Source organism: Somniosus microcephalus, chromosome 1 (genome assembly GCF_052327205.1).
Source record: "Somniosus microcephalus isolate GS21.2 chromosome 1, FLI_Smic_1.0, whole genome shotgun sequence".
In the NCBI taxonomy this organism is placed as follows: Eukaryota; Metazoa; Chordata; class Chondrichthyes; order Squaliformes; family Somniosidae; genus Somniosus; species Somniosus microcephalus.
Window position 1 is genome coordinate 91,833,634 of NC_140987.1, and position 288,358 is coordinate 92,121,991.

The window sequence follows — 288,358 nt, forward strand, 5'->3', positions numbered from 1 at the left end:
ACAGAGCATTGTTCTATTATTACTGTAAGAAGACTGGTCATTCGCAGAGTTTGCCAGGATTTCCTGTTTGTAAGCCCTGCCCATGTTTGGTTTAAAAAGGTGACAATTTAGCACATAAGTGAAGTAATAACTGTCAGAGGCATACTGAGAGATTGGGAGACATTCAGAGAAATAGCAAACGGAAGAATGAACATCATAATGAAGTGTTTCGAGAGACTAGTCCTGGCTCACATCAAAGCCAGTGTTCCCGCCTCTCTTGACCAACACCAGTTTGCCTATCGTACAAACAGATCAACGGAGGATGCAATCACAACTGCTCTACACTCGGCACTGAATCACTTAGATGGTAAGGAGACCTACATCAGAATGCTGTTCATAGACTACAGCTCAGCATTCAACACTATCGTCCCCAACAAGCTGGCCACCAAACTCCAAACTCTTGGCCTGAACACTTCCCTCTGCAACTGGACCCTGGACTTCCTAACAAACAGACCCCAGTCTGTCAAATTAGGTAACCACACCTCCCCCCCCCTGACCCTGAACATAGGGGTCCCACAAGGATGTGTGCTGAGCCCACTCCTCTACTCCCTCTTCACCCACGACTGTGTGGCTGTTCATGGTTCCAACACCATCATCAAGTTTGCGGATGATACCACGGTAGTAGGCCAGATCACCAACAACGATGAGTCAGCCTACAGGGAGGAGGTCCAGCATCTCGTGAAGTGGTGCGCCGATAACAACCTGGCCCTTAACATCAAGAAAACCAAAGAAATCATTGTGGACTTCAGGAAGTCTAAAGGCGGAAGTCACACCCCTATCCACATCAATGGGGCTGTGGTGGAAAGGGTGGACAGCTTTAAGTTCCTCAGAGTCCACATCACGGAAGACCTCTCCTGGTCCCTCAATACCTCCTCTCTGGTGAAGAAGGCCCAGCAGCGCCTATATTTCCTAAGGAGGCTGAAGGGATGTAACCTGTCACCCCTGATCCTCTCTAACTTTTACCGCTGCACAATAGAGAGCAATCTGACAAACTGTATCACAGTATGGTATGGCAGCTGTAGCTACTATGACCGGAAAGCCCTGCAGCGGGTAGTCAAAACTGCCCAACGCATCACCGGCACCCGGCTACCGACCATAGAGCACATATACCAGAAACGCTGTTTACGGAGGTCACGGTCCATCATCAAAGACCCTACCCACCCCAGCCACAGCCTGTTTGCCCTCCTGCCATCTGGGAGATGCTACAGATGCATTCGCACCCGAATGACCAGATTTAGGAACAGCTTCTTTCCCAGGGCTGTCATCCTACTGAACTCCACAAATAAACTCTAAAGCCTGCACATCTGCCAATGCACTTTATTATGGTTATGTTTATGTTAATGTATTACAAGCCAAATGTATGTTGAATGTTTAAATGTCTTAATATAAATGTATACTCTCGGGAGCCGCAAGCCTACATTTCGTTGTACTGCACTTGTGCACTAACAATGACAATAAAAGTTGATTTGATTTTGATTTGATTTTTGAAGAAAGGAGAATGTAACATTTGGGATTTTTTATCTTTTTTTCTTGACTGAATGGATGTTGGCATTGAGTTATATTTAGGTGTGTTTTAAAACAAAGTGAATACACACAGCTGTTATAGAAAATGTCACAGGTTGCAGTTATTGAAGATGAAATATTAAAGCCAGTTTATGGAATATCACAGCTCACAGTCTATTTCAAACTGATACAAGAATTTGATTTAGCGAGCGGGCTTTGAAATGCGCAGCCAATGCTTCGCCCAATAAAGGCGAGAGCATTATTAGAATATTAAAATCGGGTTTTTAGGCCATTTGTAGGAGCCCAACTCAAGTTTTCAGATACCAATAGGCATATTTGTTTGCCACGCTCGGCCTATCTTTTGATACTGGATGGTAACCAGTGGTCCTTAAAGGGACTGCTACAGGCCGCTCTGAAAACGGATAGAAAAAAGCAGTGCCACTCAGTTTTGTGGGACAAAGAGAATCATGATTGCTCCTCCTAGCCCCATAAAAATCTTTTCCCACCACCTGGCATTTCCTCAGTGGACCCCCCCCCACCCCACCCCACCACCCCAAGATTGCCTCTCCTCCCCCTGTAAAGGTATACTTCTCTGCGGAGGATTGACTGAATTGCCCTCCACACACACCCACTCCCTGCCCCTATCAGTGAGCTGCCTGTCATCACTCATTGAGTGTTGACAGCTCACCTAAATTCTGAAGATGAGAGCCGACCATGAAAATGGTTTGAGCCTCGCTTACTGATGCCATCGGGCAGGTGGTGCGATTGCTCTGCTCACCGCCTGCCCAATGTACGCTACTTTTGAAAATCAGCCTAATTGCGGCTCTACTGGGGTCGATTTTCAGGTTTGGTGCAAGCTTACTGCGAGATTACCTCCCAGCCCTGTAACCTCTACAACCAAGAAGGACAAGAACAGCAATATTATGGGAACATCACCACCGTGAAGTTTTCCTCCAAGTCACCATCCTGACCTGGATAATTATATCAGCTTTCCATCATTGTTACTGGGTCAAAATCCTGGAATTCCCTACTTAATATTACTGTCTATGGCTCCATCACCACAAGGACTGTAGGAATTCAGGATGAAGATCCACCACCATGGCAACTAGGCATTGGGCAATAAATGCAGCCCTGCCACCTTCACCCACATCCAAAAAACAAATAAAATAAGAGAGAAGACAGGGTATAAGTTTACACTGAAAAAAAATCCACCCAGGTTAAATTCTTGATTTAGTCGCAAGAGGAAGCAGGAGGGGAGAAAAGAAGCAAAGGCTATAACGAAAAATGTTAGGTGAATTAGGCAGAAAGAGATAGAAAATCATCAGATGAGTATCATTGGCCTCTCTGGTAAGAGTATGACTGGAAATCACTACCATTTCAGCTCTTGGTATATATTCCAGTCCTAAACTAATTGTGCTGCACTGGGCTTTATCAAGGACCATAGGTTTAATCTAATGAAAATCTCATAACCTGACAAACAGGGGTCCTCTGAATGACTTCATTTAAACAGCTCAGACCTCTGTTCCCCTTCTTCCTATCTGTGCACACCAGAGTTTCCATATGGTTTACAGCTGACTAAAAGCATATGGGCGGGAACCACACTGTACTTCATTAAAATAATTATATTCTCTCCACAGGACTTATATATTTGGAAATAATAGATTTATCATGTCATCGCTTTTAAAAAAAAAGAAATGTTAAACATTATACTTATAAATTATTACTTTGTCAAAATACAGATTAGAATGTAACCAATATTGTGTTTTTAAAGGTTAATGCCTACCCTCCTGGGCCTTCAGTCTCTAAATGCACTATTGTGTAGTAAACATCTGGCAGAAAGCAATTAGGAGCAGAAAAGGTATAAAAATGCTCCAGTAAGCTTGGCATTTCATGGTTTCAGTATTAATTATCTCATGGTTTTTTTTTTGCTCTTTGCTCATTATTTCTCCTTTACTTTATAAAGTAATATGGATAATACGAATCGTGCGAGGGTTGTCTGGAGAGAACTTTAAAGTGGCTTTTTGACGAATAAGCGATCTTACAGTGGATAATTTGGCTATTAATAATGAGAATGTTAATGTCATAGAGACATGGTATAGTGCCTCCTGGATACAATGCAACACAGCTTTTCAAGAGTGAAAATGTCAGCTGTGGGGGCAAGCTGTGAGCTTTGGGCCTATACAGGGGAAAAAAAGGTGGAAAATGTTAAATTATCATATTTATGATGGTCCTGAAATTCTGGCTGTGAATTTTTCTTACAGAATTAGATTTACGGCTGTATCTAAAATAATCAACATCAATACAATGGAAAGATGCAAAGCTGTTCACGTATAGACTAAGGGAGCACATGTATTCAGTATTCTCAGTGCTGATATTTTCAATTGAGGTGCGTTGGATAAATATAAACCTATAGCACAGCAGGCTTTATCGGCAGCTCCATAAAATAGTCTAACTATATTTGAAGGAAAAATAGTTTGACAGAAACAAAGATGGAAATAACAGTGGAGGGTTTTTTGTTGCTTTGTGCTGTCACAGAAACGATGGGCCTGAAATTCAAGTGTGGACCTTGGGCGGAGACCAAGTCAATTGACTGCCAATTGTTGGAACTTGGGATGGAATCCATCAGATTCCACCTAGTTCTTACCGATCATCATTTTGCAGTAGTGGGGGGGGGGGGGGGGGCGGGGGGGCTGATGAGGGTGAAAGAAAGACAGAAAGAAAGCTAGAAAGAAAGATAGAAAGAAAAACTTGCATTTATACAGCACCTTACATGGGCGCAGGATGTCCCAAAGCAATTCACAACCTATGAATTTGTTTTGAAGTATAGTCACCGTTGTAATGTAGGAAACACGGCAGCCAATATGCACACAGCAACTCCCACAGACAGCAATGTAATAAATGACAAGATTATTTGTTTTAGGCATTAGTTAAAGGATAAATGTTGGCCAAGACACTGGTGGGAGAACTCCTCTACTCTTCTTTGAATAGTGCCCAGGGATCTTTAACGTCTACCTGAGAGGGCAGGTGGGGCTTTGGTTTAACGTTTCATTTGAAAGATGGTACCTCCAACAGTGCAGCACTCCCTCAGTACTGCACTGAAGTGTAGCCTGGATTGTGTGCTCAAGTCACTGGTCTGAGGCTTGAACCCATGACCTTCTGACTCAGAGGGGAGAATGCTGGCACTGAGCCATGGCTGACACCTAGGCCATGATTCCCCTGCCTTGGCAGGTCTGGTGCGGCCGGGGTCGGTGGTAGGGTGTGACCCCACTGCTGGCTCCAGCCCACTCTCCAAAGTGACCTTACGCTGATTGGGCTTGTAAAGCCCGCCCAGTACATTTCCTGGCCAATTGAAGGAACCGGGTCTGATGACTACACTTGATAACATGTCTTCAGCTGGTTTCCCTGAAGGGACCATTCGCAAATTGATTTTGACAGTTGTGCTGTCAGTGTTCCAAAGCATTGAGGTGCTGCAAACCCTGACAAGCACTGCACAGAGGTGCATGGCTGCACCCGGACTCTCCCATGACTCCCTCCATATGCTTATGGAGGGAGTCACAACGCGTAGGGAGGTTCTCTTCCCTTCCAATGAGCGTAAGAGACCTCTCCAGGAGATCAACGCAGCCTGGTTGCACATTGCACAGGAGGACACAAGCAGGGATGTTGTTCGGAGGACCAGGCTGCAGTGGTGCAAACCTTTCAATGATCTCAGTAGATCATGAAACGTTACTGCAAAGCCATACTCAACCTCATCCTGCTGGTGCCTCTCATCACATCCCCATCACTCTGCCTTCCCTACCCTACTCCTGCACATCCTTACTCACACCAACTTAGCTTGCACCTCCACCCATCCCTCTCTATCTACATTATCACATCCCCATCTCACTAGCCACCCCTCACACTCATCCTCATCCTAGTGCAATCATACCAAGTAACAACACACAAGGGTAGACGTTTGGGTGTTTTAGTTAATGTTCATGTGAAGTTTCCGGTAATGTGCTGTCAAACTTTGAAACCTTTATTTTCAACACTTTGCATTCTTGGATAGATTTGTGTGCACCTTTGCAAGTGGCTTAGTGAGTTGCAGTGAATGGTGAGACATAGCGGTATCCCCCGCAATGGTGATGAGTGTGAAAGAAATGGCTTGGGCATTGTAGGGATGCTTTATGGAGTTGGTGTGGGGTGGTGCCAATCATGTGGCAGCTAGGGTGTACAGCGTCAAGTGAAGTAAACCTGGCTATGGTGAGGCCATCCCTGGCCTCCCGGCCAGCAATGTGGTAGGGTGCTGATGCTCTGTGTCCTGTGCAGCATCAGTTGATTGCGGAGAAGGTTGGTGCTGTTGCTGGTGCTGCTAGTGTGCCTGGTGCTGCTGGTGTTGGGGCTGATTGTGGTGGGATTCTGAGGACCAAGGTGAGATAGTTTCAAGGGCACTGATGCTGATGTAATAGATGGCAGGTGAGGTTGAGATGACAGAAGTGAACTGTCAGTGGTGAGAGAGGTTGTTGCAATGAGATGACACTGGATACAGAGTTTGCTCCAAACACTTGCAAGCTACATAAAGCTCAATCTGTCTTCCAAATGCAGTAAGCAACAGCTTCTATGCTTGGAAAGTGAACAGCTATGAAATGGGCGCTTTTATAGAACATTTGAAGCTGGCAAGTTAAGAAATGATCTCAAGATAACACAACTTCCGACCTGCTTACCTGACGTGATCCTTGAGCAGTGGGGAAGCCGTGGGCAACCTCTTAAAATTTAAAAGTGAGCTTAAAATAACTTTTAAGTGCCTGTTAACAAGCTCTTAATCGTTTAAATTGCTTCCCCCACCGCTTGGTGTCGGGTCTGTTTAGCGATGACAGACCCGACATCTGGGAAACTAGCGTGGCGGCAGTTTGACAGCGGGTTCCCTATCCGCTGTCAAAAAAAAAATTCCCACTCGGACCGCCACCAAATATACCCGCTGACATCCTGAAAAATTCCTCCCCTAATATTGGGCTGATTCTGTCCCCCTCCCCCATCATATCAAGTTGGCATGTCTGTGAGAGTTCCCAGTCTACCCCGGGAATTCCGCCTAGTATGCCCTTAAGGGGCTACGGTAGAACTCTTACCAGCTGAGAACTGGCGGGAGTTTTGCAGAAGCCCCAGCAAAGACCCCAATTATTTAGCAGGCAAAGTTGATTGAGCTCATAAAATGGCTGCTTTAGGAGCTGACAATGCCAGAAAGTGCCAGTTTTCTTTGATCCAGAAGGGCCTCCGTGGACCTCGGGCAAAATGGTTGTGGACCAATCTGCCTCCGAAGGTCTGCACCCTTGTATTTAGGTGGACAGGGCAGGGTCTCTGCTGCATTCGCGCTGGTTAAGTGGGACCCCTGGAATTTGAAGCCCTCTATATTTTAGTCTGTCAATATGTCATCTAGCTATCTATTATCTATTTATATAAGCATTTACATAAATCAGAAAATGTTACAAATGGAGAACAGGTTAATTAGCATCTGAAAAATAAAGTTTAACGTTTGAGGTAAATAAATAGAACAATGGATTCTGAAATTTAAAGGGTACTTTTATGGCTTCCTAGTTCCAAAATGCACTGTCAGCAAGCCAGGCTCTCCACCAGGTGTATGAAATTGGAAAACTAGAAACGACTGTAAATGACTACACAATGGCAATAAAAATGGTTGACATTAGTAATCCATGAAAGTTGTGAAAATAGCTGAGGGTGAAGTTACAAGAGATCGAGGAGTTTTAGTGGATTCAACACTCAAGATGCCCAATTACTGTGGAACAGCAATCAATAAAGCAAATAGATGAAAAGCTGTATAGTTAAAACAGTAAAATGCAAGTCAGAGAGATTATGCTCATACACTTTGCTTTGGTCCGACCACAACTTGAGTACAAACTCCATCCTGGACACTGAGATGAAAGAAAGAACTTTAACTTATATTGCTCTTAATTACATTCCTAGAATGTCGCAAGGCAGCTCATTGCGAATGAACTACTTTTGAAGTGCAATCACTGTTCTTATGTGGGCCAATATGGCAACCAGTTTGTAGACAGCAAGACCCACAAACAGCAAATGTTGCTTGAGAGATAAATATTGGTCAGGACACCAGGCAAACTCTTTAGATCGAAGGCTTTCGATAAGGTCCCGCATAAGAGATTAGCGTGCAATGTTAAAGCACACGGGATTGGGGGTAAGGTAATGTCTTGGATAGAGAACTAGTTGGCAGACAGGAAGCATAGAGTTGGAATAAACGGGTCCTTTTCCGAGTGGCAGGCAGCGACTAGTGGGGTACCGCAGGGATCGGTGCTAGGACCCCAGCTATTCACAATGGGGCAGTAATTCCTCTCCAAACGCGTGAGTACGGAAGGGGAATTCACGCATCTGGTCGGAGGAAATGCCGGTTTTCAGCATGCACAGCGCATGCGCTGAGAACTGGCATTTCCTCTCCTCTAACCCAAGAGGTGAAGAGGCTAGCGCGTGCGCTGTAGGGGGCAGCGCGTGCGTCTTGGATTTCCTCTGTTTTGGGGGATTTGCGCATGTGTAAAGGCCTCCGGTCTTTACGCTTGTAAAAAGCACACGTAAGTATTTATTTTTACAGGTAAGTGGTGTTTTAGTGCAATTTAGAATTTTTTTCCACAGGTTTATTATTTTAAAGAATCTACAATAAGGTAAGTTTAGTTTTAGACCCTTTTTATTAAAAAATTATTTTTTTCAAAAAAAAAAATTATTGTTTAAATTATTTTTTTAAACTTATTTATACTTAATTTAATGATTGGGATGTTTTTTAAATTTTTATTTAAAGTTTAAATAGTGTTTTGGGCCCCCGTAGTTTTCATGAGTTTGACAATTCTTACTCTCAAACTCATGAATGAACCTTCCCCTCCCCTGATTGGTTGTACAGTGCTCGCCTGATCCCAGCTGGCACATCGCACTAACTATGCCGCTGGATCAGGTAAGCACTGCGCACTGACATCTGAACTGGGCCTGTGACAGGAAATGCAAGCAGGCCCGGGCTTCAGATGTCAGCGCGCACGGTGAGTGCAGATCGGGGGCTTGCACGCGCGGCAAGCCCCCGACACCAAGTTCTGGGCCATTGAAACAGGAAGACAGATTATTATCTGAATGGCAATAGATTGGGAAAAGGGGAAGTGCAATGAGACCTGGGTGCCCTTGTGCACCAGTCGCTGAAGGTAAGCATGCAGGTGCAGCAGGCGGTTAAGAACGCAAATGGTATGTTGGCCTTCATAGCGAGAGGATTCAAGTACAGGAGCAAGGATGTCTTGCTGCAGTTGTACAGGGCCTTGGTGAGACCACACCTTGAGTATTGTGTGCAGTTTTGGTCACCTTATCTGATGAAGGATGTTCTTGCCATGGAGAGAGTGTAGCGCAGATTCACCAGACTGATACCTGGGATGGCAGGAATGACGTATGAGGAGAGATTGGGTCGATTAGGCTTATATTCGCTAGAGTTTAGAAGAATGAGAGGGGATCTCATTGAAACTTATAAAATTCTAACAGGACTAGACAGACTAGATGCAGGAAGGCTGTTCCCGATGGCAGAGAAGTCCAGAACCAGGGGTCACAGTCTAAGGATAAGGGGTAGGCCATTTAGGACTGAGATGAGGAGCAATTTCTTCACCCAGAGAGTGGTAAACCTCTGGAATTCTCTACCACACAAGGCAGTTGAGGCCAATTCATTAAATATATTCAAGAATTAGTTAGATATATTTCTTAAGGCTAAAGGTCAAGGGATATGGAGAGAAGGCAGGGACAGGGTACTGAATTTGGATGATCAGCCATGATCTCATTAAATGGCAGAACAGGCTCGAGGGGCCGAATGGCCTACTCCTGCTCCTATCTTCTATGTGTCTATGTTTCTTTCATTTCTTTGAATAGTGCCAGGGGATCTTTTTGTCTGCCAGCCTCGGTTTAATGTCTCATTGAAAGACAACAATTCCGACATTGTATTTATCTTGTGCTCTTGAAATCTCTCAGGCAAGTCCCAGGAGAGGGCCTTGGAGTGGGTTATGGGAGTGGGTGGGCGATCCTGTGGAGTTGGGAGGACACTCCTGCTTCTCCTGGCTCAGTAGGAAGGTGTTATTGAAAACAAATTCAAGAGCTTACCTTTAGTTGGTGGCCGTGAGAGCCGTTGAAGAGCCTTGAGCAGAGCAAGCCTGACGCCTGCCCCGCTTATGAGGTGACCAATCGGTGAAAGGCATCCTTTAACAGGGGTTAGATCCATAATTTACATATTCAAGGGACCAACGCCTGTGCAGATTGGACACAGACTATCCCACTGCTAGATTGTTATGCTTTGCACCCACTGTATGCCCGAAAAATGGGTAAAACACGTACAAGTTTCTACCCTAAGCTGCTCATGTGCCCCTTTCAGAAAGCTTTTTTATAGATTCTTGGAATGAAACAGTATAATTGGCTGAATCAGCTGAACCTCTGCCATTCCTTAATAAAGAGTCCACAATCTCAAAGTGGGCTGAGCTTTTACTTGTAGAGGACTTGAGATTCAAGGACTCACTGAGCCTGGTTAATCCTTGCCAGAGCTGAAGAACTAGCAGCCAGTAATGGGATATTTGTCCCACAGAACTTCTTTGATACAAAACAATTTCTTTTGAAGCAGTCAAGCAAAAAAAATATATTAGTTTTCACACCTTGGTGGACAGGTATAATGGCCTGTAACACTTGTGTTTCCTTTCAGCAATTTCCAGCAGACTGTTTTCACACAGGATTGTTATGATTCAGGTTATCGCTCCAATACTCCTTGCTCATGTCCACTGCAAAAGTCAGCTTCTATAGAGAGGTGAACCAAAATGGCACAAACTGAAATTTAACCTTGTGTGTGAAATCTATGGGATAGAATGTTGTAGGACAAACAATGAACCATTTTTATTGCTGGGTATATACTGCAAATAATAAAGTATTATTATAATAACATAGTGGCTGCGACATTGGGAGGTTTAGCACGACCGTCAAGGCTGGTTTTGCTGAAAAATGGCAGCCGCCTTGCTCCCCCCCCCCACTTCCGGCGTGGAACACAGCGGCCGCCATTTTGGGGAGGTTGGCAGTGCTGTCATTGCCTGCGCATGCCATCCACATATAAATGATGCAGATCGCGACGTCAATCGGTGTGCAACGCCTGAATTGATGCACGACTGTGATCTTGAACATCGCCGCTCTTGATACCACCCTCTCCAAACCACGCATGGAAGAACGTGCTTGCAGCAGTAAAACAGAAACACTGTCAGCGCTTCTTAAAGGGACACACAGATCTTTCAGATAAGTTTAGATTTTTGCTTTTTGACTGTATTTTTTACATTTTATTGGAGCAGTGGCTCAGTGCAATACATTTAAGAAGTTGTTAAAGTGTGCAGGGAGTGCTGCTGGGCGTTTACAAGCCTTTGGCTCTTAAAGGAAGGCCTCTGAGAACACCACTTGCTCACAGTCCTGGGGACTCTAGTTGTAGTTCCCCTTGGGCTGCAACATCACATGAGATGAAGCAGAGGCAGCAAAGGAGACAAGCTGCTCGCAGAGAGAGGGGGAAGCAGAAGAGGAAGAAGCAGAAGATGAAAAAGCAGAAGAGGAGGAAGTGGAAGGAAGGATGCAACCCAGACAGCCCCTTTTTGGCCAGGATATCCAGGATCAAATTGTCCGCCTGCAGTACCAATGAACACAACCCCAATTCCCCTTTCAACATTTGTCCCACACATTACCTTTCCTCTGTTACTGACCATCACAGCATCCCCTTGGCCACAATGCTGAAATAAAAGCCACCACAAAGCAAACTTTCTAATCCAACTTTATCCATATATGCATCCAACATTAACATCAAAAAATCAACTAATCACCCTTGTACATTCCCTTGCGTGTGTCTTTGCCTATCCTAGTGCTCTTATGCAGTTCTAACCCAGTGGCTGTTTCATGGCTGGTGGAAGGCTGCTGACTTTCAGTGGGAGTCACTGCAGATGGCCTTGCAGGACGACCTTGAGGAGCTGGTGGCTGGGAGTGTGAAAGCAAGTGACGGTGTTTCTTCTTCTTCACTCTCCTCTCCCTCTTCTCGATCAACCACTGGCTGGGCAGGCTGCATAGCACAATAGTCTTCTTCTTCTTAGGCAGTCCCTCGGAACCGAGGCTGACATGCTTCCACACTAAAAATTAGTTCTCAGGTGACTGATTAGTCCAATGCGGGACCTACAGTCTCTGTCACAGGTGGGGCAGACAGTGGTTGAAAGGGCGGGCGGGTGGGGTGCTTGGGTTGACATGCGCTCCTTCCGCTGTTTGTGCTTGGCTTCCACTTGCTCCCGGCGAAGAGACTCGAGGTGTTCGGCGCCTTCCCGAATGCTTCTCCTCCACTTTGTGCGGTCTTAGGCCAGGGATTCCCAGGTGTTGGTGGGGATGTTGCACTTTTTCAAGGAAGCTTTGAGGGTGTCCTTGAAGCATTTCCTCTGCCCACCTGGGGCTCTCTTGCCGTGTTGGAGCTCCGAGTAGAGAGCTTGTTTTGGGAGTCTCGTATCAGGCATGTGGGCGATGTGACCTGTCCATCGGAGCTGATCAAGCATGGTCAAAGCTTCGATGCTGGGGATGTTGGCCTGAGCACAAAATAGTAGGGTTGTGCTGAGGGGAGGGCGGGGAAGCAAGAGCTGCATGCTTACACCATGTGCAGCTTTTACTTCAGAAGAGATTGTGGGATGAGGGGGAAGTGGGATGTGAGAAGGAGGATAGTATATGAGGATACCAGCATCTTGTATTCTTTCAGCCCTGCCGCTGGCCAAGGGCTCAGCCATGTCGCTGCCAAGAATGGGTAGCACTGTCTCCTGCAAGGGGGTGGAGTGATGCTAGGAATGTGAGGTTTACATCATGTTTCATAGAGATTGTTGGTAGGTGAGTGATGGGAGGCGGGGGGGGCGGGGTGGTTCGTGCATTGAGCAGCGTTTGAGGCTGGTGGTGCAGTTGGTAGGAGACAGCTTTTGAAGATGCATCACTGACCTTGACCACTCGTCTGAGGTCATGAAACTTCTTTGGGCACTGGAGCCAGGTCCTGGGGTGCGACACTGCTGGCAGTGACGGCCTCAGTGATCTGGTCCCACATTCTTCTTTCTGGAGGACCTCCTGGCCCCCTGTGGGTAGAGGACCTCTCTTCCAGTGTTCACCCCCTGCACAAAGCAGGAGTACTGTGTTTGAGACCCTGGGTACCCTTTCCCTGGCCTGTTGAGCCATTTGTGTTAATGCTGAAGCACTTTTAGGATTTTTTACGTGCAGAAGGCAGTTCAGTTTTAAGAGGTGCAGACGGCCTAGTTCTGAAGGGTTTTTATTTATATTTTGCAGAAGGCAGTTCAGCTTAAAGGTCTAGAAACTGCCTAGAAAAGCAGCAGGCTATCTATAAGTAAAGCAGTCTCGCTCCAGCGATGCGAACTTGGGCTCCCTGCTGAGCGCACAGCCTGTCAGCAGGGCGTTAGTCGCTAGGCTGTGCAATCCAATCATGTAAAGTAACAGGCAGCACCAAATTAACGTGCTGCCTGCGCTTTCTGAACGGGCGCGGTCATATCTCGCATCGTGGTGCCCGCGCCCATTTTCAGGCCTTATCGAATTTCACTCCCAGTTTTTTCTTGATCTTTCTGATTGATGGAAAAACATTGCAGTGACAAACCATGTAACTTAGGCGAAAACAATAATTCATTTTTACTAAAAGAAAGGAATATACACAGGGGCAAAATAGGCCAGTAGATTAAAATAACAATACAGTTCTTAATTCTCCTCAGTACTTTAAAACCATTTTCTGGTACCAAAATTAGAGCAGTCATATGAACATAGTAACAGGAGTCAGCCATTCAGCCCCTTGAACTAGTTCCGCCATTCAATTAGATCATGGCTGATCTGTATCTTAACTTCAACTATCCATCTTGGTTCCGTAGCCCTTAATACACTAGCCGAACAAAAATCTATTAATCTCAGTTTTGAAATTTCAATTGGCCTAGCTTCACAGCTTTTTGGGGAGAGATTTCCAGATTCTCGCTGCCCTTTGAGTGAAGAAGTGCTTTCTGACATCACCCCTGAATGGCCTAGCTGTAACTTTAAGGTTATGCCCACTTGCTCTGGACTCCCCCATTAGTCCTTTGATGATCTGTTTACGTAAGCACACATCGTTCTACTCGCGGGGGTTCCGCTTCGCCACAGTGACCTGTACACTCAGTTGAACAAGGTGAACTGAGCTCAAGAAATTGGGCTTACTGCTTAGGTATCTCGGCCACACAACCTCGCATACTTCAAGGGCAAAAATCACTTGTCACAGTTGGTAAGTGTCTGGCTAGCAGGATAGCAGGATACCCGCGGATAGATAATCACTTTCTCAAAGACCCAGTAATCCATGTTAATTCTTTCCACCACCTAGCTGGGAGGAAATAGGGGAGCTGTAAAAATGGGTCCTTTACCTCGGCCGGAGACAAAGCTTACTGGAATCTACGTCTGGTTTACTCAGGAAATGCTAAAACTTGACACAATGTACACCCGACTAGCTTTTAAGAAACAACATACTTTGATGGCCTTGCTATTAGGGAGCTCCTGTTGTATTTTGATATATGCTGTTCTCAGACAACTCATGTTTCGCAGCCAATAAGACCAAAGGTAAAAAGGAATGTTCGAATACAACTGCCATGGCTTACATTTTATGATTTTTTAAAACCCCTTAGTAGTTGACACTGGATGGATCTCATTCTGCCGCCATCACAAGAACTAAAAAGTTACATGGGTGATTCTGCAACCTGACACTTCAGCACCATGAAACCACCCTTATATATCCAGGTGACAAACCTGCATTTATTCACATTTTAAACATGCTGGTCTTCCGCCGGCTAATTCATGTTCATTCTTTGTTCTGTAAAGTATACTCGTCTGGCTAGGCCCAATTACCTCAGCAACATGTCCCTATTGACCTTATCCCAGTTTTCATCGGCTGCTAATGGAGCCCCCTCCTCTTGCGTTAGATTCGTTACCCGATTACATTTTCACACACATTCCAGTTTTCTTGTCTTTCTGTGTATTCTTGCCTTTACATTCTCTTTTCCATAGATACCTACCATAGCACCTGCAAATTTGCTATTCATTCTGGTGTTCTTATTCTTTACTCCCTTAGTACTACATTAGGCACCTCTTTTCCTTTATTTGGTTTTCTCAAATTCCTTTGTCTCTTTCTCTATGTCACTCAATAAATCTGCCTCATCCCTAACACATCGTCAGCCACCGCAGGCAGATAATCCTTCTCTGTGCAGTACTGCAGTCTGATATGCACTGTTGCTATGGTGCATTGCTAAGGTTCTTTGTACCCACTGAAGAGACAGTGTCACATTAATTGCCTTGTGCACACATTTTTTATAAACAGCTATCTATTTAATTTAAACATTTGCTGCAGTTAGCAGCAAGCTTGGAGTAGAGTGTTGAAGAGCTAGAGAACCTGAGGTTATTCTTGAACATGGTTTAAATGCAAATATAATTCACATGTTTTATTATTTTTATTAGTCTACAGATATGAAAAGGCTGGGTATAAGTGTATATTTCCTGTTCAGGCGATAATATAAAAATAATGTACTAGACTTTTTCTGTTTGCAAAAATGGGAGAAATGTTTATTTTTCTTCATCATTTATAACCTACTAACAGAATTGAGGCAATTTGTCGTTTTGTAATGTGCAATTCCTGAGAATGCAATTTTGTTAGTGGGAACAAAAAAATCAACTAATCTCAACACAGATATAATAATGATCCTCTAGCACTTCTCATAATTTAACTCGTATAAACACCAGTGTTTGTTATACTGCTGCGAAGTTCCCAAACTTGACTAAGAACGAAATGTGAGAAAAGCCCTATTTCCATATGAAGCTTTAGGCATGCTGATAACTGTTGGAATGGAGAAATGTGAGCATATTTTTAGATGGGAGAGGATGGCCTCAAATATGTAATGGAGGAAACAAGCTTGGCAGACTGTGATTGAAGGAGTCAACGGGGTCGAAATTCAGACACGCTCACTTTGGGGTGTGCTGGGGGTGCAAGGTACTTCCCATGGCCTGAATGGTAAGGCCCGAGGCAGCCCCGATATTGGACCTTGGGCCTCATGTCAATGGAGCTGGTGCGACGCGAGCAGCTGGTCGGCAAAGGGTAAACCAAGATCAGAATGCTGCTAGTGAGGGTCAGGAGATAAGAGACCGGGGGGGGATGAGAAGCTTGGTCGCAGGGACCAGCAGTGATTGGGGTGGGACTGGCAGACTACATTTTTAAAATGTGGGGTAGGGGCAGAAAACTCCTGCTCCTTCTAGCTCCACATTCAGGTATGTAAATTTCAAAAACTTACCTTTTTGGTAGAAGGTGGTCTCAAAGTCTGGTTTTACTGAGTGCCAACACCAGATGCCTCAGGGCAAACCAATCTTGTAGTGGGGGCCTCAAACAGGCATTTGGCCTCTTATTTGCATGTGCAAAGTGACTAATGTCTGTTTCAGGCATACACACTGTCCGACAACATTTTTCTTTCACCAATATGGCAGGCGACGCACTTCCAGCCAGAAATGGGGGTTTAGTAGGCCAGTTAGCACCCAAAAAATGGGCGTTGTGTGGTCGTATTTGTAGGCAAACATGTCTCAATGACAAGAACAACTTGGCAGACGTCTGAAAGAAGTTGCATGATTTAAAAAAAAACACAAAAGTTAGGCATAAATATTATTGCAAATGAACATTGGAGGGCATATATGCCCATAAAGGAAAGTAGCAGTTGTTAAAGATATATGCAGAAATACTGCCCTGGTACCAGGAAATGCTGCAAAATAAGACCTGAAAGTAAATATTGTTGGATTATATGTGCCAAGATAGGAGAAAGAATGCACTACATTAAGTATTTCCCATGGACCAAATCATGTATCTTAAATGCCACAACTCTTGTGTCAAAAGGAAAAACTAGTATGTGATTGGAGTGACATAATGGATGGGTAAAGGACCTCCACACATCAAATAGCTCTTTATGAACCAGATATTGTTGAATCAATGTGTTCATAGAAACATAGAAACATAGAAGATAGGAGCAGGAGTAGGCCATTCGGCCCTTTGAGCCTGCTGCGCCATTCAATGCGATCATGGCTGATCATCCAAAATCAGTACCCGGTCCCTGCTTTCTCCCCATACCCCTTGATCCCTTTAGCCTTAAGAAATATATCTAACTCCTTCTTGAATATATTTAATGAATTGGCCTCTACTGCCTTCTGTGGTAGAGAATTCCACAGGTTTACCACTCTCTGGGTGAAGAAATTCCTCCTCATTTCTGTCCTAAATGGCTTACCCCTTATCCTTAGACTGTGACCCCTGGTTCTGGACTCCCCGACCATCGGGAACATCCTTCCTGCATCTAGTCTGTCCAGTCCTTTCAGAATTTTATAAGTTTCAATGAGATCCCCTCTCATTCTTCTAACCTCCAGCGAGTAGAAGCCCAATCGACCCAATCTCTCCTCATACGTCGTTACTGCCATCCCAGGTATCAGCCTGGTGAATCTTCGCTGAACTCCTTCCATGGCAAGAACATCCTTCCTCAGATAAGGCGACTAAAATTGCACACAATACTCAAGAGGTGGTCTCACCAAGGCCCTGTACAACAGCAGCAAGACATCCTTGTTACTGTACTCAAACCGTCTCGCTACAAAGGCCAACATACCATTTGCCTTCTTAACTGCCTGCTGCACCTACATGCTTACCTTCAGCGGCTGGTGCACAAGGACACCCAGGTCTCGTTGCACTTCCCCTTCTCCCAATTTATTGCCATTCAGATAATAATCTGCCTTCCTGTTTTTGCCACCAACGTGGCTAACCTCACATTTATCCACGTTATATTGCATCTGCCATGCTTCTGCCTGTTAGATCCGTGGTTCAGTGGATAAAGAATTACACGGATGCTGTACTTAAACAAACAACAGGTCTTTACTGGAGGAGGGTCATCTCTAGACTGGAGTACAGAGGCATGCGCACAGCTTATATACCGGTGTGGTTACTGCCGGTACTACAGTATACAGGAGCTGTAAAAAGTAGTTCTGGCTTAAAGCACATACACTACAATTCCTCCCTTTTTAGATTAATAATACCCCCTTAATATTCAAATAACAATTACATTTTTACATTTACATTCAATAACAAAAAGTCCATTTATAGATTCAGTCTTTGGGGCGGCTTCCTGACCCTTTCGGGATAGCGCCTTTCCGGAGGTTCTTGTTCTTGGTGCAGAGGTGATTCTAACCCCTTTTCATCGGGTAGTTCATCGGGTTCCACTGCTACTGGGTCTGAAGTAGATGCTGCCGGTATGTCGGGTTCATCCCCAGGTACTCAAGACATGGGGTTGACGCCTTCCTGTGACGCTAAGATCTGATCGACGTGGCGTCTCACAATGTTCTCCCCGGCATCCACTGTGTACATTAATGGCCCCTGCCTTGTACATATCGTTCCAGGTTGCCACTTCTCTGTTCGATAGTCACGGGCCAAGACTGGTTGCCCTACATTGAAGCTCCTTGTCGGCTTCTCGTTGATGTGCTGGAATTGTTTGTCCTCAACATTTCTTCGCACATTTGGTCTGAGCAAATCCAGACGAGATCTCAACCTTCTGTTAAAGAACATCATGGCCGGGGTCTGGTTGGTAACTGCATGTGTCGCGTTTCGGTAGGCTAATAAGAAATTGTCCATCTTATGCTGTAGTGGAATTTCCTCGTCGCACATGGCCTTTATCGCCTTCTTAAAGGTTTGTACGAACCTCTCAGCCAATCCATTGGCGGCTGGATGATACGGGGCGGATGTGTAATGCCTTACCCCATTCATTTTCATGAATTTTTGGAACTCGTCGGACACAAACTGTGGTCCATTATCAGAGCAGATCTGCTCTGGCAAACCGTTTCTGGCAAATATGGTCCGTAGGACTGCAATCGTTTTCTCTGTAGTGGTTGAAGACATCTTTATCACCTCAGGCCGCTTTGAATGAGCATCCACTGCTATTAAGAACATTGAGTCCATGAATGGACCAGCGAAATCAATGTGCACCCATTGCCATGGAGAGGAGGGCCACTCCCATGGGCGTAGAAGGGCATGTGGTGGTGCATTTTGGACATTCTGGCATGCTAAGCAGCTCTTAGTTAGGTCTTCGATTTGTTGATCCATTCCCAGCCACCACACATAAGCCCTAGCAAGGCTTTTCATTTTCACTCCCCCCGATGACCTTCATGTAGCCCCTTTAGCACTCTCTCCCTTAACTTGGGTGGAATCACCACTCTGGATCTAAACATCACTGTCCCCTGGCATACTGACAGCTGTTCTCTTCTGGATGAGAATGCTGGCAACAGTGAGTCGCCATGTGTTGGCCATCCCCTCACCGTCAATTCATATACCTGTGACAGCGTCGGATCATTGCGGGTCTCCTTCTCTATATCCGCGTTTGTTACTGGCAATCGTTCACTTATTGACGAATAAAATATCTCGATAGGGTCCACTGCTGGTGCTTCCTCCACCGTAGGCAGTGGCAGGCGCGATTGCCCATCAGCGTTCCCATGCTGTTCCGTGCCTTTATATTCTATTTCATATTGATTCACCCCTAGAAACAGGGACCATCTTTGTAACTGCTGTGCAGTCATTACTGGCACGCCCTTCTTAGGATTAAAGATGGAGACAAGTGGTTGGTGGTCAGTCAGCAAGGTGAACTTCTGCCCATGCTGATAATGGTTGAATTTTTTTACTCCCCATACTAGGCTGAGGGCCTCCCTGTCAATCTGGGCGTAGTTGCGCTCGGCTGAGCTTAGTGACCGAGACGCAAAGGCCACTGGCCTCTCCAACCCATCTGGGAATTTGTGCGACAGCACCGCGCCAATGCCGTAGGGTGATGCATCACATGCCAAACGAATTGGTAGTGCTGGGTTGAAATGGGCCAACACCTCTTTTGATGTGATCAATTCTTTACACTTCTGGAAAGCTCGTCTACGTTCATCATCCCACTTCCATGGTACCCCTGTTTGCAGTAGGGTGTTCAGCGGGTGTAGTACAGTAGACAAATTTGGTAAGAGCTTGTGGTAATAGTTTACCAGCCCGAGGAACGACCTCAGTGTGACACATTTTCCGGTGCTGGAGCCTTGACTACTGCCTCAATCTTGTCAGGGGACTTATGTAACCCCTCTTCATTGATGACGTGGCCGCAATACGAGATCTGTTTCTGGTAAAACTCGCACTTGTGGCGATTAGCTCGCAGCCCATATTCTTTTAATCTGGCGAGCACCTTCTCCAAGTTAGCGAGGTGATCACCGTCATTTTTGCCCGTGACCAAGATGTCGTCCAAATAACACTGGGTCCCTGGAATCCCTTGCAGGACCTGATCCATCGCCCTTTGCCAGATAGCCGGAGCCATGGCTACTCCAAACACCAGCCGGTTGTATTGATAGAGACCTTTATGGGTGTTGATCGTAAGGTAATGTTTCGAAGCTTCTTCTACCTCCATCTGCAAGTACGCCTGGGCTAGATCAATTTTGGTGAAGCGTTTACCACCAGATAGCGAGGCGAAAATATCCTCAATTCGTGGAAGCGGATATTGCACCGTGTGAAGGACTGGGTTCACTGTCACCTTAAAATCCCCACAGATGCGGATCTTCTTTGGTTCCCCAGGCGTATTACTCAACGACCTCTTCATTACAGGGACGATGGGTGTAACCCACTCACTCCAGTCCACTTTGGACAGTACTCCTGAACGTTCCAACCCTTCCAGCTCTGCTTCAACTGCTGGTCTGATCGCATAAGGCACTGGTCTGGCCTTCAGAAACTTTGGGCTTGCATTATCCTCTATTTTAATTGTTGCTGTTATTCCTTTTAGTGTTCCTAGTCCCTCCTGGAACACTTCTTTTGCATCAGTTAGCATTTTTGACAGTCATCCAGGTGTGACGTCGTCGTCCTTTTTGGCCTCCATCTTCACTGCCTGTATGGAATGCGAATCTAAATGTATCTTCCGGATAGACTCACGTCCTAGCAGTGGTGGTCCTCCATTTGGCAATACATATATATCCATTTTAGGTATTTCCTGACCTTTATATGTCACTTTCACCCTTATTTTTCCTTTGGGGTAGAATTTTTGCCCCGTACACGTCTTCAAGACAATCTCTGTAGCTTTCAAGGGTATGTGTGAAAATAGCCGCTTGTAGTCTCTTTGATTTATGACTGTTAGAGCTGACCCTGTATCCAATTCCATTTCCACTTGGACTCCGTCTATCTTGAGTGTAACCCAGATAGTCTGGTGATCCTCTATTTCGGTTACATTATTTAGTTTCAGACAACCCAGCTCCTTGCTTCCGGAGTCTGTGTCACTTTTCTGTTCATCTGAACCACTGTCCATCACCTGGTGTACCTTTTTGTACTTCTCCTGTGGAGATTTCTTACGGTTGGTTTTCTTCCCAGACCTGCAGACCCTTGCTATGTATCCTGCTTTCCCACACTGTCTGCACACTTAGTCCTTGAACCAACAATCTATCTGGTCATGTGTTGTTCTGCCGCAGCGATAGCACTTCCCTGTTCCATAGGTCATTTTGTTGGTGCCGTATTCTTGCGGTCTCCATTGTATCTCTGCAGCGCCCCTTGCGCTTGATTCGTGTGATGCTGCCATACTGAAAGCTTTGTCCAGCGCAAGGTCCTTTTCTGATAGAAGCCATTTCTGGGTTCCTTCACTTTGTAGCCCACACACAAACTTGTCCCTTAACGTGCCTGCTAGTCCCGCTCCAAACTGGCAGTATTTTGATAGCTTGCGCAGTTCCGTTAGGTACTCAGCATTGCTTTCGTCTTTGTGTTGGTTCCTTATATGGAACTTAAATCGTTCTGCTATCAGCAGCGGTGTGGTGTTTAAGTGGTCCTGTAGGATTTCTACTATGCTTTCAAAATTCTTGTTTACCGGCTTCTCTGGGGTTATTAGATTTTGCAGTAACCCATAAGTTTTAGCACCCATGGAATTTAACAGAACCAGTGCTTTAGTAGCATCTGGCACTTCATTCGCCCTGCAGTACACCTCAATACGTTCCACATATGTCGCCCAATCTTCGACTTCATTGTCGAACGTAGAGATACTGCCACTCTTCGGCATCCTTGGTTGTGCGTTAACTATCACCAATGGTGCCTCCCGCGCTTCCCCTTCTTCTCTGCTGGCACAAAATGTCATCTCCCGCGCTTTTCTTCCTTCCCGCGCTCGCCCGTCTTCTCTGCTGTGGCTTCGCAAAATGGCGTCTCCCGCGCTCTTCCTTCTTCTCCGCGGCTCAATGGCGCCTCCCTCGCTCTCCCTGCTTCTCCGCGGCTCAATGGCATCTCCCGCGCTCTCCCTGCTTCTCCGCGGCTCAATGGCGTCTCGCCTTGCTTCACCCCGTGGAACCTGATCAGCCCGTGATCCCTGGCTGTGCTCTGCATGTTCTTCTCTTGATATTTGTCGATGCCGCTCAGTCTAGAACCCGGCTGTTTCTTACCCTCTCTCTCTCCGGTTTTGCAGTATTTTTCCATGACGCCGCTCGGTGATCAACCCCCGGCTGCGCCCTGCTCTCTTCACCCTTTTTCTTACCCCATCGACGCTGCCCGGCTCTCTCTCTCTGCCGTCGGTCGGCTCCAGCCGCCGCTGCTCGGGAAGGGTCTGCTCAGGACCTGTCGTCGGCCTCTTACTGCTCGTTGTGGCTGGGGAACCAAGCCCGGCTCTCCACAGCCTCCCCAGCGAAGTTGGATCTCTGCCTGACTGCTGGCCGGTTGCTCGCGGTTGACGCCCATGTTCCTGGACTTGACTATTTTTTTTAATGTTGCAGGTAGATTCGCATCAACACTCATCGCCACTGTTAGATCCGTGGTTCAGAAAAAAGAATTACACGGATGCTGTACTTAAACAAACAACAGGTCTTTACTGGAGGAGGGTCATCTCTAGACTGGAGTACAGAGGCATGCGCACAGCTTATATACCGGTGTGGTTACTGCCGGTACTACAGTATACAGGAGCTGTAAAAAGTAGTTCTGACTTAAAGCACATACACTACACTGCCCAATCACCCAACCTGTCCAAATCATCCTGGAGTTTCTCGGCATCCTCCTCACAGCACACACTCCCACCCAGCTTTGTGGTGTCTACAAATTTGGAGATATTACATCTAGTTCCCTTGTCTAGTTTATTAATATACATTGTGAATAGCTGGGGTCCAAGGACCGATCCCTGTGGTACCCCACTAGTCACTGCCTGCCACTCGGAAAAAGACCCGTTTATTCCAACTCTTTGCCTTCTGTCTGCCAACCAGTCCTCTATCCAAGTCAATCCCATGTGCCTTAAATTTACACGCTAACCTCTTATGTCGGACCTTATCGAAAGCCTTCTGAAAGTCCAAATACACCACATCCACTGGTTCTCCCTTATCTATTTTACCAGTTACATCCTCAAAAAATTCCAGTAGATTAGTCAAGCACGATTTACCTTTTGTAAATCCATGTTGACTTTGTCCGATCCTGTCACTGTTTTCCAAGTGCTCTGCTATTACATCTTTTATAATGGACTCTAGCATTTTCCCCACTACCGATGTCAGGCTTACCGGTCTGTAATACCCCATTTTCTCTCTACCACCATTTTTTGAATAGTGGGGTAACATTAGCTACCCTCCAATCCATGGGTACTGTTCCAGATTCCATCGAATGTTGGAAGATGATCAGCAATGCATCTACTATTTCTAGGGCCACTTCCTTAAGTACCCTAGGATGTAGATTATCAGGCCCTGGGGATTTATCGGCCTTCAATCCCATCAATTTCCCAACACCATTTCCCTACAAATACTGATTTCTTTCAGTTCCTCCCTTTCATCAGACCCTATGTTCCCCAACATCTCTGGGAGGTTATTTGTGTCCTCCTTTGTGAAGAAAGAACCAAAATATGTATTTAATTGGTCTGCCATTTCTTTGTTCCCCATTATAAATTCCCCTGATTCCGACTGCAAGGGACCTACGCTTGACTTCACCAATCTTTTTCTCTTCACATATCTATAAAATAGATAAACATCGGGGCCTTCATACACAAAGATCCCGATGTTTACGGGGAAGCAGGGAGCGAGCAGGGGCTCATCATTGTGGCCAGGAACGTGGATGTCTTGCCAAATTTAGCATTTTTTTACTCCAATTCCCACCTGGCAGTCAGCCAGATTGAGAGGCTGGCCGTCTGCCAGGCAGGAATACCCGGCAGAAGGCTGCAGCCAGGGATCGCTGGGGACAGTCCCCGGCAATCAGAGAAGATCGGAGCATGGTGGGGGGGCTCGGATCGTGGCAGAGAGGAGGGATGGAGAGGTCGCGGGTAGGTTGACCAATTGGGGGGGGGATGGAGAGATTGAGGGGAGTGAGAAATCGCGGGGGGAGAGATCACGGGGAGGGAGAGATCGCGTGGAGGGAGAGATTGTGGGGAGGGAGAGATTGTGGGGGGGGAGAGATTGTGGGGGGGTGGAGGATAGATTGTGGCAGAAGATTTGCTTGAGGGACCGGGGAAGCACTCCTGCTCCTCCTGGCCCACAAGCAGTGCTGGAAAAGCACTTACCTGCTGGATCTGGCAGCTCCCGCCTACATTTAGCTGCCGAGTTTCCCGAGCCCTGGGAAACTCGGCCCACAGCTGTTAATTTCATATGCCTCCCAAAATCTGAGGAATGGGGCCTCATTTAAATATTATAGTCATGGGCCCGCCTCTCCAGAGCAGGTTACTCGGATACCCACAAACCCGCTGTTGATAAACCGAGAGTAGGCATGTTCGCGCTGGGTCGGGGTCAGGTGTCACTTTTTAACCTATTTAATGCCCCCCCTGATCCTCTTCCGCCAAATTAAAATTTCCCCAAAGTGATTGTGCACAACCTCATATGCTGATAATGCTGTGCTTAAATGGGTAAGTGTGTTTAGTTGCTTCTAATGTACCATCTGGTCTCTTCACAATCCAAAGAGAATCAAGATGCAATCGAGACAAAACTGAAGAGCACCTTTCACCAGAGAGCCAGCTGTTGGGACCCTCACTTAAGGAGGCAAAAGCACAAATATACAAACTGTGGGAGAAGGAGACAGTGATATTGAAATCACAAGCTAAGTCAAGGAGTATTGGTGAGGCAGGATTAACAATGGTAAGAGGTTGTGGAGAGGTTGGCGGATATAAATGCTATGCTAGTTGATCATTAATAGCTTTTAGCAAGGCCATAGCAAGCAACATTTGAACATTTAAACACTTTTTTGGGAGAGCTTGGGGTCTTCAGAGCTGTGCTAAACATAGCTGAAGAATCAGTTAATGCTTTCTGTCAACATCGTACTATATTCATTTCATCTACTTTGTTACTAAAACTATCAAATATCAGAAAATACTGCCCAAAATTGACAGTGAGAATAGCATCATTTGAATTGTAAGATAAAATAACAGCAGTAAATATTACAGTTAACACTGCACAGTGAATAAAGTAGACATAGGAAGGTAGAGCTTCTGCTTTGGGCACAATCGGTGAAGCCCAACATTGTACCCGTTTTGAAAGGTTTTTTCAGTCCCGCGTTTCCACTCAAACTCATTTGCATATGGCCGATCGCAAAATCTACCATGAACCAGCGCAATTAGGCAGCGTTTTAAATCATAATTTAAAAAAAATCCTTGATATATTTAAAAGGGTAATTTGGTAATGTTTGATTAATACAGCTGAAATTCAGTGTCAATCCACCACCTCTGGGAGACCCGATTTTAAATGACTGAAAATAACATTAAAAAATGATACAAAACTATTTTCTGGTTAGATTGGGGTATAGTAGTCAGTTCCTTAGTCAATTAAAAAAAAATCCATTCAAAACCTTTCAAAGCATTCCTATTAATCTCCTTGCACCCAAAAGATCCAGCTTAATTTTTGGAGCCTCCTCGAAGGCCTGCAAATGAGCGCAATTAGCGGAAACTCCCAATGGTGATTAATTCATCCTGGGGTGCGCAGCCACATTTGTGGGTGGGGCCTGCTTCTAGTGCGATGTTTATAAAATTCGCGCAAAAGGTCGCAGCAGCTCGAGTTGCGCTGAATGCAATTTGCACTTAAAATTCCCCGATCTTGTGCGCCAGTTACAGCAATATCATGTGAATTGCACCGAAAAAACCAGCACAATCAAGCGGAAACGCCAGGCCAGGGTGTGAATTTCCTCTGAGGTTTTCCCACTCCGCTGTTGTTACTTTGCCAGAGGTGTGGCAGCAGAGCAGGAGGAGCTCTGAGAAAATTCACCCCAACAGGTTCATCTCATTTTGAAGAGCGTCCGCCTTCTTGTGTAAAAATTAAAGACTGAGAAAAAGCGCTCCTGCTCCTCCCAGCTCCACATTCAGCTCAGTATGTTTTTAAAATGTAGAAAATAAAAAAGAGTATTAGCTGCTGGATGCTATTTGATCCACACAATTAACTGAGCCCAAAGAACAAGGTTTATGTGAAGCTGAGATCATTATTCAGAAATTGCTGCCTTAAAAGTTGTTTATCCTGTTCAAGTTATTTAAAGAGCCATTGTCTTCACTAAACAGTGTTTGGCCAAACTCTTATTGTTGGGGGAGGGAGGAGGAGAAGAGCAACAGCCAGAGAGCGGTGTGCCATTTTTGTTGTTAATTCTTCTTAAGCAGTCCCTCGGAACCGAGGATGACTTGCTTCCACATTAAAAATGAGTTCTCAGGTGACTGATGAGTCCAATGCGGGAACTACAGTCTTTGTCACAGGTGGGGCAGACGGTGGTTGAAGGGGCGGGTGGGTGGGGTGCTTGGGTTGACAGTGCTCCTTGCGCTTAGCTTCCGCTTGCTCCCGCCAAAGAGAATGGAGGTGTTCGGCGCCTTCCCGGAAGCTTCTCCTCCACTTTGTGCGGTCTTGGGCCAGGGATTCCCAGGTGTCGGTGGGGATGATGCACTTTTTCAAGGAGGCTTTGAGGGTGTCCTTGAAGCGTTTCCTCTGCCCACCTGGGGCTCTCTTGCCGTGTCGGAGCTCCAGGTAGAGCGCTTGTTTTGGGAGTCTTGTATCGGGCATGCGGACGGCGTGATCCATCCATTGGAGCTGACCGAGCGTGGTCAAAGCTTCGATGCTGGGGATGTTGGCCTGAGCGAGAACACTGACGTTGGTGCACCTATCCTGTCAATGGATTTGCAGGATCTTGCGGAGGCAGCGTTGGTGGTACCTCTCCAGTGCTTTGAGGTGCCTGCTGTACATGCTCCATGTCTCTGAGGCATACAGCAGGGCGGGTATCACTGCTGCTCTGTAGACCATGAGCTTGGTGCCGGGTCTGAGTTCCTGGTCTTCAAACACTCTCTTCCTCAGGCGACCAAAGGCTGCACTGGCACACTGAAGGTGGTGTTGGACTTCGTCATCGACATCTGCCCTTGTTGACAGTAGGCTCCCGAGGTATGGAAAGTGGTCCACGTTGTCCAAGGCCTTGTCGTGGATTTTGATAATCGGGGGGCAGTACTGTGTGGCGGGGGCAGGTTGGTAGAGGACCTTTGTCTTACGGGTGTTTAATGTAAGGCCCATGCTCTCGTACGCTTCGGTGAAGGTGTTGACGATGGTTTGGAGTTCGACCTCCGAGTGAACGCAGATGCAAGCGTCGTCTGCATATTGTAATTCGACGAGAGAGGATGGGACAACCTTGGACCTGGACTGGAGGTGATGGAGGTTGAACAGTTTCCTGTTTTTTCTGTAAATTAGCTCCACTCCAGCGGGGAGCTTACTGAGGTTGAGATGGAGCATTGCAGCATGGAAGATTGAGAAGAGCGTTGGTGCGATGACACATCCTTGCTTGACCCCAGTCTGTACATGAATTGGGTCTGTGGTGGAACCGTTGGTCAGGATCACGGCTTGCATGTCGTCGTGAAGCAGGCGGAGGATGGTGACAAACTTTTGATGGCAGCCGAATTTGAGGAGGACACTCCAAAATCTCTCATGGTTGACAGTGTTGAAGGCCTTTGTGAGATCAAAGAAGGCCATGTACAGCGGTTGGTGCTGTTCCCTGCATTTCTCTTGTAATTGACGTGCGGTGAAGATCATGTCCATTGTGCCCCTTAGTGGGCGGAATCAGCATTGCGACTCTGGAAGGAGATCTTCGGCCACTGGGAGAAGGCAATTGAGGAGGATTCTTGCGATGACTTTCCCTGTGGCAGACAGCAGGAATTCTGTAATTATCGAAATTGGATTTGTCACCTTTCTTGAAGATTGTCACAATTACAGCATCTCTGAGATTCCCTGGCATGCTCTCCTCTTTCCAGATATAATAAATGAGTTCATGAATTCGCACCAGTAATGCTTCTCTGCCATGCTTTAGTGCCTCGGCAGGGATTCCATCTGCTCCTAAGGCCTTGTTGTTTTTCAGTTGTCAGATGGCCTTTTCAACCTCATGCCGGGCTGGGGTTGTGCTGAGATGGTGGCGAGTAGCATGCTGCGTGATGGACTTGAGGACACTCGCGTCGAAGACAGAGTCTCGGTTAAGAAGATCTTCGAAGTGCTCCTTCAAGCGGACACTGACTGCCTCTCTGTCCTTGATGAGTGCCTCCCTGTTCTTGGCCCACAGTAGGGTAGGACCTTGGGTGCTTGGGCCGTAGTTGGTCTTGACTGCGCTAAAGAATCCACGCACGTCGTGGTTGTCAGCTAGCTGCTGGATCTTGTTGTGTATGTACCTTTAAGAGGGAACTGCTTTTATACTGTAGTACCGGCAGTGACCACACCTGTATATAAAGCCGTAGCAAGCTTCTGTACTTTCAGTTCCAGCATACCCTCTGTTCAGTAAACACCTGTTATTACCGGTCTCCTGCAGTCCGTGTGTTATTGGTACGCGGACACTACAGTGGCGACGAGCAGGTTCAAACTCACCTGCAGTACTGCATCACCTCACGGGGATCCATCCCTGAAAAGAAGCTTCTTGGAGGTCAAAGCCAGAGCAACGGGCGTCGACCGTGGGCAACCGCCCAGTGATCCATCGGAGTTCAGAGAATCGCAGGGGAAGCTGTGGAGAGCTGGGCTTGGCTCTCCAGTCAAGGTGTTACAGCAAATCATGCTGGTAGCAGGTAGTGCGCTGACCCTTTCGGACTGCGGCGGGCTAGAGCTCGATCGAGCGGCTCTGCAAGGGGGCCGTGCAGCGTCGTCGGGAAGGAAAAGAGAGAGAGAGGGTGGAGCGCACAGGGCGCGGTCGGTGCTCAAGAGCCGGGCAGCGTTAAAGGAAATAAAAAGGGGGAAGGAAAAGAGACGCGCAGTGGACAGCGTCGAAGAAGAATAAAACTAAGAAAATTAATTAACAAAAGAGAGATGCGCAGAAGCCGCGGGGCGCTGCCATTACTATTTAGAATGCTAGGAGCAGCATTGGCAGCAGGGGGAAGAAGGAAAAGCGCGGGAGGCGCCATTTTAATCCATTGGGGAAGAAGGAAAAGCGTGGGAGGCGCCATTTTAAACCACCCAAGATGTCGAAGAGTGGCAGCATCACTGCTTTCGACAACGAAATAGAAGACTGGACCACGTATGTGGAAAGAATTGAAGTGTACTGCAAGGCAAATGAGGTGGCTGATGAAAAGAAGGTGTCGGTATTATTGAATTTGATGGGCGCGAGAACGTACGGCCTATTGCGGAATTTAATTACCCCAGCTAAACCAATGGAGAAAAGCTTTGAAGAGATTGTCAATATCTTACAGGAACATCTAAACCCTACACCGCTGCTGATAGCAGAAAGATTCAAGTTCCATAAAAGAAACCAGCACAAAGATGAGAGTAATGCTGACTATCTTATGGAACTACGCAAGTTATCGAAACACTGCCAGTTCGGAGCAGGACTGGCAGATACCTTAAGGGATAAGTTTGTCTGCGGGCTCCAGAGTGAAGGAACCCAGAAAAGACTACTTTCAGAAAAGGACCTTATGCTAGAAAAGGCTTTCAGCGTGGCAGTATCCTACGAAGCAGCAGCACGGGGAGCTGCGGAAATACAACAGAAACCGCAAGAATATAGCACCAATGAAATGGCATATGGAGCAGAAAAGTGCTATCGCTACGGCAGAACAACCCATGACCAGAAGGATTGCTGGTTTAAGTACAAAATATGCAGGCAATGTGGAAAAGTGGGACACATAGCACGAGTCTGCAGGTCGGGAAAGAAAACCAACGCTAAAAGAACTACTAAGGAAAAGTACAAGAAAGTACAAAAGATGACGGACAGTAGTTCAAAAGATCAGAAGAGTGATAATGACTCCGGGAGCAGGAGATTAAGTTGTCTGAAGTTACACAACATGATCGCAAAGGAGGATTACCAAACCATTTGGGTCACCCTCATGATAGCAGGGTCGCAAGTAAAGATGGAATTGGACACAGGATCAGCCCTAACTGTCATGAATCGACGAGACTACGAGCGGCTATTCTCACACATACCCTTGAAGGACACATCCATTGTCTTGAAGACATATACGGGGCAAAAAGTCTACCCCAGAGGAAAACTAAGGGTGCCCATTAAATACAACGGCAAGGAAACACAGAAACTGTATCTATATATACTACAAGATGCAGGACCACCATTATTGGGACGTGAATGGATCCGAAAAATACAATTGGATTGGCATTCCATTCAGGCGCTAACTGTGACTGACAAAAAGGATGACGACGTCACACCTGGACGACTGTCAAAAATTCTAACTGACGCAAAAGAGGTGTTCCAGCAAGGACTTGGGACTCTAAAAGGTGTAACGGCAATGATAAAAATTGAAGATAACGCAAACCCAAAATTTTTTAAGGCCAGACCGGTACCGTATGCGATCCGCCCAGCCGTCGAAGCAGAGCTGGAGAGTCTGGAGCATTTGGGTGTGCTGTCCAAGGTGGACTGGAGCGAGTGGGCCACACCCATCGTTCCTGTAATGAAGAAATCATTGAGCAGAACGCCTAGGGAGCCGAAGAAGGTTCGCATCTGTGGGGCCTTTAAGGTAACTGTGAACCCACTCCTGCACACAGTACAATATCCATTTCCACGGATAGAAGATATTTTCGCCTCACTATCTGGAGGGAAACGCTTTACGAAGATTGATCTGGCCCAAGCGTAGCTACAAATGGAGGTAGAAGAAGCATCTAGAAAATATCTCACGATAAACACTCACAAAGGTCTTTACCAGTACAACCGACTGGTGTTCGGGGCAGCATCAGCTCCAGCTATTTGGCAGAGGGTGATGGAACAAGTCCTGCAAGGGATCCCGGGGACCCAGTGTTATTTGGATGACATCCTGGTTACGGGCGAAAATGACAGTGAACACCTTGCCAACCTGGAGCAGGTGCTCACTAAATTACAAGAATATGGGCTACGAGCCAACCGCCCCAAATGCGAGTTTTTCAGGAAACAAATCTCGTATTGTGGCCACGTGATTGATGAAGAGGGGTTACATAAGTCCCCAGACAAGATTGAGGCTGTAGTCAAGGCTCTAGCACCGGAAAATGTGTCGCAACTGAGGTCGTTCCTCGGGTTGCTGAACTACTACCATAAGTTCTTGCCAAATTTGTCTACAATTCTGCACCCACTGAACGCCCTGCTGCAAACTGGAGTAGCATGGAAATGGCGTGATGAGTGTAAGCGTGCCTTTCAGAAATGTAAATGCCTAATCACTTCAAAAGAAGCATTGGCCTACTACAATCCAACACTACCGATTCGGTTGGCATGTGATGCGTCTCTCTACGGCATTGGAGCGGTGCTGTCGCACAAATTCCTTGACGGTTCAGAGAGGCCAATAGCCTTTGCGTCGCGCTCGTTAACCTCAGCCGAGCGTAACTACGCCCAGATTGACAGGGAGGCCCTCAGCCTGGTGTGGGGGGTGAAGAAGTTCAATCACTATCTGCACGGGCAGAAATTCACCTTACTGACTGATCACCAGCCTCTTGTCTCCATTTTTAACCCAAAGAAGGGCGTTCCGGTGATGACGGCGCAACGGCTGCAAAGATGGTCCCTTTTTCTAGGGGCACATCAATACGACATAGCATGGAAACGCTGATGGGCTGTCGCGCCTGCCGCTGCCTATGGTGGAGGAAGCACCTGCAGTGGACCCTGTTGAGATATTCCATTCGACCATAGTCGAATGTCTACCTGTTACAAACTCAAGTATAGAGAAGGAAACCCGAAATGACCCGACACTCTCTCGGGTCTATGATTTGACGGTGAAGGGATGGCCAGCACATGGCGACTCACTGTTGCCAGCATTCTCGCCAAGGAGAGAACAGCTGTCAGTGTGCCGGGGGACCTTGATGTGTGGATCCCGAGTGGTAATTCCACCCAAGTTGAGAGATAGAGTGCTCAATGAGCTTCATGAGGGTCATCTGGGAGGGGTAAAAATGAAGAGCCTAGCCAGGGCGTTTGTATGGTGGCCGGGAATCGATAAAGAAATCAAGGAAATGACCAAAAGATGCACAGGATGCCAGAAAGTCCAAAACGCTCCACCATAGGCCCCGCTACACCCATGGGAGTGGCCCTCATCTCCATGGCAATGGGTACACATTGATTTTGCTGGTCCATTTATGGACTCAATGTTTTTAATCGCCGTGGATGCACATTCGAAATGGCCAGAGGTCATCAAAATGTCCTCCACCACCACGGAGAAAACTATTGCAGTCCTACAGACCATCTTCACCAGGAATGGCTTGCCAGAACAGATTTGCTCTGACAATGGACCACAGTTTGTGTCCAAGGATTTCCGGAGGTTTTTGAGGAATAATGGGGTAAAGCATTACACATCTGCCCCATATCATCCAGCCACAAATGGATTGGCTGAGAGGTTTGTTCAGACCTTTAAAAAAGCAATAAAGGCGATGTATAACGACAACATACCACTGCAATACAAGGTGGATAATTTTTTGTTTGCTTACCGGAATGCGACACATGCAGTCACCAACCAAGCTCCAACCATGATGTTCTTTAACCGAAGGTTAAGATGTTGCCTGGATTTACTCAAACCAAACATAAGACGAGATGTTGAGGATAAGCAATTCCAGCACATCAATGAGAAGCCAACCAGGAGCTTCAAGATAGGGCAACCAGTCTTGGCCCGCGACTACCGAACAGAAAAATGGCAGCCAGGAACGATATGCACACAGCAGGGACCACTAATGTACACAGTGGACGTTGGAGAGAGCATCGTGAGACGCCATGCTGACCAGATTCTAGAGTCACAGGAACAAGTCAAACCCATACCACGAGCATGCGCACCTGGTGATGAACCCAAAGTACAGATTGCGTCTACCTCAGAATCATTGGTATTGGAAGCTGATGAACCAACCAATGACAATGAGCCAGAATTGACTCCACCGCAAGAACAGGATACTCGAGAATGGCACTATCCAGACAGGATCAGGAAGCCTCCTCAAAGACTGTATTTATAAATGATTACTTTCAGCTGATGTATATAGTACAGAGAAAATTGTAATTGTAATTAGTTACTATTTAATTGTTTAATGAATGTTATGTACTGTTTATCTAAAAGGGGAGGAATTTTTGTGTATGTACCTTTAAGAGAGAACTGCTTTTATACTGTAGTACCAGCAGTGACCACACCTGTATATAAAGCTGTAGCAGGCTTCTGTACTTTCAGTTCCAGCATACACTCTGTTCAGTAAACACCTGTTATTACCGATCTCCTGCAGTCCGTGTGTTATTGGTACGCCGACACTACAGATCTCCTGCGCTTACTCCACCCACCATCTGTTCTTTAGGTCGCAAGTTTTTTGTTTGACCTCAGCCTTCAGGCGTCTGTAGAGCTGCTTTCTTGCTCTCGAGCTGTGTTGCTGTTTCCAAAGCAGGAATGCCTTGCGCTTGCGGCTTATTAGCTCCTGGATCTCCTGGTCATTCTCGTCGAACCAGTCTTGGTGTTTCCTGGTTGAGTGACCGAGCATCTCTTCACAGGTGCTGATTATGGAGGCCTTGAGTGCAGACTAGGTGCTGTGGACACTCTGTTTCTCTGCATCACTGGGAGTTGTCAGGTTGTTTGTGAGGCGCAGGCTGAATAGGGCTTTCTTAGCGGGGTCTTTGAGTGCTCCAGCATTGATTTTCCTGCGGCATTATTTCTGTTGCCGCTGCTGTTTTGGGGCTACATGGAGATGACAGAGCGGATTAGGCGGTGGTCTGTCCAGCAGTCGTCAGCTTCTGTCATGGCGCGGTCCCTCGCTTGGACGATGACGTAGTCCAGCAGATGCCAGGGCTTGGAGCGAGGGTGCTGCCATGAAACTTGTCTCTCTGACGGAACAAGGTGTTGGAACAAGGAGAATAATTTGTTGTTACATTGCACACTAGTACACAATGGTATATTTCAACACAATTTACCTGACTGCGCACTACATTATGTGGATGGTACATTTTAACTTATGCTTGGTGATATTCATCACTGTGGGTAACACTGGGGGGTCAGTTTTGCCAGCCTTGGGGAGGCGGGTTTGGAGGCGGGACTGCTGGGAAAATGGCAGAATCTGGGGGCGGGTACCCATCCCGCCCCCGTGCCATCTTCCCAGGAGGCGGGTACCCAACCCATGCTGGGTCCCGTCTCCTGGAAACGGGAAGAGGATTACAGCCACTTAACTGCCTGTTAACAGGTAGTTAACAGGCAGTTAAGAGGATTATCCCCATTTTTCCAGCAGAGGTGCGGGCTTCCCGTCGTCGGGAAACCCTGCCAGGGTCACCGAGGCGAGCAGTGGGTCTGCGAGGGTCGGAGGGGTCCAAAAGTGCACTGTGGAGGTGAGTGATGGGTGCAAGTGTGGAGAGGTAAGTATGTGAGGTGAGTGAAAAGTGATAGAAAAAGTTTCCTTACCTTTGTTTCTTCCTGCAGGCTTCAATTGTTGGGGATGCAGAGGCTCCGGCATCTCAATGGCAGAGATGACAGAATGGCTGCTGCATTCTCCGATGCAACAGCCGTCTGCTTTCTGCTCACAAAAGAGGGTTGGTGAGCCTTGAGTACAAGAACTCACCAAACAACAGGGAATGTCAATAGCAAAATACTGCGGATGCTGGAATTCTGAAATAACAACAGAAAACACTGGCAGCATCCATGGAGAGAAACAGAGTTAACGTTTCAGGTTGAAGACCTTTCGTCAGAACTGGAAAAATGCAGGAAATGGAAAGCAAGTTTAGGGGCTGGGAAAAGGGGGAGGGGATGAAAGAACAAAAGGGAAGGTCAGTTATAGGATAGAAAGCAGGCATTGAGAGACAAGAAGAGATATTCAAGGCAAGAGGAGGTGGTAATGGGACGGGTTAAGGAATAAAGGACGGCTCGAGATGAAGTGTGAATTGCGCTGGCAGAATGAAGGACAGCTGCCATGTGGGAGGGAAGAAAAAAAGGGGCCAAACAAAAAGTGTGGATTAAAAAAAATATATATATATATATGTGACAGGGGCCGAGGTTATGATCTGAAATTGTTGAACTCTATGTTGAGTCCAGAGGGCTGTAGAGTGCCTAATCGAAAGATGAGGTGCTGTTCCTCGAGCTTACGCTGAGCTTCCATGGAACAATGCAAGAGGCTGAGGATGGTGAGGTCTGAGTGGGAATGGAGCGGTGAATTAAAGTGACAGGCCACCGGGAGCTCGGGGTCCCCCTTACGGACTGAACGGAGGTGTTCCGCAAAGCGGTCACCCAATCTGAGTTTGGTCTCCCCAATGTAGAGGAGACCACATCGTGAGCAGCTTCACAGAGCTGTCAAATGATGACAATTCATCTGTCAAAAATTACGTTCTCTGGAACTGGCTTCCCCTTAATTGACTTGCTAAACCCGCTGGACGGGCTTAACAAGGTCAATCAAGGGAAAATAGCGTGGGTTGGCCACAAGTCAATGGAGGCGGGACTAAAACACGACAAGCAGCAGTCCTGCCTCCAACGCACCCCAATTGGCAAAATCTTCAAGGGGACCAAGAGAGGAGGGCAACTAGGAGAGGAAGGTGACTGGGAGGAGGGCGATCAGGAGAGGAGGGTGACCAGGATGGGGCAACCAGGGGAGAGGGACGGCAGGGTGAATGGGGCAACAGGGAGAGTAGGATGATGGGGAGAGTAACGATCGGGCAGGAGGGAGTGATGGTCAGGATTGGGGAGATGGCGGCAGCGATCAGGATTGCATTAAGGTCGTGATCAGAGGGGGTTGACGTCGCAATCGGGAGAGAGCTGTAGCAAGTTACAGTAGGTTATTTTAAAATCTTATCTTGTTAATGGCAGCATTTTAACGGTCCCTTTAAAGAGCATCTGTTGGACCGCATGTAGACCTGGTTTTCCTGAATGTTGCCGACACCGGCGCTGCCTGCCTCAGGGCAACCCAATTTTGCATAAGTGGTCTCAAACAGGAGTTAGGCCCTTTTTTTTCACATGCACGGGCTCGGGCCCTGCAAGCCTATTTTTTTGTCAATACCAACATGGCGTACAGCGCACACCCAGCTTGTAATGAACGTGTACTTCCTGTCCACCATCTTGGAGGCTAAGAAGCCTGTTTAGCACCCAGAAAAGGGGCACAATGCCATTGAATTTCTGGACCCAGAGACATGTGGAAATAATTTGGTGATTTGTTTCTCATTCCCCTCAGAACAGAGCTGGGGTTATTATTACAAATTTTTCAAATAGTCTTCCTGATATTCTGCTATTGCAGAGTTTATGGTACATCGGGAGCTGCACAAACTGCATTTTATCCTTGATAGAACTAAAAATAAGAACGTAGCAGCGAGGGGCATCTGTAAATGCCAATTTTGTCACATATTTTGTTTTTCAGACTTTTTTTTTTCATTTTAATTCCAGAAGCTGATATTTCACTTGTACTCCTGTGTTTGAAAGGATATCCATCTTACAACATTAGCTTCTACCTCTGTGGTTGGGAAGAATTAGTTCCACAAGATGGATGTCATCCTGACTGGTAAACACAACTGTCTGCGTAGAAAAAGAGAAGTGTTTTAAGAACAAACCACAACGCAAGTGTATGATTTTTGGCAAGTAATTTGTTTCAAATATGAACTTTAAAATGAAGTATTGCTGTTTTTGGTGCACAGCAATTTCAAGAGCGTTGCATGTTGCGTGATATAAATTAGCCCTTGTGCATCTCCGTAACAAGTTTCAATGATGGTATTTTTGTGCAGGCATTCTAAAATCCATTTGCAGCCTTCACTTCTAACAATCATTCAAATTCAGACAAAAAAAACCCCCGATAGCTCCACCTCTGCTTCTTGGTTCACAAGGGCTTGTCTAAAAGTTGACATTTCTGTAATACAGTGCACACTAAAAGGCGATTGATCTCTACAGTATTGGGAGACCAAGGGAGCGCAGTGGCTATAAGCCCCAGTATAATGATGTGTCTGAGGTCCTACTGCACTGTGTTTGCACTCAGCATATTGAAAGGTGGTGTAAAATATCCTGCACATAGTTTACAGGGTGCATTTGTGTCAATACACAACACAACCTTGGTCCAGTTGCTGTAGCTAGTAGAATTGGTACAAAAACTAGAGGAGCCTATAAATAAGGTGTTTAAGAAGGCATATGGGATATTTGCCTTTATTAGCCGAGGCATAGAATACAAGAGCAAGGAGGTTACGCTTGAACTGTAAAAAACACTAGTTAGGCCGCAGCTAGAGTACTGCGTGCAGTTCTGGTCACCACATTACAGGAAGGATGTGATTACACTGGAGGGGATGCAGAGGAGATTTACGAGGCTGTTCCCTAGGCTGGGGAATTTTAGCTATGAGGAAAGATTGGATAGGCTGTGGGTTTTTTTATTCGTTTTTATGGGATGTGGGCATCGCTGGCAAAGCCAGCATTTATTGCCCATCCCTAATGGCCCTTGAGAAGGTGGTGGTGAGCCGCCTTCTTGAACTGCTGCAGTCCGTGTGGTGAAGGTACTCCCACAGTGCTGTTAGGTAGGGAGTTCCTAGATTTTGACCCAGCGACGATGAAGGATCGGCGATATACTTCTAAGTCAGGATGATGTGTGACTTGGAGGGGAACTTGGAGGTGGTGGTGTTCCCATGTGTCTGCTGCCCTTGTCCTTCTAGGTGGAAGAGGTCACAGGTTTGGGAGGTGCTGCCGAAGAAGCCTTGGCGAGTTGCTGCAGTGCATCTTGTAGATGGTACACACTGCAGCCACGGTATGCTGGTGGTGGAGGGAGTGATTAAAGTGGTGGATGGGGTGCCAATTAAGCGGGCTGCTTTGTCCTGGATGGTGTCGAGCTTCTTGAGTGTTGTTGGAGCTGCACTCATCCAGGCAAGTAGAGAGTATCCCATCACACTCCTTACTTGTGCCTTGTAGATGGTAGAAAGGCTTTGGGGAGTCAGGAGGTGAGACACTCGCCGCAGAATACCGAGCCTCTGACCTGCTCTTGTTGCCACAGTATTTATGTGGCTGGTCCAGTTAAGTTGCTGGTCAATGGTTGTTTTCTTTGGAACAGTGGAGTTTGAGGGGAGACCTAAATGTGTTGTATAAAATTATGAGAGGCCTAGATAGAGTGGATCGGAAGGACCTATTTCCCTTAGCAGAGAGGTCAATAACCAGGGGGCATAGATTTAAAGTAATTGGTCGGAGGTTGAGAGGGGAGTTGAGGAGAAATATTTTCACCCAGAGGGTGGTGGGGGTCTGGAACTCACTGCCTGAAAGGGTGGTAGAGGCAGAGACCCTCATCACATTTAAAAAGTACTTGGATATTCACTTGAAGTGCTGTAACCTACTAGGCTACGGACCAAGTGCTGGAAAGTGGGATTAGGGTGGATAGCTCTTTGTCGGCCGGCATGGACAAGATGGGCCGAATGGCCTCTTTCTGTGCTGTAAATTTCTATGATTCTATGAGAACAGAAGTCTATTTGTGAATATTCTTTAAATGTTTTTAATGCATAAAGAGCTGTATTGTTATTTACTCACTGAATGACCGATATAGGCACATACGTTGCCACTGTGTCTGTAGGAGTAGTAGGCCTAGACATTTGTCTTGGGCAGTGGTGTAAAACGGGCAGTATCAGATTGGCTGCCCTTTACACGCAGCAATGGAACTGAATATCAGGTGCTGCGTACAACGGGCCCATGATCCGATGCCGCCTGTTTTGCGGCACCGCCCGAGACTAGTTTCTAGGCCCCAGTTTTTCATCAGCACCAGTAGTTGTAGTGTGAACAATAATAGATTAGATCAAAGCTTGACAAATGCCAACCTTAACAGAGATTTCAACTCAAAATTCACTCATAATAGAAATATGAAAATATCCCAACTCCAGTTGCATAACACCCACTGAGCTTTACCTCTAAGGTTTAATTGCAAACAAAATAAAAGTCAGGCATTGCCTTTCTGTAGTAACCTGTGTATTTCAGCATTAAATACCAATGCAGCTACTGTAAAATAATTGCAAACATGAATTTTCAGGCCTCCCAAGGGGCAGTAGCGACCTGAAAATGTAATGTAAGAACTTAACGCTGCATTGCTGCCGTCGCAACAACAACTTGCATTTTTATAATACCTTTAATGTAGTAAACATCTAAAGGTGCTTCACAGGAGTGTTATCAAACTAAATTTGACACCGAGCCACATAAGGAGATATTAGGACAGATAATGAAAAGCTTGGCCAAAGAGGTAGGATTTAAGAAGCATCTTAAAGGAGGAGAGAGAGGTAGAGAGGGGGAGAGGTTTAGTGAGGGAGTTCCAGAGCTTAGCACCTAGGCAGCTGAAGGCATAGACATCAATGATGGAACGATGAAAATTGGGGATGCACAAGAGGCCAGAATTGGAGGAGTGCAGAGATCTAGGAGAGTTTTAGGGCTGGAAGAGGTTAGAGAGATAGTTAGGGGCGAGGCCATGGAGGGATTTGAAAACAAAGATGAGAATTTTAAAATCGAGGCACATTGGCTGTCGCCATTTTCCTGGGCTCCTCCAAGGAGGCTCGAGCGGCCGCCTGAAGACGGCGCCCATCTGATTGAAATATTTAAATTGGAGTCCTAGGATGTTCTCTCTCTGGCCAGGCTCAGGTGGTGATTGGCCTAAATAGGTCCCGAAAGTAAGTTAAATTTCACTTTTGTGGAGCTGGGAGGAGCAAAAATGCTTCTCCAGGCTCAATAAAAACAGCCTAGGTTGCTGCCACTGCAGATCCTCTCCCCTCCCCGCCCCCCAATTCCAGGAACCACCCTTCTTCAGGCCTGGAATCCAGTTGGGCCGCCTGATATTATGACAGCCTGGAGCTAGTGAGCATAATCTTCAGTTATGCTCAGGAACTCCCCCAGATACGCCTCCTTGACATGGAGTGAACAGAACGGAGAGGCCCGAGGTCCTTCCTAAATTTGTCCTCTGGCCTCATCATCATGAAGCACCCTGCCACAATATAGTAGCCACTTTACACACAATTTCGGCCGGTGCCGAGGTGCCTGAGGGCCGTGAGGACAGGTCGGCCGTGGCCCCCAGTTATAATGTGGATCCAGAAGTAGCACACCTGCATCTCCCCACTCCGGAAAAAGGACATTTCAGCAAGTTTTGAGGCTTTTTTCAAGTGGCCTCCAGCAGGTCCTTTAAGGACCAAAGATTAGGTAACTCAAGACCTGAAAATATTGCTCTGATCTTGCAAAGTACAATCTCCGAGTCTAAATGGATTTAGGCATCTGAGTTGGAAGTGGTCGCTGGAGCCCGGGCTTTCTAAGAAAAGGCCCCAAACAATTTATGCAGTGTTGGCTGAGCTTGAATCCACAGCCTTCTGACTCATAGGCGAGAATGCTGCCAAAGGAGCTGCACTGACATAAGTTGAAAGAAATGATTGACTTCTGCGATGCCACTGTGGGCCCTTGGTACTCCATTGCAAATGGCTGATTGAACCTGCAGGTCATCCCCTCAGTCACAGGCTCCACGTTGAGCTTAATCTTTCCCATGCACTGTTCCTCCACCACATCCAGGTGGTTGACTGTTGTGGTCAAATATACGTAGTAGCCATTTTACACAGTTAGTTCCCACAATTAGAAATGAGGGTTTCCTGGATTGGGCATTGGTATGAATCATGAGCTCTGTGTGCCCTCTGCACTCCTAGGTTACTCTTTGTTTCTTATCTTGTTCCACTGTGGTATGCCTGACAATGGTCATTACAGTCATGCTCTCAGGCAGAAAGCACATCTGTACTATTTATGCAGCTAAGTTGCATTCAAATGATTCATTGTGTGAACCCCTTTTAAGATGTAAGCACACGTAAGCAAAGTGCTTTTGCAGGCTTCCATTTTAGAATAAAGCTCGTATATCAACATATATACTTTGGAACAAGGCTCACTATAGTCTCTGAGTATCACAGACCGAACCGAATATAAATAACTTACATTTGGCATTCCAACGTGGAGCAGGAGATGCAGCTTTGAAGAATTACAAGTTACATTTGCATAAGGTGCCTGGTCATAAATCAATTTAAACTTCTTCAAAGCACTTTGTTTTAATTGGATTACAGCTAAAAACTGCTACTGCTTTATGCAGTTTAAATTAAAGACACGTGGTCTTGTTTTAAATGAATTCAAACATTTACAAAGTACTGTTTTCTTGGTTACTGCAAGTCTGGGACCTACTATTGTGATTGACTCTTCCTCCACACCCTTAGGTTTTGACAAGTAAGCAGTAATTTGGAATAAAAGAGGATTTACCTCTGCAGGCGGCAAGACGTTGCCTCCGGCAGAGCAGACCCGACATATTAGATGGTTCCTAGGCAGGCAGCTCCTTACTGAGCTCTTCTCCTTTGCAACTGTAGCCTTGGTCATCCATTGCCATTCTTTGCCCTTTCTTCCCCCAATCTCCTTTCTTCCATTGCTTAAGATACCCAGGCTCTGATAGTGGAAGCATTTTGGCCCAAACCGCAAGTTCAAACTACAAGTTTAAAGCTACCTGTGCAGAGCCCACTGCCCAGTCCCGACCCTGCTTGTTCCCTGTTTTCACTGAGCTCTTTTCAACTGCTGGAACTCTGCTGAAATTTGGCTCCCCGGTCACCTGGATTCCTCTGCTAACAGGACTGGACTGCACTGTTTTACTCAGCTGCTGTGACTCTGCTTTGCTACTCAGTCGCTTCAAGTTTTAAGCTGCTGAATTCTTTTCTCAAATTGGTTTCTGAACTCCTGGACTTCTCTGAACATCTAGACTCTGCTGACCTCAGCGGGTCCGTAACAGGTGATGTCGGTGGCGGGTCTCGGCCCCGCTGCTGGCTCCATCCCGGCCTCCGAAATGACTTTCCGGTGATTGGTGTTGTTGTTGGTGCTGCTGGCATGCCTGGTGATGCTGGTGTTGGGGCTGGTCGTGGTGGGATTCAGAGGACCGAGGTGAGAGAGTTTCAAGGGCACCCATGCTGATGGAATAGATGGCAGGTGAAATAGAGATGACAGAAGTGATCTGTCAATGTTGGGAGCGGTAATGAGATCAGACTGGATGGAGACTTGTGTAAAAACTTGCAGCATCCTGATTCCGTAGTGGAAATGCAGTTTAGAGAAACTAGTGGTTAAGAGAACATGGGGAAAAATTGAGTCGCGCCCCCTTTGGGCACTAACTTTGCCAGGGCGCTTTCGCCGCAGCCGAAATTGAGTGGTAGCGCCCCAAGAGGGGCGCTGCAAGGGAATATCACGGCGCTATGCGCTGCGGTATTCCAGGCCTTCCTCCCCTTCTTAATGGGAAGGGGCCTTGCACGGCACGACCTGGGGCCCAGCTGGGCCACCGGGGATCGGAGTGCCGGCAAAAGAGCCCGGCACTCAAGAGAAGTGCTGGGCTCATGGAGAGCAGCCAGCACTTCGCGGGGTGGTCGGGTCAGGAGGCCGGGGACGGCAACGCAGGCAGGCGCTGCCAGGCAGCCAGCAACAAAAATGGCCGCCCCACACCTCGCCTTTAAATTGGGCTGCCCCAGCCGCAGGTAGGCCCCCCTGACCCCGTCGGACATAGCTTCCAGTGGTAAGTCAGGGGGCGCTACCGAAGATCACGGCCGGGGCGCGAGCGGGGTGCTGCGCACGGCGATGACGTCACACCAGCAGCACAGCGTCACAGGGCGCTAACGGTTAGCGCCGCTGCTAAACTCCCACTGAATTTTATGGGAGGAATTGGCGACACCGCGCCCGGGTGCTAGTTGCTGGTTGCTAGTTCCTTTTAGGGCACTAACGGGAGGCGCAAAGCACCGAATTTTTCCCCCCATGTCTCAATCAGCTCAGAGCTTTGACTTGACATTTGAAGCTGTCAATTCATCAGCTGATTCAATGACCACTGACCTCCCACCTTAGCTTCACAGGCAAGATCTAGACACAGCGCGAAACCGGTGGGCGACCTGTCAAATCAAAAAGCTGGGAAAAAGCCATTGTTAAGTGGCTGTAAACAAGCCACTAATGATGTTAATTGACTCCCCCACTGCTGCTTGTCGGGTCTGCTCAGCGCTGACAGACCCGACATCGGGAAAGTCCATTGTGCGTACTTTGACAGCAGGTTCCCGACCCGCTGACAATCATTTTAAATTTAACAGCTGACCTGCCAACTATCTCATCCGTTGAGCACTGGAAAAATTCCGGCCTACTTTGGACTACACTGGATTACATTAGAGGACTCATCTGCTGTTTCTCTGATACTGCTGCTAAAAGATTTTTTTTTTAACTTTTAAACTGCGTCTGTCTCTGCTGAGCTGGTTCTACTGGTTTTTCAGCTTTGTTGGCTAATGGTTAGCAGCTGCTGTTTCACTGCTGTCCGGTGACTTGTTCTACTGGTGTTTCAGCATCACTGGTCACTGGCTTGTGGCTTTACATTTTCTCCGCCATCTCTGATCCATGGTGACCTCCAACTTATGTCAATTTCACCATCATCTTTCTGCACCACAATCGAGTCTCATTCCGACGACAATAACCTCCATCCTTCAATTCTCTACCCTTCAAATAGCTTCTGGACTTCACTCGCCTGCTACACCTGTCTCCGAACTTGGATAACAGTTCGTCAATGCTCCATGCCAATTCCTTCCTACCTACGTCAACTTTATCCCTCCATGGGACCTCTGACCTTAACTCTGGTCTTCCTATTACTTTCTCCAACCTATTCCCTGCTACTACCAGGAAATGTGTATCCCATTAATTACTACATAACCAGGCCTATGTAACCTGAGTTTTTCCCTGTGTCCATTCGCATGCACACTTTGGCTGCCGCTCCGGACCCGAGCCATTCACTTCTATTTCCACTTTTTTCTCCCCCCTTTTTTTCCCTCTTTCCCTCCCTGGCCGCTCGCTCCTGTTGTCATACCTTCTTTCATCTCTCCTCTCTCGACCTCCCAAACCCCTACCCCAATCCTTCATTACTCTCCTACCTTTTTCGACCTTCTTACTCTCCTGCTGCTGTCCCAGGCTTTACTCCCTCTTAGATAAGTCTACAGCTTCCCTCTGTGCCTCTCTTGATATCCTCCGAAAGGCCCACCATGGCACTCGTCGCTGCCTCCTCACGAGCAGCAACCCCAACTGTCCCATCCTACTCTCTCACCGACCTTCCTGCCCAGTGCACCCATTGGGGGCTAATCTTGTCACTCTCCTCCCCGTCCAACTCATCCCTCTCAGCGCTGGCCCAGTGGGTGCTGGCAGTGGGTCAGCCATCACCGACCCTCTCTGCATCTCCCTTCAGAATGTCCATTCAGTTGAGAACAAGGCCCTTGCCGTCCATGAGCTTATCGTGGATGGTTGCATTGACATCATAGCCCTGACGGAAACCTGGCTGAGGGGTGATGACAACTTACCCTTAAATGAAGCCTCCCCACCTGGCTATACCTTCCACCACTTTCCCCTCCCAGACCGTTGTGGTGGCAGTGTGACTCTCATCACCAAATCACACCTTGGTCTGTCTGCCTACTCCTCTGGCATTTCTCCTGCTTTGAGCATCTCACCTTATTACATCCCTCTCGCCTCTCATTTAAAATTCTTGTTCTCTGCCGCCCACCCAAGTACCATAAAAATGTTATTACTGAGATATCTTCAATGCTTTCCTCCCTCAGCCTCTGCACCAAACGACTTCTCATCCTCGGTAAGTTCAAACTCCATCTCAATTCATCATGCTCTCTCTCCTCTGGGTTCACTACCCTTAATCGCTCCCTCCATGTAAACACCCCAACACATATTCATGGCCACCCCCTTGACCTTGTCATCTCTCATGGCCTCGCTACTCCCACCGTGTCAATCGCCGATAAGGCCATCTCTGACCACTTCCTTGTATCACTCTACACCCACATCCCCATTCCTCCCCCCAACCATATGCCTATTTCTACCTCCGTAACATCACCCATCTCCACCCCTGCCTTAGCTCATCCATTACTGAAACCCTCATCCATGCCTTTGTTACCTCTAGACTTGACTATTTCAATGCACTCCTGGATGGCCTCCCACGTTCTACCCTACGTAAACTTGAGGCTGCCCGTGTCCTTACTCGCACCAAATCCCATTTGCCCATCACCCCTGTGCTCGTTGACCTACATTGGTTCCCGGTTAAGCAAAGCCTCAATTTCAAAACTCTCATCTTTGTTTTCAAATCCCTCCATGGCCTCGCCCCTCCCGATCTCTGCAATCTCCTTCAGCCCGACAACCCCCCCGAGATATCTGCGCTCCTCTAATTCTGCCTTCTTGAGCACCCCTGATTATAATTGCTCAACCATTGGTGGCCGTGCATTCTGTTGCCTAGCCCCTGGAGTTCCTCCCTAGACTTCTCCACCTCCCTACCTTTCCTTCCTCCTTTAAGGCAGTCCTTAAAACCTAACTCTTTGATCAAGCTTTTGGTCATCTGCCCTGATTTCTCCTTATGTGGCTTGGTGTCAAATTGTTGTCTTATAATACTCATGTGAAGCACCTTGGGATGTTTTTCTATGTTAAAGGTGCTATATAAATACAAGTTGTTGTATTCTGGCGGAGGCTGAGAGGAGGCAACAGCCCTTAATGGTGGTCAAAGTCTGAGCCCATTCTAAACTCACCCCGTGGGCCAGTGAGAATGGCAAGGCAGATCAGCTAGCCAGGAAGTTCGAGATTGCCCTAAAAGTTATTAAACCACCCGTAGCCTTGCAGGACCAGGTAAATAAAGTTCAAAGTGAAACACCCCATTTTGATCCTGCAGGGGTGGAGGGTTTGATTAACCCTTTGATTAAATCAGTCCAGACGGCCATCAAAGCTCATGGCCTAAAGATGCCTTTAACAGAAACGACAACTTTACAGTACAGGATTACTTGTTATTTTATCAGGGCAAAGGGTAATCCGCAGTCACTTTGTAATGAGGTGATCCGTTGGGCCCACACCTCTAGTGGGCACTGGAAGGGTGACAGCTTGGTCTAAATGCTGATGCAGCAGATGTGATGGCCTTGTATGGATCAGATAATGAATGCCATTATTAATGGCTGTCGCACATGTGCCCAGTATAGCCATGTCCCAGCATCGATGGCCTGTGGAGAAATTTGCAGATTGATTACATTGGCCCAATTCAGAGGACTCAGAAGGGTTATAATTGACTATTTTGGCAAATGGGGTTAAGTAGCAAACATCAGAAAATGAAGGGTTCTGACGAAGGGTTTGACCTGAAATGTTGACTCTGTTTCTCCTCTCCTCGATGCTGCCTGACCTGCTGAGTGTTTCCAGCACTTTCTGTTGTTATTTCAGATTTCCAGCATCTGCAGTATTTTGCTATTGCATCAGATAATTGGAAATTGGTTTGAGAGAAAAAGGATAAATTAGTCTATGATGGAGTAAAGAAGGAGAAAAGCAAGATTCTGTTCCTCTTCTACTGTTACAAGCTGCAGGAGTTCATTTGTCCTCAGTGTACTGTTTCTTTATGAAGCGTGTGTATATGATGTTTGGGTTTTGGAGCCCACAAGATGCGGGAAGCTCCATTGTGTAAGAATGTTAAAGATTTTGGCCTAGAATTCGACTGCGACACGAAAGTTGCCGGTGCCACCGCGGCCTTGGGTTAACGGCCACTGAAAATGGTGGCGCCGGTAGGAGTGAAAAATTCACACTGGGGACTAAAGATTATTAGCCCAGCACTAAACCAACAGTGTATCGCCCTCCTGGTGGCATTAGTCCTGGCATCAGACCCTAATGTGGCATCTGGTGAGACCACACCTCGAGTACTGTGTACAGTTTTGGTCGCCTCATCTGAGGAAGGATGTTCTTGCCATGGAGGGGGTGCAGCGGCGATTCACCAGGCTGATACCAGGAATGGCGGGAATGACCTATGAGGAGAGACTATGTAGTTTAGGGATGTACACACTGGAGTTTAGAAGATTGAGAGGGGACCTCATAGAAGTGTATAAAATTCTGACAGGTCTAGACAGACTGGATGCAGAAGGAATGTTTCCCTTGGCGGGTGAGAACAGAACTAGAGGACATAATTTAAGGATAAGGGCTAAACCATTTAGGACAGAGATGAGGGGGAATTTCTTCACTCAGAGAGTGGTGAACCTGTGGAACTCATTGCCACAGAGGGCAGTGTACGCCAGCTCATTAAATATATTTAAGAGGGAATTAGATATATTTCTACGGGCAAAAGGGGTTAAGGGTTACGGAGAGAAGGCGGGGACGGGATACTGAATTAAAGGATCAGCCATGATCTCATCGAATGGCGGAGCAGGCACGAAGGGCCGAATGGCCTACTCCTGCTCCTATCTTCTATGTATCTATGTATCTATGTATCTAGAGGCGGCATTGCATCTTCCAACAGCCTCTGGAAGCGAGGCTATGATTTCTCTAGGCATTGTGGGATATTAAAAGGGCAATGCATTGTCATTTGCTTAAAATGGCAATGCCTTCTGAACTGATGAAAATAAAAATGAAGTTAAAAAAATGCAGTTTTCAACCTTTACAGCTCTACTGTCTTTAAAAAAAAATTAACATTTGGAAAAAAATTCCCAAATGGTAGTCTTCAGCTCTTAAAGCTGAATGGCCTTCCACACCTCAAAAAATGGGAAATGTGCTTTAGCGCTAACACAAATGGCTTAGCAAGCCAGGGAAGGGGCACCCAGGGCCTCGCCCGCGGCACCCCAGCTTTGTGCAGGGGGTCAGCACTACAAGAGAGGTCCTCTACCCACAGGGGCCAGGAGGCCCTCCAGAAAGAACATTGTGGGACCACATCATTGAGGTTGTCACTGCCAGCAGTGTCGGCCCCACCATCTGGCTCCAGTGCCCAAAGAAGCTTCGTGACCTCAGACCACCGGTCAAGGTCAGTGAATATATCTTCAAAAGTTGTCTCCTACCAACTGCACCACTAGCCTCACACACTGCTCAATGCATGACTCCCCCCTAATTACTCACCTACCAACAATTTGCACCAATGACGAGGCACACCTCCGATTCCCAGCGTCACCTCACCCCCTTGGAGGAGACGATGCTGGCCATTCTTGGCAGGGGCATGGCTGAGTCCTTCGCCAGCGATGGAGCTGAAAGGATACAAGGTGCTGGTATCCTCATACATTATCCTCCTTCTTGCATCCACCTCTTATTTTCCCGCTCTCCCCTCACCACAACTGCATCCTTGTGCCTTCCTCATTTTACGCACCCAAGAAATGCAGCCTGCCCAGCCACTGGTTGGCCAAGAAGTGGGAGAGGAGAGTGAAGAAGAACAGGAAGAAGAAGAAACACCATCACTCGATTTCACACTCCCAGCCACCAGCTCCTCAAGGTCGACCAGCAAGGCCATTTGCAGTGTCCCCCAATGAAAGTCAGCAGCCTTCCACCAGCCATGCTGCAGCCACTGGGTTAGCACTGCATGACATCAATAGGATAGGCAAAGGCACACACAAGACAGTCACTAAGTGAATGCATAAGGGTGGTGAGTTGATATCTTCACAGAATCACACAGAATCACAGAAACCCCACAGCGCAGATAGAGGCCATTTCGGCCCATCGAGCCTGCACCGACACATATCCCACCCGGTCCCCGTAACCCCACGTATTTAATCCCCCTAACACTAAGGGTCAATTTATCATAGCCAATCATCCTAACCCGCACATCTTTGGACTGTGGGAGGAAACCGGAGCACCCGGAGGAAACCCACGCAAACACGGGGAGAATGTGCAAACTCCACACAGACAGTCACCCGAGGCCGGATTCGAACCCGGGTCCCTGGCGCTGTGAAGCAACAGTGCTAACCACTATGCCACCGTGCTGCCAATCTTGATGTCATATTGCATGGATAGATGTATAAAGTTGGATGGAAAGTTTGCTTTGTGGTGGCTTTTATTTCAGCATCGTGGCCAAGAGGATGCTGTGATGGTCAGTAACGGAGGGAAGGTAAGGTGTGGGACAAATGTTGAAAGGGAAATCTGGGTTGTGGTCACTGGTACCGCAGGTGGATCATTCCATCCCGGATATTCCGGACAGAAAGGGGCTGTCTGGGTTGCATCCTTCCTTCTGCATCTTCCTCATCTGCATCTTCCTCTTCTGCATCTTCCTCTTCTCTCTGTGAACGGCTGCTGTAAATCTGAAATGACAGTATAAAATGCTGGAAATACTCAGCGGGTTAGGCAGCATCTTGACCTGAGACGTGAACTCTATTTCTCTCTCCACGGATGTTGCCTGACCTGCTGAGTATTTGTAGCATTTCCTGTCTTCTCACAGGCCTTTATTTACCATCCGAGGCCTTGTAAGCATCCAGCAGCACTCCCTGCACACTTAAATTTAAATTTCCATGGCCATCGCTTTTACTGGCAGCGCAGCCGGCCCTCGGAAAATGGCAGATGCCGCGGGACCCGCGGCAGCCACCATACTTTCGCAAAATTTTGCCGTTAATAGGTAGCGTAAAGTACCCTAATGTTTAGCCCTTTCTTTAGCTGTGAAGGCCAACTTTTACTTCAGTTATATTCAATTATTTTGCAGTCATTTATCTGTGTTCAGTTTAAGATATTGACCTGAATTGAATTAGAGTTAATGAGGTATCAACCCATAAAATTGTGAAAACAAGACTTTTATTGTGGCCGCAGTGAAATTCTGGTTATTGTAAATTATGTGGAGGTCTCTAATTCCAGACATGAGATTTTCACATGTAAAAAAAACTGTAATTTCTAAATTTCTTAAATGATTAATGATAAAGAGTTAATGTTGAGTGTAATTGATGTGTTTGGAGTTGTGTTGAGTGTCAGAGAGCGTGAATACTGTTGCTATCTGGGCGAGCTGGTTCAGTACAGGGCATCAACTTTGATGTGGTTTGGTGTCTTAAATTTGAACATTTGAGATAATCCTGTTTGTTTAATCATCTTGGTTGTACTGGAATGTGATCACTGTTAGTAAACTGGCAGCAGCCTTTGATCTTGTGATTGATTGTGGTTAGGTAAAAGTACTGAAAGAAAAAAAAATGATTAAAGGATCTATTGCTATCTCTATAGCAACAATCTGGAGACATCTTGTAGTTGGACTGTACTAACTAACCGAAAAGTTAATAAAATGAAAGATTTTGTCATCGCCGGCAGCAGGCGGAGGGGCGGCTGCCACTTTTTTCCATGAATCTGGCGGTAACGGGTGGCGCTAAACCTCCGAATTTCTAGGCCAAAGATCACCACTGATGGGAGGCCTCCCGGGGAACAAGGATATTTGGAATAAGGCTGTATTTTAATGTAAATAAGCCTAGACTTGGAGCATGGATGTTAGAACGCACTCAGAGCGAAACTGGACACATTCAAGTGGTAGCCAGGCCATTTGAGATCAATCACCTCAAAACCTTGTAAATGTTAACAGGTTGTATCAATCTTCAACTGACTATGCTATAAGTATTACCATTGTATTTTAACTTCTTCACTGTCGTTTCTTCTGTAACTGTAATAAACACTTTGAAACAATCTAATATAAATAATTTACAGTGCACCATGGGTTTTAGTTGTCATTTACATACTTGAATATATCATTCCACCGTTCTCCCAGAGACTCTTTTTTTCTGCGTCCACATTTATTTTTCCGCTACATGAAAATTTTGCTAACTAAAAATGTTTTGCCAACTGAAGACTCTTGCCAGCCAGAAATGTTCTGCTCTGCATATTTGGCCATTTACTTTAAATCTTCCCTTTAAATGCGTGCTGCAACTGCAGCCCTTTATGTTGCACTGGGAGCACTACCTCAGAAAATGTACCCACCTCTAAGATATGATATTGATATATTGAACAGTTTCAAAGTTATTGTGGTCATATTAAAATCAAAATGTCATTGGTGTGCCCAAGGGTCATCTTGGATTTCCCCTTATCATATTGAGCTTCAGAAGGAAACCTGATGAGAGAAAGTCACTTACAAAATTGTAATTATGGTTGACAGAACAGTTTTGAAGTTACAGGGGTCAGAATCAACTATTATGAACAATATTCGAAGAGAAAAGAACATTGTTTCCTTAACTCACAGATTAACTGGTCATTCCCCTCATAGGTGTTTGCCGGATATCAGTTACTTGAAAAATGGCTGCCATGTTTGCCCATATAAAAACAGCCTTTATACTTGAAAGTAATTCATTGTAATTGAAGCACGTTAGCACATGATAAAGCATTATGTAAATTTAAGTCTTTCTTTTAGTTTATACAGTTCATGCTAAAATTGCAGGTTGAAGAGTAATGTTGCTATCTTGTTCTTCACAGTACTATGTTGCTATGTTCTTTTCAGTGGTGATAACAAAAGCACCATTGTAGATAACATTTGGAAGAGATAATATTTACATCCATTTCCCTTGAAAAACCAACCTCACCTTTCTCAGCTCATCTTGGTCAAGTCTCATTCAATCAGAGGCCTATGTTTATTGGAGACCAAAACAGGCAGAATCAAAATTGTTGGGATATAACACTCATATACAGTTAAATAATATATTGTCTCAATTGAATGAATATTATATATATAACATGAATTATGCATGTATCAGTCATACACTAATATTCATAGCCTAAAAATCTATAATCATCTTACAAGAGGAGTTATTTGAAAGAAACCTTAAACCAGGATGTTATAGACACTAATAAATAATGTAGCATAAGGTCATGGCAATGTCTCCTGTCTTTGATTTATGTTCACATAATGAAGTAAATGGGGTTTTAAACTCTAACATTACTGAAGATCAGATTAGAAAGCCATTAGTGGCAATATGAGTGGTAAAGCATCAGGTCCTGATGGTCTTTTTGGAGAAAAGTTCAAAGCAGATGAAAGCGTATTGATCGCATCCTTATCTTATTATTCAGTAAAATCTTTTTGATGCATTTTGGTCAGAACGCGAATAGATTGAATAGTTATTACCATACACTCAGGGGAAATGTTCTTAAAATAATTTTTGTAAGAAATTATGTTGGCTTACAAATGTCACATAAGCCGTCCATTTGTTCACATTTTGAACTTAAAGTATGGGGGGTGAAAAATTGGGTTCTGTAGCACCTGTTTTTTAGGCGCTATGTGGCCTTCTAATAGTGGAAGATGGCGCCAGAGATGCGTGCACACATTTCCAACAGGAAGTGCGCTGGGCTCCTTGGTAACGGGGCTTCTGCGGCCGCACCTAACAACTGCCGGCAGCATGCAGAGCAGGCAGATTATGACATCAATCAGCGAGCAATGCTGACTTGGCACCAGCGCTGCCATTTACGAGCTCCACGCTCCAGCCTATGCCCTGTCTTAGCCTTGTACAGATGAACACAACATTAAACATCGTGAAGGAACCCCCACCAGCGCTAATTAAAGGGATCGTGAACGACTTAACTAGTTGCTGGATTATTTCTTTTGCCTGCTGGTGCAATTGTATGTGTTTTTAGAGCTTTTCTATACTTACCTAATGTTTCAATAGTCTACAGGGAGTGGTCTGGCTGATGCTGAAGTACTTTTTTGCTGATTTAAAAGCTTGTGCTGAAACGAGTTCCTTCCAGACATGGGTGGCCTGGTAGGTCACGCAGAGGAGGACAATCTGCTAGAAAAGGAAGGAGGAGGAAGAATTGGAGGAGGAGGAAGAGGAAAGGAGGCTACAACTTAGACAGCCCCTTTCTGCCTGGGCTCTATGTGATGAAATAATTAATGAGCGATACCATTAACCTCAACCACACCCCACCATTCACCAACAGTCCCATGCTTCCTACATTTCCTCTAACACTGACTGTCACATCGTGCTCTTTCCAAAATCAAAAAAATGAAATCCACCAGAAAATGCACATTCCAATCCAAATTTATAAATTCAATCAAGACATAATGCATAGAAAAATGGACTAATCACCCTAGTGCATTCGCTTCATGCCTGTCTTCCGTGTGCCTTTCCTAGAACTCCTTTGAGGTGCTTCCCCAGTGGCTGAAACAGGGGTGGTGGAAGGCTGCTGATCGCCAATGGAGGAGACTGCAGATTGCCTTGGAGAGTGACCTCGAGCAGCTCAGGGCCTAGAAGGCCTGGCTTCAGGCTGCACTATTTCGGCCTCGGCTGCAGCAGCCTGGGCTGGCTGCCTGACAGACAACAGCAAGGGCACAGGCGGAGTGGCAGTGGTGGGAGCACGAATGCTGTCATCCTGAAAGAAGAAAGCAGGGTCATGCTCCATGGAGTCACTGCCAATCTGCCAGGGCGGTCCCTCAGTAATCCTACTGATCTGTTGGAGAACAGATTTATGGACTGCTGTGATGCCCTGGAAGCCCCTTTGAACAGTAGTATCCAGAGCCACGATGACAGCAGTCTGAGGTTGCAAAGCAGCAGTCTGAGCTTTCACTACAGCACTCAGACATTTGATGAAAACTGTTTGTGCTGCAATGGAAACTGTGACATTGGCCATCAGATGCTACATCATGGTGGGTTCCACAGGTATGCTGATGGAGCTGACCACCTGTTCCATGTTGGAAAAGATGGGCTCCAAACTCGGTGCAATGCCCTGTCCCAAGTTGGTGCTGGACTCCTCCATGCTCCTGGATATTGAGCACAAGTTTTCTGGCAGGCTTTTCAGTGCACCAAGCATTTGGTTATGCCTTCTTCTATAGCCTGGCCCATCAAAGTCCTCATCTGAGTCCTCTGCAGCAGAACTAATGTGCAACCTCGGTCTCCGGCGAGCTGGCACCTGTGCTATCCTTTCCCCCCACCCTGGCTCCTGCGGACTTGTGCCCGGTGTCTCACCTTGTGCAGATCCCTCTTCAATCCTAGCCTTTAAAATACGTGCAGTTTCTGTGTCTGGGCTGCGGGTGTATGATCGACTGGCGTTGTCTTGTCATCTTCACTGTCTTCTTCCTCTTCCTCCACTGATTGTGAAGGCTTCAGTTCTTGGGTATCTGAAATGAAAAAGGGATTAGAGTTGGGTTGTGGTGCGGAGAGAGGAGAAAGTAAGAAGTGCGTGCTTACATCATTTGCAGCTTCTAAGTCAGAAGAGATTGTGGGATGAGGGAGAAGTGGGATGAGAGAAGGAGGATTAGATATGCTGACGCTTGTATCGAAAAGGAAACCCGAAATGACCCGACACTGTCTCAGGTATATGATTTGACGGTGAAGGGATGGCCAGCACATGGCGACTCACTGTTGCCAGCATTCTCGACAAGGAGAGAACAGCTGTCAGTGTGCCGGGGGACCTTGATGTGTGGATCCCGAGTGGTAATTCCACCCAAGTTAAGGGATAGAGTGCTCAATGAGCTTCATGAGGGTCATCTGGGAGGGGTAAAAATGAAAAGCCTAGCCAGGGCTTATGTGTGGTGGCTGGGAATCGATAAACAAATCGAGGACCTGACCAAGAGCTGCTCAGGATGCCAGAAAGTCCAAAATGCACCACCACAGCCCCCTCTACACCCATGGGAGTGGCCCTCATCTCCATGGCAACGGGTGCATATTGATTTTGCTGGTCCATTCATGGACTCAATGTTTTTAATAGCCGTGGATGCGCACTCGAAATGGCCTGAGGTCATCAAAATGTCCTCCACCACCACGGAGAAAACTATTGCAGTCCTACGGACCATTTTTGCCAGGAATGGCTTGCCAGAACAGATTTGCTCCGACAACGGACCACAGTTTGTGTCCGAAGAGTTCCGGAGGTTCGTGAAAAAGAATGGGGTAAGGCATTACACATCCGCCCCGTATCATCCAGCCACAAATGGATTGGCTGAGAGGTTCGTACAAACCTTTAAGAAGGCAATAAAGGCTATGTACAATGACAACATTCCGCTGCAGCACAAGGTGGACAATTTCCTGTTCGCCTACCGGAATGCGACACATGCAGTCATCAACCAGGCCCCAGTCATGATGTTCTTTAACCGAAGGTTAAGATCTCGCCTGGATTTGCTCAGACCAAACGTATGAAGAGATGTTGAAAGTAAGCAATTCCAGCACATCCATGAGAAGCCAACAAGGAGCTTCAATGTAGGGCAACCAGTCTTGGCCCGCGACTACCGAAAAGAAAAATGGCAGCCAGGAACGATATGCACATGGCAGGGCCCACTAATGTACACAGTGGACATTGGGGAGAGCATCGTGAGACGCCATGCTGACCAGATCCTAGAGTCACAGGAACAAGTCAACCCCATGCCTCGCCCATACGTACCTGATGATGAACGCGACGTACAGGTCGCATCTACCCCAGAAACAGTAGCATCGGAAGCTGATGAACCAACCGACGACAGGGGGCCAGAATCGCCTCCGCACCAAGAGCAAGACACTCGGGAAAGGCGCTATCCAGAAAGGATCAGGAGGCCTCCCCAAAGACTGAATATATAAATAGACTATTTTCAGCTAATGTTGTATGTTAAAAGTGTTTATTGTAATTAGTTTGATATTTAATTGTTAAATGAGTGTTATGGTACTATTAATCTAAAAGGGGAGGAATTGTAATGTATATACCTTTAAGGGGGGGAACTACTTTTTACAGCTCATGTATACTGTAGTACCGGCAGTGACCACACCTGTATATAGCACTAAGTAGTAATCTGTACAGGCAGTTCCACTGTGAGCCACATTGAGTAAACACCTGTTGTACCGTTTCTCCTGCAGTCTATGTCTTATTATACACGGACACAACAATATCCACCTCATCGATCGCTTCAGTCCCACCAGTGGCCACGGCCTCAGTGATGCCCCTTCCCATGATGGCCTGCACTGTCTCCTCCATGGGGGTTAAAACATGCAGGCGTGCTTGTCCTCCTCCAGTTCTTTGCTGCTGCCTGCTGTTATGTGCCATCTTCTCCTGCAAAAAGGAGGGAAGCGAGTGTCCTGTAATATGTTTGGGTGATGGGGCAGTCATGATAGAACAGCTGCCAGTATGTTTGACCTGTGAGTTGTAGGTGCGAGGCTTTCAACAGTGCTACGTATATGAGGATGAGGTAAAGCATATGAATTGAAGTGTTGAGCACTGATTGATAGAGATTGTTGTTAGATGGATGATGGGGGTGCAGTGAATTGAGAAATGGATGAGGCTAGTTGATAGGATATGCTATTTCAAGATGAACACTCTCACCTTGACAATTCGTGTCAGATCGTTAAACTTCTTTCTGCATTGCATCCATGTTCTTGGAGCAACACTTGTGGCATTGACCTCTGCTGCTACTTCTTCCCACTGCCTCCTGAGCATATGTCTGGAGGGCCCCTTGCCCCCTGTTGTGGATACAGGTCGTCTCTCCTTCTATCTGGCTCTTCCACAAAGACCTCCAGTGTCGTGTCTTAAAACCTTGGTGCTCACTCTCTCGCATGTTCAGCCATTGCTCAAAGTATCATTGCCCAGATTCACTTTTCAAATAACTCTCATCACTTCTTGCAGCCACAATGCACCTCTCCTTTAAAAGGATCAAGCTGCCTTTAAGTTGCGCGAGCCACTCGGCATATTTGCCCCCAGCTGATGCGTGCAGCTAACAAACAGCGCTGGCTGCATGCAGCAATCATGTAAAACAGCAGGCAGTTCGAATTTACCATGCTGCCTGCAACGCAATGAACGGGCACCGATAAATCGCGTACTGTGATCCCCACACCCATTTTCAGGGGTTAGCCAATTTCTCCCCCATGGTGTTTTAGAGTATCCATGCCTTGTAATAACAGTGCCTTTATCTTATTGAATGGTGGAGCAGGCTCGATGGGCCTTATGGCCTACTCCTGCTCCTAATTCTTATCTACTAACCCAAAAAGGGAAGGGACAACTTCAGAGGTATTTAATGTTATTTCACATACACTAATTTTCCAGGAGAGCTTTTATGTGCATTTTATTTTCCTTCAAATCATGATGATTAAGAAATTGCTAAGCATACATGAAATGCTGTGATTTGCCTTATTTGATGATAAATAAGGTGACATTAACCAAGGACGATCAGATTGGCAGGATTTCATTGTACATTCTGTAGCAGGGTTGCCAACCCTCCAGGATTGGCCTCGAGTCTCCAGGAATTAAAGATTAGTCTCCAGAACACTGCTGCGAGCAACCCAGGAGAAAAATTAGGGGCATAAAAAAATGTATGTTGTTTTCATTTTCTTTGAGCATTTTCATTTATTAGTTGTAAAAATATTGGAGATTGGAAAATTGGCTGTTTGACTGGCACTCAAAAATCATCTAATCGAGTAACAAAGAGTCTGTACGTTTACACTTGGTGAGGGAAGGTAGTGCGTCAGAAGAATGGACGTGTTGGATGACCAATGGCGAGAGTGTGGGAGCGGGTGTGGTTGGAAGCTAGAGATCATGTGATGAAACCTCCAACTATACGTCCAACCAGACGTGCAACCCTAGTCTGCAGTACCTAATTACATAACAAGAGTGGTGGTAAATTAACACATAAAACTGACATAACTTAGTTACATGCAACTTTCCTCAGAAAATAAATGCCACAATGCTGCTCCTACTCCTTAGTTACACCAAAAATATCCAGGAAATTATGAGCTAATAAGATCTATGATTTGAATTTAATAAAATTAGAAATTATGGCACAGTAATACAGAGAGCAGCTCTGTGGCTGCAAGAAATGCTGGGAGTTAAGTACTCTGATAAAGGTATCACAGGGGCTGATAATGTTGTGCCAAGGCTCCATATTATCAGATATAAATACTTGAAGCCTACCCCATGTCTGATGGGCTCAGTGCCTAATGTGGCCAGGCATTGCAACAGCAAAAGAAACCCTAGTAAAATTGAAGTCATGGGAATCAGGGGAAAACAATCCATTGGCTGGGGTCATACCCAGCACAATGGAAGAAAGTTGTGGTTGTTGGTGGTCAATCATCTCAGCCCCAGCACAGCGCTGCAGGAGTTCCTCAGGGCAGTGTCCTAGGCCCAACTATCTTCAGCTGCTTAATTTATGATCTACCCCCCATCATAAGGTCAGAAGTGGGTTTGTTCGCTGATGATTGCAGTGTTCGGTTCCATTCGCAACTCCTCAGGTAATGAAGCAGTCCATGCTCGTATGCAGCAAGACCTGGACAACATTCAGGCTTGGGCTGATAAGTGGCAAGTAACATTCGCGCAACATAAGGCCAGGCAATGACTATCTCCAACAAGCAAGAGTCTAACCACCATCCCTTGACATTCAAAGCCACTACCATCACTGAATCACCCACCATCAACAACCTGGGGTCATCATTGACCCAGTGAAACTTAACTGGACCAGCCTGTAATGATCAGTAACATGTCATTCTAGAATGGTACACTAGGTGGAGCTGTATGTTTAGTATGTTTAGTAGTGGGCTACCCACAAGGCAGTAGTCAAGATGGATGGCTGTACACTAGTCCACATGGCTGAATCAATGACTAGCTCAAGCTAGCTGTTCATAATGAAAACGTCTATTTATTTATGAACATAACATGGTACCAGGATTGGTAATATCTGCTGAATATTGTGAAACGCGACATGGAGAATTTGAAACCACCGGAGGGTTTGAAACTCACGGGGAATGTCGACTGCAATTGGTGGACTTTCAAACAACAATTCGAACTCTATATTGCTGCCATCGGGTTCGGTACGAAGCCAGACGCAAGGAAAATAGCATTACTGATCACGGTTGCAGGCCCGCAGGCGATAGAGGTATTTACATAAGAGCATAAGAACATAAGAAATAGGAGCAGGAGTAGGCCAATTGGCCCCTCGAGCCTGCTCCGCCATTCAATAAGATCATGGCTGATCTGATCCTAACCGCCAATCCACTATGACAGGACTATCTCCTGAATCTAACAGAATTAGACACACGAAACAGGAGCAGGATCAGGCTACACGGCCCCTGGGCCCGCTCCGCTACCCACAGGGCCATGACCGATCCGAACCTAGACTCAAGTCCAAATTCCTGCCCGCTCCCCGTAACCCTTAATTCCCTTTTCTTCTAGGAAACTGTCTATTTCTGTTTTAAATTTATGTAATGATGTAGCTTCGACAGCTTTTTGAGGCAGCATATTCCATGGACCTACCACCCTCTGAGTGAAGTAGTTCCTCCTCATCTCAGTTTTGAAAGAGCAGCCCCTTATTCTAAGACTATGCCCCCTAGTTCTAGTTTCACCCATCATCTGGAACATCCTCCCTGCATCCACCCGATCCAACCCCTTCATTATCTTATATGTTTCAATAAGATCGCCTCTCATTCTTCTGAACTCCAATGAGTAGAGTCCCAATCTACTCAACCTCTCCTCATATGTCCATCCCCTCGTCCCCAGGATCAACCGAGTGAACCTTCTTTGTACTGACTCGAGAGCAAGTATGTCCTTTCTTAAGTATGGACACCAAAACTGTATGCAGTATTCCAGGTGCGGTCTCACCAATACCTTGTACAACTGAAGCAATACCTCCCTATTTTTATATTCTATCCCCCTAGCAATGAAAGCCAACATTCCATTGGCCTTCTTAATCACTTGCTGCACCTGCATACTAACCTTTTGAGTTTCGTGCACCAGGACCCCCAGATCCCTTTGTACTTCAGTACTTTCCAGTTTCTTGCCATTAAGATAATAACTTGCTCTATGATTTTTCCTGCCAAAGTGCATAACCTCACACTTTCCAGTATTGTATTCCATCTGCCAAATCTCTGCCCACTTACTTAGCCTGTCTATGTCCCCTTGCAGGTTTTTTATGTCCTCCTCACTCACTACTTTCCCTCCCATCTTAGTATCATCCACAAACTTTGATGTGTTACACTCGGTCCCCCCCTCCAAATCGTTAATATAGATTGTAAAGAGTTGGGGACCCAGCATTGACCCCTGCGGAACACCACTGGTTACTGATTGCCAGTTTGAGAATGAACCATTTATCCCAACTCTCTGCCTTCTGTTAGATAGCCAATCCTCTATCCATGCCAGAATATTACCCCCAATCCCATGATTTTTTATCTTAAGCAATAATCTTTTGTGTGGCACCTTGTCAAATGCCTTTTGGAAGTCTAAATACACTACGTCCACTGGTTCACCACCCTATATGTTACTTCCTCAAAGAACTCCAGCAAATTTGTCAAACATGACTTCCCCTTCATAAAACCATGCTGACTTTGTCTTATTAAATTATGATTATCCAAATGTCCTGTTACTGACTCCTTAATAATGGACTCCAAAATTTTACCTACCACAGATGTTAGGCTAACCGGTCTATAGTTTCCAGCCTTCTGTCTACTGCCCTTTTTAAATAAGGGTGTTACATTAGCAGTTTTCCAGTCTGCCGGGACCTTTAATACGTTTGTATTTGATCAAGAAGAGGACAGAGAAAAAATGGGCGATGTGCTAAAGAAGTTTGATACACATTGTTCTCCCAAAAAGAACGAGGCCTATGAGAGGTACGTGTTCCGTTCACGGACACAGCAGCAAAATGAGACTTTTGATAGCTTTGTGACCGATCTGAAACTGAAATCACAGACATGTAATTTCTCTGAACTGAAATCATCCATGACTCGTGACCAGATTGTGTTTGGTATTAATGATATAAAGGTCAGGGAACGTTTGTTGAGAGAAACCGAACTAACATTGGAGGATGCTGTGAAAATATGCCATGCCAGTGAACTAGCTCAGAAGCACGCAAAGATTTTCAGTGAAATTAATAATAATGCGACTGTAGTGAATGACTGTGCTGCTGTCGGTGCTGTGTCCTACAAAGGGAAGAAACATGGGCAGAACAGAAATGCAAAGCAATCGGAGGATGGAATTTTTAATTGTAAATGCTGTGGTTACTAGCACCAGTCAAGACAATGCCCAGCGTTTGGGAAAATGTGCACAAAATGTAATGGAAAGAATCACTTTGCCAAACAATGCTTTTCAAAAGTAAAAACAAAGAAAGGGCAACAAGTCAATGTGATTGAGGACACTGATTTAAGTGAGACATTTTTTGTAGGAATGGTGTCATGTGACAATATCAAAAAGGATACAGATAATGTGCAGCCCTCAGGAATGGACAATGCTGAACATAAAGTTAATGCAGTAAAAGAGGACAAATGGATGATGCCACTGCAGGTAAATGGAGCATTAGTTACATTGAAACTAGACACTGGGGCAAAAGCAAACTTAATCAGTATGAGTGACATTAAAAATATGAAAGAAAAGCCCAAAATACAGAAAAAGTCAGTACTACTGAAGAACTATAATGGACAGAAAATAGATAGCTTAGGTGTATGCACACTCAAAGTGACAGTCAAAGACAAAGTGCATCATCTCATGTTTTCTCTTGTAGCTGAAGGACTTGATTCAATACTAGGTGACAAAGCTTGTGAGGACTTAGAACTGGTCAAGAGAGTCTACCGTATAAACTGCGCCATAAGCAGACCAGATGACTCGATGGATTCTGTAGTGAGTAATTTCCAGGATGTGTTCAAAGGATTTGGAGTTCTACCATTCACTTACAAGATCCAGCTAAAGGAGGATGCTCTACCAGTGGTACATGCTCCACGGAGAGTTCCAGCACCCCTGCGTGACCGGCTCAAGAAAGAACTGGACAGAATGACCACACTAGGAGTCATCAAGAAAGTCGAAGAGCCAACAGACTGGGTTAACTCCATGGTATGTGTAAAGAAAAAGAACAATGATCTAAGAGTATGCATGGATTAAAAGGACTAAATGCAAACATAAAACGTGAACACTACCAGATTCCCAAGCGAGAAGAAATCACCAGTGAAATGTCAGGTGCCAGATACTTTACAAAGCTCGATGCCTCACAAGGATTTTGGCAACTAAAACTGGATGAAGAGAGCACCAAATACTGTACCTTCAACACACCATTTGGCAGGTATTGATTCCTCAGAATGCCTTTCGGGATAATAACTGCATCTGAAATCTTTCATAGAGCGATGTAACACATAATTGAAGGTCTGGAAGGAGTTCGGGTCTATGTTGATGACATCATCATCTGGGGCTCCACACTGAAAGAACACAATGAGAGACTGACTAAAGTGCTGCAGAGCATATGCCGGAATGGACTGAAGCTCAACAAAGCCAAGTGTCAGTTTGGCCTCCAAGAAGTCACTTTCCTAGGAGATAACCTATCTGGTAAAGGAATAGAGCCAGATATGGAAAAAGTAAATGCCATACTCAGCATGCCCCGACCCACTGACAGAAAAGGAGTGCTACGCATCATGGGGATGATAAACTTCATTGGAAAGTTAATTCTTAACTTGTCAGCCAAGACAGCCTGTCTGCGAGACTTGCTACATAAAACAAGTGAGTTCGCATGGACAGAAAGACATGAACAAGAGTGGATGAACCTCAAAACAGTGCTGACAACCACACCTGTACTCATCTTCTTTAACCCAAAAAAGAGAATCAAAGTGTCAACGGATGCATTAAAAGATGGCCTAGGCGTGGTCTTGCTACAAGCAGAGGGTGAAGATTGGAAGCCTGTTGCCTATGCCTCCAGGTCTATGACTGATTCTGAGTGTCGCTACACCCAGATTGAAAAGGAATGTCTAGGCTTGGTAGTTGGACTAGAAAAGTTCCATGGCTACATATATGGACTTCCCACCTTCACAGTTGAGACAGACCACTGCCCACTGGTTGCCATCATAAAAAAGAACCTGAATGAGATGTCTCCAAGGATTCAACGACTCATGATGAAGCTGCAAAGATATGACTTTGAACTGATCTGCACACCAGGCAAACACACAGTGTTAGCAGATGCACTATCCTGAGCACCCACAATGAGTCATGTGAGCTCTACTGAGGAAGACGTAGATGTTCATGTGAGTATGGTCACTGCTGCGCTGCCCACATCAGACACAAAATCAAAGCAAATAGCAGAAGAAACAGTGTTACAAACAGTAATAGAGAACATTCATCATGGTTGGCCAATAGGTTCCTGTCCAAAGTACTTTCACATCAGGTCAGAGTTGAGTGTCGCAAGTGGACTATTACTAAAACAGAACAAAATAGTCATTCCACAGGCTCTACGTCGAGACATGCTCAAAAGGATTCATGAGGGACACCTCGGAATTAAAAAATGCAAAAGGAGAGCAAGAGACACTGTTTATTGGCCTGGCATCAATAAGGACATTGAGAACATGATAGGCGAATGTGAGACATGTCAGAAACACCAAAACAAGCAAGCAAAGGAACCAATGATAGTAGCTGATTTACCAACAGCACCATGGCAAAAGGTTGGTATGGACCTCTTTCATTTGAATGGTAAAGACTATTTACTAGTGATTGACTACCATTCTAACTATCCTGAGATGGCGCTGCTCTCAAGCACATCAGCAAGCAGTGTCATAATGCATGTTAAATCCATCTTCGCCAGACATGGAATTCCCAGGATTGCCTTTAGCGACAATGGTCCTTGCTTCAACTGTAAGGAGTGGCAACAGTTTGCAACACATTATGGCCTAGAAATTCAGTGGGCTGCGCCACCAGTTTGCGCCCAAAGAAGGCATTCTGTGGCTTTAGCGCCACTAGCCACACCTACCGCGATATTTAGCGGGGCGCTAATGGCGGCGTTAGCCTGTAGCGCTGCGCCGCCACCGATGACGTCATCGGTGTGCGCAGCGCCCCGCTCCCGCCCCGATGACCATATTTGGTCGCGCCCACCTCTTTAGCGACGGTCGCAAATTGCGACCGGGTCACAGGGGCCTAGCTGAGGCGGTAGTGGCGCTAGTTAAGGTGGAGGTGCGGGCGGCCGCTTTTTCGGCGGCCGCCTGCCAGCACCTCCGTCCCCGGCCTCCTAAACCCCCCCCCCCCGGCATTGCCGGCTGTTTCCCGAGAGCCCGGCACTTCTCCTTGGTGCCGGGCTCATTTGCCGGCACTCACGAGCGGGGCTCGCGCTGTTGCAGGCACCTCCCCCTTAACAGTGGGAGGAAGGCCTGCAATACCGCAGCGTGCCGTGCCGCTGCTTGTGGTGCTGCGGCCCTTAGCGTGCCGATATTCAGTTTCAGCGCCCCAAGCGGGGCGCGGGAAGCCTCGAGTAGCGGCCCGCTTCCATTTGGGGCGCAGAAACTGAATATCTGGATGGCGCAAGTGGCTCCGCTCGCAGCGGTAATTCCGGCGCCCAGGCGAGCTTGGCGCCCCAAATGGCGCCCAACTGAATTTTTAGCCCTATGACTTTCAACATATCACATCCAGTCCTCTGTATGCTCAGTTGAATGGTAAGGCAGAGAAAGGTGTTCAAGTTGTCAAACAGCTACTGAAGAAAGCAACAGAAAGTAAGTCTGATCCTTATCTCGCCCTGCTGTGCTACCGAGCCTCCCCTTTAGACTGTAGTTCTTCACCTGCTGAACTCCTAATGGGTCGCAAGTTGTGCACCACGCTACCCTGCTGTGCAAAAGAAAAGCAGAGTAAGGAACTAAGACAGAGACTTCAACTGTTAAAGCTGAAACAGAAATCACACTATGACAAGTCATCAAAAACTCTGAAACCATTGACAAGGGATGATGTTGTCAGGATTGAGGATCCAAATGCATGGAACAGGAAAGCTACAGTTCTTGAGGAAGTAGGACCAAGGTCATACACCATTAGAACTGAGGAAGGACAGATTCTCAGGAGGAACCACCGTTCCCTCCTGAAAACACAAGAAACTATCCAAGAGCAAATCGATGACAATGCCGCAACTGAATCTTGTCACTCACCACCAGAACAATCTAACACAAACACACATACAGGCTCTCATGAAAACACATCAGACTTACCTGTGCTGAGAAGATCCACACGTGAAGTAAAAAAGCCTGAGTACAAAGAAAACTATAATAAAAGAATGAAAAGCTTAGAGTTCATAAAGTAAAGCTTTGAAAATGTGTTGACTGTTGTGAAGATGTTTATGTCGTTATGATTGATTGATATTGATTTTGTTTAACCTCTAAGGAAGGGGGATGTAATGATCAGTAACATGTCATTCTAGAATGGTACACTAGGTGAAGCTGTATGTTTAGTATGTTTAGTAGTGGGCTACCCACAAGGCAGTAGTCAAGATGGATACCTGTACACTAGTCCACATGGCTGAATAAATGACTAGCTCAAGCTAGCTGTTCATAATGAAAACGTCTATTTATTTATGAACATAATACAGCCACATAAATGCTGTGGCTACAAGAGCAGGTCAGAGGCTGGGTATTCTGCAGCAAGTGTCTCATCTCCTGACTTTTCAAAGCCTTTCCACCATCTACAAGGCACAAGTAAGGCATGTGATGGAATATTCTCTGACGTAATAAAACTCACTACACACTTGGTTTGAGTATAAAGCAAGGCTTTAATCAACTTGTTTCAAAACATGGAGGTCTAGTTATCTTTCACTAGTTCCTGTCTTACAAAATGTCCTGGGAAAACTGGGCCTATGCCTGAGTATTTGTACTCCTTGGACGGTGCCACCAGCTGGCCATCCAGTGTTATTTCCTGAGTCTTTCTTCATGGATCATAAGATTCATAACATTCTCCACTTGCCTGGATGAGTGCAGCTCCAACAACACTCAAGAAGCTCGACACCAGGGCAAAGCAGCCCGCTTGATTGGTACCCCATCCACCATCTTAAACTTTCACTCCCTCCACCACCAGCGCACCGTGGCTGCAGTGTGTACCATCTAAAAGATGCACCCCAGCAACTCCCCAAGGCTTCTTCAACAGCAGCTCCCAAACCCAAGACCTCTGCCACCTAGAAGGACAAGGGCAGCAGGTGCATGGGAACACCACTACCTCCAAGTTCCCCTCCAAGTTATACATCATCCTGACGTGGAAATTTATTGCCATTCCTTCATCGTCGCTAGGTCAAAATCCTGGTACTCCCTCCCTAATAACACTGTGGGAGTACCTTCACCACATGGACTGCAGCAGCTCAAGAAGGTGGTTCACCACCACCTTCTCAAAGACAATTAGGGATGGGCAATAAATGCTGGCCTTGCAAATGACATCCACATCCCAGGAACGAACAGAAGAAAACGTACACAAGATACATAAAGTCCCTAACATTAGAAGGTCTGCATATAATGCAGTTGAAGCACATTAGCAGCACTCCAATTGTTGAGTACTCATTTTTAACTGGAAAGTTAAACCTTTTATTGTCAGATGGCCCTTCCCTTGTTATAGTGCCACCCTTACTTGCTGTCCCACCTTTCTGCAGGACTTTGATGGGCTATTTCTTCAATGGGACTGTTGTCCCAGCACAATAAAATAAAATAAATGGCAGCTGACATCAGCTCTTCTGAGGCTTCTTGCACCTGGCTTTCCAGCCACCGAGTTCCATGTTGCTCCCAGCACGTTATGCACCAGGAGCACCTCTCAAATATTTAAATGATTTAACCTTGCATTATTGTGCAGGTTAGCTGATTTCATTGCTAGCACAGACAGTGCCCTGGAACCATAGTATCAGCCCCTAAAAGTTTTGGGCCTTGAAATTCCAGTAAGCGGGAAACCTTCAGGTAACATTGCCAGCCAAGGCTAGCGGTATTTTGGTTCTGCCTGCTAATTAACATCAGCTGTGCAGAGAGTGTAAAGCTCTATTTCTGGTGCTAAGCTCAGCAGGAGGCCGAAGGTCGTGTCTGTGTCCCGCTTGTAGTGAAGAAGAACGGGGAACAAAACAAGCAAACCTATAGGCCTTGTACGGAACAGGCGTCATACTTGTTACAACAATATTAACTGCCAGCCGCTTAGCAATCAATGTTACAGGAAATTGTTTATGTGTTTGTGGGAAGTCTGTCAACTGCGCCGGTGTAGTCTGTGCTTTGATCGGGCTTCGAGTTTTATGGGATCGGAAGAGAAGTGGGGAGGGGGTGGGTGTACACCAGGGCAAATTAATTCTCGGATGTCTGTGCCTTTCATAGCGCCAAAGAAGGCATGCAGCATTCAGTGTTTTTTCTGACATGGAGACAAGATGGCCCATGTAATGCTTTCAAGGACTCTCCCTTATCACTTTACCCACACAGCTCATTTCTAAAGGAATAGAGACTAGGCAAAGCTCTTTATTTTAAATGCTTGTTTAAATTTTCATGTAGCAGGAAGAAAAAGATGTAGGACAGGAACAATCAAATCCAGCGCTTTGTAGTTTTTGAAACCATTATACTGTTGTCATAATTTCATTGATATGCTGAGGTCACTTTAGTCACTGGCATAGGAGGGTCTGACAATTGAGGACTTTTTACTATTCCATGCTGAGGACAAAGTGCTCATAATCTGATAACTTCAACAATTTGAATTCACACTTTAGATTTCAGAAATCAAAACACTGAACATCATAGGTGATTCCTAATCCAAACCTCAAGCTCACTCTTCTAGTCACTCAGAACTAATCACCTGCAATATTCTGCATCTTCCCATTTGTTACATTCAGTATTACAATTTCAGCCAGGACAGTTTCAAATAAGCAAATCACCGAAAAAAACAATTAAACTGTATCTACAAATCTCAAGGGTTACCTCTCAAGACCTAAGCTTGTGAATAATATAAACACTGCTACGTGGAGAGTTTTGGCTGTCTTATATTTATCAGTTGAAGCATCCTCATGGCTGTTAATGCTGCTGAAGCGCTTTTAGTGGCTGCACTTTAGAGAGGGCAGTAAGAGGAGCGGCAATATCCAAAATGGATGTACGGGCGTTGCACGCCAATTGACGTCATGCTCCAACTAATTATGATACTTTCAGTGAGCGCAGGCAACGGCTGTGCTGTCGACCTGCTGAAAATGGCAGTCACTGCAGGACACGCTGGAAGCAGGTGAAGGTGCAGCGTCTGACATTTTTCCCCCCGAATTGGGCGGTAATGGCTGGCACTAATCCCCCAAATTTCTAGGCCTTTAACTTTACAGAATTACTCTTGTGACAGTTTTGAGACAATATTGTGTGAGACAGGCAAGTTATTGCTGATTATTTATTGTATTCTTTGCTTCTGTGCGATCATGTTCCTCGTTAAAAAATCAAATGTTATGGACTAGCAGTATGGTGGACATAGGTGCATGCTGGACAGACTGAGCAATGTCCTGTGGGGAAGAACATAATTAAAAGGATAACTGTGGCGTGCTACTCCCACTCACAGCAGACATAATTTTGGCTTCAGATTGTAGGGCATGGAAAATGCTTTTTGTTGTGAACAAAAATAGCAAGTTAAGAAATAGCCTGCACGGTAACAGAGCAAAGGGGAAAAAATGATGGGAAGTGGTGAATGAAGGAAGAAAAAGCTAAGAACAACCAGCTGCCTGGTGTGTAGTATTGGAACATGTTTCCCATGGTAGTATTATGTTTAGACATGGTGATGATACATATAGGGGTAATATTTACAAGCCAGTGCTCCCAGAACAGAGGTTTGCATGATAGGAGTGCTTTTCGTGCCCAAATTGCAATTAAATTTAAGTGCGGATCACGAATTGGATGTCCGGATTCCTGATAAGTGGTCCAGTAAGGCAAAACCTTGTGCCAGGAGAGCTAACTCATAAATGTTAATCCTATTGCCTGGGGTCAGTGCCCATGTCTGTGTCTGATCCTTGTTGCTACCGAGGCAGGTGTAGTTTTGTTTTCCCTGGCAGTAGAGCAAAGGAGTGTTTTATGGCAGACTGAGAGATGCAGGTGGTGAATTAATTAGATTTCAGGTTCAGCTTCACAAATACCAAAGTAGTACAACCCCCAAAAGCCAAATTCAAAGCTGAAACCTGCACTCAACTTCGATCTGACTCTAAATGCATGGCTTATGGCAAGGCGTATTATGCCATGGTTGCAATTGTTTTCAATTCTATTTTAACCAATCTACAGATGTAATACAGCAGGCTTGCCTTGAGGCATAACAGATTAAGGAAAAACTTAACTGAGCTGTTACAGCAAGATCCAAGTGTTTCTTCACTTTAAAGAAAAGAAGTAACATCTTGTTTCAGAGCAACAATGAAAGCTGAAGATGGAAGTTTTCCAGCCCACATTACATTTAAGTAGGAGGCCTGAATTTCCATGAATCATCAAAAGCTGTTCTTTTGTTGGAGCAATATCATTGATCATGAAATGCTTTGAATCGTCAACAGCTGTCACTTTTATACTCTCACAGGATTTTGCAAGTTAGTAGTGGAAATCAGCAAACATCTTCAGCATTTGACTTCAAATGTGTGAGTTTCAATGTGTCGATCTATAAATTGAACAGTTTTAGTTGATACATTGAGATAATAGCCATTCTTAATAATCAGTTGATGTTATGGTGGCTGTTGGTCAAAAAATCATAAACAATCAGCCAATTCAACCAAGAATATGTCAATTATAAAAACCACTGAAGCAAGTGAGGCGTCCTGATTATCATCAGACATAAATTAGTGATACTTTTAAGAATCTTGAGGATGGACTATCATTTACACATCCTATCCAATAATATCACCCAAGTTGAAATGGAAAATATCTTACCAATAATGGTGACAGCCCTTTTAAAACTGTGTAAGGTTTGTAACTCGTGAGCAGTACAGTTCTGAGTGAATTGTAATACTCTATTGCTTGGGTGGAAGAATACCCAGAATTCACTGCTCAAGTTAAGATAGTCTCTAAGGCCCATCTATTAGGGGCCTACAAGGATTGTGGATTTTTTTTTAAACAATTGCATTTATTTTTGTTGCCAATTTTCTGACTTCCTCTACTGAAGATGTTGATTCAATTTTTGCCCCCGTTTCACAGGTTCTCTTATGGTTCCTCTTCTAAGTGGTCATTATTCATGTGCAGGCCTTAACAGTAATTGACAGCAGGCAATTTCCTACATTCCAAGCAGTAACATTTCACGGTTAGAGTTTTGGAGCCCAGTCACCATGTCAACATGTGCTGAAAATAATCAGTGTGGACTGGGCCCAATCCCCTAAGTACTGCTGTTCCTTTCTTTCCCATTTCCCCCTCCTTCTTACCTGAGTTCAACTGCTAACAGATGGGCCAGGGTCCCTCTTTCCTTAATGCTGCTAATGGCAGTACATCTTAGCTGCTGTGCACTGTAGGTGAGAACTGTCACCAGCACAGGAGGTCCTCTCTACAGTATACAGTCAGAATCACTGCCATTAGTGGTAAGAGTGGCACAAGGTTGAGAGGGGTCCTGGTCAGCTCTATTGGCAGCGCACTCAGGTAAGAGCAGAATGGGGAGGGGATGGCTGGCAACAAGGGAGGGGAATAGAAGGCAATGAAGGGGACATTGAATATCAACAGGTCTTATATGGCAGTGAAGAGAGAAATAGATGGCATGGAAGGGAAGCGGAGAGGGGAGGAGAAGGTATTGGCTTGCAAAGAAGCTGGGTAAACAGATGACAAGGATGGGAGCAATGAGCAGGCGATAAAGGGGAGAAAGGAGATGGCTAATAGACGGCAATGAAGGAGATAGGGAAAAGTCAAATGCAGGGCAGAAGGAGGTTGAAGAAGCTAAGAGTGGCAATTTTGGGGAGGGGAAGGAGAATGTCAGCATTAAATTATAGGGAGTGGGAAGAGAGAGTGCCAACATGGAAGAAAATACTAACATGAACTGGGGAAACATGTGTAAGCTTGAACTGAAGGTTTGAAGAAGCAGCGGAATAGCTTGATGGATGGTGGGAGGGAAGAGGCCCAGCATGAATGTTAGGTAAAAGATGAGTACCAATTTGGATTAGGTTGGGTGGAGAGAGACTAACAGATTGAATTTGGCAGGGGAGAGGGTGAAAAGTACCAGTGTGAGGTGGGTTGGAGGAAGAGAGACTGAGGGGGAAATTCCTCACAATCCTCGGCAGGTGCCTCATTGTTATGCAGTTATTGTGCTGAAAACGATTGAGGAAAATCGCGTATTGTGCACTACACTGCCTATGCACTGTTACTGTGCTAAACATAAATTTCCTGAATCTTTTCAACAGTACATATATCATAGAATCATAGAATCATAGAATGATACAGCACAGAAAGAGGCCATTTGGCCCATTGTGCCTGTATCGGCTCTTTGACAGAGCTATCCAATTAATCCCACTCCCCTGCCCTTTCCCCATAGCCCTGCAAATTTTTCCACTTCAAGTATTTATCCACTTCCCTTTTGAAAGTTACTATTGAATCCGCTTCCAGCACCCTTTCAGGCAATGTGTTCCAGATCATAACAACGCGCTATGTAAAAAACATTCTCCTCATGTCGCTTCAGTTCTTTTGTCAAACACCTTAAATCTGTGTTCTCTGGTTACCAACCCTCCTCCTGCTGGAAACAGTTTCTCCTTATTAACTCTATCAAAACCCTTGAACACATCTACCAAATCTCCTCTAAACCTTCTCTGAACAACCTCAGCTTCTCTAGTCTCTCCACATAACTTAGGTCCCTCATCCCTGGTACCATTCAAGTAACATAGAAACATAGAAACATAGAAGATAGGAGCAGGAGTAGGCCATTCAGCCCCTCGAGCCTGCTCCGCCATTCAGTGAGATCATGGATGATCATCCAAATTCAGTACCCTGTCCCTGCCTTCTCCCCATATCCCTTGATCCCTTTAGCCTTAAGAAATATATCTAACTCCTTCTTGAATATATTTAATGAATTGGCCTCAACTGCCTTCTGTGGTAGAGAATTCCACAGGTTCACCACTCTCTGGGTGAAGAAATTCCTCCTCATCTCTGTCCTAAATGGCTTACCCCTTATCCTTAGACTGTGACCCCTGGTTCTGGACTCCCCCGCCATCGGGAACATCCTTCCAGCATCTAGTCTGTCTAGTCCTGTTAGAATTTTGTAAGTTTCAATGAGATCCACTCTCATTCTTCTAAACTCCAGCAAGTATAAGCCCAATCGACCCAATCTCCTCATATGTCATTCCTGCCATCCCAGGTATCAGTCTGGTGAATCTTCGCTGCACTCCTTCCATGGCAAGAACATCCTTCCTCAGATACAGCGACCAAAACTGCACACAATACTCAAGGTGTGGTCTCACCAAGGCCCTGTACAACTGCAGCAAACCATCCTTGCGCCTGTACTCGAATCCTCTCGCTACGAAGGCCAACATACCATTTGCCTTCTTAACCGCCTGCTGCACCTGCATGCTTACCTTCAGTGACTGGTGCACAAGGACACCCAGGTCTCGTTGCACTTCCCCTTCTCCCAATCTATTGCCATTCAGATAATAATCTGCCTTCCTGTTTTGCCACCAAAGTGGATAACCTCGCATTTATCCACATTATATACTGCATCTGCCATGCTTCTGCCCAATCACCCAACCTGTCCAAATCATACTGGAGTTTCTCGGCATCCTCCTCACAGGAAGTAAATCTCTTCTGCACCCTCTCTAAGGCCTTGATATCCTTCCTAAAGTGTGGTGCCCAGATTTTGTTACAATACTTCAGCTGGGAACTAACCGTTGATTTATAAAGGTTTATAATGGCAGCACATTTTAGATGCTGTGTACTGTAGGTGAGAACTGTCACCAGAACAGGAGATCCCATCTACAGTATAGCCAGAATCACTGCCATTGGCAGCATGAGTACCATATGGTTGAGAGGGGTCCTGGTCGGGTCCATTGCTTCCTTGCTTTTGTACTCTATGGGCTCAATTTTCTAAGCCCCAAGGAGGCGGACGTGGAGGCGGGACAGCACGTAAAATCAGAGAAATTGGGGGTGGGTGGCAAACCAGCCCCCATCCCGCCTCCGTGCCCTTTTGCCAGGAAGCTGGAGGATGTGCAGATTTGGGTCCCATCTACTCGAGGCGGGAAAGGCTTTTAATCCTTTTAACTGCCTGGAGAACCCCGTCGGGTTGGAGGAGACGTGGAGGAGGTCTCTGGTGGTCGGAGGCACCTGGAAGTAAGGTGTAGATGTGAGTGATGGGTGCAAGTGTGGAGTGGTAAGTATGCAAAGTGAGTGATAAGTTTAAAAAAGTGTTCACTTACCTTTTTTTACTTCTGTAGCCTTTAACCGTGCTGGATCGGGAGAGCGGACATCCACCTTGTCAATTTCAGGTAATGGCTCCCTCCGATCCATCAGCCATCTGAAATTTACTTTTTTACAATGTTTTTTCAGTCCTCACCACAAAAACGAATCAAACTAAAGAGAATGTCAGTGTTTGACAGCTTCACAGAGCTGTCAAACACTGTCATTCCTTCTTTCAAGAATTCTTGACAGATAGCACGTCTGACGTTGACGTGATCTGTCAGTGACTTCTTCCCTAATTGGCCTGCTGAGCCCGCCGGGCAGGCTTAACAAGCTCAATCAGGGGATAATCCCTCCGAATGGTCAGGTGAGGATGGAGGCGGGACATTGACACGACAAGCAGCAGTCCCGCCTCCAAGTCGCCTCCATTGACAAAATCCAGCCCGATAAAGGCAAGGATTCCTATGCTTTTTTATTAGCCTTCTCAAGTTGTCCTGCCACTTTCAAAGATTTGTGTGCGTACACATTCTGTTCCTGCACCCCCTTTAAAATCATACCATTTAGTTTATATTGCCTCACCTCATTCTTCCACTTCTCTGCATTAACTTTAGTCTGCCATGTGTCTGCCCATTTCACCAATCCGTCTATGTCCTCCTGAAGCCTGTTACTATCCACCTCATTGTTCACTATATTTCCGAGTTTTATGTCATCTGCAAACTTTGAAATTAAGCCCTGTACATCCAATTCCAGGTCATCAATATATATCAAAAAGAACATTTATCCTAGTACCGACCTCTGGGGAATACCACTGTATACTTCCCTTCAGTCTGAAAAGCAACCGTTAACCATTACTCTCTGCTTTTTGTCTCTTAGACAATTTTGTATCCATGCTGCCACTCCTCCTTTAATACCATGGGCTTCAATTTTGCTAATAAGTCTATTATGTGGTACTTTATAAAACGCCTTTTGAAAGTCCATATACACAACATCAACTGCACTACCGTCATCAACCCTCTCCGTTACTTCATCAAAGAACTCAATCAAGTTAGTCAAAAACTATTTAACTTTAACAAATCTGTGCTGCCTGTCATTCAGTAACCCATATTTTTCCAAGTGACAATTAATTTTGTCTCGGATTATTGTCTCTAGTTTCCCCACCACCGATGTTAGACTTACTGACCTGTAGTTGCTGGGTTAATCCCTCACCCCTTGCGCTACAACCAACCAAAATGCAGTATAACAGCGCCCCCTAGCATTTCAGAAAAGTATAAGTGAGGAGTTGGTGAGCTGAAGAAGTCACCAACTTCATTGACTGGTTACAGGCTTCCGAGTAATTTTTTAACCCCTGCCACAGAGGGCTGTGAAGGCTAAATCAATAAATATTTTCAAGAGAGAATTGGATATATTTCTGAATGCTAAGGGGATTAAGGGTTACGGAGAAAAGGCGGGGACGGGGTACTGAACTGGTAAGATCAGCTATGATCTCAGACGAAGATCAGCCATGATCTCATTGAATGGCGGAGCAGGCTCGAAGGGCCGAATGGCCTACTCCTGTTCCTATCTCTATGATTCTATGATTTATATTTGTTTGGTACCGACGCTTCACGTTACTGTGGTGCTTTCTTCCCTTCTCAGAAAAAAATTGTGTTACCTGATTTCTCCCAATCCCAAACCCACCCTCAGATCAACTTATGACAAGGGATGGCTTTCCCCATGGGCATACCACTCCATGTCACCATAATGAAGGAGGAGTTGAGCAGCAGTGCGTCCAGACCAGGACAACCAGGCAGCATGGTAAAGGACAGAAGCCCACCAGGTATGACCATTCCCGACATGTGTACAGGCTGCACAGGCCCTATGAAGACTTCTCTGAGGAGCTGTGCTTCTGATGGCCGTGCCTCTCTAAGGATGGATCATGAAGATTTGCAGACTCATTCCACTGCCACAACTGCTGTAGGGGTTGGCGTGCGCCCAGTCAGCTTCACCTCTGACTGTCTCTGAGCGGTTCGAATCGCTCCCACACCCCTGGGCTCTAGACACCGGACTTAGGTACAGGCGGCGATACAGAAAATCGAGTAGACAAATGGTTTGGTGCAAGAAAACCAAAATGTTATTAAAAGCAGAATAAAACACAATCTTATTGAGAATTACTGATATGAATACAGGCTTAAGCAATTACACTTATATGGGAATGGGGAACACATGGCACATCGAGGGAAACAAATACATTAAAAATCCCTTTATCCTTATCCCACCCCCTATACCTAACTAGTTAAGCTATGAGGGGCCAGGAATTCATGCTCACCAATCCGAAACCTGTTGCTTTAACTGGTGGGGTTTTGAGGTCCACTCTTTCTGTCCTTTGTGGTATCTCGTCACCACGTGGTCACAGGGTGCAGCGCTGAAGTTGTTTTTGCGAAGCACCCTCCTTTTCCTCAGCTAACATCGTCGTCGAGTCGCGATGGGTCTTCTTCTTCCTTGGGCGGTCGCCGACGGTATTGCTGCGGTTGGGGGTCGGTTGGCGGTCTTTACTGTTTAATGATTTTCCTATCCAAGCTTTGAACACCAGCTTATTCTTAAACTGGGCTATTACTGTCCATGTAACAAATGCCAGCTTGTAACTAGGCCTTTTGTCTTGATTTTGCTACCCATCCTTCGAACGCCAGCTTATTCTTAAACTGGGCTATGATGTGGGATTTTACTGTCCATGCATGTAATGCCAACTTATTCTTCAAATGCCAGCTTATAACTAGGCGTTTGTCCCCCAACGCGTCTTTCCGCTGCCCTTCTCTGCCTTTACCGGTTTAACGTATTCTTCGTCTCGTCTCGTCTCGTCTCGTCTGCCCGTTTGTGGCCTGTGTGTCCTGTGTGTTTTTGAATCGGGTTCCGTTCTCCTCCCACGTTTGGCCCCGGTGTAATGGGTGTCCTTGGTGTTGAGCTGCGCTGGGAGCGAGAAGAGAGCCCGCCATGAGGCCAGGGCACGAAAACGAGAGGCAGGAGGCCACGGCCAAAAGATGAGGGCAGGAGCAAGGGAGCGACCACTACTGATGGGCGTACAATTATACCCGTTCTTCATTCCTTATCTGCGCGCCAAATCAGGTCAGTCCTTTGTCTAACTTTTGGCGGGCTCATTTAAAATGATTACAGCCATTTATTTTAACAACTTCTGGAGCAGTTGTCTCCATGCTTAATGGCCTCGATGTCCTGGCTGTTTGTCATTTATGAAACTTAACTGTCCTCATCCTGGCTTGATGGCTACTGTGAGCTGTTACCGATTAAATATGCAGAAACCTAATGGCCTCGATTTAGGCCCATTCTAACCTGATCTGTTCCAAGGTGAATGAATGCATATTCTGTGTTTGCTTAGCTGTCTGGCTCCACAAAGTCTCTTCACAGATTTATGCATTTTAGGTTTCGTTTCAGGTCTTGAAAAGTGCCTGCCCTTTTGCAGGGCCTTGCTTTTAAAATCCTGTACTTTTGGTCACGAGGTTACAGAAGCCATTTTGGGTACCCTTTTTAATAACTTGTCCATACAGGGTCCCTTTACCTATAACTTTGGGGAATGTGGGAATTTTGAGAACCCTACACTGCTCTGTCCATCGCAATTAAAGTGATAACATCTCTCAACTTTTAAGGCTCCAGAACCTTCCAGGCTGCCACTGAAGATCTGTTCAATATTGACCTGGGAGCTATCAGGGCATGTATAGTGCAAGCATGGGAAGTTGGATATGAGGCAGTTCCTCTATGAACTGAGCCTGGCATGGGGGTAGAGAACCTGTGTGAAGTGTTGCAGGGTATTGGATGACAGAGTGCGACTTTTGAGGTAATAGATGAGAATATTAGAAATAGAGAATTGCATGCTCATTGCTCATCTATTTTGACCATTACTTTTAATGAAAGTCCTAGGAGGGGGGATTGGAGTAGGCTACAAGGGTGAGGGGCAGGGGGTGATGGGGATGGCGGTGATCATGACTCCTGCGGAGTTAGAAGAACACTCTTTCTCCTCATGGCTCCACAGGAATGGTTTTTTAAAGAAGGAACAAAAATGGATATTGGCGTTGAGGGCCGCAGCAGAATCCTGAGCGTAGCAGGCCTGTTGCTTGCTCCGCTCATCGCCAACTAATTTCTGGATGGCGTCTTCCAACAGGTGTTGACTGAGTACTGGCCCCCCGCCTCCCCCCCCGCCGCCCCCCCCCACTACTAAATTTGTGTGCTTTGTGCCTGTTTTACGCCTGAAAAACGGGCAAAATGCATGCCAATTTCTACCCCTCGATTTGTCTCACATTCTCTTAGAAGCAGAGGTTGTTGAGAGTGCTTAATGGGTCCATTGGCATCTGGGGGAAGGAGAAGCAGGTTAGCAATTTGGTTCTGGATTCTTTTGTGAGAATACAGTTCTTTTGGGGGAGGGAATCAGCACTTAGAATGTTGGCATGTCTTTTCTCTTTAATGCTAATGGACCTGCTGTGCATTTACATTTTCAGTTTTTATTTCAGATTTCAGACGTGTTTTTTTTCTTTTACATTTTACATTTTCTTGCTTGTTTCATTCACCTCCATTTGGAATTTTCTTTTTGCGTATCATTCCCATTCCTTCCCCCCCTTCCACCCCCCCCACTACAATCTTACTTAACTATTTAATGTCCTTTTAATTCCTTCTCGTCTTGTTGAGATGATCTTTGTATATCATCACCCAGTTTTCGCCTCTCTTCAGCTTTTCAGGACCATTTTGTTGACCACAATTGACCTTTCTGCAACAAGAGACGGCACTTCTGACTCTGGCTGCTGTTCACTTCCCCCCCCCCCTTTCATTTTGCTCAGTGTTATTAAGAGGCTTGCATAGTTTATAGTTTCCAGCTCTGATGAAGGGTCTACACCCAAAGCATTAACCTGTCTTTATTCTTTTCAGATACTGACGGATCTGCTTAGCATTTCCAGCATTTGCAGTTTTCTTTCTTTTTATTTGAATAATTTGCCAATATGATGAATGCTTTATGCAGAAATTTTTTTGAGACATGAGGAACATGCATTGCATTTATTAAATAATCAGGAACCACATTGTTCCACAGTAAATCGTTGGAGTCATTTTGCTTCAATCAACTTCCATCACCTGACCCATTATTATGCAAATATAAAATAGCCAGAAGGAACCATCTACCTAAACTTGCTGAGATCCTTATTTATTCAGTACTTAAGAACTATTTCTTAGCAATACAAGAGTATTCTCAGCACCGTTACGCTGCACCCTATGTTATTCTAAGATATTGTACAAATGCAAACCACTGTACATCAAAACATTGAATATTACTGTGGTTCCATATTCCTGTTTTTCTTACCATTATGGGACAGGTGCAACAAGTGTCTGGTCGAAGCTGTATAATGCTGGTAAAAGGATAATCAAATCAAATCAAATCAAATCAAATCAACTTTTATTGATGAAAAACTGATTGTGACAATTGACCTAAAGATATAGGCCCAGGCATCAAGTAACACACTGTACTATTTTCCCAGCAGTAGGTTAATAAAACAACCCTGGAAAATACTGTGAGAGATGTTATTGTGTGGATGCTTAGGTTTTTTGTATCAATTTTTGCTCTCTGCTATTTTAATAGAGGCATTAATCCATTTTATAATAAATGGGATTTGTACAAAAACAGCGCTCTCGGTAATTTCCAGGCTACATTTAGTACATGTTATACAAAATATACACACGTTTTCTTCTTATTGCACTTGGTGTTAAGGATCACATGGGCACAGCGCAGAGAGAAAATACCAATAGATCAAAAATTAGGCCAGCTCTGTTACAGGTGTGCAATCCTCCCTGCTCACTTTTTATTGCTGTGTTCTGCATCATTGTGGCATTCATAGAGAGAAATCCCTGCAGCTAGAGGTTCTGGAAGGCATGCCTGCAGCCTTGGAAGCAGAGAGGAAGTAGAAAAAGGAAGAGGAGACCTGGCCATTCCATGCAGGCAACTCTGAAGGTTCTCAAATAACTGCATGAAGACATTCTGATGATAAATCTGTGCAGCTCGGTATGAAGCCCCTGTAAAGTGTATACGCGGGGTTCAGCAGAAGCTGCATGTTTGCTCCTAACCTTCACTTCCACTGGTTACTGCTGGACTGCTGCCACTCTACTTGCTCCTCCTCACTCGTGCTTGGTGCTTCACCGGGTCCCCTGACCTGATTCCCTCAAAGTGGATACTTCTGTATTGGTGCATGTAGGGTCTGGAATGTTTGACCGGAGTTCATGTGATGGGTCGGCTTCCTGCTCCATGCTGGTGCCAGCATCTGATGATCTTTGGAGACCCCTACACAAACAATACATTAGCCATGGCTCAGTAGTACCACTTTCACCTCTGAGTGAGAAGATTATGGGTTCAAGCCCCACTCCAGAGAACTGAGCACATAATCCAGTTTGACGCTTCAGTGCAGTACAGAGGTGATGTCTTTCAGATAAGACGTTAAACCGAGGGCCCGTCTGCCATCTCAGACCGATGTAAATGATCCCAACGCACTATTCGGAGTTCTGCCGGTGTCCTAGCCAACATTTATCCCTCAACCAACATCACTAAAATAGATTTTCTAGTGATTTATTTAATTGCTATTTGTGGCACATTGCTGTGCGTAAATTGACTGTCACATTTCCCTACATTACAAAGGTGACAACACTTCAAAAGTACTTAATTGGCTATAATGCATTTTAGGACATCCCAAGGTTGTGAAAGGCACTATATCAATGCAAGTTCTTTCCTTTATAAGGTATGCATTCAACGCCTTTGCACACAGTAGCAAGGCTAATACTGTGCCTTGTAGTGGAGAGGCAGAGGTAGCAGCTTGCTGCTCACTGAGTGTAAAGTGTCTTCAAGAAGACAAAGTTGAAATGAGCACTTACCTATTGGGCTGGCATGAAGCCCCTAGGCTGTCTCTCATCCACTCTCTCAATGGTCTTTATGCCAGTTATTTGGAGAGCTTGTTCTTCTTATCAGTTAAAATGGCAGCAGAAGTTAGGACTTCCACCTGTGTGGGTTTTCTTTCAAAGATTATGGGCAGCCTTCTCTTTACATTTGAATTCAGGAGAAGGTGCAGTCTTATTGCAAGCTTACATTCTACCTGGCATGAAAAGAGTAAAGAGCTTGCAAGCAGTTGGAGGAACCATAGTATGTGGGGGAGAAAACACATGACAGTTCTGTGAATCAAAGGAAGCCTTCACAGCCAAGTTGGAGCTACAGCTTCATTGACATGGTAGTCAGGAGGTGTAAATGTATGAGTTGGAGCCAGTGCTTTGCCGACTGTATTGCTAATGTGGCACCAAAATGTAGGCTGAGTACTTGATGCATGCATAGTATTTGCATTCTTTTCTGTTCAGTGGGCACAATTTATTGAAACACACCTAGGCACTCTCCCTCAGTTCTAAGAACTTTTTGCATAGTTGCTCATATGATCCATGAACATGGGACACCGTATTCACTCTATTTGTCACCTACTGCCATGTCTGCAGCAAATTTACTTTATTAGGAGGGTTCCCCTTGTGACTGCAGGGAACAATCAACAGGTGTTTACTGGATGAGGGTTACTCTAAAACTAACTTTACAGATCCCTATTCAGGGTTTATATACAGGTGTGGTCACTGCCGGTACTACAGTATACAGGAGCTGTAAAAAGTAGTTCTCCCCTTAAAGGTACATACACTACAATTCCTCCCCTTTTAGATTAACAGTACCATAACATTCATTTAACAGTTAACACTTTTAACATGCAACATTAACTGAAAATAGTCCATTTATAAATTCAGTCTTTGGGGAGGCTTCCTGATCCTTTCTGGATAGCGCCTTTCCTGAGTGTCTTGCTCTTGGTGCGGAGACGATTCTGGCCCCCTGTCGTCGGTTGGTTCATCAGCTTCCGATGCTACTGTTTCTGGGGTAGATGCTACCTGTATGTCGGGTTCATCACCAGGTATGCGAGACATGGGGTTCACTCGTTCCTCTGACTCTAGGATCTGGTCAACATGGCGTCTCACAATGTTCTCCCCAACACCCACTGTGTACATTAGTGGCCCCTGCCGTGTGCATATCGTTCCTGGTTGCCATTTCTCTGTTCGGTAGTCGCGGGCCAAGACTGGTTGCCCTACATTGAAGCTCCTTGTCGGCTTCTCATAGATGTGCTGGAATTGCTTATTCTCAACATCTCTTCGTACATTTGGTCTGAGCAAATCCAGACGAGATCTCAACCTTCGGTTAAAGAACATCATAGCCGGGGTCTGGTTGGTGACTGCATGTGTCGCATTTCTGTAGGCTAACAGGAAATTGTCCACCTTATGCTGCAGTGGAATGTCGTCATCACACATGGCCCTTACTGCTTTTTTAAAGGTTTGTCCGAACCTCTCAGCCAATCCATTTGTGGCTGGATGATACGGGGCAGATGTGTAATGCCTTACCCCATTCCTTTTCATAAATCTTCGAAACTCTTCGGACACAAACTGTGGGCCGTTATCAGAGCAAATCTGCTCTGGCAAGCCGTTCCTGGCAAATATGGTCCGTAGGACTGCAATAGTTTTCTCCGTGGTGGTGGAGGACATTTTGATCACCTCAGGCCATTTCGAGTGTGCATCCACGGCTATTAAAAACATTGAGTCCATGAATGGACCAGCAAAATCAATATGGAGATGAGGGCCACTCCCATGGGTGTAGAGGGGCATGTGGTGGTGCATTTTGGACCTTCTGGCATCCTGAGCAGCTCTTTGTCAGGTCCTCGATTTGCTGATCGATCCCCGGCCACCACACATAAGCCCTAGCAAGGCTTTTCATTTTCACCCCTCCCAGATGGCCTTCGTGAAGCTCATTGAGCACTCTCCCTTAACTTGGGTGGAATTACCACTCGGGATCCACACATCAAGGTCCCCTGGCATACTGACAGCTGTTCTCTTCTGGATGAGAATGCTGGCAACAGTGAGTCGCCATGTGTTGGCCATCCCTTCACCGTCAAGTCATATACCCGAGACAGTGTCGGGTCATTTTGGGTCTCCTTCTCTATATCAGCGTTAGTTACTGGCAAGCGTTCAATTATAGTTGAATAAAATATTTCGACAGGGTCCACTGCTGGTGCTTCCTCCGCAGTAGGCAGTGGCAGGCGCGATAGCCCATCAGCGTTTCCATGCTGTTTCATGCCCTTATACTCGATTTAATATTGGTTCGCCCCTAGAAAAAGGGACCATCTTTGTAGCCGTTGCGCAGTCATCACCGGAACGCCCTTCTTTGGATTAAAGATGGAGACAAGTGGTTGGTGGTCAGTCAGCAAGGTGAACTTCTGCCCGTGCAGATAGTGGTTGAACTTTTTCACTCCCCACACTAGTCTGAGGGCCTCCCTGTCAATCTGGGCGTAGTTACGCTCGGCTGAGGTTGGTGACCGAGACGCAAAGGCTACTGCCCTCTCCGAGCCATCCGAGAATTTCTGCGACAGCACCGCTCCAATGCCATAGGGTGATGCATCACACGCCAACCGAATTGGTAGTGCTGGGTTGAAATGAGCCAACACCTCTTTTGATGTGATCAATTCTTTGCACTTCTGGAAAGCTTGTTTACATTCGTCATTCCACTTCCATGGTACCCCCATTTGTAGTAGGGTGTTCAGTGGGTATAGTACTGTAGACAAATTCGGCAAGAACTTATGGTAGTAGTTCACCAGCCCGAGGAACGACCTCAGTTGTGACACATTTTCCATTGCTGGAGCCTTGACTACTGCCTCAATCTTTTCAGGGGACTTATGTAGCCCCTCTTCATCAATAATGTGGCCACAATACGAGATCAGCTTCTGGAAAAACTCGCATTTGTGGCGATTAGCTCGGAGCCCATATTCCTTCAATCTAGTGAGCACCTGCTCCAGGTTGGCGAGGTGATCACTGTCATTTTCGCCCGTGACCAGGATGTCATCCAAATAACACTGAGTCCCTGGAATCCCTTGCAGGACTTGATCCATTGCCCTTTGCCAAATAGCCGGAACTGATGCTACCCCGAACACCAGCCGGTTGTATTGGTAGAGACCTTTATGAGTGTTGATCGTGAGGTACTGTTTCGAGGCTTCTTCTACCTCCATTTGCAGGTACACCTGGGCCAGATCAATCTTAGTGAAGCGTTTCCCTCCAGATAGCGAGGCGAAAATATCTTCAATCCGTGGAAGCGGATATTGTACAGTGTGAAGGACTGGGTTCACTGTCACCTTAAAGTCCCCACAGATGCGAACCTTCTTTGGTTCCCCAGGCGTATTACTGAACGACCTCTTCATTACAGGAACGATGGGTGTAGCCCACTCGCTCCAGTCCACTTTGGACAGTACTCCTGAACGTTCCAAACCTTCCAGCTCTGCTTCGACGGCTGGGCGGATCGCATAAGGTACCGGTCTGGCCTTAAAAAACTTTGGGCTTGCATTTTCCTCCATTTTTATCATCGCTGTTATGCCTTTTAGTGTTCCGAGTCCCTCCTGGAACACTTCTTGTGCGTCAGTTAGCATTTTTGACAGTCGTCCAGGTGTGACATCGTCATCCTTTTTGGCATCTACAGTCAGTGCTTGTATGGAATGCCAATCTAGCTGTATCTTCCGGATCCATTCACGTCCTAGTAGTGGTGGTCCTCCATCTGGCAATACATATAGGTCCATTTTTGGTGTTTCCTTGCCGTTATATATAACGTTCACCCTTATTTTTCCTTTGGGGTAGACTTTTTGCCCCGTGTACGTCTTCCAGACAATCTCTGTATCTCTCAAGGGTATATGTGAGAATAGCCGCTTGTAGTCCCTTCGGTTTATGACTGTTAGGGCCGATCCTGTGTCCAATTCCATTTTCACTTGGACTCCAGCTATCTTGAGCGTGACCCAGATAGTTTGGTAATCCTCCGTTTTGATCACATTATGTAGTTTCAGACAACCCAGCTCCTTGCTTCCAGAGTCTGTATCACTTTTCTGTTCGCCTGAACTACTCTCCGTCACCTTATGTACCTTCTTGTACTTCTCCTGTGGGGATTTCTTGCTGCTGGTTTTCTTTTCTGACCTGCAGACTCTTGCTATGTGTCCTACTTTTCCACACTGTCTGCACACTTGGTCCTTGAACCAGCAATCCTTATGGTCGTGTGTTGTTCTGCCGCAGAGATAGCACTTCACTGTTCCGTATGACATTTCATTTGTGCCATATTCTTGCGGTCTCCGTTGTATCTCTGCAGCGCCCCGTGCTGCTGCTTCGTGTGATACTGCCATGCTGAAAGCCTTGTCCAGTGTAAGATCCTTTTCTGATAGAAGCCGTTTCTGGGTTCCTTCACTTTGAAGCCCACACACAAACTTGTCCCTTAAAGTATCTGCTAGTCTCGTTCCAAACTGGCAGTGTTTTGATAGCTTGCGCAGTTCCGTTAAAAACTCAGCATTACTTTCATCTTTATGCTGGTTCCTTTTGTGAAACTTAAATCTTTCCGCTATCAGCAGCGGTGTGGGGTCTAAGTGGTCCTGTAGGATTGACACTATGTTTTCAAAATCCTTTTCCACTGGCTTCTCTGGGGTTACTAGGTTTCGCAGTAAGCCATATGTTTTTGCACCCATTGAATTCAACAAAACCAGCGCTTTCCTGTCATCTGGCACTTCATTCGCCTTGCAGTACACTTCTATGCATTTGACATATGTCATCCAATCTTCGACTTCATTGTCGAACGCTGTGACACTGCCACTCTTCGGCATCCCTGGGTGTGGTTAGACTGGCTCACAATGGCATCTCCCGCGCTCTCCCTTCTTCTCCGCTGCGGCTCAAAATGGCATCTCCCGTGCTTTCCTTTCTTCCCCGCTGACGCTGCTCGGCCCTTGAACACCGGCTGCGCTCTGTGCGTTTTCCTGCGCACCTCTCTCTCTCGTTGACGCTGCTCGGCCCTTGAACGCTGGCTACGCTCTGCTCTCGCTCGTTGACGCCGCTCGGTCCTGAACACCGGCTGCGCCCTGTGCGCTCTACCCTCTCTCTTCTCCCGTTGACGCTGCTCGGTCCTGAACATCGGCTGCGCCCTGTGTGCTCTACCCTCTCTCTTCTCCCGTCGACGCTGCTCGGCCTTTTTCTGTGCCGTCGGTCGGCTCTAGCCACCGCTGTCTGGGAAGGGTCTACGCCGTACCTGTTGCCAGCCCGTTTCGCTGGACCACCGCGACTGGAGAACCAAGCCCAGCTCTCAATGGCCTCCCCTGCGATGCTCAAGTCTCCGCTGGATGGTCGACGCCCGTGCTTCTGGACTCGGACTTCTTCTTTCACCGTTCTCCAGGAGCGAATCCCTGGGAGGTGATGCAGAGTGGCAGGTAGGTTTGAATCTTCTCGTCGCCAATGTTAGATCCCTGTATCTTGATGTCAATAATTAGACAAGAGACTGCAGTGAACAATCAACAAGTGTTTACTGGATGAGGGTTAATCTAAAACTAACTGTACAGATCCCTACTCAGGGTTTATATACAGGTGTGGTCACTGCCGGTACTACAGTATACAGAAGCTGTAAAAAGTAGTTCTCCCCTTAAAGGTACATACACTACACCCCTCAGTCTCAAAATTTGCTACTCTCCTCAGCATCACCTGGTCAGTAAAGGGGAAATTCTCGGAGTGCTTCTAGCCATCTTCTTTCAACGGCAGTCAGCTGTCAGCTAAACAGGGTTCCCTTCACTTTAAACGAGCTTCTGATCACATATCTGTGCCATAAATAAGACCGCCTATTTCCACCTCCGTAACATTGCCCGACTCCATCCCTGCCTCAGCTCATCCGCTGCTGCAACCCTCATCCATGCCTTTGTTACAGTTAGACTTGACAATTCCAACACACTCCTGGCTGGCCTCCCACATTCTACCCTAGGTAAACTTGAGGTAATCCAAAACACGGCTGCCCGTGTCCTAACTCGCACCAAGTCCCATTCACCCATCACCCCTGTGTTCACTGACCTACATTGGCTCCCGGGGGTTAAGCAATGCCTCGATTTCAAAATTCTCATCCTTGTTTTCAAATCCCTCCATGGCCTCACCCCTCCCTATCTCTGTAATCTCCTTCAGCCCCACAACCCTCCGAGATATCTGCACTCCTCTAATTCTGCCCTCTTGAGCATCCCTGATTTTAATCGCTCGACTATTGATGGCCATGCCTTCAGCTGCCTTGGCTCTAAGCTTTGGAATTCTCTGCCTAAACCTCTCCACCTCTTTAACTCTCTTTCCTCCTTTAAGATGCTCCTTAAAACCTAACTCTTTGACCAAGCTTTTGGTCATCTGCCCTAATTCCTCCTTTGTGGCTCGGTGTCAAATTTTGGTTTATAACTCTCCTCTGAAACGCCTTGGGACGTTTTACTACATTAAAGGTGCTATATAAATACACGTTGTTGTTGCTGTTGTTGTAGCAGCTCTTTAAGAGAAGGGAAGAAATGTTTATTATCACTTTCCACCTCTATTTCTCCTCCATTTACTCACATTTCCTTTTCCACTAAACCTTAAACACAGATAAAAATATGGCCCTTACTGTGTTTTGCTTAGTTTGATGACATAGGGGAGAATTTTGCGTTGGGTCAGTGGGCGCGATCAGTGGGAAAATGTGGGAAAATGTTTTTTTTTGACAGCGGGTCAGGACCCCACTGTCAACCCGCCATCACATGCCTTTACCAAATGTCAGGTCTGTCAGCGCTGAGCAGACCCGACATGTAGCGGCGGGGGAGGCAACTAAAATCATTAGTGGCTTGTTTACAGCCACTTAACAATGCTTTTTCCCCAGCTTTTTGAATTTGACAGGTTTCCCGCTGAGCCTAGACCTTGTCTGTAAAGCTGAGGCGGAAGGTCAGTGGCCATTGTTTTAGCTTTACATAGGATTACATAGGATATACGGCACAGAAACAGGCCATTCAGCCCAGCCAGTCCATGCCGGCATTTATGCTCCACAAGAGCCTCCTCACGTCTTTCCTCATCTAAATCTATCCGCATAACCCTGTATGCCCTTCTCTCACATATGCTTGTCTAGCCTCCCCTTAAATGTATCTATACTATTCGCTTCAACCACTCCCTGTGGTAGTGAGTTCCACATTCTTACCACTCTTTAGGTAAAGTTCTTCTGAATTCCCTATTGGATTTCTTGGTGACTATCTTATATTGATGGCCTCTAGTTTTGCTATTCACACAAGTTATTTTTATGGGATGTGGGCATCACTGGCAAGGCCAGCATTTATTGCCCATCCCTAATTGCCTTTGAGAAGGTGGTGGTGAGCCGCCTTCTTGTACCGCTGCAGTCCGTATGGTGAAAGTACTCCCACAGTGCTGTTAGGGAGGGAGTTCCAGGATTTTGACCCAGCGATGATGAAAGATCGGTGATATAATTCTAAGTCAGGGTGGTGTGAGACTTGATGGGGAACTTGGAGGTGGTGGTATTCCCATGCGCCTGCTGCCCTTGTCCTTCTAGGTGGAAGAGGTCACGGGTTTGAGAGGTGCTGCTGAAGAAGCCTCGGCGAGTTGCTGCAGTGCATCTTGTAGATGGTACACGCTGCAGTCATGGTAAGCTGGTGGTGGAGGGAGTGAATGTTTAAGCTGGTGGATGGGGTGCCGATTAAGCAGGCTGCTTTGTCCTGGATGGTATCCAGCTTCTTGAGTGTTGTTGGAGCTGCACTCATCCAGGCAAGTAGAGAGTATTCCATCACGCTCCTTACTTGTGCCTTGTAGATGCTGGAAAGGGGAATCAGGAGTTGAGATACTCGCCATAGAATACCTAGCCTCTGATCTGTTCTTGTTGCCACTGTATTTATGTGGCTGGTCCATAGATACATAGATACATAGAAGATAGGAGCAGGAGTAGGCCATTCGGCCCTTCGTGCCTGCTCCGCCATTCGATGAGATCATGGCTGATCCTTTAATTCAGTATCCCGTCCCCGCCTTCTCTCCGTAACCCTTAACCCCTTTTGCCCGTAGAAATATATCTAATTCCCTCTTAAATATATTTAATGAGCTGGCGTACACTGCCCTCTGTGGCAATGAGTTCCACAGGTTCACCACTCTCTGAGTGAAGAAATTCCCCCTCATCTCTGTCCTAAATGGTTTAGCCCTTATCCTTAAATTATGTCCTCTAGTTCTGTTCTCACCCGCCAAGGGAAACATTCCTTCTGCATCCAGTCTGTCTAGACCTGTCAGAATTTTATACACTTCTATGAGGTCCCCTCTCAATCTTCTAAACTCCAGTGTGTACATCCCTAAACTACATAGTCTCTCCTCATAGGTCATTCCCGCCATTCCTGGTATCAGCCTGGTGAATCGCCGCTGCACCCCCTCCATGGCAAGAACATCCTTCCTCAGATGAGGCGACCAAAACTGTACACAGTACTCGAGGTGTGGTCTCACCAGTGCCCTGTACAGCTGCAGCAAGGTATCCCTGTTCCTGTATTCTAACCCTTTTGCTATGAAGGCCAGCATACCGTTTGCCTTCTTGACCGCCTGTTGCACCTGCATGCTCGCCTTCAGTGACTGGTGTACAAGAACACCCAGGTCTCTCTGTACTTCCCCCTCTCCCAATCTATTGCCATTTAAATAATAATTTGCCCTCCCGTTCCTGCACCCAAGGTGGATAACTTCGCACTTGTCCACATTATAGTGCATCTGCCATTTATCCGCCCAATCGCCCAGTCTGTCCAAATCGCTCTGGAGCTTCCTGGTCTCTTCCTCTGAGCCCACCCCCCCTCCTAGTTTAGTGTCGTCTGCAAATTTGGAAATGCTGCATCCGACTCCCTGATCCAGGTCATTAATGTAAATTGTGAACAGCTGGGGGCCCAGGACAGATCCCTGTGGTACCCCACTTGTTACTGCCTGCCATTCAGAAAATGAGCCGTTTATTCCAACTCTCTGTTTTCTATCTGACAGCCAGTTCCCTATCCACGCCAAAACTTTCCCCTTTATCCCATGAGCCTCAATTTTCCATGCTAATCTTTTATGTGGGACCTTATCGAAGGCCTTTTGGAAGTCCAGGTACACCACATCTACTGGCTCTCCCCCATCTATTCTACCAGTTACTCCCTCAAAAAATTCCAATAGATTAGTCAAGCACGATTTACCCTTTGTAAATCCATGTTGACTCTGTCCTATCCTGTCCCCATTTGCTAAGTGCTCCGCTATTTCATCCTTAATGATGGACTCCAGCATTTTGCCCACAACTGATGTAAGGCTTACAGGTCTGTAATTACCTGCTTTTTCCCTACCCCCCTTTTTGAATAGTGGGGTAACGTTAGCTACCCTCCAATCCATCGGCACTGTTCCCGAGTCTAATGAATTCTGAAAAATCATCCTTAGTGCATCCGCTATCTCTAGTCCAGTTAAGTTTCTGGTCAATGGTGACCCCCGGGATGTTGATGGTGGGGAAATTGGCGATGGTAATGCCGTTGAATGTCAAGGGGCAGTGGCTAGACTCTCGCTGGGGAATACATTCTCTCTGTATCCACTCTACCAAAATTTTTCATAATTTTAAAGACCTCTATTAGGTCATTCCTCAGCCGTCTTTTTTCAAGAGAAAAGAGACCCAGCCTGTTCATCCTTTCCTGATATGTATACCCTTTCCTGATATGTATACCCTTGCATTTCTGATATCATCCTTGTAAATCTTCTTTGCACCCTCTCCAGTGCTTCTATATCTTTTTTATAATATAGCAACCAGGACTGCACGCAGTAATTTAAGTGTGGTCTAACCAAGGCTCGATACAGGTTTAGCATAACTTCCCTACTTTTCAATTCTATGCCTCTAGAAATAAACCCAAGTGATTGGTTTGCTTTATTTATGGCCTTGCTAACCTATGTCGCAAATTTAATGATTTGTGTATTTGTATTCCAAGATCCCTTTGTCCCTCTACCCCACCTAGACTCACACCCTCCAAGTAATAAGTGACCTCCCTATTCTTCCTACCAAAATGTAATACCTCACATTTTTCTGTGCTGAACTTCATTTGCCAATTATATACCCATTCTGCAAGTTTATTAATGTCCTCCTGTAAGTTGTTGCAGTCCTCCTCAGTATTGACTGTACTCCCCAATTTGGTGTCATCTGCAAATTTAGAAATTGTGTTTTTGATTCCTATGTCTAAATTGTTAATTTAAATTGTGAACAACAATGGTCCCAGCACTGTTCCTTGTGGAACACCACTATCCACCTTCTGCCACTGTGAATAGCTACCCTTTACTCCTACTCTCTGATTTCTGTCATGAAGCCAGCCAGCATTCCATTCTGTTACTTGTCCCCTGACTCCGCATTCTCTGACCTTGTTCATCAGTCTATTATGGGGTACCTTATCGAAGGCCTTTTGAAAATCCAGATAAATTACATCTCCTGCATTACCATTATCTACTCTTTGTTACCTCTTCAAAAAATTCAATAAGGTTGGTCAAGCAAGACTTTCCCTTTTGAAATCCATGCTGACTATTCATTTTTGAATTTTGGTTTCTAGATATTCTTCTATTTTCTCCTTTAGTAGGGATTCCATTAATTTTCCTACAACCGATGTTAAGCTGACTGGTCTATAATTCCCTGGAGATGTTCTATCCCCCTTCTTAAATAGTGGTATTATATTAGCTATCCGCCAGTCCTCTGGCACTATACCTTTTTCTAACAAATTATTAAATATGCATAGGACTGCCTCTGTTATCTCTTCCCTAGATACTTTTAAAATTTGTGGATGCAATCCATCCAGACCAGGGGTTTTATCCTCTTTGAGTTTGATTAATTTATTTAATATATCCCCTTTTTTCATTTTAAACACACTTAGCTCATTACCAATCTCATCATCCAATGTCATGTCCACCTGTTCTATCTCCCTGGTAAATACTGAAGCAAGCTGATGAGTTGACAGCTTCAAATGTCAAGTCAAAGCTTCCAGCTGACTGAGAAATGTTCCCTTAGCCACTAGCTTTCTACACTGTGTTTCCACTACAGATTCAGAATGCTGCAAGTCTTTACACAAGTCTCCATCCAGTCTGACCTCATTACCTCTCCCACCATTGACAGATTGCTTCTGTGATCTCTACTTCACCTGACATCCATTCCATCAGCATCGGTTCACTTTATACACTCTCACCTTGGTCCTCAGAATCCCACCACAATTAGCCCCAACACCAGCATCACCAAACACGCCAGCAGCGCCAACAGCAACACCAACCTTCTCCGCAATCAACTTATGTTGCACAGGACACAGGACATCAGAACCCGACCACATTGCTGCCCGGGACACCAGGGGTGGTTTCACCATAGCCAGATTTAATTCACTTGACGCTGTACACCCTGGCTGCCACATGATGCGCCAGGTTGGCACCACCCCACACAAACAACATAAAGCATCCCTACAATGTCCACGCCATTCCTTTTACACTCATTACCATTGCGGGGGGTACCATTATGTCTCACCATTCACTGCAACTCACTAAGCCACTTCCGAAGATGCACACAAATCTGTCCAAGAACACAAAGGGGGGGATTTTAACTCAGGTGCGGGATGGTGTCATGTTATCCGAATTTCGTGTTTCCCACACGAATCTAAATGGATGTGGGAGACTGACGCAATTTTAACTGAATTAGCCAATTGATTTCCAACGTGTGGGAAGCCTTTGCAAATGTGTTTTTCATGACTGAAAGTCTCCTCCGATGATGTCATCATTGCTGCTGCATTTAAGGTCCACAGCAAGCCTTGCTTCTTCTGCAGACTGCCAAGCTTCTTGACTGTGCAGTGCGAGGGAGCTGCAGCAAATATGACAAGCGGGAGGACCAGATCAGCTCCACGCTTTGACAAGGTGGCACTGCAGGCACTAGTGGATGGGGCTCGGGCCAACAGGGAGGAGCTCTTCCCTTCATTAGGGAGGAAGAGGCCTCCCACTCAGACCAAGGCAGTGTGGATGCAGGTGGCTGAGGAGGTCAACTCCTTGGGAGTCACCCGCAGAACCAGGATACAGTGCAGGAAAAGATTTCATGACCTTCAGCGCACTGGAAAAGTGAGTATGAATTTCCCATCACCCTCAATCTGATCCTCATTGCCTTTCCTCACCAGCACTCAGCTTTAGCAATCTCTTCCTCCACATCCCACTTGATACTGACATCCATGCACCTTTACCCATTCCCTCTCTCTCTCTGCTCTCATTCACATAACTATTCGACCATGCAGCCCTCACAATCCCTCTCACTCTGATGCTTTGAACACAACTGACAACACACAGGGAGGGCCCTTGGTCTTGCAACCTCACTCCATCTTTATCTCCTTCTAAGTATCTATGCTATGCAATCTCTACACTCACTCCTTCATTCTCACTCAACCTCCACTTGTCTCCCTCATTGCAGGAAAAGAGAGCTCACAACAAAAGAGAGCGAGCCAGGACAGGAGGAGGGACAGCCTCAATAGCCCACCTGACCCCCTGGGAGGAGGCCGTCCTGGAAATTATGGGCATTGAGGATGATTTGTGCGTGGGGGATGGACAGACGGGTGTAACATAGCAAGCTGGTGACAGAAAAGCTTCCCATCTCTCTCTTTGACTTTGCATGAGTTGCTGATAATGATTGTGAAGCTGTAACAGATGGACTTATGAGCATCTGCAAAAAGCTATGTGCATGTAGCCTTTGCATTACATCTCTGACTCTTTCCTTTACTCCCCCATAGGACCATCACAAGCATCTGTTCCCCCTAGCCAGGAAGAAGAGGCTGAGCAGCCAGACTCCTCAGAGGAAGCAGCAACCTCTGAGGGCGCAGCGTCAGCAGAAATCAGCGCACCCAGCACCAGCGCAGACACTCACGTTTCGGTGGGACTTTCAGGACATAGAGTAGTGTTGTCACCTGGTGTATCACAGCTCACAAGTGAGCATCAGCAGGTTGTGGAGACAGGGACAGCAGTGGAGAGTCCTAGTTGGAGGGCGCAGGACTCTGCCAGCTCGGCTCAGCAGCATGTCGACCCTCTGCCTCTGGGCCCATCCATAAGATCAGAGGTGATGGAACTCCAAGCACAGATGCAGGATTCTCTGGCAGGTTTTGTCTCTAGGGTCGCTGCGAGTGTGGAGCGAATGGAGGAGTTCATAGCAAACATGAGCAGAGGCTTTGTGGAGTCATTGGCGCATGAACGCATCACCACGGAAAGGATGACAACCTCCGTGGAAATGATGGCTACGGTAGAGGAGAGAATGGCTATGGTAGAGGAGAGGATGGCTATGGCCATGGAGGAGCTTAGTCACCAGTGTATGGAAAACATGGTCATTGTTCAGAATAGAATGACATCTCTTGAGGAGCGATGGGCATCTATTGAACAGAGAAACCAGACCTTCATGGAAGTCCTTCTGAGTCGGACTGGCATTGCAGCTACGGGTCCCCATGGCCCCCCTGATGTGCAGCAAGGTGCTTTCCAGCCACTTCCAGGCGCTGTCCCTTCTGGCCTGTGCAGCTTCATGTGGGTGAGCAGCAGTATGGCGCTCCTGCTGCTGCTGCCGTTGTTGGTGCTGCTGTTGTTCCTGGTTCTGCTGCTGCTGCGGCTGGTGCCGAGCCCCTCTAATGCCCAGATGGGAAGTAAATAAATGGCTCCCATGCTCCAGGTTTATGCCTCCGTTGAGGAAGCGCTGAGTGAAGGTGGCGAGAGGGGTTTCCCAGGAGGCCACACTGGAGATGGGTGTGAGGCTCCAACCTCCCAGATGTGTAGTTAAGCCTTCTAAAAGTTGTCCCAGACCTGAGACCACTAAGTCCTGCCACCTGCTAATGATGGCTGATCAAATCTCCTCTTTAATGGTTGACCTGCAGTTGATAGTCAGCAATCCAATAGTGCTCCCACCAGGTTTCACATTCGTGTTTCCCACCAGGTGTGTTTTACGTGGGAAAAGAGTTAAATTTGCAAGGGCCTGTTAAAATAGGATTATAGAGGCCATTTAGTTGTTATTAAGGGCCTTAAAGACCAGTCCCGCCTGTTGGATGAGGAACGGAGTCGGGACCATCAGACACGTCTGAGTTAAAATTGCTCGGAGTTGGGAACCAGGCAGGGGGGGTCCTGCCCGCCAGTTTTTGCGATTTTAACCCCCTGCACACCTCCAAGCCCGACTCCACGGCTCAATGAAAATCGAGCCCAAAGTATTGAAAATAAAGGTTTCAATGTTTGACAGCACATTAACAGAAACATTACATGAACATTGGCTAAAACACCCAAGTGCCTACCCTTGTGTGTTATTAGTTGGTATGATTGCCCAAGGATGAGGGTGAGTGTGAGGGGTGGCTAGTGAGATGGGGATGTGATAAGGTAGATAAAGAGGGATGGGTGGAGGTGCAAGGTAAGTTGGTGCGAGTAAGGATATGCAGGAGTAGGGTAGGGAAGGCAGAGTGATGGGGATGTGATGAGAGACACAGCAGGATGAGGTTGAGTGTGCAATAGCAAAATACCATGGATGCTGGAAATCTGAAACAACAGAAAATGCTGGAAACACTCAGCAGGTCAGGCAGCATCGTGGAGAGAGAAACAGAGTAAATGTTTCAGGATGATGACCCTTCGTCAGAATTGGAACATGTTGGCGAAGTAACAAGATTTATAAGCACGTGTGGGGCAGGGAAAGGGAGGAGGGGCTTAAAAATCCTGTTACTTCTCCAACTTTATCCAGTTCTGATGAAGGGTCTCACCCTGAAGCATTTACTCTGTTTCTCTCTCCATGATGCTGCCTGACCTGTTGACTGTTTCCAGCATTTTCTGTTGTTGTTTGAGGTTGAGTGTGGCTTCGTACTAACATTTTGTGATCTACTGAGATCATTGAAACATTTGCGGCACTGCACCCAAGTCCTCCTGACCACATCCCTGTATGTGCCCTCCTCTGCAATCTGCACCAAGGCTGTGTTGATCTCCTAGGGAGGTCTTCTCCGCTCTTAGGAAGGGAACAGGACCTCCCCGTGTGCTGTATAAGTATATGGTGGGAGTCATGGGTGAGCCTGCATGCAGCCCTGCACCTCTGTGCAGTGCTTGTCAGTGTTTGCAGTAGCTCAATGCTGTAGAACACTGACAGCACAACTGTCAAAGTAAATTTGCGCATGGTCCCTTTAAGGAAACCGGCTGATGACACATCATCAAATGATGTCATCAGACCCGCTTCCTTCAATTAGCCGGGAAACTCACTGGGCGGGTTTAACAAGCCCAATCACGGTAAATTCATTCTACACGATGGGCTGGAGCTGGCAGTGGGGCCGGGACCCGCCACCAACGTCGCCCGCCACGGACCTGTCGAGGTTGGTAAAATCCAACCCATAGTCATCAGAGTAGCTAAGAAATCATCACATAAGTTGTGGTACTCAGTTCATGTGGATGCAGTATTGTTCAATTGGCCAATATAATTTTAAAATAACAATCTTGACCAAGACCAACTCATTTTACCTCACATCGAAAGATCTGAATTACTAAGGATAATGGGCAACATTATGCACCTGCTGGATATTGGAGGCAGTTTATTTGTATATTGATTGAAAAACTCTACATACTTTTAGCTGACACATTCAGGAGGCAGGGTAATTTCTCTTCTGTTTGTGTTGCTAAGCTTTTCCTGGCAAATGAAATTGAATCAAATCTGCTCTGAGAGCTATTGCTTTAAACACAGTAAATGCTTTAATATATGTTTTTAACTGGTGATTAATGTTACTATTTGGATTTGAACATTACAACTGGACAGTTTTGCTTGATCCTCCCTAGTAATTACTGAAGTGTGCTTCCTCGACTGATATTTCTATTTCAGCGTTGTGAAATTGTACTTTTAGGTGATTTCTATTATGCTTATGGGGATTCCGTACATAAATGGAATTCAAATAAGCATAATAGTGTAGTGTCCGCGTATCAATAATACACGGACTGCAGGAGAACAATAATAACAGGTATTTACTGAACAGAGGGTAAGCTTAAACTGAAGTACAGAAGCCTGCTATGGCTTTATATACCGGTGTGGTCACTGCCAGTACTACCGTATAAAGTCAGTTCTCTCTTAAAGGTACATACACAACAATTCCTCCCCTTTTAGATAAACAGTACAAAACATTCATTTAACAATTAAATAATAACTAATTACAATTACAATTTTCTCTGTACTATATACATCAACTGAAATAATCATTTATAAGTTCAGTCTTTGAGGAGGCTTCCTGATCCTGACTGGATAGTGCCTTTCTCGAGTGTCCTGTTCTTGCGGCAGAGTCGATTCTGGCTCATTGTCATTGGTTGGTTCGTCAGCTTCCAACACCACTGATTCTGAGGTAGACGCAATCGGTACTTCGGGGTCATTACCAGGTGCACATGCTCGTGGTATGGGTTTGGCTTGTTCCTGTGACTCTAGAATCTGGTCAGCATGGCATCTCACGATGCTCTCTCCAACATCCACTGTGCACATTAGTGGTCCCTGCTGTGTGCATATCGTTCCTGGCTGCCATTTTCCTGCTTGGTAGTCGCGGGCCAAGACTGGTTGCCCTACCTTGAAGCTCCTGGTTGGCTTCTCATTGATGTGCTGGAATTGCTTATCCTCAACATCTCGTCTTATGTTTGGTTTGAGCAAATCCAGGCGACATCTTAGCCTTCGGTTGAAGAACATTATGGCTGGAGCTCGGTTGGTGACTGCATGTGTTGCATTCCGGTAAGCAAGCAAGAAATTATCCACCTTGTGTTATCACACTTAAATTGCATAACTCTGTACATCCGCTGTCCGTCTCCGGGCGGCCAGCCTATCCCTGTTCGGGCTGCGGCACACCGCTCCCTTCGGTGTGGCCGCACTGTCCTGTACTTTAATCCCCATGGCCTCCAGAACTTCCTCCTTGAGCTCCCCATACGCACATTGCCCCTCTTACACTGGTCAGAGAGGGACTGGAGGAGCTTACCCTCCAAAGGGAACAGCAGCATTTTGGTCTGCTTAGCATCATCGCATTCGTTGATGCTGGCTGCCTGTTCCATTTCCCTGAAGTGGACCGAGGGGTCCCCTTTTTCGGTGAGCTTTGGGATGTTGGGTGCCGTAGGGTACTACGAACTGGTTTTGGAGGGGTCCCTTTTCCCCATCATTAGCGGGTAGGCCAAACCTCCGCTGCCGGGCTTGGCACATCGGCCTTGGCTCCAGCCTCTCTTGCGGGGGTTGTTCCGTCTCTACTTCTACCCCTAACTCCACCCCCCCTTGCTGCCAGACTTCGCTAAAACCTGGCGCTACGGGTGGTGATCGTGGGACCTCCTGTTCCTCAACTGGGTCGTCCCTAGGCACTAACTGTGGTATCTGAACTGTTCTTCCCAGGTTCCCTGGAAAGTCGACCTGTTCTGCCTTCGGGCTTATGAGGCATACCATGCCCTTTGCCCTCCTTAGGGCAAGGCTCAGATTTTCTATCTGTTCCTTGCAGGGGCCATGACCTGTGTCTTCAAACCAATGTTCGCTCGCTAACTTATAGGCTGCCTTTATGTCTTTGACTTTCTCCTCCTGCTCTCATAGAAACATAGAAACATAGAAGATAGGAGCAGGAGTAGGCCATTCAACCCCTCGAGCCTGCTCCGCCATTCAATGAGATCATGGCTGATCATCCAAATTCAGTACCCTGTCCCTGCCTTCTCCCCATATCGCTTGATCCCTTTAGCCTTAAGAAATATATCCAACTCCTTTTTGAATATATTTAATGAACTGGCCTCCACCGCCCTCTGTGGCAGAGAATTCCACAGGTTCACTACTCTCTGGGTGAAGAAATTCCTCCTCATCTCAGTCGTAAATGGCTTACCCCTTATCCTTAGATTATGACCCCTGGTTCTGTTCTCCCCGGCCATCGGGAACATCCTTCCTGCATCTAGTCTGTCCAGGCCTGACAGTATTTTATAAGTTTCAATGAGATCCCCTCTCAATCTTCTAAACTCCAGTGAGTATAAGCCCAATCGACACAATCTCTCCTCATACGTCATTCCTGCCATCCCAGGTATCAGCCTGGGGAATCTTCGCTGCACTCCTTCTATGGCAAGAATATCCTTCCTCAGATAAGGGGACCAAAACTGCACACAATACTCAAGGTGTGGTCTCACCAAGGCCCTGTACAACTGCAGCAAGACATCCTTGTTCCTGTACTCGAACCCTCTTGCTACGAAGGCCAACATACCATTTGCCTTCTTAACCGCCTGCTGCACCTGCATGCTTACCTTCAGCGACTGGTACACAAGAACACCCAGGTCTCTTTGCACTTCCCCTTCTCCCAATCTATTGCCATTCAAATAATAATCTGCCTTCTTGTTTTTGCCACCAAATTGGATAACCTCACATTTATCCACATTATAGTGCATTTGCCATGTTTCTGCCCAATCACCCAACCTGTCCAAATCGTACCGGAGTTTCACGACATCCTCCTCACAGCATACCCTCCCACCCAGCTTTGTGTCATCTGCAAATTTGGAGATATTACATCCAATTCCCTCGTCCAGATCATTAATATATATTGTGAACAGCTGGGGTCCTAGGACCGATCCTTGCGGTACCCCACTAGTCACTGACTGCCACTCGGAAAATGACCCATTTATTCCAAATCTTTGCTTTCTATCCGCCAACCAGTTCTCTATCCAAGTCAATACCTTGCCCCCAATCCCATTTGCCTTAAATTTGCACGCTATCTCTTATGTGGGACCTTATCGAAAGCCTTCTGAAAGTCCAAATACACCACACCCACCAGTTCTCCATTATCTATTTTACCAGTTACATCCTCAAAAAATTCCAGTAGATTAGTCAAGCATGATTTACCTTTTGTAAATCCATGTTGACTTTGTCTGATCCTGTCACTGCTTTCCAAGTGCTCTGCTATTACATCTTTTATAATGGACTCTAGCATTTTCCCCACTACCGATGTCAGGCTTACCGGTCCATAATTCCCCGCTTTTTCTCTACCACCTTTTTTGAATAGTGGGGTAACATTAGCTACCCTCCAATCCATGGGTACTGTTCCAGAGTCTATCGAGTTCTGGAAGATGACCAGCAATGCATCTACTATCTCCAGGGCCACTTCCTTAAGTACCCTAGGATGTAGATTATCAGGCCCTGGGGATTTATCGGCCTTCAATCCCGTCAACTTCCCCAAAACCATTTCCCTACAAATACTGATTTCTTACAGTTCTTCCCTCTCATTAGTCCCTATGTTCCCCGACATCTCTGGGAGGTTATTTGTGTCCTCCTTTGTGAAGACAGAACCAAAGTATGTATTTAATTGGTGTGCCATTTCTTTGTTCCCCATTATAAATTCCCCTGATTCTGACTGCAAGGGACCGACGCTTGACTTCACCAATCTTTTTCTCTTCACATATCTATAAAAGCTTTTACAATCAGTTTTTATGTTCCCTGCAAGATTACTTTCATAATCTATTTTCCCCCTCTTAATTATTCCCTTTGTCCTCCTTTGCTGAATCCTAAACTGCTCCCAATCCTCAGGTTTGCTGCTTTTTTTGGCCAATTTATATGTCCTCTCTTTGGATCTTATGTTATCCCTAATTTCTCTTGTTAGCCATGGTTGAGTCACCTTTTTTGATTTATTTTTATGCCAAACTGGGATAAACAAATTCTGTAGTTCATCCATGCGATCTTTGAATGTTTGCCATTGCTTATCCACCGTCAACCCTTTGAGTGACATTACCCAATCAATCCTACCCAACTCGTGTCTCATACCATCATAGTTCCCTTTATTTAAATCTCACTTGTCTCGCTAGGCAGGCATTCTTCTCCCGCAACCTCAGCTCATTGCTCTTGGCTTCGGTGACCTGGCACTGTAGACACTCCAGCCTGGACTTATGCTCCCCCATTAACTGTACCCTTTCCTGATTCAGGGCCTGCAATGCTACCAGTAACTTTTCCCCTGCTAGAGTCCTGCCTTGGACTTCCAGGGCTGACTCCTGTATCTCGGCTGCCTGTGCTTCAAGGAGCCTGTCCAGAAGCTGGATCTGTTTCTTGAAGCACATCAGCCAGACTGCCTTTTCGATGGATTTCCTATGATCCTTCCCTTCTGTCCATTTAGCTGCAACATCTACCGGACGCCCAGCCTTTAACAGATTAGTGATCCACTTCTTAGTGATATTCACTTTACTGAATACATTGTCAGAAATCCTCTCTTCCATTACGGTTCGCTCTCCCAAATCAATGTCTACTGTATCGCACCCCTGTTGCCGGAGTCCTGCCGCGGTTGCCATTTCTGTAGGGGGTGGCATGTGCCCAGTCAGCTCTGCCCCTGACTGTCTCTGAGCGATTCTAATCACTCCCCCACTCCTGGGTTCTAGACACAGGACTTAGGTACAGGCGGCGATACAGAATTAGAGTAGACAACTGGTTTGGTACAAGAAAACCGCAATTGTATTAAAGGCACAACAATATAACAACACTGGAAATTACTAGGATAATTACAGACATATAAAAAGTACACTTAGTTGGGAATGGGGAACACACAGCACAACGAGGGAACAATCACATTGATAATCCCCCTACCAATGTCCCACCCCCAATACCTAACTAGATTGAGCTAAGAGGGGCCAGGGATTTATGCTCACCAATGGGGTTTCCTTGACAGTTTGAAACCTGTCGATCAAGCCGGTTGCGGTTTTGGGGTTCGTTTTCTGTGTCCTTTGGGGCCTGCCGTCCCCACGTGGTCTCAGTCTTGGGAACTGCGAAGGTCCCTCAGCTGGGTTGAATCTACTGATGTGTTAAAGGCACGGTTATGGATTTGTCCGGTAAGTCCCCTTTTCTTTTGGTAGAAATAGGGACAGTAAAGTCTTTTGTTGGATACCTTAGGTTGTAGAGTGGAAACCTCGGGTTTTGTTCTTCTTGCGGTGGTTTGGCCGTCAAGTTGCGGCTGGGCTCGGTTGGTGGCCTTCGGTGTTGGCTCGGTTGCGTAAGGCTGCGGTTGCGGCCTAGTTGTCCTCGGTCGAGCCTGCCTTGATCTTGCTGTTTGGCTCTATTCCATACCATGTCCCGATGGCTGGCTCTCTTCTGCCGCGCGTTTGGCCCACGGTGTTATGGTGGGCGTCCCCGGTGTCAGCGCGGGACGAGAAGAGGAGAGAGCTGGGCTACCGGTGGACCTACAATTATACTGGTTCTTCACCCCTTATCTGCACGCCAAATCAGGTTGAGTTCTTTGTTTAATTTTGGCGGGCTTGTCTGAGGTGATTACAGTCATTCACCTTAACTGCTTTTGGGGCGGTTGTCTCCTTACTTAATGGCTTCAATGTCCTGGCTGTTTGTCATTTATGAAGTTTAATCATTTTTTCCTGGCTTGGTAGCTACTTTGAGCTGTTACCGATCATTTATGCAGAAAGTTAATGGCCTCAAGATTAGGTCTATCCTGAGTCGACCTGTTTCAAGATGAAGAATGCATATTCTGTGTTTATCTAGCTGTCTGGCTTTAGAAATGACAAAGTCTTTCACAGGTCCATGCATGCCAGGTTTCGCTTCAAAGCTTTGAATGGGCCTGCTTTTGCAGGGCCTTGCTTTTTAAAATCCTGCAGGCTTCTGTCACGAGGTTTCAGAAGCCATTTTCCTTTGGGTACCCTTTTTAATAACTCGTCCATTCAGGGTCCCTTTTATTGATAACTTTTGGGGAATGTGGTAATTTTGAGAACCCTACACTCTCTATCAAATCTCTTTTCAACCTTCTCTGCTCCAAGAAGAACAACCCCAGCTTCTCCAGTCTATCAACGTGAACTGAAATCACTGATTCATGAAATCATTCTCGGAAATCTTTTCTGCACCCTCTCTAAGGCCTTCACATCCTTCCTAAAGTGTGGTGCCCAGAATTGGACATAGTACTCCAGTGTTTTATACAGGTTCATCATAATTTCCACACTTTTGTACTCTATTCCTCTGTTTATGAAGCCCAGGATCCCATAAGCCTTTTTAACTGCTTTCTCAACCTGCCCTGCCACCTTCAATGATTTGTGCACATATGCCTCCAGTTTTCCATGTTCTTGCACCCCCTTTAGAATTGTACCATTTAACTTATATGTCCTCTCCTTATTCTTTCTACCAAGATGTATCATTTCTTGGTTGAAAGGCTTCTTCGGCAGTACCTCGCAAACCAGCGACCTCTACCACCTAGAAGGACAGTCACAAGATGGTCCCAAAGCAGCAGGCACATGGGAACATCACCACCTGCAAGTTCCGCTCCAAGCTACGCACCATCCTGACTTGGAAATATATCGCCGTTCCTTCATCGTCGCTGGGTCAAAATCCTGGAACTCCCTCCCTAACAGCACTGTGGGAGTACCTTCACCACACGGTCTGCAGCGGTTCAAGAAGGCAGCTCACCACCACCTTCTCAAGGGCAATTAATGATGGGCAATAAAGGCTGGCCTTTGCAGTGATGCCACATCCCAGGAATGAATTTTTTTTTAATTCGCTATATAGCGATGTCAACACAGTCTGAGTGGGTGTTTTATAGCCAGCATATGTTCCTCTTCTGTTTCTATCACCAATACCAGCCTAAGCTCCCACTGAAATCGAAGAATCTAGCACCTCAGAGCGCACTGTGTCACTCACTCTGCTTGTAATAAGCAGCAGAAACAGTAACAGACACTCCAGGGAATTTAGATCATCAGTTTGAGGAGGGAGCCCTGGATAAATCACAGGGCACCAATGAGCATGAACATATGGTGATGGAATTGGAGTAGCACAAATATCATAGGGTATTAGAGCAAAGCACACTCATGATTGAAACATATTCCATTTTGATATGCTGCCTACCTGTCTGCTGGGCGGGAAAGCCTGCAGCATAAGGGAGAGATCGCGGTCGGTATGGGGCGGGGTGGTGGCAGGGGGGGGGGTAAGACCATGGTTGGGGGGGCAGATATTGATCGGGGGAAGATGGCTGTTGGGGGCAGAGAGATGGTGATTGGGGGGCGAGATGGTGGTTGGGGAGTTGATGGTGGCCGGTGGGGAAAGATCTCGGGGGCGGGGGGAGAGCATGGAGGTGAGGGGAGATCGTGGGGGTGAGATTGGGGAGTTGCTGATCATGGAGCTGGAAGCAGGTTAGCTTATTGGTCCACAAGCAATGCTGTAAATGTACTTACCTGATGGATCTGGCCCTTCTCACCTCTTTTTACTTGCCGTGTTTCCCGAGCCCTGGGAAACCCGGCCAAAATGGATTAAAAATTAAAACTCAGTTAAAATGGAGGCATGCAGCCTCTTTAAAAGCTAATACTGACTGACCCATCTCCCGAGAGCAGATTGGTCACCCACCCCCTGTCCTACCTCCATTAAAACTGTATGTGGGTGGGTTCAAGGCGGCTTGGGTTCGGGTTTGACATTTTTTAAAGTTTAACTTTTCACCCGACGCAAACCCACCCATTCTTGGGAGTTAAAATTACCCCCAAGTATTCAGAATGGAAAACCAGCATTGTGCATTAAGGTTATATTCCTCATCTTTTTGCCCTGCTACGCAGAAGATGTAACCTATTCTGAATAGGTCTAAATTCCACATATCTTGTAAGACTTTTGTTTTGACAAGCAATCTGAGACTCCTGATCAGATTTATTCATCTCCTTATAAGAGGTTAGATTTCAATAGCTTGTGAACAATCTCGTCCATCTAGTTTAACATGGGGCAGAGAATGAACTTATGCAAATTTAGCCAAGACCTAGTTTCCCAGTCGTTCCACGTTCTGATTTGCTGCCTGCCAGAAAACAAGTGGAAATTTTATTGACACCTGGGAGGTCAATCACTTTGTGCCTGTTTCTTTGAAAATTCTCTGCATCAGACAAGCTTTGCATAGTCGATTTGTAATATGATAATGCTTACATAGGGGATCTTCTGGGGTCAAGCTCATTTGTATGTAGTTGAAAGGATCCCAAGCAGTATTCCCAGATGAGTGGGGTGGGGGAGGGGTGGTGGAGGGATGACTGCAACACCTGTCACACTGTAATGTGACAATTGGCACTGGCTAACAAGGAAAAATAGTTTCAACTTTTTTTAAATTTCAAATCTCCCTGTTTACCTTGATCACTCTGCAATCGATTGCACTAGGCAATGAGGCCCTATCATTTGTAAAAACTATCTCCACTGCCTTAGCAATGTTGGATGACCAGCGTTGTTAAGGTGTTAATGTTAGGATGTACCTTGAGTGTGCATACAACATCTGAAGGCAAAGAGTTACATGAGATGCCAGGAAATACTTCTTTCTGCAAATCATCAGCATCCTGGAACAAAAGTGTCGAAGCATGCAGTGAGTATGAACTAGCTACAGTCCTTGGAAAAGGATCTTGACAATTTGTTGAGGGAAATGGACATTTCCAGTTATAAAGGATAACTTCCTCATTAGTTGTGATGATGGAGATTTATGAGCTTCTATGGTTTCCTGGTGGCTGATTGATCACCTTTGGGAGGCAGAAATGAATTTCCCAGAGTTATTCCTGAATTAACCACAGGTATGTTCCTATTTTGTTTGCCTCCTTTAGCAGATTGCATGGTTAGGGTGGGTAAATAGTTTAGGAGTTTTCACTGTTATCTAGATGGGATGAGCTTGATAGGTCTTTTTTGTTCTTTTTGTCTATTTGTACACACGAGTGCTAATTTGTTCCTTAGGTTATATCAACGCATTGCAAAGACAGCTCCACATTTTTTGGCTGGTCTTTTCTAAATGAATTGCAAATCCAATCAACAAAACAGCATTAAGATGTTGAAATATAGGAGTCAATTTTCCCCAACTTGCCTCCAAGGAATGCTCATTTCCCTGAGTGCAACGGTCAGGAAAAAGTGACAGAGACCTATTTTGCCAGGTGTCTGTCCCTTTTACATTCCAGAATTTCCAGACTTTCCCTGGGGCAGGTGGGGGCAGGGGGTGGGGGGAGTGGGTATAGCTGGGTCTGCAAATGAGATGGGAGGGGACATTCCCAGCCCTCAATTTACTGGCATTGCTCTGCTGGCCACCCCAGCAAAGGGATGCACAGTAAAAATTGGTGCTGTTGCTTGCTCCTGAACTCCTTGTAGGAATTAATAGGGATGGGGTTATAACTGGGGTTATTGCCTCTGGCCAGTCAGAAGTCTCTAAGCTGCTCCAGAGCCCCGTGCGGTTTCGAATCGCTCCCCTTTCCTGGTTCTGACCGCTGGACTTATTCAGCAGCGATGTAGACAGAAACGAGGCTCGTGGTTGGGTGCAAAACAGACCAGTATTTATTGAAATAAAAAGAAATAAATTGAAAGTAATCAATACAACACTCCTATGCTTAATACAGCACTTTTACTTAAATACAGTATACTTATTGTCCACTACAGCACTCTTCTGCTTAGTACAACACTCTTTTACTTAAATACAGCACTTTTAACTAGTGCAGCACACCTTTAATACAGTACACTTTGCACCTTTGCTTAGTACAGCACTCTTACTTAATAGGGGAGGAGAGAACGGACACAACGAGGGAAAATTGACTAAAATCACAATTTAACAATAATCCCCCTTAATTCCCACCCCTAAATACCTATCTAAGTTGCCTTGTGATGGGTCAGAAAATCTATGCTCACCAGAGAACGCCTGCTCCATGCCCTTGCGGTCTTAGATTCTTCACCACCCTGAAATGTAGATACCCCAGTGTTTACAAGTAACTGCTGGTATTCCACTCTTTTGGGCGGGCTGTCGAGTTGTTCTTCCTTGCAGGCAGAGCACGGAGGCGAGGCGGCAGAGAGAGAGAGAGATGGCTTCCTGAGAAGCTATCTTTATACCCCATTTGGAGCCAAAATCTTCACGCCCAAATCCGGATGTATCAGGGTTAAACAAAAGGGATCCAAACTGCCCCCATTGACTGTGATGGGGTTTGGATGAATTACCCATTCATTTAAACTGGGTTGAATAAAGCTGTCTCAGTTTAAAAAAACATGTCTGTTTCCTTAATTGCTGGGTAAACAGCCCTTGGATGTTAGTGTAAACAAAGCCATTGTCCTGTGGTCAGTGCAACTGCAATTGATTGACAGCTTTAAGTTGTTAAGCCTTTGTGTCAACATTGTAGACTTCCAGTAAACAAACACCGATTGTCCGGCAGTGAAACTCCCTAAACTGCCTTTGATTGACAGTTTAAATACCTCATTGCTTCAGAGGCTGGGGTTTTTTCTAAATCCTTTGTCAGCAATCTTTGATTTTCCTTTCCATATGCACACAGGCTGTGTTGTGTCTTTTGTCATGAGGCCGGACAGCCATCTTTGATTTTCCTTTTTCACAGACACACAGGTTGCCTTTCAAGTCCTTTTTGTCAGCCCGTGCTTTGAAGAGAGACTATCTTTTGTCTTCTGCCATGAGGTCTGATGGCCATTTTGATGTCCTGGGTTTTTAAAGGTATATTCTACCCAGGTTATCTTTAATCAAAAATATAATCTTCGGGGCTGTAGAGATTTTTGAAATTCTTGGAAAAACCTACACCCTGCCAACTAGAAGATCTGCAGGTGTTCTGGGGTAGGCTGATGCTAAACTGATGAGTTGGAATTTAAGATTTTGTCCTCCCTTCTCAGCAGTCAGAAAGCCTGATCTCAGAGGCCTGATATCTCGCTCTAATCCTCATTTTCTCCCCTTTTTGCTGATGCTAGGTTCTGCAAGTTATTGGCTTGTGCCGGGGATTCCTCCAGAACTGGCCAATGGCCCAAGATAGGAAATACTGGCCTCCTAGGCCTGGATAAAAGCAGTGCACTTCAGGTGCTGTCCAGCGCCAGGGCAGAGGGACCAGGAAAATCTGCACCATATTACCCACTGGTATGTATAAAATAGCAAATTGCACAGTTTCCAACAAATCCATTAAAAGTTCATGATTGGCCAAAATAACTGGCAATTTGCAACAATTTTGAGTTGTAATAATGTTGTCTTTTGATAGTACATGCATTCCAAATAACTTTACAAAATAAGCAAACTGTCCCAACTCAGCAATCAAGGGTTAATAATTTGATCTATACTGAGAAAAGAACGTGTTAACTCAAGTATTTCAAAATAAATTATTGTCACATGTCTTTTTGAGGATCAAAATTGCTGACATTTCTGTTGGTTTTTTTTTACAGCTAAATGCAGTTAATACCTAAAAATAGTTTAGGTGGATCAACTTAAGTGTCCTGTAATAATGCTTCTTAATATAATATACATTACTGAGGTCATGTACATATGAAAGTTACTGCTGGTGACAAACAATAGACCTAAAATAAATGGGTAATGCTTCCATTAAACTAGCAGATAGTAGAATTTCATATGCATGTACTAAATGTGAGTATGGTTATGTCACACACTGGCAATTTACTGGCTTTTATCTTTTATATTTTACAATTGGTTTGATACATTAGATCACCACTGAGCTTTATTGTCATGGAGTCTCATGTAGTGGCATAAAGAAACATTCTGTTGAGGGAGATATTTGTGATAACACCAATCTCACATACAAAAATACATATTCTGTACATGCATACTACATATTACGGGGGTTCAGGGTTTCCCTAACAACAATAACAAGTTGCATTTATATAGCACCTTTAATATAGACAAACATCCATCACGTTTTTTAATTTGTGCTCACAGCAAAAAGACAGTTTCCATTATCATACCCAGGCTGTGTCTTTATACATGCCATGAATAGGGTGCCATGGGTTAACAATTACTTCTTAATCACAGTATACCCACCAGAGAACACACAGGCTGCCCATCACATTCTCTTATCAGTTCTGAAAAGCGGTAAACACCACAACACCAGACCAATGCATAAGGCTGAAAGTAGTTGTCAAATTTATTCAAAAGTAGAATTGTATAGTGAAGCAGAAATAAATTAAAAAATACAAAACTAGGCTTTCACACTCCATAAATTGTTTCAAAACAAGAAAAGTCCAAGATCTTCAAAATTCTTTTCAATAGATTTCTGATGGAACATTACATGGAAGATGACTTCACTTTTAGCTGCCTTATGGGGTACAGGAAGTGAAAAATCAGTGGACTGGGAATCACTGGGCTACCCATCAATTATATGTTTGTCTGTATTTTGATGTTACAACAGGCTCATTGCCCTCAATGTTATTACAGTATTAACCATTTCTAACTTAGTAAAGAAGATGTGTCCAATAATCTCCTGGCCATTTGATGGCCTGTTTGTTTTAAACACCTGATGACCATAAAAATCACATCTTGCCCAATTTTCAAATACCTGTCAATAATTTTGACAACATACAAGCCAACTCCTCTTAGAGCCAAGCTCCCTTAATGGTTCAGCTATTTAGGATGTGATACATCACTCTGTAAGCATATATACTTTAACACTTTCCAGTAAATGAAACAATTCGGACGTCTGATTGGCATGAGCTAAAGTCTACATATAAAATACTCATTACACTTCAAAGGACCATTAATTTGATTAACGTCTAGCTTAAAGTGTGCATCTTGACTGATTTATATATAAAATAACTAGGTCTGTGTCTCATAGACTTTTGGACTCTGGTCTCTACTTTACAGCTTAAAAAAAGACTTGCATTTATATAGCGCCTTTCACAACCACTGGATGTCTCAAAGTGCTTTACAGCCAATGAAGTGGAGCCACTGTTGTAATGTAGGAATCGCAGCAGCCAATTTGCACTCAGCAAGGTCCCACAAATAACAATGTGATAATGACCAGATAATCTGTTTTTGTTATGTTGTTTGAGGGATAAATATTGGCCAGGACACCGGGGGTAATTCTTCTTCGAAATAGTGCCATGGGATTTTTACATCCACCTGAGAGAGCAGACGGGGCCTCAGTTTAACATCTCATCCAAAAGACGGCACCTCCGACAGTGCAGCACTCCCTCAACACTGCACTGGAGTGTCAGCCTAGCTTTTTATGTGCTCAAGTCCCTGGAGTGGGACTTGAACCCACAGCCTTCTGACTCAGAGGCGAGTGTGCTACCAACTGAGTCACCAACGTTCCTTTAGTAAGGAAAGGTAGTTTCCATTTTAAATTGAGTTATTTCAAAACAGGATAGCACAATATTACAGAAATGTTCCCTATATTTCCATCTTTCAGATGAAATGTTAAACCGAGGCTCCGTCTGCCTTCTCAGGTGGGTGTAAAAGATCCCAGAGCACTATTTTGAAGAGATGGGGTGTTCTTCCTGTTGTGCTTGCCAACATTTATCTTTCAACCAACAGCAAAAATAGATTATCTGGTCATTTATTTCATTGCTGTTTATGGCATCTTGCAGTTTCTAAATTGGCTGCTGCGTTTCCTACATTACAACAGTGACTACACTACGTAGAGACAGAGGGGCCTAAATTCAACATTGTTGTACCCAGTTTACGGGAATTAGAGGTAGCCTTTTGATTTGAGTTGGACTTGGGTGGGTGGTAGGAGGCAGAGAGTGGTGATAAAGAGAGTACAGTATATGCAAGATTGCAGATGACACTAAGCTAGGAGAGACAATAAATAGTGAAGATGGGGGCAGGAGATTGCAAAGAGTCGTAGACAGACTAAGTGAGTAAGAGTCATAGACAGGCCAAGTGAGTGGGCAAAACTATGGCAAATGGCAAAAAGAAGTGTGAGGTCATCCACTTTGGACACAAGAAAGCTAAATCAGAGTATTTTCTAAATAGTGATAATCTAGAAACTGTAGAAGAGCAAAGAGATTTGGAAGCCCAAGTACACAAATCATTAAAAACTACTGGACAGGTACAAAAATGATCAAAAAGGATAATGTAATGTTGGCCTTTATCTCAAGGGTACTGGAATACAAAGGGGAAGAAGTTATGCTTCAGTTGTATAGAGCCTTGGTCAGACCCCATCTGGACTATTACATTCAGTTTTGGGCACCTCAGAATGGATATGTTGGCCTTGGAGGGGGTGCAGCACAGATTCACCAGAATGATACCACGGCTTAGAGGGTTAAATTATGAAAGGTTGCGTAAACCTGGCTTGTATTCCCTTGAGTATAGAAGATTGAGGAAGGATCTGATTGAGGTGTTTAAAATGTTAAAAGGATTTGATAGGGTAGATACGGTAAAACTATTTCCTCTGGTGGGGAATCAAGAGAGAGGGAGCATAATTTTAAAATTAGAGCTAGGCCATTCATGGGTGAAATCAGGAAGCTCTTTTTTACACAAAGGGTAGTAGAAATCTGGAAATCTCTCCCTCAAAAGCCTGTGAATGCTGAGACAATTGGAGCTTTCAAGATTGAAATATATAGATTTTTGTTAAATAAGAGTATCAAGGGATATGGAGCAAAGGTGAGAAAATGGAGTTGAGGTACAGGTCAGCCACGATCTAATTGAATGATGGAGCAGGCTCGAGGGGCTGAATGGCCTGCCCCTATTCCTAATGTTCCTATGTGGAATGGGTCCAACAATGCTGAATTCAGCAGAGCGATGGCCCGTACCCGATTTGGGCGTGTATTTGGGCTGCCGTTTAATGCGTCAGGACCAAGCACCCACCTGAAATGAGAGCAGGCCTCATTTCAATATTGAAATGAGTGTCCTAAGTTAATTTTCAGGAAATTTGTTAGTTATTCAGTTTCTGCAATAACCTAACCAGAGATCCGTAAAGGAACTGCTGGAGACCACTGAAAAATCATCAGCTAAGTGTTTTTTTAACTTATTTTAACGTGGCGCAAGGAGGAGAAAGAGTGCTCCTCCTGCCTCCTCATTAATACTGATGTTTTCTGTCAGCCTGTGATCGGCCCCCTTCCATTTACCTCTTCCTGGACTTAATTGTGGGTCAGCTCGGCTTGCAAGCCAGCTGAAATTCGAAGGGCCTGAACCAGCGAAGTGCTTGGGGGCATCTGACTGGTGCCCGCAGCTCGTCAGATTTACTCCAATGAGGCCCAAGGACAAATTTAGGATGGTCCTTGGGCCTCTCTCTTCTGGAGCACAAGTTAAGTGTGCCGATCATTTCATGCCTGTTATCGGGCTCTATCAAATGTAGGTCCTAGAGAGAGAAACAACAACATGAATATGGCAGGTAAGTGAGTCCATATTCTTCAATTACTTGTGCATGATATCAAGTATTATCTTAATACAAATCTTGGCCCTGAAAACCCATGGGGTTTTGATCCTGGCATAAATGCTAGGATCCATTCACTGATGACTTCCAGGGCTGACCCACACTAAAATTGGTGGGGCTATGGGTGGTTATCTAATTTAAATATGACACTACAGAACTAGGGGCACCTATTATAGGCTAGACCGCGAGCATCCTGGCATAAGCAGGCCACACCAGAGGAGGTTGATGAACCCATCCCCCTCCCTTCCCTCATCTCCCCCAATGTTGTGCTCTTTATAAGAGAGACAAAAAATAAATAAAACTGTTAACTTCTTTGGGGATCCAGGTCTGGACCCCCAAGTGGTCCCCACAAATGCTGAGCATGGCTGGTACACTGCCTTCCACTCAGTGTACTGGCCCATTGGCGCTCCACCAGGTGGGGTGTGGAAACTTCCAGTCTGGGAGTCGCTGCCCATTGCCATGGCCCCCTCTTAATGCTATTGCTCCACTCCAAACAAGAGCTCACTTGAACCTACTAAAGAAATGAACTGAGATTCTATCCCAACAAGGCCCACAGGGACACCAATACAAATTTAGGACCAGATTTAATTCCAGCCTTCTGATGCACTCCCACTGGAGTTACAGTATAGTGTGCTGTAACTTTTGAACCAATGAGTTTCCCTCATTGTAATTTCAGTTGATTCAGTTAATAAAAATGGAATTTTGAAACCACCTGCCTCTAATTACAATCTGTATTATGTTGGCAGTTAAAAAATGTAAACATTATAATCACTGTCACCTATCAGCCACATGAGTCCTGATATTCCTGGGTGCAAATGCAGTAGAGGCCCAAACCCCAGACTAGAGATCCTGTCATAAATCCCAGTGTTAGGAGTATTTGTATAGTTGATGTGGGCTGCTGGCACCTGTAGCGTCCACTCTGGCCCAACCTGATTTGCCCTTGTAAGCCATGGATTATACTGCCCTGCCTAAGGTCCTCTGAGGCCTAAATGGCCAAAGAATTTATATTCCCCATCTTCAGTTCCCACTGGAGTCATTCTGTCAAGAGGCAAGATAAGAATCCACTCTGGGATCAATTGCCATATTCTAGTGAAGGTTTGAAGTCTTCAGAAGGACTCAAAGAGACTCATACCAACTCTAAACTGGTGTGAGTTCCACTGAGGTAATTCAAAGGCATAAAGAATGGAATTCCCAGGTGGACCTTGAAGCCCCTCTTAAAAGCTTCATTGACATGGCTGGTGGGTGGAAGATCCACCCACAGTTCTCCAGTTGCAATTTAAAGGTCCTGTATAAACAAAGTGGGATCCCAGTGTAACCTTGATTCACTCCATATTCCAGCTGCACCGCCCCCACCCCCCCCACCCCCCACACACACTTCAAGCAGAAATCAGACATCTGCCCTTTCTAATCCCTGGGATTTCTAGGCCAGAGAGAGAGACACACACACACACAGAGTATCTTTCCTCATCTTAATTTGAAGGGTTTTTTGTTTCAAATTAAAAAAGAGTCAAATTTTGAAAGCTCTATTTATCACCTGTAGTTGGTTGATAGTTTACATTTTCTTATAGCTGTGCGAGAGAGACAGAAAGTGATGCAGAGAGACAGACACACCTCCAGGAACCAATCACAAAATACCAATCTCAATGTTTACAGACATGCAATCACCCCAGTGCTGTCAGGCCCATAGCTTGTCCTACCCATCACTACTGAAGGACACCATGAATCTACCAGTAAGCCAATCCTCACATTCAAGCACCAGTTCAGCCAAACTTAGGTTCCCCTTCCATGGTGATACTGGATCAAAGGACCGCCCCCCCATCCCCAGCATCCACCCCACCACCACCACCTCATTCCAGCAAACAGTTTTGTGAAACTCTAGGACCTCTCACCCTAATTCTACCAAACTCCAGGGTCACTCCACTGTATGGCCAAAGCCCAGGGCCATTCCCCAATGCTAACAAAGTGCAGGATTGCCCCCATACTCCCTCTCTGGTACTACTAAGTCTCCAATTGGTGTATATCATTTTGCTTTAAATCGTTTCAGATTTTAAAATGGCAAGGGATAAAAATTAAATACATAAGTAAGGGAATCTATATCAGAAGTGCCACTCATTTACAGTTTTCACAGAATAATAGAGTTGTGAAATTCAATCCCCAAAGCACCAGTAAAAATGCCAGAATACCATTTAATGAAACTGGTTCTTGACCTATTCAGTCAGGGAAATCAGTGGCACTGATGCTATTCCCTACGTGGCATAAACACCCTTGTTGTCATAAAGCAGTGAATCATCTTGACTCACTGCAAGCAACACCACAGCAGATCCACTCATCAGAACTGCTTATTCCCGAAACACTGACTTATCTTTCTGTTTCAGATTCTGATTGACCTGCGATGCATTCTGTCATTTTCAGCTTTTTGCTTCAGGTTTTCAAATATATGCAGTTTTCTGTTTATCTCACTTTTGAAATGATATCCCATACACAATAAAACAGTGACGATCGGCACAAGGTTACATTAGACTGCATGGGAAATCTTGTACGATACCATAACTACCAAACAACTGCAGAGGACAGATGGCCAGAAAACATTATGGAGGCACAATAAAGAACAAATGTGGAAAACTCTACATTCCAGTCCACTCTATTGTGCTGTGAGCCACGGTGATAGTGGGAGGTAGATGTGGGAGAATTATTTCTAAAATTGGGAATGAGCGATGAAATAAATAAAAACAAAGTAAAATGGCCTTCAATTCAATTAATAGGAAATACATTCATAAAAATCCCATTACAGGAAACCTTGAAAACAGCCTTTAAAATATTATGAATAACAAAAGAATGGAGGCAGACAAAATCTACCCCTTCATAACAATTTAAATATCATTTTGTATCTGTGTGTGTTTGCGTGCCTTGGGCAAATAAATGTGCTGACTGAATTAATTTTGCAGCAAAATAATGCATGAATGTTTGATGCAAAAATTCAGTTAATCCACGTGAAATTATATTTGCATGAATGTCTAAGACTTGAAAAGGAAATTTCAATTTGAAAACTCATTCTACAAGAAATCTGATGGAATGACTTTCAGGCTGTACATTTTCTGCTCTGTTGCTACAGATTTCACCTAAATGTTTAATGCTTTATAACTGTAATTATTCTTTTTTTGCCGTCATTAAACTTTAAAAAGTTTCATTTGGAGACTCTTCGCAGAAACTCATCTTTTTTACAGCCTCATAAATAGTACTTTGGTAAAATGAAGGTGAAAAAATCAATGACTGCCTGCAATGCATACAAAATACTCTGCCTTTTGTGATACCAGCTCCTTTAATGAAAATTAAAATAAGGAACTTTTAATGAAGTGCCTTGCTGCGCACAACTCATGACTATAATTTTTAATTTAATTTATCATTTCACAACAGCCAGTGTGCGTCAATGTATGATGAATACTGCTGTCTAGTAGCAACATTGTCTTCCATGCAAATGCATTATCAGAAAATACAGTCTCAGTATACACTTGTGATGAAGCTATTTTCTCAGTATTAAATATAATTGTTCTGATCAACAGAAACTGGTTAGCATTTTAATGAGGTACAAAAAAAATAGATACCTAAACGTCTGCTCATGCCTGTGTCAATTGTCTCGTATGTTTTTTCCTGTCAAGGGCCCAAAACAACCTCACATAGCAGTGCAGCAATTATTATTAGAAACCATCATGGCAAGTAACATTGGCACTTAAAGGTAACGTATTCCAAATATGATACTGAATTGGTCAAAAAAGTGAAACATTATGTGTATCTGTCAGAATTTAAATACGATGCCACGGAAAATATTCTGTTTGATGCCAGCCTAAGCCCTTCTTCTTTTAGTATACTGTTATGTAAAGGATAGAGTCTCACCCCTTTTGCTGAAACATCCTAATCGCATTGTCTCCGGTCCAAGTTATGTTATCAATATCAAATATTTATAATTAGAGCTGGCATGCAGTCTGTTCCTGACAAAGTAAAGTGTCGTTTCATGTGACAAATGGGTAGATAATGACAGGCTCAGTGTGATTTTGTGATTTATATTAATTTTTAAGGCAAAGGTAATTCTGGCTTGGCCTACTTGAAATGTTGCTGCTTTTGTTGGCATGGATATTCTGGCTCAGCTTTGTTCTAATCCCTATTAATTCTATTTGCAATTCAACATGTAACTCTATAATTCACAAAGTGAGGTCACTAAGCTGATGACATACAAATTCCAGGATGTTTGTTAATTGGATCTGAATAGTGTACTTGATCATGTTATCAGGTTCTGGCTGAACCACTAACTAGGTGGGCTACCAAGTGGAGGCGGGGGAAGAGATATTTACATCCCAAATCATTGTGCAGTTTTACTTGCAGCTGGTGTACTTGGTCGCAGTCCTCACACCTTTAGAAGTGACTTGATTGGTCGGCTCATGAGGTAGCCAGAAGGATACGGCTGTTTGGACTTCCCTGGAAATGTTGCTGAAGTGCTTATTGTAATGAAATAAAGAAACATACGTAAGAATTAGGAGCAGGAGTAGGCCACACGGCCCTTCGAACCTGCTCCGAAAGATAGGCTTGCTCTTGTATAGCGCCTTTCATGACCTCAGAACATCTCAAAGCACTTTGCAGCCAATTAAGTACATTTGAAGTGTACTCATTGTTGTAATGTAGGAAACACGGCAGCCAATTTGCGCACAGGAAGGTCCCACAAACACAGCAATGAGATAATGACTAGATAATCAATTTTTTACTGATACAGGTAGACTACCCTTTATCCGGACTTCCGAAAACCGAAACCCTCTAAACACCGAAGGTATTTTCGGTCAGCGTAAATCCAGCGTAAGTCGTGCGCACGACCCCCCGCGGACCACCCCGCAGACCCCCGCCGACCCCCCCGCCGACCCCCGCCGGCCCCGACCCCCGCCGACCCCCCCGCGGACCCCCGCCGACCCCGACCCCCACCGACTTACGCTGAGCGTCAGCGTAAGTCGTGCGCACGACCCCCCGCCGACCCCCCCGCGGACCCCCGCCGTCCCCGACCCCCGCCGACCCCGACCATAAGTCGGCGGGGGTCGGGGTCGGCGGGGGTCCGTGGGGGTGTCGGCGGCGGGGGGTCGGCGGGGGTCGGGGCCGGCGGGGGGGTCGGGGCCGGCGGGGGTCCGCGGGGGGGTCGGCGGTGGTCGGGGCCGGCGGGGGTCTGCGGGGGGGTCGGCAGGGGTCGGGGCCGGCGGGGGTCCGCGGGGGGTCGTGCGCATGACCCCCCACCGACCCCCTTGCGGACCGCTGCCGACCCACCTTCCGAAATCCGAAATTCTCCGAAAACCGAAACACGGCTGGTCCTGAGGTTTTCGGATAAAGGATAGTCTACCTGTATTGATTGAGGGATAAATATTGGTCAGGACACCAGGGAGAACTCTCCTACTCTTCCTTGAAATAGTGTCATGGGATCTTTTATAAGAAATCGGAACAGGAATAGGCCACTTGGCCCCTCGAGCCTGCTCCACTATTCAAGAAGATCATGGCTGACCTTGGGCTCAAAGCCATTTCCCCGCCCACTCTCTATAACCCTTCACTCCCTTATCTTGCAAAAAATTGTCTATCTCCACCTTAAATGTATTTAATGACCCAGCCTCCACAGCTCTCTGGGGCAGAGAATTCCACAGATTTACAGCCCTCTGAGAGAAGAAATTCCTCCTCATCTCAGTCCTGGAGAGGTACCACCAACGCTTTATTCTAAAACTGTGCCCCTGCGTTCTAGATTTCCCCACGAGGGGAAACATCCTCTCTGCATCTACCTTGTCGTGCCCCATCAGCAACTTATATGTTTCAATAAGATGACCTCTCATTCTTCTAAATTCCAATGAGTATAGGCCCAGCCTGCTCAGCCTTTCCTCATAAGTCAACCCCCTCATCTCTGGAATTAACCTAGTGAATCGTCTCTGAACTGCCTCCAATGCAAGTATATCCTTCCTTAAATAAGGAGACCAAAACTGTACGCAGTCTTCTTCTTAGGCAGTCCCTTGGAACTGAGGATGGCTTGCTTCCACATTAAAAATGAGTTCTCAGGTGACTGATGAGTCCAATGTGGGACTTGCAGTCTCTGTCACAGGTGGGGCAGACAGTGGTTGAAGGGGTGGGTGGGTGGGGTGCTTGGGCTGACGGGCGCTCCTTGCGCTGCCGGCGCTTGGCTTCTGTTTGCTCCCGGCGATGAGACTCGAGGTGTTTGGCGCCTTCCCGGATGCTTCTCCTCCGCTTTGTGCGGTCTTGGGCTAGGGATTCCCAGGTGTCGGTGGGGATGTTACACTTTTTCAAGGAGGCTTTGAGGGTTTCTTTGAAGCGTTTCCTCTGCCCACCTGGAGCTCTCTTGCCGTGTCGGAGTTCCGAGTAGAGCGCTTGTTTTGGGAGTCTTGTATCGGGCATGCGGACAATGTGACCCATCCATTGGAGCTGATTGAGCATGGTCAAAGCTTCAATGCTGTGGATGTTGGCCTGAGCAAGAACACTGATGTTGGTGCGCCTATCCTGCCAATGGATTTGCAGGATCTTGCGGAGGCAGCATTGGTGGTACCTCTCCAGTGCTTTGAAGTGCCTGCTGTACATGGTCCATGTCTCTGAGGCATACAGCAGGGCGGGTATCACTGCTGCTCTGTAGACCATGAGCTTAGTGCCGAGTTTGAAGTCCTGGTCTTCAAACACTCTCTTCCTCAGGCGACCGAAAGCTGCACTGGCACACTGAAGGTGGTGTTGGACTTCATCGTCGATGTCTGCCCTTGTTGACAGTAGGCTCCTGAGGTATGGAAAGTGGTCCACGTTGTCCAAGGCCTTGTTGTGGATTTTGATAATCAGGGGGCAGTACTGTGTGGCGGGGGCAGGTTGGTAGAGGACCTTTGTCTTACAGATGTTTAGTGTAAGGCCCATGCTCTCATACATTTCGGTGAAGGTGTTGACGATGGTTTGGAGTTCGACCTCCGAGTGAGCGCAGCAAGCGTTGTCTGCATACTGTAATTCGACGACAGAGGATGGGACGACCTTGGATCTGGACTGGAGGCGACGGAGGTTGAACAGTTTCCCGTTTGTTCTGTAAATTAGCTCCACTCCAGCGGGGAGCTTACTGAGGGTGAGATGGAGCATTGCAGCAAGGAAGATCGAGAAGAGCGTTGGTGCGATGAGACAGCCTTGCTTGACCCCGGTTCGTACGTGAATTGGGTCTGTGGTGGAACTGTTGGTCAGGATCACGGCTTGCATGTTGTCGTGAAGCAAGCAGAGGATGGTGACAAACTTTTGAGGGCAGCCGAATTTGAGGAGGACACTCCATAATCCCTCACGGTTGACAATGTCGAAGGCCTTTGTGAGATCAAAGAAGGCCATGTGCAGCGGTTGGTGCAGTTCCCTGCATTTCTCTTGTAATTGATGTGCAGTGAAGACCATGTCCACTGTGCACCTTAGTGGGCGGAATCCGCATTGAGACTCTGGGAGGAGCTCTTCGGCCACTGAGAGAAGGCGATTGAGGAGGATTCTTGCGATGACTTTGAGTATGCAGTACTCAAGGTGTGGTCTCACCAATACCCTGTACAGTTATAGCAGGACTTCAGTGCTTTTATACTCCAACCCCTTTGAAATAAAGGCCAACATTCCATTTGTCTTTTTGATTACTTGCTGTACCTGCATGCTAACTTTTTATGTTTCATGCACAAGGACCCCCTGTCTGAAGTGTAGCATTTTGTAATTGTAGGGGGTGCTGTGTGGTGGTGGTGTTTGGCGCGTACGCCCAGTCAGTTATGCCTCTGACTGCTTTGTGAGCGGTTCGAATCGCTCCCACGCCCCTGGGTTCTAGACACCGGACTTAGGTACAAGGCGGTAGTACAGAGAAGACTCGAGTAGACAGGTGGTTGGATGTAAATAAAACCAAGATTTTGTTGAAGAGGAAAAACTTACTTAATACAATCTCATGGAAAAGAATTACTAGTGTACACTTCTACAGGCAAAAATTACAAGAGAATCATAATAATACTTATATACTTATACAGGGAATGGGGAACACATGGCACATCGCGGGAAAACAACTATCTTAACAACCCCCTTATCCTTATCCCACCCCCTATACCTAACTAGATTAAGCTATGAGGGGTCAGAACTTCATGCTCACCAATAAAAGTGTTTGTTAGATTCAAAACAATGGTTGGGTTTGGGGTTCACTCTTGGTGCTCTCTGGAGGTTGTCGTCATCACGTGGCTTCCAGGCGCTGCAAGGGCGTTGTCCAGGTTCGCGTACCCCAAAGTTACAGTCTCTGTTTGGGTACTTTACCTTGCAGGGATGATTCTTCGTCGACAGCCGCCAGATTGAGTTGGTGTGCAGTTATTCGAAGGTCGGCCGAGGCTGAAGGCCCAATGGTCCGAAGCGTCCTCTCGTTTGGTCTTCTTCAGCTGGTCTGCCCCTCGGTGGTTTTCCCTTCTCCCCTCGTCTCGTCCCGCCTCGCCTGGCCTGAATTTGTCCATGTCCGCCCGACCCAGTGCCGGGGCAGTTCCAGATGGAGTGGGAAAGGGCACGGGCAAAGGCCAGGGGGTAAGCGCAGGATGGGGAAAGAGCGGCAGCTATGAGGGCGAGGGGCCAAGGAGCAGCACCAGCACACCAACCAACGAATGCACCTGACGATCTTGGACACGAACTCACCAACTCTCCGTCTTCACGAACCTACTCAATGCTACCCGGGGCCTTCAATTATACCTTCGGCGAAAACTCTTATCTGCCCGCCAAATCAGGTTAGTTCTTTGTTTAATCTTGGTGGGCTAGTTTAAACTAATGGCAGCAATACATATTAACTGGTTTTGGATGGCCGGTAATCGTACCTACCGGCCCGATAATTGACTTGTATGGTCCTAAAAGTTCCTTGATGGGCCTTGTCTGGCCTCGATGGCTCAGTTAATCTGTTTCCGATAATGTATGCAAACTGTTTGATGGCCTTAACTATAGGCCTAAACTGACTTTGGGTTTTGTCTCCAATTCGGTCTAATGCATAATTCAGAGTCCTGTCTGGTTCCAAAATACAAAGTTTCTCTTCACAGAAAGCCTGCAGCCTTAGTTTCGATTTCTCCCAAGCTGTCTGCGTTGCAGAATCCATTTTGGAATCCCACAGGCTTTCTGCCACGAGGCACGGACGCCATCTTGCGTACCCTTTTTAATTTAAAATGTCCACGCAGGGTCCCGTTTGTTAATAACAGCCTTCGGGGAAATGCAGAAATTTTGCGAATCTTACATAATCTCTCTCCATTTAAATAACAATTTGCTGTTTTATTTTTCCTGCCAAAGTGTATAACCTCGCACTTTCCCACATTATACTCCATCTGCCAAATATTTGTCCACTCACTTAGCCTGTCTATATCCCTTTTAATCCACCTGAGTGGGCAGACGGGGCCTCGGTCTCATCTGAAAGATGGCACCTCCAACAGTGCAGCACTCTCTCAGTTCTTCACATGGCAAGCCCCTGACCTGAGGGACTCAGACCATAATTGAGAAGCAAATTAATTCTTGCTGCCTTGGAGGAAATGCCTTGGCAGCGTGAATCTATATCGTCCCTGTGTTGCCTTTCCAATTAGCAATTCGAGACAGCTTTTTCAGCATTTTCATTTGGCTATGCTTTGCACTCTGGGCCAGTCATCATGGATGTCACCAGCAAATTAGTAAGTTTGTGAAGTGGCATTTTCCAGTTCACTCTACTTGAATCATGGCTCTTGCCAGCTATGTAACTGTTTGAATGTGATGGCTCATCCTCCCAGCCAAACAACAATCAGCTAAATGGTGCATGAGGAAAAAAAGGGTAAATAAATAACTCTGATTGTCTTTCTGTGGACAGACAAAACATTAATGAATTTGAATTGTGATGAACTTTAGATGCTCAGGGAAAAAACACAGATGTGGTGTCTCCATTTGTTGTCTCCACTACTTGGGTTTGATTGGATTTGAAAGGCTTTCTTCCAAGTGCTGTGTGTAGCAAAATGACAGATGTATTCTTTATAAATAGGATTATGGTGTTGTTACACAGAGGGGTGGATAATGCAATTGCAGACCTCCCGTGCTGTGCAGAAAGCTCCTTAGCACCCCAAATGAGATGACTACCCAATAAAGCAGCTGCTAAGCAACCCTCCTGCCACGTAGCCCCCATTTTCGAATGGGCGCTGCAGGGAGGCATCCATAAAAAACTTCAGCTCCATTGCTTTTGCACCCCTGGCTCCCTAGCAACTGTGCCCCCCTTGCCTGGTGCCCCTCCGCCTCCCCCACCAAGCTGAGAACATGCCTGGCGCATAATTGTGGCACTGATGCTCCAAGTGTGTCATAAGAGACATACCTGAGTGCCAGAAAATTATGCCAATGGGCTTGCCTTGCTTTAATGAGTGAGGGCAGCTGATTTGTGCACAGGTTCAACAAAAAGAGAGGCCCCAAATTTAAGTTGAAGACGTGTTGTGAGCACTGGGGAAGGTGGGGGGATTGTTCCGACATCGCATAGGAAACCCGGAAGTAAGTTCAGCCCATCTGTCAGAGGCATTTTAACTCAGCCAGCTCATTAACATTTTACGATAGCAAAATACTGCGGATGCTGGAAATCCAAAATAACAACAGAAAAAGCTGGAAAAACTCAGCAGGCCAGGCAACATCCATGGAGACAGAAACAAAGTTAACGTTTCAGGTCCAAATCCTTCTTCAGAACTGAGAAAAAAGCAGGAAATGAAACGGATTAAGAAGCAAGTTTGGGGGCTGGGAAATGGGGGAGGGGATGAAAGAACAAACAGGAAGGTCTGAGAGGTGAAGAGACATTAAGAGATATTCAAGGCGAGACGAGATGGTAATAGGAGAGGTAAAGAGACAAAGGATGGCTCTAGATGAAGTGTGAAATGCGCTGGCAGAATGAAAGACAGCTGCCATGTGGGAGAGAAAAAAAAGGAAAAGGCACAAACCAAAGGTGTGGATAAAAAATATATAAAAATATAATAGGGGCCGAGGTTATGATCTGAAATTGTTGAACTTGATATTGAGTCCGGAAGGTTGTAAAGTGCCTAATCGGAAGATGAGGTGCTGTTCCTTGAGCTTATCCTGAGCTTCCGTGGAACAATGCAAGAGGCCACGGACGGTGAGGCCTGAGTGGGAATGGAGCAGTGAATTGAAATGACAGGCGACCGGAAGCTCGGGGTTACCCTTACGGGCTGAACGGAGGTGTTCCGCAAAGCGGCCACCCAATCTGCTTTTGGTCTCCCCAATGTAGAGGAGACCACATCGTGAGCAGCGAATACAGTATACTAGATTGCAAGAAGTACAAGTAAATCACTGTTTCACCTGGAAGGGATGTTTGGGGGCCTGGACAGTGGGAAGGGGGGAGGTATAAGGGCAGGTGTTGCATCTCCTGCACTTGCACGGGAAGGTGCCGGGCGAAGGGGAAGGGGTACTGGGGGTGATAGAGGAGTGGACTAGGTTGTCTCGGAGGGAGCGGTACCTACGGAATGCTGAAAGGGGAGGGGAGGGGAAGATGCGTTTGGTGGTGGGATCACGTTGGAGGTGGCGGAAATGGTGGGGGATGATCCATTGAATGTGGAGGCTGGTGGGGTGAAAGTTGTGGACAAGGGGAACCCTATCGTGGTTCAGGGAGGGAGGGGCAGAGGTGAGGGCAGAAGAGCGGGAGATTGAACGGACACGGTCAAGGGCCATGTCAACCACGGTAATGGGGAATCCTCGGTTGAGGAAAAAGGAAGACATGTCAGAAGCACTGGTGTGGAAGGTAGCATCGTCGGAGCAGATGCGGCGGAGATGAAGAAACTGAGAGAATGGAATAGCGTCCTTATAGGAGGCGGGGTGGGAGGAAGTGTAGTCCAGGTAGCTGTGGGAGTCAGTGGGCTTGTAGTGAATGTTGGTCAATAACCTATCCCCAGAGATGGAGACGGAGAAGTCGAGGAAGGGAAGGGAAGAGTCGGAGATGGATCATGTGAAGGTGAGGGAAGGGTGGAAATTAGAAGCAAAGTGAATGAAATTGTCTAGTTCAGGGCAAGAGCAGGAAACGGCACCGATACAGTCATCAATGTACCAGAAAAAGAGGTGAGGGAGGAGACCCGAGTAGGACTGGAACAAAGAGTGTTCCACATATCCCACAAAGAGGCAGGCATAGCTAGGACCCATGCGGGTACCCATAGCAACACCTCTAATTTGGAGGAAATCAGTGGAGTCAAAGGAGAAGTTGTTCAATGTGAGAACAAGTTCAGCCAGGCGGAGGAGGGTGGTGGTGGATGGGGACTGGTTGGGCCTCTGTTCAAGGAAGAAGCGGAGCGCCCTCAGACCATCCTGGTGGGGGATGGAGGTGTAGAGGGATTGTGAAATGGAGGTGGTTGGGGCCAGGAAACTGGAAACTGTTAAAGTGGCGGGGGGCGTCAGAAGAGTCGCGGATGTAGGTAGGAAGAGACTGGACAAGGGGAGAAAAGATAGAGTCGAGATAGGAAAAGGTAAGTTCTGTGGGGCAAGAACATGAACATTTTACTTCCGGGTTTGGCAGCAGGCGTGATGAGGACCTGCATGGTACGATCTCAACTCCAGTATTGAAAAGGCAAATCTGAAGATGCCATTTGGAGGAGTTCGAGTTGCGAAGAAGAGAAGAAGTTCAAGAATGATTTGAGACTGGCAAAGGCTGCACACTGGCTTACTGATGCCTCCCTTGATGTGCTGCTGTGGGCTATGAGGAGCCAGAGCGAGATACTATTTCCCAGCAATAACAAAGAAGGCATGGTTGAAGGCTGCCCAGAAGATGAGCAGCAGGAGCATTGCGCCACGCTCCTGCATTCAGTGCAGGAAGCGCTTTAATGACCTGACCAGATCAGGAAAGGTGATTATCGTTGCACATTCACCTACATCCTGCTGTACACATCACCCAGACCCTCACTCTGCCTTCTCAAGCCCATCACATCACTTCTCATACCAACTTACCTTGCACACCCACCCATCCTTCTATTTCTATGCACTTCTTCACATCTCCATCTATCCATCCACCACTCCCACTCACCCTGATCCTTATGCAATTTCATGCCTCTCCCTGATAGACACCCTCACCAAATGCACTGCATCCAGCGGATGAACACATGCCATTACACTCACTCATAGGTCTGTTCTTTCCCTCGTTGCAGGAGAAGGGAGCACACAACACAAGGGAGAGGGAGAGAACCGGAGATGGGCCTCCACACATTTTCCAGCTCACAGGTGCAGAGGAGGAGGCGATGGAGATCAACGGAGTTTTGGCGTCTCTAGCCAACAAAGATGGGGAGATGGGGATCTCCCAGCTACCTGGTGACACAATTAAATATCAATTACCCATATGTCATATGGCACTCAGTCATGTTGACTTGATTTCAGCACCGAGTGAAATATAACCATGATAACTTGCAACATTCTTACTATGTCAGTAGTAATTCATGTCTTTTATCTCCGACACAGTTTACACACATGCAGCAAGATTTGCTAGAGATCACAGACGACGATTCCTCAGTGGAGCTGAATCCTTCTGAGGGTATGCGGTCACAGGACTCAAACATACCATGCACCAGGTGGCGGCACAGTGGTATACCGTCAGGAGGGAGTGGCCCTGGGAGTCCTCAGCATTGACTCTGGACCCCATGAAGTCTCAAGCATGGGCAAGGAAACCACCTGCTGATTACCACCTACTGCCCTCCCTCAGCTGATGATCAGTACTCCTCCATGTTGAACACCAATTGGAAGAAGAACTGAGGGTAGCAAAGGCACAGAATGTACTCTGGGTGGGGGACTTCAATGTCCATCACCAAACGTGGCTCGGTAGCACCACTACTGACTGAGCTGGCCGAGCCCTGAAAGATACAGCTGCCAGACTGGGCCTGCGGCAGGTGGCGAGGGAACCAACACAAGGTTAAAACCTACTTGACCTCATCCTCACCAATCTACCTGTCGCAGATGCATTGGTCCATGACAGCATTGGTAGCAGTGACCACCATGCAGACCTTATGGAGACGAAGTCCCATTTTCACACTGAGTACACCCTCCATCGTGATGTGTGGCACTACCACCGTGCTAAATGGGATAGATTCAGAACAGATCTAGCAGCTCAAAACTGGGCATCCATGAGGTGCTGTGGGCCATCAGCCGCAGCAGAATTATATTCCACCACAATCTGTAACCTCATGGCTTGGCATATCCCTCACTCTACCATTAACATCAGGCCAGGGAACCAACCCTGATTCAATGAGGAGTGCAGAAACACATGCCAGGAGCAGCACATGGCGTACCTAAAAATGAGGTGCCATCCAGGGGAAGCTGCAACACAGGACTACATGCATGCTATAAACAGAGCTAAGCGATCCCACAATCAACGGATCAGATCAAAGCTCTGCAAACCTGTCACATCCAGTCGTGAATGGTGGTGGACAATGAAACAACTAACGGGAGGAAGAGGCTCCATGAATATCCCCATCCTCAATGATGGTGGAGCCCAGCATGCGAATGAAAAAGACAAGGCTGAAGCGGTTGCAACCATCTTCAGCCAGAAGTGCCGAGCAGATGATCCATCAGCCTCCTCCTGAGGTCCATATCATCACAGAAGCCAGTCTTCAGCCAATTTGATTAATTCCACGTGATATCAAGAAACGGTTGAGCGCACTGGATACAGCAAAGGCTATGGGACCTGACACCATCCCGGCTGTCGTGCTGAAGACATGTGTTCCAGAACTAGTCGCGCCTCTAGCCAAGCTGTTCCAGTGCAGCTGCAACACTGACATCTACCGGACACAGGAACATAGGAACAGGAGTAGGCCATTGAGCCCCTCGAGCCTGTTCTGCCATTCAATGAGATCATGGCTGACCTGCGACCTATATCCCTTAATATCTTTGGTTAACAAAAAACTATCAATCTCTGATTTAAAATTAACAATTGATCAAGCATCAATTGCCGTTTGTGGAAGAGGGTTCCAAACTTCTACCACCCTTTGTGTGTAGAAGTGTTTCCTAATTTCACTCCTGAAAGGCCTGGCTCTAATTTTTAGACTATGCCCCCTAGTCCTAGAATCCTCAATCAGTGGACATATCTATCTACCCTAACTGTTCCCTTAATATCTTGAAAACTTCGATCAGATCACGCCTTAACCTTCTAAATTCTAGGGAATACAACCCTAATTTGTGTAATCTCGCCTCATAACTTAACCCTTGGAGTCTGGTAAACCTACGCTGCACTCCCTCCAAGACCAATATATCCTTCCTAAGGTTTGGTGCCCAGAACTGCTCACAGTACTCCAGCTGTGGTCTAACCAGGGTTTTGTACAGCTGCATCATAACTGCTACCCCCTTGTATTCTAGTCCTCTAGATATAAAGGCCAGCATTCCATTAGCCTTTATGATTACTTTCTGTACCTGTTAATTACATTTTAATGATCTATGTACCTGGACCCCCCAAGTCTCTTTGGACCTCCACTGTTTTTAGCTTTTCGCCATTTAGAAAGTACCCTGTTCTATCCTTTTTAGGTCCAAAGTGGATGACCTCACTTTTGCTTACATTGAAATCCATTTGCCACAGTTTTGCCCATTCACTTAATCTGTCGCTATCCCTTTGTAATTTTATGCTTCCATCTACACTGCCTATGATGCCACCTATCTTTGTGTCATCAGCAAATTTGGATATATGACTTTCTATGCCATCATCTAAGTCATTAATAAATACTGTGAACACTTGAGTCCCCAACACAGATCCTTGCAGGACACCACTAGTCATATCCTGCCAATTTGAGTACCTGCCCATTATCCCTACTCTCTGCCTCCTGCCTCTCAGTCAATTTCCTAACCAGGTCAATAACTTGCCCTCAATTCCATGGGCTTCTACCTTAGTTAACAATCTCTTATGTGGGAATTTATCAAATGCCTTCTGGAAGTCCATAGACATTCCCCTGTCCACTAATTTAGTCACCTCCTCAAAAAATTCAATCATGTTTGTCAGGCATGACCTACCTTTCACAAATCCATGTTGACTCTCTCTGATCAACTGAAAATTTTGAGGTGTTCAGTCACCCTATCCTTAATTATAGACCCTGGCAATTTCCCGACAACAGATGAAGGCTAACTGGTCTACAATTCCCTTGTTTCACTTTCTCGCCATTCTTAAATAATGGAGTGACATGCGCAATTTTCCAGTCTAAAGGAACGGTTCCTGAATTGAGAGAACTTTGGAAGATAGTTAGGGCCTTTGCTATGTGCTCACCTACTTCATTTAAAACCCTGGGATGGAAACCATCTGGTCCTGGGGATTTGTCAATCTTTAGTCCCATTATTTTCTTCTTTACTGTTATTTTACTTACATTAATTTTATTGAGTCCCTGTCCCTGATTCAATATTAGTTTCCTTGGGATTTCTGGCATGCTATCCTCCTCTTCTACTGTAAATACTGATGCAAAGGGGGTGATTTTGCCAGCCCTGGGGAGGCGGGTATGGAGGCGGGACTGCCGGGAAAATGGCAGAATCTGGGAGCGGGTACCCATCCCGCCCCCAACCCACCTCCATGCCATCTTCCCAGGAGGCAGGTACCCGACCCGCGTCGGGTCCCATTTCCTCGAGGTGGGAAGGGGATTAGTGCCAATTAACTGCCTGTTAACAGGTAGTTAACAGGTAGTTTTTTGGCTATTCCCTATTTTGCGACCTAAAGTGTGGGCTTCCCGATGGCTCCGAACCTCGCCAGGGTCAGTGAGGCGAGCTGTGGGTCTGCTGCGGTCGGAGGGGCCAAAATGTCCGGTGTGCAGGTGAGTGATGAGTGCAAGTGTGGAGAGGTAAATGTGTGAGGTGAGTCTAAAGTGTTTTAATAAGATTACTTACCTTTGCTTCTTCCTCCAAGATTCAACCCTTTAGGCTGCGGAGAAGCCTCATCTCCACGGCAGAGATGACAGAATGGCTGCTGCATTCTTAAATGCAGCAGCCTCCTGCTTTCTGCTCAGGAAAGCTTTCTCACAATTCATCTGTGAAAAACCTTGACAGATGAAACATCATACGCTGACGTTCTAGGCGGGCTTTGTCATAAATCGCAACTTCTACAAGAAGTAACTCAGGAAGTACTACTGAACGGCCAGCTGAGGGCGCCGTCCGAGGAGTATAAATACTCGGGCATCGGCCCAACTTGGCCAGAGACAATCTGGAAACAGGAAGCTAGTGACTACTAACTAGACCTCCATGTTTTGTTACAAGTTGATTAAAGCCTTGCTTTATGTACAACCAAGTGCATAGTGAGTCTTTATTACGTCAATTTAATCAACTTGTTATCGTCTCCACGCCTTGGGTGATTTGGAACAACCAGCTGCAACTCGAACCGCAGAAAGGGAATTAGGCAAGAAACTGATCCATCATGGAACAACTCCTTAGACCCGCTCGTCTCGACCTGGACCCGAATGCACCTGCGGCAGCGAAGGTATGGAAGCATTGGTTTCGTACCTTTAGCAACTTTCTTGAAGAATGTGGGGCGGATGCCCCTAATAAGTTATGAATGCTTATTAACTACGTATCCCCTCATGTGTATGATGATATTGAGGACTGTGTAGATTACGACGCTGCTATCCAAATTTTACAGCAGCTATATGTCAAGTCCCCAAATGAAATCTTTGCTTGACAACTACTGGCCACAACTCGGCAGCAGCCTGGGGAATCACTCGATGAATTCCTCCAGAAACTTTGCAGGCTCAGCAAAGATTGTAACCTTAAAGCGGTTACAGCTGAACAGTATCAAGAGGAACTAATCCGCGATTCCTTTATCAATGGGATTGCGTCCCCTTTTATACGTCAGCGCCTGCAGGAAAATAAAACCCTCATTTTATGGGCTGCTTATGACCAGGCGTGTTCCCTGGACTTGGCCAAGAAGAATGCAGACACTTATCTCCCACCACGTGCACGGGCGGCGGCTATCACCTTTAATAAGTCTTTTGATAGGTCTCGGGTGGATGCCCCCGCTGATGATGACTCTACTCTAACGGACGACAACCCTACCCTAGAGGCCTTTGCTGATGACGACCCCGCCCTAGCAGCATCCTGGCAATCAGGAAGAAAGTGTTTCTTTTGTGGAGGTACGTTCCATTGCAGAAAATTTTGCCCGGCTCGTAATGTGACCTGCAATGATTGCAGCAAGAAAGGACACTTTTCCAAGGTATGCCAGTCACGGGCCTCTGCTAACAAGAAAGGCCGCTCCTCTAAAGTATACCGGTCGAGAGCTCCTGTTAGCTTCACAGCTGCTATCTATGGAGCCGCTCCTCTAAAGTATACCAGTCGAGAGCTCCTGTTAGCTTCACAGCTGCTATCTATGGAGCTGCTCCTCCCCCAAGAACCACTGCTAAGGCTACAGCTGCCAAAGGAAAAATTACCCCTCCTCCCATCACAGCTGTTTTTCCCCAAAGTTTGTCCTATGCAGCCACGGAGGTTTCAGTAAATGGGCACACTCTAAGCGCACTAATCGACTCCTGCAGCTCTGACAGCTTCATTAGTAAGTGGGCTGTCAGCAGGTTAAAACTGCACATTTATCCCTCGGACAGGGAGATTGCAATGGCTCTGACGACTCTGACCACCAATTCTTCTGGCTTCTGTCTTGTCAACCTCATCCTCAATGGTCGCATGTATCCCTCCACCCGGCTCGGAGTACTCGAAAACTTATGTAGCGATGTGCTTCTGGGACAGGACTTCTAGAAGCAGCACAAAAGACTCACTTTTGAGTTTGGAGGGTCGAAGCCGGAGCTTACCATTTCTAAGGTGCCGTTTTGTGCGCTCTCAGCGGCCTTACTCGGTGAGCCCTCCCTGTTTGCCAATCTCTCCCCCCGCTGTAAACCCATCGCCACCAAATCGTGGTGCTTTAGCCAAGACGACCGAGCATTTATCGAGGCAGAAATCTCTCGCCTTTTAGCTGGCGGTATTATCGAGCCGTGTTCATCTCCCTGACGGGCTCAAGTCATCATTGTGAAAAACCCTTTAAAACAACATAAGAAACGTCTTTGTATTGATTATTCGCAGACTATTAATCAATATACCGATCTGGATACCTACCCGCTACCACGCATAGATGACATGGTCAACAACCTGGCCAAATACAAGGTATTTTCAACCTTCGATTTAAAGAGCGCGTACCATCAGGTACCGCTGAAAGACTCTGACAAAAAGTATACGGCCTTTGAGGCCAATGGTCGGCTTTATCAGTTTCATCACCTTCCATTTGGGGTCACCAATGGGGTGGCCGTCTTCCAACGGGCAATGGATGGCCTAGTCCAGCAAGAGAACTTGACAGATACTTTTCCGTATTTAGACAATATCACTATTGCCGGCCGTGATCAAAAGGAGCATGACGCCAATCTTCGGAGATTTTTTGACGTTTCCGTCGTCGCCACTTAACGTTAAACGAATCCAAATCGGTGAAATTGGTGCCATCAGTGAACATTCTCAGCTACTGGGTGGGCAACGGTGTTATTAAACTGGACCCAGAGCGACTTCGTCCACTTCAGGAGCTCCCTCGCCCTACAAATCTCGGCTCTCTTCATCGGGCACTTGGCATGTTTGCTTATTACGCAAAGTGGATGCCTCACTTCTCCGATAAAATACAGCCCCTGCTTCATGCGAAGTCTTTTCCATTGGAAGCAACGGCTATTTCTGCCTTCAACCTCCTCAAACGACAGCTGGAGAAAGCCACGCTTCGCTCCATTGACGAAAACCTTCCTTTTGTGGTTGAATGCGATGCATCGGAGGTGGCGATCTCGGCTACCTTGAATTAAGGTGGTCGACCCGTGGCATTCCAATCCAGAACCTTACAGGGTAGCGAGCTCCATTACCCCCCCATCGAGAAGGAGGCTACAGCCATCATCGAGGCTGTACACCAATGGAGTCATTTTCTTGCTCGGCGTCATTTCAAACTCATAACTGACCAGCGCTCCGTGGCCTTCATGTTGGATAACCGGAAGCGCACAAAAATCAAAAATAATAAAATTCAAGTCTGGAGGATGGAGCTGGCCGCCTTTGGATATACTATCCGTTACCGACCCGGCAAACAGAATGTGGCCCCAGATACCTTCACACTGGCATTTTGCTCTTCAATGTCAACGTCGACTCTGGCGGATCTGCATATGGACTTATGCCATCCTGGCGTTACCCGTATGTTGCACTTTGTGCGCTCCAAAAATCTACCATTCTCAATGGAGGACGTAAAGAAAACATGCTCCTCCTGTAGGATTTGTGCAGAATTGAAACCACAATTCTTCCCCCCATCAGATGACTTACTCATACATGCAATGCAGCCTATGCAGAAGCTCAGCATAGACTTTAAAGGGCCATTGCCTTCGTCGACGCGGAACACCTACCTACTTATGATGGTAGACGAGTATTCACGCTTTCCCTTTGCCTTCCCCTGTCCTAATATGCTAACCTCTACAGTAATTAAATGCCTCAATCAGGTCTTTTCCCTTTGCGGGATGGCCAATTTTATCCACACGGATCGGGGTCCCTCCTTTATGTCGAGTGAACTTAAAAGTTATCTCTCCCAACGGGGAATCGCCTTGAGTAAGACGACACCATATCACCCAATCAGCAATGGACAGGTTGAACGATACAATGCCATCATCTGGAACGCTGTCCGTCTGGCACTGAGGTCACGCAACCTACCAGACCAGCAGTGGGAAACTGTGTTCCCCGACATGTTACACTCTATCAGGTCTCTTCACTCCACATCCACTAATGTCACACCTAATGAGCGATTCTTCAAGTTCCGGCGTCGCTCTACACACGGGACATCTCTACCGTCATGGTTGGTGGCTCCAGGCCCTGTGCTACTCCAGAGGTTCGTCCGGTCTGCCAAAAATGACCCTCTCGTTGATGAGGTGGAGTTAACGGAGGTAAACCCCACGTATGCGCACGTGCGGTACCCCGATGGCCGGGAGTCCACCATCTCACTCAGAGATCTGGCTCCCTGCCCAACCGGTCACACGGGCCTGAATGATGAAGGATCCCACGACGATGATGTCAACACTCCACACCCCTATGAAGATGATGCCCTACCTGGGACATCGAGGGATCTGCCGGCAGTGCTACCGGATCAACTCAGGGAGCCGAACGCTCCCCGTAGGATGGCCACCCTAAATCAGGACGCCGGACAATCTCCGGCTATGACCCAGGATAAGGCCAGCTCTGCGCCTGTGGGGCCCCGCACCCGGAGTCATGATATTCCCAGGCCCACACAGGACAATCAAGATGACGCGGACTCTACCGACTTACCGGTACGGGCCAAGCGACCCAGGGACCAGGACACGGTCTGGGGAGACGTGCCTTCCGGTCACAAGCAGAAAGCTAAACGACTATGGCTATTTTTGGTCCGCCTAGTCCATTAAAGGAAGACTGGACTTCCAAACCTTTTAGGGAGGAAGAATGTCATAAATCGCAACTTCTACAAGAAGTAACTTAGGAAGTAGTACTGAACGGCCAACTGAGGGCGCCATCCGAGGAGTATAAATACTCGGGCGCGGGCCCAACTTGGCCAGAGACAATCTGGAAACAGGAAGCTAGTGACTACTAACTAGACCTCCATGTTTTGTTACAAGTCGATTAAAGCCTTGCTTTATGTACAACCAAGTGCGCAGTGAGTCTTTATTACGTCAGGCTTAACAAGGTCAATCAAGGGAAAATAGCATGGGTTGGCCGGACATTGATGGAGGCGGGGCGAAAACCCGACAAGCAGCAATCCCGCCTCCATCACATCCCCATTGATAAAATCACCACCAAAGTAATTATTCAACATGTCTGCCATTTCCTTATTATCATTGATAATATCACTATCTTCAGTTTTTCAGGGCCTAACATTGCTCCTGACTACCCTCTTTTTCCTAACATAATTGTAAAATTCTTTGTGTTGATTTTGATATCACTTGCAAGTTTCTTTTCAAACTCCCTTTTTGTAGCTCTTCCTATCTCTTTTGTGACCCTTTATTGTTCTTTGTATCTTTCCCATTCTCCCTGGATATGTGCATTTTAGTATGGTTTTTCTTTTAGTTTTATACTGTCCTTTACGTCTTTAGTTGTCCATGGCTCTTTTTATGGCAAGCAGAGCTCGTGCTCCCTCAGGGGTAAAAACTGGTATCACATTAAATTCTTTTTTGAACATCTCCCACTGATCTATGTCATTCTACCCATTAACAGGTTTGCCCAGTTTACTGTGGACAGTCTCTGTCTCATCCCATTGCAGTCGGCCTTACCCAAATCTAGAAGCTTAGCAGCTGTTTTGCATTTCTCCCTTTCAAATGCTACGTTGAATTCGATTATGTTATGATTGCTATTGAATAAATGTTTACGCACAGTTAGGCTGTTAACTAAATCTGGCTCATTACTCATTACTATATCTAATATGGCTTGCCTCTTGTTGCCTCTAGTGTAAGATTTGCAAAGTTTCTGCATTTCCCCGAAGGCTGTTATTAATAAACGGGACCCTGCGTGGACATTTTAAATCAAAAAGGGCACCCAAGATGGCGTCCGTGCCTCGTGGCAGAAAGCCTGTGGGATTTTAAAATGGACTCTGCAACGCAGACAGCTTGTGGATCGAAACCCAAGCTGCAGTTTTCTGTGAAGAGAGACTTTGTATTTTGAAACCAGACAGGACTCTGAATTATGTATTAGACCGAATTGGAGAAAACTCTAAATTCAGTTTAGGCCTATAGTTAAGGCCATCAAGCAGTCTACATGTATAATCGGAAACAGATTAAGAGAGCCATCGAGGGTGGACAGGCCCATCAAGGAACATTCATGACAATACAAGTCAATTATCGGGCCGGTAGATGCGATTACCAGCCATCTAAAACCAGTTAGCATGGATTGCTACCATTATTTAAAATAGCCCGCCAAGATTAAGACAAAGAGCTAACCTGATTTGGCGTGCAGATAAGAGTTTTCGAAAGGAGTATAATTGAAGGCCCCCGGGTAGCAATCGGGCGCTCTTCTGTTCTGCTTTTCTCTTCTCTCTCCGCTCTTCGGCCCCTCACCCTCGTGGCTGCTGCTCTTTCCCCATCCCGCGCTTACCCCCTGGCCTTTGCCCGTGCCTTTTGCCGCTCCATCTGAAAATAGCCCTGGCACTGCATTGGGCGGACACGGACAATTCAGGCCAGGCGAGGCGGGACGCGACGAGGGGGAGGAGGGAAGACCACCGGAGGGAAGGCCACCTGAGGAAGACCGGCTGAAGAAGACCAACTGAGGAGATGAACTGAGGGGAGGCTTCGAATTATCGGGCCTTCAGCCTCAGCCGACCTTCGAATATCTGCACACCAACTCAAACTGTCGGCTGACAATGAAGAATCATCCCTGCAAGGTAAAGTACCCAAACAGAGACTTTAACTTTGGGGTACTCGAACCTGGACAACAACCTTGCAGCATCCGGAGACCACGTGACGACGGCAGGCTCCAGAGAGCACCAAGAGCGAACCCCGAACCCCACTGCTGTTTTGAGTTCAACAAACCCTTTTGATTGGTGAGCATGAAGTTCTGACCCCACATAGCTTAATCTAGTTAGGCATAGGGGGTGGGATAAGGATAAGGGGATTGTTAAGATAGTTGTTTTCCCTTGATGTGCCGTGTGTTCCCCATTCCCTGTATAAGTATAGTTATTCTTTTGTATTTTTGCCTGTAGAAGTGTACACCAATAATTTTCCAAAAGATTGTATCAGTTTTTCCTTTTCAATAAAATCTTGGTTTTTGTTTACATCCAACCAACTGTCTACTCGAGTTTTTCTCTGTACCGCCGCCTTGAACCTAAGTCCGGTGTCTAGAACCCAGGGGCGTGGGAGCGATTCAAACCACTCATAAACAGTCAGAGGCATAACTGACTGGGCGCATGCGCTACCACCACAGGCCACCCCCTACAGAAATGGCGACCACGGCAGGACACCGACAACAAGGTTGCGATGCAGTAGACAGTGGTTCGGATGAGCGAAGCGTGATGGAGGAAAGGATTTCTGATTACGTGTTTAGCAAGGTGAATATCACTAAGAAGTGGATCACCACTCTGTTAAGGGCTGGGCATCCGATAGATGCAGCAGCTAAGTGGACAGAGGGAAAGGAACACAAGAAGTCCTTAGAGAAGGCAGTTTGGCTGATGTGCTTTAAAAAAGCAGGTCCAGCTCTTGGACGGGCTCATTGCAGCACAGGCAGTCGAGTTAAAGGAGTCAGCCCTGGAGATCCAGGATAAGGCTCTTGTGGGGGAAAAGTTATTAGTAGCTTTGCAGACTTTGTACCAAGAAAGAGTACATTTAGTGGGAGAACACAAGGCCCAGTTGGAATACCTACAGTGCCAAGTCACCAAGGCCAAGGGAAATGAGTTCAGGTTGCGGGAAAAGAACGCCCGCTTGGCAAGGCAGATCAGGGAACAGGAAGAGAAAGTACAGGAGGTAAAAGCCGCTTACAAGCTAGCAAGTGAACAGGGGTTTGAGGAGGCAGACCACGGCCCCTGTAGAGAAAGGATAGAAAATCTGAGCCGGGCCCTCCGGAAGGCAAAAGGCATGGTAATCCTCATAAGCCCAAAGGCAGGCCAGGCAGATTTTATGGGGAACGAGGGGAGGACAGTTCCAACGTCACCGGTGCTGCCCAGGGACGACCCGGTTGAGAGAGAGTAGACCTCACGGCCACCACCCGTAACGCCAAGTTTCAGCGGGATTTGGCAGCAAGGGGGGGTGGAACCGGGGTTGGAACCCGAAGTGGAGCCAGAGGTGGAGGTGGAGGTAGAGCAACCCCCGCCCGAGAGGCCCGAGCCGGGACCGATGTGCCCAGCGCGGCATCGGAGGTTCGGCCCACCCGCTAATGGCGACATTGAGGGACTCCTCCAAAACCAGTTCGTATTACCCTTTAACACCCAACAGCTCAGGGTTATGGTCAACCATATCCCAAAGCTTTCCGCAAAGGGAGACCCCTCGATCCACTTCAGGGAAATAGAGCAGACCGCCAGCGTCAACGACTGCGATGACGCTGAGAAGGCCAAAATGCTGCTATTCTCCCTGGAGAGTAATCTCCTCCAATCCCTCTCTGACGAGTGTAAAAGGGGGCAGAGTGGGTACGAGGAGCTTAGAGATGCGGTTCTCGATGTCATGGGGATGGATGAGGGAAGTCCCTTCTCCCGCGTGGAGAAGACGACCCAGCTTTCTGGCGAAACCCCGCAGGCTTTTGCGGACCGGCTGTGGCCGGTGTCCCGGAAGGCTTGCCCGGGTACGCCGAGCTGGGCGTTCCTGAATGGGGATTCCCTGACGCATTGGCTCTGTTGCCTGGTGGCGAACAGCTTGCCACAAGTCCGGGCCAAGGCAGAGGCCTGGTTCGACCCCAAAGATCCCCAGACGACAGAACTCACGGTAATTAGGCAGCTCACTCTGACTTACAATATGTGGATGACCTGCTCCTGTTCACTGATTCGAAAGAGTAGCATGGCCTGCTATTGGCCGAACTGCTGGAGCTGTTAGGACAGAAGGGTTTCAAGGTAAATCCCAAGAAAGCGCAGATCGGCCAGCCGGAGGTGAAATTCCTCAGTTTGACCGTGCGCGCTGGAGAAAGGGCCATAGATAAGGCTAGGAGGGAGGCTGTACAAGAACTACCGGTCCCTAACACAGTAATGGGTGTGAGGTCACTCCTGGGGCTAACCGGGTACTGTAGAGACTTCATTGAGGACTATGCAGCCACCGTAGCCCATCTGCTCCGACTCCTGCACAAGAGAGTGGAGTGGCTTTGGGATGAGGGTTGCCAGGCAGCATTTGTCAGGCTCAAGAAGGACTTGCAGACTGCGCCAGCTTTAGGGGCCATGGATGAGGGGAAAGAGTTTTTCCTGGAGGTAGCAGCCAGTGGGGACAGACTCAGTGCTGTGCTGCTCCAAGAGCGGCATGGCCGGCAGTGGCCGGTGGTCTACACCTCCAGGATACTCACAGATGTGGAAAGGAGCTATTCCAATTGTGAACAGCATCTTTTGGTCACACATTATGCTGTGAAAAGATCGCTGATCTTCACAGGCACCTCTCCCATCACCCTCCTCACCCATCACACACCCACCCAGATCCTTCTGGACGGGAGGATCAAGGATGGAACAGTGAGCAGTGCCCGCATTACCCGCTGGGCCTTGCTCCTCTCACAGATGGATCTGAAGGTGAAGGGTCTCTGTGAGCCAAAGCTCGCAGACAACATGGTATATTCTGGAGCAGCCCATCGGTGTTCCATTGAAGGGGTTTGGGAAGTAAACATAGGCTGACGGGTCGGGATACATCCCACAGGCCGCGAGATCTATGTAGATGATTCCAGCACAGTATCTGCTGGCGAGCGTCTCACGGGGTGTGGAGTTTACGACCCAGCGGCAAACATTGCCCTGGCGATTAAGCTCCCAAGCAACATGAGTGCCCAGTAGGCTGAACTGTCCGCGGTGGTGTACGTTGTTACACACCCCGAAATCTTCCCCACCCCCTACACGATTTGTTCGGACAGCATGTTCACGTGCAATTCGTGTACGCAGTACCTGGCCATCTGATCCCATCGCGGATACACCTCTGCTGATGGGAGACCCCTCACAGTAAAGCCCTTGCTGGAAAATATCCTGGCAGCAGTGGGGGAGGAAGGGGAGGTTTTTATTCACAAGGTGAAGGCCGATTCCTCCACAGAACCCCGCGGCCAAGGCAACCAGCAGGCTGACTTGCTCGCCAAGGAGGGTGCCCGCACAGGCACTTTCTGGGACCCAATTTGGTCCAGACCCATGGCGGTGGTCAGAGATAGGGACGGGACCCAAGGGAGCGTAGGAGTAGCGTTAGCCCCGGACCTAAAGACGGTCCAAGCCCAAGACCCCGTCCTAAAAGCAGTCCTCAGCGCAGTTGCTGAGGGAAAGGGAATGGAAATTCCATACGGCACAGCGACTCTCTCCATTAAGGAGGGTATGCTGTTCCGGGGGAACAGTGGGTTGTGCCGCAATAGCACCAGAGGGAATTCCTTCAACTGGCCCACGAGGGTCCAGGAGCGGGACACCCCGGGCCTGAGACCACCTGGCAGCGGGTGGAGCAGACGGGATGGTGGCTGGGATTCAGGGACGATGTCCGCGAGTTCTGTGCAGGCTGTCTTGTGTGCGCTGCGAACAACCCTGACCCCCACAAAAGGAAGGTCCCTATGGGACACGTCAGGAGGGTAGAGGTACCATGGCAGTCGATACAAGTCGACTACATCGGGCCCCTGCCCACCGCCCAGGGAGGCTATAAGTACTGCCTAGTCCTGGTTGACGTGTTTACAAAGTGGGTAGAGGCTTTTCCCTGCAGAACTGCCACAGCTCTGGGTACTGCCAGGATCCTAGTCCGGGAAGTGTTCTCGAGGTGGGGACTACCACAGTTTGTGGAGTCCGACCAAGGGAGCCACTTCACCGGACAGGTGATGCAGAACACCTTGATGCTGCTAGGCATCGAAGGGAAATGGCACGTAGCCCACAACCCCCAGTCATCGGGGATGGAAGAACGCATGAATCGGACCCTGAAAGAAAGGTTAAGAAAGGAAACGGTGGACTCGCCCTGTAAATGGGCCGAAGTACTACCGTTGGTTTTGATTGGGATCCAGGTCAACCAGTCTAAAAGCATGGGGGTAGTCCCTGTACGAGCTAATGACCGGCAGGGTTATGCGGACCCCCACCCATGTACTAGCCCCGGTGCTCACAGAAGGTCAGCTCAGAGAGGTAAACCGGGACAGGTTTGCCTGAAACTGTTGTATATGTGCCTTTAAGAGAAGAACTGATTCTATACTGCAGTACCGGCAGTGACCACCCCTGTATATAAAGCAATAGCAGGCTTCTGTATTTCAGTCTTGAATTACTCTCTGTTCAGTAAATACCTGTGGTGTGGAGATGCCGGAGTTGGACTGGGGTGGACAAATGTAAGAAGTCACACAACACCAGGTTATAGTCCAACAGCTTTATTTGAAATCACAAGCTTTTGGAGCGCTGCTCCTTCTTCAGGTGAAGTGGAGAAATGCATAAAGACACAGCTTATATAGTCAGAGAATCATGTCAGATGTTTACAGGTAACCTTTCCAACTGCCATTTATCTCACCTCGGCAGAGAGATAATCACAGCAGTCAAAGGTGTGAATGGTGTCCAAACAGGTCAGTCAGGGAAACATTACATCAAAGAACAATGAGGTGGGGTCACAAGGGGTCAAATATTGCAGATGCTGGGGTCTGTATGAAAAACAAAAAAACAGAAAAAAACATTTTTTTTTTTGGCTGGAAATCACAGCAGGTCCGGCCGCATCTGTGTAGAGAGAACAAGCCAATGTCGACTCGAGTCTGGATGACCCTGCATCAGGTGGGGTTACATGTAGCGTGACATGAACCCAAGATCTCGGTTGAGGCCGTCCTCATGGGTGCGGAAGTTGGCTATCAGTTTCTGCTCGACGATTTTGCGTTGTCGTGTGTCTCGAAGGCCACCTTGGAGAATGCTTACCCGAAGATCGGAGGCTGAATGTCCTTGACAGCTGAAGTGTTCCCCGACTGGGAGGGAACACTCCTGCCTGGTGATTGTTGCGCGGTGTCCGTTCATCCGTTGTCGCAGTGTCTGCATGGTCTCGCCGATGTACCATGCTCCGGGGCATCCTTTCCTGCAACGTATGAGGTAGACAACGTTGGCCGAGTCACATGAGTATGTACCATGTACCTGGTGGGTGGTGTCCTCACGTGTGATGATGGTATCTGTGTTGATGATCTGGCATGTCTTGCAGAGGTTGCTGTGGCAGGGTTGTGTGGTGTCATGGTCGCTGTTCTCCTGGAAGCTGGGTAATTTGCTGCGAACGATGGTCTGTTTGAGGTTAGGCGGCTGTTTGAAAGCGAGTAGTGGAGGCGTGGGGATGGCCTTAGTGAGGTGTTCGTCGTCATCGATGACATGTTGAAGGCTGCGAAGAACATGGCGTAGTTTCTCCGCTCCGGGGAAGTACTGGACGACGAAGGGTACTCTGTTGGTTGTGTCGCGTGTTTGTCTTCTGAGGAGGTCTATGCGATTTTTCGCTGTGGCCCGTCGGAACTGTCGATCGACGAGTCGAGCGTCATATCCCGTTCTTACAAGGGCGTCTTTCAGTGTCTGTAGGTGTCCATCGCGTTCCTCCTCGTCTGAGCAGATCCTGTGTATTCGCAGGGCTTGTCCATAGGGGATGGATTCTTTAACGTGGTTAGGGTGGAAGCTGGAGAAGTGAAGCATCGTGAGGTTGTCCGTGGGCTTGCGGTAGAGTGAAGTGCTGAGGTGTCCGTCTTTGATGGAGATTCGTGTGTCCAGGAATGAGACTGATTCTGAGGAGTAGTCCATGGTGAGTTTGATGGTGGGATGGAACTTGTTGATGTTATCGTGTAGTCTTTTCAGTGATTCTTCGCCGTGGGTCCATAGGAAGAAAATGTCGTCGATGTTACCTGTTTTATTGTTCTCCTGCAGTCTGAGTATTATTGATCCTCAGACACTACATTGGCGACAGGCAGGTTTGAACTCACCTGCAGTACTGCATCACCTCACGGGGATCTTTTCCCTGAAGAGAAGCTTCTTGGAGTTCGAAGTCAGAACGGTGGGCATCGACCGCGGGCAACCGCCCAGGGATCCATCGGAGAGTTGCAGGGGAGGCTGTGGAGAGCTGGGCCTGGCTCCCCAGTCGAGGTGCTCCAGCAAGTCGTGCTGGTAGCAGATAGTGCGCTGACCCTTCCAGACTGCGGCGGGCTCGGGCTCGATCGAGCGGCTCTGCAAAGGGGCCGTGCAGCGTCGTCGGGAGGAAGAGAGAGAGAGAGGGTGGAGCGCACAGGGCGCGGTCGGTGTTCAAGAACAGGGCAGCGTGGAGAGGATAGAGCGCGGTGAAGGAAAAGTGAGACGCGCCGAAGCCGCGGGTCGCCGCCATTACCCTGTAGAACGCTAGGAGCAGCGTGGCAGCAAGGGGAAGAAGGAAAAGCGCGGGAGGCGCCATTTAATTCCATTGGGGAAGAAGGAAAAGCGCGGGAGGCGCCATTTTATTACATTGGGGAGGAAGAAAAAGCACGGGGGGGCCATTTTAAATCACCCAAGATGCCGAAGAGTGGCAGTATCACTGCTTTCGACAACGAGGTAGAAGACTGGACCACGTATGTGGAAAGAATTGAAGCGTACTGCAATGCCAATGAGGTGGCCAATGGAGAGAAGGCGTCGGTGTTATTAAATTTGATGGGCGCGAGAACGTACGGCCTATTGCGGAATTTAATTACCCCAGCTAAACCAATGGAGAAAAGTTTTGAAGAGATTGTTAATATCTTACAGGAACACCTAAACCCTACACCGCTGCTGATAGCAGAAAGATTCAAGTTCCATAAAAGAAACCAGCACAAAGATGAGAACAATGCTGACTATCTTACGGAACTACGCAAGTTATCGAAGCACTGCCAGTTCAGAGCAGGGCTGGCAGACACCTTGCGGGATAAGTTTGTCTGCGGGCTCCAGAGTGAAGGAACCCAGAAACGACTACTTTGGGAAAAGGACCTGACGCTAGAACAGGCTTTCAGCGTGGCAGTATCCTACGAAGCAGCAGCACGGGGAGCTGCGGAAATACAACAGAAACCATAGGAATACAGCGCTAATGAAATGGCATATGGAGCAGAAAAGTGCTATCGCTGCGGCAGAACAACCCATGATCAGAAGGACTGCTGGGTTAAGGACAAAGTATGCAGGCAATGTGGGAAAATGGGACATATAGCAAGAGTCTGCAGGTCGGGAAAGAAAACCAACACTACAAGAACTACTAAGGATAAGTACAAGAAAGTAAAGAAATTGACAGACCGTCGTTCGGAAGATCAGGAGAGAGATAAGGACTCCGGGAGCAGGAGACTAAGTTGTCTAAAGTTACACAACGTGATCGCAAAGGAGGATCACCGAACCATTTGGGTCACCCTCATGATAGCAGGGTCCCCAGTAAAGATGGAATTGGACACAGGATCAGCCCTAACTGTCATGAATCGACGAGACTATGTGCGGCTATTCTCATACATACCCTTGAAGGACACGTCCATTGTATTGAAGACATACACGGGGCAAAAAGTCTACCCCAGAGGAAAAATAAGGGTGCCAGTTGAATACAACGGCAAGGAAACACAGAAACTGTATCTATATACACAACCGGATGGAGCACCACCACTATTGGGACGTGAATGGATCCGAAAAATACAATTGGATTGGCATTCCTTTCAGGCGCTAACTGTGACTGATAAAAAGGATGATGACGTCACACCTGGACGACTGTCAAAAATTCTAACTGACGCGAAAGAGGTGTTCCAACAAGGACTTGGGACTCTAAAAGGAGTAACGGCAATGATAAAAATCGAAGATAACGCAAACCCAAAATTTTTTAAGGCCACACCGGTAACTTACGTGATCCGCCCAGCCGTTGAAGCAGAGCTGGAGAGTCTGGAGCGTTCGGGTGTGTTGTCCAAGGTGGACTGGAGCGAGTGGGCCACACCCATCGTTCCTGTAATGAAGAAATCATTGAGCAGCACGCCTGGGGAACCGAAGAAGGTTCGCATTTGTGGGGACTTCAAGGGAACTGTGAACCCAGTCCTGCACACAGTACAATATCCACTTCCAAGGATAGAAGATATTTTCGCCTCACTATCTGGAGGGAAACGCTTTACAAAGATTGATCTGGCCCAAGCGTATCTACAAATGGAGGTGGAAGAAGCATCTTGGAAATACCTCACGATAAACACTCACAAAGGCCTTTACCAGTACAATCGACTGGTATTCGGGGTAGCATCAGCCCCGGCTATTTGGCAGAGGGCGATGGAACAAGTCCTGCAAGGGATCCCGGGGACCCAGTGTTATTTGGACGACATCCTGGTTACGGGCGAAAATGACAGTGAACACCTTGCCAACCTGGAGCAGGTGCTCACGAGATTACAGGAATATGGGCTCCGAGCTAACCGCCCCAAATGCGAGTTCTTCAGGAGACAAATCTCGTATTGTGGCCACATGATTGATGAGGAAGGGTTGCATATGTCGCCGGATAGGATTGAGGCTGTAGTCAAGGCTCCAGCACCGGAAAATGTGTCGCAACTGAGGTCATTCCTCGGGTTGGTGAACTACTACCATAAGTTCTTGCCGAATTTATCCACAATTCTGCACCCACTGAACGCCCTACTGCAAACTGGAGTAACATGGAAATGGAGTAATGAGTGTAAGCGTGCCTTTCAGAAATGTAAATGCCTAATCACTTCAAAAGAAGTATTGGCCCACTACAATCCAACACTACCGATTCGGTTAGCATGTGATACGTCTCCCTACGGCATCGGAGCGGTGCTGTCACACAAATTCCTTGACGGTTCAGAGAGGCCAATAGCCTTTGCGTCGCGCTCGTTAACCTCAGCCGAGCGTAACGACGCCCAGATTGACAGGGAGGCCCTCAGCCTAGTGTGGGGGGTGAGGAAGTTCAATCACTATCTGCTCGGGCAGAAATTCACCCTACTGACTGATCATCAGCCCCTGGTCTCCATTTTTAACCCAAAGAAGGGCGTTCCGGTGATGACGGCGCAACGGCTGCAAAGATGGTCACTTTTTCTAGGGGCACATCAGTACGACATAGAGTACAAGGGTACGAAACAGCATGGAAACGCTGATGGGCTGTCGCGCCTACCGTTGCCTACGGTAGAGGAAGCACCTGCAGTGGACCCTGTTGAGATATTCCATGCGACCTTAGTCGAATGTCTACCTGTTACAAACTCAAGTATAGAGAAGGAAACCCGAAATGACCCGACACTCTCTCGGGTCTATGATTTGACGGTGAAGGGATGGCCAGCACATGGCGACTCATTGTTGCCAGCATTCTCGCCAAGGAGAGAACAGCTGTCAGTGTGCCGGGGGACCTTGATGTGTGGATCCCGGGTGGTAATTCCACCCAAGTTGAGAGATAGATTGCTCAATGAGCTTCATGAGGGTCATCTGGGAGGGGTAAAATTGAAGAGCCTAACCAGGGCGTTTGTGTGGTGGCCGGGAATTGATAAAGAAGTCGAGGATATGACCAAGAGATGCACAGGATGCCAGAAGGTCCAAAACGCTCCACCACAGGCCCCGCTACATCCATGGGAGTGGCCCTCATCTCCATGGCAACGGGTACACATTGATTTTGCTGGTCCATTTATGGACTCAATGTTCCTAATCGCTGTGGACGCCCATTCGAAATGGGCCATCTTCGCCAGGAATGGCTTGCCAGAACAGATTTGCTCCGACAATGGGCCACAGTTTGTCTCAGAGGATTTCCGGAGGTTTCTGAGGAATAATGGGGTGAAGCATTGCACATCTGCCCCATATCATCCAGCCACAAATGGATTGGCTGAGAGGTTTGTTCAGACATTTAAAAAGGCCATAAAGGCAATGCATAATGACGACATACCACTACAACACAAGGTGGATAATTTCTTGTTTGCTTGCCGGAATGCGACACATGCAGTCACCAACCAAGCTGCAGCCATAATGTTCTTCAACCGAAGGCTAAGATGTCGTCTGGATTTGCTCAAACCAAACATAAGACGAGATGTTGAGGATAAGCAATTCCAGCACATAAATGAGAAGCCAACCAGGAGCTTCAAGATAGGGCAACCAGTCTTATCCCGTGACTACTGAACAGAAAAATGGCAGCCAGGAACGATATGCACACAGCAGGGACCACTAATGTACACAGTGGACGTTGGAGAGAGCATCATGAGATGCCATGCTGACCAGATTCTAGAGTCACAGGAACAAGCCAAACCCATACCACGAGCAGGTGCACCTGGTAATCAACCCGAAGTACAGATTGCGTCTACCTCAGAAGCAGTGGTATTGGAAGCTGACGAACCAACCAATGACAATGAGCCAGAATCAACTCCACCGCAAGAACAGGATACTCGAGAAAGGCCTTATCCAGTCAGGATCAGGAAGCCTCCTCAAAGACTGAACTTATAAATGATTATTTCAGTTGATGTTTATAGTACAGAGAAAATTGTAATGGTAATTAGTTTTTATTTAGTTGTTAAATGAATGGTATGTACTGTTTATCTAAAAGGGGAGGAATTGTTGTGTATGTGCCTTTAAGAGAAGAACTGATTCTATACTGCAGTACTGGCAGTGACCACCCCTGTATATAAAGCCATAGCAGGCTTCTGTATTTCAGTCTTGAATTACTCTCTGTTCAGTAAATACCTGTTTTATTGTTCTCCTGCAGTCTGAGTATTATTGATCCTCAGACACTACAGAAACCTCTTTGAGCACCTGAAGCAGGTCCATGAGCAGACGGCTGGGAACATGAGAAGGCAGCATCGGAGTAACCAATTGCTGCTCGAACCGAGAAAGCACCATGAGTGGGAAATAGGAGATCAGGTTATGGTGAGGAATTATGCCCGAGTAGGTAGTTTGGAACCATTGAACATGGGGCTCTACAGTATTATAGATAAAGCCAGCCCCATGGTTTATGCCGTAAAAATGCCCCGGCGTACAAAATGGTTCCATATCAACCAGTGTAAGCTGCTTACACCTGAAAGGGGAAAACAGCCAGTGGGAAAAAGGTCTGAGGGTAAAGATCCTCAGCCTGCAGCAGGAGCGAGTTCACAGACTGCACAGGCAGGCGCTGTGGCTTGCTTAAAGGGAGGGACCATCCCGCCCATCGATTGGGACACTTCCCCACTCTTCTGGGATCCAGACAAGGGGGAGGGACCTGTGGATGAAAACCCCGCCCCTAACCCAGGTGTAGAGAGGGAGGGACCTGAGGTCGAAAACCCCGCCCCGGACCCAGCCATGGGACCTGGGGGTGGAGACTCTCAGCTCGCAGCAGCAGGCTGCGAAAAGTTACCTGCCCGTAGCCCAGGTTCGGGAGGGGTCAAGCCTGGGGGAGCAGCGGTTCGGGTAAAAGGCCCAGCGGCCAAGAAAGCCCCACCCGTCAAAGCCCCTAGAAGGTCCCCACGGATGCCCCAGCCGAGAAAGCCATCATCACCAGCCCTCTAGTTACCAAAGGCCGCCCCTCGAGTCAGGGAGAGGCCCAAGGACACAGGCCCTCAGCCAGCAGCCACGGGCTGCGAGGGACCAACAGTCAAGGACAGTGCGGTCACGCCGGGGGTAGCGGCGAGCCGCAGTCCGACCAGGGATTAGCCTGGCTGCTGGAGACGGGCGGCGCATGTATATAGTTTAGTTTATGTTAAGTTTAAGTAAAGTGTCATTATTTAGCTTAAGTTTGGGTGTTTATAATTTAAGTTAAATAAGGTGATGGGTAGTTTTAAGTTAAGTAATCTGTTAAGAGTGTATCTTTGGGTCAAGGTCGCGGGACCCGACCATGCTTCACCAAGCCAGAGAATCTCGTGGGGATCTAGCTGCATGTTGTTTTACATCTTTTGCAGAAAGATTTTTGGAATGGAATGGATCGTGATCCTATTCGCCCTGATCGGGATGAGTGTGGAGAGGAGGGGCAACGTCCAGGACTCCCACATCTACGGGTGTTCGGGAGACAAGGCACCCTGGGCGATCGATGGGAGCGGTGAATGGGATGCGGAGGAGACCGCCATTTACTTCCACGAGGGAAGGTGGCCAGGATGGTTGGGGTCCAATTCGTCTCAGTACTCCAGCCAAACCAGATTCACGTACGGGGAAGCCTCCCTCCTGTGCCCCAGGGTACGAGTCGTTACCACGAGGGTCAGCGTCACCGTTGGAAAGCGAATATGTTTGACGTGTAAAGGACTCATTTCACTGGATAGGTGGTGGTGGGTCAGGAAGTTGAGCAAGGACATGAGGAACCCTGAAGTCGAGTGGGAACAGTTGGGAAACAACACCCATCGGACGACTACCGGGACTCATGGAGGACTAAGCGTGTGTTGGGACAAGTGGTGGGGACCGGATCAAGGGATTTACATCTGTATGTGGGGGTCAGAGGAGGTCTGCCCCGCAGGCATATCCATTGTTTTCCACCGGCAGTGGCACGACACCGGGCAGGGGGTGAAGTGGGATACCAGCCTGAAGGTGTGTGCGGTCACTTACACCCTGATCCCAGTCAACGCCACTGAGCTTGTGCCCCGCCCATGGCACAGGCAGCAAGGTTACCCAGGGAAGGTTGCCCCACCGCCACCAAGGGACCAGGGAATGGGTTGGTATTAGTCCCCACCGATCAGATGCTGTACCAGGGGGTACACTACGTGGTAGCCTCCGTGATTTTAAATCTCATGGAGGTACATTTACTGGAGTGGTGCCTCAAAGAAACAGGGCAGTTATACCAGGCCCTATTAAAGGACATGTTCAATAAGTTTTACGAGTTCGATTTTGCCCACGTGAACAAGACCGAACTCTGCACCACACACCAAGAGTTTTTGGGTAATGCAGGGAGGCAAAGAAGGGGAGTATGGAATGATGTTTTACTGCATTTAATACTGGGTCCTCTGTCATCAACAGCTTGGATGACATAGAGCTGCAGACTCAGATAAACAGTTTAAAAATACAGTTAAAGAGGATATTGCTGGATGAGAACAAGGTAATGGGCTCGGAGTTGCATGAGGACCAGGCCATGATGGTCCATTTAAAGGAATTCATAGCCGAGTTGGAAAAGCACGTAAAGACGGTAAATGCTCTCATAAGGGAGGACAGAAATGCTTCTGACCAGGCTGCTCAGAATGAAGTGTGCGTGTTATATGGGGAGTGTTACTGGTCGAGGGCCGCAGTAATCTGGATGATTTAAAACAAGGTTTGATCCCCTCCTGGATTAGCAACAAGCACCTCACAGCCCTCCACCCTTTTGAGAATGCATGGAGCCAATGCCAACTCCGGCTAGCCTCCGAAGCCTACCCAGTCCCTGTGGATTGTGGGCGGTCCAACCACACAATCATGGGAGTAGTAGTTAGGATGCTGGTCATGGGTAGGACAGCCCGACCCACACCGGTATACAGGGTTGAGAACATTGGAGTAATTCAAGGGGGTGCACACATTCGTTTCACAGCGGTCCCGCCTTATATCATTAAGTGGGAGCACGCTATGACAGCTGCTGACCTCTCAGGGTGCCGGAGCCGGGGAGCACACATAATCCTGTGTCCCCAGCACTTGAATGCCTTTTCAAAACCGCAGTGTGGGTTCAGAGCTGCTGACGTGAAGCCTATAAATTGTACCATGGAGGCAATGGCACAAGGCCATGTTCCCCCGCAGTTAGCATATATAGGAGGTGGGACATATTGTGTCACAACCGGCGCGTCCCACTACCAGCATGGACAGCATAGCTGGTGTCTGGTTAGTGACAGCAGCTTCTGTTTTAACCCGAGGCAGGAGTTCAAGTGGCCCAGGAGCGAATTGTCCCCATTCCTGAACCCTCCACTGTTCACCTCACTGTGAAGGAGAATTTTACGGATTTGCAGAAGTACGTAGCACACTTTGGCTATGAAATTCCGCCTCTCCCTGAGCACCTTACCAAAATACTCAAAGCCGTTATAGTTTCGCAGAAACATTTTTACACTCTCGAACAGAAAACAGTAGAGATAGGGACTAAGATATTGGATATAGTGACTCCACCCTGGAGGAACATTTTCAGTAATATAGAGGTCCCTTCATGGATCAGACTGGCTTCCCACATTCTCGTGGTTTGTCAGTTAGGGATAGTGTTGTATTTAGTGTGTATCCAGTGTAAGGGAAAGGGTCGGTGGTCAGAATTCCGAAACCAGAGAATTTGGAAGGAACACTATGTAAAGGTGGAGGGTGATACGCCGGTTTAAGTCTTTTCCCTGTATTATAAGTAAAGGATTGTTGTTTCTTTGTGTTTCTAATTTTTAATAAAGGTGTTTCTTTTGTTGTTTTTTTGCGATGCGGTTTAATAAAGATGTGTGTCCCAAGTGGTGCAGGGGTGTTGGACCCCTCCATGCTTGGATGTGTGTGTAAAGCCTGTAATTTTATTCTCTGTATGCTGATGTACACTACATTTTCGCGGAATGGGAAGTGCATGTGTCGTGGGTATATTAGATAGGTAATTACTGGGGAAGGTTGACTATGGAGGATCAGCAAAATTTTGCTCACCTTAAAAGTATGATAATTCAAGCAAGTTTAATATCACAGGGGGGAGTGTAATATTTGCAAAATTTCTGCATTTCCCCAAAGGCTGTTAATAATAAACGGGACCCTGCATGGACATTTTAAATCAAAAAGGGTACCCAAGATGGTGTCCGTGCCTCGTGGCAGAAAGCCTGTGGGATTTTAAAATGGACTCTGCAACGCAGACAGCTTGTGGATCGAAACCCAAGCTGCAGTTTTCTGCGAAGAGAGACTGTGTATTTTGAAACCAGACAGGACTCTGAATTATGCATTGGACCGAATTGGAGACAACTCTAAATTCAGTTTAGGCCTATAGTTAAGGCCATCAAGCAGTCTACATGTATAATCGGAAACAGATTAAGAGAGCCATCGAGGGTGGACAGGCCCATCAAGGAACATTTATGACAATACAAGTCAATTATCGGGCCAGTAGATGCAATTACCGGCCATCTAAAACCAGTTAGTATGGATTGCTACCATTATTTAAAATAGCCCGCCAAGATTAAGACAAAGAACTAACCTGATTTGGCGCGCAGATAAGGGTTTTCGAAAGGAGTATAATTGAAGGCCCCCGGGTAGCAATCGGGCGCTCTTCTGTTCTGCTTTGCTCTTCTCTCTCCGCTCTTCGGCCCCTCGCCCTCGTGGCTGCTGCGCTTTCCCTGTCCCGCGCTTACCCCCTGGCCTTTGCCCTTGCCTTTTGCCACTCCATCTGAAAATAGCCCTGGCACTGCATCGGGCAGACACGGACAATTCAGGCCAGGCGAGGCGGGACGCGACGAGGGGGAGGAGGGAAGACCACCGGAGGGAAGGCCACCTGAGGAAGACCGGCTGAAGAAGACCGACTGAGGAGATGAACTGAGGGGAGGCTTCGAATTATCAGGCCTTCAGCCTCAGCCGACCTTCGAATATCTGCAAACCAACTCAAACTGTTGGCTGGCAACGAAGAATCATCCCTGCAAGATAAAGTACCCAAACAGAGACTTTAACTTTGGGGTACTAGAACCTGGACAACACCCTTGCAGCATCCAGAGACCACGTGACGACGGCAGGCTCCAGAGAGCACCAAGAGCGAACCCCGAAATCTACCGCTGTTTTGAGTTCAACAAACCCCTTTGATTGGTGAGCATGAAGTTTTGACCCCTCATAGCTTAATCTAGTTAGGTATAGGGGGTGGGATAATGATAAGGGGATTGTTAAGATAGTTGTTTTCCCTCGATGTGCCGTGTGTTCCCCATTCCCTGTATAAGTATATAGTTATTCTTTTGTATTTTTGCCTGTAGAAGTGTACACTAGTAATTTTCCATAAGATTGTATCAGTTTTTCCTTTTCAATAAAATCTTGGTTTTTGTTTACATCCAACCACCTGTCTACTCGAGTTTTTCTCTGTACCGCCGCCTTGTACCTAAGTCCGGTGTCTAGAACCCAGGGGCGTGGGAGCGATTCGAACCGCTCACCAAAAACAGTCAGAGGCATAACTGACTGGGCGCATGTGCCACCAGCACAGGCCACCCCCTACACTAGGACATATTGTTGCAGAAAACTATCCCAGACGCACTCACAAAATTCACTACCTTTCTGACAGGTGCAAGTCTGCTTATCCCAATCTACATGAAAGCTAAAATCCCCCATTAAAACCACTCTGCCTTTCCTCCACGCTTGTCCAATCTTTGCATTTATACAATCTAGCACTTGACAGCTGCTAACAGGGGGCTTATACAGAACTCCCACTACAGTCTTAAATCCTTTGCTGTTTCTTAATTCCACCCATAAAGTCTCCACTGCCTGCTTACCTCTCGTTATATCCTCTCTTATCATTGAAGTGATTTCATCCTTAATCACTAAGGCTACTCCTCCCCCTCTGCCATTTTCCCCATCTTTCTTGTAGACCTTATAACTTGGTATATTAAGTTCCCAGTCCTAACCGACTTGCAGCCATGTCTCAGTAATGGCTAACATGCCACACCCTCCAATTTGAATTCGCGCCTGCAGTTTATTCAATTTATTCCTTATACGCAGTGAGTTTGTATAAAGAATGATTATTTGGGCACACACCCTAGCCTGTCTTTCAGCTCTAAAGTTTTACTCACATGTTTCTTATTTCTGCCTCCTGGTTTAATCACTTTACATCTTTTAGCTTTCCCTTTAGCTGTAGTGCCTAAAGCACAATGTCTGACTGTTAATCTACTCTCTTCCCTTTTGTTTGTTTATGAACTACTATTTGTACTACAATTTCCACCTGAGCCCTCCCCACCCACAATTTACTAGTTTAAAGTCCTCGTGACCGGCCGATCTGACAACTGGAAACTGCCCAGGTATGTCCTGTCCACAAAAAGCAGGACAAATTCAATCCGGTCAATTACCACTCCATCAGTACATTATCAATCATCAGCAAAGTGATGGAACGTGTTGTCAACAGTGCTATCAAGCGGCACTTACTCACCAATAACCTGCTCACCGATGCTCAGTTTGGATTCCGCCAGGACCACTGGGCTCCAGATTTCATTACAGCCTTGGTCCAAATATGCTAAATCCCCCACCGTCAATATCCTGGGGATCAGCATTGACCAGAAACTTAACTGGACCAGCCACATAAATACTGTGGCAACCAGAGCAGGTCAGAGGCTAGGTATTCGGCGATGAGTGACTCACTTCCTGACTCCCCAAAGCCTTTCCACTATCTACAAAGCACAAGTCAGGAGTGTGATGGAGTACTCTCCACTTGCCTGGATGAGTGCAGCTCCCACAACACTCAAGAAGCTCGACACCTTCCAGGACAAAGCAGCCTGCTTGATTGACACCCCATCCACCACCTTAAACATTTACTCCCTCCACCACCGGCGTACCATGGCTGCAGTGTACACCATCTACAAAATGCACTGCAGCAACTCGCCAAAGCTTCTTCGACAACACCTCTCAATCCCGTGACCTCTGCCACCTAGAAGGACAAGAGCAGCAGGTGCATGGGAACACCATCACCTGCAAGTTCCCCTCCAAGTTACACACCATCCTTCCTTCATCGTCGCTGGGTCAAAATCTTGGAATTCCCTCCCTAACAGCACTATGGGAGTATCTTCACCATACGGACTGCAGCGGTTCAAGAAGGCGGCTCACCACCACCTTCTCAAGGGCAATTAGGGATGGGCAATAAATGCTGGCCTTGCCAGTGACGCCCACATCCCAGGAATGAATTTTTAAAAATACTTCCACTTTGATGGGACCACTTAGACAGATAGTTGGGTTTCCACCTGAGGACACAAACTTCACAAGTGAGCAAAAGTAGATGGTAATGGTAGGGACAGCAGTGGAGAGTCCGCGTCAGAGGATGCAGCCCTATCTAAGCTCTTCTCAGCTGGAAACAGATGCTGTACCCCGGGGGCCATTGATGAAAAGGAGAATCAATGAGCAGCAGCAGAGAATGTGCAATGCACTGACAGGCCTTCCATGCACACTGACTGCGATTGCAGAAAGAATGGAGGAGTCCACCTCAAGCATGAGTGGGTTGATGTTGCAGGGCATTGCGATGATGTGTTCATCCATAGACAGAGTTGCCAACTCCACGGAACATCAAATGCTCCAATCAAATGAGTCCATGCACGTGCAGACTCTGGATGCCAACATGTCTGCCACCTTAAATCGGATGACAGATACCTTAGCCTTGGCCTTGCAACAAATCGCTGATCTGCACCAAAATGCTCTCCAGCACAATGGTAGCAGTGAATGTGGCTGGGCCATGAGAGGGATGATGGTGAAAGGCGTTACTACTTCTCACCCATTGTCCCCCACTAAGTCAGTAGCCCACATGCTGCCTCGTCTCCCAATGGCTGAGCCTGCCTTTGCACAGGTGCAGGTGGAGCAGTACTTGGCAGGGCCCTCAAAGCATCCAAAACCCAGAGGTCGTCTGCCAAGAGCATTTCAGCAGTTAGAGCAGGGATATGAGCAGCCTGCCTCTACCTTTGCTGAAGCCACAGGGATGGCACCACATAGGAACGGTAGGAAAAGAAAGAGTAAAGGCTGGATTTTGTCAGTGTGGGCGGGCTGGGGCATGTCAGGTGGAAATCGTGTCAGGACCCCGACTCCTAAGTGATGTGTTGAAAAAGTGGGATTTTCTCCCAATTGGGCAATTGATTTCCTGCGTGTGGGAACCACTGACCCAATGAGTCTTTTCATACAGAAAGTCGCCTCCGATGATGTCATCAATGCTGTTGGATTTATGGCCTGGAAGCAGCCTTGCTTCTTCTGGAGACTGCAATGGCTTTGCAATTTATATGAAGGAGTTGAATTGTGGAAAATGTCAACGATCAAGCAAAGGTGTGCTCGTTGGTTTGATGAGCCCTCCCTCCAAGCTCTGGTGCATGGAGCCAGCTGTAATAAGGAGGTGCTGTTCCCTTCCTCAGGGAAAAAAAAGCCACCCCAGCAGACAAAAGCTGTGTGGCTACAAATGGCCCAGGAGGTCAACTCCATTTCAATGAGCCGCAGAACCTGGCTGCAATGTAGGAAGAGGTTTCATGACCTTCTCCGCTCAGGAAAAGTGAGTATGACATTCCCATCACCCTCAATCTGATCCCCATCGCCTCTCCTCACTGGCGCATTGCTTTGCCAACCTCCTCCTCCACATGCCACTTGACACTTACATCCCTGCACCTTTACCCATTCCCTCTCTCTCTATGGTCACATTCATTTAACTACTCGACCATGCAGTCCTCACACTTCCTATCACTGTGATGCCATGACAACAACAACTTACAACACACAGGTAGGGTCCGTGGCATCCTTCTAAGCATCTATGCTATGCATTCACTACACTCACTCCTTCATTCTCACTCAAACTCCACTTTTGTCCCTCATTGCAGGAAAAGAGAGCCCACAATAAGAGGGAAAGAGCCATGGCAGGAGGAGGGTCACCCTCAGTAGCCCAGCTCACCCCCCGGGAGGAGGCGGCCCTGGAAATTGTTGGGATCGAGGATGATTCACAAGTGGGGGATGGACAGACAGATGCATCACAGCAAGCTGGTGAAAGAATAGTTTGGAATTTCTCTCATTGACATCGCATGAGTCACTGAAAATGATTCTGATGCTCTAACAGATTGACTTGTGATCATCTGCAATATTGAATGTGCATGTAACCTTGGCCTCACATCTCTAACTCTTTCCTTTACTCCCCCACAGGACCATCGAAAGTCCCCATCCCCAATATCCAGGAGGAAAAGCCTGAGCCTCCAGACTCCTCAGAGGAAGCTGCGACATCTGAGGGCGCAGTGTCAGCAGAATTCAGCACACCCAGCACCAGCGCAGACACTCACACCTCCGTGGGACCTTCGCGAGATAGAGTAGTGTTGTCACCTGGTGTATCACAGCTCACAAGTGAGCATCAGCAGATGGTGGAGACAGGGACAGCAGTGAAGAGTCCTCGTCGGGGGGCGCAGGACTCTGCCAGCTCGGCTTCGCTGCATGTCGACCCTGTGCCTCCAGGTCCATCCAGAAGGAGAGCAGTGCTGGAACTGCAGGAACAGGTGCAGGAGTCTCTGGCAGGTTTTGTCTCCAGGGTCGCTGCGAGTGTGGAGCAAATGGAGGAGTCCATCGTGAACATGAGCAGAGCCTTTGTGGAGGCATTGGCGCATGAATGCATCACCGCAGAAAGAATGGCAACCTCCGTGGAAAGGATGGCTAACTCCATGGTAAGGCTGGCTACCATAGAGGAGAGGATGGCTACCGTAGAGGGGAGGATGGCTACATCCATGGAGGAGCTTAGTCGCCAGGGTATTGAAAACATGGTCATTATTCAGAATAGAATGTCATCTCTTGAGGAGCAATGGTCAGCTATTGAGCAAACAAACCAGACGTTCATGCAAGTCCTCTGGAATAGGACTTCCAGTTCAGAAATGGGTACTCATGGCCCCCCTGCAGTGCAGCACGGTGCATTCAAGCCACTTGCTAGCTCTGAAGTGGGGCTGACCCATGAGTGGGATGCTGGTGGCAGACAACAATGACGTGGGGGCTCCTTTCCAAGCACTCACATGACCATGCCACAGCAAAGCCCTCGGTCAGAGCCCCACCAGAGACCTCACCCAACTGAGATGGGCGTCTCAGCTCTTGCACAGCCGTAGGAGCAGCAGACTGTTGGCGAGCCTGCACAGGTTCGCCACCCCAAAGGACGCCTGCCAAAGGCATCGAGACAGGAGCAGCAAGAGAGTGAGCAAGGGGCCTTCACATCTGCTGAAGCCACAGGGGAAGCACCAGGTAGGAGCATGCGTAAGAGGAAGATAAAGCACAAGTAGTCACAAGGGTAGTCACTTGGATGCTGTGTTGTTTTGTTTTTGGACCAGCCATCATTGTGTATTATAAAGTGTTTTGGTGGCAAACTGTTGAAGTTGTGGCCTGTGTCTTTTCGCAAATGGGACTTTCACATTGAGGCCTTAGGGTGCCTTGCGATTGTCAGAATGGTAGACAGAGTGATAGGAATCCGCAGGTTCTTGTCCATTGTCGATGATCTGGTAAGAAGGAGCGAGACTAAAGTGTTTGATTGTACAGGCTAAGCAAATCTGCCGAGGATGAGTGAGGCCCTTGCATCCCGGGCAGCAATGTTGTCGCGCGCTAGCACCTTCTAGCCTGTGCATCTTCAGGTGGGTGACTAGCAGCTTGGTGTTCCTGTTGATGCTCCTACTGTTGGTGTTGCTGTTGTTTAGGATTCTGCTGCTGCCACGGCTGGTCTTCGTCCGAATCTGATGTCCAGGAGGAAAGGAATTAAATGGTCGCCATGCTTCTGGTATATGCCTCAGTTGAGGAAGCGATTAGTCAAGGTGGGGAGAGGGGTTTCCCAGGAGGTCACACTGGAGATGGGTGTCAGGCTCCAAACTTCCACAACACTGAGTATGCCTGCTAAAAGTTCCCCCATCGTATGTTCATTAATAAATAGACATTCTCATTATGAACACAGCTAGCTTTTGCTAGTTACTTTATTGAGCACATGTGGACTAGGTACAGTATCTGTAGAGGCATCCATCTTGACTGCTGCCTTGTGGGTAGCCTAGTGCATCATGGGTAATGTAGTCTTAATATATATACAGCTGGGTAGTGTAGTCTTATATACAGCTCTACACAGCTCTACGGCTCCACCTAGTGTCCACTATAGAATGACATGTTATTGATCATTGCATCCCCCTTTCTTTGAGGTTTAACAAAATCAATATCAACTTTCAAGAAAACAATAAAGATAATATCAGTAACACTTTTGTTAGTGCTCTATAAACATAAACATTTTCAAAACAGTCAAAACATTTTCAAAGCTTTACATTGTACTCAACCATTAAGTCTATCAGGCTCTTTTACTTCACGTGTGGATCTTGTCATCACAGGTAAGTCTGATGTGTCTTCATGAGGTTGTTCTGGCGGTGAATGACAAGATGCAGTTGCGGCATTGTCATCAATCTGGTCTTGAATAGTCTCTTGTGTTTTTAGGAGGGAACGGCGGTTCCTCCTGAGAATCTGTCCTTCCTCAGTTCTCACAGTGTATGACCTTGGTCCTACTTCCTCAAGAACTGTAGCTTTCCTGTTCCATGCATCTGGATCCTCAATCCTGACAACATCATCCTTTGTCAATGGTTTTAAAGTTTTGGATGACTTGTCATAGTATGATTTCTGTTTCAGCTTTAACAGTTGAAGTCTCTGTCTCAGTTCCTCACTTTGCTGTTCTTTTGCACAGCAGGGTAGCGTGGTGCGCAACTTGCGACCCATTAGTAGTTCAGCAGGTGAAGAACCACAGTCTAAAGGTGAGGCTCGGTAGCTCAGCAGGGCGAGATAAGGATCAGACTTGCTTTCTGTCGCTTTCTTCAGCAGCTGCTTGAGAACTTGAACACCTTTCTCTGCCTTACCATTTGACTGAGCATACAAAGGACTGGATGTGATGTGCTGAAAGTCATAATGTGCTGCAAACTGTTGCCACACCTTACAGTTGAAGCACGGACCATTGTCGCTAACGGCAATCCTGGGAACTCCACATCTGGCGAAGATGGATTTCACATGCATTATGACACTGCTTGCTGTGGTGCTTGAGAGCAGCGCCATCTCAGGATAGTTAGAATAGTACTCAATCACTATTAGATAGTCTTTACCATTTAAAATGAAAAAGGTCCATACCAACCTTTTGCCATGTTGATGTTGGTATGTCAGCTACTATCATTGGTTCCTTTGCTTGTTTGTTTTGGTGTTTCTGACATGTCTCACATTTGCCTATCATATTCTCAATGTCCTTATTTATGCCAGGCCAATAAACAGTGTCTCTTGCTCTCCTTTTGCATTTTTCAATTCCGAGGTGTCCCTCATGAATCCTTTTGAGCATGTCTTGACGTAGAGCCTGTGGAATGACTATTCTGTTCTGTTTTAGTAATAGTCCACTTGCGACACTCAATTCTGACCTTATGTGAAAATATTTTGGACAGGAACCTTTTGGCCAACCATGATGAATGTTCTCTATTACTGTTTGTAATACTGTATCTTTTACTGTTTCTTCTGCTATTTGCTTTGATTTTGTGTCTGACACGGGCAGCGCAGCAGTGACCATACTCACATGAACATCCACGTCTTCTTCAGTAGAGCTCACATGACTCATTGTGGGTGCTCAGGATAGTGCATCTGCTAACACTATTTATATGCCTGGTGTGTAGATCAGTTCAAAGTCATATCTTTGCAACTTCATCATGAGTCGTTGAATCCTTGGAGACATCTCATTCAGGTTTTTCTTTATGATGGCAACCAGAGGGCTGTGGTCTGTCTCAACTGTGAAGGTGGGAAGTCCATATATGTAGCCATGAAACTTTTGTAGTCCAACTACCAAGCCTAGACATTCCTTTTCCATCTGGGCGTATCGACACTCAGTATCAGTCATAGACCTGGAGGCATAGGCAACAGGCTTCCAATCTTCACCCTCTGCTTGTAGCAAGACCGCACCTAGGCCATCTTTTGATGCATCCGTTGACACTTTGATTCTTTTTGTTGGGTCAAAGAAGGTGAGTACAGGTGTAGTTGTCAGCGCTGTTTTGAGGTTTATCCACTCTTGTTCATGTCTTTCTGTCCATGCGAACTCATTTGTTTTATGTAGCAGGTCTCGCAGACAGGCTGTCTTGGCTGACAAGTTAGGAATGAACTTTCCAATGAAGTTTATCATCCCCATGATGTGTAGCACTCCTTTTTTGTCAGTGGGTCGGGGCATTTTGAGTATGGCGTTTACTTTTTCCATATCTGGCTCTATTCCTTTACCAGATAGATTATCTCCTAGGAAAGTGACTTCCTGGACGCCAAACTGACACTTGGCTTTGTTGAGCTTCAGTCCATTCCAGCGTAAGCTCTGTAACACTTTAGTCAGTCTCTCATTGTGTTCTTTCAGTGTGGAGCCCCAGATGATGATTTCATCAACATAGACCCGAACTCCTTCCAGACCTTCAATTATGTGTTCCATCGCTCTATGAAAGATTTCAGATGCAGATATTATCCCAAAAGGCATTCTGAGGAAACAATACCTGCCAAATGGAATGTTGAAGGTACAGTATTTGGTGCTCTCTTCATCCAGTTTTAGTTGCCAAAATCCTTGTGAGGCATTGAGCTTTGTAAAGTATCTGGCACCTGACATTTCACTGGTGATTTCTTCTCGCTTGGGAATCTGGTAGTGTTCACGTTTTATGTTTGCATTTAAGTCCTTTGGATCCATGCATATTCTTAGATCATTGTTCTTTTTCTTTACACATACCATGGAGTTAACCCAGTCTGTTGGCTCTTCGACTTTCCTGATGACTCCTAGTGTGGTCATTCTGTCCAGTTCATTCTTGAGCCGGTCACGCAGGGGTGCTGGAACTCTTCGTGGAGCATGTACCACTGGCTGAGCATCCTGCTTTAGCTGGATCTTGTAAATGAATGGTAGAACTCCAAATCCTTTGAACACATCCTGGAAATTATTCACTACAGGATCCACCGAGTCATCTGGTCTGCTTATGTCACAGTTTATAAGATAGACTCTCTTGACCAGTTCTAAGTCCTCACAAGCTTTGTCACCCAGTAGTGAATCAAGCCTTTCAGCCACAACAGAAAACACGAGATGATGCACTTTGTCTTTGACTGTCACTTTAAGTCTGCATACACCTAAGCTATCTATTTTCTGTCCATTATAGTCCTTCAGTAGTACTGACTTTTTCTGTATTTTGGGCTTTTCTTTCATATTGTTAATGTCACTCATACTGATTAAGTTTGCTTTTGCCCCAGTGTCTAGTTTCAAGGTAACTAATGCTCCATTTACCTGCAGTGGGATCATCCATTTGTCCTCTTTTACTGCATTAACTTTATGTTCAGCATTGTCCATTTCTGAGGGCTGCACATTTTCTGTATCCTTTTTGATATTGTCACATGACACCATTCCTACAAAAAATGTCTCACTTAAATCAGTGTCCTCAATTACATTAACTCGTTGCCCTTTCTTAGTTTGTACTTTTGAAAAGCATTGTTTGGCAAAGTGATTCTTTCCATTACACTTTGTGCACATTTTTCCAAACGCTGGGCATTGTCTTAACTGGTGATTGTAACCATAGCATTTACGATTAAAAATTTCATCCTCTGATTGCTTTTCATTTCTGTTCAGCCCATGTTTCTTCCCCTTATAGGACACAGCACCAACAGCAGCATTATCACTCATTACAATCACATCATTATTGATTTCACTGAAAGTCTTCGCGTGCTTTCGAGCTAGCTCACTGGCTTGGCATATCTTCACCGCATTTTCCAAATTTAGTTCGGTTTCTCTCAACAGACGTTCCCTGACTTTTTTATCATGAATACCAAGCACAATCTGGTCACAAATCATGGATGCTTTGAGCTCAGAGAAATTACATGTCTGTGCTTTCAGTTTCAGATCAGTTATAAAGCTATCAAAAGTCTCATTTTGCTGCTGTGTCCGAGAACAGAAGATGTACCTTTCATAGGTCTCATTCTTTTTGGGAGAGCAATGTGCATCAAATTTTTTTAGCACATCTTCTAATTTTTCTCTGTTCTCCACTGGATTAAATACAAATGTATTAAATACCTCTATCGCCTGTGGGCCTGCAATCGTAAGCAGCAACACTATCTTCCTTGCGTCTGGCTTCGTACCGAATCCGATGGCTGCAATGTAGAGTTCGAATTGTTGTTTAAGAGTCTGCCAATTGTAGTTGATGTTTCCTGTGAGTTTCAAACTCTCTGGTGGCTTCAAATTCTCCATGTCGCTTTTCACAATTTTCAGCAGATCTTCACCACCCTGGTACCATCTTATGTTCATTAATAAATAAACATTCTTATTATGAACACAGCTAGCTTTTGCTAGTTACTTTATTGAGCACATGTGGACGAGGTACAGTATCTGTAGAGGCTTCCATCTTGACTGCGGCCTTGTGGGTAGCCTAGTGCCTCATGGGTAATGTAGTCTTAATATATATACAGCTGGGTAGTGTAGTCTTATATACAGCTCTACACAGCTCTACGGCTCCACCTAGTGTCCACTATAGAATGGCATGTTATTGATCATTACACCCCAGGACTGAATCAACAAAGTTCTGCCACCTGCAAATGATCATTGGTGAAAACTCCTTTGTAATGGTGGAGCTGCAGCTGTTAGTAAGCAATCCACTTGTGAGGCCACCAGCATTACCTGGCATGTTCCAGAGGAGGCGTGTAGGATGGGGGGAATGTCTAAAAATCGGAAAGGCCTCTCAAAATGGGATTATAGAGGCAATTAAGTGGTTGTTTAGGGCCTTAAGGGCCTATCCCACCTCTTGGAGGCAGGATGGAAAGGCGGTCAGAAAACATGCATTTGGCAAAATTGCTCAGAGGCAGGATCAGGCCCGCCGCCATTTTTCGTGATTTTAATCGCACTGCTCCAAACCTGCCTCCTCAGGTAAATCCAGCCCTAAGGCTTTGTCATTGCACAAGGGTATGTACATGGGTGAATGATAAAATATAATGTTGTTAAGTTTCTGTTCTTTAGTTAAATTATATAAATATTATTCTTGTGCACCACTTTCCCATCCTGTCTATCCTTGGTTGCTAGGTGGCAATTTGACTTTGAAGTTGTTTGATGATAAATGGGAAGACATGGACTGATGGTGACCAATGGAGGATATGAAAGGGGTGGTTGGCTGTTTGCAAGACTGCTTTGTGTCAGTGGCATTAGGGGCTGTGTATAATGCGGGAAGAGTGCTGTTGCATGTGCTTGTGTCCACTTGTGCAACCTAAGTGAACCATGCATTAATAAGGGCATGCACGACATCCTGGGCAGCAATGTGAGCAGCTGGTGGTGCATTGCCCTCATCACCTTTCTCCTCCTTGTCTTCCTCCTCCTTCTCCTCCTCCTCCTCTGAATCATCTGAAGAGTACTTGAGCTCTTTGCCTTATTCCTCCTGCAGATGCAAACCTCTTTGCTGCGCAATGTTGTGCAGAGTGCAGCACATCTCGACCATTCTGGACACCCTAGCTGGTGCGTACTTAAGGGTCCTCCAGATCTGTCTAGGCACCTGAAGTGCATCTTCAGCACGCCGATGGCTTGTTTAATCACACATCTGCTGTTCATATGACATTCATTGTATCGCAGTTGGGCTTTATTGGTCGGGTTACTGACAGGTGTCATCAGCCAAGTTTGAAGTGTCTCCTAGCAGACACCCCTTAAGACTGCTTGCTGGGAATCTTCTGCACACCTGTAGAAATATCTTTTTTGTGGTTGCACACCAGCTGCACATTGATGGAGTGGAAGCCCTTGCTGTTGACAAATATTCCTGGTTGACCTGGGGCTGTGTGGATGGCCACGTGTGTGCAGTCGATGATGCCTTCACCTGTGGGAAGCCAACCAGAGAGGAAAATCCAAGCACCCGCTCATTCTGACTGGCATAATCATAGGCGAAGTTCACATAATTGCCAGCCCTGGCAAACTAGCCATCAGTCACCTGTCTTATGCATTTGTGGGCTGCAGAATGGGAGATCTTGGATATGTCTCCAGCAGAGCCCTGGAAGGATCTGAAGGCAAAAAAGTGGAGGACAGTGGTCATTTTGACAGCCACTTGTAATGCATAACCACCAGGTCAAGCAGGCAGCAGGTCTCCTTCTAGCAGGCTGCAGATGCTTGCCACCAGCTGACATGGCAACCTGAGCCTTCTGAAACACTGCTGCTCAGACATGTTAAGGAAACTCAGCCTCTGCCTGTACTTCCTGTGTCATGGGTATTGCCTCCTGCGAGCTGCACACCTCTGCTGCTCCCCTCACTGCTGCTGCCCTCTCTGCTCTCCAGCTACAGATTTCTGAACAGCAGGCTTTGCTGGTGCTAGTCATATTGGTCCTTGTCCAAGGTCTAATCTAAGGCAGCCATAGCATCACCCATCCTGATGTGATTGAGAAACCCTTCAAAGTGCAGAAAGTCAACTCTCAGCAAAAGTACTGTGAACAATCCCTTTCCCATGAGTAGGTAAGAATGCAGCTGTAAGGACTGAGTACTTATTGCCATATTTCCCTGAGATTGATTCAGCCCTCTCAATTGCCGCTATGTTCTCACCTTGCTTTCTCTGGCGAGTTTCAGGGAGCTCAGGAAACCCTTGGATGCGATGTTAAAACTGTGTTGAAATAGCGCTCCAATTGACTGATTACCATATGTTAATAGGCAGCCCACCTCTCCCGAGAGGTTTGCACACAAGGGGCAGGATTTTCATTGGGCCGTGGAGGCGGGATTGGAGGCGTGTGGGGGGTTAAAATTGCAAAAACTGGTGGGCGGGCCCAACCCTGCCTCCACCCCGCCTCCAAGCAATTTTCATTAATTTGTGTCTAATGGTCCCGTCTCCATCCCGCCTCCAAGAGGCGGGATAGACCGTTAAGGCCCTTAACAAGCACTAAATTGCCTCTATATTGCCATTTTGAAAGGCCTTTGCGATGTTAACCCTTTTCCCACGTGAAACATGCCTGTTCTGAAACACGACGGTGAAACTTGGTGGGAGCACAATTGGATTGCTGACTCTCAGCTGCAGCTCAACCATTAAAGAGGAGATTTGATCAGCCATCATTTGCAGGTGGCAGGACTTTGTAGTCTCAGGTCTGGGGGAACTTTTAGAAGGCATAACCACAGCTGTGGAAGTTTGGAGCCTGATACCCATCTCCAATGTGACCTCCTGGGAAACCCCTCTCGCCACCTTCACTGAGCGCTTCCTCAACTGAGGCATATACCAGAAGCATGGGAGCCATTTATTTCCTTCCCTTCTGGACATTAGATGAGGACGAAGACCAGCCGTGGCACCAGCAGAACCAGGAACAACAGCAGCACCAACAGCAGCGGCACCAACAGCAGCAGCAACAACAGCAGTAGCAACAACAGGAGCGCCAAGCTGCTGCTCACCCACCTGAAGCTGCACAGGCCAGAAGGGGCCAGCGCATGGAAGCCCGTTGGCGCAGGAGATACCCACCAAACAGGGTCTACAGACACAGGATCAGCTACCTCAACATTTCTGAGCAGCAGTGCCAAAGGCGGCTCCGACTTTCGCGAGAGGTAGTGGGTGATATCTGCGCAATGCTGCAACAAGACTTGGAGACCAGAGGACCAGGTGGACAACCATTACCAGTGGCTGTCAAAGTCACCACCGCACTCAACTTTTTTGCCTCAGGCTCATTCCAGGGATCAGCAGCAGACATCAGCGGCATCTCCCAGGCGGCCGCACACACTTGCATCACGCAGGTAACCGATGCCCTCTTTGCCATCGCGCTCAATCACATCCATTTCACCAAGGATCAAGCAAGTGTCACGGCGCGTGCGGTTGGATTAGCTAATCTGGCAGGCTTCCCAAGGGTGCAGAGCGTTGTTGACTGCACACATGTGGCCCTTAAGGCACCCCATCGCAATCCAGGTATTTTTGTCAACCGCAAGGGCTTCCACTCCCTTAACGTTCAGCTGGTGTGTGACCACAAGAAGGAAATTTTGCATGTTTGTGCCAAGTACCCTGGCAGTTGCCATGACTCCTTCATACTGCACCAGTCTAGCGTGCCACTGCTATTCAGTCCACCAGACCAACTTAACGGATGGCTACTTGGAGACAAGGGCTATCCCCTGAAGATGTGACTAATGACGCCATTGAGGAACCCATCCAACGAAGCTGAGGAGAGCTACAACTCCAGCCACATGTCCACCAGAGCCATAATCGAGCAAACCATCGGTTTGCTGAAGATGTGCTTCAGATGCCTGGATAGATCAGGTGGAGCCCTGTAGTACTCAGCAGCCAGGGTTTCCAGAATCGTCGTATTTGCTGTGCACTTCACAACATGGCAGAGCGTCGTGGCTTGCAGATTCCTGAAGATGAAGTGGTTCATTCCATATCCTCCTCAGATGAGGAGGAGGAGGAGGAGGAGGAGAGCGAATACAAACATCTTGCAGAGGCCCATCAACCAGCGGCAGTAGTACACGAGAACATTGCTGCCCGGGATGCAAGGAATGCATTCATCTTGGCCAGATTTGCTTAGCCTAGCCAATCAAGCACTTTTGCCTCGCAGCTTCTTACCTGAGCATCAACAATGGCCAAGGACCAGCGGATTCCTAGCAATTTGACCACCATACTGACAATTGCAAGTAATCCTAAGCCCTCAATGTGAAAGTCTCATTCGCGAAATGACACATGCCACAGCTGCAGCATTAGCCATCAGATTTTTTATTTACATTATTCATCTGATGGCTTTTCCACAGAAAACATCAATTTTCACCCAAGTGACTACCCTAGTGACTATTTGTGCAGTATCTTCCTCTTACACGTGCTCCTATGGACTCCACCATTCGCTCCACACTCGCAGCAACCCTGGAGACAGAACCTGTTCCTGGAGTTCCAGCACTGCTGATCTTATGGATGGATCCAGAGGCAGAGGGTCGACATGCAGCTGAGACGAGCTGGCAGTCTTACGCTCTCCGACTTGGACTCTCCACTGCTGTCCCTGTCTCTACAATCTGTTGATGCTCACTTGTGAGCTGTGATACACCAGGTGACAACACTACTCTATGTCCCGAAAGTCCCACCGAGGTGTGAGTGTTTGCGCTGGTACTGGGTGCACTGAATTCTGCTGATACTGCGCCCTCAGAGGTTGCCGCTTCCTCTGAGGAGTCTTGAGGCTCATGCTCTTCCTCCTGGCTAGTGGGGATGGGTGCTTGCCATGGTCCTGTGGGGGAGTAAAGGAAAGAGTCAGAGATGTGATGCCAAGGTTACATGCACATTGCATATTGCAGATGATCACAAGTCCATCTGTTAGAGCTTCAGAATCATTATCAGTGACTCATGCAATGTCAATGAGAGAGATGGAAAACTATTCTTTCACCAGCTTGCTGTGATGCACCCCTCTGTCCACTCCCCATTTGTGCATCTTCCTCCACTCCTACAATCTCCAGGACCGCCTCCTTCCAGGGGGTGAGGTGGGCTACTGAGGGTGGCCCTCCTCCTGTCCTCGCTCTTTCTCACTTATTGTGAGCTCTCTTTTCCTGCAATGAGGGAGACAAGTGGAGGTTGAGTGAGCATGAAGGAGTGAGTGTAGAGATTCCATAGCATAGATACTTAGAAGGAGATAAAGATGGAGTGAGTGGCAAGACCAAGGGCCCTCCCTGTGTGTTGTCAGTTGTTTTCATAGATAGCATCACAGTGATAAGGTGTGAGGGCTGCATAGTCAAATAGTTAGGTGACTGTGAGAGAGAGGGAATGGGTAAGGGTGCATGGATGTCAGTGTCAAGTGGGATGTGGAGGAAGAGATTGCTAAAGCTGAGTGCTGGTGAGGAAAGGCAATGGGGATCAGATTGAGGGTGATGGGAAATTCATACTCACTTTTCCAGTGCGCAGAAGGTCATGAAATCTCTTCCTGCATTGAATCCAGGTTCTGCAGGTTACTGATAATGAGTTGACCTCTTCTGCCACCTGGACCCACACAGCCTTGGTCTGATGGGGAGGCTTCTTCCTCCCTGAAGAAGGGAAGAGCACCTCTTTATGAGCTCTTGCTCCCTCAACTAAAGCCTGCAAGGCAACGTCATCAAGCCTCGGAGCAGGCCTAGCTCTCTGGCTGGCCACTCTTCCTCCAGGTCCCTGTAGCATGAAAGGCCAAAAGGTTGGCAGTCTACAGAAGAAGCAATGCTTGTTGCAGACCTTAAATGCAGCAGCAATGATGACGTCATCGGAGGCGACTTTCAGGCTGGAAAAATTCATTTGCCATGGGTTCCCACACGTTGGAACCCAATTGCCCAATTAAGTTAAAATCGCATCAATCTCCCACATCAATTTAGATTCGGGTGGATAAGTGGCTGTGAATGAACTGAAAGAGAAAGCAAGAAGGGCTTTCTATGCCATCAAAAAATCAATCCAAATAGAAATCCCAATTAGCATTTGGCTCAAAATTTTCAAATCAGTAATTGAACCAATTGCACTCTATGGCAGTGAGGTCTGGGGACCACTAACACAACAAGATTTTGCAAAATGGGACAAACACCCAATTGAGATCCTACATGCGGAATTCTGTAAAAGTATCCTCCGGACTCAAAGGAAAACAGTAAACAGCGCATGCAGGGCAGAACTAGGCCAATACCCATTAATAATCACTATCCAAAAAAGAGCCACCAAATTTTGGAATCACCTACAAATGAGCAACCCCCAATGCTATCACTACGACGCCCTGAAATGCCAAGAGCTGACCATAAAGAAGAATACCCTCAGTCAACTAGTCCTGGGACTCAATAAAGTAACTAATAACAATACTAACAATAACCAGTCCCAGGACAGTGACAGGGTAACACAAAGAATTCGACCCAACACAATCGTCGCTAAGCAAAAGGAAAAATATCTGTCATATTGGGCAGAAACAACAAAAACCCAAAGCAAACTCAATTGCTACTTGGCCCTAAACAGACAATACAACATAGCTGATTACCTGACCATGGTAAAGGATAACAAACTGAGAAGAACCTTGACAAGGTACAGACTTAGCGAACATAGCCTAGCGATCGAAAAAGGCAGACACAGGCAGACCAGGCTGCCAAGAGAAGACAGGATATGCTCTCACTGCAGTCAGGGAGTACTTGAGACAGAGATGCACTTCCTCACAGCCTGTGGAAAATATCAGGGCATCAGAGAGAATTTCTATCAAAAATTCTCACAAATATGCCCTGAATTCAGAAATCTGACTGACAACCAAAAACTCCCATTCCTACTGGGGGAGGAGAGAAGCTGTGTCACACTGGCGGCACACTATGTTACAGCTTGCCATGAACAGAGGGACAACCAGTAAACTAAGACAAGAGTATATATAAACAAGGCGAAAATATATTTATAAACTCAGGGATATACCTGTTTATACACTGTATGAATGGAACCGCGTTTATGTGTTCAACCATAAATGTATTTTGATGCTTTGGCAACATAAGATGTACCTTATCATGCCAATAAAGCGATTTGTATTGTATTGTATTGTATTGGATAACACGAAATGTGGATTACACGACCCCAGCCTGCCCCTGAATTAAAATCCAGCCCAAGCAGTCTAGCGCGCTCGAGATAAGCATGGAAGTCGGTGGGTTGGAGTCAGCTTCCCGATGCGCTGACATTTTTGCTGGTTTCATCCCCCAACCCCCACCCGCTCCCAAACCCATGGGCTCCTCCAGGTTACAATTACCCTCATAGTCTCTGCAGCTCCGTTAGTTCGTGAGCTCAGTTGCAAGGAAGTTACCACCTGACGAATACATTTTAAATCTTAGTTTTATTTTCTTAATATTATTTTTTTCTGGAGTAAACCAGTGTGACATCCGCTTCTGTTGCCCGATTCTATATTAGCAGGGTAACTGTCCATGTCGTCCAAATTGCATTCTGGTTTTAGCAGAATATCGATTGCCTCCAAGTTCCCTGGATGCCTAGGGAGGCTCTGCCTGCTCTTGAGGCTGTTTTTTCTCAAGTTTCGGACTTTCACTTAAACAATCTGAATTTGCAAATCTAAATCGACATCTCAATGCTCATTCATTGTCATTAAAAACACTAGTGCCAGAGACTGCAAATAAATCTCCTCCAGGTTTACTAATAATTGAATAGGTTGCAGACGCACTTTCTTTATCACAAGAGTATGATTCAGCTGTGGACAAACACTTCCTACACTGAAATATATAACTCAAATTGGAAGTTTTTTTGAAGAGGCTGAGTCATCTTCAATGACATTTTATAAGATAACAAACTCTGTGAGCATAACAGATACAAAGAGAATGGAATCAGAAGTGTTACTCTTATCAGCATGCACATGTGCTGCCATAAATTTAAAATACTTTTGACAAAGTAAAAGCAAAAAGAAGCAAGATTCAAATTGGTGAAGGCGTAATAGGGAAGGTTTTCTGGGTCTACATCCAGTTGCACTGGATCGCCTGAATTTAACGAGTGAGAACTCCATAGCAGCTGCGGGTTTCCTGGTTTTACACTGCTGCTGTATACTGAGCTATATGAGGCGTAGCAGCTGTCTGGATCACCTGATACAGGTAAAAGTGAGGAGTTCCTGACACGGAGGCATCTGGAGACTTTGAATACAGATTTCAGCAACTGGGAAGCGCTTTATAAAGTGTTTTTTTCCCACCTGCTATTTTGCCTACACACACCTGGACAGACCACTGAAAGGTTTAAGCAGACTTTGCTAAGTGGCAGAAAAAGTCTTTTAAGTGCATTTACTGAATTTTAGTGAGTAAATAAGTGAATTATTTGAAGTAAGTTTAATTTTTTAAGAGTAAATTAAGCTGTTGGTGAGTTGAAACCGGAAGTAGAATCCGGGTATAAAAAGGGGCGGGCTTAGTGCGGTAGCGCTGAGTGCGGTCGCATTGAGTGTAAGTAGAGTTTGGTAAGTGGCAGATTTCGGGCAAGTGGGAGGTGAGGGGGTGCTTGTTGCTCTGTTTTGCTTCCCTCTCTCAGGCTAATCCAACACTGCGGACGTGGAGCAGTGAGACAATTCAACCGGATAGGTCCCCCAGACAGCTTCCACGAGGGAGGTTGGTGATCAACTGGTTGGTAGGTTCTCTTCCTTCTCTTCTATACCTTTAAGTTGGTAAGTCCTATTAAATAGTGGTGTAATATTATCATCTATATCGGGGCAGAGGGTCGTCATAATTAATAATAAGAAATGTAATTAATTACACAGATATGGGTGAACAGGTGATGTGTCACTGTTGCGAAATGTAGGAGCTGGTGGACCCCATTGAGGCTCATGGTGATTACATTTGCGATAAGTGTTTGCTGCTAGAGGAACTCAAGCTCCATGTTAAAGAGCTTGAGACCGAGCTTCAGACACTGCGACACATCAGGGAGGGGGAGAAGTTCCTGGACTCTATGTTTCAGGAGGTGGTCCCACCTATGAAATTAATTACTGCAGATGTAGTCCGTGGTCAGGGACAGGACGGTGTGACTATGAGTGAGGAAGGTACAGGGATCCAGGATGTAGTGTTGAAGGAGCCGCAGCCCTTGCTCTTGTCAAGCAGGATTGAGGTTCTTACTCCCTGTGAGGGCAGGAGCGGGGACTGCAGGGAGGATGAGCAACCTAGCCACAACACCGTGGTGCAGGGGGCCATTCAAGTGGAGGGAGTAAAAAGAAATGTTGTAGTGGTAGGGGATAGTATCATTAGGGGGATAGATAGGGTTCTCTGCAGTCAAGAGCGGGAGTCCCGAAGGCTGTGTTGCCTGCCCGGTGCCAGGGTTAAGGACATCTCTTCTGGGCTGGAAAGAAACTTGGAGTGGGAGGGGGAGGATCCAGTTGTCGTGGTCCATGTTGGTACAAACGACGTAGATAGGACAAGGAAGAAGGTTCTGTTAAAGGAGTATGAGCAGCTAGGGGTCAAATTAAAAAACAGAACCACAAGGGTAATAATCTCTGGGTTATTACCTGAGCCACGAGTGAATTTGGCTAGGATAAATAAAATTGAAGAGTTAAATGCGTGGCTCAAAGACTGGTGTGGGAGAAATGGGTTTTGCTTCTTGGGACACTGGCACCAGTATTGGAACAGGAGGGAGCTGTTCCGTTGGGACGGACTCCACTTGGCCAGTGCTGGGACTAGAGTCCTGGCGAATCATATAACTAGGGCAGTAGAGAGGGCTTTAAACTAATTAGTGGGGGTGAGGTTTCTAGAGAGCAAATAACAGAAATGACAATGGAGAAGGTCATAGACTTAGGTAGCAGTGGGGAAATTAAAAAACAGAATGTGTCAGGAAGGGACAGAAGGTATGGAGTAAAAGGTAAAGTAGTAAAAGGGGAAAAAACAGGAACTAAGTATCACAAAACATATTTGAAAGTTCTTTATCTGAATGCACGTAGCATTCGTGACAAAATAGAAACATAGAAACATAGAAGATAGGAGCAGGAGTAGGCCATTCGGCCCTTCAAGCCTGCTCCGCCATTCAATGTGCTCATGGCTGATCATCCAAATTCAGTACCCTGTCCCTGCCTTTTCCCCATATCCCTTGATCCCTTTAGCCTCAAGAAATATATCCAACTCTTTCTTGAATATATTTAATGAACTAGCCTCCACCGCCCTCTGTGGCAGAGAATTCCACAGGTTCACCACTCTCTGGGTGAAGAAATTCCTCCTCATTTCAGTCCTAAATGGCTTGCCCCTTATCCTTAGACTATGACCCCTGGTTCTGGACTCCCCGGCCATCAGAAACATCCTTCCTGCATCTAGTCTGTCCAGGCCTGACAGAATTTTATAGGTTTCGATGAGATCCCCTCTCAATCTTCTAGACTCCAGTGAGTATAAGCCCAATCAACACAATCTCTCCTCATACGTCATTCCTGCCATCCCAGGTATCAGCCTGGTGAATCTTCGCTGCACTCCCTCCATGGCAAGAACATCCTTCCTCAGGTAAGGTGACCAAAACTGCACACAATACTCAAGGTGCGGTCTCACCAAGGCCCTGTACAACTGTAGCAAGACATCCTTGTTCCTGTACTCGAACCCTCTTGCTACGAAGGCCAACATACCATTTGCCTTCTTAACCGCCTGCTGCACCTGCATGCTTACCTTCAGCGACTGGTGCACAAGGACGTCCAGGTCTCTTTGCACTTCCCCTTCTCCCAATCTATTGCCATTCAAATAATAATCTGCCTTCCTGTTTTTGCCACTAAAGTGGATAACCTCACATTTATCCACATTATAGTGCATTTGCCATGTTTCTGCCCAATCACCCAACCTGTCCAAATCGTACTGGAGTTTCCTGACATCCTCCTCGCAGCTTACCCTCCCGCCCAGCTTTGTGTCATCTGCAAATTTGGAGATATTACATCCAATTCCCTCGTCCAGATCATTAATATATATTGTGAACAGCTGGGGTCCTAGGACCGATCCTTGCGGTACCCCACTAGTCACTGCCTGCCACTCAGAAAACAACCCGTTTATTCCAACTCTTTGCCTTCTGTCCGCCAACCAGTTCTCTAGAGTAACTCTAAAATGAATGAGTTAACGGCACAAATAACTACATGTGGGTATGATCTTGTGGCCATTACAGAAACATGGCTGCAGGGTGACCATGACTGGGAATTAAACATACCAGGTTATTTAACAATCAGGAAGGACAGGCAGGAAGGGATGGGAGGTGGGGTGGCTATGTTAATAAAGGAAGGAATCACTATAATACAGAGAAATGATATTGGGTCAAAGGAGCAGGATAGTGAAACAGTTTGGGTAGAGATAAGGAATAATAAGGGAAAAAAACACTAGTGGGCATTGTCTATAGGCCTCCGAACAGTTGCAACTCTGTTGGACGGAGTATTAATCAGGAAATAGTTGAGGCTTGTAATAAGGGAACAGCTATAATTATGGGGGATTTTAACTATCATATTAACTGGACAAATCAAACTGGGCAGAGCAGCCTTGAGGATGAGTTCATTGAGTGTATTAGGGATGGGTTTCTTGAGCAGTATGTAACTGAACCGACCAGGGGGCAAGCAACCTTAGATTTGGTCCTGTGTAATGAGACAGGATTAAGTAAAAATGTCCTAGTAAAGGATCCCCTTGGAATGAGTGACCATAACATGGTTGAATTCCATATTCAAGTAGAGGGTGAGAAGGTTGGATCTCAAACAAGCATGCTGAGCTTGAATAAAGGAGACTATGAAGGTATGAGAGCGGAATTGATTAGAGTGGACTGGGAAAATAGATTAAAGTGTAAGACGGTACATGATCAGTGGTGTACATTTAAGGAGTTATTTTACAACTTCCAAAAAAAATATATTCCACGGAGGATAAAAGGGTGTAAAAGAAAAGATAGCCATCCGTGGCTAAGTAAAGTAATTAAGGATAGTATCCGACTAAAAACAAGGGCATATACAGTAGCCAAATCTAGTGGGAAGATAGAAGATTGGGAAGTCTTTAAAAGACAGCAAAAAATAACTAAAAGATTGATTAAGAAAGGGAAGATAGATTATGAAAGTAAATTAGCAAAAAATATAAAATCGGAAAGCAAAAGCTTCTTTAGTTATATAAAAAGAAAAAGGGTGGCTAAAGTAAATGTTGGTCCCTTAGAGGATGAGACTGGGAAATTAATGGTGGGAAACATGGAGATAGCAATAACGCTGAACAAATATTTTGTATCAGTCTTTACGGTAGAGGGCACTAAGAATATCCCAACACTAGACAAACAGGGGGCTCTAGGGGGAGAGGAGCTAAATACGATTAAAATCACTAAGGAAGTGGTACTTTGTAAAATAATGGGACTTAAGCCGGATAAATCCCCTGGACCTGATGGCTTACATCCTAGGGTCTTGAGGGAAGTGGCGGTAGGGATTGTGGCTGCATTGGTAATAATTTTCCAAAACTCCCTGGACTCAGCAAAGGTCCCGGCAGATTGGAAAACTGCTAATGTAACACCCTTATTTAAAAAGGGTAGTAGGCAGAAGGCTGGAAACTATAGACCTGTTAGCTTAACATCTATGGTTGATAAAATGTTAGAGTCCATTATTAAGGAGACAGTAACGGGACATTTGGATAAACATAATTTAATAGGACAAACTCAGCATGGTTTCTTGAAGGGGAAGTCATGTTTGACAAATTTGCTTGAGTTCTTTGAGGAAGTAACATACAGGGTGGATAAAGGAGAACCAGTGGACGTGGTGTATTTAGGCTTCCAAAAGGCACTTGACAAGGTGCCACACAAAAGATTATTGCTCAAGATAAAAAATCACGGGATTGGGGGTAATATTTTGGCGTGGGTGGAGAATTGGCTCTCTAACAGAAAGCAGAGAGTTGGGATAAGTGGTTCATTCTCGGACTGGCAATCAGTAACTAGTGGTGTTCCGCAGGGGTCAGTGCTGGGTCCCCAACTCTTTACAATCTATATTAACGATTTGGAGGAGGGGACAGAGTGTAACATATCAAAGTTTGCAGATGATACAAAGATGGGAGGGAAAGTAGTGAGTGAGGAGGACATAAAAAACCTGCAAAGTGACATAGACAGGCTAAGTAAGTGGGCAGAGATTTGACAGATGGAATACAATACTGGAAAGTGTGAGGTTATGCACTTTGGCAGGAAAAATCATAGAGCAAGTTATTATCTTAATGGCAAGAAACTGGAAAGTACTGTAGTACAAAGGGATCTGGGGGTCCTGGTGCACGAAACTCAAAAAGTTAGCATGCAGGTGCAGCAAGTGATCAAGAAGGCCAATGGAATGTTGGCTTTTATTGCTAGGGGGATAGAATATATAAGCAGGGAGGTATTGCTGCAGTTATACAAGGTATTGGTGAGACCACACCTGGAATACTGCATACAGTTTTGGTGTCCATACTTAAGAAAAGACATACTTGCTCTCGAGTCAGTACAAAGAAGGTTCACTCGGTTAATCCCGGGAATGAGAGGGTGGTCATATGAGGAGAGGTTGAGTAGATTGGGACTCTACTCATTGGAGTTCAGAAGAAGGAGAGGCGATCTTATTGAAACATATAAGATTGTGAAGGGGCTTGATCGGGTGGATGCGGTGAGGATGTTCCCAATGATGGGTGAAACTAGAACTAGGGGGCATAATCTTAAAATAAGGGGCTGCTCTTTCAAAACTGAGATGAGGAGAAACTTCTTCACTCAGAGTGTGGTAGGTTTGTGGAATTTGCTGCCCCAGAAAGCTGTGGAAGCTACATCATTAAATACATTTAAAACAGAAATAGATAGTTTCCTAGAAGTAAAGGGAATTAAGGGTTACGGGGAGCGGGCAGAAAATTGGACATGAGTCTAGGTTCGGAATGGTCATGGCCCTATGGGTAGTGGAGCGGGCCCAGGGGCCATGTAGCCTGGTTCTGTTCCTACTTCTTGTATTCTAATTCTGTGTTAGATTTCAGGAGATGGTTTTATTCCTATTCCTGGTTGGGGTGGAGATCGCCTTTACAGAAGGTAAGTACTGTAGAAAATATAGGGACAGAGTGATCTCCTGGAAGAGTTTCGATCACCTAGATGGGTCGGAGAGGAATTTCCCAGATTTTTTCTCCCAAATTGGCCATTGGGTTTTTTATCTGGTTTTTCGCCTCTCCCGGGAGATCACATGGGTTCGGGTGGGATGGAGAGTGATAGAAGATTTGAGGTTAGGATCAGATCAGCCATGATCTTATTGAATGGTGGAGCAGGCTCGAGGGGCCGATTGGCTTACTCCTGCTCCTATTTCTTATGTTCTTATGTTCTTATGTTCTTATGTTTGTGGACCCCCTACCTCCCATCACCATCCCCGCCCCCCCCCTCACCACCACGCCGCCCCCCCCCCCCCGTAACTCCCTTCATCCCCTATACCTGCAATCAGGGGCTCTGAGAAGCTATTAAGCATAATGCCCATAGGATGGAGCAATGGAAACACAGGCAGCATTTACGGCAAGAGGTATCAAGCACATCTCATCACTGAAGTCTTCTCTTTTGTGGAACAAAGTCGACCTTTGATACCACATCCTTACCTCCTTGTATTTCGCTTTCAAATAAAGGGATATTCCCTCAACCACTACCCATCAGACCACATGAGCGCTCTTTGTCCCTACATGACCATCATCATGTGAGAGACGCCTTTGCTGGGAGTGTGACACATCCTCAAGCACTCCCTTCTCCTCTGGTTCCTTCGTGCTCTGTGAATCACCTGGGGGAAGATGTCAGCACCACAGTAGTGCATCCTTTCCTGTTTAACACTATCCTCCATCAATAACAAAGTGACATGTCAGTGTACATTCTATTTTTTTTACAGCGAATTCCGAAGTGCCAACTTCTTCAGAATTCTTGGAGCCCTGGGCCAAGGCTGACACTGAAAAAGGGTAATTCGAGAAGAGTCAAGAGATCTCTTAAGGATGCAAACGGATTGAGATCCATGCAGCAGTGTTATAGGCAACAGCATCAGAGCTTAGGCAGGTGGGTTCGTGACAGCAACATCAGTCCAAACTTGGTGAGAAGGGATGCTGGAGACAGTGATGTATATTAGGCAGAGAGGAGAAATACAGTGCACTGGGGGGAGCAAGTAGTGCTGACACACTCAGGCTTAGCAGCACTATGTGAGCCATTTTAAGGGTTGTTTTGGGCTGGCCAAGCACTGACAGCAGCATTCGCTCCTGCTTCATGCAGAGAGTCATAGCTGAGCGAAGTGAGAGCTATGAGTGAGAAACCCACTGGCAGAAACAGCTGGCCTGCTGGTGCAGAATAAAATAATTATCATTGAAACAGTGCAAACAGCTCTCGCAGGAGGAGCACAGAAGTATGGGATGCATATCCAGTTCCCAGCGGCATTGCTGCCCTAGCCCAGTTTGGAACTGCCCCAGGAATCCACCTGGTGTGGGTTCTGAGTGGGGAGAGGACCACTGCTGGGGGTAGGAGCTAAGTGTCATCCCAGTGAGAGCCAACAGTGCAGTCTTTATGATTATCACTTCTATTTCCCGCCAGTAGCCCAGTGTGTCTGCAGTGGGTTTTTTCTCAATCAAGAGTGACCACAGGCCATTTGAAATTATGAATTTGGTGGCATGTGTCCTGTGAGAAGCTGAATGGAAACGTACTGAGTGGAGTGATCCAGGGATTGGTGCTGCAGTCCTGACTGTTTCTAATCCAAATAAGTTACCTGGATTCAATGCAATTTGGTCGGATTTGCAGATGGCGGTGGGGAGGGGCAGGGAGCAGTTGAATCTGAGGAGCCAGCCATGAAACACCAGGAAAATGTAACAAGTCCAACATTAAAAATTATGAAAAGAACAGATCAATCAACATCCAGAAGAGAAAGAAGGGTTAACGTTCTGGAAGGGACTCTTTGTCAGAGCTGGGTTTTGTTTTTATTTCAGATTTCTAGAATTTGCAATTTTCCTTTTTATCCCTGACATTTGTATTATGGCAGTGCAGTGACCATCTAAAAGCCACCTAGTGTACCGGCTCAAACAGCCAAAGTAACAGGCTAAGAATACTTTGATATGTCTTTTAGGGCCTAATTGAACCTTTCAGTAACTGTCTGATCCCTATACTCTCGTCTGGCCCAAGACTGACTTTTACATCGCTGCCTGACAGATGCACTCTCGTTGATCACATGATACTGGTGCAACCTGAAATATTGACTCACACCACAAAAGGCTGCTGTGTCTTCAAACTTAAACATCGGTTTTCACTGCCTAAAAACACACTAAATGACCCTGGCAGATTGTTTACTAGTAATGCAGGACTGGATGGAATCATTGATCTCTTTATTGAGATGCTTGACTAAAAATTATTGCCCTGATCTACTGTCAACAAAAAGGGATTTTAAAAACTGTCATAAAGCTGCCGGAGCTCCACTATAAAAACTTCCTATAAAACGTGTATCATTTTGTGATCAAAAAGCAATGCAACTCACTGTAAAGAGCAGCTGTCCCAATGGTTGGGAGTGGAAAGCAGCTATAGAATAATAGCTATTTTGGGCAGTATTCAGACAGACTTGGCAACATGACATTGTGTAGTTCTGTAGTTCTTCCTTATAATTTTGAGCTTCACATACAATGAATCAGTTAAAAATCAATAATTGTGTCCCAATTGGTGTCTTATTTTGGACATCTTTTCACATTTAACCTATTTTAACTTTAGATACTTAGGAGATTTTTGAGAAATCACACTTTACAATTTTACTGTCTGAATGTTGAATCTATTTAACATAAGCAAAAGAACGTTGATACTGATGTAGCTGAACAAACACTTCTTCTGATATTTAAACACATTGGCCCAGAAATTGGTGTCGGGGGTTTCCCGTGGGTGCAAGCCCCCGACCTACACTTACATAGCGCGCCGACAATTGAAGCCTGGCCCTGCGTGGATTTCCTGTCAGTGGCCCGGTTCAGCTCCCGGCGCGCTGTGCTTGCGTGATCCAGCGGCGTAGTTAGTTCGATGAGCCGGCTGGGATCACGTGAGCACTGGCCAACCAATCGGAGGTTGCAAAAGTTCATTCATGAGTTTGATAGTAAGAACTGTCAAACTCATGAAAACTCCGGGTGCCCAAAACAGTACTTAAACTTCAAATAAAAGTTAAAAAAACATCCCACTAATTAAATGAACTATTAATAACTGTAAAAAACTAATTTAAAATATTATTCAAACTTTTGAAAAAAATAGTTTTTTAACAAATCGGGTCTAAAAATACACTTACCTTACTGTAAAGTCTTTAAAAATAATAAACCTGTGGAAAAAAAATTCTAACTTTAATTGATAGACCACTTACCTTTTAAAACTAAGTACTTACGTCTGCTTTTTTCTCGCGTAAAATCTGGAGGCTTTATCGCACGGGCAACACTGTAAAAAAAAAGGAATTTCAGTGCGCACGCACAGACTCCTGCGTGCACGCGTTCCACCTCTGAACCCCTTGGTTCAGAGGAAAGGAAATGCCGGTTTTCCGCGCATGCGCTGTGCATGCTGAAAACCGGCACTTCCATCGGGCCCGCGCGTGAGTACACGGTGCTTACTCATGCGTTGGGACCCGAATTACTGGGCCATTGACCTAGAATTTCCTCAATATCACTTACACCATAGTTATATACATGCAAACTGCCTGAGTCTACTCATTTGCATTCTCATTGGTGCAGGCACTGGTGTAAAACCAGTATTGGCAACTGAACTACCTAGATTTCTGGGCAGCAGACTTGTGAAGAAACAGGTAATTGAGGAACTCATGTTTGTCTGTTTTATATAACTTTCTAATAACTTCACTGTATGTCTTAGTAATATTTTTGTCACACGTGTACACAATTAGGGCCACTCAAGCACCATCTGTGCCTAGAGGGCAGCAGGTTCTGGCACCAAGCCAGAGGAGAAGAATACACAACTTCACTCATTCAGACCTCCTGGAGGCCATTGAAGGCAGGATGAACAGACTGCTGGGTGTGGCTGCCAACAAGTCACCCAGAACTATCAGTCATGCCACCTGGAGGGAGGTGACACTGGCACTGACTGCCAACTACCTCACCCACAGAACTGCTGAACAGTCCCACCAAAGGTTCCAGATCCTCAGCAGGACTGGCAAAGTAGCACACCCAGCTTCCTTAACATCAATTACTTACATACATAACCCTAAAACCCCTTGAACAGCCTCATATTCCACATTTCTTACTTCAAGTCTCCCATGCCACTTATCATACACTCCTCAACTGCTAGCCTTACCCCCATACAGGAGAAATTGGCACTCAATGTCCACCAGAGGTAGGCCAGCGGAAGGGTATAACACATTTACTGACTATGCACCTCAACTGTCATCTGGGCATCCTTGTGAACCACCACATAAACACAAACTTCCACCTCCTTTTCTGTCTCCTTCATCCTAAAGGGGTAATGCTTACCCATTCTTAGCTTCCACCCTCCTTTCCTGTAGATTCACCACAGCAATGGATGGCACACGAGGAGGAAGATGATGATTGTGATGTTGATGAGAAGGACCAAGCCACCCTAGAATCTCAGCTGTATGATATTGCTATCTCTGCATACAGCAGCAAAAGCCAGGCCTCCAGCCATCTCCATCACTGCACTACATCAGTGGAATGTGGGAGGTGACACCAAGCTGCCCTGGTGCAAGCTGACAGAAGATGAAGTCCACCTCAGTCCCCTGAGCCTTGTGTAAAAAATGAGTAGCCAACCAGCTACTGTGATCTGGATACCTAGAAGAAGCACAAGAATAGTTGTCCCTAGGGAATGCCATACCTGCTCTCATTTTGACATATTCAAATGAGGCCAATGGCGATTCCATGGACAGATCGCAGGAGAGCTGCAGAAGCACGAGGAAATTTGGTGGAAGCCATTGAAATGCGGATGGCAGACAGAAATGGCCTCCACCCAACTTTCCCTGCACAAACCATTTTGTACTCCATTCCAGCACAACAAGTGCACTATAAACGGTGAGGAGATTTACCCCCATAATAACACTTTTTGTTCCAGTGAGAAAGCTTATAACCTGATGTTCTTTAGAGGTTCTTCCCCTAGTGAGCTTGGGATTTCAGTTCAGGCTAGCACTGAATGCTGAGGATTCCTGCACAGCTCAGATATTCAACTCCTAAGCACTTCAACTGTGTTTTAATCCAGAAGCATCCAGATTAGGGTTCTCTAACAATGAACCTTCAATGTCATATGCTGCCTGTGAAATAAGCAATATTCCAACAAAATAAAATGTACATAAAAGCAGCAGCTATCATGCAGAGGTTGAAGATTTAAAATTAACGGGCCAGAAATTGGTGTTGGGGGCTTCCCGCGGGTGCAAGCCCCCGACCTACACTTACATAGCGCGCCGACAGTTGAAGCCTGGCCCTGCGTGGATTTCCTGTCAGTGGCCCGGTTCAGCTCCCGGCGCGCTGTGCTTGCATGATCCAGCGGCGTAGTTAGTTCGATGAGCCGGCTGGGATCACGTGAGCACTGGGCAACCAATCGGAGGTTGCAAAAGTTCATTCATGAGTTTGATAGTAAGAACTGTCAAACTCATGAAAACTCCGGGCGCCCAAAACAGTACTTAAACTTCAAATAAAAGTTTAAAAAACATCCCACTAATTAAATGAACTATTAATAACTGTAAAAAACTAATTTAAACAATTATTCAAATTTTTGAAAAAAATAATTTTTTAACAAATCGGGTCTAAAAATACACTTACCTTACTGTAAAGTCTTTAAAAATAATAAACCTGTGGAAAAAAATTTCTAACTTTAATTTATAGACCACTTACCTTTTAAAACTAAGTACTTACGTCTGCTTTTTTCTCGTGTAAAAACTGGAGGCCTTATCGCACGGGCAACCCTGTAAAAAAAAAAAGTAATTTCAGCGCGCACGCGCAGACTCCTGCGCGCACGCGTTCAATGGGGTTCAGAGGAAAGGAAATGTCGGTTTTCCGCGCATGCGCTGTGCATGCTGAAAACCGGCACTTCCATCGGGCCCACGCGTGAGTGCACGGTGCTTACTCACGCGTTGGGACCTGAATTACTGGGCCAACATCTAGGCATATCTGAAGATGTTCTGGCATGGAGTATCAGTTTCTATCTCATCTCAGGATCTCACTTTATCTTGGGGAAAAAAACTTGGAATTTACTAATAGAGTGAAATTACTGTGTGAAATATTAGTGTACAGATACTTAATGCATTGATATGAAATTCCTTTCTTATTTTAACAGAGGCAGAAGCCTATTTGTTTCAAAAGGGCTAAGCTTCCGTATGCTAATAACACACAGTACCATTTCACTCCATGAATGATCAAAGGAACTAAAATTAAAGCATGCCAACCATAAAAAGTTATTAAAAAAATAAGGGAATTTGGGTAAGAACATAAATCGAGTGTATTTAACACAACTCATAAAATAAAATAAAATAAAATAAAACAAACATTGAACAAACTACAGCAGAAAGCAGTTCACAGGAAAGAAAACAAGCTTTGGTGGAAGATTGATGTGCTGCAAGTTGAAGTGACAGCTTATTTAAAATCACTTAGAAACCCTGTTCTTTTCACCAACCTCTACTAAGGAACTCCAATCCAGGATCAAAACATCTTTTGAAAAGAGTAGAGATGTGCAATAAAAGTTTGAGCAGGGCTATGGTCGGCAAAAATCAAGAATTGACTGTGTGCTGTTTATTCTTTGTACGCAATTGTAAAGATGGCAATTCATTTGTGTTTATACATCTATTGATGTTTAATTTAGAGTGCATATATCAATGTTGATTTCTTAGAAAATACACAAAGCAATCATTCAAAGGCAGCACGGTGGCATAGTGGTTAGCACTGTTGCCTCACAGCGCCAGGGACCCGGGTTCGAATCTGGCCTCGGGTGACTGTCTGTGTGGAGTTTGCACATTCTCCCCGTGTTTGCATGGGTTTTCTCCGGGTGCTCCGGTTTCCTCCCACAGTCCAAAAATGTGTGGGTTAGGATGATTGGCTATGATAAATTGACCCTTAGTGTTAGGGGGATTAAATACGTGGGGTTACGGGGATAGGGTGGGATATGTGTTGGTGTAGGGGTTATGGGGATCGGGTGGGATATGTGTCGGTGCAGGCTCGATGGGCTGAAATGGCCTTTATCTGCATTGTGGGGTTTCTGTGATTCTGTGAAATTGGTGCTTTAATCTTTTTGACTTTCTCCGCACAGCCCCTCTGCACACGCACTCACAGAATGTCCTGAACAAAAAATAATGTTGTAAGGTCACTAAATAGCCAACATAGACACAAAGCAAATTAAGTGTCTAAGCATTTCAAATGTCTAAACACAGGCCAGTTCAATCGTTCCTATTTTTGGATTTTGTGTCCTATTATCTCCTTCCCTTTCTAGGGATTCTGTTTGAATTTTGGTACACTTGGCAATTAATTCAGTAACGTTTGAAATGGGAGATGGTTGCTGTTTTAGTCAAAGCACAGATTCACTCAGGAGATGGGGTAAAATCCATTTGATTTTCTGAATTGAAGTGAGAAAGGTATAAAAAGTTCCTTTTGCCTTCCTTTCATTTATGCACTATTCCCTGTCTATTGAATTTGCTGAATCAAAATTGATTTTATGTTCTGTTTCCTTGGTGCAGGCAGCTAGTTTAGAATTCCCATCATCAATCTTTTCAGATCTCTATGTTGGCTCATGCAGTCTCGTATCGCTTTCTTTGTTACACCAATATAGGCAGTATTGTGGTCTTTGCACAAGATTAAATAACAGTCTCTTGTATTTCACCGATCTGATGAATCTTTGATTTTGTACAGAGATCATGTGATAGTGTATTTATGTTGCGTCATGCTAGAAACAATTTTTAGTTATGTATTTGCCTGCAGGTTTCACTGCCCCACTTACTTCTTAAGGATGGAGTGAGATATGTGATTGGACTTTAGGGGTCATGGTACTTATAATGACCCTTCTTTTTGAGGGAGGATTTAGTCTTTATCTGGTGAACAGAGCTTTTATTTAATTTCTGCACCCAATGTCAATATCAAGCACTCCCACTTCCAGCCAAATGCAGAGTGAAACTTCACCCACTATGCCTCAACTTTAAGTTCATCAGAGTGTTTTTTTTCCTACCTCAGCCATTTTAGTGAGATTGCCAATTTGGTACTAACTCATGATGAATTAGCAGCAGTTTTGTGCTAGGGCTGATGCCCACTAAAATTGGGTTGCAATTCTTTTCATGTAGGTCTCATACAGCTGGCAGTGAGGGGAATCTTTCATTCTATCAGCCTGGGATTGGAGTTGAAAGGACAGTACTCCGACTTACTGCACCATTCAATCACATGATGATCCTTCTGGGAATAATTCAGAATATTCATTGATCCTTAGAGATTTCAAAATAGAGATTTCTGGGTTCACCAATTGAAAACAAATGAACAATCTCCAAGCAAGAGTAGACCAATGTTCCATCGATACTATTCCAATATTCTCCTGACCTCTCCATCTGCCATCCTCCATAATTTATCATCATCTAAAACTTTGCTGCCCATAGCCTATCCTGCAAACTGATTAATCCTCTACTTGCTGACCTACATTGACTCCTGGCCCACCAAAGTCTCCAATTTAAAATCCTTTCATGGTCTCGCCCCCTCCATATCTTTGCAACATCTTCCAGCCCTGCACCTCCTTCCCCATAAACTCTCCATTCTTCTGACTCTGGCCTTTTGCACATCATCCCGTTCTCTTTACCCCACCATTGGCGGCCAGGACCTCCGCCATCTAGGCCCCATGCTCTGAAATACCCTTCCTAAACCTTTCTGCTTCTCCACCTATTTCTTCTCCTTTAACTCCTTCCTTAATCTCACCTTTTTGACCAAACCTTTGGCCACCTTTCCTAATATCTCCTTCTTTGGCTCAGCATCCATTTTTGTCTGATTCTGTCCCCTTGAAGCACCTTGTAACATTTTTTCTACTTTAAAGGTGCTATATAAATGCAAGTTGTTATTGTGATTTTCATAGCCTACTCATGTAAATTTCAAAAAGAATACCTTGTTTCATTTCTAAATCTAAAAACCCATTTACTGACAGGAACTTGTCTAGTCCTTTCTTGAGCCCTGTGAGAAACTCTACCACCCTTGCTGGTAAAGAAAGAAAGAAAGAGCTTGCATTTATATGGCACCTTATCATATCTTCAGGACATTCAAAAGTGAATTAATTTGTAAATATTTTTTATAAGCTGATCAGTTTTTGGTGATGATGGTCGAGGCAGGAATCTTGGCCAGGGCACCAGAAGAATTCTCTGCTTTTCTTTGAATAGTGCCATGGGATTACTTATGCTCATCAGGCAAGGCCTCAGTCTAACACCTAATACAAAAGATGGCACCTCCAACACTGCATCACTCAGTGCTGTGCTGTATTGCCAGCTGAGATTATGTGCTTAAATCCATTATGGAGCTTGCCCCAAAGCCTAGCTCAGAGATGGAAAAAAATGGCTAAAATTTCCAATTTCTGTTATTGTCTTTAATTCGAAGTTATGATTTCTTGTTCTTGAATTTCACATATAGCAGATAAACTTGTCTGAATCCATGTTCTCCAAACCATCATAATCTTAAATGGTTCTATCAAATAACCCTTCAGTCTCTTTCTGGAAAAGTACCAGGGTAGCTAACTTCTTCTCAGTTCTGGAATTAATCTAATATTTCTCCTTTGTACTCCCTCCAATACCAGAGTATCCTTTTTAAACTAGAGAAATTGTAAACTGTATGCTGTACCCCAGATGTAGTCTTGCTAAAACCAGATCTAATTTTAGAATTACCATTCTCAACTTATGCTACACCCTATTGATACATTTCAACATTCAATTTGCTTTTGCATATAATTGGTTAAATTTGCAGATGATACATAATGAAGCAGGGCAGTGAAATCAAGGGAAGCAGGCCAGAAACTACAGAATGAGCTAAACAGAATATGTGAATGGGCTGAACGATGTTGGATGAAATTTAATGTGGACAAGTGCAAGTTATTGCTTATAGGAAAGAAAAATAGGCAACGAGCTCGCTTCATGAACGGTGTTGAAATAGCTAAAGATGAAGCTGAAAGAGACTAAGGAGTTTTAGCCGACTCAAGGCTCATCACGTCCAGCCAATGCATAGCAGCAATAAACAACTACATCAGCCAAACAGTAGAATGCAAGTCAGAGGGAATCGTAACCAAACTATACAGTGCTCTGGTCAGCCTACACCTTAGCAGTGTGTGCAGTTCTGGTTGTTGAAATACAAGAGCGACATTCAGCTACTGGAGGCAGTGCAGAGAATAGCCCAAGTATCCTGGGTATAAGTTCTGGGGAATGACTGAAGAAACTTGGAGCACAAAATTGGGCTCCTCAGCACCCGCTGTTTCAGTGCTACAAGTGCCGTTTTGACTCCAAAAAGACAACCGCGGCGCGCGCGCACATTTCAGGTGCAAGTCGCACTGGACATCACCTTGGTGTGGGCATTAGTGCGGGTGCAGTGAGCATGCGCTAGTAGTATGCAGAGTAGGCAGATCATGTCAATCAGCGTGTATCTCTGATTTAATGCCACGCTGCCATTTTGGAGCTCAATGCCCCTTCTCGTAAGCTCGCACAGCTGAACACACATTCAACAGCAGGAAGGAGCCCCCACCAGCACTATTTAAAGGAATCATCAATTACTTGCAGGTTAGTTGCTGATTGATTTGGTGGTTTATACAGTTATTTAACATTGCTAAAGGCTACAGGGAGTGGTGTGGCAGGTGCTGAAGGACTTTATCCTGACTTCAAGGAATCTGTGCAGACCACTTGCTCCCAGACATGGGTGAAGTATTAGGCATTCCACTTGGCCGACAGCATGACAGGGAGAATGAGCAGAGGTGACACAGAGCAGGACAAGCTTCTGGAAGAGGGAGGAGGAGGGGGGGGAAGAAGGGCTCTCAGCAGAAGGCCATATCTGCCCAGGGTGTTCAGGGAGCAATACTCCTACCTGAACCTCAGTGAGGAACAGTGTGTCAGATGTCTGCGCTTCAGTAAGGACATCCTCACTGAAATCTGCCAGCTGCTGCAGCCACAACTGCAACCTCAGAGCAGGTCAAGGACCGCATTGCCAGTGGCTATGAAGGTCATGGTGACCATGATCTTTAATACATGGGCTCCTTCCAGGCTGGAGCAGGAGGTATTTGCAACATTTTGAAGTTTGCCACGTAGTGTTGCATAAGGGAGGTCATTGAGACTCAGTATTCCATGAGAGCGGAATACATTTCATTCTCTCTGGCCAGAGAGCAGCAGGCGGAGTGAGCACGCAGCTTCGCGAGGATTGCAGGTCTCCCCATGGTGCATGATGCCACTGACTGCACGCATATCACTTTGCGGTCACCGTATATAAACTCTGAGATGTACCGCAACCGAAAGGGATTCCACTCCCTCAATGTCCAGTGACCGTAATCAGCAAATCGTGCAGGTGAATGCCCGATATCCTGACAGCAATCACGATGCCTTCATTCTGTGGCAGTCAGCTGTGCCAACTGCATTTGAGCCACCACGAAAAACCAGAGGTTGGCTATTGGGCGACGGTGACTATCCATTAACAACATGGCTCAGGACTCTGGTGTGCACGTGTGCAGCATTATTACAACAAAAGTCATGTTGCCTCAAATATCATCGAGCAGACCATTGGCATGCTGAAGCAATGCTTCCGCTGCCTGGACCACTTTGGAGGGGTATTGTTATAGAGTCATAGAGTCATAGAGTAATACAGCACGGATAGAGGCCCTTCGGCCCATCGTGTCCGCGCCGGCCATCAAGCCCTGTCTAATCTAATCCCATATTCCAGCATTTGGCCCGTAGCCTTGTATGCTATGGCATTTCAAGTGCACATCCAAATGCTTCTTAAATGTTGTGAGGGTTTCTGCCTCCACAACCCTTTCAGGCAGTGAGTTCCAGACTCCAACCACCCTCTGAGTGAAAAAGTTCTTTCTCAAATCCCCTCTAAACCTCCCGCCCTTTACCTTGAATCTATGCCCCCTAGTTATTGACCCCTCTACTAAGGGAAAAAGCTCCTCAGCATCCATCCTATCTATGCCCCTCATAATTTTGTACACCTCAATCATGTCCCCCCTCAGCCTCCTCTGCTCCAAGGAAAACAAACCCAATCTGCCCAGTCTCTCTTCATAGCTGAAGCGCTCCAGCCCTGGTAACATCCTGGTGAACCTCCTCTGCACCCTCTCCAACGCGATCACATCCTTCCTGTAGTGTGGCGACCAGAACTGCACACAGCATTCCAGCTGTGGCCTAACCAGTGTTTTATACAGCTCCATCATAACCTCCTTGCTCTTATATTCAATGCCTCGGCTAATGAAGGCAAGTATCCCATATGCCTTTTTTACCACCTTATCCACCTGTTCCGCCGCCTTCAGGGATCTGTGTACTTGCACACCCAGATCCCTCTGACCCTCCGTCTTGCCTAGGGTCTTTCCATTCATTGTGTATTCCTTTGCCTTGTTAGTCCCCCCAAAGTGCATCACCTCGCACTTTTCCGGGTTAAATTCCATTTGCCACTGTTCCGCCCATCTGACCAACCCATCTATATCGTCCTGCAGACTGAGGCTACCCTCCTCGCTATTTACCACCCTACCAATTTTTGTATCATCCGCGAACTTACTGATCATACCCTTTACACTCATATCCAAGTCATTAATGTAGACCACAAACAGCAAGGGACCCAGCACCGATCCCTGTGGTACCCCACTGGCCACAGGCTTCCAGTCACAAAAACAACCTTCGACCATCACCCTCTGCCTTCTGCCACTAAGCCAGTTTTGTATCCAATGTGCCAAGGCACCCTGGATTCCATGGGCTCTTACCTTCTTGACCAGTCTCCTGTGCGGGACTTTATCGAAGGCCTTACTGAAATCCATGTATACCACATCCACTGCGTTACCCTCATCCACACACCTAGTCACCCACTCAAAAAATTCAATCAAATTAGTCAGACATGATCTTCCCTTGACAAAGCCATGTTGACTATCCCTGATTAATCCTTGCCTCTCCAGGTGGAGACAAATTTTGTCCCTCAGGATTTTTTCCAATAATTTTCCTACCACTGATGTTAGGCTCACTGGCCTGTAGTTCCCCGGTTTTTCCCTACTACCCTTCTTGAATAATGGTACTACATTAGCGGTTCCCCAGTCCTCTGGCACATCCCCTGTGGCCAGAGAGGTCCTGAATATATGTGTTAGAGCCCCCGCAATCTCCTCCTTTGCCTCACACAGCAGCCTGGGATACATTTCATCCGGGCCTGGGGATTTATCCATTTTTAGGCCAGCTAAAACCGCCAATACCTCTTCCCTCTCGATGTTAATATGTTCGAGCATATCACAGCCCCCCCGCCCTATTTCTATGTCTACATCGTCCTTCTCCATAGTGAAAACAGATGCAAAAAATTCATTTAGAACCCCTCCTACATCTTCCGGCTCCACACACAGATTGCCACTTTTGTCCCTAATGGGCCCTATTTTTTCCCTAGTTATCCTCTTACCCTTAATATACTTATAAAACATCTTCGGATGTTGTACTCGGCAGAGTGGGCGAAGCGATTCGTGTTGGTCTGTGACATGCTGAACAGCCTCACCATCATGAGGGCACAGCCCTTGCGATCAATTATACAGTGACTTGCTGGGGAGGAGGAGCAGGAGGAGAAGGAGGAAGAGGAAGGGGGGAGAAAGGGAGGAGGCAAACTAGACCGCCCCTTTCTGGCTGGGCTGTCCGTGATCAACACATCCGGCTGCGATACCAGTAAACGCAACCCCAATTCCACATTCACCAGCAGTCCCACACCTTATCTTCCCTCTGTCACTGACCATCACAGCATTTCCTCGGCCACAATGCAAAAATAAAAGCCAACACAAAATAAACATTTCAAACCAAGTTTATAAATCAAACCATGCCATATTGCATACAAATGTCGACTAATCACCCTTGTGCATTCCCTTACTGCCTGTCTTTCATGTGCCTTTGCCTGTCCTATGCTCCTATGCAGTGCTACCCCAGTGGCCGCATTATGGCTGGTGGAAGGCTGCTGACTTTCAGTGGGGGAGATTGCAGATGGCCTTGTAGGATGACCTCGAGCAGCTCTGGGCCTAGAAGGCCCGTCTTCAGACAGCACCATCTCGGCATGAGCGGCAGCAGTCTGCACTAGCTGGCTGACAGGCAGCAGTATGGACACTGGTGGAGTGGCAGTGGTGGGAGGACAAATGCTGTCATCCTGAGAGAGGACAGCAGGTTCGTGCTCCATGGAGCCATGGCCAATTCTCCAGGCGGAACCTCAGCAGTCCTAGTAATCTATTGGAGGACAGATTGCTGGACTGCTGTGACACCCTACAAGCTCTTTTGAACACTGGTATCCGCAACCATGATGGCAGCAGTCTGTGCTTATGTGGCAGCAAGCTGAGCTTGCATGACTTCAGTCTGAACTTGCATGCCAGCAAGCTGACCTTGCATGACAGAAGTCTGAGCTTCCACTGCAGCATCCAGACGTTGGGTGGCTTCTGCTCGTGCTGCAATAGAAGCTGAGACATCGGCCATCAGACGCTGCATCATAGTTGGGTCCGCAAGTGTGCTAATGGAGTTGGCCACCACTTCCATACTGGAAAGGATGGGCTCCAATCTCTGCGTAAAGCCCAGTGCCAAGTTAGTGCAAAACTCCTCCATTCTCCTTGACATTGGACGCAGGCTTTCTGGCAGGCCTGCCAATGCATCAAGCATTTCATTGTGCATACCCATAAGCCTTCTTGTGTATCCTGCTCCATCGAAGTGCTCACCTCCTGCGAGCTGGCACCTGCGCTACACTTGTCCCTTGCCCTGGCTGCAGGCCACTCATGCCCGGTATCTCACCACATGCAGATCCCGCCTCTCAGCTATCCTCTAAATTACGCGCAGTGTCAGTGTCTGAGCTGGTGACTGTGAGTGTGAAATCGAGTGTGTAGTGTCCGAGGATCAATAATACTCAAACTGCAGGAAAACAATAAAACAGGTATTTACTGAACAGAGAGTAATTCAAGACTGAAATACAGAAGCCTGCTATGGCTTTATATACTGGGGTGGTCACTGCCGGTACTGCAGTATAGAATCAGTTCTTCTCTTAAAGGCACATACACAACAATTCCTCCCCTTTTAGATAAACTCCTTTTAGAGTCCCAAGTCCTTGTTGGAACACCTCTTTCGCGTCAGTTAGAATTTTTGACAGTCGTCCAGGTGTGACGTCATCATCCTTTTTATCAGTCATAGTTAGCGCCTGAATGGAATGCCAATCCAATTGTATTTTTCGGATCCATTCACGTCCCAGTAATGGTGGTCCTCCATCTGGTAGTATATATAGATACAGTTTCTGTGTTTCCTTGCCGTTGTATTCAACTGGCACCCTTATTTTTCCTCTGGGGTAGACATTTTGCCCCGTGTATGTCTTCAATACAATGGACGTGCCCTTCAAGGGTATGTGTGAGAATAGCCGCTCATAGTCTCGTCGATTCATGACAGTTAGGGCTGATCCTGTGTCCAATTCCATCTTTACTGGGGACCCTGCTATCATGAGGGTGACCCAAATGGTTCAGTGATCCTCCTTTGCGATCACGTTGTGTAACTTTAGACAACTTAGTCTCCTGCTCCCGCAGTCCTTATCACTCTCCTGATCTTCCGAAATACTGTCTGTAAATTTCTTTACTTTCTTGTACTTTTCCTTAGTAGTTCTTGTAGTGTTGGTTTTCTTTCCTGACCTGCAGACTCTTGCTATGTGTCCCATTTTCCCACATTGCCTGCATACTTTCTCCTTAACCCAGCAGTCCTTCTGATCATGGGTTGTTCTGCTGCAGCAATAGCACTTTTCTGCTCCATACGCCATTTCGTTAGGGCTGTATTCCTGTGGTTTCTGTTGTATTTCCGCAGCTCCCCGTGCTACTGCTTCGTAGGATACTGCCACGCTGAAAGCCTGTTCTAGCATCAGGTCCTTTTCCGAAAGTAGTCATTTCTGGGTTCCTTCACTCTGGAGCCCGCAGACAAACTTATCCCGCAAGGTGTCTGCCAATCCTGCTCCGAACTGGCAGTGCTTCGATAACTTGCGTAGTTCCGTAAGATAGTCAGCATTGCTCTCATCTTTGTGCTGGTTTCTTTTATGGAACTTGAATATTTCTGCTATCAGCAGCGGTGTAGGGTTTAGGTGTTCCTGTAAGATATTAACAATCTCTTCAAAACTTTTCTCCATTGGTTTAGCTGGGGTAATTAAATTCCGCAATAGGCCGTACGTTCTCGCGCCCATCAAATTTAATAATACTGACGCCTTCTTTCCATTGGCCACCTTATTGGCATTGCAGTATACTTCAATTCTTTCCACATACATGGTCCAGTCTTCTACCTCGTTGTCAAAAGCAGTGATACTGCCACTCTTCGGCATCTTGGGTGATTTAAAATGGCGCCTCCCGCGCTTTTTCATCTTCCCCAATGTAATAAAATGGCGCCTCCCACGCTTTTCCTTCTTCCCCAATGGAATAAAATGGCGCCTCCCGCACTTGTCCTTCTTCCCCTTGCTGCCACGCTGCTCCTAGCGTTCTACAGGGTAATGGTGGCGACCCGCGGCTTCGGCGCGTCTCACTTTTCCTTCCCCGCGTTCTATCCTCCCCAAGCTGCCCTGTTCTTGAGCACTGACCGCGCCCTGTGCGCTCCACCCTCTCTCTCTCTCTTCCTCCCGATGACGCTGCACGGGCCCTTTGCAGAGCCGCTCGATTAAGCCCGAGCCCGCCGCAGTCCGGAAGGGACAGCGCACTACCTGCTACCAGCACGACTTGCTGGAACACCTCGACTGGGGAGCCAGGCCCAGCTCTCCACAGTCTCCCCTGCAACTCTCTGATGGATCCCTGGGCGATTGCCCGCGGTCGACGCCCGCCGTTCTGACTTCGACCTCCAAGAAGCTTCTCTTCAGGGAAAAGATCCCCGTGAGGTGATGCAGTACTGCAGGTGAGTTCAAACCTGCCCGTCGCCAGTGTAGTGTCCGAGGATCAATAATACTCAGACTGCAGGAGAACAATAAAACCGGTATTTACTGAACAGAGAGTAATTCAAGACTGACGTACAGAAGCCTGCTATGGCTTTATATACAGGGGTGGTCACTGCCGGTACTGCAGTATAGAATCAGTTCTCCTCTTAAAGGCACATACACAACAGAGTGATGGTGCTGTGTCTTCATCATCTCTGCCTTCTTCCTCTTCCACCTCTAGCTCTTCCACCACTGCATGGCCAGGTTACAGTTCTTGGGTATCTGAAAGGAGAAATTCACAAGGGTAGGGTTGCGATGCAGTGAGGGGGGAAAGTAAGATTTGCATATTAAAACCATGTGCAGCTTTTAAATCAAAAGGCATTGTGGATTGAGGGGGAAGTGGGATGTGAGAAGGAGGATTATAATAATAATAATAATCATAATCAACTTTATTGTCATTGTTAGTGCACAAGTGCAGTACAACGAAATGTAGTCTTGCGGCTCCCGAGAGTGTACATTTAGATTAAGACATTTAAACATTCAACATACATTTGGCCTGTAATACATTAACATAAACATAACCATAATAAAGTGCATTGGCAGATGTGCAGGCTTTAGAGTTTATTTGTGGAGTTCAGTAGGATGACAGCCCTGGGAAAGAAGCTGTTCCTAAATCTGGTCGTACGGGTGCGAATGCATCTGTAGCGTCTCCCAGATGGCAGGAGGGCGAACAGACTGTGGCTGGGGTGGGTAGGGTCTTTGATGATGGTCCGTGACCTCCGTAAACAGCGTTTCTGGTATATGTGCTCTGTGGTCGGTAGCCGGGTGCCGGTAATGCGTTGGGCAGTTTTGACTACCCGCTGCAGGGCTTTCCGGTCATGGGAGCTACAGCTGCCATACCATACTGTGATACAGTTCATCAGGATGCTCTCTATAGTGCAGCGGTAAAAGTTAGAGAGGATCAGGGGTGACAGGTTACTCCCTTCAGCCTCCTTAGGAAATATAGGCGCTGCTGGGCCTTCTTCACCAGAGAGGAGGAATTGAGGGACCAGGAGAGGTCTTCCGTGATGTGGACTCCGAGGAACTTAAAGCTGTCCACCCTTTCCACCACTGCCCCATTGATGTGGATGGGGGTGTGACTTCCGCCTTTAGACTTCCTGAAGTCCACAATGATTTCTTTGGTTTTCTTGATGTTAAGGGCCAGGTTGTTAGCGGCGCACCACTTCACGAGATGCTGGACCTCCTCCCTGTAGGCTGACTCATCATTGTTGGTGATCTGGCCTACTACCTTGGTATCATCCGCAAACTTGATGATGGTGTTGGAACCATGAACAGCCACACAGTCGTGGGTGAAGAGGGAGTAGAGGAGGGGGCTCAGCACACATCCTTGTGGGGCCCCTGTGTTCAGGCTCAGGGCGGGGGGAGGTGTGGTTACCTAATTTGACAGACTGGGGTCTGTTTGTTAGGAAGTCCAGGGTCCAGTTGCAGAGGGAAGTGTTCAGCCCAAGAGTGTGGAGTTTGGTGGCCAGCTTGTTGGGGACGATAGTGTTGAATGCTGAGCTGTAGTCTATGAACAGCTATGTAGGTCTCTTTACCATCTAAGTGGTTCAGTGCAGAGTGTAGAGCAGTTGTGATTGCATCCTCTGTTGATCTGTTTGCATGATAGGCAAACTGGTGTTGGTCAAGAGAGGCGGGAACACTGGCTTTGATGTGAGCCAGGACCAGTCTCTCGAACCACTCCATTATGATGGGTGTGAGTGCGACAGGTCGATAGTCGTTCAGGCACGTCACAGCCGTTTGTTTTGGCACAGGAATAATGGTAGCGGTCTTGAAGCATGTAGGGACTACTGCCTGGGCCAATAACAGATTGAAGATGGCGGTGAAGACATCAGCCAGCTGATCAGCACATTCCTTGAGTACCCGTCCAGGGATGCTATCCGGTCCAGCAGCCTTTCGTGTGTTCACTCAGCGTAGAACACCCCTTACGTCGGAGGTCGACAGAGTGAGCACCTGGTCTTCTGGGGGTGGCAAGGCTTTGGTAGCCGGCTCCCTGTTGTCCCTGTCGAAGCGAGCGTAGAAGTTGTTAAGCTTCTCCGGAAGGGAGGCATCGCTAACCGGGGGGGCTGGTGTTTTTGCTCTTGTAGTCAGTGATGGACTGGATGCCTTGCCACATGCGCCGGGGGTCCGAGTTGTTGTGGAAATGATCCTCTATCCGCAGTGTCTGTTTCCTTTTGGCAGTCCTGATACCCTTTTTTAGGTTGGTCCTAGCTGCACTGTAAGCCGCCGCGTCACCAGATTTAAATGCTGCGTCGCGTGCTTTCAACAGCGAGCGGACCTCTCCGTTCATCCAGGGTTTCTGGTTGGGGTATGTCCTGATATTTTTATGGGTCGTGACGACCTCGACGCAACTGTTAATATAGGATAGCACTGTGGATGCGTATTCCTCGATGTCATTATGGGCAAACATGCCCCAATCAGTGCGTTCGAAGCAATCCTGAAGCTCCGAGACTGCCCCCTCTGGCCATACTTTCACTGATCTCACTGATGTTCTCACTCTTTTGATGAGCGGTTTGTATGCCGGGGCTAGAAACAGGGAGAGGTGGTCAGACTTCCCAAGGTGGGGGCAGGGAATGGCCTTATAAGCATCTACAATGCTCGTGTAGACTTGATCCAGTGTGTTCTCCCCTCTTGTGGGGCAGGAAACATTGTGGTGGAATTTCGGTAGTACAGATTTCAGGTTTATGTGATTGAAGTCCCCCGCGATGATAACAGCTCCGTCTGGATGCGCAGTTTTTTGTTCGCTGATGGCCCTGTAGAGGTCCTTCAGTGCTAGTTTGGCATTAGCGTGTGGTGGGATGTAGACCGCAGTGATGGTAACAGCCGTGAATTCCCGAGGCAGGTAGAAGGGTCTGCACCTTACCATAAGGAATTCCAAATCAGCCGAGCAGGATCTATCGATTATGTCCGTGTTAGTGCACCAGGCATTGTTAGTGTAAATGCACAAACCGCCTCCCTTGCTCTTACCGGAGTCTGCAGTTCTGTCGGCGCGGAAGACCGTGCGTCCTTCTAGTTGGATGGTGGTGTCAGGGATGCCGTTGTTCAACCAGGTCTCTGTGAAGATCATGGCGCAGCATTCCTTTGTCCTTTTCTGTGAGGAGAGATCAAGTTTGATCTCATCCATTTTATTTTCTAGTGACCTGACGTTGGCCAGGAAAATACTTGGGAGGGAGGGTTTGTGTGGGGCCCTCTTCAGCCTATTTTGGATTCCGGCCCTCTTACCCCGTCATCTTCGATAGTTTCAGTCCCGCCGCTGGCCACGGCCTCAGCGATGGCGATCACCATCTCCTCCATTGGGGTAAGGTCATGCAGCCGTGCCTATCCCCCACTGGTTAGCTCCTGCTGCCTTCGGTTATGCGCCAACTTGTCCTGCAAAAGACAGGGAAGTGTGTCAGTGAGTGTGGTGCAATATGTTTGGGTGATGTGCCTGTCATAGTTGAATAGCTAGGAGTGTGTGCAAGCTGTGAGATATGGGTGTGAGGCTTGCAGCAGTGGTAAGTGTGTGAGGGTGAGGTGAAGCTCTGAATGTGAGGTATGAGTTGTGATTGGTAGAGATTGTTGGTAGATGAGTGAGGGGGAGAGGTGGTGAATTGAGCAATGTCTGAGCCTAGTGGTACAGATGTAAGGATATGGCATTTGAGGATGAATTCATTGATCTTGACCACTCGTGTCAGGTCATTAAACTTCTTGTGGCACTGCATCCAGGTCCTTGGGGCTACACTGCTGGTATTGACTATTGGAGTCCAATAATCTGGTTGAACGTGACCTGCCACTCCTAAAACCATGCTGGCTACCTCTAATTGATCTCTGCCCCTGAAGATTGTTCCTTATGGTATCCATCATTATAGTTTTAAACAATATATCCACTTCAAAGTAAGGCTTACAGGGCTGTAATCAGTCACTTTACCCTAGCATCCTTTTCAAAAACAGCGGTTACATTTGTTACTTTTGAATTGTCCAAGATGTGACTGGAGTCAAGTGAGCGTTGGAAAATGTCAAGTATCCGCAATCTCCTGAACTAGCTCTTTCAGATCCATGAGATGAAAATTGTTAGAGTTTCTGCAACTCCCCAGTATGTTTTTCCTGGTGACTTTAAAGGTTAATAGTCTACACTTCCCATTAAACTGTATCTTATGTCCCTATTTTAAATTGGGGTGAGATTTGGGATGCGAGGGACAAAGCACGTGGTCCAAACCCCAGAGTGTGAGGCGTAAGGCCCTGTAGGTGCTAACTCCGGGGCCTCATTTACTTGCTCCGCCACGGACTCCTGGCCAAACCTGGCTGGAATGACATCACCACTGGTGGGCTGGAGTCAACATTTGTTGAGTGTCAGGTCACCGCTGGGGACCCACTGAACCGGTCAACGGCAAGGAAAGTAAAGAACTATGGGGCGATTGGAAAGTCGGTCCGAGGCAGGGGAGGCCCAAGGTATTTTAGTGTGGCCAGGAGAAGCACTCCAGCTGTTCCTGGCCCACAAGGAACCTATAAAAATAAAAAAAACAAGAATCACATACTTGGGCTTGCTGTGGCTAGAATCTTGGCTGCCGTCAACTTTCGCTGTCAGGTTTCAGACCTGAGTCGGACCCTCAGTTAAAATTACTTTGAAATTAGGCCCCCGCTGCTCTGGGGTGAGTGGTCTTCCTGTGCCTAAATTCAGGCAAGTTAAAATGGTGGCGGTGGGGGAGGGATCTCGTCAGGAATGTGCCGTGAAACCTCCAGACATCTTAACAACCCCCCCCATCCCGCACCATTCCTGCTGGGTGAAGGGAGGAGGTAAAATTACTCGTTCAATCTCTTGGATTTCCCAGCACTATTACATTTGTGTACATTGTTGCAAACAGGTGATTTAATAATTCAGCAACTTTCCCTGTCTCAATCTCCACCTCCTCATTGTCATTTCTACACAGTTTACTAAACTACTGACTGCAGAGTATTCTATTTTCCACTGAATTGTTAGAGGCATTGAGCAGATTATGAGTTCACAAATGAATAAACTGTATTTTCTTCAATGCAATGAACCATTATTCTAACCCTCTTCTTCAAATTCTATTGGAGTTCCTTTTCCATTTCTACTTCTGGACAGCAGGTGTCAAACCATGTCTACTTGACCTTTCTCCTATTACTTTCAAGACAGAAGCAATCATGGCAAAAAAGGCCTCTTCAACATGTTAACCCTCAGCTTTGTGTTGTCAGGGTCAAATAGCTTAATCATCATGTCACTTCTAAAAGCAGTATTCCACATTCATGGATAAATTATCATCCCTGTCATGTTCAGGAGCCTGATTTATTTATGGGAAGCCAAGAAATCCTGTGGGTGCAATTTTGATTTTCAATTATTTTTTCCAATGTTCTCTTTTCTTCCTTCCTTTCCCAAAGTCAGTAACCTATGCTGGCCACTGTTCCACAGTTCCTAGCAGTTCTCTTGCACCATGTTCAAGTTGTTATTCATTATATGAGTCTGAACAGTGAGAGTGAGAAGGTTATGCTACCATGGAGGCATTGAAGCCCGCCCTGATCCTGTCCTTTATCTGACACCCACCAAGATAACACTTTGCAACAGAAGTCACTGGATGATGCGTGGGAGGGATCCTAGCCTGAGGTCGCTGGGACTTATCACCACTGCAGCCGACATCAGCCAATTCAGCACAGACCACTGATTGAGCCTTGGATCTTCTAAGTCTGCATGGCGTAGTACCATGCCATGCAGCATATTTACCTACTGAGGGATCAAAGGATCCACTGCCCACTTCTACTGATTTTCTAGAATATTCACAAACAACGGCCATCTAATATCAAAGCAAAGAAAAGCAAGAAGGAGCAAGAGGAAAACAAAAGCGAATGAGCAGACTGTTGACCAAAACGCTGTTGCTTGTTTCTCTATGTTGTAAAGATAAAAAGGGAAAAGCTGAATGCGTCAGCAATCTGAAATAAAAACAGGAAAAAAACTCCTTTAAATCGGCGGGTTTATATTTTCCGCAGGTGTTCGCTCAGTCGTCCCCCAGAGCTTCGCTGGAAGATCCGCAGATACCCTGGAAAAATGGCGTAAATGGCCAGATGTTAAAACTACAGCCCATGGGTCACAGGGAGTCCTCAAGCTCTGGCAATCCAGCCCTTGAAATCTGGGCAACTTAGTTCCATTTGCAATTGTATGTCTTATTTACTAGTTTGCCCTGTTTGAATTTTGTGGGACTGAAAGTTTTCAAAGAAAAAAAATGCCCCACTGATGGATAAATCCCAAATCAAACGCCTGCATTTGTTCGCATCTGCAGCCTGAGATGTAGACAAAGGAAGGGAACTGTCATTTAAAGTTCATGGCCTGGAGGGTCAGGGTGGGACTTCTACACACCTGCCCTGACCTCACCAGGACCCCTTAACCCATTTTCCTTGGGTTGTAGGTCGTAATATATTTTACGCAAGCCCCCAGCAGGATCCCCATCAGCAAGCACTGCCAATGTTAAAAAAAAATCTAGTGGTGCTACAGCTGGACTGACGCTGAGGGAAATGTGCCCACTACAAAGGAAAAACAGTGCTAGGCCTCAGTGGCCCATTTTTATACTGTTTCCACCACTCTCCTGCATGATTTGGACTGGGGTAGCCGAGGAAAATCCAGATTGATATGTGACCCGCGAGATTCTGTGATATGCACCTAAATGGTTCACAAATCTAAAAAACTTCAACACACCTCCTTTCACTTAACTTTCTCTTTCAAAAGCTAATTGGCCATTTTCACCATTTCTGTTTTTATTTCTGTTTAAAAAGGCATCTCTTCCCTACAGGTGGACACTCACCCATGAAGGTCTACAGACCAAGAAGGTCTCACGGCTTTTAGTGGGAAACTGACGGCTGGGCATACAGATGAGTTCTGGCCCCCGACAGTTAAAATCTCCGAGGCCTCAAGCTGCTGAAGTCAGGACCTTTCGAAGCCCACCTCAGCCCCGCCCACCCAATTTTCACTTAAAATCACAGCTATTGTGTGTGTGTATGGGGAGGGGGTGTACCAAATCTGGGAAGATCCAAGCATTGGCTGTCACAATTGACCTCAAATCTTTGAATCCAAATTCACAATACCCTTGCTCTGAACCTTTCAGCTGAATATTAAAGGAGGAGTACCTTTTTAGAAAGTGTTTAGTCTCACTTCCTGGACAGCAACACCATTCAAATGCTCAGATGCCATCTGCTAGGGCAGGAATTAAGTTTGGCGTGACATCCCGTACTCGTGTGCTGCGGCATGAATTTCCCCATTGCAGCATTCATAAATAAAAACAGAAAATGCTGGAAATACTCAGCAGTTCAGGCAGCATCTGTAGAGAGAGAAACAGAGTTAACGTTTCAGGTCGATGACCCTTTGTCAGAACTGGAAAAAGTTGGAGATGTAAAAGGTTTTTAAGCAAGCCTAGGGGCAGGGAGAGGAGGGAGGAGAGGAAAGAACAAAAGGTGATAGGATGGAAGGTAGGAGAGCCTTTTACATCTCCAACTTTTTCCAGTTCTGACGAAGGGTCATCGACATTAACTCTGTTTCTCTCTCCACAGATGCTGCCTGACCTGCTGAGTATTTCCAGCATTTTCTGTTTTTATTTCAGATTTCCAGCATCCGTAGTATTTTGCTTTTGTAGCAGTATTCATAGTTTTGTGTTAGACTTTCTTTTTTAATTCATGTAAAAAAGTAACTTTTTACAAAGCAGCGATGATTAATGAGACTGCAATATAATTGCACCATTGCCTGTATATTTACTGAGTAGCCATGTTGTCTCGTGAGAGAGCCACGCAGTAGTGTCCCTTTAATATCCATACTTTGTTGACCATTCTGGCACTTTTATTTGTCATTACTGCTATTTGCTTTTTTTTTCATCCTCTGGAATCCATTGGCTATGTTTTCATATTTATTACAGGTCAAACAAAGTCCTAATTCCATATTAACTATTCACCAATCAGAAAGGACACAGTAACCTTTATATGTGAGGTTGTGACCTCAGAAGAATAATCTAAAAAAAGAGATTGAATTCATCTACATTTAAAAAAAAAAGCATTTTGGCCCCTCAAATGAACCCTAAAAAGTTCTAGGAAATATACTTTAGCTAATGTGCTTTGATTTTCATTGACACGTCGTACCTACTGTTTCTCCTCTGATAACAAGCTGTATAAAGGCAAGCAAATGAGCCTTTTCAAAGTCAATGATTTACTGAATTACAAATAAGGACAATTGTTTAAAGTTTTCTTCCTCTTTTAATTCTGTTCTGCAATATTACTCATTTGGAATCACAGACAAAATTATTTTTGAAACCATTAGAATATACCGTTGTACCTCTGCAGGAGTCATTATGCAGTGTTAAAGCAATTCATATGCATCTACTTAAAGGTCAGTTAATAAGAGAATCCTCCCAATCCTTAGAATCAACTTTCTCCTTTGGATACAAACATGATTATCTCCAGCCACAGGCAGATACACTTGGGGAATAAAAATCATTTACTAAATCATTTAGGTGAAATTAGTTTAGTTAAATAATTTTACTGAAAAAGTCAGATGCAAAATTATATCAGGAAAACTTCAGCCCCTTATTAAGATACTTAACGTGCAGAAAAATTACAACTAAAAGGGGTAAAATATCAGTTAGGCCATGAGGATTGGCAACATTATTTTGTTTTGATTAAAGAAGTTATAAAGTAGACCAGTTCCCAAGAACATTTGAAAACAACACTTCACCAAATTTAGCTTTCTCATCAACCCTGATAGGACAAATGCTTACTAAACTGATTTTTACCTTGTGTTAAATCTGTCTTGTATAAATTTTAGTTCAAGTAAAGACTTGGAAACTGAATGCATATTCCAAAAATGACCAATAATATTCCATATTACTATATGACTTGTATATTAGAAGATGATTATGTTTGAGAACTTTTGGCCAATATTTAATTACAGCAGATTAATAATCGAACAGATCTCAGTACCAGGCAATTAGCACTGCACATGTGACATTACTTTTACACAAGAAAAGATAATTGGACGCTGAGATGTATCATGGATCTAAAATAGACAACATGGTGGGCAGTTGCTGGAAAGAAAATTGCCTTGCTTGTTTTCCTCAAGGAGCTTCTTGTTGCAGTGTGTTCCAACCTATATGTGAGACAGTGTGAACACAAAGTCACCTACATTTAGCTATTTGCTGAAAGTGCTGCTGAGTGTTTCCAGCATTTTGGGGTTTAATTTAGAGATTTGCGGTTTATTTGTAAGCATTTGAATTTTGCTTAATTTAGGTTAGTCTGTCCTTTTAAAACTAATGTAAGAAGTCACACAACACCAGGTTATAGACCAACAGCTTTATTTGAAATCACAAGCTTTCGGAGCGCTGCTCCTTCATCAGGTGAAGTGGAGAAATGCATAAAGACACAGCTTATATAGTCAGAGAATAATGCCAGATGATTACAGGTAATCTTTCTAACTGCCATTTATCACACCTCGGCAGAGAGATAATCACAGCAATCAAAGGTGTGAATGGTGTCCAAACAGGTCCAAACAGGAAAACATTACATCAAAGAACAATGAGGTGGGGTCACAAGGGGTCAAATGTTGCAGATGCTGGGGTCTGTATGAAAAACAAAAAAACAGACAAAAAACATTTCTTTTGCTGGAAATCACAGCAGGTCCGGCCGCATCTGTGTAGAGAGAACAAGCCAACGACGACTCGAATCTGGATGACCCTACGTCAGGTGGGGTTACATGTAGCGTGACATGAACCCAAGATCCCGGTTGAGGCCGTCCTCATGGGTGCAGAACTTGGCTATCAGTTTCTGCTCGATGATTTTGCATTGTCGTGTGTCTCGAAGGCCGCCTTGGAGAATGCTTACCCGAAGATCGGAGGCTGAATGTCCTTGACTGCTGAAGTGTTCCCCGACTGGGAGGGAACACTCCTGCCTGGCGATTGTTGTGCGGTGTCCGTGCATCCGTTGTTGCAGTGTCTGCATGGTCTCGCCGATGTACCATGTGTAAGGGGTTTTAGATCGCAGAGGTTTCTCTCTCTAGAGGCCTCTCTCTCTTGCACAGTAAAACCTTGAGTGGTTCGACCCACTCGCCCCTTAGATTCTATACTCTGGAATTTGGGGCAGGAACTACAATGTAGAGAAAACTCTTGTAGAACAAGTTTGATGAAACAAAATGAAATTTTATTGCATAAGAAAAAAATTAATCAAATGCAAGCAGATGAGAGAGTACATGGGAGGGAAAAACACAAACAAATCATAACGACACAATACTAACTAAGGCAAATACAGGCATCTTATGCTCTATAAAGATCATCATGAAATAAGGAAACACACGGAATATTGAGGGACAACAACTCAGGTTAATTGTACCCTTAAGTCCACCCCCTTAAACCTATCTAGATCTGATTGTGGGCCAGAAACATGCTCACCAATCCAACTAGGAAGTACCAGGTTTTGAAAACAAGTCTGGGTTTTGATCCCTTCAGGCATCCCGTCTCCTCGTGGATCGTGGAACCCCAGCGAGCTGCACCACACCTCTCTCCTGAGGTGGGGGTCGGGGGCGGCTGGACACCGGCTGGTTCTGTCATTTGTTTTTGTCTCTACTCCCGAGCCGGGAGAGGGCCTCTCATTTTCGTCAAGGGCCCGGGGTTGGTCGATGATCTCCCGAAGTTTTAACCCCGGGGCGGGACACTGGCTTCGAACGACCTTCTTGATGGCGGCTTAGTCTTCTTCATCTTCCTCCGATGGTGGAGAGGAGTTGGTTGATCTTCTCCCAAACCAGCTCCTCTTTACCCAGCTCAAAAAGCTGGACCGGCTGCCAACGCTCCAAGGCTGAGCTCGAAAGGCTGAGGCTCACCCCACCGCTCCGAAGAAGCTCCGGCTACACTCCAACTCAACTCAACTCAACTCAACTCAACCAACCGCCGAATTCAACTCCCGAGTTCCTACCCGTCTTCCAATTATACTTTTCCTTCAGAAGCTTCCACTTCCCGCCCAAAATCAGGTTAGTCTTTGTTTAACTTTTGGCGGGCTGGGAGCACAGCGGGGTAGTTATTATATTTTAAAATATTTTAGATGGCCGGTAAAGGCCCATCTCTGGTCTGGAATGACCTTCATTGTTTTTAATGTCCTGCTGATCTCGTTATCTAGTCCTTGGTGCTGTTCTCATGAATATGAAATTGTCCCCTTTTGTCTGGGTCAACATTTAGATGGCCTTTGTCTCCAGGCCGATCTTGACTGTATCTGCATCTAATAATAATAATAATAATCAACTTTATTGTCATTGTTAGTGCACAAGTGCAGTACAACGAAATGTAGGCTTGCGGCTCCCAAGAGTGTACATTTAGATTAAGACATTTAAACATTCAACATTCATTTGGCTTGTAATACATTAACATAAACATAATAAAGTGCATTGGCAGATGTGCAAGCTTTAGAGTTTATTTGTGGAGTTCAGTAGGATGACAGCCCTGGGAAAGAAGCTGTTCCTAAATCTGGTCGTTCGGGTGCGAATGCATCTGTAGCGTCTCCCAGATGGCAGGAGGGCAAACAGACTGTGGCTGGGGTGGGTAGGGTCTTTGATGATGGTCCGTGATCTCCGTAAACAGCGTTTCTGGTATATGTGCTCTATGGTCGGTAGCCGGGTGCCGGTAATGCATTGGGCAGTTTTGACTACCCGCTGCAGGGCTTTCCCTGTAGTAGCTACAGCTGCCATACCATACTGTGATACAGTTCGTCAGGATGTGGGTGTCTGGTTTCGTTCTCTCAGAAACGGCTTCCAGAACTTACTGTGGGTTGAATCCACAAAGCCGTCTGAGGATTCGCAGGAACCATTTTAAAATGTCCCAATAAACTGGTCACGTGGTATGGTGGCCATTTTGTATGCCCCTTTTTCTAGGCTTCTTTTAAAACAGTCTTTAAAAATCATGGCCTCTTCTGCCATTTGACCCTTTATAATATAAAGTTCAATTTTGCGAATCCTACACATGTTCCGGGGCATCCTTTCCTGCAACGTATGAGGTAGACAACGTTGGCCAAGTCACATGAGTATGTACCATTTACCTGGTGGGTGGTGTCCTCACGTGTGATGATGGTATCTGTGTTGATGATCTGGCATGTCTTGCAGAGGTTGCTGTGGCAGGGTTGTGTGGTGTTGTGGTCGCTGTTCTCCTGAAAGCTGGGTAATTTGCTGCGAACGATGGTCTGTTTGAGGTTAGGCGGCTGTTTGAAGGTGAGTAGTGGAGGCATGGGGATGGCCTTAGCGAGGTGTTCGACTATAACCTGGTGTTGTGTGACTTCTTACATTTGTCCACCCCAGTCCAACACCGGCATCTCCACACCATGGCTTTTAAAACTAGTCATGTCAACCAAACAAAGAGAAACATATTGATTACAATTGTGCTGCATGATATCAGTAAAGAAATACCTTTAAGAATTTCATTCCAAGCACATTGATACATTCATTACTAATATCAGCAGCACAATTTCAACCCCTAAACATGCCTACATTGTTGACTCATTGGGCTAGATTTTCGTGGCGCCGTCAGGCGGGGTTTCAGGCGTGTGGGGGGGGAAATCCTGAATTTGGTGGTCCCGACACCATCCCGTCCAAAACCCTGCCCCACGTAAGTTTCAGGGACGGCGGGTACCCGCCCCGCACTGGGACCCGCCGAAACCAGGCGGGAAGGGATTAGTACTAATTAACTGCCTGTTAACAGGTACTTAACAGGCAGTTTTTAGCCTAATCCCTATTTTGAGGGGTTTCGTGTGGGATTCCCGACGGCTCCAAACCACGCCAGGTTAGAGCAGGCGGGCCGTCGGGTTGAAGGAGTTGGAGGGGTCGTGATGTCGGTGCTCAGGTGAGTGATGGGTGCATGAGTGTAAAGGTAAGTGTGTTTGGTGTGTCTAAAGTGTGTAAAGAACTTTTACTTACCTGTACTTACCTTCACAGCCTTTCTTCCTGTAGCCATCGGGAGCGCATCACTCAGCCGGAACTGAAAGCTGAACGGCTGTGATCTGTGAAAAGTGACAGCCTTCAGCTTTGAGTGCCAGTGAGAGTTTTAACTGAGTCTGTGCAGAAGGACTCATGTTCGAACTCAGAGTGTCAGTGTTTCACAGCTTCAAACAGCTGTAAAACACTGAGGCCTAGAAATTCGGTATAGCCGCATTTGGGGCGCTAGTCCTGGTGATGCGCAAAGTTTAGTGCCAGGCGCAATTTAGCGCCACCTAGCGCGATATTGGGTTGCAGTGCCCCTAAAGGTGATTGCGGCGCTAAATCAGGCGCTGCACGCTACTCTTAAGGCGCTAACCCGGCGGCGCAACCCAATTTCGAGGCGGCGGGGCGCAGCGAGGGTGCTGTCAATAATCACTTTCCCTGAGACACACTGGCGCGGCCAGCTCTTAAAGGGGCAGGTCAATTGGCATCACTCACTGCCTTGTAGGCCTTCAAAGCGGTGGGAGCCTACCTGTGGCGCACCAGCCTAGCAAGACATGGAAAGGGTGAGGCAGAGGGCGGAACACCTCACTGATGGGGCATTGGATGCTTTGGTTGGCGCAGTGGAATCAAGGCCAAGGAAGATGGTCGGAATGTGATTTATGTTTTGGACAGTCTCCCGGGTGTGAGAGGCAGTTATGTGTCAGTGTATTAGTTTTGCTTTCTGTTGCCATAGCTTTCTCATGTTTGAAGGAACCACATTTTGTGTAATGAAACACTTTCTTCATTTACAATGGCCATGCCTTCTATTTACATGCATCTTGCCCTTCACAGGCTTGGGGGTATCAAACCGGTTCCATTCCTGTTCTTGGAATGGCAGCAAGCATTCCGTGAGAGGGGCCTAGAAGCTACTTTTGATCAGCCTCTGACGCGCAGCCTGAGAAGAGCCGCTTGCGTAGAAGTTCAGGCCAGCAGGCATCTTCTCAGCCACCGACAGAGATGTCCTGCACCTTATCTGAGGCTGCGCAGCTGGCACAGCTCAGTCACCACCTCCTTTCTAAATTGCAGCCTTCTGACACACTGCTCCTCCGGCATGTTCATGTAGGAAAACTGCTGTCGGAAAACCCTGCCAGCGTAAGGTCTGCTGTGGCGACGTCTGTTGGCCCTCCTCCATCTGGCCATGCCCGCCCCCCTCTCCCAGCGTCTCAGTGCCCTTTCCAGATGATTCAGCAGCAGGATGTTCCCCTCCAATGCAGCCCCCATAATAAGTGCCCAAAGAAGTTTCCCCATTGTCAAGGCTCACCAACAGCAAGGTGATGGTCAGAAGGCTGAAGATCGTCTGTCTGCGCTGGCTCAGTGGTCAAATGGCTCTCAGTGTGCAGCTCAGCAACTCGTTGTAGCTCTTGAGGAAGTTGTGCTCCAAAAATGGCTGCCGCTTTTAAACCACACCAGTCCCCTTTAAATAACGCTCCTCCAGCCCGAGAGCGAGTTAGTAAGGTCCAGGTAAGCTGTCACTATTAGCGCCAGGCACTACGGAGGGGGGTGCCACTGAATTTCCAAAAGGCGTTGTGTAGTGTATGTACCTTTAAGAGGAACTATGTTTTTGAAGCCCTTGTATACTGTAGTACCGGTAGTGACCACTCGGGTATATAAGCCTGTGTAGCGTCTTGTGTTGTTAGTTCACCTCCAGACTTTGTTCAGTAAACACTTGTTAAATCAACTCCTGCATTCCGTGTCTCCATTAACACACGGATCTAACAGTGGCGACGAGTTAGAAACGAACTTACCTGCAATTCGGCAGCACCTGAAGGGGATCGATTCCTCAGACGAAGGTCGAAGCCAGAAGCAAGAAAAAAAAGAATAAATCGAAGAAACTCGAAAACGAGGGCCAGGCTTGGTCTCCAGTCTGTGGTTTCCCCAGCTAAACGGGCTGGTGGCAGGTAGTGCACTGATCCTTCCTGGGCTGCGGCGGGCTAGAGCTCGATTGGGTGGCTCTGCAACGGGGCCGGGCAGTGAGTCGGGAAGCAGAAGCAAAGAGAGAGAGGGTGGAGCACTCAGGGCGCGGCCAGTGCTGCAAAGCAGGTCGGCGTTCGGACCGAGCAGAGGGAGGGGAAAGTCCCAGAGGGTCCGGTCCACGACGGGAACGGTTCGCCAAGTAACAGAGAAACTATTGAAGCGATATATAAAAAAAATAGAAATACCGCGAAAAGCTGCAGGTCGCAACAGGAACCGCAGAGAACAGCGTTGGCAGCAGCGGCAGCGGCGGGAAAGCGCGGGAGGCGCCATCTTAACTCGGCGGGGAAGAAAGAAAAGCGCGGGAAGCGCCATTTTAGATTTTCAAGATGCCGAAGACTGGCAATATTACTGCTTTCGATAGTGATATAGAAGATTGGACCACATGTGTGGAAAGAGTGGAGGTATATTGCAAGGCGAATGAAGTAGCGGATGATAAAAAGGCATCGGTACTTCTAAATCTGATGGGCGCAAGGACATACGGGCTGTTACGAAACTTGATCACTCCAGCCAAACCGATGGACAAGAATTTTAAGGAGATTGTTGATACCTTACAGGAGCACTTAAACCCAACACCGCTGCTGATAGCGGAACGATTCAAATTCTTCAGGAGGAATCAGCACAAGAATGAAAGTAACGCTGATTACCTCACCGAATTACGAAAGCTGTCAAAGCACTGTCAATTCGGGGCAGGACTGGCAGATTCTCTACGAGACAAATTCGTCTGCGGTCTCCTAAGCGAAGGAACACAGAAAAGACTACTTTCTGAGCAAGATTTGACACTGGACAAGGCTTTCAGTGTAGCTGTAACATACGAAGCAGCAGCAAGAGGAGCTGCAGAGATACAGCAAAAGCCACAGGACTTCGGCACCCATGAAATGACACGGGGTTTCGAGAGATGTTATCGCTGCGGCAGATCCACCCATGACCAGAAGGACTGCTGGTTCAAGGACAAAGCATGCAGGCAATGCGGAAAGATGGGACACATTGCACGTGTATGCAGATCTGGAAAGAAATCCGCTGACAGTAAAAAGGTCTATAAGGAAAAGTACAGAAAGGTACAAATGATGACGGACAGTAGCTCCGAAGACCAGAAGAGCGATAGAGACTCCGGAAAAAAGAGACTAAGCTGTCTCAAATTACATAATGTAATTGCCAAAGAAGATTACCAGACCATTTGGGTTACCCTCACGATAGCGGGGTCCCCAGTTAAAATGGAGTTAGATACAGGATCAGCTCTGACCATCATGAGTCGACGGGATTACGAGCGGCTATTTCCGCATATACATTTGAAAGACACATCTATTGTCTTGAAGACATATACGGGGCAGAAAGTATACCCCAGAGGGAAAATAAGGGTGCCTGTTGTATACAACGGCAAGGAAATACAGAAGTTGTATTTATACGTTCTGCAAGATGGGGGTCCACCGTTGTTGGGACATGAATGGATCAGAAAGATACGTTTAGACTGGCACTCCATTCAGGCACTGACGGTGATCAGTAAGAAAAAAACGATGATGACGTCATACCTGGACGATTAAAAGAAATCTTGGCTAACGCCAAAGAAGTGTTTCAACAGGAACTAGGAACCCTGAAAGGCGCCACCGCCTCAATAAAAGTGGAAGATGTGGCAATTCCCAAGTTTTTTAAGGCAAGGCCGGTGCCATACGCAATTCGTCCAGCCGTCGAGGCAGAGCTGGAGAATTTGGAAAAAGCAGGCGTGTTATCCAAGGTAGATTGGAGCGAGTGGGCAACACCCATCATCCCGGTCATGAAGAAAACGTTGAATAATGATAAATCTGAAGAACAGAGAAAAGTTCGCATCTGTGGGGACTTCAAGGTGACTGTAAACCCGGTTCTTCACACGGTACAGTATCCTCTTCCGAGGATAGAAGATATTTTCGCCTCACTATCCGGAGGGAAACGTTTCACCAAAATTGACTTAGCACAGGCATATCTACAGATGGAGGTTGAGGAGGCCTCTAAAAAGTATCTCACGATAAACACACACAAAGGCCTGTACCAGTACAATCGACTGGTTTTCGGAGTGCCATCAGCTCCGGCTATCTGGCAAAGAGCTATGGAGCAAGTCCTGCAAGGGATTCCGGGGACTCAATGCTACCTAGACAACATCCTTGTAACAGGAGAAAACGACAACGAACACCTTGCCAACTTGGAGCAGGTGCTCACGAGGCTGAGAGAACGGGGCCTATGAGCAAATCGCCCCAAATGCGAATTTTTCCAGAAACAAATATCATATTGTGGCCATGTCATTAACGAAGAAGGGTTGCATAAGTCACCTGAAAAAATTGAAGCGGTCGTAAAGGCCCCAGCACCTGAAAATGTCTCACAATTAAGGTCGTTCCTGGGATTAGTAAATTACTATCATAAATATTTACCAAACTTGTCGACGGTTCTGCACCCGCTTAACGCACTACTACAAACGGGAGTAGTTTGGAAATGGAGCGAAGACTGTAAACGTGCCTTCCATAAATGCAAAGGCTTGATCACGTCCAGGGAAGTGTTGGCTCATTACAACCCATCACTGCCAATCAGACTGGCGTGCGATGCATCCCCTTACGGCGTGGGAGCGGTATTATCGCATAGATTCCCTGATGGCTCGGAGCGGCCGATAGCTTTTGCGTCACGCTCATTGAACTGAGCTGAGCGTAACTATGCCCAGATCGACAGGGAGGCACTCAGCCTGGTGTGGGGGGTGAAGAAATTCAACCATTACCTACACGGACAAAAGTTTACCTTGTTGACTGACCATCAACCCCTCGTCTCCATATTCAACCCTAAAAAGGGCGTTCCCATTATGACAGCGCAAAGGCTACAGAGGTGGTCCCTTTTCCTAGAGGCACACCAATATGACATAGAGTACAAAGGAACAAAACAGCATGGGAATGCTGATGGGTTATCGCGCCTACAATTGCCAATGGTGGAAGAGGCGCCCACAGTGGACCCAGTGGAGATATTCCACTCAACCATAGTGGAATGTCTACCGGTGAAAAATTCTACCATTGAAAAGGAAACGAGAAATGACCCGACTCTCTCACGAGTCTACGATTTAACGTTGAAGGGATGGCCAACACATGGCGAACCACTGTTGCCAGCATTCTCGCAAAGAAGAGAACAGCTGTCAGTGTGCCGAGGAACCTTGATGTGTGGATCCAGAGTGGTGATTCCACCCAAACTCAAGGATAAAGTGCTAAAGGAGCTTCACGAGGGGCATCTGGGTGGAGTGAAAATGAAGAACTTAGCCAGAGCATTTGTGTGGTGGTCAGGTATCGATGGAGACATCGAAGAAATGACCAAGAGCTGTCTAGGATGCCAGAAGGTCCAAAACGCCCCACCACAAGCCCCTCTACATCCATGGGAATGGCCCTCATCTCCATGGCAAAGGGTACATATCGACTTTGCTGGTCCATTTATGGACTCAATGTTCTTAATCGCGGTGGATGCACACTCCAAGTGGCCGGAGGTAATAAAGATGTCCTCCACCACCACGGAAAAAACCATCACAGTATTAAGGACCATATTCGCCTGGAATGGGCTGCCTGAACAGATCTGTTCTGTTAATGGACCGCAATTTGTATCCAAAGAATTCAGGAAGTTCTTAAAAAACAATGGGGTTAAGCACTACACGTCCGCCCCATACCATCCCGCCACCAATGGATTGGCTGAAAGGTTTGTCCAGACCTTCAAGAAGGCCATAAAGGCCATGGGTAATGAAGACATAAATCTACAACATAAGGTAGGTAACTTCTTGTTTGCGTACAGGAATGCAACACATGTGGTTACAAACCAAACCCCCGCCATGATGTTTTTCAATAGAAGACTAAGATGCCGGCTGGATTTGGTCAAGCCAAACGTCAGAAGGGACGTAGAGAACCGGCAATTTCAAAGCATGAATGAAAGTCCAGCTAGAACCTTCCAGATAGGTCAACCAGTTTTGGCCCGGGACTACCGTACCGAGAAATGGCAGCCTGGAACTATTTGCACACGACTAGGACCGCTGATGTATACTGTGGACATTGGAGAAAGCATAATAAGGCGCCATGCTGACCAGATCATAGAGTCATCCGAAAAAGGACAACCTACACCACAACTCTATATGCCTAGTGATGAAGCAGAGATACCCACAGTATCTACCTCCGATCCGGTGATACTGGAACCAGATGAACCCGACACTAGCATTGAAGCCGAATCGACCTTGCCAAAAGAACCTACTACACCACCGAGGCGTTATCCGGACCGAGTCAGGAAGCCTCCAGAGAGACTGAATTTGTAATTGATTTACTTCAGCAAATGTGTCTATTATTGTTCTTGTAAAAATGTTATTTAATGATTACTTAAAATGTTATGTACTATTTATCTAAAAGGGGAGGAATTGTAGTGTATGTACCTTTAAGAGGAACTATGTTTTTGAAGCCCTTGTATACTGTAGTACCGGTAGTGACCACTCGGGTATATAAGCCTGTGTAGCGTCTTGTGTTGTTAGTTCACCTCCAGACTTTGTTCAGTAAACACTTGTAAAATCAACTCCTGCATTCCGTGTCTCCATTAACACACGGATCTAACACGTTGCACACTCAAATGACGTCATAATCAGCCTGCGCCCATGAGCGGGCGCTAAGATTTAGCGCCGGCACTAAATGCATGCTCAATATGGGGCGAGGCGCTAGGCGCCTTGCGCCCGCCCGGAAATTGGCTAGCGCCCCACTTCTCGGCCTCTTCAGGCGTTAATCAGTGGCGCTAGCAACCAAATTTCTCCCCCTGATATTTCATCTGTCATGAACTCTTGACAGATGCAGTTGCAGTCTATGACGTTACCTGTTGTCGGGTGGCCCTTAATTAGCCTGCTGAGCCCACTGGGCGGGCTCAACAAGGTCAATCAAGGGAAAATCGCGCGGATTGGCCGGACGTCAAATAGGCGGGTCAAAAACCCGAAAGGGGAAGACCCATCTTCTTCCCGACAGGTTCAGAAAAATCTACCCCATTATGTACCATTATGCAGAGTAGTGAATGAACAGCTGCTGTTTGTAAACTGGGCCACTTTGTGTTCCTCGGTGATTTTGGCATAGAAATTGGATATGGCCCTAAAATGGGCAATGCCATGGGCCAGTGCTATTTGCCTGTGCCCATTCAAAGTGGTGCAGGCAGCATGCAAAATTCATGCTACCAGCTCATTATAATGATTAGAGTGCTGATCTTAGCACTAAACGCGCTGCTCAACAGTGGGGGTGGGTGGGGGGGGGGGGCGGGCAATATCGGGTGCAGTCTAACGGACAGTAATGTTTTGCCTAGGCTCTCTGAACTACCTAAAGGGGAGCTTCTTTGTTGCAGATGCACCTCATTGTCAGTCTGGATGAAGACATGGCTCAGCAACCAAGGGAGCGGACAAGAAGATTCTCAGATGCTGCACTGGAGGCCTTGGTCATGGTTGTTCAACAAAGGCGGGCTGTCCTGTGTCCGCAGGGTGGCAGGAGGCTATCCAAGGCCAGTTGCAGAAGGCTGTGGGAGGAGATAGCTAACTCCATCACAGCCACCAGTGTGGTCCCAAGGACCTAGATCCAGTGCCGACAAAAGTTTAATGCCATATTCCACCATCTGCACCACAAGCCTCATACACTGCTCAATGCACCACACCCCTATCATTTACCAGGCCAGGGGGAATGGGTAGCCTAGGTGCCAGCTCCCTGGAGGGTGAGTTCGCGCACGAGTCCTGCTGCACATGACTCAGATGATGACCTTGATATGCGGCCTTCAGAAGAAGGGTGTTGGTCATGCACACGGAAATGCTAGATGCAATGGGAAGCCTGCCAGGGAGCCTCTTGTCAGTGTCAAGGAGCATGGAGAAAGACCGGTTTCAACATTGGATGGGGCTTTGCGCAGAGCTTGGAGCCCATGATTTCCAGGATGGAAATGATGGACAACTCCAGGAGATACCTTGTGGACCCAGCCATGATGCTGCGTGTGATGGGGAATGTCGCTGCTTCCATTGCAGCACAGGCAGAAGCGACCCAACGACTCAGTGCTGCCGTGGAAGCACAGACTGCTCTCCTGCAGGCTCAGCTTGCTGCCACACAAGCTCAGACTGCTGCCATCGTCGCTGGGTTTCCGAGTGTTGAAAGGGGTTTGCAGGGTGTCACAGTAGGTGAGCAATCTGTCCTCCAAAAGATTGCTAGGAATGTTGAGGCACTGGGGGAGTGGCAGTGCATCTGTGCAGCAAGAACCTGTTGTCCTCTCGCAGGATGGCAGCATTCTTACTCCCACCACTGCCACTCCACCATTGCCCTTGTCGCTGCCTATCAGCCAGCCAGCCCAGACTTCTGTCGCCCATGCTGAGGTGCTGCAGACTACGGCCAGACCTATTAGGTCCAGAGCTGCTCGAGGTCATCTTGCAAGGCCATCTGTAGTCTCCTCCACTGAAAGTCAGCAGCCTTCCACCAGCCATGCTGCAGCCACTAGGGGAGCTCTGCGTAGGAGCGCTAGAGTAGGTAAAGGCACACAAATGAGATACTAAGAGATTGCACAAGGGTGATTAGTTGATATTATAATTTTTATTGGATTCAGATAGTTTTATGACTTTTTTTGGAATGTGGTGGCTCTCATTTCAGCTTTGTGCCCAGGAGGATGCTGTGATGTTTCGTCACAGAGGGATGGTGTGATGGGGAAGTGGTGAGCAACGGGGATCTGAGTTTATTTCACTGGAATCAAAGTCTGATGAGGCATTCACAGACAGCCCATCCGAAAGAACGATTGGCTGCCTGTCTCCTCCCTCCCTCCTCTTTGTCTTGCTCCTGGTTGTACTCCTCGTCCTCTTCCTCCTCATCCTCCTCTTCCTTGTCCTCCTCCTGAGGTGGTGCTGCAATCCTTGGTGACAAGGGCTATATTCTCATGATGGTCAAGTTGTGAAGCATGGGGCTTTGCTGCCTACCTCCTCCCTCCCTCCTCTTCCTCCTCTTCCTCCTCAGACCGCGGGTGTCGGCGGGAGGCACGAGCGGGAAGCTTAAAAAGGCTTCAGAGACCCAGGTAAGGCTTACCAATCTCCAGTCTCCGAAGTCAGAGGGAAGGAGAGAGGTCAAAATAATCCAAGTGTGATGTCACCAGAAAACGGGTAAGTGATTGGTTGGTAAGTATTTCTCTCTTTTTAAGCTTAAACTCTGTGGTTTATAGTTTCTAAGGTGCGATATTCATCATGTAGAATCGGGGCAGAGTGTATTTAAAAATAATATTAATAAATTTAATTAATTACATAGAATGGCAGAGCAGGTGATGTGTTGCTCTGCAATATGTGGGAGCTGGTGGACACCATTGATGCTCACGGTGATCACATTTGCAGTAAGTGTTGGCTGCTCGAGGAATTCCGGATCCGTGTTGAAGAGCTGGAGTCCGAGCTTCAAACACTGCGACACATCAGGGAGGGGGAGAGTTACCTGGACTCTGTGTATCAGGAGGTAGTCACACCAATTAGATGAATTAATTCAGATGTAGTCCGTGGCCAGGGTCAGGATGGTGTGACTAGAAGTGAGGCAGGTACGGGGATCCAGGAGGTAGTGTTGGAGGAGCCGCAGCCCTTGCTCTTGTCCAACAGGTTTGAGGCTCTTACTCCCTGTGAGGATGGGAACAGGGACTGTGGGGAGGATGAGCAACCTAGCCACAGCACCGTGGAGCGGGAGGCCATTCAAGTGGGGGGAGTTAAAAGAAATGTTGTAGTGGTTGGGGATAGTATCGTTAGGGGGATAGATAGAGTTCTTTGCAGCCGAGAGCGAGAGTCCCGAAGGCTGTGTTGCCTGCCCGGTGCCAGGGTGAAGGACATCTCCTCTGGGCTGGAGAGAAACTTGGAGTGGGAGGGGGAGGATCCAGTTGTCGTGGTCCATGTTGGTACCAACGACATAGAAAGGACAAGGAAGGAGGTTCTGCTGAGGGAGTTTGAGCAGCTAGGGGCCAAATTAAAAAGCAGAACCACAAGGGTAATAATCTCTGGATTACTACCTGAGCCACGTGCAAAATTGGCTAGGGTAAATAAAATTAGAGATTTAAATGCGTGGCTCAAAGACTGCTGTGGGAGAAATGGGTTTTGCTTCCTGGGACCCTGGCATCAGTACTGGGATGGGAGAGAGCTGTTCCGTTGGGACGGACTTCACTTGGCCAGTGCTGGGACTAGAATCCTGGCGAACGAAATAACTAGGGCTGTAGAGAGGGCTTAAAACTAATTAGTGGGGGGGAGGTTTTAAGAGAGCGAAAAATAAAAATGACAGCGGAGAAGGCAATAGAGCAAGGTAGCAGTGGGGGAATTAAAAACCAGAGCGTGTCAGGAAGGGACAGAATGTATAATGATAAAGGTAAAGTAGTAAAATGGGTAAAAGCAGGAACAAATCGTCAGAAAACATATTTCAAAGTTCTTTATCTGAATGCACGCAGCATTCGTAACAAAATTGACGAGTTGACGGTGCAAATAACTACACATGGGTATGATCTGGCGGCCATTACGGAAACATGGCTGCAAGATAATCATGAATGGGAACTAAACATACAAGGGTATTTGACAATTAGGAAGGACAGACAGGGAGGAAAGGGAGGTGGGGTTGCTATGTTAATCAAGGATGGAATCACTGCAATAGTCAGAAATGATATTGGGTCAAAGGATCAGGATGGTGAAACAGTTTGGGTGGAGATAAGGAATAATAAGGGGAAAAAGTCACTAGTGGGTGTAGTCTATAGGCCTCCTAACAGTTGCAACTCTGTTGGTCAGAGTATAAATCAGGAAATAGTTGGGGCTTGTAATAAGGGAACAGCTATAATCATGGGGGATTTTAACTTTCATATTGACTGGACGAATCAAATTGGGCATGGCAGCATTGAGGATAAGTTCATAGAGTGTATTAGGGATGGGTTCCTTGAGCAGTATTTAACTGAACCAACCAGGGGGCAGGCAATCTTAGATCTGGTCCTGTGTAATGAGACAGGATTAATAAAAAATGTCCTAGTAAAGGATCCCCTTGGAATGAGTGACCATAATATGGTTGAATTCCAAATTCAGTTTGAGGGTGAGAGAGTTGGATCTCAAACCACTGTACTAAGCTTAAATAAAGGAGACTATGAAGGTATGAGAGTAGAATTGACTAAAGAGGACTGGGAAAACAGATTAAAGTGTAAGATGGTACAAAAGCAGTGGTCTACATTCAAGGAGATATTTCACATCTTTCAAGATAAATATATTCCACAGAGGAAAAAGGGGAGTAAAAGAAAAGACAGCCATCCGTGGCTTAGTAAAGTAATAAAGGATAGTATTCAACTGAAAACAAGGGCTTATAAAGTAGCCAAATCTAGTGGGAGGATAGAAGATTGGGAAGCATTTAAAAGCCAGCAAACAATAACTAAAAGATTAATTAAGAAAGGGAAGATAGATTATGAAAGTAAACTAGCAAAAAATATAAAAACAGATAGCAAGAGTTTCTACAGCTATATAAAAAGAAAAAGGGTGGCTAAAGTGAATGTTGGTCCCTTAGAGGATGCGACCGGAAAACTAATGGTGGGGAACATGGAGATGGCAAAGACGCTGAACAAATATTTTGTATCAGTCTTTACAGTAGAGGACACTAAAAATATCCCAACACTGGACAAACAGGGGGCAATGGGGGGTGGAGGAGCTAAACATGATTAAAATTATTAAGGAGATGGTACTCGGTAAAATAATGGGACTTAAGGCGAATAAATCCCCCGGACCTGATGGCCTACATCCTAGGGTCTTGAGAGAAGTGGCAGTAGGGATTATGGATGCATTGGTGATTATTTTCCAAAACTCCCTGGACTCAGGAAAGGTCCCGGCAGATTGGAAAACTGTTAATGTAACACCCTTATTTAAGAAGGGAAGTAGACAAAAAGCTGGAAACTATAGACCAGTTCGCCTAACATCTGTTGTTGGCAAAATGTTGGAGTCCATTATTAAGGAAACAGCAACAGAGCATTTGGATAAACATAATTCAATAGGACAGAGTCAGCATGGTTTTATGAAGGGGAAGTCATGTTTGGCAAATTTGCTCGAATTATTTGAGGATGTAACATATAGGGTGGATAAAAGGGAACCAGTGGATGTAGTGTATTTGGACTTCCAAAAAGCATTTGACAAGGTTCCACACAAAAGATTACTGATCAAGATAAAAAATCACGGGATTGGGGGTAATATACTGGCATGGGTGGAATATTGGCTATCTAATAGAAAACAGTGAGTTGGGATAAATGGTTCATTCTCGGGCTGGCAATCAGTAACTAGTGGTGTTCCGCATGGGTGGCTAAAGTGAATGTTGGTCCCTTAGAGGATGCGACCGGAAAACTAATGGTGGGGAACAGGGAGATGGCAAAGACGCTGAACAAATATTTTGTATCAGTCTTTACAGTAGAGGACAATAAAAATATCCCAACACTGGACAAACAGGGGGCAATGGGGGGGGGGAGGAGCTAAACACGATTAAAATCACTAAGGAGATGGTACTCAGTAAAATAATGGTACTTAAGGCGGATAAATCCCATGGACCTGATGGCCTACATCCTAGGGTCTTGAAAGAAGTGACGGTAGGGATTGTGGATGCATTGGTGATCATTTTCCAGAACCCCCTGGACTCAGGAAAGGTCCCAGCAGATTGGAAAACTGCTAATGTAGCACCCTTATTTAAGAAGGGTGTAATGATCAATAACATGTCATTCTATAGTGGACACTAGGTGGAGCCGTAGAGCTGTGTAGAGCTGTATATAAGACTAAACTACTCAGCTGTATATATATTAAGACTACATTACCCATGAGGCACTAGGCTACCCACAAGGCGGCAGTCAAGATGGAAGCCTCCACAGATAAAGTACCTAGTCCACATGTGCTCAATAAAGTAACTAGCAAAAGCTAGCTGTGTTCATAATAAGAATGTCTATTTATTAATGAACATAAGATGGTACCAGGGTGGTGAAGATCTGCTGAAAATTGTGAAAAGCGACATGGAGAATTTGAAGCCACTAGAGCGTTTGAAACTCAGAAAAAATCGACTACAATTGGCAGAATTTTAAACAACAATTCGAACTCTACATTGCAGCCATCGGATTCGGTACGAAGCCAGACGCAAGGAAGATAGCGTTGCTGCTTACGGTTGCAGGCCCACAGGCGATAGAGGTATTTAATACGTTTGTACTTAATCCAGATGAGAACAGAGAAAAATTAGAAGATGTGCTAAAAAAATTTGATGCACATTGCTCTCCCAAAAAGAATGAGACGTATGAAAGATACATCTTCCGTTCTCGGACACAGCAACAAAATGAGACTTTTGATAGCTTTATAACTGATCTGAAACTGAAAGCACAGACATGTAATTTCTCTGAGCTGAAATCATACATGATTTGTGACCAGATTGTGTTTGGTATTCATGATAAAAAAGTCAGGGAACGTCTGTTGAGAGAAACCAAACTAAATTTGGAAAATGCAGTGAAAATATGCCAAGCCAGCGAGCTAGCTCAAAAGCACGCGAAGACTTTCAGTGAAATCAATAATGATGCGATTGTAATGAGTGATACTGCTGCTGTCGGTGCTGTGTCCTATAAGGGGAAGAAACATGGGCAGAACAGAAATGAAAAGCAATCGGAGGATGAAATTTTTAATTGTAAGCGCTGTGGTTACAAACACCAGTTAAGGCAATGCCCAGCATTTGTAAAAATGTGCACAAAGTGTAATGGAAAGAATCACTTTGACAAACAATGCTTTTCAAAAGTACAAACTAAGAAAGGGCAACGAGTTAATGTAATTGAGGACACTGATTTAAGTGAGACATTTTTTGTAGGAATGGTGTCATGTGACAATATCAAAAAGGATACAGAAAATGTGCAGCCCTCAGAAATGGACAATGCTGAACATAAAGTTAATGCAGTAAAAGAGGACAAATGGATGATCCCACTGCAGGTAAATGGAGCATTAGTTACCTTGAAACTAGACACTGGGGCAAAAGCAAACTTAATCAGTATGATTGACATTAACAATATGAAATAAAAGCCCAAAATACAGAAAAGGTCAGTACTACTGAAGGACTATAATGGACAGAAAATAGATAGCTTAGGTGTATGCAGACTTAAAGTGACAGTCAAAGACAAAGTGCATCATCTCATGTTTTCTGTTGTGGTGAAAAGGCTTGATTCACTACTGGGTGACAAAGCTTGTGAGGACTTAGAACTGGTCAAAAGAGTCTACCGTATAAACTGTGCCATAAGCAGACCAGATGACTCGGTGGATTCTGTAGTGAATAATTTCCAGGATGTGTTCAAAGGATTTGGAGTTCTACCATTCACTTACAAGATCCAGCTAAAGCAGGATGCTCAGCCAGTAGTACATGCTCCACGAAGAGTTCCAGCACCCCTGCATGATTGGCTCAAGATTGAACTAGACAGAATGACCACACTTGGAGTCATCAGGAAAGTCGAAGAGCAAACAGACTGGGTTAACTCCATGGTATGTGTAAAGAAAAAGAACAATGATCTAAGAATATGCATGGATCCAAAGGACTTAAATGCAAACATAAAACGTGAACACTACCAGATTCCCAAGCGAGAAGAAATCACCAGTGAAATGTCAGGTGCCAGATACTTTACAAAGCTCGATGCCTCACAAGGATTTTGGCAACTAAAACTGGATGAAGAGAGCACCAAATACTATACCTTCAACACACCATTTGGCAGGTATTGTTTCCTCAAAATGCCTTTCGGGATAATATCTGCGTCTGAAATCTTTCATAGAGCAATGGAACACATAATTGAAGGTCTGGAAGGAGTTCGGGTCTATGTTGATGACATCATCATCTGGGGCTCCACACTGAAAGAACACAATGAGAGACTGACTAAAGTGCTACAGAGCATACGCCCGAATGGACTGAAGCTCAACAAAGCCAAGTATCAGTTTGGCGTCCAGGAAGTCACTTTCCTAGGAGATAATCTATCTGGTAAAGGAATAGAGACAGATATGGAAAAAGTAAACGCCATACTCAAAATGCCCCGACCCACTGACAAAAAAGGAGTGCTACGCATCATGGGGATGATAAACTTCATTGGAAAGTTCATTCCTAACTTGTCAGCCAAGACAGCCTGTCTGCGAGACCTGCTACATAAAACAAATGAGTTCGCATGGACAGAAAGACATGAACAAGAGTGGATAAACCTCAAAACAGTGCTGACAACCACACCTGTACTCACCTTCTTTGACCCAACAAAAAGAATCAAAGTGTCAACGGATGCATCAAAAGATGGCCTAGGTGCGGTCTTGCTACAAGCAGAGGGTGAAGATTGGAAGCCTGTTGCCTAAGCCTCCAGGTCTATGACTGATACTGAGTGTCGATACGCCCAGATTGAAAAGGAAAGTCTAGGCTTGGTAGTTGGACTACAAAAGTTTCATGGCTACATATATGGACTTCCCACCTTCACAGTTGAGACAGACCACAGCCCTCTGGTTGCCATCATAAAGAAAAACCTTAATGAGATGTCTCCAAGGATTCAACGACTCATGATGAAGCTGCAAAGATATGACTTTGAACTGATCTACACACCAGGCAAATACATAGTGTTAGCAGATGCACTATCCCGAGCACCCACAATGAGTCATGTGAGCTCTACTGAAGAAGACGTGGAAGTTCATCTGAGTATGGTCACTGCTGCGCTGCCCGTCTCAGACATAAAATCAAAGCAAATAGCAGAAGAAACAGTGAAAGATACAGTATTACAAACAGTAATAGAGAACATTCATCATGGTTGGCCAAAAGGTTCCTGTCCAAAATATTTTCACATAAGGTCAGAATTGAGTGTCGCAAGTGGACTATTACTGAAACAGAACAGAATAGTTATTCCACAGGCTCTACGTCAAGACATGCTCAAAAGGATTCATGAGGGACACTTCGGAATTGAGAAATGAAAAAGGAGAGCAAGAGACACTGTTTATTGGCCTGGCATAAATAAGGACATTGAGAACATGATAGGCAAATGTGAGACATGTCAGAAACACCAAAACAAACAAACAAAGGAACCAATGATAGTAGCTGACATACCAACAGCAGCATGGCAAAAGGTTGGTATGGACCTTTTTCATTTAAATGGTAAAGACTATCTAATAGTGATTGACTACTATTCTAACTATCCTGAGATGGCACTGCTATCAAGCACCACAGCAAGCAGTGTCATAATGCATGTGAAATCCATCTTCGCCAGACATGGAATTCCCAGGATTGCCATTAGCGACAATGGTCCGTGCTTCAACTGTAAGGAGTGGCAACAGTTTGCAGCACATTATGACTTTCAGCACATCACATCCAGTCCTTTGTATGCTCAGTCAAATGGTAAGGCAGAGAAAGGTGTTCAAGTTCTCAAGCAGCTACTGAAGAAAGCGACAGAAAGCAAGTCTGATCCTTATCTCGCCCTGCTGAGCTACTGAGCCTCACCTTTTGACTCTGGTTCTTCACCTGCTGAACTACTAATGGGTCGCAGTTGCACACCATGCTACCCTGCTGTGCAAAAGAACAGCAAAGTGAGGAACTGAGACAGAGACTTCAACTGTTAAAGCTGAAACAGAAATCATACTATGACAAGTCATCCAAAACTCTAAAACCATTGACAAGGGATGATGTTGTCAGGATTGAGGATCCAGATGCATGGAACAGGAAAGCTACAGTTCTTGAGGAAGTAGGACCAAGGTCATACACTGTTAGAACTGAGGAAGGACAGATTCTCAAGAGGAACCGCCGTTCCCTCCTAAAAACACAAGAGACTATTCAAGACCAGATTGATGACAATGCCGCAACTGCATCTTGTCATTCACCACCAGAACAATCTCATGAAGACACATCAGACTTACCCGTGTTGAGAAGATCCACACGTGAAGTAAAAGAGCCTGATAGACTTAATCTTTGAGTACAATGTAAAGCTTTGAAAATGTGTTGACTGTTTTGAAAATGTTTATGTTTATAGAGCACTAATAAAAGTGTTACTGATATTATCTTTATTGTTTTCTTGAAAGTTGATTGATATTGATTTTGTTAAACCTCAAAGAAAGGGGGATGTAATGTTCAATAACATGTCATTCTATAGTGGACACTAGGTGGAACCGTAGAGCTGTGTAGAGCTGTATATAAGACTACACTACCCAGCTGTATATATATTAAGACTACATTACCCATGAGGCACTAGGCTACCCACAAGGCAGCAGTCAAGATGGAAGCCTCCACAGATACTGTACCTAGTCCACATGGGCTCAATAAAGTAACTAGCAAAAGCTAGCTGTGTTCATAATAAGAATGTCTATTTATTAATGAACATAAGAAAGGGAAGTGGACAAAAAGCTGGAAACTATGGACCAGTTAGCCTAACATCTGTGGTTGGCAAAATGTTGGAGTCCATTATTAATGAAACAGTAACAGAGCATTTGGATAAACATAATTTAATAGGACAGAGTCAGCATGGTTTTACGAAGGGGAAGTCATGCTTGACAAATTTGCTCGAATACTTTGAGGATGTAACATACAGGGTGGATAAAGGGGAACCAGTGGATGTAGTGTATTTGGACTTCCAAAAGGCATTTGACAAGGTTCCACACAAAAGATTACTGATCAAGATAAAAAATCACGGGATTGGGGGTAATATACTGGCATATGTGAAAGATTGGCTATCTAACAGAAAACAAAGAGTAGGGATAAATGGTTCGTTCTCGGGCTGGCAATCAGTAACTAGTGGTGTTCCGCAGGGGTCAGTGCTGGGACCCCAACTCTTTACAATCTATATTAACGATTTGGAGGAAGGGACCGAGTGCAACATATCCAAGTTTGCCGACGATACAAAGATGGGAGGGAAAGCAGTGAGTGAGGAGGACATAAAAAACCTGCAAAAGGACAAAGACAGGCTAAGTGAGTGGGCAGAGATTTGGCAGATGCAATATAATGTTGGAAAGTGTGAGGTTATGCACTTTGGCAGAAAAAATCAAAGAGCAAGTTATTATCTAAATGGAGAGAAACTGCAAAGTGCAACAGTACAAAGGGATCTGGGGGTCCTGGTGCATGAAACACATAAAGTTAGTATGCAGGTGCAGCAGGTGATCAGGAAGGCCAATGGAATCTTGGCTTTTATTGCAAGGGGGATGGAGTATAAAAACAGGGAAGTCTTGCTGCAGTTATACAGGGTATTGGTGAGGCCACACCTGGAATAGTGCGTGCAGTTTTGGTTTCCATATTTAAGAAAAGATATACTTGCTCTCGTGGCGGTTCAGAGAAGGTTCACTCAGTTGATTCCAGAGATGAGGTGGTTGACGTATGAGGAAAGGTTGAGTAGGTTGGGACTCTACTCATTGGAGTTCAGAAGAATGAGAGGCGATCTTATCGAAACATATAAGATTGTGAGGGGGCTTGATCGGGTGGATGCGGTGAGGATGTTTCCACTGATGGGTGAGATTAGAACGAGGGGGCATAATCTTAGAATAAGGGGCTGCCCTTTCAAAACTGAGATGAGGAGAAACTTCTTCACTCAGAGGGTAGTAAATCTATGGAATTTGCTACCCCAGAGAGCTGTGAAAGCTGCAACATTAAATAAATTTAAAATGGAGATAGACATTTTCCTAGCAGATAAGGGAATTAGGGGTTACGGGGAGAGGGCAGGGAAGTGGACGTGAGTCTAGATTCAGATCAGCCATGATCCTATTGAATGGTGGAGCAGGCCCGAGGGGCCGTATGGCCTACTCCTGCTCCTATTTCTTATGTTCTTATGTTCTTCATCCTCTTTCTACTCCTCCTCTCCCTCCTCCTAAACTGGTCCCACAATTTCTGCTGGGAAGGTTTGCACCCTCAAGATGACCTAAGTTGTGCAGCATGCAGCAGAACATCACGAAATGGGACACCCGCTGAGGCAACGACTGGAGGGTCCCTCCCTAGTGGTCAAGGCAGTTGAGCCGTTGCTTGAGCACCCTAAAGGGCTGCTCAATGATGTTCCTGGTGGCAGCATGGCTGTCATTATATGAGTGCTGGGCACAAGTGGTGGGGTTGTGGAGGGGAGTCACCAGCCAGGTGCATAGCAGATAGCCCTCGTTTCCAAGCAGCCACCCCAGGTTTGACATGGTGGCTAGAAGATTGTTGGCTCATCGGACTGGCGCAGGATAGAGGTATCATGACTGCTGCCAGGATACCGGGCATTCACTATCATGATGCGCTGGGCGTGATCGCATAACAACTGCACATTAAATGAGTGGTAGCCTTTGCGGTTATGGCACATCTCAGATTTGGTATACGGCACCCGCAAAGCCACGTGTGTGCAGTCAATGGCGCCCTGCAACGTGGGGAAGCCCGTTGTCCTGTCAAAGCCACATGCGTGCTCATCCTGCAGAGAGAAGACAATGTAGTCCCTCTGTGACCTCCTGGATGCAGCAATGGACGGCGAACTGAGAGATGTTAGCTATATCTCCTGCTGCAGACTGGAAGGATCTGCTGGCAAAGAAATTGAGGGCGATGGTGACCTTGACTACAACTGGGAGAGCTGTGGCCGCCCTGCTTTGAGGCTGCAGATCTGGTTGCAGAAGGTGGCAGAGTTCTGTGAACACCTTCTTGGTGAAGCGGAGCCTCCTAATACACTGCTCCTCGATTAAGAGAAATGCCCTCAGAAGATCCTAGGTGAGTAACGCCTCCTGCCCCTCCTCCTCCTCCTCCCTCTGTGAACATCTTCTCCTCTTCTTTGCTGTATCCACTCCCTCTCCCAAAGATACTTGAGCACGAGGGGGACTGCAAGTAGAGGCCCCATGACTGTGAGGAATTGGTGAGCAGAAGCCTTTAAATGAGAATGAAGGCGTTCTCCACTTGCAGCAAAACTCCCTGTGACCTCAAGTACTTCAAACAAGTTTAGAAAGCTGCAAGATTTGCAGAAACCAGACAGGGCCAGTCAAACTGAGAAACCATGTCAGCTGCAAATTGTTGATGATGATGATCCCTTTAAATAGCGCTGCTGGGGGTTCCTTCCTACTGCTGAATGCTTGGTCAGCTGGTCGTGATTAAGAGAGGGCGGTAAGTGGAGCGGCAACGTCAAAAATGGCTGATCATGCATCAAATGAGCATTGTACACTCAGTGATGTCACGATCTGCCTCATTTCCATTTCTGCAGTGCCGACCTCCCTAAATGGCGGCAGCCGCCAGAACCATCAGAAGAAGCCGGAAGCGAGTCGGCCGCCATTTTTTGATCAAAACAGGCCTTAACGCCCAGCGCTAAACCCCCGGATTTCTGGGCCTTTGTCTATTTGTAACATTGATAGTTTGGTTCAGCATCCTGTCAGAGACCATCCACTGCAGAAAGTAAAGATAGGTGCAGAATAGTCATTGTCAATGGTCTGATAGGGTTGGTAATCTGTGATGTAACCAAAAAGTCATCTCTTTCTCTTTTATTTTCTCTAATCAAACAGAATTATGACATATCAACTAAAGTGACTGGTATTGAAAAAGGAACCAATCAATAAGAAAGACTTACATTTATATAGCGCCTTTCATGACCTCACAACGTCCCATAGCGCTTTACAGCCAATTAATTATTTTTTACGTGTAGTCATTGATGTAAGAAAACTACTAGGCACTTGGTCTAAGTATTAAACAAGGCTTTAATCAACTGTTTTTCAACATGGAGATCTAGTTGTGTCCTTCACTAGTTCCTGTTAAAGAATGTCCTGAGCAAGCTGGGCCCATGCCCGAGTATTTCTACTCTCCCTGGACAGCGCCACCAGCAGGCCGCCCAGTATCATTTCATAAATCATTTCCATATGAATGACAAGATTAATGTCAGTCACTGTTGTAATGTAGGAAATGCAGACACCAACTTACGCACAGCAAAGTCCCATAAACAGCAATGTTACAATGACCAGGTGATCTTATCTACTCAGAGGAAGCTTTGTAAATTGTGACACTATCTCAAACTGCTTCAGCAAACTTAGATATATGAAACTGAAACTGAAACTAGTCACCATGCTGTGAGCAAAGCTTAAGCACACATCTTCTACAGTAAGTAAGTAGTAAGCTATAGTTCTGCAAGTTACTGTGAGCAATGATATCATACACTCATATCGAACAGGCCCAATAAAAATCTTCTGACCCACTGCTGGTTGGTTCTTGAACTCCTTTGAAATCCATGTTCCCCATCCCTCCAGCCTTACCTACTGAATGCAGCAGGATGATGTTCCTCCTCATTAGCTAAGCCAGCTGCAGCAGAGTGTCCATTTGGTGCCTGCAGTTCACCAATAAGATATTAATGAGGCACCGACCATGAAACTGGTTCAGGTATCCTGACTGCTGCGTTGGAGGGCGCTGCAGGCAAACCATGCACATTCAGTTACCAACCGAAAATATTGCCCGCCTGCCTTTTCTGGACCTGTGTGAGATCCTTTGTGAGCAATACCTGAGAAGTTGGAGAACAAACAAACAACCCATCATATCGAGGTGCTGCTGATTCATTGATTTCAAGGTCATCAGGTGTTCTATCATCAAAACATTTACCAGGAAGGGGGGCAACCAGGAAGGAGGGAGGGTAGAGGTGGTCGGTAGGGAGGGAAGGAGGGTAGAGGTGGGAGGGAGGGAGGGAGGGAGGGTAGAGGTGGGTGGGAGGGAGGGAGGGTAGAGGTGGGAGGGAGGGAGGGAGGGTAGAGGTGGTTGGGGAGGGAGGGTAGTGGTGGCCAGGAGGGAGGGAGGATAGAGGTGGTCGGGAGGGAGGGAGGATAGAGGTGGTTGGGGGGGAGGGAGGGAGGTTAGAGGTGGTTGGGGGGGAGGGAGGGAGGTTAGAGGTGGTCGGGAGGGAGGAAAGGAGGGTAGAGGTGGGAGGGAGGGAGGGTAGAGGTAGGAGGGAGGGAGGGAGGGTAGAGGTGGTTGGGGAGGGAGGGAGGGTAGAGGTAGGAGGGAGGGAGGGTAGAGGTGGTTGGGGGGGAGGAAAGGAGGGTAGAGGTGGTCGGGAGGGAGGGTAGAGGTAGGAGGGAGGGAGGGAGGGAGGGTAGAGGTGGGTGGGAGGGAGGGAGGGTAGAGGTGGGAGGGAGGGAGGGAGGGTAGAGGTGGTTGGGGGGGAGGGAGGGTAGTGGTGGCCAGGAGGGAGGGAGGATAGAGGTGGTCGGGAGGGAGGGAGGGTAGAGGTGGTTGGGGGGGAGGAAAGGAGGGTAGAGGTGGTCGGGAGGGAGGGTAGAGGTAGGAGGGAGGGAGGGAGGGTAGAGGTAGGAGGGAGGGAGGGAGGGTAGAGGTAGGAGGGAGGGAGGGAGGGAGGGTAGAGGTAGGAGGGAGGGAGGGAGGGTAGAGGTGGGAGGGAGGGTAGAGGTGGTTGGGAGGGAGGGAGGGTAGAAGTGATTGGGAGGGAGGGAGGGTAGAGGTGGGAGGGAGGGAGGGTAGAGGTGGGAGGGAGGGTAGTGGTGGGAGGGAGGGAGGGAGGGTAGAGGTGGGAGGGAGGGAGGGAGGGTAGTGATGGGAGAGAGGGAGGGTAGTGGTGGGAGAGAGGGAGGGAGGGTAGAGGTGGGAGGGAGGGAGGGAGGGTAGTGGTGGCCGAGAGGGAGGGTAGAGGTGGGAGGGAGGGAGGGAGGTTAGCAGTGGCCAGGAGGGAGGGCAGTGGTGGCCAGGAGGGCAGGGTGGGTAACGGTCGTGTGCAATCGGGAGGGCAGATGCTGGAGTTGGGAGGGAAGCAACAGTGATCAAGGAAGTGTGCAATGGCCGGCAGTGGACCACGTGGTTTGAAAGTTGTACCAGGAGGGGCACTGTACTCAACTTTAAGCACTTACCTTGTTGGTCATGGTCTGCAGTGGTCCCTTTACAACACCACAGCTGGAATTTTGCTGGAAGTGCATTGGAAACCACATTGGCGCGGGTAAACCGGGGTTTCTGCCTCATTTCCGACAAAGTTGCAATGGTGGAGTGGGGGCAGCTTCAAGCAAACTCCTGGCCAAGTATTAGCTTAATACTATTTATTTAAATATCTAAATTTTAAGAATGTTTACCTTTTCAAACCTCAGCTATATTCATAGAAAATAGAAACTTAGAAGATAGGAGCAGGAGTAGGCCATTCGGCCCCTCGAGCCTGATCTGCCATTCAATGCGATCATGGCTGATCATCCAAATTCAGTACCCTGTCCCTGCTTTCTCCCCATGTCCCTTGATCCCCTTAGCCTTAAGAAATATATCTAACTCCTTCTTGAATATATTTAATGAATTGGCCTGAACTGTCTTCTGTGGTAGAGAATTCCATAGGTTCACCACTCTCTGGGTGAAGAAATTCCTCCTCATCTCAGTCCTAAATGGCTTACCCCTTATCTTTAGACTGTGACCCCTGGTTCTGGATTCCCCTGCCATCGGGAACATCCTTCCTGTCTAGTCTGTTGTATCCGTGTGTTAATAGAGACACGGAAGGCAGGAGTTGGTTTCACAGGTGTTTACTGAACAAAGTCTGGAGGTGAACTAACAGATACAAGACAATATACAGGCTTATATAGCCCGAGTGGTCATTACCAGCATTACAGTACACAGGGGGCTCTTAAAGGCACATACACCACAATTCCTCCCCTTTTAGACAGCCAGTACATAATATTTTAAGTAATCATTAATTAACATGTTACAAGAACAATAATCTACACATTTGCTGCAGTTAATCAATTATAAGTCAGTCTCTCTGGAGGCTTCCTGACTCGGGCCGGATAACGCCTCGGTGGTGTAATAGTTTCTGGTGGTGTAGTAGGTTCTTTTGGCAAGGCTGATTCGGCTTGAATGCCAGTGTCGGGTTCATCTGGTTCCAGTATCACCGGATCGGAGGTAGATATTATGGGTATCTCTACTTCATCATTAGGCGTATTGAGTTGTGGTGTAGGTTGTCCCTTTTCGGATGACTCTATGATCTGGTCAGCATGGCGCCTTATTATGCTTTCTCCAATGTCCACAGTATACATCAGTGGTCCTAGTCGTGTGCAAATAGTTCCAGGCTGCCATTTCTCGGTACGGTAGTCCCGGGCCAAAACTTGTTGGCCTATCTGGAAGGTTCTAGTTGGCCTTTCATTCATGCCTTGAAATTGCCGGTTCTCCACGTCCCTTCTGATGTTTGGCTTGATCAAATCCAGCCGGCATCTTAGGCTTCTATTGAAGATCATCATGGCGGGGGTTTGGTTTGTAACCACATGTGTTGCATTCCTGTATGCAAACAAGAAGTTATCTACCTTATGCTGAAGTTTTATGTCTTCATTACCCATGGCCTTCCCATGGCCTTTATGGCCTTCTTGAAGGTCTGGACAAACCTTTCAGCCAATCCATTGGTGGCGGGATGGTATGGGGCGGACGTGTAGTGCTTAACCCCATTGTTTTTTAAGAACTTCCTGAATTTGTCGGACACAAATTGCGGTCCATTATCAGAACAGATCTGTTCAGGCAGCCCATTCCTGGCAAATATGGTCCTTAATACTGCGATGGTTTTTTCCGTGGTGGTGGAGGACATGTTTATTACCTCCGGCCACTTGGAGTGTGCATCAACCGCGATTAAGAACATTGAGTCCATAAATGGACCAGCAAAGTCGATGTGTACCCTTTGCCATGGAGATGAGGGCCACTCCCATGGATGTAGAGGGGCTTGTGGTGGGGCGTTTTGGACCTTCTGGCATCCTAGGCAGCTCTTGGTCATTTCTTCGATGTCTCCATCGATACCTGGCCACCACACAAACGCTCTGGCTAGGTTCTTCATTTTCACTCCACCCAGATGCCCCTCATGAAGCTCCTTTAGCACTTTATCCTGGAGTTTGGGTGGAATAACCACTCCGGATCCACACATCAAGGTTCCTCGGCACACTGACAGCTGTTCTCTTCTTTGTGAGAATGCTGGCAACAGTGGTTCGCCATGTGCTGGCCATCCCTTCACCGTTAAATCGTAGACTCGTGAGAGGGTCGGGTCATTTCACGTTTCCTTTTCAATGGCAGAATTTGTTACTGGTAGACATTCCACTATGGTTGAGTGGAACATCTCCACTGGGTCTACTGTAGGTGCCTCTTCTACCATTGGCAACGGTAGGCGCGATAAACCGTCAGCATTCCCATGCTGTTTTGATCCTTTGTATTCTATGTCATATTGGTGTGCCCCTAGGAAAAGGGACCACCTCTGTAGCCTTTGCGCTGTCATAATGGGAACGCCCTTTTTAGGGTTGAATATGGAGACGAGGGGTTGATGGTCAGTCAACAAGGTAAATTTTTGTCCGTGTAGGTAATGGTTGAATTTCTTCACTGCCCATACCAGGCTGAGTGCTTCCCTGTCAATCTGGGCATAGTTACGCTCAGCTGAGTTCAATGAGCGTGACGCAAAAGCTATCGACTGCTCCGAGCCTTCAGGGAATCTATGCGATAATACCGCTCCTATGCCGTAAGGGGATGCATCGCACGCCAGTCTGATTGGCAGTGATGGGTTGTAATGAGCCAAAACTTCCTTGGACGTGATCAAGCCTTTGCATTTATGGAAGGCACGTTTACAGTCTTCGCTCCAGTTCCAAATTACTCCCGTTTGTAGCAGTTCGTTAAGAGGGTGCAGAAAAGTTGACAAGTTCGGTAAAAATTTATGATAGTAATTTATCAATCCCAGGATCGACCTTAATTGTGAGACATTTTCAGGTGCTGGGGCTTTTATGACCGCTTCAATTTTTTCAGGTGACTTATGCAACCCTTCCTCGTTAATTATGTGGCCACAATATGATATTTGTTTCTGGAAAAATTCGCACTTGGGGCGATTTGCTCGTAGCCCCGTTCTCTCAGCCTAGTGAGCACCTGCTCCAAATTGGCAAGGTGCTCGTTGTCGTTTTCTCCTGTTATAAGGATGTCATCTAGGTAGCATTGAGTCCCCGGAATCCCTTGGAGGACTTGCTCCATAGCTCTTTGCCAGATAGCTGGAGCTGATGCTACTCCGAAAACCAGTCGATTGTACTGGTGCCGGCCTTTGTGTGTATTTATCGTGAGATACTTTTTAGAGGCCTCTTCAACCTCCATCTGTAGATATGCCTGTGCCAAGTCAATTTTGGTGAAACGTTTCCCTCCGGATAGTGAGGCGAAAATATCTTCTATACTGTACCATGTGAAGGACCGGGTTTACAGTCACCTTGAAGCCCCCACAGATGCGAATTTTTCTCTGTTCTTCAGATTTATCATTATTCAATGTTTTCTTCATGACCGGGACGATGGGTGTTGCCCACTCGCTCCAATCTATCTTGGATAATACGCCTGCCTTTTCCAAATTCTCCAGCTCTGCCTCGACTGCTGGACGAATTGCGTATGGCACCGGCCTTGCCTTAAAAAACTTGGGAATTGCCGCATCTTCCACTTTTATTGAGGCGGTGATGCCTTTCACGGTTCCTAGTTTCTGTTGAAACACTTCCTTGGCGTTGGCCAAGATGTCTTTTAATCGTTCAGGTATGACGTCATCATCATTTTATTCCTTACTGGTCACCGTCAGTGCCTGAATGGAGTGCCAGTCTAAACGTATCTTCCTGATCCATTCACGTCCCAACAGCGGTGGACCACCATCTTGCAGAACGTATAAATACAACTTCTGTATTTCCTTGCCGTTGTATACAACAGGCACCCTTATTTTCCCTTTGGGGCATACTTTCTGCCCCGTATATGTTTTCAAGATAATGGATGTGTCTTTCAAAGGTATATGCGGAAATATCCACTCGTAATCCCGTCTACTTATGACGGTCAGAGCTGATCCTGTATCTAGCTCCATTTTAACTGGGGACCCCGCTATCATGAGGGTAACCCAAATGGTCTGGTAATCTTCTTTGGCAATTACATTATGTAATTTGAGACAGCTTAGTCTCTTGTTTCCGGAGTCGCTATCGCTCTTCTGGTCTTCGGAGCTACTGTCCGTCATCATTTGTACCTTTCTGTACTTTTCCTTATTGAGTTTTTTCCTGTCCGTGGATTTTTTGTCTCCGGATCGGCATACACGTGCAATGTGTCCAATCTTTCCGCATTGCCTGCATGCTTTGTCCTTGAACCAGCAGTCCCTCTGGTCATGGGTGGATCTGCCGCAGCGATAACATCTCTCAAAACCCTATGTTATTTCATGGGTGCCGAAGTCCTGTGTCTTTTGCTGTATCTCTGCAGCTCCTCTTGTGGCTGCTTCACATGATACAGCCATACTGAAAGCCTTGTCTAGTGTCAAATCTTTCTCAGAAAGTAGCCTTTTCTGTGTTCCTTCACTTAGGAGACCGCAGATGAATTTGTCTCGAAGAGAATCTGCCAGTCCTGCCCCGAATTGGCAGTGCTTTGATAGCTTCCTTAATTTGGTGAGGTAATCAGCGTTACTTTCATTCTTGTGCTGATTCCTCTTGAAGAATTTGAATCGTTCCGCTATCAGCAGTGGTGTTGGGTTTAAGTGCTCCTGTAGGGTATCAACAATCTCCTTAAAATTCTTGTCCTTTGGTTTGGCTGGAGTGATTAAGTTTCGTAACAGCCCGTATGTCCTTGCGCCCATTAGATTTAGAAGTACTGATGCCTTTTTATCATTTTCTATTCCATTTGCTGTGCAATATACCTCCACTCTTTCCACATATGTGGTCCAATCCTCTATATCGTTATCGAAAGCATTAATATTGCCAGCCTTCGGCATCCTGAAAAAAAATGGCGCTTCCCGCGCTTTCCTTTCTTCCCTGCAGAAAAAAAATGGCACTTCCCGCGCTTTCCCGCCGCTGCTGCTGCTGACAACGCTGTTTTCCGCGGTTTTTACTTACAGGTGGAGACTCGTTCCTGCCGGACTCTCTGGGAGTTTTCCCTCCCTCTGCTTGGTCCGAACGCCGACCTGCTTTGCAGCGCCGGCCGTCTCCCGAGTGCTCCCCCCCTCTGTCTCTGTTTGCCTCCGCCTTCGCTGCTCGGCCCCGCTGCAGAGCCAGCCGATGGAGCCCCAGCCCGCCGCCCAGGAAGGATTATTGCAGTACCTGCCACCAGCTCGGCTAGCTAGTGAAACCACAGTTTCGTTTTTTTTTTCTATCTTGCTTTTCTTCGACTTTCGTCTGAGGAATCGATCTCCTTGAGGTGCTGCCGAATTGCAGGTAAGTCCGTTTCCAATTCGTCGCCACTGTTGTATCCATGTGTTAATAGAGACACGGAAGGCAGGAGTTGGTTTCACAGGTGTTTACTGAACAAAGTCTGGAGGTGAACTAACAGATACAAGACAATATACAGGCTTATATAGCCCGAGTGGCCATTACCGGCATTACAGTACACAGGGGGCTCTTAAAGGCACATACACCACATAGTCCTGTTAGAATTTTATAAGTTTCAATGAGATCCCGTCTCATTCTTCTAAACTCTAGTGAATATAAGCCTAATCGACCCAATCTCTCTTCATACGTCATTCTTGCCATCCCAGGTATCAGTCTGGTGAATCTTCGCTGCACTCCCTCCATGGCAAGAACATCCTTCCTCAGATAAGATGACCGAAACTGCACATAGTACTCAAGGTGTGGTCTCACCAAGGCCCTGTACAACTGCAGCAAGACATCCTTGCTCCTGTACTCGAAACCTCTCGCTATGAAGGCCAGCATACCATTTCAGAAAAGGTCACAAAGTAAAGACTTTGGAAGCGAAGGATCCACATCCACCAATTTAGTAAAGTGTAGTGGTTTTAACACATCCTTACAAAGATAGATACCTTGAATTGATTATTCAATTTCTTTGGTTCGGATTTTTTCTTCATCAGGCCTGTTCAGAGGTCTACTAATTCTATACAATACCCATCATTCTCCTGAGTTTAAACATTTATGTCTCTTCAGAATTGCCGAACAAATTTTAGGTAACTAATCTAGTCTCCTTTGTATCCTCCTTTTTTCAGCAAACAATCACTTTCATGGTGTGTTGCTTTGCAACAAAACCAGATTTCTGTATGTGTTGTGTGTGCTAGGCCACGCATTTGATTAATTCATGCCTGTGAAAACACTGTCACTAATTCTATTTGATGTCTCAGTCTGCTGTTCAGAAAGAGAAAAAAAGCTTTCTTTGTTGAGAGCCAAAAAAAGGTAAGCAAAGCAAAGAGACAAATGTTTTGTAAGAGAAGATGGAACGTCAAAGGAGATTACAGTTCCAACATAAAAGACATCAAGATTGGAGCACAGAACTGTCTGCCCCAGATCAATGGGTATTGCATCCCATAAAAGGCTGCTGTTGTAATCATACTTACATTTTGCAGCCACTGCCAAATTGCTTCACTCTCTAATGGCATATACACAGTGAAAAGGCTTGAAACAAGTGACAAAGCTGAAGGCGATAAGGATGAAGTGACAGGAAGCAATTGAAGTGGCTTGTTAAGCCTTTATTGGTTTGGTCCAAGGTGAGAGCATGCAGATGGTGGAATAATTTTATGTGTGATTTAACATTCAATAGTAAGTCAATACACATTTATGAGAGACTGGAAAATCTGCTCAAGTTTTCACCCATAAGAAACAGCAATGTTCATGAGCTACAAAGAAGGAACAGATGTGAAAAAAATCCCAATAGATTTGTTAATGAAAAATATGTCTCAAGCAAAAAAAATGTTATTCTTTGTTGTACCGTATTCTAACTTTATAGTACAGAGATATTTCTGATGAATTATGCCATCTCTCTGTTAGATCACTAAACAGGCCATTGAGTGGTGGGAATCAATAGGGAAAGGTGGCCAGAGGCATGTCCTGTTTGCTGAATATGAGGCAGTATTGTCATAAAAATCATGGAAAACTCTACCATTGGTGTAAAAACAACTTCACAAGAAAAAAAATAAAAGTAGGAATGAAAGAAAACGGCACCATCCCAATTCCCACAGGTAATGCCTTTGTTTACTATTTTAACATTAGAGTGTGACTCGCTCCTCCAGATTTAGGCTACATTAGTAATACAGTTGTAGCACACATGCACCCTTTGGAGGGATAAGTGGGTTGAAGGGTAGTAAGATGCAAAGTGATGAAAAACACTTGTGGGGTCAGCAGTCTGGATGGTTTTGGCATGTAGTAGTGTTTGTGTTAAAATCTGGAAGCAGTGTTTATTAATCCACTGCACCATCTCGATTCCCACAGGTAATGCCTTTGTAGGAAATGCCTTTGTTCACTCTTTTAACATTGGCGTTAATCCATTAATAAAAGGTTAATTCTGTTAAAGTGGCAAAGTCATTTCTTATGAATGAGTAAGCATTTCCATACTAATATCATACAGTATAATTTCTAAACTTATTATTTTCTGATAATTTGAGAATGTGGAATTGAAATTATATATATATATATATATAAAACAAACTCTGCCAGGGGCATTTAATCTTTGTATATTATTTGGGCCAAATATGTAACAAAAAGCATCTCCATAATTAGTACGATCTCTCAGAAACAGAGTGGGCGGGGATCTCAAAGATGTAGACATGCTGGGAGATATCAAATCTCAGAGACAAGGAGCAGATGGGGAATATCAAGAGCATGGTGAAAGCAGGGGTCTGCAGAGACAAATGGGCACGATGGGAAATCTCAGAGACCTGGAGTGCTGCTGGGAGTTCAGCAACATGGTGGGAAGAGGTGGATCTTGTATTGTGTATGTGCACCAGAGGGTAGTATTTCTGAATCCTTGCCCACTGCCACCATGTATCAGAAAATCATGGGTGCACTGAATGGATCGAAAGTCCTGGGCAATACACCTGTGATTTTCAGATACCTGCTGGTGGTGAGCGAGGACTCGGAGAATGTATCCATACAAGTTTAATGTCGACACAAATCTAAATTTATGCATTATAAATCCCTACTCAGGGTCCGGCCCTGACTCAGGAACACAGTGGAGTGTGACTCGCTCCTCCAGATTTAGGCTGCATTAGTTATACAGTTGTAGCACACGTGCACCCTTTGGAGGGATAAGTGGGTCGAAGGGTAGTAAGATGGCCTGTTCTGTTGAATCCATATCATTTTCAAAGCTTTGGAAAAAATCAACAGCTGCCCCTTGGGACTGATGATACTTTTTTATTCTAGTACCCATGTTGAAAATTACCCTAAGAAGGAGTGATGTGCCTCGTCTATGATTAACTAATCTATGTAAGTGTGCGATGGACTCCACTGCTTCTCTCTGTGCTGTGTATGTGAATACAGTGTGGGAAAACTGGAGAGGGAGAGGTGATAGAGATGTAGAGGAAGGTACTTCAGTCTGGTTCAGTTAGGTCATCTCCTTTCTGACTGACGTTAGATTATTGGTGTATGCATTTTAAATATAATCTCCGCTGCTTCCTGTGATTCTCCTGAACATCCTGCAGCAGCTCTGGCACAGAACAAAGACAGGTTCTGTGTCCAAGCACAACAATGTACTTAATACATAGTTCTTTTCAGCCAATTAGAATGTTCCTTTAGACCTACCCATTATGAAATGTAAATTTATTAAACATAATTGTTGCAATAATTAAGACCAGCAATGAAAAAGTGCCTTTTCTGTATGGCGATGATATTATACAAGCGACCAGCTCCCTGCTGATATACAGCCCTTGTCCAGCTTCATAAATTTTCAATAAAAGTTAGACATTATCATAAATTGACAGCGGCATTGAATTAAATCATTTGAAATGGAAAATCTTTCCAATGGATGAACTTTGTTTCCTGTACTATATTTATAAACTGCCCTTGAACAGGAACTTATTTTTTTTTAAAAGCTTTCAAGCTTCATTGGGTGCCCTGTATAAATCTTCATAATAACATTTCTTGTGTCTGTTGTCTACATTGAAACCCTCATGACTGTCTGTCAATTTTCTTCCACGATGGCTGTGTCTTTTCTGCCTCCTCATTGGTTATCTTTTAAATTTTGTTATTCATCAATCATATTATGCAAAATTTTTCACCCCAGTTTCAATTTTCTCCCTAATCGCACACTTATCAACTTAAAAAAAACTGCCAATCATATTCTATAAAAACATTTACTCAAACGCTTTCCAACAAACAATTCTATGACAATTCTCCCCTCACCCCATTATAAATCCCTAAACATGACATTTATCATATAAGATACAACAAAAATTCACATAAAGCATGGGGGGTGAGGATGGGGGAGGTTTTAACTCCCATGCTCCGTGGGAAAGGAACAGCCAAGCAGTTAAAATGAAGCAGCTCCGCTTTGCGCTCCATTTTCTGCTGATTTCCGATTTTAATGCCATTGGTTTTGGCAGCGGAAGAGGCACATGCCAAACTCAGATGGGAGCATAAATACTGATGGGGTCCTATGACATCAAAAGGAATGCAATGGTATTTTAACCCCATGTAGATGATGCCCATCATCAACATGTTAAAATACCCCGGCATGAAATCTATGACAGCGGGTACCTCGCTTCGCCTTTCCTGTTGTGTATGTACCTTTAAGAGAAGAACTGATTCTATACTGCAGTACCGGCAGTGACCACCCCTGTATATAAAGCCATAGCAGGCTTCTGTACTTCAGTCTTGAGTTCCCCTCTGTTCAAGTAAATACCTGTTTTATTGTTCTCCTGCAGTCTGAGTCTTATTGATCCTCGGACACTACACTGGCGACGGGCAGGTTTGAACTCACCTGCAGTACTGCATCACCTCACGGGGATCTTTTCCCTGAAGAGAAGCTTCTTGGAGGTCGAAGTCAGAACGGCGGGCGTCGACCGCGGGCAACCGCCCAGGGATCCATCGGAGAGTTGCAGGGGAGGCTGTGGAGAGCTGGGCCTGGCTCCCCTGTCGAGGTGTTCCAGCAAGTCGTGCTGGTAGCAGGTAGTGCGCTGACCTTTCCGGACTGCGGCGGGCTCGGGCTCGATCGAGCGGCTCTGCAATGGGGCCATGCAGCGTCGTCGGGAGGAAGAGAGAGAGAGAGGGCATCGGGGAGAGGATAGAACGAGGGGAAGGAAAAGTGATACGCGCCGAAGCCGCGGGTCGCCGCCATTACCCTGTAGAGCGCTAGGAGCAGCGTGGCAGCAAGGGAAAGAAGGAAAAGCGCGGGAGGCGCCATTTTATTCCATTGGGGAAGAAGGAAAAGCGCGGGAGGCGCCATTTTATTCCATTGGGTAAGAAGAAAAAGCGCGGGAGGCGCCATTTTAAATCACTCAAGATGCCGAAGAGTGGCAGTATTACTGCTTTCGACAATGAGGTAGAAGACTGGACCACGTATGTGAAAAGAATTGAAGTGTACTGCGAGGCAAATGAGGTGGCCGATGGAAAGAAGGCGTCGGTATTATTAAATTTGACGGGCGCGAGAACGTACGGCCTATTGAGGAATTTAATTACCCCAGCTAAACCAATGGAGAAAAGTTTTGAAGAGATTGTTAATATCTTACAGGAACACCTAAACCCTACACCGCTGCTGATAGCAGAAAGATTCAAGTTTCATAAAAGAAACCAGCACAAAGATGAGAGCAATGCTGACTATCTTACGGAACTACGCAAGTTATCGAAGCACTGCCAGTTCGGAGCAGGACTGGCAGACACCTTGCGGGATAAGTTTGTCTGCGGGCTCCAGAGTGAAGGAACCCAGAAACGACTACTTTCGGAAAAGGACCTGACGCTAGAACAGGCTTTCAGCGTGGCAGTATCCTACGAAGCAGCAGCACGGGGAGCTGCGGAAATACAACAGAAACCATAGGAATACAGCGCTAACGAAATGGTGTATGGAGCAGAAAAGTGCTATCGCTGCAGCAGAACAACCCGTGATCAGAAGGACTGCTGGGTTAAGGACAAAGTATGCAGGCAATGTGGGAAAATGGGACACATAGCAAGAGTCTGCAGGTCGGGAAAAAAAAACAACACTACAAGAACTACGAAGGAAAAGTACAAGAAAGTAAAGAAATTGACAGACAGTAGTTTGGAAGATCAGGAGAGCGATAAGGACTCCGGGAGCAGGAGACTAAGTTGTCTAAAGTTACACAACGTGATCGCAAAGGAGGATCACCGAACCATTTGGGTCACCCTCATGATAGCAGGGTCCCCAGTAAAGATGGAATTGGACACAGGATCAGCCCTTACTGTCATGAATCGACGAGTCTATGAGCAGCTATTCTCACACATACCCTTGAAGGACACATCCATTGTGTTGAAGACATACACGGGGCAAAAAGTCTACCCCAGAGGAAAAATAATGGTGCCAGTTGAATACAATGGCAAGGAAACACGGAAACTGTATCCATATATACTACCAGATGGAGGACCACCATTATTGGGATGTGAATGGATCCGAAAAATACAATTGGATTGGCATTCCATTCAGGCGCTAACTGTGACTGATAAAAAGTATGATGACGTCACACCTGGACGACTGTCAAAAATTCTAACTGACACGAAAGAGGTGTTCCAACAAGGACTTGGGACTCTAAAAGGAGTAACGGCAACGATAAAAATCGAAAATAACACAAACCCAAAATTTTTTAAGGCCAGACCGGTAACTTACGCAATCCGCCCAGCTGTTGAAGCAGAGCTGGAGAGTCTGGAGCGTTCGGGTGTGCTGTCCAAGGTGGACTGGAGCGAGTGGGCCACACCCATAGTTCCTGTAATGAAGAAATCATTGAGCAGCACGCCTGGGGAACCGAAGAAGGTTTGCATCTGTGGGGACTTCAAGGGAACTGTGAAACCAGTCCTGCACACAGTACAATATCCACTTCCAAGGATAGAAGATATTTTCGCCTCACTATCTGGAGGGAAACGCTTTACAAAGATTAATCTGGCCCAAGCGTATCTACAAATGGAGGTGGAAGAAGCGTCTAGGAAATACCTCACGATAAACACTCACAAAGGCCTTTACCAGTACAATCGACTGTTATTCGGGGTAGCATCAGCCCCGGCTATTTGGCAGTGGGCGATGGAACAAGTCCTGCAAGGGATCCCGGGGACCCAGTGTTATTTGGACGACATCCTGGTTACGGGCGAAAATGACAGTGAACACCTTGCCAGCCTGGAGCAGGTGCTCACGAGATTACAGGAATATGGGCTACGAGCCAACCGCCCCAAATGCGAGTTCTTCAGGAGACAAATCTCGTATTGTGGCCACATGATTGATGAGGAAGGGTTGCATAAGTCGCCGGACAAGATTGAGGCTGTAGTCAAGGCTCTAGCACCGGAAAATGTGTCGCAACTGAGGTCGTTCCTCGGGTTGGTGAACTACTACCATAAGTTCTTGCCGAATTTATCCACAATTCTGCACCCACTGAACGCCCTACAACAAACTGGAGTAACATGGAAATGGAGTGATGAGTGTAAGCATGCCTTTCAGAAATGTAAATGCCTAATCACTTCAAAAGAAGTATTGGCCCACTACAATCCAACACTACCGATTCGGTTAGCATGTGATGCGTCTCCCTACGGCATTGGAGTGGTGCTGTCACACAAATTCCCTGACGGTTCAGAGAGGCCAATAGCCTTTGCGTCGCGCTCGTTAACCTCAGCCGAGCGTAACTACGCCCAGATTGACAGGGAGGCCCTCAGCCTGGTGTGGGGGGTGAAGAAGTTCAATCACTATCTGCACGGGCAGAAATTCACCCTACTGACTGATCATCAGCCCCTGGTCTCCATTTTTAACCCAAAGAAGGGCGTTCAGGTGATGACAGCGCAATGGCTGCAAAGATGGTCACTTTTTCTAGGGGCACATCAGTACGACATAGAGTACAAGGGTACGAAACAGCATGGAAAAGCTGATGGGCTGTCGCGCCTACCGTTGCCTATGGTAGAGGAAGCACCTGCAGTGGACCCTGTTGAGATATTCCATGCGACCATAGTCAAATGCCTACCTGTTACAAACTCAAGTATAGAGAAGGAAACCCGAAATGACCCGACACTCTCTCGGGTCTATGATTTGACGGTGAAGGGATGGCCAACACATGGCGAATCACTGTTGCCAGCATTCTCGCCAAGGAGAGAACAGCTGTCAGTGTGCCGGGGGACCTTGATGTGTGGATCCCGAGTGGTAATTCCACCCAAGTTGAGAGATAGAGTGCTCAATCCGCTTCATGAGGGTCATCTGGGAGGGGTAAAAATGAAGAGCCTAGCCAGGGCATTTGTGTGGTGGCTGGGAATCGATAAAGAAATCGAGGATATGACCAAGAGATGCACAGGATGCCAGAAGGTCCAAAACGCTCCACCACAGGCCCCGCTACATCCATGGGAGTGGTCCTCATCTCCATGGCAGTGGGTACACATTGATTTTACTGGTCCATTTATGGACTCAATGTTCCTAATCGCTGTGGACGCCCATTCAAAATGGCCAGAGGTCATCAAAATGTCCTCCACCACCACGGAGAAAACTATTGCAGTCCTACGGACCATCTTCACCAGGAATGGCTTGCCAGAACAGGTTTGCTCCGACAATGGGCCACAGTTTGTGTCCGAGGATTTCCGGAGGTTTCTGAGGAATAATGGGGTGAAACATTACACATCTGCCCTATATCATCCAGCCACAAATGGATTGGCTGAGAGGTTTGTTCAGGCCTTTAAAAAGGCAATAAAGGCAATGCATAATGATGACATACCACTACAACACAGGATGGATAATTTCTTGTTTGCTTACCGGAATGCAACACATGCAGTCACCAACCAAGCTCCAGCCATAATGTTCTTCAACTGAAGGCTAAGATGTCGCCTGGCTTTGCTCAAACCAAACATAAGACGAGATTTTGAGGATAAGCAATTCCAGCACATAAATGAGAAGCCAACCAGGAGCTTCATGATAGGGCAACCAGTCTTGACCCGCGACTACCGAACAGAAAAATGGCAGCCAGGAACGATATGCACACAGCAGGGACCACTAATGTACACAGTGGACGTTGGAGAGAGCATCGTGAGATGCCATGCTGACCAGATTCTAGAGTCACAGGAACAAGCCAAACCCATACCACGAGCAGGTGCACCTGGTAATCAACCCGAAGTACAGATTGCGTCTACCTCAGAAGCAGTGGTATTGGAAGCTGACGAACCAACCAATGACAATGAGCCAGAATCAACTCCGCTGCAAGAACAGGATACTCGAGAAAGGCATTATCAGGATCAGGAAGCCTCCTCAAAGACTGAACTTATAAATGATTATTTCAGTTGATGTATATAGTTCAGAGAAAATTGTAATTGTAATTAGTTATTATTTAGTTGTTAAATGAATGTTATGTACTGTTTATCTAAAAAGGGGAGGAATTGTTGTGTATGTACCTTTAAGAGAAGAACTGATTCTATACTGCAGTACCGGCAATGACCACCCCTGTATGTAAAGCCATAGCAGGCTTCTGTACTTCATTCTTGAATTCCCCTCTGTTCAAGTAAATACCTGTTTTATTGTTCTCCTGCAGTCTGATTCTTATTGATCCTCGGACACTACATTTCCCCCACCCAAAACCCACTCAGGGATAAAATCCACCCTACAAGCTTGTTCAGAAACAAGACTCCAACAACTTTCCCCCTCTACAAACAGCACAATATACGCTGTCAGGCCTCTGAGCATTCTAGAATCGGGGTACCTCAAACCATACTTCACAAACTCCGTATTCAATGATCTGAAATTAATAAGCCCATCCAAATATGCAAAATGTAACTCCTGTGAAGTCCGTTGAGATTTCCTGAGAACATGATAGGCACTATATAAATGCAAGCTATTTATGTGCTGAGGAGCCATTCCAAAGTAAATGCTACAATTTGAAAAATGCAATCAGAGTCCTACACTGGTTTACATACTTAACCAGCCTTCTGCCTGTTTCTGGTGGGTGGGCTCCTTGCCCATTCACAGACCCACCTGCAAATTGCATCAGGCGGTCCTTGGGTGTTAATGGGGCAGGTGTGGTGCCAGTTTTTCAGCTGAGAAATGAGAAGCCAGCAATTGATCAACATCACTTGTGACTCTATTCAGGGGGAGAGAGAAGAGAGACCCTGTTGAATGAAAAAAGAGGACTCATACCCAGTCGTGGGGAGTAGTAGAGAGAAACTGATGGGGGAAAGCCTGTTAAATGGGAAAGGGCAAGAGGCTATATTGACATAAGGAGAGTAACACACACAGACAGGGAGTTAAATTTGGCCACATAACACCTGTTTCTCAGGCGCTATATGGACTTCTAAGGCCTCAAAATGGAGTGCAGGAAGTGTACGCACACTTCCAATAAGAAGTGAGCCGCCGCCTTTTTGGTTAAGGACAAACAAGAGGCGTCCTTCACCCATGCCTGAAGCAGGCATCAGAGATTTGTATATGAAAATAAGTGGCCTAATACCTGCTTCAGGTCCCTACTGCAATGTTGCACTTCCATGTTCTGTGTGAAAAGGAGGAAGAGAAAGAGAAAAATCACATTGCTGGTGTCATCCCTGGCTCTACTGGGAGCAAGAGGAATGGTTGCTGTCTGAGTTGTGGACCTATGTATTCCTTGACTCACTGAATAATGCCACAGGGAATCTACTAGAATATCTGATAAATTTGGTAAAATCAACACACTTGAATTTGTCATTTACTGAATCAAAAAAAATACATTTTGAAAACAGAAATGTAAATTTGAAATCCATATTTTCACTTTTGAATTGCAAACACAGTCCAAAAATTGAGCTAGACAAATAAAGCGTGGTAAGAACAATTGGTATGACTGGAAACATGATAGAGAGCTTAAGGAGTCTTTTTCAGCTAAATCTGTTAGAGAGAAAGTGTAATGAATTCTATGAAGTGTCTCTAATAATGTGCACTTCCCATTAACTGGATGTGATAGACAGGGTGAATGAGAATGTGAAGATAACAATATGAGTCTGGAGGAAGTGAGCCAAATTGTGGCTATGCAATTTGACTTGGTAGAAGCAACTGAATTAATTGTTTAAGTAACAAATGACATAATTCAAAATAAGTAATAAGCACAGTGGGGTAATTTTGACTTTGTGCGATAGTGTAAAACGAGTGATAGCAAATCGGCAGCCCGTTTTACGGGGGAAATTTTAACAGGCAAGAATGGGATGGTTGGAATCGGGTGCGTAGTTAAATTTGGCAAAAAAATAATCGCAACCGCAACCCGGCTCCAACGCGCCAACATCCAGGTTTCACTGAGGTGTGTTTAGCTGCGTGCGAGCAACCTGCTCACCGGAGTCAATGCGATCATTAGTGCAGGCGGGTGAGCAATGAAGATATTATTTAACGTGATAATTGGATGCCAATGAGGGCCTTGTCACAGGAATTTAACTTACCTTTGGATTTAATGCCTCCTGCATGGGTTTCCCGGGGCTTGGAAAACTGACCAATGAAAAGGAGGTGAGTTGTAGGTGCACATCATGGGGATCTGTCAACTTTAGATAGCCCCAACTTAATAAATACTCAGTTCTTTCAGCTGCTTTGTCAGTTCCTTCTGGTAAATGTTTAGCAGAGAGTTCTTGTCACCATACAGCTATTGGAGAACATTGGAGGCTTTCAAGCAGACACCAGCAGGATGGGAGGTGCCTTGGATATTTTTGACAGTACATCAGAAGAGGAAGACCATCACCATCCACGGCAGTGATGATGTGCTGTGGTGGGATCAGCAGGTGCACAGGAGAGAGATGAACAGGAGAGAGGTACACAAGACAGTGGTACACAGGAGAGTGGTGCATAATAGAGTGGTGCACTGGCGAGTGGTGCACAGGAGAGAGGTGCAAAACAGGAGATAGGAGAGCAATAGAGGGGCTGAAGTTGCAGCAGGCACTACCCACGTAATAGGGTGTACAGACAGTGGCTCAGCTTCCTTGACCTCTCAGAAGAGCAGTGCTTCCGCAGGCTGAGGTTGTCACGTCAGGTGGTCACAAACATCTGCAGCCTCCTAGAAGAAGACCGGCTACCTGCTAGACCTGGTGGCCATACATAACCAGTGGCTGTGAAAGTCACCACTGTCCTCAATTTTTCTTCCTTCCAAGGTGGTACCGGAGATATATCAAGGATCTCGCAGTTTGTTGCACATAAATGCATAAGGCAGGTGACTGATGGATTGAGCTGGGAGTTATGTAAACTCCCTCTGTGATAACAATAGCTAGAATGAGTGGGTACTCAGATTCGCCTCTCTGGCTGGATTCCCACAGGTACAGGGTGCAATTCCATTAAAGACAATGGAAATAAAAATCGGGAGAAATGTAAAATGGGCTGCTGAATCATTGTCACCCGTGCAAAGTCAAAATTACCACCATTCTATTTTAGCATAGCGTATTCCCCAGACGTTCACCCTCAACTTAAGCTAGAGATAGCCGAATTCCATAAGACACTGGGTCTAAAGGTTCAGGCTATCATTCCCTAAAGGAACGGAACGACTAAAGATGTTACCATCCTCCGGATAGTACTTTTAATAAGTTGAACTAGACTGTAACCTTCTGGATATTATGAGGGTCCAGAATACCCCCCAGAATTCTGCAACTCCTTACAAAAGAGTGTACAGAATTTGTGGGTTCGCGAGTTTATATAGATTTACTCTTTGAGACAATTCTAAAAATATATAGTTTTATTTAAGAGCCGACATTCAGTTAACATCTGTTGAATCAGTCGCAACATTAACAATTCAAAATACAATTAGCTTACATTTCTTATTTCTCAGAGATCCTTATTTTCAAATCTTTACTTCGTTACATTTCTTATTTCTTACTTATTTCTAAATCTAGAACATCCACCAAAATCAATCACTTTGACTTCCCGAGACTCATAGTTAAAGACTTACAGAGATGCCTCTGAAAAGTTGAGAAACGCTTGGCCCGTTCAGCGAATTCTGACTTTCTGTTAAAAAAGGTCTTATTTTTATACCCTTTTGGCAGTGGTTTCTTCTTTGATGTTTTCTGCTGATGTCAGCTAATTGTCTTTATTGATACCTCTTTCAAATGCTTTCTATTCTTACTATCAATTCTATGATTGCATGCATAATTATTTCTCTACCTTTAAGTGTTTCAAAAACCATCATAAAAACAATGGCAGCAATGGTTTCTGTTTGATGTCATTCTTATCGAAGATTCTTCATTCAATTCTTAATATTGGCTTTTACTGGTTTTTACAGATGCTGAGTCTCCGTGGTGGTCCACGTTTAACACAAAAACAATGTAATTGCTTAGTGTATCTATTGAAGTCATATCTTCAAAGTCTCCTTGTTGGTATGGTTTTTACTATGTATATATTAAAGACACTTTGACCAAAGTGTTTCATGCATTTCTAGCTATCTCAATTGGCTACATGTTTAATTGTGTTTCCTGTCATCCAAGTTTAACATAAAACTATTTGACCAGCAGATGTTTCTTTACTTGATGTCATGTTTCAAAGGCACATACCTCTTTTAATGTTTGTACTTCTGTTCCAATGTGTTAGCTCTTAACACTTTAAACTGGGTATTCTCATTGTGTTCATTGCAAACCGTAGACCTTTTGGAAGCACCAATGGTTTGCTTCAATCTTTCATTGTTTTAGAATATTTAACTAATTCCCATTTCAAAGCTTGTTTACAACTTTGTTATCAACTGATCTTATCTCAGAAGCCTGTATTTCTGTTCACAGCCTTGTCTGCTGTGACTTGTGTCTTTGAGGCTTTAGATTTTTAAACCCAGTATATTCTGTATTAATAATATCAGAATTCTGCTCATAGTATCGTGTATTTCTCTGAATCATGGCTATTCCTTCACAAGCAATGTATCATTGAAAAAAAACGGATGCAGCACCTGCAAAAGGCATTACCATTTAGGGATGCAGTTTGGCACTGAAAAGATTCCTCACAGGTAATCCACTGCATGGAGGACAATGGTCTAACATTCAGGAGAACCTTGGAACAAATGAGCAAGAAGTTGCCAGACTCAGAAAATCTACCAAGCTAAGACTACCCAACAATATATATAGTAAAATAGGAAAAGCATACATGGCACCAAAAGTTTCCTTTCAACCAGTTATATCTTGACTGAGGCCACATGCAATGTACTCGGACAACCTTACAGCTATTTCTTAGCTTTACCTGCATGGTCATACTGCAGCTGTTCAGATTTGCCAGCAGCAACCTGAAACTGGAACTATTGTTGTACTTAATTCTGTAAAGATATGCTCAGAAACCAAGCTTTCAACAGAGCCTAGTGACATGATGCATGTTCATTTACTCTGACACACACTGAAGTGTAGGATGAGTATCTAGGTATCACTGGATGTGAATTTTCAAATTCCTAACATTTTAATTCTACTTCAGTGCTTGCAGGATGAGCTAGCACACAACCAGAGAGAGCAAACCAATGCATGGAAGGAGGGTCTGGCTGGAAACTTTCTGCTCTTAAATCCCTTTGAAGAAACCACTGTCAAATACCTGCTAATTGAGAACGTAGGGGGAGGGGAGAAGGTGAAGCTGGAAGCCCTTACCAAGTCCTTTTCTAACTATTTTTCTCTCCTTTCTCACTGACGGACAGATTGAATGGAGTAGATTTTAACATTTGGATGGCTGACAGATGGAGTTGTCAATCAAAATTGCAATTGTGGTCCTATGTACAACATAGGGCTCTGATTTGCATATTAAAAGGCTACTGCCTGAAATTGGCAGTGGAAAACCACTTTGAGAATACCAGCAGCCAGAGCACTGCCATGAATGAGATGGTACGCCATTTTCAGACCACTACCACTCTATTTACACCAGGGGACACAAGATAAAATCTACCCCAATGATCCACTCATTCACTTACTCACTCACATGCATACAGACTAATTAAGGCAAAAGGTAATCTAAGCAGCCCACTGGTACACAGATCCATATAACCAATTGACTGCAGGTGAGCACTGCTTTAAATAATGCTTCCAGGCGCCCTGAGAGACCAGGTTTTACTAATGGGGTACTATTGACTTCATAAGACCCCAATTTGGGCATTTCACTATGTTAAAGGCACTCCATAAATGCAAGTTGCTGCTGTTGCATATATTCACATTTCTGGCAAGTGCCTTGGCCAACCAAAAAAAAGTGCGTGGCTAAAATGGCGGTCAGTAGGAAACATGTGAGAATGGAGTGGTAAGTATTCTGAAGAAAAGTTAACATTGCACCCATACTATTCCCACTGGTTGTGGTGGGTTAAAATGTGGCTGAAGTTTTTAAGGTGTTTTATTTTCTTTGGGGGAGAAATTCAGTATCGCCCTGTTTGGGGCGCAACTATTGGCCGGGCGCAAAGTTTAGCGCCTGGCGCAAATTATCGCCTCTGACTCCAAACTTGGCTTCTATCACCCCTGCAGGTGATTGGAGCGCTAAATCAGGCGCTACACACCCATCTTAAGGTGCTAAAGCCAAGGAGCAAGGCACTAACTCGGAGCGCGGTCGCAGCGCAGGTGACGTCAGTTAACAATGGAACACAGACACACTGGCGCCAGACAGTTCTTAAAGGGAAGGGTCGACCTTGCTCTCCGGCCACTCCCTGCTCATTGCAGCCTTGAATCTCGGCCTGGACAGACCTCAACTTCAAATCTGCTGCAAAGAACAATGGAGAGGTCCAGGGAACGAGCTCAGCGCTTCAGCGAGCGGGCCTTGGTGGCTCTGGTTAGGGCAGTGGAGCGTCAAAGATTAATACTCTACCCACAGAGTGGCAGGAGGCCATTGCCACGTGACTATAGAAGAGTGTGGAGGGAGGTGGCTCAGCACATCTCCTCCAGGAGAATGGTGCCCTGGACCCCCACACAATGTTGGAAGAAGTTCAATGACCTCACTTGTGTGGTCAGGGTGAGTGGCTGCTTTTCAATACCTCTCCATCCCTCCATCTCAACCTCACTCTGTGGCCAGAGGGTGTAAAAACCACAAATGCCCAACACTCATCCCAGACCTACAGCCATCTCATAAAACACACATGCACATTCCACACATTGCATACATTAAGGGCTGTTCAACTACAGAAACATAGAAACTAGGAGCAGGAGTAGGCCATTCGGCCCTTCGAGCCTGCTCCGCCATTCATGGCTGATCATCCAAACCCTAGCACCCGGTCCCTACACCGACAGCCATCCCACCCAAGCCCTATCCCCATAACCCCGTAACCCCACATATTTAATCCCCCCTAACACTAAGGGCCAATTTTTATCATAGCCAATCAACCTAACCCGCACATCTTTGGACTGTGGGAGGAAACTGGAGCACCCGGAGGAAAACCACGCAAGCACGGGGAGAATGTGCAAACGCCACACAGACAGTCACCCGAGGCCGGATTTGAACCCGGGTCCCTGGCGCTGTGAGGCAACAATGCTAACCACTATGCCACCGTGCATAGGCACATCAGGCAAGCACATGGCTGCATACATTAAAGGCTATGCAGCTATGGGAGGCACATCAGGCAAGTACATGGCTGCACATTTACTCAGACGCCGTCCTTTTCTTGCAGGCCAAGCTATCTCATAATAGGCGGCAGCAGCAATGGACGGGTGGAGGGCCGCCTCAGCTGCAGACCCTCAGCGATTTGGAGGCGCGCGTCCACAGGATCTTTGCAAGCCAGGTGATAGGTCCCGTGGCCGCTGGACAGGTCGACCCCCTTGGGGACAGCAATGGTAAGTTCATCAACTTTCTCTCCTCTCTCATTCCACTTGTCCCTCACAACACCAGCCTTTTCAACTTTCAATCTGACTTAGTAAATCTCTCCAGTCCTTGCTCCCTTACTGCCCCCCTGTCCTGAAACTAAAGCCACTCTTGTACCTCCCTGCTTTCAGATGGTGAACCACCAGCTGAGGAGACGGGCCCTCAACCAACCAGTGGGAGCAGCGCCGCAGGCGAGGAGGAAGAGGAAGCCGGAGCCACGGTGCCAGCGTCTCCCGAGGGAGCATGTTCCCACACTGTGACCACGTCTTCCCTGGAGGGGTGCAGGGGGGAAGGATCTGATGAGAGTGAAGCTCCGGGATTCAGTGGGCTGCAGCAATGCCATGGGGGTAGGGAAGCTTGGGGGCCATCTCCCCAGAGGGAGAGCAGGCCAGCGAGTCTTGCTGCACTGGATGCAGAGGAGGAGCGGCTCATCGCTGAAATGAACACCTAGGCGGTGAACATGCACACTCAGCTCATGGGTGCAATCGCAAGGGTGCCCAAAAGCGTTGATGGACTGGCAAGGAGTGTGGAGCACTCCGCTGCAGCACAGGTGGACGCAATGCAACAGCTTAGTGCTGCAATTCAGTCACTGGCTGCAGCGATCCAATCTCAGACTGCTCTCATGTAGTCTCAGATTGAGTTAACGCAAGCACTGACTGTTGCCATCCTTGCTGGTTCGGCCACATTTCCCCGGGGCTCTCACCATGCTGCAGCAGGCCAGCAATCTGTGCTCGAGCAGATTGCTCCGGATGCTTAGGTGCTGCCCCATGGGAGTGCCAGTGTGTCGGTCGAGCAGGGAGGTGTTGTCCTCTCTCAGGATGACAGCATTCCTGCTCCCACTGGCCCTTCCCCATTGCACTTGCCACCGCCTGCAACACCGCCAGCCCAGACTGCCGCCGCCCATGCAGAGTTGGTGCAGTCTGCAGCCGGGGCCTCCAAGCCCAGAGCTGGTCGAGGGCGTTCTTCAAGGGCATCTGTAGTCTCAGCATCTGACATTCAGCAGCCTTCCACCAGCCTTGCTGCAGCCACTGGGGCCTCATTATGGAGGAGCAGTAGGTTGGGAAGGGGGGGAGTGCGCAAGGGATGGCGATCACCCTCGAAGGGAAAAAAGTAGGAGGTCTAAAGAAATGGTGGGAATGTTGTTATTAAAGGCCGAGGTTCGTCTGATAACTTTTGTTTAGTGTTTTGGCATTTATCTCCAGCTTGTGAGAACCAGTTATGTTAATTAATGATTTGTTGTGTTTGTTCCTATTAGTTTGCCATGAATAAATGACACACACAGAGTTTGTTAAATAAAAAGGTTTTTGTATTCAAAATGTACATGTTTGGCCTTTGTATCATTGCGGCTTTGGCTGGCTATAGGGGTTGCGGGTTGCTTTCCATGATGTTGTTCTCCATGCCAGAAGCCATCTTCTGAGTAAGGGCCTAGAAGCGGCTTGTTATCAGCCATTGACGGACGGACCTTGCAGTGTCAACATTGTGGGCCTCCCTCCGGCCTTGGTGCTGCTGCTGATCATCCTCCTCATCCTCTTCCTCCTCCGGTGGTGCTCCAATCCCTGGTGGCATTGGCTGGGTCCTCAGGATTGCCAGGTTGTGAAGCATGCAGCATAGAACTATGAAGAGGGAGACTCGCTCAGGAGAGTACTGCAGGGCTCCTCCTGAGTGGTCCAGACAGCGGAACCGTTGCTTCAGCACGCCGATCGTCTGCTCAATTATGTTCCTGGTGGCGATATGGCTCTCTTTATACCGCAGCTCGGCAGTGGTGTTGGGGTTACGGAGCGGTGTCATCAGTCAGGTTAGAGTAGATAACCCTTGTCCCCGAGGAGCCATCCACTTGGCTGATGCGGTGCCTGGAAAAGGTCTGGCACACCAGTCTGGCGCAGGATGAAAGCATCATGGCTGCTGCCAGGATAGCGGGCATTGACGGCGAGTATCAGCTGTCTGTGATCACAGACCAACTGCACATTTAAGGAGTGGTAGCACCTGCGGTATCGGAAAACCTCTGTATTTTCATGCGGTGCCTGCAATGCTACATGCGTGCAGTCAATGGCACCCTGCACCATGGGGAAGCCCGCTATCTTAGCAAAACCACATGCACATTCACTGTTTGGCCCAGGTCATTAGGAAAGAGATGTACTGGCGTCTCCTTTTATAGAGGGCATTTGTCACCTTCCGGATACAGCAATGGACAGTGAACTGGGAGATATTGGCGATGTCCCCAGTAGCTGCTTCAAAGGAGCTGGTGGCATAAAAATTCAGAGCCATTGTGATCTTCACTGCCACCGACAGAGACGTCCTGGTCCTCAGTTGAGGCTGGTTGCAGCAGGTAACAGAGCTCAGCAGCCACCTCCTTGCTGAAGCGCAGCCTGCGCAAACACTTCTCCTCAGACAAATGAATGTAGGAGAATTGTTCTGAGAATACCCTGGGAGGGTAAGGTTCTCCTGTACAGAGGCCTGTTGGCCCTCCTCCCTCTGGCCATGTTTGCCACTCTCTCTCTGTGTCTCTGCTCCTCTGATTCTGCAGGTGCAGGACGACGTCCCGAATCAGTGCAGCCCCCACAGTCTTGTCTAAGTCGATGCAAGGAAGGTCAAATCAAAAAGAACCTGCAAAGTGCTGCTCAGTAGCCAAAACTCCTTCACACAGCATTGATTCTCTCCAGAAGTCTCTTTTTCTCTCTCTCTCTCTCTCTCTCTCTCTTTCTCTCTCTCAGAATCTCTCTCTCTCTCAGAATCTCTCTCTCTCAGAATCTCTCTCTCTCTCTCAGAAGGCGGGCGCAGGAGATCGTGCCGGTAGAGTTTAGTGCCGCCGCAAAAACTCTGGTCAATTTCGTGAGTGGCGCAAACATCGCCACGCCCGGGCGCTACTTGCTTTGCGCCCCATTCACGCCCTCTTAGGCGCAAATGGAAGGCGCTAATCAACCGAATGTTTCCTCCTGAAACTCTAAAGATAGCCAATGATGGACTAATGAGCTGTTCCATTGGAAGATAGGCTTGCAGGCTTTGACTTATATGCAGTCATTTGCAAAACTCAAATCAGAGGATGGAAGGGAGGGAAGCAACAAGTGATTTATAATAGTCAGTTCAAAATACAGTAGCCAGAAAGGCCTAAGCACAGGCTTTGTGCTGGGGATTGGCACCCGGGGAATTGCAAAGTGGAAGGACATATTAATTTGAAAATATGGAGTTGGGGGGAAGAAGCTTATTTGATTATATTTGAGACACAGACAATTATCACATTATGTCAAAGAAAACTTTTTCTACCTGGCCTAAAATTGCTCCTTTTCTTACTGTGAAAGAATTAAGATTTTCAGAGAGTTTTCTAACTTGATTAATGGTGATAAATTTAGAACATCTGACTTTTTTTTTTAACCAGAATGTATGTCATATTACTGACATGCAGGCTGCAGAAGGACAAGATAAAACCTCATCTGTACCATCCAACATCCATAAGGTTATTAATTAATCATTGCAAATTTCAACGAGACGCTGTTTATTACTGAAGTCTCGGCTGTCATTTTGGAATATCTGCATGAACTTCTACACTATAAAACTGAACATGTGCCAAAAGAAAACCCCATCAAACTAGCTAGGCTTTAGACTCTTCTCCAATTACTATATTTGAGAATAATAAGGAAACTCCACTAAAGAGCATATGGCAAATGAACAATTTGATCCATCAACATTCAACAAAAAATGAAGAAAATATTTTGAATCCCTAACATTCAACAAAGCAAATTGTTTCATTCATATTGTTTTGTTTTAGTTCCAGTGTGCTCCAGAGATCTAAAGTGATCCTTTTTTGAGTTATGACTTGAAGATACTTTATAATTTAGTCTGCTTTTTTCTAAAATTGGCAAACAGGAATATATAACGCTCTTACAGTTGAATTAACAATCATAAATGACTCATATGGGTATTCTTTTTCATTAAAATTAAGTATTAAAGTTCACTTATCTCTGATCATGAGCAGCAACTGTCCGTCAAGGTGACTTGGACATCCTTCTGTTGAATTTATGCCTCAATATCTTGCCTTTCAGAAACTGATCATTCAGCCTGTATCTGCATTGCTTTTCACATATCTTAAAGAAGTCAACAAGCTGCTTAATCATCAGTAGTTCTGAACAGGCTGTAATTGGAACTGAGCAGTCAGGAACAGACAGTAGCTGCTCACAACTTTCATACATTTCAGTTTTCTGATTCTGATCTCACTACCCTTCATGAAAGCATGCATGACAATTAAGATGACCTTATTAGGACCAGAAGCTAGCCTATAATGAAGGTCCAAGCTGCTTAGTTGTTGATTATTGAGCACATCAGTAGTGGTTGAAAGGCAGGAAAGGATGTGTGGGAAAAGCACCATGACTTGATAGCCATCAAGGTATTGTGGAAATGTCTGATTCATTAACAGGAAATATGATCCATCTGAAGAGAGTCGCTGGGCCCACTCTTGAGGGGAAATGCCAAGAATCCTGTGTGAACTTAATGGGGCAGACACCCGGAATCAGAGACATGGCATCATGGGTATTCACCCATTTTCCTGTTCTGTGGGTGCAGAGCACAGGAAAATTGGCCCCATAAATTCTGTTTAATAGAGGATGATTATACTCGAGCAACAACAAAAATAAATAGTGTAAAAATGTTAGAAAAGGATAACAGTGAAGTCAAATAGTTGAAGAATACTCATTGATTCTGTCAGATAGTATGGATAAGAACAATCCAAAGGATTTGATTGAACAATATAAATGAATGTACCAATAGATTCAAATAGATGCCATTGCCTGTAGTTTCCTCCTTGGCATAACCCGGATGTTAAACTCAAAAATGCACCCGATATGGCACCCATTTTGTCAAGTTATGCCCAAGTATCCTCCCAATCTCATTAGAATATGCCAAAACTTAAAATGGACAGAAAGCAACATAAACAATCTGAGCCATGGGGAAGTGCCGAAACCATACCATATATTTCTTCTTTAAGTATAAAAATTTAAGTTTCAAATCATTTAGCCATCATTCATGCACATCAGGCACAGCATGTTTAAGAACCTACAATCAAGGAAGCTCTTCTATTTTTAATGTGACATACTTATGCCATAAAAATCCATTCAAAAAACCCAGGAAATACAGAGCAGGTCTCAGTGAGGATAATTTTTTAAAAATTCCAATTAAAAGACCAGAAAAGTGTTTTTGTTTCCTGCAACATCTGAAAATCTGGTCACAATGTTGAGAGACCCCATAGCAATCGCAATTGGAGGATTCTCATATTTGAGAGTTGGGGGCGTAGCTAGTTTGGTGGCAGAGATTCATCGCATGGAGGGTTTGATGGATGGACATAAATGATTCCGGGTGTATCTGGGCACAAATGCAGTGAAAACTCCCAGCCTATGATAACCCAAACAAAATAGACAAAGTTTAATGGTAGCGATGAATAAAACAAATCAAATTAATGGACAGCAAGTATAACTAAAGCCCTCTGAATCTACTGGACAGAAAGGATAACCCAACACAACCAATATGATTAGAGAGTAGAGATAAACAAACCTAAGCAAATTCAATGGGTGGTAAGTTCAACTACAGCCAATGGACTGAAAGAATACATTTAAGTCAACCGCTGCAATAGCAAAAGCAAAATACTGCAGATGGTGGAAACCTGAAATAAAACAGAAAATGCTGGAAATAATCAACAGGTCAGGCAGCATATGTGGAGAGAGAAACAGAGTTAACGGGGTCGATTTTAACTCAGCTGTGAGGCGGGCTTTGAGGCATGTGGGGGGGTTAAAATCGCAAAAACTGGGGGTCGGGACCCCCCCACCTGGTTCCTGACCCCGAGCCATTTTAACCCAGGCGTGTCTGATGGTCCCGAACCAGTCCCACCTCCAACAGGCGGGACTGGTCTTTAAGGCCCCTAATCAGCAATAATTGGCCTTTATAATCCCATTTCAACAGGCCCTTGCATTTTTAACCCTTTTCCCACGTAAAACACGCCTGGTGGGGATCACGCCTGTGAAACCTGGCGTGAGCACTATTGGCTTGCTGACTATCAGCTGCAGGTCAACTATTAAAGAGAAGATTTGATCAGCCATCATTTGCAGGTGGCGGGACTTTGTTGTTTCAGGCCTGGGGCAACTTTTATCAGGCTTAACCACACCTGTGGAAGGTTGGAGCCTCACACACATCTCCAGTGTGACCTCCTGGGAAACCCTGCTCGCCACCTTCACTCAGCGCTTCCTCAACGGAGGCATATACCAGGAAGCATGGGAACCATTTATTTCCTTCCCTTCTGGGCATTAGATGAGCTCAAACACCAGCCGTGGCACCAGCAGAACCAGGAACAACAGCAGCAGCAACAGGAGCGCCAGGCTGCTGCTCACCCACCTGAAGCTGTGCAGGCCTGAAGGGGCCAGTGCTTGGAAGTGGCTTGAGAGCACCTTGCTGCACATCAGGGGGCCATGGGGACCCGTATCTGCACTGGCAGTCCTACTCAGAAGGACTTCCATGAAGGTCTGGTTTCTCTGTTCAATAGATGCCCATCGCTCCTCAAGAGATGTCATTCTATTATGAACACTCACCATGTTTTCCATACCCTGGTGACTTATCTCCTCCATGGAGGTTGCCATCCTTTCCATGGTGATGCGTTCATGCGCCAATGACTCCACAAAGGCTCTGCTCATGTTCGCTATGGACTCCTCCATTCACTCCACATTCACATTGACCCTGGAGACAAAACCTGCCAGAGACTCCTGCATCTGTTCCTGGAGTTCCAGCCCCGCTGATCTTATGGATGGACCCAGAGGCAGAGGGTCGACATGCTGCTGAGCCAAGCTGGCAGATTCCTGCGCCCTCCGACTAGGACTCGCCACTGCTGTCCCTGTCTCCACAATCTGCAGATGCTCACTTGTGAGCTGTGATACACCAGGTGACAACACTACTCTATGTCCCGAAGGTCCCACCGAGGTGTGAGTGTCTGCGCTGGTGCTGGGTGCGCTGAATTCTGCTGACGCTGCACTCTCAGAGGTTGCAGATTCCTCTGAGGAGTCTGGAAGCTCAGGCTCTTCCTCCTGGACAGTGGGGACGGGGGCTCTCGATGGTCCTGTGGGGGAGTAAAGGAAAGAGTTAGAGATGTGAGGTTAAGGTTACATGCACATTGCATATTGCAGATGATCATAGGTCCATCTATTATAGCTTCAGAATCATTATCAGCGACTCATGCAATGTCAATGAGAGAGATGGAAAACTATTCTGTCACCAGCTTGCTGTGATGCACCCATCTGTCCGCCCCCCACTTGCGCCTCATCCTCCAGTCCTACGATCTCCAGGACCGCCTCCTCCCAGGGGGTGAGGTGGGCTACTGAGGGTGGCCCTCCTCCTGTCCTCGCTCATTCTCTTTTATTGTGAGCTCTCTTTTCCTGCAATGGGGGAGACAAGTGGAGTTTGAGTGAGAATGAAGGAGTGAGTGTAGAGATTCCATAGTATAGATGCTTAGAAGGAGAAAAAGATGGAGTGAAGTGGCAAGACCAAAGGCCCTCCCTGTGTGTTGTCAGTTGTTTTCATAGCATCACAGTGATAGGGAGTGTGAGGGCCGCATAGTCGAATAGTTAGGTGAATGTGAGCATAGAGAGAGAGGGAATGGGTAAGGGTGCATGGATGTCAGTGTCAAGTGGGATGTGGAGGAAGAGATTGCTAAAGCTGAGTGCTGGTGAGGAGAGGCAATGGACATCAGATTGAGAGTGATGGGAACTTCATACTCACTTTTCCAGTGTGCTGAAGGTCATGAAATCTCTTCCTGCACTGTATCCAGGTTCTGCGGGTAGCCGATAAGGAGTTGACCTCCTCTGCCACTTGCAGCCACGCAGTCTTTGTCTGCTGGGGAGGCATCTTCCTCCCTGATGAAGGGAAGAGCACCTCCTTGTGAGCTCTTGCTCCCTCCACTAAAGCCTGCAGGGCAACGTCGTCAAAACAGGGTGCAGACCTCGGTCTTTCTCTTGCCATTCTGCTTCCAGCTCAGTGTATCAGCAAATGCCAAAGGGTTGGCAGCCTGCAGAAGAAGCAAGGTTTGTTGCAGACCCTAAATGCAGCAGCAATAATGACGTCATATTATGCGACTTTCTGACTGGAAATACTCATTTGCCAAGGGTTCCCACAAGTTGGAAATCAATTGGCCAATTGAGTTAAAATTGCATCAATCTCACACACCCATTTAGATTCGTGTGGGAAACACCAAATTCGGGGAACCCGACAATTCCCTGCACCTGAGTTAAAATTGAGCCCAGCATTTCAGGTCAATGACCCTTAGTCAGAACTGGAAAAGGTTAGAGATGCAACAGGTTTTAAACAGGTAAAAAGGCAGGGAAAGTGAGGTTGGGAGGATAGAGAAAAAGGGAAGGTCTGTGATAATGTGGAAGGCAGGAGAGATTAAATGACAAAAGGGTTGATGGTGCAAGGCGAAAGGAGATGGTGATAGGACAAGTAAAGAAACAAAAGATGGTCTACAGGAGGTATAAATGGGAATATCAGAATCATCAGCAACAGTTGCCGTCTGAAAAAATGGGGGCAGAGGTTATGATCTGAAATTGTTGAGCTCAATGTTGAGTCCGGAAGCCTGTAAAGTGCTTAATAGAAAGATGAGGTGCTGTTCCACAAGCTTACATTGAGCTTCATTGGAACAGTGTATGAGGCCAAGGACAGAGAGATCAGAGCAGGAGTGGTCCAGAGGATTAAAATGTCAGGCGACCGGAAGCTCAGGGTCATGTTTGAGGACTGAACAGAGTTGCTCCGCAAAGCGGTCACCCAATCTGCATTTGGTCTCCCCAATGTAGAGGAGACCAGATCGTGAGCAGCGAATACAGTATATTAAATTGAAAGAAGTACAAATAAATCTCTGTTTCACCTGGAAGGAGTGTTTGAGGCCCTGGACAGTGGGAAGGGAGGAAGTAAAAGGGCAGGTGTTGCATCTCCTGCACTTGCACGGGAAGGTGCCATGGGATGGGGAGTTGGTGTTGGGGGTGATAGAGAAGTGGACTAGGGGGTCGCAGAGGGAACGTTCCCTTTGGAATGCTGAAAGGGGAGGGGATGGGAAGATATATTTGGTGGTGGGATCACGCTAGAGGTGGCATAAATGGTGGAGGATGATCCGTTGAATGTGAAGGCTGGTGGGGTGGAATGTGAGGACAAGGGGAACCCTATCATGGTTCTGGGAGGGAGGACAAAGGGTGAGAACAGAAGTGCGGGAAATGGAATGGACACAGTCGAGAGCCCTGTCAACCACGGTGGAGAGGAATACTCGGTTGAGGAAAAAGGAAGACATATCGGAAGCACTGGAATGGAAGGTGGCATCGTCAGAACAGATGCAACGGAGATGGAGTAACTAGGAGAATGAAATGGGGTCCTTACAGGAAGCGGGGTGGAGGAAGTGTAGTCCAGGTAGTTGTGGGGGTCAGTGGGCTGATAGTGGATATTGGTCAATAGCCTACCCCAGAAATGGAGACAGAGAAGTTGAGGAAGGGAAGGGAACAAATAAGGTTCCGCATATCCCACAAAAAGGCAGGCATAGCTAAGACTTGTAGGGTTCTCAAAATTCCCACATTCCCCAAAAGTTATGGATAAAGGGACCCTGTATGGACAAGTTATTAAAAAGGGTACCCAAAATGGCTTCTGAAACTTCGTGACCAAGGCTTGCAGGATTTCAAAAGCAAGGCCCTGCAGAAGGCAGGCCCTTTCAAAACCTGAAATGAAACCTAACATGCATGGATCTGTGAAAGACTTTGTCCTTTTCTAAAGCCAGACAGCTAGGTAAACACAGAATATGCATTCTTCACCTTGGAACAGATCAAGTTAGGATGGCCCTAATCTTGAGGCCATCAACTTCTCACATAAATAATCGATAACAGCTCACAGGTAGCTGCCAAGCCAGGAAAGACGATAAAATTTCATAAATAACAAACAGCCAGGATATCGAAGCCATTAAACAAGGAGACAACTCCCCCAGAAGTTGTTAAAGTAAATGACTGTAATCATTTTAAACGAGCCCGCCAAAAGTTAGACAAAGAACTGACCTGATTTGGCACGCTGATAAGGGGTGAAGAACCGGGTATAAGAACATAAGAACATAAGAAGTAGGAGCAGGAGTAGGCCATGCGGCCCCTCGGGCCTGCTCCGCCATTCAATAGGATCATGGCTGATCCGAATCTAGACTCACGTCCACTTCCCTGCCCTCTCCCCGTAACCCCTAATTCCCTTATCTGCTAGGAAACTGTCTATCTCCGTTTTAAATTTATTTAATGTTGCAGCTTCCACAGCTCTCTGGGGTAGCAAATTCCATAGATTTCCTACCCTCTGAGTGAAGAAGTTCCTCCTCATCTCAGTTTTGAAAGGGCAGCCACTTATTCTAAGATTATGCCCCCTAGTTCTAGTCTCACCCATCAGTGGAAACATCCTCACCGCATCCACCCGATCAAGCCCCCTCACAATCTTATATGTTTCGATAAGATCGCCTCTCATTCTTCTGAACTCCAATGAGTAGAGGCCCAACCTACTCAACCTTTCCTCATACGTCAACCCCCTCATCTCCGGAATCAACCGAGTGAACCTTCTCTGAACCGCCTCGAGAGCAAGTATATCTTTTCTTAAATATGGAAACCAAAATTGCACGCAGTATTCCAGGTGTGGCCTCACCAATACCCTATATAACTGCAGCAAGACTTCTCTGTTTTTATACTCCATCCCCCTTGCAATAATAGCCAAGATTCCATTGGCCTTCCTGAGCACCTGCTGCACCTGCATACTAACTTTTTGTGTTTCATGCACCAGGACCCCCAGATCCCTTTGTACTGTAGCATTTTGCAGTTTCTCTCCATTTAGATAATAACTTGCTCTTTGATTTTTTCTGCCAAAGTGCATAACCTCACACTTTCCAATATTATATTCCATCTGCCAAATCTCTGCCCACTCACTTAGCCTGTCGATGTCCTTTTGCAGGTTTTTTATGTCCTCCTCACTCACTGCTTTCCCTCCCATCTTTGTATCGTCGGCAAACTTGGATATGTTGCACTCGGTCCCTTCCTCCAAATCGTTAATATAGATTGTAAAGAGTTGGGGTCCCAGCACTAACCCATGCGGAACACCACTAGTTACTGATTGCCAGCCCGAGAATGAACCATTTATCCCAACTCACTGTTTTCTATTAGATAGCCAATATTCCACCCATGCCAGTATATTACCCCCAATCCCGTGATTTTTTATCTTGATCAGTAATCTTTTGTGTGGAACCTTGTCAAATGTTTTTTGGAAGTCCAAATACACTACATCCACTGGTTCCCTTTTATCCACCCTATATGTTACATCCTCAAATAATTCGAGCAAATTTGCCAAACATGACTTCCCCTTCATAAAACCATGCTGACTCTGTCCTATTGAATTATGTTTATCCAAATGCTCTGTTGCTGTTTCCTTAATAATGGACTCCAACATTTTGCCAACAACAGATGTTAGGCTAACTGGTCTATAGTTTCCAGCTTTTTGTCTACTTCCCTTCTTAAATAAGGGTGTTACATTAACAGTTTTCCAATCTGCCGGGACCTTTCCTGAGTCCAGGGAGTTTTGGAAAATAATCACCAATGCATCCATAATCCCTACTGCCACTTCTCTCAAGACCCTAGGATGTAGGCCATCAGGTCCGGGGGATTTATTCGCCTTAAGTCCCATTATTTTACCGAGTACCATCTCCTTAATAATTTTAATCATGTTTAGCTCCTCCACCCCCCATTGCCCCCTGTTTGTCCAGTGTTGGGATATTTTTAGTGTCCTCTACTGTAAAGACTGATACAAAATATTTGTTCAGCGTCTTTGCCATCTCCATGTTCCCCACCATTAGTTTTCCGGTCTCATCCTCTAAGGGACCAACATTCACTTTAGCCACCCTTTTTCTTTTTATATAGCTGTAGAAACTCTTGCTATCTGTTTTTATATTTTTTGCTAGTTTACTTTCATAATCTATCTTCCCTTTCTTAATTAATCTTTTAGTTATTGTTTGCTGGCTTTTAAATGCTTCCCAATCTTCTATCCTCCCACTAGATTTGGCTACTTTATATGCCCTTGTTTTCAGTCGGATACTATCCTTTATTACTTTACTTATGTAAGAAGTCACACAACACCAGGTTATAGTCCAACAGTTTTATTTGAAATCACAAGCTTTCGGAGCGCTGCTCCTTCATCAGGTGAAGTGGAGAGATGCATGAAGACACAGCTTATATAGTCAGAGAATAATGCCAGATGATTACAGGTAATCTTTCTAACTGCCATTTATCACACTTCGGCAGAGATATAATCACAGCGATCAAAGGTGTGAATGGTGTCCAAACAGGTTAGTCAGGAAAACATTACATCAAAGGACAATGAGGTGGGGGTCACAAGGGATCAAATGTTGCAGATGCTGGGGTCTGTATGAAAAACAAAAAACAAACAAAAAAACATTTTTTTTTTGCTGGAAATCACAGCAGGTCCGGCCGCATCTGTGTAGAGAGAACAAGCCAACGACGACTCAAGTCTGGGTGACCCTACGTCAGGTGGGGTTACATGTAGCATGACATGAACCCAAGATCGCGGTTGAGGCCGTCCTCCTGAGTGCGGAACTTGGCTATCAGTTTCTGCTCGACGATTTTGCGTTGTGTGTCTCGAAGGCCGCCTTGGAGACTGCTTACCCGAAGATCGGAGGCTGAATGTCCTTGACTGCTGAAGTGTTCCCTGACTGGGAGGGAACACTCCTGCCTGGCGATTGTTGCGCGGTGTCCATTCATCCGTTGTCGTAGTGTCTGCATGGTCTCGCCGATTTCCAGGAAAAAGAAAATGTATTTATTTCTGTTTTTTGTTTTCGACCTCTCGCTGGCAGGAGGTCCTCCCTGCGGCGCTCCACTCCATTCGGTCACTGCTTTGTACGGCCACCAATGCCACCCCCCCATGAAAAAATGTTCACTTTCCCCAGGAAGTCCACATCGGGGACCTCGCTACCGACATGGCTGACGTCTCCAGGACCCGTCCTACTGCGGAAGCACGTGAGGTCCCATAAAATGGACCCCCTGGTCGAGAGGGTGAGCCTCCTCCACGCCAACCCCCAGTATGCTTACGTGGCGTACCCGGACGGGCGGGAGGACACAGTCTCCATATGAGACCTCGCACCTTCGGGTGCCCCTGAAACACTACCATTGCGGGAGGACACAGTCTCCATACGAGACCTCGCACCTTCGGGTGCCCCTGAAACACTACCATTGCCATCCACCACTACCCACAACCCAACCCCGGTAGACGGCATGCCGCAGCCCCAGGACCTGTCATTGTCCACCCAACCACTCAATGAGGCACCAGATTCAACGTTGGATGCTGCACCATCACCGCCGCCACCACGACGATCAGGATGGCATACAAGGCCACCTGATAGACTTACTTACACGAACCTTTAGTACACTTCACCCCGCCGGACTCAATTTTAAACAAGGGGTGAATGTGGTAAACCACTGTTATTGTTGTTCACCGTTATTGTTGTTGTTGCACACTGTTGTATCTATGCATGCCTCAGCATGCCTCTGCTGGCTCCGCCCCTGGCTCCACCCACAGGCCCAGGTATAAAGGTGACTGCTCTGCAGCCCCCTGCCTTCTTGGAACCCAGTCAACCACGAGAGGCATGCTCTGTTCTTTGCTAATAAAAGCCTTTTAGTTACTCTCCTAACTCTCCGTCTTTTATGAGTAATTGATAGCTCATCAGTATCATGGTCGCCATTACTAAGACTAGCATTTAATTCCAGAATTAAATTGAATTGAATTTAAATTCCAGCAGCTGCCGTGGTGGGATTTAAACCCATATCCTCAGAACATTTGACTGAGCCTCTGGCTTACTAGTCCAGTGACATAACCACTATGCCACCGCGGAGGATATAAAGGCAGCTTATAAGTTAGCGAGTGAACAGGGGATTGAAGATGCAGATCATGGCCCCTGCAAGGAACAGATAGAGAATCTGGTCCTTGCCTTAAGGAGGGCAAAGGGCATGGTGTGCCTCATAAGTACGAAGGCAGCCCGGGTCGACTTTACAGGGAACCTAGGGAGAACGGTTCAGACACCACAGGTAGTGCCAAGGGATGACCCGGTTGAGGAACAGGAGGTCACACAACCACCACCCGTAGCGCCAGGTTTTAGCGAGGTCTGGTAGCAAGGAGGGGTGAGGTTAGGGGTAGAAGCGGAGGTGGAACAACCCCCGCAAGAGAGGCTGGAACCAGGGCTGATGTGCCCAGCCCGGCATCGGAGGTTCGGCCCACCCGTTAATGATGAGGACGAGGGACCCCTCCAAAACCAGTTCGTATTACCCTACGGCACCCAACAGCTTAGGGCTATGGTGAGCCATATCCCAAAGCTCACCGAAAAAGGGGACCACTCGGTCCACTTCAGGGAAGTGGAACAGGCAGCCAGCATCAACGAGTGCGATGACGCTGAGCAGGCCAAAAGGCTGCTGTTCTCTTTGGAGGGTAAGGTGCTCCAATCCCTCTCTGACGAGTGTAAGAGGGGGCAGTGCGGGTATGAAGAGCTCAGGGATGAAGTTCTGGAGGCCATGGGGATGAATGAGGGAAGTTCTTTTTCCCGTGTGGAGAAGACAGTGCAGCTCGCAGGGGAAACCCTGCAGGCTTTCGCGGACAGGTTACGGCTGGTGTATATGAGCGCCATTCCTGGGGCACCTAACCGGACATTCCTGAACCGGGATCGGTTGGCCCACTGGCTCCATTGCCTGGTGGCAAACAGCTTGCCACAGGTCCGGGCCAAGGCGGAAGTCTGGTTCGACCCCAAGAATCCCCTGACCACCGAACTTACGGTGATCAGACAGTTGATCCTAGCTTATAAGAACGGTAGGGGAAACGATGCACACCCAACTAAGGGGAAGGTGCATGAGGTAAAACCCGGACAGGGTAGGAAGGAGTGGCATCAGGAAGGGAATAACCCTTCCAGCACCAAGCTCAATTGTTACGGGTGTGTGAAGGATGGACACTGGAGGAAGGAGTGCAAAAACCCTTGGAAAGATAACAAGGGAAAGAATTCCACAGCCCCAGCCCAAAAGGCAGAGGCAGGAATCCCTCCCGCTGCAGTTGAGTCATTTCTGGATACCATGAGGTTCCTATTGACTGGCCAGGGGAGAGTAGCAGCTGCTACCGGTGCTCTGACCCCGTCAGCCCCATCCAACCCACAGCCCTGACTAGAGCCAGTGCAGCCTGTTTACCTGTGTTCCCTTCGGTACGATGTATGGAAGAGACCCCTTGTGGAGATGGAGGTAGAAAAGGTGAAGGGGACCTATTTGTTGGACACGGGGGCATCATGCACCGTGTTCCATTAGCTAACCCCACCACCTCACCTCTATCTAGCGGGGTCCCATACAGCCTGTCGGGATTCACAGGCAGCGAACAGGCCGGCTCGTTTTCCATCCCGCTCTCCATTCGTTTGGGTACACTCCGCTCTAAGTGGACCTGTATCCTGATGAAGTGGGAGCAGGAGGATGGAAAAGGGATCCTGGGAGCCAACTTTATTGTAGGCCACGGGATCCTGGTGGATTTAAGAAATCATTGCCTATGGGGAGCAAGTATAGGAAAGGAAGGCGAAGTAGTAGTCATCCCAGGGAAAGAAGGGAAGGTGACCCTGTGCACCATGAAGCTCAAAGAGGGTTACAACCTCGAGCTCATGGTCAGTAATATCCCAAAGGAGTTCCAGGCATTTGTGCAAGCCCACCTAGCCACATTTGCCACACACAAACATGACTGTGGGAGGGTCAACGGGTTTGAGGTCAGCGTTGTAGTGGGTGGCGGGTGTGGTGTGTGCGCCCAGTCAGTTATGCCCCTGACTGTTGGTGAGCTGTTCGAATCGCTCCCACGCCCCTGGGTTCTAGACACTGGACTTAGGTGCAGGTGGCAATACAGAAAAACTCGAGTAGACAAGTGGTTTGGTGTAAGCAAACCAAGATTTTATTAAAACAGAAATAAAACAGTCTTATGAGAAATTACTGGTAAACAATTACAGGCATAAACAAATAACTATATACTTATACAGGGAATGGGGAACACACGGCACATCGAGGGAAAAACAACTACATTAACAATCCCCTTATCCTTATCCCACCCCTATACCTAACTAGATTAAGCTATGAGGGGCCAGGAATTCATGCTCACCAATCCAAGACAAAGCCTGCTGTTTTAGCAATCGCGAGTTTTGAGGTCTGGTCTCCTGTCCTTTGGGGTGCTCCGTCGCCACATGGTCTCAGGGCGCTGTGCTGGAGCTGCTGCTGCGGCACACCTTTCCTCTCCTCAGCTACCGTCGTCGTCTCGTCACGATGGGTTCTCTTCTTCTTCTCCCTCGGGCGGTCGGCGGCGGTAATGTTGCGTCAGCGGGACGGTTGGCAGTCTTCACTGCTGGTTTGACTTTACTACCCAAGCGTCAAGCGCCAGTATATTCGTTATGGTGTGGACACTTGCGTTTAACGCCTACTTAATTCGCAGTGGTCAATGGCCAACTTATTCTCACTGTCCATATATTTTCTTCACTCCAAGCGCCAGCTTATAACTAAGTGCTCGGTTTTTATTAGTGCATCTCCTGCTGCCCTTCTCTGCTCTTGTCGGGTCTCTACCTTGTTCTTCGTCTCGTTTCATTTCACCTCATTTCCTCTGCCCTCTTTCGTGGCCCGGGTGTCCTGGATGACTTTGGACTCGGGTCTCGTTCCCCTCTCCTGCGATTGGTATGGGTGTCCTTGGTTGTTAAAACAAAGCGGAGAGCGAGAAGCGAACCCTCCATGAGGCCAGGGCACGAGTACAGGCAGCAGCAGCCCAAGAGGTCAGAGCAGAGCAAGAGACTAGCGCGAGATTGGTACTGATGGGCCTACAATTATACTCCTTCGGATAGCCCTTATCTGCACACCAAATCAGGTCAGTCCATTGTTTCACTTTTGGCGGGCTGTTTTAAATGATTATACCAATCTAAACTAACTGGTTTTAGATGGCCGTTTATCGCACCTAATGGCCCGATGTCCGGGTTGTGTTGTCATTAATGCATTTTAATTGGCCTGTGCAGCCTTAATGGCTTCCTTAAGCTGTTTCTGATTATTTATGCGGACAAACTAATGGCCTCATGCTTAGGCCTAACTGGGTTGTTCTGTTTTGATCTGACGTAATGCATATTCAATGTTTGCCTGGCTGTCTGGCCCTTCAAACACAAAAGTCCTTTTCACAGAAATGCATTTTAATTTTCGATTTCCCAAAGCAGCCTGTTCCGTGCTGCAGATTGCAAGCTTTTAAAATCTTACAGGCTTTTGGTCATGAGGTGCAGACGCCATCTTCTGGGTACCCCTTTTAAATTGTCCATAGGGTCCCCTTTATTAATAACCTTGGGGGAATGTGGGAATTTTGCGAATCTTACAGCGTAGACGGGGACCCCATGGCCCGACCACAAAAACAGTACAACTTCCCCAGGGAAGCGGTGCCAGACATGGAAGCAGCCATGTCCTCCTTAGTACAGCAGGGAGTCCTGAGACCGATAGCCACCCACGTAAATGCTCCACTGTGGCCGGTTAGAAAGCCGGACAACTCCTGGAGGGCCACGTGGACTATCGGGTGCTCAACCGCAACATCCCAGCCTGTGCACCAATGGTAGCAGCAGTTGCCGACCTGATAGGAAGTATCCCAGCATCCGCGACCACTTTCACGGTGCTGGATATTTCCAACGGGTTTTGGTCCATCCCTTTAAGGAGGGAGGATCAGTACAAGTTTGCTTTTACGTTTAAAGGGCAACAGTACACCTGGAACTGTTTGCCTCAGGGCTTCCACAACAGCCCCAGCATTTTCCATCAGTGCATGGCAAACAGTTTAAAGGATTTCAGCCAGCCCAGACAGTTGGTACAGTTTGTGGATGACATGCTTCAATTCACTGATTCGAGAGAGGAGCATGGCCCACTACTGGCTGAACTGCTGGAGCTGCTCAGGCAAAAGGGTTTTAAAGTAAACTGAAAGAAAGCGCAGATCGGCCAGCAGGAGGTCAAATTCCTGGGCCTGACCATACGCGCTGGGGAAAGGGCCATAGATAAGGCTAAGCAGGGAAGCGATACAGGAGTTACCAGTCCCCAAAACAGTCACGGGTGTGAGGTCGTTTCTAGGGCTAACCAGGTACTGCAGAGACTTTATTGAAGACTATGCAGCCACAGCAGCCCCTCTGCTCCGACTCCTACACAAGGGAGTGGAGTGGGCGTGGGATGAGGGTTGCCAGGCAGCATTTGTCAGGCTCAAGAAAGACCTGCAGACTGCACCAGCTCTAGGGGCCATAGATGGGGGAAAAGAGTTTTTCCTGGAGGTAGCAGCCAGCGGGGACAGCCTGAGTGCTGTGCTGCTCCAAGAGCGTCATGGCAGGCTGGGACCGGTGGTCTACTCCTCCAGGATACTCACGGATGTGGAGAGGAGCTACTCCAATTGTGAGAGGCACCTCTTGGCCACACATTGGGCTGTGAAAAGATCACTGATCTTCACAGGCACCTCTCCCATCACACTCCTCACCCATCACACACCCACCCAGATGCTCCTGGATGGGAGAATCAAAGATGGGACAGTGAACAGTGCCCGCATTGCTCACTGGACCCTGCTTCTCTCGCAGATGGACCTAAAGGTGAAGGGTCTCTGCGAGCCAAAGCTCGCAGCCAACCTGGTATATCCTGGAACAGCCCACCGGTGTTCCATAGAAGGGGTTTGGGAAGTGGGCATAGGTTTACGGGCCGGGATACACCCCACAGGCCGCGCAATCTATGTGGACGGCTCCAGCACAGTATCTGCTGGTGAGCGACTCACAGGGTGCGGAGTTTATGACCCAGTGGCAGACATTGCCCTGGCAATTAAGCTCCCCAGCACCATGAGCACCCAGCAGGCTGAACTGTCCGTAGTAGTGTACGTCGTTACATACCCCACAATCTTCCCCACCCTGTACACGATTTGCTCGGACAGCATGTTCACGTGCCTGGCCATCTGGTCCCACCGCGGATACACCTCCACCGACGGGAGACCCCTCACAGTAAAACCCCTGCTGGAGAAAATCATAGCAGCAGTGGGGTAGGAAGGGGAGGTTTTCATCCGTAAGGTGAAAGCCCATTCCTCCACAGAACTCCATAGTCACAGCAACCAGCAGGCTGACATGTTAGCTAAGGAGGGTGCCCGCACAGGCACTTTCTGGGACCCATATGGATCCAGACCCATAGCAGCAGTCAGGGGTAGGGATGGGACACAAGGGAGTGCAGGGCTGGCTTTAGCCCCAGACCTTAAGATGGTCCAAACCCAAGACCCCATCCTCAAGGCAGTCCTCAGCGCAGTGACTGAGGGGAAAAGGGTAGAGGGCCCTTACGGCACAGCAGCCCTCTCTGTGAATGAAGGCATGCTGTTTAGGGGAGAACAATGGGTAGTACCACAGCAGCACCGGAGGGAATTCCTTCAACTGGCCCATGAGGGTCCAGGAGCAGGGCATCCCAGGCCTGAGACCACCTGGCAGAGGGTGTAACAGGCGGGATGGTGGCCAGGACTCAGGGAAGATGTCCGTGAGTTCTGCGCCGGCTGTCTGGTGTGTGCTGCTAACAACCCTGACCCCCACAAAAGGAAGGTACCTATGGGACACAACAGGAGGGTTGAGGGACCATGGCAGTTGATACAGGTCGACTACATCGGGCCCCTGCCCACCGCCCAGGGAAGCTATAAGTACTGCCTAGTCCTGGTAGATGTGTTCACGAAATGGTTAGAAGCTTTCCCCTGCAGAACAGCCACAGCTCTGGGTACAGTCAGGATCCTGGTCCGGGAGGTGTTCTCGCAATGGGGGCTACTACAGTATGTGGAGTCCGACCAAGGGAGTCACTTTACCGGGCAGGTAATGCAGAATACCCTTATGCTGCTCGGCATCGAGGGGAAGTGGCACGTTGCACACAATCCACAGTCATCAGGGATTGTGGAGAGAATGAACAGGACCCTAAAGGAAAGGCTGAGGAAAGAGACGGCGGACTCGTCTAGAAAATGGACCGAGGTCATGCCATTGGTCCTGATGGGGATCCGGGCCAGCCAGTCAAAAAGCACGGGGAACTCCCTGCATGAGCTGATGACTGGCCGAGTTATGCGGACCCCCACCCATGTACTAGCCCCGGTGCTCATGGAAGGTCAGCTCAGAGAGGTAAACTGGGACAGGTTCACCCAAAACCTCTTCGAGCAACTTAAACAGGTCCACGAGCAGGCGGCTGGGAACATAGGAAAGCAGCATCGGAGTAACCGATTGCTGTTAGAACCCCGAAAACATCACGAGTGGGAAATAGGGGATCAGGTCATGGTGAGGAATTTTGCTCGGGTAGGAAGTCTAGAACCATTATACATGGGGCCCTACAGCATTGTAGACAAGGCAAGCCCCATGGTATACGCCATTAAGATGCCTCGGCGCACCAAATGGTTCCATATTAATCAGTGTAAACTGTTTAAGCCCGAGAAGAGAGAACAGCCAGTTGGGGCAAGGTCTGATGATAGAAATCCTCAGCCTGCAGCGGGAGCAAGTTCACAGACTCCACAGGCAGGCGCAGTGGCTTGTTTAAGGGGAGGGGCCATCCCGCCCACTACTTGGGACACTCCCCCACTCTTCTGGGATATAGATGAGGAGGGACCTGAGGGCGAAGACCCCGCCCCGGACCCAGATTTGGGACCTGAGGGCGAGGACCCCCAGCCTGCAGCACCAGGCTGCGAAGAGTTACCTACCCCTAGCTCAGGTTCAGGAGAGGTAAAGCCTGAGGATGAAGATCCCCAGCCAGCAGTAGTGGTAAGCCCACCGACCGCACCGGAGGGGGCAGTGGTTCAGGTTAAAGGCCCACCAGCCAAGAAAACCCCACCCGCCAAAGTTCTCAGAAGGTCCCCATGGACGTCCCAGCCAAGGAAACCGTGGTCCACGAGGGAAGATGACCCGGGTGGTTGGGATCCTACTCCACCCGGTACTCCAGCCAGACCGGGTTCACCTACGGGGAGGCCTCCCTCCCCTGCCCCAGCGTACAGGTTGTGGCCTCACGGGTTGGGGTCACTGAGGGGAAACGCATGTGCCTGACTTGTAGAGGACAGATTCCCCATGGAAGGTGGTGGTGGCTCAGGAAGCTGAGCACAGACATGGGGGACTGTATAGCTGACTGGGAACGAATGGGGAACGACACCCACCGGATGTTCACAGGGACCCAAGGAGGGACTAGCGTATGCTGGGATAAGGGGTGGGAGTCGGAACAGGGAATTTATGTCTGTATGTGGGGGTCACAAAGGACCTGCCCCACAGGCATATCTATCATCTTCTCCGCATCATGGCAGGATAAGGGGAAGGGGGTGGAATGGGATTCCCACCTACACACCTGCATAGTCCCATGTTACCCAGCCCCAGTTAAAGCCACTGAGCTAGTGGCACGCGCCCGGAAGCCCCTGCCCACGACTTAGGCAGCAAGGACACACAGAGAGGGGTGCCCTGCCACCACCAAGGGACCAGGGAATGGGCTGGTACTAGTACCGACGGAACAGGTACTGTACCGGGGGTACACTACGTGGTAGCTTCCATGATCCTGAACCTCACCGAGGTACACTTACCTGAGTGGTGCCCCAAAGAGACAGAGCAGCTATACCAGGCTCTGTTGAAAGAATTCTACGAGTTCGATTTTGCCAATGTAGACAAAACCGAACTGTACACCACACGCCATGAGTATTTTGGTAATGCAGGGAGACAAAGAAGGGGAGCCTGGAATGATGTTTTTACAGCGTTTAACACAGGGTCCTCTGTCATCAACAGTCTGGATGACATAGAGTTGCAGACACAGATAAATGGTTTAAGAACACAGTTGAGGAAAATATTGATGGATGAAAATAAGTTAGTAGGCTCAGAGTTACATGAGGACCAGGCTATGATGGTCCATTTGAAAGAAATAATAGCCGAGCTGGAAAGACATGCCAAGACTGTAAATGCCCTCATAAGAGAGGACAGAAATGCTTCAGACCAGGCTGCACAAAACGAGGTGTGCATACTGTACGGGGCATGGTTGCTGGGTGAAGGCCGCATTAATCTGGAGGATTTAAAACAGGGTTTAGTCCCCTCCTGGATCAGCAACAAATACCTCGCAGCCCTCCATCCATTTGAGAATGCATTAAGCCCGTGTCAACTCCGGCTAGCTTCTGAGGCCTACCCAGTCCCAGTAGATTGTGGACATTCAAATCATACTATCATGGGTATAGTAGTGAGAATGCCGGTCATGGGTCAGACAGCCCGACCCGCACTGGAATACAGGGTAGAGAACATTGGAGTCATTCAGGGGGTACACACATCCGTTTCACAGTGGTCCCACCTTATGTCATACAGTGGGAGCATGCTATGACAGGTACTGACCTCTCGGGGTGCCGGAGCCGAGGAGCACACATAATACTGTGTCCCCAGCACTTGAACGCCTATTCAAATCCACAGTGCGGGTTTAAAGCTGCTGGCGCAAAACCTATAAATTTTACCATGGAGGTAATGGCACAAGACCATGTTCCCCCACAGGTAGCATATATAGGAGGTGGGACATATTGTGTCACCACAGGTGCGCCCCACTACCAGCACGGACAGCATAGCTGGTGTCCGGTAAGTGACAGCAGTTTCTGCTTTAAACCCGAGGCAGAAGTTCAAGTGGCCCAGGAATGAATTGTCCCCATTCCTGAATCCTCCACTGTTCACCTCACTGTAAAAGAGAATTTCACCAACCTGCAAAAGTATGTAGCACATTTCGGCTAAGAAATTCCCCCTCTCCCAGAACATCTTACCAAAATACTCAAAGCAGTAATAGCCTCACAGAAACATTTCTACCCTCTGGAGCAGAAGACGGTAGAGATAGGGGCCAAGATAGTGGACATTGTAGTTCCACCCTGGTGGGACATTTTTGAAAACATAGAGGTCCCTTCGTGGATTAGACTGGCTTCCCACATCCTCGTGGTTTGCCAGCTGGGAATAGTATTGTACCTAGTGTGCACTCAGTGCAAGGGAAAAGGCAAAATACTAGAATTCCGAAACCAAAGATGTGCGGGTTAGGTTGATTGGCTATGATAAATTGACCCTTAGTGTTAGGGGGATTAAATACGTGGGGTTACGGGGATAGGGTGGGATATGTGTCGGTGCAGGCTCGATGGGCCGAAATGGCCTCTATCTGCACTGTGGGGTTTCTGTGATTCTGTGATTGACCTGGAAGGAACATTATGTTAAGGTAGAGGGAGATTCACCTGTTTGAATTTTTTTGTGTGTTTCTGAATAAAGATTGTTGTTTTTTTGTGTTCTTTTGTTGGTTTTAATAAAGATTTTCGACCTGTTGTTTTAATAAAGATGTATGTGTACCAAGTGGTGCAGGGGTGTTGGACCCCTCCATGCTTGGATGTGTGTAAATGACTGTAATTATTCTATGTATGCTTATGTACACTACATTTTTACAGAATGGGAAATGCATGTGTTGTGGGATCATAGATAGGTAATTACAGGGAAAGATTGACTATGGAGGGTCGGAAATTTTGCTCACCTTGTCAGGATGATACTTAAAGTGAGTTTAGTATCAACAGGAGGAGTGTAGGGTTCTCAAAATTCCCATATTCCCCAAAAGTTATGGATAAAGGGACCCTGTATGGACAAGTTATTAAAAAGGGTACCCAAAATGGCTTCTGAAACCTCGTGACCAAGGCTTGCAGGATTTCAAAAGCAAGGCCCTGCAGAAGGCAGGCCCTTTCAAAACCTGAAACGAAACCTAACATGCATGGATCTATGAAAGCCTTTGTCCTTTTCTAAAGCCAGATAGCTAGGTAAACACAGAAGATGCATTCTTCACCTTGGAACAGATCAAGTTAGGATGGCCCTAATCTTGAGGCCATCAACTTCTCACATAAATAATCGGTAACAGCTCACAGGTAGCTGCCAAGCCAGGAAAGACGATTAAATTTCATAAATAACCAACAGCCAGGATATCGAAGCCATTAAACAAGGAGACAACCACCCCAGAAGTCATTAAAGTAAATGACTGTAATCATTTTAGACGAGCCCACCAAAAGTTAGACAAAGAACTGACCTGATTTGGCACGCAGATAAGGGGTGAAGAACTGCGTATAATTGTAGGCCCACCGGTAGCTCTCGCTCTCTTGCCTCTTGCCTCTCGCTCTCTCGCTTGCTCCCGACACTGAGGACGCCCATTACAACACCGGGGGCCAAACGGGGAGAAGAACGGAACCGAATTCGAGCACGCACAGGACGCACAGGCCACAAACGGGCAGACGAGATGAGACGAGACGAATGGTAAAACCGATAGGCAGAGAAGGGCAGCAAGAAGAAGCGTTGGGGGACAAACGGCCTAGTTATAGGCTGGCATTTGATGCATGGACAGTAAAGACAATTATTGGGGGTGGGATAAGGATAAGGGGATTTTAATGTATTTGTTTCCCTCGATGTGCCGTGTGTTCCCCATTCCCTTATAAGTGTAATTTTATATGCCTGTAATTATTTCAGTAATTCTCAGTCGGATTGTGTTTTATTGTGCCTTTAATAAAATTGCGGTTTTCTTGCACCAAACCACTTGTCTACTCCATTTTCTGTATCGCCGCCTGTACCTAATCCGGTGTCTTGAACCCAGGGGTCTGGGAGCGATTCGAACCACTCAGAGACAGTCAGGGGCAGAGCTGACTGGGCACACGCCACCCCCTACAGACCCATATGGGTTTCCATAACAACACTTTATATTTGTATAAAGTGAGTGGAGTCAAAGGAGAAGTAGTTCAATGTGAGAACAAGTTCAGCCAGGCAGAGGAGGGTGGTGGTGGATGGGGACTGGTTGGGCCTCCATTTAAGGAAGAAGCAGAGAGCCCTTAGGCCGTCCTGCTGAGAGATTGATGTATAGAGGTTGGAGGCCGTGGAGGAAAGATCTCCAGAGGAGATGAGGTCAGTGACAGTCTTGGAAATGATGGCTTGATGTGTAGAGGGATTGGATGTCCATGGTGAAATGGAGACGGTTAGGGCCATAAACTGGAAACTGCTAAAGTGGTGGAGGGCGCCAGAAGAGTCATGGATGTAGGTAGCAAGATATTGGATAAGGGGAGAAAAAATAGAGTCGAGATAGAAAGAAATGAGTTCCATGGGTCAAGTAGAGGCTGAAACAATGGGTCTATCAGAGCAGTCCTGTTTGTGGATCTTAGTAAGGAGGTAGAAGCGTGCTGTGCGTGGTTGGGGTACTTTGAGGTTGGAGGCCATGGAGAAAAGATCTCCAGAGGAGATGAGGTCAGTGACAGTCTTGGAAATGATGGCTTGATATTCGGTAGTGGAGTCATGGTCCAGGGGAATGTAGGAGGAAGTGTCAGAGATTTGCCGTTCAGCCTCCGCAAGGCAGAGGTTGGTTTACCAAACAACAACAGGGCCACCCTTGTCAGCAAGTTTCTTGACAAGGTTAGGGTTGGATCTGAGAGAACGGAATGCTGCAAGTTCAGGGGGAGGTAGGTTAGAGTGAGTGAGGGGAGCAGAGAAATTGAGACGGCCGATGTCACACCGGCAGTTCTCAATGAAAAGATCTAGAGAGGGTAAGAGGCCAGAGGGAGGGGTCCAGGTAGAACGAGAATTCTGAAGATGGGAGATAGGGTGCGCGGTGGGGGGTGGGGGGTGGTGAAGACACCTGGCCAAAGAAGTGGGTGCAGAGGTGAAGGCAATATAAGTAGAGCTCAGCATCGTGCTGAGCTGCAATAGCAAATATGATTTAAATAAATCCATACTGGGTCAATTGTATGATAGTGATATACCCAGCTCAATGGATATTGGCTAATGGAGATTAACAAAACTAAAAGAAGTACACTGGACAGTAAGATAAACAAAAGTCAATGAGCAGATTAAACAGTTGGGATAAAACAACACATTAGATCTGTTGAACAATAGGGATAACCAATTAATGTAATTAGACAATAGAGATAAACAAGACTAATCAAATCCAATGGACAGTATTGATTAAATAGCTCAATCAGAGCAAACGAACAGTGGGAATAAATACAGGCAAACTGATCCAATGAGGATTAGAGTTAGCAAAACTCAAGTTGAGCCAGTTGGCTGGCAAAGATAAATAAAACTCAAGGGATAAATGAGATGATACTGATAAAAGAAACTCAATGGAACAGATTTGATAGTACTGAGAAACAAAACTATTAAGTTCAATTAGGTGATGGGTATTTACAAAACTGTTGGAGGTGAATGTTGAGTAATATTAAACAAAACATGTGGAATCCACTGGTAAGTAGGGATAAACATAAATCAAGAGATTTGATTGAACAATAAAGGTAATCAGAACCCAATGGATATGATTGAACACTAAGGAAATACAAAAACTGCCAGATTCATTTAACAATTCTGCTAATTGAAATTGGATGGGTCTAATGGGATGTTGCAGATGAATAACATTTACCAGATGCTGTTCCAAATCCCAATGAAACTGATTGGACAGCAAAGATAACCTATGCCCATTGGATTTGGTGCAGCAGGATTAAACAGAACCCATCTGAGTCCAATAGTATGGAAAAACAAAACCGACATTTGATTGGTCGGTAAGGATAACATAAACTGAACAAATGTTAGGAAACTTAACTCAGTGAACAGAAGAAATAATGAGAGCCCTGTGGAGCCAATTAGACAGAAAAATAAATAAGTATTACTGATTTAGGTGCAGTAAGGTAAGCAATGTCCAAAAGATCTAATCATACCGTGCAGATAAACAAAGCCCCAAAGCAATGAGGATGAGCAAATCCATCAGAGGATTTACAACATATTTTTATATTCTCACAAAGTTGAAATAGCACAAATAGATTTTTTTAAAGGGACATATGTTCAAAATATTTAAAAAACATAAATTATTACCTTTCCTCATCCCTCTAGAGGTTAGGAGAATTTACCTTCAGTGCAGCCAACCCAGCTGGTTTCTGCTGTTTTTGAGTCATGAACAATGATAGTGAACCTATTGTATGGCACTTTGGAATGTACCACCTGAGAAACAGGGCCATCCACATACACGATTGTGGAATGCACATAGTTGGTTCCTTCAGTCTGCCCACATTGGAAGTGGTGTGACAGGAGATAACTCCTACATTTTTCACTATATGTGATTGAAAGCAGTAGGTATTCAAAGTGAATTGATTTCACAGATTATTAATGACAGGTCCAAAATACTAGTGATCCTATCACTATTTAATCCTGTTTAAAGATAAAGCTTAGTGTTAATCATTAAAATGCATCAGAGAATAAACTGCTTTAAGTGCAACAGCAATCCACCTATCAGGAAACTTGGAGATGCTTTGCCACCGGCTCTCACTCTGACATATTCAAATGAGACCAGTGGTGACTCAGTGCGCGGATTGCAGGAGATCTGTAGAAGCACGAGGAAATTATGGAGGAAGCATTTGAAATGTGTCCACCTGACTTTCCTTGCAAATAAATTTTCCAGTGCTTTTCCAGCACAGTAAGTGCACTGGAAATGGCAAGGAAATTCACCCCTCTACCACCAACACAATTTTTTTTTTTAAAAACATGGTTTTGGTCAGAAACGTAATTTAATGCTAATGTTTTAATGACTAATCTTAAAAGAAAGAGCTTGCATTAATATAGCAACTTTCACATGCTCAGGAGATCACAAAGTGCTTCACGGCACAGACTAGATGGGCCGAATGGCCTCCTTCTGTGCCGTTATGACTCTATGACAGCCAATGAAATAGTTTTGAAATGTAGTCACTATGGTAATATAGGCAAAAGCAGCTTTCAACAACAACAACTTGTATTTATATAGCGCCTTTAACATAGTAAAACATCCCAAGGTGCTTCACAGGAGTGTTACAAAGCAAAATTTGACACCAAGCCACATAAGAAGATATTAGGACAGATCAAAGAGTTAGGTTTTAAGGAGCATCTTAAAGGAGGAAAGAGAGGTGGAGAGGCAGAGAGGTTTAGGGAGGGAATTCCAGGCGTAGGGCCTTCAATTTTCATGCAGCAGAGTTCCTCAAATAGCAATGTGATAATGGCCAGATCATCTGTTTTAGTAATAGCTCTGCATTAGTTGAACATGTTTAGCTTTCAGTCCACTAAAACTCCAAGGGGGGAAAATTCGGTTGCTTTGCGCCTCCCTTAGAGGGCGCTAATGGGGCGCAAAGCAACTAGCACCTGGGCGCGGCACCGCCAACGCCTCCCGTTAGCGTCCCACGGTGCAGCGCCTCCGATGATGACGTCATCGCCGTGCGCAGCCCTGGCTGCGATCTTCGGTAGCGCCTCCTGACTTATCACCAGATGCTATGTCCGACAGGGTCAAGGGGGCCTACCTGCAGCCGGGGCAGCGCAAGTTAAAGTGGAGATGCAGGGCGGTCATTTTTGTTGCTGGCCGCCTGCCCCCGGTGCAGCCCCCCCTCCCCCGCAGGGTGCTGGCTACGCTCCATGAGCCCAGCACATCTCTTGAGTGCCAGGCTCTTTTGCTGGCACTCCGATCCTTGGTGGCCCAGCTGGAAGGGGAGGAAGGCCTGCAGTACCACAGCTCGTAGCACCGTGATATTCACTCGCAGTGCCCCAAGAGGCGCTACCAGTGAATTTCGGGTGCGGGGGCGCTAATTTTTTTGAACGCTAAAAGTAGTGCCCCGGCGAAGTTAGCACCCCAAAGGGGGCGAGACCCAATTTTTCCCCCCAAGTTCTCTTTCAGTTTCTTCCTTAGCTATTTTAGTACTATTCATGAAGTTAGAAACATAGAAACATAGAAGATAGGAGCAGGAGTAGGCCATTCGGCCCCTCAAGCCTGCTCTGCCATTCAATGAGATCATGGCTGATCATCCAAATTCAGTACCCGGTCCCTGCCTTCTCTCCATATCCCTTGATCCCTTTAGCTTTGAGAAATATATCTAACTCTTCTTGAATATATTTAATGAATTGGCCTCTACGGCCTTCTGTGGCACAGAATTCCACAGGTTCACCACTCTCTAGGTGAAGCAATTCCTCCTCATCTCTGTCCTAAATGGCTTACCCCTTATCCTTAGACTGTGACCACTGGTTCTGGACTCCCCGACCATCGGGAACATCCTTCCCGCATCTAGTCTGTTTAGTCCTTTTAGAATTTTATAAGTTTCAATGAGATCCCCTCTCATTCTTCTAAACTCCAGCGAGTATAAGCCCAATCAACCCAATCTCTCCTAATACGTCATTCCTGCCATCCCAGGTATCTGCCTGATGAATCTTCGCTGCACTCCCACCATGGCAAGAACATCCTTCCTCAGATAAGGTGACCAAAACTGCACACAATACTCAAGATGTGGTCTCACCAAGGTCCTGTACAACTGCAGCAAGACATCCTTGTTCCTGTACTCAAACCCTCTTGCTACGAAGGCCAACATACCATTTGCCTTCTTAACCGCCTGCTGCACCTGCATGCTTACCTTCAGCGACTGGTGCACAAGGACACCCAGGTCTCGTTGCACGTCCCCTTCTCCCAATCTATTGCCATTCAGATAATAATCTGCCTTCCTGTTTTTGACACCAAAGTGGAGAACCTCGCATTTATCCACGTTATATTACATCTACATAAGAACATAAGAACATAAGAAATAGGAGCAGGAGTAGGCCAATCGGCCCCTCGAGCCTGCTCCGCCATTCAATAAGATCATGGCTGATCTGATCCTAACTGCCAATCCACTATCACAGAACCATCTCCTGAATCCAACAGAATTAGACACACGAAATAGGAGCAGGATCAGGCTACACGGCCCCTGGGCCCGCTCCGCTACCCACAGGGCCATGACCGATCCGAACCTAGACTCATGTCCAAATTCCTGCCCGCTCCCCGTAACCCTTAATTCCCTTTACTTCTAGGAAACTGTCTATTTCTGTTTTAAATTTATGTAATGATGTAGCTTCTACAGCTTTTTGGGGCAGCATATTCCATGGACCTACCACCCTCTGAGTGAAGTAGTTCCTCCTCATCTCAGTTTTGAAAGAGCAGCCCCTTATTCTAAGACTATGCCCCCTAGTTCTAGTTTCACCCATCATCGGGAACATCTTCCCTGCATCCACCCGATCCAACCCCTTCACAATCTTATATGTTTCAATAAGATCGCCTCTCATTCTTCTGAACTCCAATGAGTAGAGTCCCAATCTACTCAACCTCTCCTCATATGTCCATCCCCTCATCCCCGGGATTAACCGAGTGAACCTTCTTTGTACTGACTCGAGAGCAAGTATGTCCTTTCTTAAGTATGGACACCAAAACTGTACGCAGTATTCCAGGTGCAGTCTCACCAATACCTTGTACAACTGAAGCAATACCTCCCTATTTTTATATTCTATCCCCCTAGCAATGAAAGCCAACATTCCATTGGCCTTCTTAATCACTTGCTGCACCTGCATACTAACCTTTTGAGTTTCGTGCACCAGGACCCCCAGATTCCTTTGTACTTCAGTACTTCAGTACTTTCCAGTTTCTTGCCATTAAGATAATAACTTGCTCTACGATTTTTCCTGCCAAAGTGCATAACCTCACACTTTCCAGTATTGTATTCCACCTGCCAAATCTCTGCCCACTTACTTAGCCTGTCTATGTCCCCTTGAAGGTTTTTTTATGTCCTCCTCACTCACTACTTTCCCCCCCATCTTAGTATCATCTACACTCGGTCCCCTCCTCCAAATCGTTAATATAGATTGTAAAGAGTTGGGGACCCAGCACTGACCCCTGCGGAACACCACTAGTTACTGATTGCCAGTCTGAGAATGAACCATTTATCCCAACGCTCTGCCTTCTGTTAGATAGCCAATCCTCTATCCATGCCAGAATATTACCCCCAATCCCGTGATTTTTTATCTTAAGCAATAATCTTTTGTGTGGAACCTTGTCAAATGCCTTTTGGAAGTCTAAATACACTACGTCCACTGGTTCCCCTTTATCCACCCTATATGTTACTTCCTCAAAGAACTCCAGCAAATTTGTCAAACATGACTTCCCCTTCATAAAACCATGCTGACTTTGTCCTATTAAATTATGATTATCCAAATGTCCTGTTACTGTCTCCTTAATAATGGACTCCAAAATTTTACCTACCACAGATGTTAGGCTAACCGGTCTATAGTTTCCAGCCTTCTGTCTACTGCCCTTTTTCAATAAGGGTGTTACATTAGCAGTTTTCCAGTCTGCCGGGACCATTGCCGAGTCCAGGGAGTTTTGGAAAATTATTACCAATGCATCCACAATCCCTACCGCCACTTCCCTCAAGACCCTAGGATGTAAGCCATCAGGTCCAGGTGATTTATCCGCCTTGAGTCCCATTATTTTACCAAGTACCACTTCCTTAGTGATTTTGATCGTGTTTAGCTCCTCCCCCCCTTTAGCCCCCTGTTTGTCCAGTGTTGGGAATGTGTCTTCTACTGTAAAGACAGATATAAAATATTCATTCAGTGTTTTTGCCATCTCCATATTTCCCACCATTAATTTCCTGGTCTCATCCTCTAAGGGACCAACATTTACTTTAGCCACCCTTTTTCTTTTTATAAATCTATAAAAACTCTTACTATCTGTTTTTATATTTTTTGCGAATTTACTTTCATAATCTATCTTCCCTTTCTTAATCAATCTTTTTGTTATTTTTTGCTGTCTTTTAAAGTTTTCCCAATCCTCTATCCTCCCACTAGATTTGTCTACCTTATATGCCCTTGTTTTTAGTCGAATACTATCCTTAATTTCTTTACTTAGCCACGGATGGCTGTCTTTTCTTTTACACCCTTTTCTTCTCAGTGGAATATATATTTTTTGGAAGTTGTAAAATAACTCCTTAAATGTACACCACTGATCATGTATCGTCTTACCCTTTAATCTATTTTCCCAATCCACTCTACTCAATTCCGCTCTCATACCTTCATAGTCTCCTTTATTCAAGCTTAGCACGCTTGTTTGAGATCCAACCTTCTCACCCTCTAATTGAATATGGAATTCAACCATGTTATGGTCACTCATTCCAAGGGGATCCTTTACTAAGACATTTTTAATTAATCCTGTCTCGTTACACAGGACCAGATCTAAGGTTGCTTGCCCCCTGGTCGGTTCAGTTACATACTGCTCAAGAAACCCATCCCTAATACACTCAATGAACTCATCCTCAAGGCAGCCCTGCCCAATTTGATTTGTCCAATTAATATGATAGTTAAAATCCCCCATAATTATAGATGTTCCCTTATTAAAAGCCTCAACTATTTCCTGATTGATACTCCATCCAACAGAGTTGCCACAGTTCAGAGGCCTATAGACTACGCCCACTAGTGTTTTTTTCCCCTTATTATTCCTTACCTCCACCCAAACTGTTTCATTGTCCTGATCTTTTGACCCAATATCATTTCTCTGTATTACAGTGATTCCTTCCTTTATTAACATAGCCACCCCACCTCCCCTTCCTTCCTGCCTGTCCTTCCTGATCGTTAAATAACCTGGTATGTTTAATTCCCAGGCATTGTCACCCTGCAGCCATGTTTCTGTAATGGCCACAAGATCATACCCATATGTAGTTATTTGTGCCATTAACTCATCTATTTTGTTACGAATGCTACGTGCATTCAGATAGAGAACTTTCAAAGATGTTTTGTGACACTTAGTTCCTGCTTTTGCCCTTTTTATTACTTTACCTTTTACTCCATACCTTCTGCCCCTTCCTGACATGCTCTGGTTTTTAATTTCCCCACTGCTACCTAAGTCTATGACCTTCTCTGTTGTCATTTGTATTATTTGCTCTCTAGGAACCTCCCCCCCACTAGTTAGTTTAAAGCCCTCTCTACAGCCCTAGTTATATGATCCGCCAGGACTCTAGTCCCAGCACTGGCCAAGTGAAGCCCATCCCAACGGAACAGCTCCCTCCTGCCCCAGTACTGGTGCCAGTGTCCCAGGAAGCAAAACCCATTTCTCCCACACCAGTCTTTGAGCCACGCATTTAACACTCTAATTTTATTTGTCCTAGCCAAATTCGCTCGTGGCTCAGGTAATAATCCAGAGATTATTACCCTTGTGGTTCTGCTTTTTAATTTGGCCCCTAACTGCTCAAACTCCCTCAGCAGAACCTCCTTCCTTGTCCTATCTATGTCATTGGTACCAACATGGACCACGACAACTGGATCCTCCCCCTCCCACTCCAAGTTTCTCTCCAGTCCAGAGGAGATGTCCTTAACCCTGGCACCGGGCAGGCAACACAGCCTTCGGGACTCTCGCTCTCGGCTGCAGAGAACTCTATCTATCCCCCTAACGATACTATCCCCTACAACTACAACATTTCTTTTAACTCCCCCCACTTGAATGGCCCCCCGCTCCACGGTGCTGTGGCCAGGTTGCTCATCCTCCCCGCAGTCCCTGTTCCCATCCTCACAGGGAACATAAGAACATAAGAACATAAGAAATAGGAGCAGGAGTAGGCCAATCGGCCCCTCGAGCCTGCTCCACCATTCAATAAGATCATGGCTGATCTGATCCTAACCTCAAATCTTATATCACTCTGCATCTACCCGAACCCATGTGATCTCCCGGGAGAGGCGAAAAACCAGATAAAGACCCAATGGCCAATTTGGGAGAAAAAAATCCGGGAAATTCCTCTCCGACCCATCTAGGCGATCGAAATTCTTCCAGGAGATCACTCTGTCCATATATTTTCTACAGTACTTACCTTCTGTAAAGGCGATCTCCACCCCAGCCAGGAACAGGAATAAAACCATCTCCCGAAATCTAACACAGAATTAGAACACAGTAGGAGCAGAACAAGGCTACACGGCCCCTGGGCCCACTCCACTACCCACAGGGCCATGACCATTCCGAACCTAGACTCATGTCCAATTTCCTGCCCGCTCCCCGTAACCCTCAATTCCCTTTACTTCTAGGAAACTATCTATTTCTCTTTTAAATTTATTTAATGATGTAGCTTCCACAGCTTTCTGGGGCAGCAAATTCCATAAACCTACCACCCTCTGAGTGAGGAAGTTTCTCCTCATCTCAGTTTTGAATGAGCAGCCCCTTATTTTAAGATTATGCCCCCTAGTTCTAGTTTCACCCATCATTGGGAACATCCTCACCGCATCCACCCGATCAAGCCCCTTCACAATCTTATATGTTTCAATAAGATCGCCTCTCATTCTTCTGAACTCCAATGAGTAGAGCCCCAATCTACACAACCTCTCCTCATATGACCACCCCCTCATCCCCGGGATTAACCGAGTGAACCTTCTTTGTACTGGATTGTACGGGAGTAAGAGCCTCGAACCTGTTGGACAAGTGCATGGGCTGCGTCTCCTCCAACACTACCTCCTGGATCCCCGTACCTGCCTCACTTCTATTCACACCATCCTGACCCTGGCCACGGACTACATCTGAATTAATTAATCTAATTGGTGTGACTACCTCCTGATACACAGAGTCCAGGTAACTCTCCCCCTCCCTGATGTGTCTCAGTGTTTGAAGCTCGGACTCCAGCTCTTCAACACGGAGCCGGAATTCCTCGAGCAGCCAACACTTACTGCAAATGTGATCACCGTGAGCATCAATGGTGTCCACCAGCTCCCAGATATTGCAGCAGCAACACATCGCCTGATCTCCCATTCTATGTAATTAATTAAATTTATTAATATTATTCTTAAATACCCTCTGCCTCGATTCTAGATGGTGTATATCACACCTTAGAAACTATAAACCAAAGAGATTTATGCTTAAAAAGGGAGAAATACTTACCAACCAATCACTGACCCGCTTTCTGGTGACGTCACACTTGGATTACTTCTTACCTCTCTCCTTCCCTCCGAGTTCCCAGACTGGAGACTGGTAAACCTTACTTGGTCTCTGGGACTGTTATAGCCCCGCTCTGTCGCTCGAGATTCCCGGCGACGCTCTGAGACCTTACCTGGTCTCTGGGACTTTTATAGCCCCGCTCTGCCGCTCAGGATTCCCGCCGACACTGTGCGGCCTTACCTGGTCTCTGGGACTTTTATAGCCCCGCTCTGCTGAGCGAGATTCTCGCCGATGCTGTGAGGCCTTACCTGGTCTCTGGGGCCTTTTATAGCCCCGCTCTGCCGCTCAGGATTCCCGCCGACGCTGTGACGCCTTACCTGGTCTCTGGGACTTTTATAGCCCCGCCCTGCCGCTCGAGATTCCCGCCGACATGCTTCTGCCTGTTAAATCCGGGTATCTTTAGGTAGAGTGTCCTTCAATAAATCGACAGAGACTGCAGAGGAACAATCAACAGGTGTTTACTGGATGAGGGTTGCTCTAAAACTAAAAGTACAGATCCCTACTCAGGGTTTATATACAGGTGTGGTCACTGCCGGTACTACAGTATACAGGAGCTGTAAAAAGTAGTTCTCCCCTTAAAGGTACATAAACTGCAATTCCTCCCCTTTTAGATTAACAGTACCATAACATTCATTTAACAGTTAACACTTTTAACATGCAACATTAACTGAAAATAGTCCATTTATAAATTCAGTCTTGGGGCGGCTTCCTGATCCTTTCTGGAAAGCGCCTTTCCTGAGTGTCTTGCTCTTGGTGCGGCGCCGATTCTGCCCCACTGTCGTCGGTTGGTTCATCAGCTTCTGATGCTACTGTTTCTGGGGTAGATGCTACCTGTATGTCGGGTTCATCACCAGGTACGCGAGACATGGAGTTGACTCGTTCCTGTGATGCTAGGATCTGGTCGACATGGCATCTCACAATGTTCTCCCCAACATCCACTGTGTACATTAGTGGCCCCTGCCGTGTGCATATCGTTCCTGGTTGCCATTTCTCTGTTCGGTAGTCGCGGGCCAAAACTGGTTGCCCTACATTGAAGCTCCTTGTCGGCTTCTCATTGATGTGCTGGAATTGCTTATTCTCAACATTTCTTCGTACATTAGGTCTGAGCAAATCCAGACGAGATCTCAACCTTCGGTTAAAGAACATCATGGCCGGGGTCTGGTTGGTAACTGCATGTGTCGCATTTCTGTAGGCTAACAGGAAATTGTCCACCTTATGCTGCGATGGAATGTCGTCATCGCACATGGCCCTTACTGCCTTTTTAATGGTTTGTATGAACCTCTCAGCCAATCCATTTGTGGCTGGATGATACGGGGCGGATGTGTAATGCCTTACCCCATTCTTTCTCATAAATTTCCAAAACTCTTTGAACACAAACTGTGGTCCGTTATCAGAGCATATCTGCTCTGGCAAGCCGTTCCTGGCAAATATGGTCCGTAGGACTGCAATCGTTTTCTCCGTGGTGGTGGAGGACATTTTGATCACCTCAGGCCATTTCGAGTGCGCATCCACGGCTATTAAGAACATTGAGTCCATGAATGGACCAGCAAAATCAATATGCACCCATTGCCATGGAGAGGAGGGCCACTCCCATGGGTGTAGAGGGGCACGCGGTGGTGCATTTTGGACCTTCTGGCATCCTGAGCAGCTCTTTGTCAGGTCTTCGATTTGCTGATCGATCCCCGGCCACCACACATAAGGTGGAATTACCACTCGGGATCCACACATCAAGGTCCCCTGGCATACTGACAGCTGTTCTCTTCTGGATGAGAATGCTGGCAACAGTGAGTCGCCATGTGTTGGCCATCCCTTCACCGTCAAATCATATACCCGAGACAGTGTCGGGTCATTTTGGGTCTCCTTCTCTATATCCGCGTTAGTTACTGGCAAGCGTTCAATTACAGTCAAATAAAATATTTCGACAGGGTCCACTGCTGGTGCTTCCTCCGCAGTAGGCAGTGGCAGGCGTGATAGCCCATCAGCGTTTCCATGCTGTTTCGTGCCCTTATACTCAATATCATATTGGTTCGCCGCTAGAAAAAGGGACCATCTTTGTAGCCGTTGCGCAGTCATCACCGAAACGCCCTTCTTTGGATTAAAGATGGAAACAAGTGGTTGGTGGTCAGTCAGCAAGGTGAACTTCTGCCCGTGCAGATAATGGTTGAACGTTTTTACTCCCAACACTAGGCTGAGGGCCTCCCTGTCAATCTGGGCATAATTACGCTCGGCTGAGGTTAGTGACCGAGACGCAAAGGCTACTGGCCTCTCCAACCCGTCTGGGAATTTGTGCGACAGCACCGCACCAACTCCATAGGGTGATGCATCACACGCCAACCGAATTGGTAGTGCTGGGTTGAAATGAGCCAACACCTCTTTTGATGTGATCAATTCTTTGCACTTCTGGAAAGCTCGTTTACATTCGTCATTCCACTTCCATGGTACCCCCGTTTGCAGTAGGGTGTTCAGTGGGTGTAGTACTGCAGACAAATTCAGCAAGAACTTATGGTAGTAGTTCACCAGCCCGAGGACCGACCTCAGTTGTGACACATTTTCTGGTGCTGGAGCCTTGACTACTGCCTCAATCTTTTCAGGGGACTTATGTAACCCCTCTTCATCAATAACGTGGCCAAAATACGAGACCTGCTTCTGGAAAAACTCGCATTTGTGGCGATTAGCTCGGAGCCCATATTCCTTCAATCTAGTGAGCACCTGCTCCAGGTTGGCGAGGTGATCACTGTCATTTTCACCCGTGACCAGGATTTCGTCCAAATAACACTGGGTCCCTGGAATCCCTTGCAGAACTTGATCCATTGCCCTTTGCCAAATAGCCGGAGCTGATGCTACCCCAAACACCAGCCGGTTGTATTGGTAGAGACCTTTGTGAGTGTTGATCGTGAGGTACTGTTTCGAGGCTTCTTCTACCTCCATTTGCAGGTACGCCTGGGCCAGATCAATCTTAGTGAAGCGTTTTCCTCCAGATAGCGAGGCGAAAATATCTTCAAACCGCGGAAGCAGATATTGTACCGTGTGAAGGATTGGGTTCACTGTCACCTTAAAGTCCCCACAGATGCGAACCTTCTTTGGTTCCCCAGGCGTATTACTCAATGACCTTTTCATTACAGGAATGATGGGTGTAGCCCACTCGCTCCAGTCCACTTTGGACAGTACTCCAGAACGTTCCAAACCTTCCAGCTCTGCTTCGACGGCTGGGCGGATCGCATAAGGCACCGGTCTGGCCTTAAAAAACTTTGGGCTTGCATTTTCCTCTATTTTGATCATCGCTGTTATGACTTTTAGTGTTCCGAGTCCCTCCTGGAACACTCCTTGTGCGTCAGTTAGCATTTTTGACAGTTGTCCAGGTGTGACGTCGTCATCCATTTTGGCATCTACCAGCAGTGCTTGTATGGCATGCCAATCTAACTGTATCTTCCGGATCCATTCACGTCCTAGTAGTGGTGGTCCTCCATCTGGCAATACATATAGGTCCATTTTTGGTGTTTCCTTGCTGTTGTATATCACGTTCACCCTTATTTTTCCTTTGGGGTAGACTTTTTGTCCCGTGTACGTCTTCAAGACAATCTCTGTATCTCTCAAGGGTATATGTGAGAATAGCCGCTTGTAGTCCCTTCGGTTTATGACTATTAGGGCTGATCCTGTGTCCAATTCCATTTTCACTTGGACTCCGTCTATCTTGAGCATGACCCAGATAGTCTGGTGATCCTCCATTTTGATTACATTATGTAGTTTCAGACAACCCAGCTCCTTGCTTCCGGAGTCTGTATCCCTTTTCTGTTCGTCTGAGCTACTCTCCGTCACCTTATGTACCTTTTTGTACTTCTCCTGTGGAGATTTCTTGCTGCTGGTTTTCTTTCCTGACCTGCAGACTCTTGCTATGTGTCCTACTTTTCCACGCTGTCTGCACACTTGGCCCTTGAACCAACAATCCTTTTGGTCGTGTGTTGTTCTGCCGCAGCGATAACACTTCACTGCTCCATATGACATTTCATTTGTGCCATATTCTTGCGGTCTCCGTTGTATCTCTGCAGCGCCCCGTGCAGCTGCTTCGTGTGATACTGCCATGCTGAAAGCCTTGTCCAGCGTAAGATCCTTTTCTGATTGAAGCCGTTTCTGGTTTCCTTCACTTTGAAGCGCACACACAAACTTGTCCCTTAAAGTATCTGCTAGTCCCATTCCAAACTGGCAGTGTTTCGATAGCTTGCGCAGTTCCGTTAAATACTCAGCATTACTTTCGTCTTTATGCTGGTTCCTTTTGTGAAACTTAAATCTTTCTGCTATCAGCAGCGGTGTGGGGTTTAAGTGATCCTGTAGGATTGCCACTATGCATTCAAAATCCTTTTCCACTGGCTTCTCTGGGGTTACTAGGTCTCACAGTAAGCCATACATTTTTGCACCCATGGAATTCAACATTACCAGTGCTTTCCTGGCATCTGGCACTTCATTCGCCTTGCAGTACACTTCTATGCGTTCTACATATGTCGCCCAATCTTCGACTTCATTGTCGAATGCTGTGACACTGCCACTCTTTGGCATCCCTGGGTGTGGTTAGACTGGCTAAAAATGGCATCTCCCGCGCTCTCCCTTCTTCTCTGCTGGCTCAAAATGGCATCTTCCGCGCTTTCCTTTCTTCCCGCGCTCTCCCTTCTTCTCCACTGTGGCTCAAAATGGCATCTCCCGTGCTCTCCCTTCTTCTCCGCTGCGGCCCAAATGGCGTCTCCCGTGCTTTCCTTTCTTCCCCCGCGGACGCTGCTCAGCCCTTGAACACCGGCCGCGCTCTGCGCGTTTTCCTGCACGCCTCTCTCGTTGACTCCGCTCAGTCCAGAACCCCAGCTGCACCCTGTGCGCTTTACCCGCTCTCTCTTTTTTTTCTTCTTTTTTTTCCGTCGACGCCACTCGGTCTTCAACCCCGGCTGCGCCCTGTGCGCTTTACCCTCTCTCGTTGACGCCGCCGGTCTTCAACCCCGGCTGCACCCTGTGCGCTTTACCCTCTCTCTTACCCGTCGACACTGCTCGGCCTTTTTCTGTGCCGTCGGTCGGCTCCCGCCACCGCTGTCCGGGAAGGGTCTGCGACGTACCTGCTGCCAGCCTGCTGCGCTGGATCGTCGCGACTGGAGAACCAAGCCCAGCTCTCCACAGCCTGCTCT

General features: G+C 46.5%; 1 pseudogene; it reads right to left on the reverse strand.

Annotated features, from left to right (window-relative positions):
• Positions 1 to 48,366: 48,366 nt before the first annotated feature.
• On the reverse strand, positions 48,367 to 226,779 carry LOC147124233 (uncharacterized; annotated as a pseudogene).
• Between the last annotated feature and the right edge of the window lie 61,579 nt (positions 226,780 to 288,358).